This window comes from Lycorma delicatula, chromosome 4 (assembly GCF_047948215.1).
Source record: "Lycorma delicatula isolate Av1 chromosome 4, ASM4794821v1, whole genome shotgun sequence".
In the NCBI taxonomy this organism is placed as follows: Eukaryota; Metazoa; Arthropoda; class Insecta; order Hemiptera; family Fulgoridae; genus Lycorma; species Lycorma delicatula.
Genome location: NC_134458.1, coordinates 154,774,361 through 155,018,153, shown reverse-complemented (window position 1 = coordinate 155,018,153; position 243,793 = coordinate 154,774,361). Strand labels below are relative to the sequence as shown.

Below are 243,793 nucleotides of genomic sequence, written 5' to 3'. Positions count from 1 at the left end.
CAAAACCACTAAATTTACCCCTTAATCTGGATCCCAGGAATTGCAGTCCGGCTTAATTTTACCGAAGGAGTAGAAATTAGGCGTTATTCGACACTCGCTGACGAAGCGTTCCCGAACCTCTGCTTACGTGAACTTTCTTCTCTATTTTCACAGTAGAATATGTCCAGAAAGTCTGTTACATTCTTCATGAATCGCATGTATATGTCCTGGAATTTTCCATGTGTTTTACGTTTTTCGGTTTCAGAGGGTCGTGAAACTTTGAGATTTTCAAAACCCGCTGTACCTAAAATTCCGACCGATCACCGTACTTTCGCTTACAGCTGCTGAAGCATCTATATGAAAACGTTAAGGAAAACAAATAATAAAATTATAAAGATAAGTAAATAAATATAATATATACCTTGTATTGAAGACTTCTAAAACACTAGCGGCTACCAATGAAATCTAGAATCGTCAGGAACAGCGGATTTAATGTAATTGGTTTACACAAAAATCTGTTAACAATAAATTAAAAAAATTTGAAAAAAGCAAGCAATATAACAACAAGCATCAAGTTAATTTTTAACATCTAATTTTATATCTCTGCCGATAAGTTTGATGTTGAGTTACTAATAACCTGTTTCATAATAACGTATAAGAAAAATAAGTTTGGTCTTTTATTCCTTAAAGAGTTTAATGGTAATTAAACTGATAATGGTTAATCATGATAATTTAAAAAATAAATTATTTTAACTACTTTAATCTACTTACGCCAGTGTGCATTTTACCAGGGTGTATCCTGTACATTTTATCCTCCTTTTTCACCCTCATCTTAAAATTATTTATTTTATCTTTGAAAATTTTAAACGAATTATACATCCATCAACTTCTTTTTAAGGTAGACCGTGTAAAATGTTGATCAATACGAGTTAAACTAATTTTAAATACTGATAAAACCTTTTCGTGTAACATTGCTGATAGCGTGGATAAAATTCCCATTCGTGATAACGATCGAATTTTTCTCACGTATAAAACAAAAGTTTTGTTTTATCCATAAAAGTTTTGTATTAGGAGAAGAATTCTCTTGGAACGATCAAATTGATTTGGTCAGTATCAAAATCAAACCGTACTGTTTTTTTCTGTAGCGTCTTAACAAAACGCCAAGCTTCTCATTATAATTAAATATTTCTTATGCTTAAGTATAATTCCCATCGCCAGAGGCGGCACCCGATAGCAGATCCAGTAACAGCCACGGGTTTGAAACAGACCCAAAATAGAAAAACAGCCGATATAGACTATATAAATGTTGAGTTGTTGAAGTACGGTGGACCAATACTTCATTTTAGATTGTTGCATATTTACAATATGTGCTGGAAGTCCTGCAGGTCACCTGAGTCCTGGAAAGTTGTAGAGGATATAAATATTTTTAAGAAAGACGACAGAATAAAATGCGAAAATACAGAGGGGGTGATTGAACTCTATTTATAAAGTGCACGCTATGATCTAAAATGTGCGTCTTCAGCGGATTTCAGAGGCTTTATTGAAAGAGGAACAAAATGGTTTTCGTAGAGGTAGATCTCGCATCGATAATGTACCTATACTTAATCAAGCGATTGAAAAGAGAAGCGAGTTTGGTATGGAATCACACATTGCACTTTTTGACTTTGAAAAAGCTTTTGATCGTGCAAAAAAACTTTTGACCTTCAAAAATCAGAACGATTTTTTAAAATACAATCGGATCCAACTACTTGCCGCTTATAAGTATGGATTATGTAAACCGATATTTAGAAAATAAAAATGTTAACTTTACCTTGCGTTTATAATAATGAATTTGTATAATTTTTACTAAAATAATATCAATATCCTTTATCAAACCAGACTACAGAATTAGATATATAAGTATTGTGTTTTCGTGTACTCAACACAATACTTCGTCTTACGAGAAAGGCCCTGTTATACATTCGTTACATTTTTAATAAATGACGGAACAGTTTAAAAATCTTTCGACTAATTTAAAATACGATTGAAAGATTCTATTTTACAAAACCAATATTACTCTGTCGATTTGTTAAATAATTCTAGTAAAAAAAATTGCAAAAAGTACCTGACTTTCTGCATCTCAATCTCAATCTGTACACAAATAATCTGTAATAATGTGTTCTCAAATAATTTTCATTAATGCCTTCTGAATATTGATTTATTTTTTAGTCATTTTTTATCTTTATAGAATAACCTTAATATAATTCCATGTCTTCATATGAGTAATTTGAATAATTAATGTAGGCTTTAATAAAATATATTATTTACTTGTAATTACGTATTTTCTAATTCCGTTGTAATTATAGTTTTACCACGATTTTTTTACTCTATCCAGGCAAATATAGGCGTAGTTCTTTTTTTTACTCGTGGAATAGCATGTTTTCTCATTCTTCACGTGATCTATATAATGTAAATTTTGATCACGAACTGATCAAAATAAAAGATCTTTTGGTTGTAAAAATCATTAAAATCGTCAAAAATAACAACGATCAAATTAGAGTGTAGACGAAAATTACACAGTACAAATAAGGTATTCAGATACATAGCCTACTGCACATTACACCCTTCCTACACTAGAATACGTAAACAAAAACAGGTTTTTTTTATAAAGACGGATTTTTAACTTTGAGATATGTTTAGAGGACTTAAGAAGGCAGCGCATTCATTACAGGGCGCTATTCGGTGCGATAATACACGTATACAAAAGATAATGAAAAGAAATCAAGAGGGGGGAAAAACATACACGTTTTTTTTTGGCTTACAGAAAGGAAAATAAAAATATTATACAGCCGATCTGTCGCCGTACAAATCAGCGCATATATAATAAAAATGTGTCCTTATAATCGCCGTACTCTTCCCACGCATGAAACCCACGTTTCATCACCATTCACTATGTAATCCAGCATTTCATCGCCATCTCTGTGGTACCGCTCAAGTAATAACAACAGAAGTCAAGAGTTTTTTTTTTGTGATTGTCTGTCAACATATTTGGGACTCAACGGACACAAACTTTACGGGAATTTTGATGAAAGTCACAATTTCATGTAACAGAGACCGTAAACATACAGAAAATGTATCACTCTGAAGTGAAACGTCGGTTCTCGGTCACGAACAGACGTTCTCCCGCCGTAAATAAACGACACTATTTTCTTAAGTTTCCTTCATTTGTTATACTGTCACCATATACGACAGTAATTTGACGAAGAATTTCCACAAGACGAACACCCTGTGCATTCAAAACACGTATGGCCGATGGTACCTCACAGTCGGCGGTATTTTAATTTTTTTTATTCATTATAAACCCTCGCAAAATCACTCTGTATCACAGTACAGCTACTGAATCTCGTACAGCACTAGCAGAACAAAAACTGAGACCAGCTGGTGCACAAATGCGGAAACATTTCTGGACGATCGCAGTATTTAATTTAATTCCGGGATGAGGGATATTTTGCTTTTTTTTCCTTCATTATGTTTTTTTTTTGACAATTTTTATGAAATTTTCTGCGATGATTTCTAATCTGAATACAGATCATTGATGTAATTTTATTTTGGTTAAAACTGATTAATAGGGGGGGGGGGTGTACGGTCACCATGGTTTGAATAAAATTTTACTGAAAGTGTAAAAAGATTTGTTTTACATATTTATTTTTTTGCATACATATATTATTTAATGTTTCACCTAACCTTCCTCCTAAGAAGTAGTTGGTCAAGGTCAAAGCTTTCAGTTGGAATTCTTAGCCGACTTATTTTTTTTTCATTTTTATTATTAATTCGTAAATGAACATTTTGTTTCGTTAATACCTGGTTAAAATCCGCCACATTATATGTTTTATTTTTTATAAACCTTGAAATTCTTATTTTTATTTAATCTCTGTAGACTTTTTTTATACCATTTCACTCAGAATCAAATTATTTATAAATATTTATTAAAATTTTTATGTATTTATTACTCATGTAATAAAGTTATTTTACACCAAACATAAAATAGTGTGTTTTTCGAACCCAATATTTTTTATTTTACCCCATATTTCTCAAAAACTACTAGAAATACGATTTTAGAAACTACTTTTTTCACTTTTTCAGGTCCCGAGAATTACAGTCTTGCTTAATTTTACCGAAGGCGCAGAAATTTTTCACTAGCCGACACTAGGAAGCGTATTCGAAACTATGTTTATGTGAATTTTCTTCTTCACTTTCGCCAGTAGAACATGTCCTGAAAGTTTTTTACATTTTCGGTCAATCATTCTGTATGAAAGTGGTGTTTTTTCAAAAATAACAATTTTTTCCATCCTCTTCTACTATTAATCGATATAAATTTTAAGTACAAAAATTAATAAAGTATTTTGAATAAAAATCATATTTTCCAAAACAGAAACTTTTCATATTTAAATATTAATATCATCTTTAGACTACAAAAGAACATTTTATTATAATTACTACTCTCTGTTATTTAAAATAAATACATACATAAATATAATATACCAAATGAAATGTTTCTGTCGTCAGACTAATGAGAATGGGAAAACTAGAAAAAGGAATACAGACGCATGAAATGGAAACACAAATAAACAAAAGGGCTGACAAGAGATAAATAGATAGATAGATACAAACACAAGGGATATTATAAGCTAAATTCTAGGAAAGTTAATGGAACAAGTTAATTAAGCGAACTTCTCAAACCAAACAGAGTAGCCACAAAGACATGATACACAGATGTTTGTTGTAAAGCTAGCTCTAGATGGGTGACATATGTCGACAGCGTACATCGTACAGAATAATCAAACATACGGGCTATAATGGTAGATATAACTTTTGATGCATATGAAAGTTACATACATTTATACATATATATATATATATATATATATCGGTAGATAACTTTTGATGCATATGAAAGTTATATATATGTATATCGATATAAATCCTCCAAAATCCTTTGTAAATAAATATATTTATTATAATTTTCGCATAAACCACAAAACCCATTTTGTTGAATTCAAACTACATTTTTAGAATCGTATTTAACTATAGTATATTTTTAATTCAGTAAAATATTAATATTTTTAAAAAAAGATTGAACAGACTACAAAAAAATTAATTAAACAGAAATTGCACTGAAAAAGAAAAAATAATTTTCCACTACACCCTCAATACGATCTCTGAAACATATTTTCTGAAGTCGGCGCCAGATCTTAAATGAATTTTGAGTGTACCGATTACGAAATTTATTTGAATAAAGACATTAGGGTAATTCTAAATATGACGTCAACTTCAAAAAAATAGGTTTCAAAGGAAAAGTTTTTTTCTTTTTAGTACAATATTTTCTTAATTTTTTTTTCAAAAAGACATAAGAACAAAGATCGCACCGTTTTTCGTCGATTTAAATCTACTTGCAATGATGAAACGCCAGAAAAACGTTCGCATCGATTGACTGTTATAAGAGAGAATCAAAATGAAAAATTGGGAATCGAAAAAACCAGTGAAAGAAATAATCGTTTGGAGAAAATGAGTCAAATATCGAGTAATCTAAGGCACGTATTAAACGCAGAAGCTTAACAAAAACACAATAAACAGATTCTACTACCTAGATCGGATTTTTTCGCCCTATACGTTTTTTTAAATACGCCAGAACCATTCGGTTATATTAACGGATCACCGTGGGATTATCCTCTATTGTTTAAAAAAAGTTCATCAAATTGATACATTTGGTGAAAAATTATGCCCGGACAAACAAAACAGAAGAAATATACGGGTTGAATTGAGAACCTTCTTTTTAAAATTGTTAAAAAGTTGGTGACGTAGTTATGAAACATTCTCCCACTATTTCTAACCAAAATACTTAATTCATCGTTTTCAAAATGTAATATTACGTTTAACAGTAATGAATATGATAATTTGGGAAGAAGTGAAGGATAAAACAATGCTTATATTTTATAAAACGGTAACTACTGAGAAAAAAATTGAAAAACAATTACCCCCTCTTAACCAGATAAAGGGGATTGAGTTTCTATACAATTCTTTAGATATATTTCATTAGAAAACCAATCTTGACATATGTATACTTAAACACGTAAAAAAAAATGAAAAATCCCGAAGATGTAATGATCGCTTTTAGGTTTTACGGGGAAGGAGAGAAAAGGGATATGAAATATTTTTTCAAATAATTTTTGTACTTCTATTATTAATATTTCACAAAAATATTAAATTTAGTCTTATTTAATTATTTTTATTTTATAATTGGTGCGTAATTTCCAATTTTTTTTAATCTTTTAATAGTAAATTTTGTTTTTAAAAACTTTTTACATCACCAAAAAATAATTTGGTTTTTGTTTACATTAAATAAATAATTTTCTGACAAATGTAGTAACGTACTGTTTCTAAATAAAATTCAAACTTTTTTAACTTTTCTTTGTTTTATTCAACTATCTTAAACCGTTTCATTCATAATTAAAATCTCTATAAAAGTTTTATTTGTTTATCACCCATTTAACAAAGTTATTATACGACAAACATAAAAAACAGGGCTTTTTACCCCAATTTATTGGTTTGCACCCCAGATTTCTTAAAAACTGCTAGAGATACTGTTCTGGGACCTATTTTATTCGTTTTTTAGATTAACGACCATAAGAAATCACTAATTCTAACACTTAATTAACGTCCTAAAAATTTCACTACTTCATTTCACCGCGGCAGCAGAAATCCGAGCGAAATCTTTCACTAGCCGTAACTCACAAACGAAGCATTTTAGGACATATAATTATATGAACTTTTTCCATTATTTACACAAGTAGAATAGGTTAAAAGTCCCGGGAGAACTTCGTGATACACTCTGTATATGTTTTTATTAGAAAATTTCACACAACTTTAAAACCTCGAACATATAGATTTTTTTATTTGTAAAGAAATGAGAGTGGTAAGGGAATTTTTGCAATTTTTTTTTTACACGAATACTAATAGCTTTCTTAAAAATATCCCGGAAAACCTTTCACCAAATTGCATCCTTTTACCATTCAACGGTTCTCGTGTTACAGTTACACCAAAATATATCTATTTTGAGATAAAAAAACATTCAAATATTCATAATAATTTAATAATATAAAAATAAAAGAGTTATTAGAAAAAATCTTCTTGAGTGTTATGCTCCCCAGTTTCAAAAATATAAATTAAAATAAATACCCCAACAAAATATTCATAGGAAGGCTATTTATAAATTAACCTCCGATCGAGAAATAAAAATAAATTAAATTTAAAAGAATTTTCTGTATACACACATATATATATATATATATATACACATTATATATATATATATATATATATATATATAAGTTACAATAATACTTAAATTACTTCTCGACATAGTCCCTCCCAAATACGAACATTTGTAATGTGACACCAGTTTGTCTACTCCTTCTTCAAAGAACGACGCCACCCATCCATTTGTTGACTCTATCCATAAGGTCATTCATTGCTTTTGAAGTTGTCGAGCAGACAATTTTTCAATTGTGTAAACAGATGAAATTCAGACAGTGTCAAATTAAGGCTGTTAGGGGATGGTAAAAAATCTAGCACTTAAAACTGGTTAAGTACATTTTTAATGCTGGCGGTGGTGTGACGACGACCATTGCCGTACAAAAAAGGATCTCTTTGTTAGCATTCCTCGCGGTTTATTTGTAATGGTTTTTAAGCTTTCTCAACGTTTCACTATAAACGTTGTTAATTTATTTTCCTGTTTTGCCTCCGGGAATCACAGTCAGGTATTACTTCAGAGGATGAATAATGAGGATCATATGTATGGGTACAAGTGAAGTGTAGTCTTGTACAGTCTCAGGTTGACCGTTTCTGAGATAATTGAAACAACCACCAAAGAACACCGGTATCCACGATTTAGTGTTCAAATCGGTATAAAAGTAACTGCCTTTACTAGGATTTGAACGTTGGAACTCTCAACTTCGAAATTAGCTGATTTGCGAAGACGCGTTCACCACTAGACCAACTTGGTGGTTTTAAAGTATTTATTACTTCTAAAGTTACAGTATTTTAATACATAGACTGAATAACTGCAGTATACGAAGCCAGTAAAAGAACTATTTGAAAACTACCTTAAGGTTAGAACTCAAATTCTGAGTTTAAATAATATCAGTGATAACAGAAAATCCAAAAACGTCGGACTACTACAAGGTACTGTTCTCTCCAGTAATTTTTCTAATATATATCAACGATCTTTTAAAATTGAACCTTCCCAACGGTACCATATTATCTTTCGCTGATGAAGTAAAATACTGTACGGTGTATTTTTACATTCAAAATCATTTATGTACAGTATTATTTTGTTGACATATATTTCCCTTAAAGTAGGTACTTAAATTCTTCAAATAATCGTGTGACGGAATATAACCTTGGTCTACCGAGGTGTGTTCTAATTAAATATTTCTGGAGAATAAATATTTTATTAAGTTGGCTATCATATATTCCTTTCCGTATCTCGATTACATATTGAAAAATGAATGAGCATATGCAAAATACATAATTCTTATTATTCCAAGATCATTAATTTTTGTTTATTTTGTAAAAAGTACGTATAAGGTATTTAAGTCTTGATGTTACTGTACGTGGACATTCTATTTCATATGAAAGTTCGATATTATTCCAAGGTATTTTATTGACTTGAGTTCGTCTATCGACTAACAACGACAGTTACTGTTTATCGATTCGCTATTATTTACTGAACATGTATGTAGTTTTAGTCGAAATTCACGATGGGATTTGCCGGTTTCAGTAGGCTATAACGATATATATTTTGTCTTATTTAGGTTGCTTTCAAACCAACATTTTACCATAAGTAATCCACAGGTGGCACTCATGTATACTTCATCCCACGTCGAAAACCCAAAAACCCGAGAAACCCAAAGCTGTGTTATCAGCGAAAGATAATATGGTACCGTTGGGAAGGTTCTATTTTAAAAGATCGTTTATATATATTAGAAAAATTACTGGAGAGAACAGTACCTTGTAGTAGTCCGACGTTTTTGGATTTTCTGTTATCACTGAAATTTAAACTCAGAATTTGAGTTCTACCCTTAAGATAGTTTTCAAATAGTTCTTTTACTGGCTTCGTGTACTGCAGTTATTCAGTCTATGTATTAAAATTTTGTGAAAAATTGTGTCAAATGCCTTAGCTAAATCGAGAAATATTACTACTTTTCTTATTATTTTTATTAAAATTGTTGATGATTATTCTAGTTACATGTAAAACCGCATCTTTTGTTGACTTTCCAGATTGAAAGCCGTACTGATTTTTATGTATAAAATTATTTTTATCAAGAACTTTATTATTTTTTTCAATTATTTTGGAAATAAATAATTTTAATTTTCGCATTGTGAATAGTGAAATATCATTAAAACGTACAACCTTATACAAAGAAAATAAACAAAATTGAAAAAAGGAAATTTACTGAGAAAAATACTCAGACCAAAAAAGCAAAAGGTAATTTGAAACTAAAAAAAATTATGAACTTTATCGGAAGTCAGATAAGATTAGGGAAAAAAGATTTGTCTTCTAACAATAATTTATGAGAATGGACTAAAACACATTATACATGGAAATATTTGACCAAGAAACAACAGAAATACAACTACCAGGTGGTATTCAAACAGGTCAAAGTAAATCTAAAAGAAGTAAAAAGACAGAAACACAGGAAGTCACAGTCAGAAGCACGTTCAGATAAAAACTCAAAACACGTGAAGGATTCCAGAAGAATAGAACAAAAAGAAAATGAACTCGGCAAAGGAGAGATTAATATTCACTCAAAATGAATAAGTTCTGCGAACAAAATAAAACAGATAATGTGATAAATTAAATTACTTATCCTGCTTCTAAAGAGATTAGTGTTGATTAATATAAAAATCTGATGTGCACACTTCATGACTTCCTTGTGCGCCTATTTAATTACATATACACATTTTTTTAAAATGAAAAGTACATAGAATTTTATTTTATTAATAACCTCTTATATATTTTCTTTTGTTGTTATTGAATTATTATCTATCGTAAAACTTTTTTTACGAACATAGGTTAATAATTATTAATAAATCAATATATTTTAATTTAAAAAAAGGAGATGAAGTCTGATGTGCCTTCCCCTTGTAAGTCCAAATATTTCATGAATTAAAATTTTATTTGGCTATAACTCTGGAACCAATGAAAATAAGTACCACCTATGATATATCGTTGAAAATCTCTCAATGAGGGCTTATTACTGCAGTTAAGAAAATGTCCAAAATCCAAACCTTTTGGATTTTGGGCTTTTTTGGACACTTTTGGTCCAGTCGATTGCAATCAAAAGGGAGGTGCATAACTAGATGTTACAACAGTCCTTAATCCAAAATTTCAACATACTACGGCTAATCTTTTTGAGTTATGCGAGATACACACGTACGTACAGACGTCACGCCGAAACTAGTCAAACTGGATTCAGGGATGGTCAAAATGGATATTTCTATTGAAATCTGAAAACCGAAATTTTTCGCGATTACAAACAAGGAAGTAAAAATAAACTTTTTAAACCAAATGTTGTTTGATAAATTATAAATTAGTTAACAAATCTATTTAGTATTAATTAAGATCCAATTAATCAATTATCGTACGTTTATTTATTTACTTGTAAATTAAATTTACACTTACTTTTATTATTTATATTTACAATGACATGACGTTACAGTTTATCACACGTTGTTTGGAATCTGTTTTATTGGTTTTTTTATATACGCGATTTTATTTTTAATACGGAAATGTTACAATAAAAACTATTTACTTATAGGTGTATAGAAGTACATTTCCAGTCTATCAAAAAAAAGTTAAACAATAACAGGAAATACTATCAGCAAATCGGAACCACAGATACAGTAAATTATTATGTAATCGATTAACACAACCGTGATTGTGATTTATTACGGTTTGCGAGAAATGTTTGCCCACATACGCACATTACAACATATTATTAAAAAATATTCAAACAGTGTCACTCGATCAATTCTACAGAATTTCCGGAAGACTTCAAATACTTTATGCAAAATTGTAGAATTGGGCCTGCAGGTAAGCACCTTCTTTTCTTCAGGTAAATGTACTTTTACATAATTATATCTTTTAATCACCCAGCCAGAATTAATACCGATAAACAAACTAGAAAAAGAAATAGTTACCGGGAGACAGTACCAATGCGGCATGACTTTGAAATTCAACTTTTTCGGTCAGGAACTGTCCGTTTCCGTATAGGAAGGAATATGCTAACTCTTTGCACTACCTAGAAACAAAGTATACACACAGTTTCCCGGGATATGTAAGTCAAACTTAAGAGAAATATTCAGGATATCAAAATAAGCAGAAAAAAAATTATTTGAAGCCTATGTCACTTCACTTTCCCTCAGTCTGCCATTTTTTTTTTTTTTTTTTTTTTTTTTTTTTTTCAGTAAATAAGTCTACCTTAAGAACGGATTAGCATATTTCAATGAGATTTAGTGCACATTTTCCCGACAACATCAATAAAATAATTAAATTTAAAAAGATTACTTTGAAAATTCTAAAATAGCGGCTATTCAAATAATTTTAATCATTAATAACTATGGAAATATTAATTTTATCGAATTATCTTTTATTAGATAAAATTTATTAGACTTTCATTTGAAAAAAACTACATCTCATTTACCATATCAGTATAAAAACTACAGAAAAATGAATAATCAGTATCATACTAAACATACAGATTTTGCGAAAAAAAATTCATTCTTCTAGTAATTATCATTCAGCGAGTCTAAATGTTTCAATTGTATCGTTCAAAGCTAAAAATTTTAAAATGATAATGAAAATATTTCACCCCTTTAATGTGTTACTTTAAATTAAACGCAAAAATGTGGAAAAAGTGAGTGCAATATATATTTGACCCCAATTTTCGCAACTCGTTGTAGAATAGATCTAGAAATTAGATATTTTTTAGGTATTTGGTTTTATAATATAACTCATCATTTTATTTTAAAACAAAATATAGAAATTTTTTTTAAATAAATTTTTTATTTTAAATAAGATTTTAAATGTAAAGAGTTGTGAGGGAAACCCTTGAAATCATTCGAAAACTAGTTATCGAAATTAGCTTCAGTTTCTCAGTACCAAAAAATTTAGCAACTCCGTAGCCAACTTTGTTATAGTTATGTTGTTGTCTTTGTATTTTTTAAATTTGCTTTTTTGGTATAGATCTTACCTCTCGAAAATTGGACTATGAAATTTGTCTACAAGACAATTGATTTTTGTAGTTAGATTCAGCTAGTTCTCGATTATTTTTTTTTACTTAATACTGTGTAGATTATTAAGTAGTTCCCTGTGACCTATTCATGCAAATCGTGTAGCTCGCAATAAGCCCGTTATTCTTCAGAATAATTGTCTTCTAGGAGCGATTTATAGCATTATTAAAGGTGATAACTGTGTTATAAAAATAATAATAATATAACTGTCACAGAAATAAGGAAATATTCTCAGATTTTGCAATAAAGTCGCGGTGAGGATTTTTTACACCCGTTAAACCTTCAAGAAAAAATTAAATGTAAGAAGCATTTCTAAAGAATGCTGTCAATTTATTTATTTATTGTAAATTGAAAATTACGTATTTAATTTTATTCAACAAATTTATTCTTGATGCAGCTAGCAAAATAAACCTTGAGCGCTAGCCGCGAATTCATATCATTGTAACAGGATGATTAATAAAAGAACTAATTAAAAATACAATATTTATCTAAACAAAAATACGTGAATTGTGTAACATGACAAATATAAAAAAAAAAAAAACATAAAAAAATTATGTTAAATAAAACGGACTTAAAAGAAAAAATAAATACAACCGGAATGTAAAAATTATTTAAATTTACATAGAAATCAAATAAAATAAAATGCAATAAATTCATGATCTAAAATCAAAAAATAAAAATAATTCCGTAATTGAGAAATAAAAGAAAAAAAATTCATTATAAGATAACGTATGATAAGACAACTGAATGCTATTATGAATTTATACTGCCTTAGCATTCACTTGAACATTCAGAGTTTTATATATGTTAAATAGTATATATTTACTTTTAATGTTAAATAGTATATTAATTAATTTTGTTGTATGCTATTCATTATAATATGTTAAATTTATTGTTATTAGTATGGATTATTTTTGTATTTCAATTTGGTAATTTAAAATATATATTGTGTTTCACCCATTCATCTATTTCTTTGATTAGATTACTTTTTGTTATTTGAACGTTAAAATGGTTCGGGACTTTTTTAGAAAATATACTGGAGTAATACGAAAATTGACGTTTGCAAACAGTTAATTTTGAAAAGAACGTGGTATAAGTAGTTGCTGCTGAACGAGTATTGTACGGTGTAAGATTAAAGGAAAAGGTCCCACTCTAGTCAAGCGTATCACCATTTTATGTTTTTTATATTTTATAGTATATAATCGAGGGGAAATAACATAAAAATTCCCTTCACGGATTTTTAAAAAAATTTATCTACAATTGTTTAAATGTAAGTTCAAACGTATTAAAATTTTGAATAAAAAATTGCTATATATGTGCATTTCTCTCTCCCACTCCCTCACTCGCTCTCTCTCTCTCTCTCTCTCTCTCTCTCTCTCTCTCTCTCTCTCTCTCTCTCTCTCTCTCTCTCACTCGCTCGCTCTCTCTCTCACACACACGCGCGCGCGCGCGCGCGTGTTTGTTATCTTCGTTTGGTTTTATATTTCATGAATAGTTAAAAGCATACTTATGTCATTTTTTGAGACAGGTATTGTACGCAGCATATCAATACATATATATATATATATATATATATATATAAAAGGAGGTTTTTTGCTTCTTCTTACTTAATATACTTTGGCGTTTATTAACATTATTATAATCAATGATTTACTGCAACCAAATCCTTCATCAAAATGTTTGATGAAGATAAATCAAATGTTTGGAATAGGAGATGAAATATTTATAGATAAAAGAAAAAAAATTAGCCCGAAAAATTCAGCAACGCCTTTTACAAGTCAAAAATCAGAGAGGTCATATTTCAGCTCGATTTCTGGACTTAATGAAAATTTTACTCAAACGAGTACTGGCTCTAAAAAAAAATATAAAATTTCTTATAAATTTTTTCTCAAATTCATAAATAACTCTTTTAATCGAAATATTCAACTTCCTCCTAATTTATTATTTTTTGTTTGAACTTTACATAATTTTCGGAAAATTTTATTAACCCCGAAGCAATTTTTTTTGTTTTGTAATAACTGAATTTAAAATAGCAGGATGCAAATAATATACACTTTTCAATAACAAATAATAGACTTCGTATAGACACTCTTACACTTCTGTAGAAAACATATCTTTACTCGTCATATACAAAAATGTTAACACTGTTAAAAAAAAAAAAAGTCTACAAATAAAGAAGTATAAAGGACACAGTTGGTATACAAAATTGGGAAACTTTTTATTCAAAGAGTACAGTAATAAAACTGGAATTTACGCGAGTTAGAACGTGTCATATGAATATAATAATGGGTATATTCTTAGAAGACTACGTGGGTCCAGTTTTCCTCTTGCTTATCTTATACTAGTCAGCTGAACAAACTTAACTAAATGTACTTAGTTGCTTTATTCACCTACCGTTTGCATATTTAATACCGCAAATGAATAATATACGATACTATTATTCTATTTCACGACTAGAATTAATAACATAAATGAAAATGATCAAATATTCATTTTTTATCACTGATATGACGCCGGAAATTATAATGAATTATATTAATTTCAAAGTAAAATAGATTTTTTTAAATTAAAAAAAAAAATGCATTGTATCAAAAATATTTGGTCGTCCAATATTTTTACGTAATTTTTTGATAATGCATCCTAACATCAAATTATTTTATTTTTTTTTAATTTTTAAAAACAAGCTTTCTTCAAAAAAATAAATAACAAGAAAAAAAGAAAAGAGAATTCGTGCCAAAAAGTAAAAAGTGATTTTGTTTTCAAGAAAATTACTTTTAAAAAAATGTTATTTTTGTATGACTAAAAAGAAAAGCGGGGGTGTGCTCTAATTATTAAAAAAAAAGTTGTATATGAGAGCGCGCCCGATGCTTTTCTTTATAATTATTTTCATTTTGTTTTTGTTTTTAATTTTTTTTCTACTTTTTAGTCATAATTAAATGAAATTGTTATCAAGTTTTACATTCGCTCTGGCGTCAAAAATGCCAATCGAACTTCACGCTGTTCTGGTGTTTCGGTAGCTCTCAGGTTATGAATAACCAATCTTACCCGCTTGGCTTCTTTATCTTCTTTTGCTTTCCTTTCTTGGTATTTTTGACGCTTTTTCTCTAACCGTCTCTTTCTTTTACGTTGTAGAATTTTGTTTGTTTCCTTTCCTACATGCTTGCCGAGATTCGGAGTTTACAACACCTCTTATTTTAAAATAACTTCAAACGAATTGTATTGTTACATATTTTACAGAACTGAGTTGTTTGAAATAAATTAAATCGATGAGTAAATCAAATTAAATTAATTAGTTGTTTGATAAATTAAATCTTCCTAAGATTTCTTCGTAAAGTTCAAATTTCACTGCTATCTTCTTTTAATTGTATAAGTATTTAAAAAAGCTGCACTTTTTGAAATTTGTGAAAGGTAAAGGGAAAAAATCTATAATGCAATATTGTATACCACTCATTCGATTTAAATCGAGAGCAAGTCGTTATTTTATTCCAGTCTAAAATATAATCTCATCTCTTGAGACTCGCTCAAAAGTGAAAACGAGTTTTCGAGATACGAAAATGGATGTCAAATCGTTGTTTTGAGTCTTCTAGACAGATATTTAAAAAATAAAAAATGATATTTTATCCTTATATTTTTATTTTTCAATGTCCAATCTTTGCTAAAAAGAAAAATTACTTATTTAAAAAAAAATAACATCTATCTCTAATTAACTAGTGAACAGTTCTGTTTTCGTGTAACTAAATACAATACCATCAGCTTACGAGAAAGGATCATTTTTATGCTTCCATTGCCATTTTCAATAAATTACCGGACTAATTAACAAAATATTTTCTTTTAGAAAAACAATATTACTTTATCGATGAAGTTTTAAATGATATTGATAAAAAAAACTGAATGTTCTACATCCCGAATACGTAACTATGTGCTCATTTATATTTAATTAACGCCTTTTGAATTGTAATTTATTTTTTATATTAAATATCTTCTTATACTTACTTTAACATTACTTCATATGTTTATATTTTGAATAAAAAATATAGATTTTAAACTGATCTATTCTTTATTTTATAATCGATTGTGATATTTGAGATATTGGTCTGATCAAGGTTTTACTATTGTTTCTCTTAATCCAACCGGCAGTTGCGAATTGTTAAATAAGTAACTGGATATAAAAGACAGGTGTTGAGGACATATCTGCGGGCTATTCCGAGCAGAGTAAAAAAAAAGTCAGCCCGATCAGTCCAGTAGAAAGTCTGGACAAACTAGAAGTAGGTTTTGAGCACGCATTTTATTTGTGTTAGGAAAGGAAAGAGAAAAACAAGGAGATCGGGGGTAAGACGAATTGTAAATGGAATACGAGTTAAGCCGATTTTTTTGATTTGGTAATTTCATTTTACAAAGTCGTTCATAATATAGACCTGCGTTATTGTTTAAACTACCAAGTTTAACACTTGCTGAAAGTAGCGATACGAAACTTAAAACCAACAATTTTATGACCACCCTGAAATGTAATATTACTCGTATTTAAGATTATTTAAAATAATTATTTATATTATAATAAACTATAAATTATGTTTTTTTTTGGGCTTTACAGCTTAAAAATTTAAAAGTTATTTTTTAAAAACAAGTTCTGCTTTAAAAAAATTTCAAAAAATGGAGATTTTTTGTATAAAATGTAGAAATTTCTTTGACTTACTTTAAATTTTGCTTTTATCAAACAAATTTAAAAATATTAAGCTCTGCTATACTTAATCAATTCAATATTTTAATTAATTGAAAAGAAAATTTAAATAAATTTTAAATCACAAAGTTTTATAATTTTTAAATTTTAAACGTGAAAAAAAGGAAATCATAATTTTGGTTATTGTTTTTCTATAAAAAAGAATTATTTTATCATACACATATAAATAGAGCTTAAAATGATTGAATAGAAAAAATCAAAATGTTAATGTGATTTTTCGCATAATTACAGTTTTGTTACTTTATTGTTATATAGCTGTACTTTATACTCGATAATTATTTAATTTTTTATTTAAAACTTAATAAATTAATAATTTTAAAAAAAGATTAATTATTGTAAAAGAGAAATTTGTTTTATTTTAGATGTATAAGTTAAAGATTTTTATACATTATATAATTTAATGTTACAAAATGTTTTGATACACCCTGTAATTTGGTTAGATAATCGTCTGTTTCAGACGCTTGAATCTTTGTAACAAGATTACTAGCGATGCGAACTATTTATTAACTGAAGATGATTTCAAAAAGGTCGACTAGTTTGAGTGATGTCATTTCGTATAACAGTTGTACAAAGGTAATGAAATGTATAATTAAGAGACGCCGGAAACTATCGATTACTCACGAAACATTCCGATTATGTTAATATAAATCCTATGACTGACAATACATCATATTTATTGACTATTTCAACTAATTGTCTAATGACTAACCTATTCTGATTGTCTTCGTCCAGTTTCAACGTTTTTAGACCGATTGTTTTCTAGTTTAAAATAATAGCTATCTGTTTCAGGAATCGTTATTTTTAAAATTTTAAAAACCAAATTACTTTTTAAATATAGATTTCTTTTAAATTTTAAAAGATATGTTTGATATGAATGAGATAGACAAAGTATAGAATAACCGATCGTTATAACATTTTTTAAATCTCTATTTTTAACAACGGAGGTTTAATAGTCCCTAACCTTCTAATAAAGGCAGAATATATTTTAACCATGAAAATTAAGCTCATAAAGGGGAAAATTATTTTTTTTAAATTCAATCAAGGAATGAAAAATTGGAAGAATTAAAAGTTAGAAAGTTTACAAAAAATAAAGTTGCCAGAACAAATTTCAAAATCGTACATACGTATAAAATTGTATGTTTCTCAGGTAGACAGACATAACAGGGTTGATTGCATGGATAGAATTTTCTTTAATGATAACAATAATATTTCTGTTAGCCCACAAAGCGAAATTTCTGGGGGTTTTATTAGATAAAACGTTTTCTTCGGATAATCAAATTTATTTTTTCCTAACACAATAAAACCGTATTATTTTGCGCCTTAATAAAACGTAAAACTTACACCATTATTAAATATTTATTATGCTAATCCCGTGTAAATTACAATGCCATCTCTTCGGGTTCCCTCAATCGAAGTTTTAAGGCGTAAAAATGGGATCATTGTCTGCCACACACAAGTATGAATCGTGTACACCATTCATTTTCAAAGTGGGCTATAACGCCCCCTTGTGGGCACTAGAGGCCTTCAGGGAGGTGGTAGAAAGCCCACAGAAAATTGGGGGCGTTCAGGCGGTCTAAAAAGGCGATGGCTGATTAAAAAAAATGGCAAAGATTATGAGTGGCTACCTAGGATTTTGGCTGCAAAAGCCAATCCCGCAACTGTACGCTGGATTATGGTCGATTGTTCTACGGTTTTTGATAGCATTCTCATCATCATATTTGTCTGAGCGTGGATTTAGTGCTGTAGCAACGTTTCTAACCAACACGAGAAATATAAAAATAAAAGAGAAAAATAAAAGATAAATATAAAAAGAACATATCAGATTGTTTTAATTATTGTATTGTTATATTAAATATTCTATCGCTATTGTTGTTATGTAACTATATAAATGAAATTATAAATTTTTTGAAAGCAATTTTATTAAAAATACTTCCAAATATGATTAAATATGCGTTTTAATTGCTCTCAGACAAAATAAAAGTTTCAACTCAGAAATAGGATATGCCACGTTTAAAAATAATAATCGCAGTTGCTGTTTCTAAGATGCGCTCTTAATTGCCGGTTTTTAAAGTGCATCTTAAAAACAGCAACTGAAAGATTTTCAACAAATGATAAATTTAAAAATTTTGGAAAGCGATAGAAAATTTTTGATTCTCAATGTGTGGACGGTGGGCGAAACGTTTTTAACAATCAATGGTGTAGACCGATATTTAAAAAATTAAATATGTAACTTATTCTTGAGTTTGTATTTATGAATGTGTAATTTATGTAAAAAAAAAATTCTTAAAAAGTAACATATCCACCTGTATGAAACCGGAGAAAAGAACTGTTTTCGCACAATATTTCGGATTACGAGAAAGGCCGTAATGCTTATTTTGTCATTTTTAATTTCCCGGCATCATAGCTCTCTAGACCTATGCTGTAAGAAGGAAAGTATAATAATATATTGTAATAAGTCAAAAAATGGCAGTATGGTTTTTTGCATTTCTCAACTTTTCATGATCCAGGGATCCCAAAAACAAACTTTTAATATTAATAAAATTCACACTAAATTAATTGTTCTTAATAACATCAAATTCTTACCTAATAACTACTTTTTTTTATTTAACCTTCGGAACCACCGTTAGGTATTGCTTCAGAGGATGAGATGAATGGTTTGTAGCGTGTATGAAAACGCCATGTCTGACCGAGATTCGAACTCGGGACGGACCTAATAACTACTTCAAAAATCATTTCATTCTTTCAGATAATTTATTTATAACAAACGAAAAATAAAATTGACAAACAGTTCACTGGAGTTGTAAAATGCGTCGAGTTAACGCGTCACGACGCAGTAATGTTTCATTCCTGTCATAACAGGTCCGTGAATACAGCTACTGAAGCGCAAGCGCATTATACTTTTATCGCATGCGTTAGATTCACTTCTACCAATAATCTTATTTTACGTTAAAATATTAGCATATCAGTACCCGGTTTTACCTGTATAAATACACATTTGTTAGCAAGGAAAGTTAATCAACTTGTTGCTTTTTAATATTGGCGCATATGTTAGTATTTAAATCTGATGTTAGTATTATAAATCTGTTTATATTTAAATATAAACAGATTTATATAATTTCTATCTATATCATTATAATATAATACAAGCCTGACCTTACTTATGTATGTGTATGTATGTATATATATATATATATATATATATATACATATAAAATACTAAGGAAAATACTAATTTTATTTTATATTATTACTTCTTACTTATACATTACTTGAAGTATTGTGATCACGAAAAATTTCGGTTTTCAGATTTCAACGGAAATATCCATTTTGACCATCCCTGAATCCAATTTTACTAGTTTCGGCGTGATTTCTGTACGTATGTATGTATCTCGCATAACTCAAAAATGATTAGCCGTAGAATCTTGAAATTTTTGATTTAGGACTGTAGTAATATCTAGTTGTTCACCTCCCCTTTTGATTGCAATCGACTGGATAAAAAGGGTCCAAAAAAGCCCAAAATCCAAAAATTTGAATCTTGGACTTTTCCTTTACTGCAGTAATAACCCTTAATAGAGAGCTTTTCAACGATATATCATAAGCGGTAAGAACCATTTATATTTGTTTGTAATATTTTCATTGGTTCCAGACTTACAGCCAAATAAAATTTTAAACCAAATATTTCATATATTTGGATGTTACAAGGGGGAAGGCACATCGATCGGTTCCAATCCGACTACATTTCCTTTTTTTTTTAACTTTTTTTCTAATATAAATATATTGATTTATTAATAATTATAAACCTGCGATTGTAAAAAAACTTTTTACAATAAATAATAATTCAATAATAATAACAACAAAAAATGAAAAAGAGAATAAAATAATTTTTATTAAAGATTGGAGGATCGTATCTCACTTTCAAATGAAATAAGTTTAAATGAAGTTCGGCAAAAAATGTGTATGTAATTTAATAGGCGTACAAAGAATTCATGTTGTGTCCACATCAGATTTTTCTTTTTAAACCACTATTATATTGAATAAAAGCTTTTTTTCGATTTTGGATTAGGGAAGGAATTTTGGGGCAATTATTATTTAGAAATGGTAAGATAAGCACGTACGAATGTACTGCTTAATATAAAGTGAGGTTATGTTTGCAAAATTTTGTGAAAATTGATCCTAGAAAACTATGTAACCCCCAGAAATGACCCCAAAATTTTACCATATGAAGGAGTTTCTACGCAAAATTTAATCAAAATCGGGTTTATCTTATAAAATTTATTAATCTTAAAACACGCCAACACGCTACACATTATGTACGAACATTCTCCCCCTTTTTTATTTTTTTTGGGGTTCCTGGGTCATTAAAGATCGAAAAATGCAGAAAAACCCATACCCCTTTTTCTTTTACTCATTATCATATTTTCCTTCTTGCCATAGCTCTTGAGATATGATGCCAGAAAAGTAAAATTTATTTCCTAAACATGAATTTAATCGAAAATTCAATAAATAGGTAAACAAAAAATCAAACCTTAAGATATTTTTATAGAAATATGACATCCTATCTATGTATCTCACCACCACAAGATGAATTAAAGAAAAAAAATATTAAAGACATAAATTCTCCGTATGTAGAAGATATTCTACTACATTTCAGTCCTTTATATCATACCGTTCCAAAGTTATGAAGTGAAACAGAAGCCAAAACACACACACAAACAATTTTTTGTAAAAAGATTTTCTAATCTTGACGTTTAAATTTTCTGAGTCAGAAATTTATGCTATTATATAAAGAGGAAGAGGGTTTTTGTTTGTTCGTGATAAACAAAAAATTACTCGATTAATCGCAACCAAATGTTTACCCGTGTTTCTTGGCATAACTAGAAGGTTTTCGGATATATTTTATCTCGAGAAATCTCTCAAAATATATATACGAGGTGCGACAATAAAGTAATGAGACTGATTTTTCTTTGCAAGATGTGGCAACCCTGCAGCTTGCGTAGGCACACCATCTTTGACCTTGGTCTATAAGCTACTTCTAGTCCAAGCGGCACATTGATGCAACTGCTCAGTCGTGAGTTGTGCTGTAATAAGTGAACACGTGTTTGTGTCTCTCGTCACAGAAATGAAACCGCAAAATATTGCGCAACGGTATGCCATTTCTTTTTGCGTTAAATCGGGTGAAAATGCGACGACAACTTTCGGTAAGCTTTAGAAGGCTTTTGGAGAGGAGGTTATGTCAAGAGCTCAAGTTTTTCGGTGGCATAAAATTTTTAGTGAAGGCAGAACGAATGTTGAAGATGAAGACCGCAGTGGACGACCATCAACCTCACGGACAGATGTCAACTTGACCAGGGTGCGTGAAATCGTACGATCTGATCGAAGATTATCCGTGAAAATCATTGCAGAAGAACTCAGCATCAATCGAGAAACGGTTCGTCTAATATTAACTGAAGATCTTGGTACTTGTATGAGAAAGATTTGTGAAAAAATGGTCCCCAAAAATTTCACACAACAACAGCGAGAAACACGGAAAAATGTGGCAGTCGATCTGTTAGAGCAAACGGAAATCAATCCAGATTTGTTGAGCCGTGTTATCGCTGGTGATGAAGGTTGGTTTTTCAATACGATCCAGAGACAAAACGCCAAAGTTCGCAACGGTGCTCAAAGGGATCACCCAGACCAAAAAAAAACTCGCATGTCAAAGCCAGAAGTGAAATGCATGCTTGTGTGCTTCTTCGATTCCAAGGAAATTGTTCATAAAGAGTGGGTACCTCCTGGACAAACAGTTAACCGATATTTCTACAAAGAAATTTTAGAAAGACTTCGTAAACGAGTTCTTCGTGCCAACATTGCTGATAATTGAATTCTGCATCACAATAATGCGCCATCCCATACCGCTCAGCCAGTACAGCAATTTTTAACCTCAAAACAAATTTCAGTACTACCACAGCTACCTTATTCACCAGATATCGCTCCGTGCGACTTTTTTCTATTTCCAAGAGTCAAAATGGCGGTCAAGGGACACCATTTTCAAACAACACAAGATGTCCAAAAAGCTGTGACGAGGGTCTTGGAGGAAATTACAAAAGATGAGTTCCACAAATGTTACCATCAATGGCAGAAGCGCTGGAATAAGCGTGTGCAATCAGAGAGGAACTGATTTGAAGGAGACAACACTAAACATGACTAAAACGGTAAGCAACATTTTTTTTCACATCAGTCTCATTACTTTATTGTCGCACCTCGTATATATATAGTAGTGGAAATTTGCTGTTCGAAGCACAAACTTTAATGAACTGTGAGTGTTTATCCCTGTGTTAGCTGGGTTTGAACTGAATGATGTGAATATCTAAAAACCAATTTTTAATTTTTTGAAATTCCAAGTTCGAAGGGTTAAAATAGATTTTTGAATTTTTTTCAATCTCTGCTATTTTTTTTTTTTTTTAATTTCCCGGTAATCAATGAAGAAATCATCCTGATTTTTGGCGAGTGTAATCTTTACGTCAATAAACCAATTTCTAGATTTTTGAAAGTCGACCTTGAAAGGGGATGAAGAAAGATAAAAAAGATTTGAACAATGATTGTAAATTTTCCTAATCCCAGCTATACGATATTCAGCTGGGCTTACAAGTACTCTTCAGAAAAATATTTAAAAACCTTTCGGGTTTTCTTTTAATTCTGATTTTTTAAGAGGTGCGAAGATATACGACGCTGTAATCCAACCAACACAGCCACTGCCACCGTTATTGTATGTGCACCTGCCTCTGGTTACAAAAAATAAAAGAATTGACCGCTACGGGAAACGCAAGTAACCATATAGCTCAGGCGAAGCTGCGACGGGAAGCTAGTATATATATATATATATATATATATATGTGTGTGTGAGTGTGTGCATTATTGATTTGTACATTAAACTGAGCACCCCACCCTTTAAGCTATTCATCACGCATAAGAAAAAATGGGCAAAAACATAAAATTTTTAATTTGAAGCTATGACTTGCACATAATCTTGCACGTCACCATGAAGATTTTTTGTCAAATCCATTCTGAAATACCGTCCTAAATTTATCTTTTACCTTTTAGTGCGTTTAATTTAAGAGCGGTGTTTTAAATTTTTTTTTATATATTTTTATTTTCTACTTTTTAGTCTTCATATGTTTATACTTTACAGCTGCGCTAGCGCACAGGTTTGTACGTATTTAGCAAAAGATCGGATCGGTAGGTTTTCCGAACGGCGCCCCGGGGGCACTTGAAAACATTATCATCCGATGGGTACCGCTGGGAACGGATGGAATATCGCCGAGGGGGTCGAAAAAATATTTCGGAGCGCTAGGACCGACCGTTTTCGAGATATTTTTCGATTTCGTCCGAAAATTGGGGTCCGGTTAGAAAGTACTAAATTTTCCCAAAACTTCGGTCGCTACTGTAAAGAATCTCTAGTAACAACTGTATACCATAATATATATATATATATATATATATATATATATATTATTTAACTTGTTTAAAAAACTAATAGCGTGTTATCATGTGGCTTCAGTCGATTATAGTAAGTAGAGCCCTGCGTTTTGGTAAAATTAAATATTTCAAACGTGTGCAAATTTTAGATCCAAAGTTACCGAAACAGGCTAAGTTATCTTTCACTAAGAAAATATGCATGTAAACGAGGTTGCTTAAGTTCGAAGGGCATTTTTTTCAATTAGTAACGTAGGGGCATCTTAGCGACATAAAAATGTTAAAATGTGTTGTCATCGGGAGCAAACCTGTATGCAATATTTCAAAGCGAATGGATAAGCGGAAGTGCTTAAAAATTCGACTGAAAGATTCCGTACCGTGAATCTCACATACATACGCGCAGTCCATCTCGTATACATAGTCCTAGAACGAGTAAAGATAGGAGTGATTTTAAAATTTTATAAATTTACATTCTGCATACTTTAATTTTAACGATCACAAATTGAAGAATAACTTTTGCTAAGGATGGTCGAATGACCGAAAATGCTAGAAAAGAGAACGCGGATGAATTGTTGGTAAGGTTGAATCTCATTTTATTTATATATAAATAATATAAGAGTGGTAATAAAAATGCAATCTTCAATCGTATGGTTAGTCTTCAATCAGTCGCATGTGCGTGTTTTGCCTCACTCTGACGCTGCAACGGTACAGTTTCCTCACCATTATTTAAAATATTTCTAATAATATGCGTGAAAATTATGCTTATAAAAGGTAAGATTTTCTGTATTTCTATCAGTTGTTTTGCTCTGATACACAATGTAAGATTGATTTTTTGTATAGTGGTATAGAAAAATGAGCCTCAATACGAAGAAAGCACTTATTAAGTCATTTAAAATTCATAAACTTTCATCGATCGGATTTAGAGGTGGGTGGGATAATCAATATTTCTAAACAAATTGTTACCTTATATATCGAAAACCCGTTAACCAAAAAAGCTGAAATTTGGCAAAAAATATATCCCACCAAAGAGCTTTATTGAATATCAAAATGTCATCCAATCGGGCCATCTGATTGAAGTAAATCAAGCAGATTGGAGAATATTCCAATAAATAAACTTTTAACCCCCCAAAAAAGAAGAGTTGAATGGTGTCGGTACTTAAAATATAGATTTCTGCAACGTTAATTTCTCAAGATTGAAAATTTAACTTTTATCTATTACCGTAGACAAACGACACTTTTTAAAAATAAAAAAAATAAAAGCGGCTGTTCACATGGTACCCTACTTATGAATTTTAACTTTTTTTTTTTATAATTTCTGATGCTATAGTTGTTTTTAAAGTTGTGGTTGTTATTGAAAATATTATGAGGTAACTGTCGAGCACGGGGTCAAATGTTTTCACTAAAAGTAATAAACCTTAAAGAAATTATAATTAAAAAATTTACTAAATATAATTCTGATTATATAAAAACGTCATTTGGTGAACGGGATCGACTAGGAACCAAAATTGTTTACTGGGTATACTGGGGAACCAAAATTGTTTATTGGTATTAATTTTGATCTTTTTCGAAAATTAATACCAAATCTGCTTCTTGTATCCGGTCAGTCAAATCAAAAAAAAATATTCACTAATAATAATGATGATTGTAAAAAAAATAACATATAACGTTTACAATACATATGTAAATGTATTAATGTTTGTAATAACGTTTACAATTTTTATTTTCATTAATAAAATTTAATAAACATTTTTAATTGATAAAAAATTCGAATATAATAATAATATTTATACGTATACAACTAATTTAAAATTACATCAATTTTAAATAATCTTCTAAACGAGTATATCGCGAGTGATTCATAAAGAACGCCGAGCAAAAACTATTGACGATAAATAGATAAAAATTTGTATATTTGTTCTTCTTACGATGTAAATGTAAACTAAGGAAGAATGTTTTTTAAATCCCAAGTTTAAAGGATTAAAATGGAGCAATAATGAAATTTACTTTTTTTAATTTCTCGGTAACAGTGGAGGTATCAACTTGATTTTTGGTGTATATAATCTTCATGTGAATATCTAAAAACCAATTTCTAGATTTCTTTACATGTAATTCGAACTTGAAATCGTGAAGAATGTTAAAAAAAGTTTGAACAACGATAGCAAATTTTCCCTATTTCTGACTATACTAAATGAGATATCCACTAGAGGTTTTGAGCTTGAAGATACTCTTCAGATAAATATCTAAATTTTAAACTTCGAATTTTTAGCGGATGCGACGGTGTACGGCGCGGCGGCTCAACCAACACAAACACTATAAGTGTATGTGTGATGCGACTGGCTGCACCTGCCTCCGGTTACTAGAAAAAAAAAACATAAAATAAAAAAAAATTGATCGCGACGGGGATGCTAGTATACATATATTTTATTTACAACACAATTAAGTTTATAGTATTATTTCCATTTTAAAATTTTGTCGAACATAAGGTTTATACCCGGGAAAGATTTACAATCCTCTGCCCACTTTTTAAAAATACACATTAGAGTAATTACAGAAAATAGAGTTACAAATCAGAAATACTTTTATATTTTACGCTTAATTCCTAGGGATTTCTTTAAATAAATTAAAATTGTTTACCATAACATAGAGAAGAACAAAATTAAATTTTTATAAAATATTTTTTACTTCCTTGTACGAAGTAAAGGAAGATCGCGAAAATTTTCGATTTTCAGATTTCAACGGAAATATCCATTTTGACTAGTTTCGGCGTGACGTCTGTACGTAGATATACATAACCCAAAAACGGTTATCCGTAGAATTTTGAAATTTTGGATTGTTGTAACATTTAGTTGTGTACCTCCCCTTTTGAATACAATCGACTGGACCAAAAGTATCCAAAAAAGCTAAAAATTCTAACAAATTTGGATTTTGGGCTTTATTAACTGTAGTAATAGCCCCTCATTGAGAGCTTTTCAACCATATATAATAAGTGGTACTTACTTTCATTGGTACCAGAGTTGTAGAAAAATAAAATTTTAATTAATGAAATATTTGGATCCCATAAGGAGAAGCCACATCGGTTAGAATCTGACTTCATTTCCGATGGTTTTTTTTTATAATATAAATCCATTGATTTATTAATTGTTAACCTCTGATTGTAAAAAATTAATTACAATAAATAATAATTCAACAATTACAATTAAAAAAACCAGAAGTTCTTAGTGAAATAAAATTTTATGTACTTTTCATTTTACTTCAAAAATTTTTACAGAAGTTCATATTTGATTAATATATCAATAATTGATTAATATATCAGAATATATTGATTAATAAATCAATATATTTAACTTTAAAAAAATATATATATATATGAAGTCGGATTCGAACCGATGTTGATGGTTAATAACCATGATGTGCATGGTTACAAATCCGACACGTTCTCACTTAACACCACACAACTACTTGAGCGACCTGAAACAAGATTAATATATAATGCTGATACGGACACCAGAAAAAAGTGATGCAATCTGGTGTCCACCGCAATGCAATTGTGTAACTGTTCACTTTATTAAAGAATTGGAGGATCGTATCTCACTTTCAAATGAAATAAGTTTAAATGAAGTGCAACAAAAAAATGTGTATACGTAATTTAATAGGCGTACAAGGAAGTCATGTGGTGTCCACATCAGCTTTTTTTTAATAAAAATCGTAACATATTAAAAAATGTACCGTATGATACAGTTTCAATTATAAAAAAGAAATAATTCTGAGACAAAATATTTATAATTTATTATTTTATATATATATATAAAATAAGTGAATAACAATAAGAGTTTCTATTGAAAAATATAACCTACTAAATTAAAAGGAAAAACATAGAAATGACTTTTCCCAAATAATTAAAAAAAATAATAACCCAGCATTTTTTTAAATGAATTAACACAGACCACTGACTATCTACGTATACCTTTTATATATACATATATTACTTATTATCAAAACAAAACCATTTTTAATAATTGAATACGCATACCTGCGTATAAACACGTACACAATAAAGGATCTGGTTTGTTTTACGTATGTACATACATTCACGCGGAAAAATTTAATAAAAAAAATATCCTTGATGTTAGTTAACATTTAATTTTATAACATATACATTCTTGTATCAGTGTTGCTATAAGGTAATAAGTGTGTGTGTGTGTGTGTGTGTGTGTGTGTGTGTGTGTGTGTGTGTGTGTGTGTGTGTGTGCGCGCGCGCACTTGTTTTATGTTTGGCTTACATATATATATATAGTTGTACTACGTATATTCTATTTGTTAATTCGATCTAGTATTGTCAAACATCCGGTGAACAGCTAACGGGTAAATATATCACAATTTTGTTTCCGCCAGTATATGCTATGAAAGTCACAACAGGTGCATGTACATGTACGTTTACCAGTTCAAAAGGAAACTCAATTATTTGTAAGTACAACATCAATATTATCAGAAATTTATTCCAAGAGTAATGTAATTTTTTATTAAAATGTATATTTAAAAAAATGCGGTATAGAATTATCAATAAATCTATAGTGTATTATTTTCATATTATTTATTTTATTATTTTCATAATTATATAGTTGTTCGTACTATTATCACAAAATTAAAAAAAAAAAAATATGAAAAAAACGTTGTGACGAAAATATCATTTTTAACAACATTTAGAAGACGGTCTAAGTTTTATTTAAATTTAATATTTTAAAAATAAACGATATTAAAAGGATAACCCGTAAGGGTAGTCCAAAAACTGCTTAAGTATATTTTTGATCCCAACATAATACTTTAAATAACTTAATAGAAAGCGTACAATAAGCAGAATAAGTGAAAATTATTTGACAGGAAAACGACGCTTGTGCGTGGGAATATGAAATGGAAATTTTACAGCCTATGAAAAATTCCATGCCTTGCCGGGATTCGAATCCGGGACCTCCAGATGAAAAGCCGAAACGCTGCCACTCCATCACGGTGATCGGCGGGTGCCACTCGTCACAAGGCGGGGGTATCTTCCCCTACGACGGTCAGGATGTCAGCAAAAACGATACAAATATCTATATCTCATTTAGCATTATGATATAACGGTTTATATAATTCTGTTGGGTACTTCCATATAGGCCGCATTTTTAAGTTTTTCTAAATCTAAAAAATTGACTTTGACGGTTCTGAAAAAGTAGAAGCAAGTAGCTGCGGTATTGTAATATATTAAAACTCAAAAACAGTAAGATATTTTGATTAGTCGTATATCGCTATCATCATTTATCTCTTAAAGGATAGTAAAAAGCTATAGACAGCGAGAAGTACCTTGAGGTACTCCTTTGACTTGGTTATTTGTATAATTTCGTTTCTTCTGCGGATATATTATCCCTTTCTCATTATCAAAATCATTTCTTATTCTTAACTCTTCTCCTCGATGTTGTTCCAACAGGATTTGATTAAATCCTTAGCTAAGGACTAAGGGCCTTTCAAAGTAGTGAGTCGTAGTTATTTTTATTATTTTTTATTTAGGAAACAACTCTACTGATAGACCTAAATGGAGATTCTGTTTCCTTTTAGGTGATTACATAAAAAGACTTCCAGGAACTGAGGTACTTATTGAATATACAGATCCAGATGTTTTTTACGATATCTAATAAAACATAAGTCCTTCAAAAACTCAATAAATAATAATAACATAGCATTAGGGATCGCAATTAATCAAAGCGTTAACAAAACAGTAGAAGGTTAACAAAGTGTAAAAATAATCGAATAAATAAGCATAACAATTTAGTACACGCTCCTCTTTATCTTACAGTATAGTTAATTATTTTTAGGAAAAATACAACAGCTACTTAAAAGAATCTGAAACCTATACAATACACATTTTATTATATATTCGTAAAATCTCAATATGTATTTTTAAAATATCTGAAAAAACAAAAAGTGCAGGTTTTGTAATTTTATTGCAATACATAAAAAGACGAAAAACTAAACTCTTACCTGAAAAAAAAAGACTGTCAAAGGTAAAATGTATTATACAGAGTGTTCGTAATTTATGGTAATACTTAAATAACTTTTCAATTGTCAAACAAACAAAAATTAAATGTATAAAATGCTTCTACCTAACTCGAAATGATCTATTTCTTTATACAAGACTATCCACCGAAAGCCATCAGGGAGGGAGCGACTCAAAAATTTTAAATGTAAAGTTTACGGTTTTCAGACGTTATTTTAAAGGATACTTAAAAAATAAAATTTTGAGTTACGACAACCATAACCGAAATGGCGACCGTTTTTTCACTGTTAGCTTCAAAAATGGTCTTAATCAAGTAACGATCTGAGTGCATAGTCTAATAATTAAACTAACTTCAATCGTTAAAGTTAGAAATAGGAAGAGCTTTGACTGAAACCTTCGGTGTTAGAGGAAGACGCAGGGATTACACTTCCACGAATCGGTTAATTTGATAGTTGACGGTTGTAAGTTATGGTAGGTGGTCGTGGTTGGATAAGGCCATACGTAAGTGATAGTAGGTTGTGTAAATACATGGAGATGTCTGCCGAGACATTTCCATCGACAGAGGCCAAACTGATGACTTTGTTGTGTTATCAAATTTAAAGGGTCTAAAAGACGACCTCCAGTAAAGCCCAATAGGGCTAGGAACGGAAAGGGTGGTGTGGCGATCGGGATTGTCACAAGGCGCGTCTTCCCCTGCGGAAGTCAGGTTATATCAAATTCTGCTACCTCAAAATGATCTATTTTTAGATATGAGGTCATTACTTTAGAATGTACTGCAGGCCACTTTTGAAACTAGCTATGAAATATATATATAAAATGGTTATAGTTGTCAGAGCTCGATCTTTTTAGTTCAATTTTTTTTTTCTAAATGCCCTTTAAAATTATACAGCTAGTCAAAAGTATGAAAACCCCTCAACAATTTTAAAACCGTTCGAGATAGAATACTGTAACTTTCAGGATAAGATGTGGGTAAACTACTTTACCTGTTGAGGAGAAGTAGAATTTCAACCCGTTCTTGGAGGGTGGCCCTGGGGTTGTAACAATAATATTTTAAATGGTATCACCCTTTGTGTGATACATCATTTTAAAGGTCTCTTTAAGACAAGAAAAATGGTGATATAAATAAAAAGTTGGTACAATATCTGTACCCAAAATGACGGCAGGATAAAGTTTGGATTTTGAAAATGACTAAATTTAGTAAGTTCAAATAAAAAGAAATTAAACTGAATTAAATTAAAATGTAATCTAATTTAATTAAAATTTATTTTAAAAGTTAAATTTAAAAAGATTAAAAAATCTTTATTTTTTAAAACCAAACATCGTTTTTGTTTCAATTTAATGAAAAAATAAATAAAAATATTGTCAACTAATCGTGCTGATCATTGATGGTCTCTTACAGTTGTTGCAAAAATGAAGCTTGCTTTATTGTTGTGTAATATTCCATTTGAAATTTTTCATTACTACACTGTTAGTTTCTTATGAAAATTTATTCTGATCGGTTGGCTAATTGATTTTGTCTACCTTTACCGCATTTGTAAACCGCTTTTGTTATTTCTATCTTTTTTAACATTTTTGTAATTGTTTTTTAACTGAATTAATCATTTCTGTGCTACCTGCCAATATTGCTATCAAAATGTTACTTATGAACAGGAGAGGGTCACACTTTCAATGATGAGGGACACTGGTGAGAGTTAGGTCATATAATGTAGTTTGTGAAATTTTCAATGCAACATTTAATAATCGTAACCCTATTTCAAAAGTGTCAAAAACCAACAAACGATTTGAATAAACATTAATAATAGGGGAAAACCAGGGAGATCTAAATCTGCAACAAATAATAACAAATCGTTAGAGATTATGCACGAATTTATTGAGAATCCTCATTCCTCGACTCAAACAGCAGCACGAGAATTTAACATTAGCCAAAGTTCAGCGATTCGAACAATAAAAAGTGAAAATTTTAAACCCTTCAAAATTCGTCTAGTGCAAGAACTTAATGAAAATTACTACGATCGAAAATTTAAATTCTGCGAAATTATGATGAATAATATTTGTGCAAATCCTAATTTATTAAACACCATAACTTTTAGTGATGAGGCCACAACTTTTTAGTAGATTTCATAAGAAAGCTACCTATTGTAATGGGTACCATGATTCGATTTCCGGAAAATTTCGACATATCTTCGCGTTTCACATCCCCCAAACACAAAACCACCGTCTTTGTCGAAAGTTTATATATATATATATATATATATTAGCTCTACCCGCCACGCTTCGGTGTGGCACATTGTGGTTGCATGGATGAGAAAGAGAAACAAAACAAAGCATACGTTTCATAGAAGTTTAATTTTTCAATACTTGTGGATATACAATATTTTTTGTTTTTCCACTGTCTGCGTAGATATAAAGACTATCTGGTTTGCCGACTCGGGAACACGCAACATATAGTTGCCCATGTGAGAAGCAATCCGCGTCTAAATCTAAACCACACAATTCTAAAGATTGACCTTGAGCTTTATTGATTGTGATTGCAAATGCCAATCGAATTGGGAATTGCAATCTTTTAAATTAAAATGGTGTATCGGTCGGGATTATGGGTATTCGAGGAATGAGGACATCTTCACCTTTGAAAGGCCCCGTTAAAATCGTTGCTTTCACTACGTTATTCATCAATTTCTTAACTGCAAGTCGCGTGCCGTTGCAGAGTTTTGGCTGATTATCCGCAACAGGATAATTGTCATTTTTTGATCGAACCGTTGCTAGAATCAATCTAATGAGGAATGTTTTCCCAGTTCCTCCTGGCGCATCCAAGAAGAAGGTCCCCCCAACTCCGTCATTTATCATTTGCATTATGCGATCATAAATGCCTTTCCGTTCACGCGTTAATTTGGGAATGTTTTATTGGACATATGACTGACTGAAGATCACCAATGTTGTAACTCTGTTCACGGCGTTAACCCACATCAAATGAAGAAATCGCAGCTCGGGTGGGTGCTGGCATTCCCAATTGACTAAGAACTTTATTTGCAATAGCTAAACACTTGTCTTCAATATTTATCAATGCTTCGTTGTAAATGCCTTCTGTAAATTCCATGGTCATATTGGTATTTTCTAGGCGTACTCTATGCAAAATATCCTCAGCCATATGCGATCGATATCTCTCCCATAACTCTGTGGGAGATGAAGGGAAGCAAGCGGTCAATATAATTGCAAATAATGCGCGAATTTGGTTTGGATGTGCAGTGTTGCACGCGTCATTAATACATATATCCCACTGTTGGTCGTTTTCTAATAAATTCAGAGCTTGGTGAAAGGCGCAGCTCAATCACGACACGATCACACAAAAGTACCTCGATTAAAGTGAATATTTAATTCAGACTATAATAATCTGAACCAGATGCAAGTGGATACGTTTTTTTTTTTTTTTGTTAATAAACAATGTAATTGGGAACAGGTATTGTTTCACATGTGACTGCGGTTGTCGTTAGCTAGTATGGCGAGTGTTCCCCTCACTTCCGGAAGATGGCGCGGTCACTGGTACACAGCTGACCGTTAAAAAAACTGTTTTCTCGTGGTCACGGGTAGGTGACTGATGCGAAAAATACATAAAAACAATCTTTGATGCGGGTTATATATCGTGCTAAAATTTGAGCTCAATCGGTGCAGAACATTTTGAGTATTTGAAGCGTACACAAACGAACTTAACATTTTTATATATAAAGATTTGTGGGCTACGAAAAAAAGCCCTTAAGTCGTGAGAAAAAACACATAATTTTAAATGCTTACAAAAGCAGAGTAATGCTTACAAATTACAGAATAATCAAATTATTATTTCAGATGTTAATAAACTGCTAACGTAAGTAGAAGTTGTGCTGCTTCAGTGTACAACGTGATTCTCGACTATGAATCTACTAATGAATTACGGTCTCCAAAGAAAACAAAACCCCGCAGGTCAATTGAGAAAAAGGTGAGATTTTGATAAAAACGCGATTCGTAAAAAACTTACACGAATTTGAATTATTTAGAAATAGTTTAGCGGTGTATTATGTCCTTTGGAAGAGAATTCGGTTATTGTCTTCGACAACGCTTCTTATCATTAAACGAAAAGAATTCCAGCCGTGTTATATAAAAACAATGATATCAAAATGTGGCTTAGTTCAAAAGGAATAATTTTTGAAGAGGTTTAAGTTAATGTTCAATCATTGCAAAGGGTTTCGCATATTAAAAGTAATTATAGTCCGTATAAAATTGGTTTGACACACAACGCCATATTGGTAAGTCGTGTTTTTATTCGGCTCCTAACGAATATGTTTGCCGGCCTCCGTGGCGCGAGTGGTAACGTCTCGGACTTAAATCCGGTGGTTCCAAGTTGGAATCCCGGTCAGGCATGGCATTTTCATACGCTATACATCATCTGAAGCAATGTATAACGGTGGTTTAGGAGGTTAGAAAAAACAAAAAAAAAACGAATACTTAGTTGTGTGGTTTCAGTGTTACTATTTGTGAATTTTGTTCTTTGCTTTTACATAGCAAAGAACGCTAAATGACCAAAAACGATTGTTTGGTCATATATATGTACAAAAATAACCTAACAAAGGATTTTTTGGTCATTATGTAGGGATATTTTTTTCTGTGTATTTGGTTATTTCGACTTTTTTTGTTTGCATAGTCTTAAGTCTATCTGGGCTATAAGAAAGTTGGGTGTTTTAATTTATTTACTGTAAGTCATCCTTCTTGGTGGCTTTTCTTTTTGTTTTGGTGTTTTTTTTTTTAATAAAATACAGATTTTTTAGCTATTAAATATAATTCAAAGAAATTTGTTACTTAATCAGTTGTGATTCTGTTTACATTGGCAACGGCCATACGGGCTCTTTGTGATTGGTCGTTGTGTTTGACAGCGACCATCTTGCATTGATCTGATTGGTTTTCCTTTGTTTACATTTCCAAATTAAAAATGTACAAATTAAAAATAGATAGATAGATTTATTAAAAATAGATGAAAACAATCTTTGATGCGGGTTATATATCGTGCTAAAATTTGAGCTTAATCGGTGCAGAACATTTTGAGTTTTTGAAGCCGTACACAAACGAACTTTACATTTTTATATATATAGATAAAATATTAAATATATACATATAAAGTTTATATATATAAATATATGTATAAACTTATACACAATAACACCGTAATACACATTATACACAATAACTGCCGTAATTTTACGCCAATCACTTTCAATTGATTCATAAAATACAACGACCAGAAATCTCGGTCGAGTTCGTTAATGGGAAAAATTGGACCATAGGGGTGGAAATGGCGGGGCTTTTTGAAAAAACAAATAACTATAACTTTCTTATTAGGTAAAATATCGAATTCATTTAACGTTCCTACTATTCTTTGGATAAGGACCTAAAACTAATTTAAGTAAAGTTTTTTGATATCACCAACCATTGGCCTAGGGGATGGAAAAAATGGGGTTTTGAAGACAAAAAATATCATACCTCCCTTATTAAGCACAGTATCGAATCGCTTTAACGTGGTCGTTAGTCTTCTAAACATTAACTAAAACCTTTGTCTGACACAATTTTTGATACGACTAACTCTTACAGCAAGGGATGATCAAAATATTTCTGGAATTGTAAGAAGATGGGACCTGTCGTATGCTAAACATGTGAAACTTTTTTTCACATGCAACCATGTGGTATTGAGTAAATTTGAAGTTTTTCTTAACTTTAAGGTGGAAATCTTTTTTATCCCCTACTTAGCACCGGTGAAATCTACCTCCGCCTTCCGGCGTGCCGAATGGGATTTTTTTAAATGGCAATTTAAATCACCATAATTGTCGATACTGGACTAATATTAATCCACAAAATCCATTCAAAATAAATGTAGCTTTAGTTGGTGGATGATTGATAGGACCTATATTTATTGATAGAAATTTAAACGCAGTGACATATGAGGTTTTGCTTCTCGACATATCATTCCAAACACGCTCCATTTAGGTCTTCAGGTATATAAAATTTTAAATGCATTTTTACCTGGAAGATTGGCGGAAGGGGTTAAATAGAATCGCCAGCGAGATCATCCGACTTGTCACCGTCGGATTACTTTCTATGAGACCACTTAAAAACTGTTTATTATAATAAACCCCATTATAGCGATGATTTACAAAATAGAATTCGGAAATAAGCACAAAATACCATTAGGAACAATCATTGAGTAATGCAGTATCAATTTTTTACAACCGAATGGTACAATGTCAAGCAGAAGGAGAACATTTCGAACGTTTATTAAAATGAAATGTCAGTAAATAAGCAAACATGTTTTTAAATTTTATTCGATAATATCCATTTAATCAATTTATTTATTTTTCGATTATAATTCCTTAAATTAATTAATTATTTTCAAAATCCAAACTTTATCCGCCGCCATTTTGGTTACAAATACCGTACCCACTTTTTATTTGTACCATATTTCTTTTCTTAAAGAGACCTAAAATGATGTATCACACAAAAGGTGTTACCATTTAAAATATTATAGTTACAACCCCTGGGCCACCAGCCACCCCCACCCCCCCAAAGAACGGGTTGAAATTCTATTTCTTGTTAAAAGTTAAAGTAATTGACCGATATTTAGTCCTGAAAAATACTGTATTCTATCTGGATTGGTTTTAATGTTGTTGAAGGGTTTCTATACTTTTAACTCACTCTGTATATCACAAACCTATACTTTTCATTTCAAATTTTTTAGTTATTTCCTGTTCTGAAGTAACTAAATTAAAAGAAGTCTGGTAATTAATACAAAGAGATAGATTGTTTTGAAGTAGGAGGAGCATTTCCTAAAATTTCATTTTTCTATGTTTCGGTTGAAAATTTATTTAAGGATTACCATATTTTATGAAGACCCAGTATATATATCACAAACTATTTTTCAACTGTAAGCTAATATATAAAATATTAGATCAAATATGCATTTGTTATAAAATATTATTAAATCTCATGATTGATTCTATATATATTAGAATGAGTTGATTAATTAAAAATCGAAATATCGATTTTGTAGTTCACTATTAACAAAATTATTATATGTTCACAATATATATATATATTAATTAAAAATATTTTAAAAAAATTTAAAACAAGTATCTGATCCTTGATCCCTTGTATTTAAATGTTTTTTTTTAGCCTTTATTACATAAAAAAAGTGTCATTCTTTCTTATAAAGGAGTACAGGTTATAAACAAACTTGTATTCGGAACAAAGGTGTAAAGATAAAATTGTACTTTGATGTAACTAAGATCAAAGATAAGAAAATAGCTTAAATTTATAAATAAATTCAAAAATATTTGTTGTTGTATGTTATGATATTTGTTTAATAATTAAACAAATATCTAAAATCTTATTTCTTCGTATTCACTTTATAAAATCATATTTTCATGTTTTTCTTTTTTTCAAAGTAAGTTGATTGTAATGTATCTTAAATGCAATACATATAAAAAAATAATTTTTTTACAATGAATATTTATCAATTCATAAAAGTAGAAATAACTAATATATAAACGCTATTTTATTAATCCCAGAAAAAAATTATATACAAAAAAAAAATAAGAAGGAAGAGTTAACCACATCGTATTCATCATTTCTATCAACGGTTATCGAAGAATTTTTTCCTTTTCCTTCCTTAACAAATAATACCTCTACCGGCTCAACAAATAACCACTTATCTACCATGAATATTCTTCCAAATAGAATTTACCACAATACGCTGAGAATATAATGAAAAGAATTGATAAAAAGAAAATAAATAAATATACGTTAAAATTGATTTAAAAATGAATATTATACGTGTTATAAATTTTATGTGCGAGCATTACATTTTTAATTATGTTAAACATAAATTAGATTAGTTTAGCTAAATGAAAGGAATTTTGAAAAAAATTATTCATTCAATATAGACTTGTTTTTTTCTATAAAATTTTATCAAGGACATAATTAAATAGTAAAATATATATATATATATATATACGTTTATAAAAAGGCAGAAAAAATTATTTTATTTCCCTTTTATCACGTATTTTCAAAAATTTAACTTTGATTAAAGAATTCCAGAAAAATTTTAACGTAACTTTAAAATAAAAACTTTAATTTTTTAATTTCATAGAATTTTTTTACTGTCAACTATTTGAGCTACTGTAACCCTATTAAATTAAATTACTTTTTCCATCCTTAAGTATTATGTATTGAAACTACTTATTTTTTTCACAATAATTAGCAAATTTACTAAAAAGAATTTAATACATAATTTATAAAATCTGGTTATTTGAAATACATGAAAGACAGAATTTAATAAAAACAATAATAAATACGAAGGTCAATTGATAATTAAAGACACAAACAGCTGTGGCAAAAGATTTTGGTCAGAGGGTTATATACTTTAAGAATCAGTGGCGGCTCGTGTATAGGCATTGTGGAACTGCAGCACCCCCTATTTCCACTTGATATGGATAACATTTAATATAATGAGTCCTTTTTTCTTTAATTCTTTCTATATACTTGTACAGTACATAATCCTTAAGCTTATTGTCAGTAGCCACCCCCCATTTTATGAAAAAGATACGAAACTCTTTATATGGATTCACAGTTCCAGCGGCGTGGTGTTTGGCTGTTTTGCGCATACGCACAAAGGAAGCTGCACGCGAGGCAGCGAGGGAGAAAGAGCACTATCGCTCCCTCAGTGCCGACCCTGGCCTGCTGCTGGTGGAAGGGTTTTTTTTTTTACTCCGTGTGCGTATGGAACGTTCCTTGTTCGTTCCCTTTTCTAGTTTAGTCGGTGGAAGGAATGTGAAAGCGGTTTAGTCGTTTTTTCAGTAGTGACCAGAAGATGGCGGAACAATGGGTCTTTGATAGGCAAATCTGTCCAAAAACACGCTGGAAGGGCGAAAGAGAATTAAAAACCATGTATTTTTTTTGTGTACATAAAAATTTTAATTAAGCCCTATTGGTCTATCGTGTTTTTAAGCGGGCATTTTATTAAGTTATTATCTATTAATACTAAAAAATATTATCTGTATTGATATTTTATTATTTATTTAGTTAAACCGAATACAGTTTTTAAGCACGATGAGCTTAAAACCCGCGTATAAAAATTCTTGAATGTGATAAAGTGTAGAATTAGATTATTATTATTCTGCTTCCAGCTATTCTATTTGTTTCATTTTTTTGGTTCTTTTATTTTACAGAAAATTTCAACCAGAAAAGGCCCAGAAAAAATGTTCTGGAGCAGCACCCCTACTAATTTTAGCTACAAGCTACGATTACTATGATCTAGTATTCAAATCCGTTACTTTTATACGGATTTGAATACTAGATCGTGGATACCGGTGTTCTTCGGTGGTTGGGTTTCAATTAACCGCACATCTCAGAAATGATCGTCCTGAGACTGTTAAGATTACACTTCACTTCACTCATACATACCATCCTCATTCATCCATTCACCCTCTGAAGTAATACCTAAAAAAATTGAAAAGAAAAACCTACGAGCCGCCACTCTTAAGAATAGTAAGCTGGTAACCATGTGATTACTTTAATCAGCTTATGAATAAAATTGTTCTATTTACAACCTGAATAAATGGCAAGTCCTATTGAAATTTGTGGCACTTCATCGGGAATTTAAATTAGGAGCTAACATCAGAGATATTTTAGGTAACGATATGACTCTGTTATCGCATGTCTTATTTTTTTCTTAAGGCCGTACACCTGGACTCAAAAATTTGATTATTCATACAATATCTTTCGTTTATTTATGCCATCTGGCGTATTCCTGATGGTATTTTCGTTCTTTTAAGTTAAATTTTAACTATCGCATTTAATCGTGGCCTTAATTCGCTCTTAGCATACGACATGGGTATTTTCCATCATCCCTGCGTTTATATATTACCTTCATGTAATTTTTAGATTAATCTTTTAAATTTAATTTTTTTATTATATAAATAACGTGTTCGGGCGCTAATAATGACATTTCGTTTTGGGTCAAGGAAAAAAAATTGAATTTTGTGAATTTGTTGAGTAGCATGTTGTGATCCTATTTTTGCTTTCCTCAGGTAAAATACCGGTTAAAATTTACTCTCGTACGACCAAACAATATGGACAGAGTTGCATTAACCGCAGAAAGTTTTACAAGCTAGTAGAAAAATTTAAAAACAGTCGAACTTCAATGACTGACGAGCACCGTTATGGACATCCAATTGAAGTTAGTTCAAATCCAGCGCTTACAGACTATCTCATCCAAGAGCACTGATGGATTATAGTTGAGAATATAGCTGAAAAATTTCAAGTGAATGTAGATGCAGTTCATCATAAATAAGCTCAAGTACCGTAAAACAAGCGCAAGATGGGTTCCAAGAGAGTTGATAGACCACCATAAGGAAACAAGACTTTGCATATGCATAGAGTTTAAATAACAGTATCAACAGGAAGGTATTCTAACCCGTAATAAGAAATAATGATTCACTATTATGAACCGGAATCAAAAAAACAGAGCATGGCGTGGAAGCACATGAGTTCATTGTCAAGGAAAAATTCCGAACCCGACCATCAGCAAGAAAATCATAATGACAATCTTTGGGTTATGATGACAATTCGGTTTTTGTCGATTTTGTAGATCAGTTAAAAATAAACATCTACAACTGTTACATGCTTATCGACAAAGTGAAGCCAGCAGTACTGAAAAAACGCTTTGTATCTCAACGCAAATGCATCATTTTGCTTTACGATAACGCCCGATCTCACTCAGCTCAGGTAAATCGAAACGATCCTCAAATTTTGCCGGGAACTACCTAACCCCTCCCCGGTACAGTCCTGACTCGGCTTCATCGGATTTCCACTTGTTTCGTCTACTCAAGGAGGCGTTACGCGGTAAGAAGTTTAATAGCAATGACGACATCAAAGAAAATGTGCTAAGTTGGCTCCGATATTAAAACATAAATTTCTTTGCAGCAGGCATAAATAAGCCGATTCAGAAATGGGAAAGGTGTATTAATGTTGCTGGAGATTATGTTGAAAAGTTGTAAAATGTTACATTGATTAAATAAGCTGTTTTAGATCCAGAGCAATTTTTCTTTAATTATTAAATGACTCTTGCATGTAAATAAATTCCTTTAAAATAGTTTAATAAATTTGTTATTGCCCCGTAATAATACCGTACTCTCATATTTCCTACAGTAACTACACAAAAGAAAAATATTAGGAACCGCTTACTTACATGTACTGTCAGTAAAGGTTTATACCTATGGATATTTGTTATCGATGTATATTTTACTCTTATCCAAATATACACAAACCATAGAATCCAAACAAAAAAGTTTAAATAATTAAATTATTAATATCTTTGTAAAATACTATAAAAATCTTGAATTATGTACACATATTTAAATTTACGCTGAATAAAACAATATGAATAAATAAAACCTACTTTAAAAAACCTGCACAAAAAAAAACAGTAAATTTAAACTTTTAGAAACTAACGTTAAATAAAGAACAAACAATTTAAGGAATCTTTACTTAGTGCTGACTTTAAAATTTAATTTTTCTCAAAAAAATAAATATTTACAATCTGTTTCCTTGAAACAATGAATAGATCTGGTGAATAACTGACTTGAAGGAGGGAAAGCCTAACAGTACCGTTTTATTCTGACTGGTGCCTTGTACGAGCGTTGTAGAGCCTCGTAGTAGCAGATAATGAATAATGATAAATGAAGTTTTTAGCGTGCGAAAAAATTCCGTGCCTGAACTGGACTCGAATCCAGAACTTCCGAATGAAAGACAGAGACGCTATTACTTCGCCAAGGAGGTTGGGAAAAAAATATTATTTTCTATTTTTTTTTTCGATTTTTGTTTATTTTACACTTAACACTTTTTTACTTTTCTTTTTATTTTTATTTAAATTATGGATTCAATATTTTTTTAAATAAATTTTCTAATTAAAAATAATAGTAATAGCAGAGAAATGATAAAATATACTATTATATTCCTGTGAGTTAAGACTCTCAGAATTTTGGATTATATAAAATTATTTTTCCCCTTAAGTTTATCAAATATTCTTAAATATTCGTGCTAAAGTAATCTTAATATAAAAAATGAAATTATGTTATACATCATTAAGCCATAAAATTTAATAATAACAGTGATGGCGATAAAATAAAAATAAAAATAATTTCAAATTGTTTATTTAAGCAAAGTAATTTATTCTTTAAAAACTTTTGTACTCATATTTGTTGGAAAAAATTATAACCAAACAATCAGAAGAGAGTTTACGAAAGGCTCTACTGATGTTTTACTGAACTCAAAAATTTTAAAAACTGTAGATTTATAAAAACTAAAACCTAAATAACTTTATTAATAAATAAAATTTTCTAATCATAACAAACATTTTACAATTTTTTTCTCATTCAGAAAAAATTAACTAATTTAAACAAAAATCTTGCGCAGTTCCGCGAAAAAAAACCGATTTTTCGTTTTCGACGCTCTAACTATTTCGCAGTCAGAAAAACACGGATTTTCAGAATAAAATGCTCTATATACGTTTGATTAACGAGTAGACCCTACAAGAGCATCAAGTTTCAACTCAGCCGATGAGGTTATGTCGTCTGTTATTGAATTTAGATTGAGCGTAACTCAGGAACTATTAAACCAATCTTCATAAAATTTTCGTACGCACAACTTCAGATACACTGCTACAGAATATTAAAATTTCAGTAAAATTAATCAAGCGGTTTTGGAGATTTTCAAGCCACAAAATTTTACACATGAATGGTATTTTCATACTCCTCGTACCTAAAACGTAAAGAAAATGTATTTTCACCCTTCCAATCCTACCGTGCGACCGAAAGTAATAGCGTATTTTTCTTAAAAACAGTCTGTAAAAAAGGTGATTTCAAATTAAAAAATCCCTTTCGGCACGCGGGAAGGTAGATTTCAACGGTGTTAAGTAGGGGATAAAAAATATTTCCACATTAAAGTTAAGAAAAACTTCAAATTTACTCAATACGACAGTGGTTGCATGTGAAAAAAGTTTCACATGTTTAGCATACGACAAACCATCTTCTTACAATTCCAGAAATAATTTGGTCATCCCTTGCCGTAAGGGTTGGTCATATCAAAAATTGTTACAGACAAAGATTTTAGGTAATGTTTAGAGGACTGACGACCACTTAAAACCGATTCGATACTGTGCCTAATAACGGAGGTATGATTTTTTTGTCTTCGAAACCCCATTTTTTCCACCCCCTAGGCCGATGGTTGGTGATATCAAAAAACTTTACGAAGATAAGTTTTAGGCCCTTATTCAAAGAATAGCAGGAACTTTAAACAAATTCGATATTTATTTAATGAGAAAGTTATAGCGATATTTTATTTTTTCGAAAAAGCCCCCCCAAGATTTCCAAGATTGTGGCCACCAAGATTTCCTGATCTGACTAACCAAGACTTCTTTCTGTGGTGTTACTTAAAATAAATCGTTTATAGAGCGATCCACACACCCTACAGGAATTGAAGATGAACATTACCGATGTCTTCCAGGAAATAGACAGGGTACAGCTGACGACAATAGCCAGGAACTTGAGAAGTGAATGGATATCATACTCAACCCCTTTTGTAAATTACTATGCAAGTGTTTGCAAATAAACTATTATTTATAGACTTAACTATATGATGGGGCCTCTTTTAAGTTGAACACCTGTAGAATGTATATTCAGACAAATATTTGTGCTGAATTTAAACTTTTATGATTACCAGGTTTTTGAGATGCGAGGCAAAGACTGTATAGAAATATTGTAGAATATTCTCCCACCCCTAATTCTGATGACTTAAAATTGTTGAATTTTAAATAACTAAATAAGTACTTTCATCGTACTGAAGCTCAATTTTTTAAAGCCACTGTACAAAAAAATTCAATATTCAAAATGGCGAAAATTACCCCTCCCTTTTTTTTTAATTTTCCACAAAGTTTAATATAAAAATTTTCTGAGCCATTTTTGAAGAATATGTTGGGTCAGTTCGGAGATATTAATCAAAATACTCGTCAAAACTTTTACGTACATACATTTTCCGGAAATTTCAATGGATTTTTTTGAACTCAGGAGGTCATGAAACGTCTAGGATTGCAAAACAAAAACACCCGACTTCGAAATTTTGTACCGATCTATATACCTTGCAATTACAGCTGAAGTTGTTATATAGCAGCATTAGAGCTATAGACGAGAAAATACTACAGGATATAATATGTGAATCCAATCGTAAAGAATAATGTCTATTTACTTCACGTAAAATTTTATTTTTTTATTTAAAATTTATTTTTTTATTTTACTTAAAGTAAAAATAGATATTTAAATCGATATTGTTTATAAATAATTTGAACTCCTAAGACGGCCAAGGTCATTTTATTTGTCTTTATTCAATAATGATTTTAATAATTAAGTGTCCGCTGTAATTAAATTAAAAAGTTTTTATTTTATTATAATACGTAAATTATTATAATCCCTTAATAAATAGACAGATTTTATTTCACATTAAATATTTTATAAATAGAATAGATTTTACAACGTAAAAGAATTATGTAAAAAAATAATCAAATCCGATCATACAAATCTGGACGTCGTTAAAATTTTACATTTATATCTCTTCATACCGACGTAACAAACAATTTTTGACAAATTTAAAGGTTTATTAGATTAGAAAAATCTAATATTTCTTTATTTTTCGAGTAGGAATTAAAATTAAAGTGGTTAGCGAAAATAAAAACAAAAAAAACTATACGCTAGAACAATATCAAAGAAACTCGATTGTGTTCATTTTTCTCTAAGGTTAGACCGGACTCGAACAAAATTTTTTTATCCGTACTTCTTTAATTACACTAATCGATAGTTTAGATTTAGCTGAATCGACTGATATAACACACTTAGTATATTATTTAAGAATTATATTTTTTATTTATTTTTAAAACATTTCATGCATGGCATTTTTTTTGTCTACCCCAAAAGTGTAAAATTTTAGAATTCCATAACTGTCGAATTTCTTCATGAATTTGAATTTTGGGTAAGGATCTGGCCCAAAATTCACATTAGACTTGTACAGACTCAGACCGACCATTCCTGAGATACTGGTTAATTGAAGCGAACCACTAAAATAACCGGTATCCGTTCTCTAGTATTCAAATTCGTATAAAAGTAACTTACCTCTACTAAGATAAACTAAGAACCTTCCACTTCGAAAATCAGCCGTTAAACAACTGACTTGCGACGACAAGTTTACCAGTAAATTAAAGTTTTCGTATGTTCTTAATATAATAAAAACACGACTGCCAAAAAAAAATTAAACTAAAAAAACAATAAAACAAACAGACAATAAATCGAACTAAAAAAAAGAAGAAAACAAGGTATGGAAATAAAGGACTAAATATCGTTATGCAGTATTTAATTAAATAAAATAATGGGAGACCAATCGACTTTCAGAGAGTTTCAATTTGTTCAAATATATTTTTCATGTTGTAGAAATAGCAGAAATTTAAGGTTGAAAAATGGTTAAGTTCTCACTGTGCTTACATCGATAAGAAAATTTGTCCAACGAAAATATTTAAATGTAGTCGGGGGGGTTCTTTAATACAGGACAATTACTATTCAGACTAAAATTTACTCCAGTTTTACTACAACTGATACACACGACTTTCAATCCGATGCCGACAGCATTACCTCTAATCGCACTGTCATAAAACTCTACAAAGACCGTTTATGGGAGCTCGCCGGGCTCAAGCTGGTCTCGGCGTAGCGTAGGCCACTCGGTTTTACCGAGTGTATCGATTAAGTTTTGTTCCGGTTTGGTTATGTCGTAATTTTCTATTATACTAGCAAATACCCCGTCTGAATTTTGAAAATCGGAAGATTAGTTGCGAAGATATTACACTTCCGAATAACCGTGATCTGTTAGATCGAGAATGTACCTGAAGCATGCAAAAGTTAGCCTTCAGTCTGCTAACAAATACTCCATTTGAATTTTTGAAATCAAACGACTGTTTGCAGAGATATAATAAGAGCACCCATTGCACCTCCCAAATCAGCGCCCCAGGGGCACCCCGCTAGTAAGCAGTTGATGGTGATGATTGGCTAGCCACGCACGAGGTGCTTGCATCACCTCACTACTATAGCCCACATGCCGTTCCCACGGGAAGCCATTTATTATTAAACAGAATTTTATTAAATTTATTTAATAATATTTTACTTTAATTAACGTAAATTTAATTCTATTATTTTTGTAATATTATTCATTTAATCGATTTGAATCATTCAGTTCAAACCCAGCTAACACAGTGATAGACGCTCACAGTTCACAGTACATTAATTCAATTCATAAAAGTTTGTGCTTCAATCGGCAAATCTCCAATGTTATATATATATATATATATATATATATATATATATATATATATATATATATATATATATATATATATGTATATAAATATATAACTTCCCAGAAACGTAAGGATTCCATAAGGAAACGCAGGGTCATATATCTAAATCGGTTCGGCAGTTAAGCTGCTATGGTGGAACAAACATGCATGCATACACCCTAAATGATTTACACTCCTTTCTGGGCAGTCGTATAAAAAAAAGGAATTGCCAAAGCATTTGCCTGCGTAGATCAAGGAAAACCACGATAAAAATTCAATCAAGTGTTAAATGATTAATTAAAAAAGAAAAACAGATTTGAAAAAAGTCTATATTTATTACTAGCAGACCCGGCAATGCTTCCTGTTGCTAGATTTGAGTATATATATAGATTAAATGAACACAATTAAAAGTCTGATAAAACATTAACAAAATGAACATTATGGAACTTCACAGAATTTAACCTTTCCCTTTCTCCCTTTTCCCCATTTTCATTTTTACCATATTTTCCCCCATTTCCCCTTCCCTTTCATTGTCTCCCCTTTCCTTCCCCCATTCTCTTTCCCTTATTTCCATTTCTCCTTTTTCTTTTTTCTTTTTGCCCCCTTTCCATTTTCTTTTCCCCGTTTTCCCCTTCATCTTTTTTCCATTTTCTCCTTCTTCCCTTTTAACTTTTTCGATTTTCCCTTTCTCCCTTTTTACCCACGCATAAATCGGTCCAGTAGTTTTTTAGTCTACAGCGGACACGCATATCGGAAACATTGAAATGGAATCGTAAAATATTTAGTATAGCGTGTGCTGCTTTTACGTCCAACAGATAGCGCTGTTTTTCAAAAAAAGCATGTTTTTGCCTGTCAAAGGTGTGATATCTCAGGTATATAAATAGTAGGTATATAAAAACACGCGCGTATTCGAATGCAACGTTGTGTCAAAATTTCAAAGCAATCGGTGAACTTTCGGAGATTTAAGATTTTTAACAAACGAACATTTACATTTTTATTTATACAGATATAAGACATAAACACATGAAATGACGTTAAAGTAAATACATGAAGATAGTAAATATATAAAATAACTACAAAATAATTCGTATTTAGGACCCATTAATGAAAATTATTTGAACGCATTTTATTTATAAACATTTTAAACGAATTGTAGAAAGCGAAGTGATTTTTGTTCTACTTTTTTAATTACAAAGTATTTTATTATTAAATTTTATACACAATTAAAATGGTATATTTAAAACCCTTAGCATTTTACTACTATTTTATTTATAAAATTGAAGATAAATTTAGAACATATTAATTTAATTTTAAAGATAAAATAACACGATATTAAAATATTATAGGTCAGGAAAATCTGCTACATTTCTATAGAAGATGAGTTCCAGAAGTCCATTAGGAAGGTACGGTCAACCGGATGAAAAACCAGGAAATTTACGATCTTGTGGTTGTGCAAGAAGATATCTTCCATCACCACCGCTTGTTTCTCCACCGGTCAACGGTCCTGGTATGAGAATATTAATTAAAATTTATATTTAGAATATTAAAACCTTTGATTCATTGTTTATTAAAAAGAGAACAACTATAATAAACATGTACAAACATTATATATTTAAGTACACGTACTATATTACACGTTGTTTATTATAGCACAAAGCATGGCATCATATATAATTGTATTTATAGTAACATAAGTAAGATATATTTTAAAAATACTTCATACGCGTTAACTGGAATACCAACAACCTGAAAACATTTATGTTTTCACATAGTAAAAAAAAAATTATTTTAATAAAAATTAAATTTCTTTAAAAATTTTATTATACGCTTTTATTTAACTCACTGTAACTCACGTGTATCTTATAGTAGGCGGCGGAATGGTCAAAACTTTGCTATCGATTTTAACCTATTTCTCGAAAAGCTTCGGAGCTTAAAATTTGTTTACACATTCATTGTGATGACAACGCAAAGTGGTGCTAATATTTCTCACGAATAAATTGTTTTCAGTAAAAAATTAGTTGATTCAAAATTATACCTACTTCAAACGTATATACTCAAAGTTGGCTAAAAGAGGGAGTGGGAGTGAGAGTGTGTGTGTGTATGTGTGTGTGTGTATGTGTGTGTGTGTGTGTGTGTGTGTGTGTTGTTATTTGGTAGTATGCTTCGTGTGTTACTATGCTGATTTGCTTGATTCTTTGATGGTGGGCATTCAAGTCGGCTGTATGTCAGCGGAAAGGTTCGGTAGTAGTTCTTGGTGTCAATGATGTGTGTTTAGTGGTATGCTAGGTAAGCTGCTTTAACCCACCGGGTTAGTCTAGTGGTTAACTCGTCATCGCAAATCAGCTGATTTCGAAGCCAAGAACTCCAAGGTTCAAATCCTAGTAAATGCAGTTACTTTTATGCGGATTTGAGTACTAGATCGTGGATACCGGTGTTCTTCGGTGGTTGGGCTTCAATTAACCACACATCTCAGGAATGGTTGATCTGAGACTCTGCAAGACTACACTTCATTTACGTTCAAACATCCTCATTCATTCTCTGAAGTAATACCTTACGGTGGTTCCGGAGGCTAAACAAAAAAATAAAGAAGGTAAGCTGCTTAAATTCCATATATAGCCTCAAGTAGAGGATGATAAGTTCTCCCTCTTTTTGTTGAAAAGTTCTTCTTTAGACAATCTGAAATAAATTTTACAGAACTTATCGTCTAATTTGCAAATAATGTAAACGATCGCGTTCCAATCTAACTTCGCGTTGTCGTGACGTTTCTGTTAATCTTACTTGTGAGCGATACGGTCGTGTTACAACCTACTTTTTTTTTGTTCTGATGTTTCTGATTTGTTAGTTTGTGAATGGTACAACTGGTCACGTTCCAATCTACTTTCTCGCTGTTCTAACATTTCTGTCAAAACAGAAACGTATATATCTTCATACTGGATTGGTTAATCCACTGTGAAGATAACTGAAGTATAGAGAAAAAAAATAATAAACTACTGCCCCAACCGCTAAATAAAATTACTCACATATGTACATAACCAGAGTAAAAATATAATATAATAAAATCATCTACTTATACATGAATGTGACTTTACAGTCCCGAAAGAACATAAAATTAGTTGCTTCCACTTATAATTAGGGATTAGAATAGTACTAAACACCATCAAAAATTATCGTAACTAATTAAACGTTATTACATTATATGAAAAATGTTCCTACCTTTTGAGATACGAAACCCTAATAACCGTCTTCTCCTGCACCCTTAAACGATTTTACCAAAGTTAATGGCACAGTGCTCCATATTTATAAACTATCGTGCCAAATTTCATCCTAATCGATCCATCCAATGTGGAGATATTAAGAAAAAAAAAAGGCCAACATACTTCCAACCAGATTTTTTCAATAATAAAACTGTGTTTTTACTTCCTTGTACGAAGTAATGAAAGTATTGTGATCGAAAAAAATTTCGGTTATCAGATTTCAAAGAAAATATCTATTTTGACCATCCCTGAATCCATTTTAACTAGTTTTGGCGTGACGTCTGTACATACGTACGTATGTATCTCGCATAAATCAAAAACAATTAGTCGCAGGATGTTAAAATTTTGGATTTAGAACGTTGTAACATCTAGTTATGCACCTCCCCTTTTGATTGCAACTTGACTGAGCCAAAAGAGCCCAAAATCCAAACTATTTGGATTTTGGACTTTTTCTTAACTGCTATAAACCCTCACTGAGGTCTTTTCAACGATATATCATAAGTGGTACTTATTGTCATTGGTTCCAGAGTTATAGAAAAATAAAATTTTAATTTATGAAATATTTGGATCTCAAAAGGAGAAGGCACATCGGTTCGAGTCAGACTTCATCTCCTTTTTTTTAAACTTTTTTTTTAATTTAAATACATTGATTAACTAATCGATGTATTTTATACATTAATTTATTAACCTCCGATTGTAAAAAAATGTTTACCATAAATAATAAATCAATAATAACAATAATAAAAAAAAAATATCAAAAAATATCAGAAGTTATTAATGAAATAAAACTTTATGTACTTTTAATTTATTACTTTTAGTAGTAATTTAGTACTTTTAATAATTAATAAAAATGTGTAAGTAATTTAATAGGCGTACAAGGAAGTCATGCGGTGTCCAAATTAGATTTTCTGATTAAAGGTATTCAATACATATCAAGATTTACAGAAAGTCTGACTTGTAAAATTTGATCCAGTCACCATAATTTTCCTTATTTATCAAAAAGTATAGCTAAATAAATAGAGTTTGATTCACGAAGTATGTAATAAAATTTTAGGAAATTTTCAACTAGTGAAAGTCAGCCAAAATCTGCCACATTTTAATGTGTTTTGTTTTTAATATATTTCGAAATCCTTACGTCTGTATTTAGCTTCTGTGAATTTTATTCGAACATTTTACTCAGAATAAAATTTTCTACAAGTTTTGTTTATAATTTTTATATATTTATTATCCATAAAAAAAAGTTATTTTACTCCTAACATAAAATAATGTTTTCTACCCCTTTTATCTTTTAACGCAAATTTCTCGAAAGCTATTAAAAATTACAGTTCTGAGTCCTACTTTTTTAAATGTTTCATGTCTGATTTCATATAAAACCACTAAATTTACCACTTAATTTGGGTCCCAAGAATAACAGTCTGGCTTAATTTTACTGAAGGCGCAGAAATCAGGCCGAAACGCCATCTGACGCTCGCTAAACAAGCATTTTCAAACCTACGTTTATACGAACTTTCTTCTTCATTTTCACCACTAAAACAGGTCTTGAAATTCATTATTACATTCTTCGTGAATCATCTGTATACAACCAGAAAAGTAAATCACTCACAAATAAAAGTTATATTTTTATAAAATCTAATCTACTTGAAAATATAAGAAGCCGTAATCAGATTTTTCAATTAAAAAAATAATATTATTATTCTTTCAAATATAGGTATACCGTACCATATTTAATGACTGCAGGTTAAATCAGTCTTTGGTAAAACATAAATCTATTAGAAGCTCCAGAAACATTCCTACGAACAGAATTTTATAACCATTTTTTTTTTTACTCGATAGACCTCAAAAAAATCGAAAAAAATTCGGTCAGTGTATGACAGATAATAAAATTTTAGGCAATAATAACTAAGAAATTCATAAACTAAATTTTTAAATTTGAGATACATCAAAATCTGACACGACAAAAAAAAATTAAAAATAATTACGCCTGCCTATCAAAGACGGCATTAAAACTAGTTTTAGATAATATGTAACGCCGCATTTATTAATATAATAAATTAATAACACTCATTACGTAAATGAATTGATAAAAACTTAACAAAACATGATGATAATAATAATTAGGCCTAAATGTTAAGCCATATTAGGAGAGTTCCTATTTGCAATGAAATTTCATTATATATTTTATCACAAATATTCTTTTTGATACGGTCATGAAAAGATAAACATTTTTCGATTATATATTTAAAATAATAACTACATGTATTTATTATATGGTATACATAATGAGTTACATTTCTGACATAACCTTCCTTAATTCCCTGAAAAAAAAATTGATATTTATATCTTTAAAATATATTGTAATAATTCTTATCTTTAAAATGTTTTTACGGTTTTAAAAGAAATGATTTAACTAAATATGTATATTTTTTGTTTATTATCAGAATTTAAGTCGATAACCTGTTAAATGGTCAATAATCCTTTGGACTATAACCAGAGAAAAAATGTAACAACACCCTAACAGCGTGATTTTAAAAGAATCTTATTAAGCATTTCGCGTAGTATATTAAAAATAAAAAATTTTATTTTTCACTTATTTATCACCATTATAATAAATAACAGGGTTTATCTATATCCATAAACAGTACTGTTAACTAAACGCTTAATATCAAGTAATAATACTAACTTAATATTATGTGTATATATGTGTGTAATAATACTACATAATATAATCAGCAATTAATAATTTATTTGCTAGTCGTGTTATATATATAATGATATGTTTAAACAAATCGAGTGTGGTCCCATTTTATTATTATTAAATCGCGTTTCTGTTGACATATACAATTTCATTTTGTTACTGAAATCTATCGTCGATAAAATAAATTTATTTTATCGAAATAAATCAATCAAATAAGGAAATGTATAAATCCCAGAAGATTTGAAAACGGTAATTATATAAAATATATATATATATATTAAAATTTCTCAGATACATAATCCGAATGAATCCAAAAAGAATGACTAATCAAAATTTTGAAAAACGTTTAAAATTAAAAAGACAAATAGGATACATAAAGAAAATGAAAGAGGAATTTTAAAATCTAAGGATAAAAGACAAGAATTGTCTGGATAGAATAAAAACTACAGAACTAGTTTATAATGTTCTTGTGGATGAAGGAAGAAATAATGCCAGAAGGGAATTTACACAAGAAAAATGGCTGCACACCGAGAAAATGAAGGAAATATGGAAAAGAAAAATGATATTGGCGTGGTCAATAGTAGAGCTCTAAAAAATAATATACGTTTATACAAACGCACAAAATTATTTGGTTATTTTGCAACCGATTTTCAAAACTAAGGAATCATTTTAATAACAATTAAAAGCATAATAAAATGTATTTTGATAAAAATGATTACAGAGATATAAAAAAATTAAAAAATTGACGGGGCCACAATTTTGAAATTTGTAAAAGTACTTTAACAATAATTTTTTTATTTATTAGAGATCGTTATAAGCATGTGTACCAAATATAATATAACTATTCCTCAATCCGATCTGTATTTTTATATATTTTAATATATTTTTTGTTCACTTTAATACGTAGAATCCGAAAATGAATAGTTAATTGAACGATTTGAAAAAAAAAATCAATTAAAAATTAAACTGTTATATAATATTAAAAATTCCATTTTGATTGAATTACTTCAAAAACATAAATAAATTAAAAAAAGAATAACTATATATTTCTATTTATATCTTTATATTTTTGCTTTACGAGTAAAAATAATTACCAAAACAAACAGATTAAAAACAATTACCAAAATTTGATCTATCCTTACTTTAGAGCAGATTTCAAAAAGTTGAAATTTAAAGGGGAACAGAAAAGTTTTTTTTTTTTAAACCAAGATTATTATATAAATACAAGAAACATATGCCTTGATAAAAATAAAAAATCTGATGTAGACACCAATGACTTTCTTGTACGCCTATTAAATTACATATACACATTTTTTTTTTAATGAAAAGTACATAAAATTTTACTTCAATATTAACTTCTGATATTTTTTCGTATTTTTTTATTGTTATTGAATTATTATTTATTATATTTTTTTTTGCAATCAGGGTTAATAATTAATAAATCAAAATATTTTAATTTAAAAAAAAGGTTTAAAAAATGGAGATGAAGTCGGATTTGAACCGATATGCCTTCCACTTGTAAGATCCAAATATTTCATTAATTAAAGATTTTATTTGGCTATAACTCTGGAACAAATAAAAATAAGTACCACATGATATATAATTGAAAAGCTCTCAATAAAGGCTTATTACAGCAGTTACGAAAAAGTCAAAAATCCAAATCTTTTTCAATTTTGGGCATTTTTGGACACTTTTGGTTCAATCGATTGCAATGAAAAGGAGAGGTGCACAATTAGATGTTACAACAGTCCTAAACCAAAATTTCAACATCCTACGGCTAATAGTTTTTTATTTATGCGAGATACGTAAGTTCATCACGTCGAAACTAGTCAAAATGGATTCAGGGATGGCCAAAATGGATATTTCCATTGAAATCTGAAAACCGTGATTTTTCGCGATCACAATACTTCCTTTACTTCGTACAAGGAAATAAAAAATAAATGGATACAAATTATTCTGAATTAAATAATCCAGGAATATGTTTTTTTTTAACTATAATTTTAACTAATTTTCTTGACTTTTTACACGACTGTCTAAAAAGAATTGTAATGCATTTAGGGTGTACATATGTATGTATGTTCTATCGTAGCAGTTCAACGGCTGAACCGATTTAGGTGTATAACCGGCGTTGGAATCCTTACGTTTCCGAGAATGCCATAGGCTACATAAATAAATAAATATACATATATATGTGATATGTTTAAATAAATTTTAAAATTTGAAAAAAAAATTATACTGCATTAAAATACTATATACTCGTACAAAATTGTCACCCGCACGCAGTTTAATTACACAATATTAGTAATTATCATATATTAAAGAGCAATGTTTTGTTTTTGGCAATCGTGTTTTTTAATTTTTATCTCTCGTAATATGAAAGTACTTTGAATAACTTCATATTTTGCTTCTATATACTAACCGGTCAGCTATTTGGCTCCGCTGCGTTCTTTATCCTCATGGTTGTAAGAATAATACTGATAAAATTTCCATCAATCACTTTAAAGGCGCTGTTGTAATTTTCAGATTGCGTAATTACAAATCACGCCGATCAAACGCGGCCATCAAGAGCATGCGATCTGTCGCCGTTTGATTACATTCTTTGGGGGAATTTTTTAAGTCAAAGCTTTATGAAAACTCTCCACAAACAATTCCTGAGCTAAAGAGGGAAATTCAACGGGTGACTTCAGAAAATTAAAAAAATAATAATAAATAATAAACTAAATTTTATTTTTATGAATTTAATTTACTGCACAGTATTTTTAATAAAAATCATTATAATTTCTGATAACGAAAATGTGGTCCGATTAAAACGTTATATATATTTTATAAAAATCTGACAATTAGTTTCCCTTAAACTCCAACGGAAATAATATTCAATCAGTTAGCAGTATTATCTACTTAACAATACAGAAAAGATAAGAAAAACGCAATCTTTATTATATTTTAGTATCATGTGATTATGTGAAATCCCTACAAACATTTCTTGGTAAGAGAATGTTATCGTCAAAAATAATGTATGATCTTCCTCTTCATTTATAATAAAAACAATTTTAAATTGATGTGTTGACGTAATTTAGAGAAATATGACTATAAAGTACAGACTTTTCTATATGTTCAGGATTTAAGTTAAATTCTTACATCCTGGAACCTTTATATCGTTTCTTTCTCTTAATAACTGAATAAATAAAATAAAAAGAAAGGGTAATAAAAAAGAATTAATATAAAATAGAAAAAATATGTTCGTATATTTATTACAAATAAAACTAATATACTTCGTATATTTAATACAAATTATCATTGCTAAATGATAATTACCCCTTGTCTTTTGAACGCAGATTCCGAATTCGAATATCGGTTAATAACGGCGTTTTTCATTAAGCTAAAGATTTCCATTTAACATTTATATAATAAATAAACGCTACTAGGAAAGGCATCGGGTCGCAAAAACCAAACCTGCTAGATCCCACTCGCCTAGTACGAAGAAAAAATTAAATAATAAATTTAAATAAAATTCCTTTAAGGCAAAATATTTTTTTTTATTTATCTATTTATTACTAGCCGGTCAGGGCTCCGCCCCCTAGACCCCCTCTGTGTTCGTTATCCTTATTGTTGGGAGAATAATACTGATACAATCTCCAAATGAAGTCATTTCAGAGGCGCTGTTGTAGGCTATTATATTGTTAAAGAAATATTTTCATTTAGGACGGTCTCTATTCAACAGTGCTTCAAAGTACTTTAAGTGGTCTTGAATTGGAGGTAAATGAACCTTTCCTGACGCACAACATATCACTTTTGATTCCCCTTTCCATTTCCGAGCGTGACAATACCAACACACTCTGTCGTGGCACCATTATGTTCATGATCGGCGCATTTAATCAGTACATTAAAGCTAAAACCATTTTTATCCTTATTTGACCACGGTAGCTCTACATGAACTCAGTTTCAGAACTCAGTATCAACTCGTCAGGAATTTAATTATAATTCGCATTGCAAATTTATTGCAGTTCGAGTCTGGGCGTAGCGCTCTCGGTCAACAGCAAACCGACAATCATGCACTGTTTCAGAGGACCTAGATATTTTTATTATTTTAGCAGTGTTTGAATAATTAGAAAGGTTACTTCTCTTTCTTGAAGGCATATTTTTTAACTTTTGACAATCCAATATAAACAGCCAAAATAAACAATAAAAATTTATAAAAGTTCGCTAAATGTGCTAATTTAAGCCAATTACAATAACAATTTTATAATACTCATATAATAATACTCAGAGAACTTTTTCTTCTACTACGGAAAGAGAAATATAATGAACTAAAGGATTCATTTTTTTCTTTAATGAGTATCTTTAATATCTTAACCCCCATTACGAATATTGTGATAATTCTAATAGGAAATAATGACCAAGCCTTGAAGGTATAAATCTGCTAAGTTTTATTAAAATCTGTTCAGTAGTTTTTGCGTAATGCGCGCACAGGGACGACCTTAATTATCATTTTATTATATGTAACAGAGATATTTATATAAAAATATTGTGCGTGAAAACAGAAACAAAACTGTCAGGTTGCATAATTTTTAGGATCCTTTTAACAATTTTAGCCATATTTCAGCTGTTTATCAACTGCACATATCATTTTGTTTAAAAGAAAAGGTTTAATGTGTTATCTAATAAAACATCGTTCCATAAAACAAATATTTATGGAGCAACAAACAAAATTTAAATGGCCGCCATTTTGAAATTTTTCAAAGCTATAATTTTCGTTATTATTTATTTTATTGAAGATGCAATTGGGTACATGATACACCAAATTTCATTAAAATATCTCAATCCGTTCTTAAGATATATCGATATATATAAATATTTTTTTTAAGAATATAGCGAACACTGGGAAAATGAAGTAAGATAGATATTTCCATGAACTATTTTCATTTTGATGTCCTGAATCAGATATACAGTAGATTCCTGATAATCGGACCACTTCGGAACTGGGGCTAAATGGCCCTATTAAGCGATATTAATAAAAAATCAAGAGCTATGCACAAATACGGTATACGGATGTATTCTAATTATTAAACTCGAATTAGCGATTTACTATTCAGAATTTTATTTCTAATATTAAAATTACACAAACAATATTATAAATTACAAAATAATAAAAATTGAAATGCTGTACCGTACAATACGTGTCTAATAAAATACAATTACATTAATTACTATCCTTTTATATTATATAGCTACATATAAAAACAGGCCTATTACATTAAAAAAGAACTACTGTTCTGGTAGATTGCATTACTGAAGAGTTTTTGTAATCTTGCATAACTAAAAAATAAAAAAACAAAACAACTGATAAACAAAAGAGAAGTACAAAATACAATAATGATCAGTAAAATAAAAAAATACTTTAATGTCTCTTGTTTAAACTTTTTGAAAAAATCTTCTATTTTGCTTTGTCGTCTCCTTTTCAATAATTGGCGTTCTACAAATTTCGCACAGAATCGTAGTTCTTTTAGAGGGCTTCCTTCTTGTATAAAATACTGCTGAAGTCTGTCAATGAATTTTTTTTGGATCTTGCGTAGATACGCGTTTGAAATCGGGTTCGTCTTCATTTTCTTCAATCCCGTCCAGTTGTTGTGTACCAGTAATGTTTTTATTTCTTCATCCCCGGTTTCATTCTCATCGTAGAATTGTATCTTTCGTCTATATTTGAAAACTCTTCAAAATGCTGAACCTGGTGCTGCAAAAAACGTAATCGTTATTATCAGCATCGATCGTTTAGTATCATCGTCGGCATTCACCTTTAAACCATTTTTGGCAAAGCGCGTTTCTGATAGTGCTACTTTTCACTTCATCCCAACTATCGGCTACGAACTGAATTGTCTGCAATAAATTTACATATGCACTAACATCTTTAGCCGTAGCCGAGGAAGTCAACGTATTACCTTCGATTTCTTGTAAAATGTAACTTATTAATTTCCTTCGGTAAATAAATTAAACGTTTTTTACATTCCCAATGTCAAACGGTTGAATTAAACTTCTTGTATTTGGTGGCATAATCTCGATTTGAATGTTTCGTAAATCTACATTAAGATGGGCAGCACAGTTATCAATAAACAGGCAAATTTTTCTTGATTTTTTTCTGTAACTCGTTGTCCTAAGCGCTCAGCCAATCACGAAAAATTAGACTCGTCATCCAGGGTTTTTTATTGGAATAATAGTGCACAGGTAAACTCTCCATATTAACCCGCTTAAAACATAGCGGTTTACCTGCTTTACCAATAACAAGAAGTTTTAATTTGTCACTACCAGACGTATTCGTGTTACAAAGCACAGTAATTCGATCCATTACTTTTTTGAGTCAGATAACGCGATATCATTGTAACACAGACCCGTCCGGCGTAGCGCGATAAAACAGGCCCGTTTCGTCTGCGTTATAGACGTCATCGGGTGAATATTTCTTCATTATTTCAGGAAGTTTAGAACTCTTCTATGATTCGGCACTGTCAGTATCGGCGCTTGCCTTTTCACCGTAAGATTTTTAAATTTTATTTCACGTCTCATTTCCAACGTGACAACTGTCGCTTTGAAATCACAATGTCCCAGTTTTTTGCAAGCTCTTCTGCTTTTTGTTTTAGCATAGGACACTTACTCCTCGACTAGTAACGGTAGAAAACCATTCGTTTAAAGCTTTCTCAACGAGCGGGTCCTTTCCTTCACGTTTTCATTTTTAAGAAGCTCCCTCTCCTTCACGTTTATTAAACCATTCACCGCGAAGCGTTCTTCTTGCTGTAAAATCCGAGCTATTGTAGTTTTTGATGCTCCCAATAGTTCTGTAAGTTTACGCTGACCAGTGTGTGGTAGATAAATTTTTATTTTGTTTAGCAAATCAATTCTATCTGCCAACGTCACGTCTTTACGCGGCATGGTGAAGAATCGGATAAATTACTAAACACTTCAAAGTAAAAAAATAAAAACGATTAAAAAAATTAAATGATTAACGAAAGTAAAAAGATAAGCAAAAGCGATTAAAAATAATTACGGAAAAACGATAACAAAAGCACCACACACAATGAACAACGGCTCGCAATGAAGAAAATAAAAACATTTGCTTCGTCATAACTGCATAATGTCATCTGTGTCGCCACGCACTATTACTGTGCAGACCGGTGATGGAAGGACGTTACCTCCCTCAATACAACATTCAACAACAGTCAAACGATTTAAATTACTAATAAAATTGTGACATTTTAGAAGTAAAAGAAAGAAACGAACGAGCTAATGAGCCTTATAAGCGGAATTTTGGGCCGTTAAACCGGCGTAATTTTACACGAATTATACCAATATGTTTCTGTTTTAACAAAAATGCCCCAATTAAATCGCTGCTCCTATTAACCGGAATCAACTATATACTATTTATGTTGAAATACGATCGATGAAAATTGAAAACGCATTTAAATCTTCTTAAATTTACGAACACAATGGTATTGTTACATTTAAAAAACCTCCACTTTTTATACAAAAAAACCATTTACACAGCGAATCACACACAATACAACCTCCTCTCTAGAATAAATTTTAAAAAATCATCGATATCGATCCTATCGGTGAAAAGAATAAGATTTAACTTATTGAAAAAAAAATAAATGCAAATCTATTTAATTCGAAACATCCTCCTCTTAAAAAAAAAGTTTTAAAAAATTATACTTTTTGCTATTTTTAAATAATTTTGACTTTACATCTTATCTTAAACGGTCACAATGAGGGTAGTCAACAGTGTGAATTATGTATTTTTTACTAGCATGAGGGTCATCAGTTAAAGATTCGAGATGTGTGTCAGCGAGTGACGAGTGTCAACACACGAGTTATCTTTAGTAAAATAATTTAAAATCGGGGCCGAATTGTTTTTAAACTACATGGTGACTGAATTAAAAAGTAGTATTAAGTACAGTATCCTTTCCATTACGTGGAAAGTGGATCGAAAATGTAAATTTTGCGAACAGTGAAAATGAGATTGTAAAATATGTAGGATATTTCTAAAAACAGCTTCAAAATTTCAGGAAAGTCCCCCGCATTGAAATAAAGAAAAATCTTCATCTCAATATATGTACAAAAATGCTTAGTTTACCGGCTATCCGCCATTTTGTATTTTTAACATAAAAATTATGTTAAAAAGTATATTTTATACTGCTAGGGTACCTAGAGGTTTACATGTGTAAAAATAAGGAACCTGATCTCTCAATCCATTTCAAAATGGCGGCCACGAAATTTTTTTAATTATTTTTCTTATTTGCAACCACTGGTTTATTTAAATACGTTATTACAAAAATGTTAAGTGTTTTATGGCAAACAAAATGATATCTTACTAAATCAAATCCGTTCGTAAATAACAAGGTTATGACAAACATTCTTGAAGTGAGCCAGTCTAGATTAAAGAACCCGTTTTCATTTCTTCCCGAATAAAATTAAATAATTAATCAAGATCTTAACCGGAATAATTTTATTAATGAAATTAATAATTATAAACCACAAAAATTTAATAACATTGACAATATTACAATAGGAAATGAATCAGAGATTGCCGTGCAATTTGGAATAATCTGTTTACAGTATATACCGAATGATTCAAAAGTATACGGCAATCTCTCGGATCTGACCTTATAGCTAAAAATAGGAACAAAAGTTCATACAAACGCAGGCCCGAAAACGCTTCGTTAGCGAGTTACGACTAGGGAAAGATTTCGCCCGTATTTCGGTTCCCCCGGGGAAATGTAGACTTCCTGAAATTCTGGAAAGGTAAATTAAAGGCCGAATTTAGTTGTTTCTTATGGTTTTCGACCTGAAAATACTTTTAAAATGTCTCCCAGATACCCCCTTTACTCTTTATCCGACGTAAAACACAAAAATTGGGGGTAAAAAATAACACGTTTTTGGGTTTAACGTAAGAAAACTTTACTAAATGGTTGATTAAGTTGTATTTTTTTTTTTCAGTTAGATATGTAGACAAAAATCCCCCCCCCCCACTATTAGAAATATAGACAACTCACCGGGCTGGTCTAGTGGTTGCCTTGTTATCGCAAATCAGCTGTTTCGAAGTCGTAAGTTCTAAACTTCCAATCCTAGTGAAGGCAGTTACTTTTATTCGGATTTGAATACTAGATCGTGGGTACCGGTGTTCTTTGGTGGTTGGATTTCAATTAACCACACTACTCCTAAGAAACCGGCAGCTTTAAACCAAAACAAGAAGATACTGGTTAACAAAGCGCGAGACACCAAATCAACGAACAAATAATAATAAATGCTGTACAATTATCGCGAACTACAAGCACTAGACTAGCATCACGATATTTAAATATTTCACAATCCAGCGTATGGCGGGCACTTCATGAGGCACAGTTGTACCCGTTCCATGTAACACGGGGTACAAGACTTATTACTTATAATGTACGGTTTGGTGTACTAGGTGATAATTTGATCGGTCCATTTTTCTTACCAAGGAGGCTTACAGGAGAAGCGCACTTAAACTTTTTGGAAACAAACCTTCTCACCGTCTTGGAAAATATTTTTTATAAAACAGGTTAGAGATGCGGTTCATACGACGTGACAACTTCTCATTTTTTTAATAATGTAAAGGATCATTTAAGTAATACATACGGTAGACAATGGATTGGACGAAACAGACCGGTGAAATGGCCACCACGATCTCCCGACCTTAACGCCACCAGACGTTTTTCTATGGAGTTGTATGAAGTCAACTGTTTATTTAGAAGGGATTAACACACAAGAGGAACTAAGGAATCGCATAATAGAAGCTGCAGAAACTATTAAGAATACTCCTAACGTTATGAGACGCGCTAGAAAAGAATGGATTCGTCGAGCAAAATCATGTATTGAACAAAACGTGGGCCACTTTGAAGGTAATTAATAACGCTTTCACTAATTTTTAATTTCATTTTTCCATTGTTTTCAAAGTTAAATTACATTTTATATTAAAAGCTGTTTCCAACCTATGGACAAAATTAGTTATTTCTTGTTAATTTTTTTTTTCACAATTCAGTCTGTTTTGTTTTTTAATAAAGTTAAATTTCAATATCCTGCATTCAATTTTTTCGTAAGTAATTTACATGAATCTTTTCAGAATTAGATTTTCTATATTTCCAGTTGCAAAATAAAACAACTTAATAAACCATTTAACAAAGTTTTCGTAGATTAAACCCAAAAACGTGTTATCTTTTACCACCAATTGTTGTCTTTTACGTCAGATATCTTTAAAACTAAAGGAGGTACAGTTCTGCGACACATTTTAAAAATATTTTCAGGTCAAAAACCATAAGAAACAACTAAATTCGCCCCTTAATCTACCTTGCCAGAATTTCAGGAAGTTTTCATTTCCCCGGGGGAACCGAAATCCAGGCGAAATCTTTCGCTAGCCGCAACTCGCTAACGAAGTGTTTTCGAGCCTATGTTTACGTGAACTTTTTTTCCTAGTTTTAACTATAGAATCAGCTCTCAAGAGATTTCCATATAGTTTTGAATCACTCTATCTACCTAAATACTCTGCCAAATTTCAACTGTTTTAGTCCACAGGTTTTCGAAATATGAGGCAAAAACTGTTTAGAAAACATTTCGAATATCTCATTCGGAATTTTAAGTAACTTAATAAGTACTTTCATCGTACTAAAGCTCGATTTTCTAGAACACTATTAATAGTCAAAAATTAGCAAAGGACGAAAACTACCTTTCTACCATTTTTAATTTTAATGCCATATATATATATATATATATATATATGTGTGTGTGTGTGTGTGTGTGTGTGTGTGTGTGTGTGTTTGTGTGTGTGTTAGTATCGCTCCGTCGCGGTACATTTTTTTATCTTACGTTTTTTAGTCAAGTAACCGGAGGCAGGTGCAGCCAATCGCGTCGCACGTACAGTAGCAGCGATTTTGTTGGTTGAGCCGCCGAGCCGTACACCGTTGCACCCCTTAAAAAATCGAAATTCAAAAAACCTCGAAAGTGGTTTTTAGATATTTATCTGAAGAGTATTTCCAAGCAACAATTAGTGAAAATCTCGTTTAGTTTAGTCTGAACCAGGGGAAATTTTCAATAATTTTTCAAATCGTTTTTACCTTTCTTCAACCCCTTCAAGATCAAATTTTGAAAAATCTAGAAATTTCTTACATATTCGCATGAAGATTACACACACCAAAAATCAAGTTGATATCTTCATCTGTTACAGAGAAATTAAAAAAAAAATATCCGGGTTTTAAATAATTCAAAATCCAATTTTTAGATAAGGGAACGCACTGATTTCATTTACTATACACAAGAATTTTATTTGCCATACCTTTTCCAATGAGTTTGAATCTTAATTGCTTCACCAGATGAAATTTATATAAGTCGCGGTTGAAGTTATTTTATTCTGAATAACATTTCATCAGTCAACGTCTACAACTTCATTTCATTACTGATTTTCAAATAGCTAAAGAAAGTTACCTATTTTTACTAATACTCATATTATATTCATGTGAAACGGTCGAAAATAGTTTTAAAAGTATTCCTTATTAATTAACTTTTACTTATTGTCCTCAACAAGTTTAAGAGTTTTTAGACCAACAATTTTCTATTTATTAGTAATTTTTCAAGGTGTTTCAGTCAAAAATGGTTTTAACGAAATTCAAAAAATATAATACGTTCGTTTATATGTCCAGTCCTTTGATGAACAGAGTGTAGGTGTCACGGGTAGAGCAGAATATTACCTGTAAATAATGCTAGGACACATCACTAATTCGGCATTAGTAAACCACTTCATTCCTCACTTCTTTAGTAACCCTGGCATAGTATTCATAGGAATGTCAATTCAGTTTATGAAAGGTGTTTCATTTAGATATCTTGCCTACAACCAGTAAGGTTAATACGCCAGTAAACCTTTTAATCAGAAAAAGCAATAATTAAATGTCGTCATTATTACGAGGGAGTGAAGTGCAATTTCAAAGAAAAAATGATTGTACTATTGCATAACAAAAGAACAACTGTAATACATTATAATAATAGGGTAGATTATATTGTTAACTGAGATAATAGGCCGGCTAATCGATTTTTGTACATTGCCCGCTCTGGCGCAAAATATTTAATTACAAATATCAATTCACCCACGACGAAATAATAGTTATTTTTCATTATTATTATTATTATTATTATTATTCAATCTTTCTTACTCGGCTTATTAAAACGAAAATAACAAAAGTCTTTTATTTTTAAAAATAACTATTTTGATTAGTAAGTAAAATTGTAAATTTTAATTACCCAATGATATAAATGTTAATATAAGTTAGGTTAACACATGCGCCAAAAATGTAATGTTTGTTAGTAACGTCATCATTGATGCCACAGGCAAAGTTCACACAAGAATTTTTTATCAAGATTCAAAACACGTGAAAAATAAATTGAAAATAATTTTGGGATATTAAAACAGCTAAAAAAACCCTTTAAAGAATAACAAATCATTTCCAAAAAAATTCGCTCTAAAATCGATCAATTAACTCAAAAAATTAAAAGGAAACAAATTAAGTAGTTTTTCGTTGACATCGGCCTTCGGAAATAAAAAATAGCAAATTGAAATGTTTTTCAAAAAACGCCAAAAATAGGCGAGGACAATCATAAAGTATTAGCTAAGATGATTAGCGAAGCGTTTTTTTTTTTTTGCAAGTACAGAATGATTCACAAAGAATGTAACAAACTTTCAGGACCTGATATATTGGTGAAAACAAAGAAGAAAGTTCATAAAAACATAGGTTCGGTAACGCTTCGTTAGCGATTGTCGGTTGGCGAAAGATTTCGCCCTGAATTCTGCACTTTCAGTAAAATTAAACCAGACTGTAATTCTTACGATTCACATTAAGGGATAAATTTAGTGGTTTTATATGAATTACGATTTGAAAAATTGAAGTCCCAGAACTGTATTTTCAGTAGTTTTCAAGTAATTTGAGTAACAGACAAAAGATTAGGAATCGATAAACATTATTTTATGTTTAGTGTAAAATAACTTTGTTGGGTGGGTAATAAACAATTAATATTTAGCTTCTGTGGACTTTAGTCATTCCATTTTATTCAAAATCAAATTCTATAAATTTTTTTTTTTAAACTATTGTGTTTATTACTCGTTTAACAAAGTTACTTTTCACGTCTAATTTATTTTTCACCAGTAGAACATGTCCCGAAGTTTGTAACATTCTTCGTGAATCACTCCATATAATGAAAAAACAGGGATCGATGAAAATAATGATTAAAAAATCAGGTGAAAGTACAAAAAAGAGAGGTCAGAAAAAATTTAAAATTATCAAGACGAAATTAAATAAAAGCTATTAAGAAATCAAATATTTAGCTAAAAAACGAAAAAAAACATACAAGAGATCATACTTAGGGCGGATAATCAAGTGATCGTAGTATTTTTTTCGATTTTAAAGCAACATCTAATAATGTTCAAAGATCTTCATTATAAGTAACCTAAAATACGTACCGTCCAAATACCCAAAACATTGGGTATTTGGACGGTTCTATCAAAATATCTGTAGTATAACGGTAAAGATAAACAATTATTAGAACTTTTAAAAACAAAAAATACTGTTAAACACTTTCTACTTAGGTTTCTCCTTTTCATAAAGATTTTGAATCAATATTTAAAAGGAAATTTAATATTTATTACATTAAATATTAATAGGGTATAGCCAGATAATATGTGCACATGTCAAATGGCTCATTCGTTGTAGTTAATAAATAATCACATATGATACCAAAAATAAATTAAATTCTTTCATTATTTTAGACAAATCCACAATATTAGGTTTTAGAGGGATGAAAAAGAGAGGAGAAATTGATGGGTAAAGAGAGAGCTAAACTGCAATAAAAAATAAGAATTTTAAAAAAAATGTAAATAAAAATTGGTTTTAAAAAATGTTAAATACTCCACTTTTGATAAAAATCTAATTTAATTTTACTTGCTAAAGATGAATTTTAAGAAAAGATTTTACACCGATGAAAATAATAGTATTTTAAATAAAGAAGCTTTTTTATTTCAAACGAGGGAGTTCGTTCCTTATTCCATCTTAAGAGAATATCTTTTTGTGATTTATATGCTGTGGATAAATTTTAGTAAAAGATTTAAAGGTTTAGAAAATATGAAGAAAAAATCTTTAAACAATTTTCTAACAAAACATTCTTTGATATTATGACCGAAGGTTCTCTTTCGGTAATAAGAACGGTTTAATACCTACAGAACATTCGATAGTTCATCTTACACTGTATAAAAAAACATTACATAGTTTTTGTAATTGTGTCTGTATGTGTATAGGTGTGTGTGTGTGTGTGCGCGCGCGTGTTAAATAAATTATTTAAAATTTTATTGACAAAAAATGCTATAATTTATTACTAAAATTCTATTAATTATCGGTATTTTATTACTAAAACAAAGATAATAAATACGATTTAAAAGTTAAAAATAAATTTCAATACAGGATTAAAATTTGTTATACTGTACTAAAGAAACTATTCTTACAGGAATTCAATATTTAAGCATATGAAAATAATTAAAGGTTAAAAAATTCATAAAAATTATTATTAAGTTAGTAGGGCAATAAATTTAATGAAAATGATTAAATTATGTACCGTAAATAAATTATAATTTAATAATTTGGAATAGCCGGCTTCCGTGGCGCGCGTGGTAGCGTCTTGGCCTTTCATCCGGAGGTCCCGGGTTCGAATCCCGGTCAGGCATGGCATTTTCACACACGCTACAAATCATTCATCTCATCCTCTAAAGCAATGCCTAACGGTGGATCCGGAGGTTAAACAAAAAAAATAAAAATAAGAAAAAAAATAATTTGGAATAAAAAAAGAAAAACTAAAATTGCATTATTTTCAAAACGAAAGAAAAATTAGAAGTACTATCATTTTTTTTTTAATAGGTTGTAATCGTATACAAGCCCATAATTATGTACAAGTAATAACTATCTGGATTACGATAGTTCATTATTTAAAATTAATTATAAAAAAATATTATTATCACGCACTAAATTTTATCTCATAAAGAAAAAAAAGTCCACATATTAATTTTTTTGTATATCAGAATAAAATTAATAATATAAAAAATATTTTGTACATAATTTTTAAGAATACTTTCATAACGGTAAGTATAATTTAATTGTTTTTACAAATAAGTTAAATAATTTTTATTTAATTTCAAACTTTTTTAATCCACAAAATTGTTTCCCATCTAAATCCATAAAATACCCTGAGTAAAACAATGTAAAAAAAAACCTCTTATTTAATTACTAATTATTTAAACGAATTTTGTTTGATTAATCATTTTTAATTCTTTAAATGAACCTAATTAGGTTTTCTAATTATATTATTTTTATATTAGATTAATTTAATATAATATTAAACAATATAAAAAAGCGAAAATATCACATAAATGATTAAATAGATAAAAGACAAATTAATCATTTCAACATATACAAAATCATCCTTAAACAAATGTACTAAAAAATTAAATCGTTCTTTATTTAATTTTAACCTTAAAATCTAAATCTAAAACTACTTAAATAATACCTCAAAAAAAAAAAAAAATAGAATCAACCACATGTTATAAAACAAGTTAACGTACACTATTTTATTTATTTATTTTTTATATATATAAAAAAATATTTATACACACAGTTTTGTATAAATCAGAACGAAAATTATAAATACGTTTTAATAAAAGACTAAATCTTGTCGGACGACACGCATCAACTTCAAATCATAAAAACAATAAAATAATTTAAAACATCTACTGAAATATACATACGTATATAAATTGAACTTGTATACGTGTTTAATAAAATCTGATGATCCTTGGCAAATCACAGTCCTCGATACAAAATCCAGCGATTGAAAACAAATTCACCAATCATTCTTTATAATACATAATATAATAGAATTTAATCAGAATGGAAAAGTACTAAATGAGAAATTTATTACGCTACTTATTTGAACGAATAATAAAAAAAAAACAACAGTAACAGAATGTAGAAACTAAATTATTTCGTTAAAAATATTTTTTTAATTTTTCTTTTCAAAATAATATATTAAAAAAGTTTAAATCAAAACAGAAATTATGTTTAACCTCAGGTAACTTTTATTTATTGGTTATTTAAGTAATTCTTCTTGTACAATTACACTGTCATTAAGATTTACTTAATATATAAACCTAAATTTATACGTAGGTATTAATTCAGGAAAAAAACATTAATGTAAAAATTTAATTGTTTTACTGTTAGCACCTTTTTTCTTTATATTACTACTATCCGGCCCGTCTAAGCCTATCCCATGACCATAGAGCTCGCCTCGCTTGCCATTCCCAATTTGCCAAGGGGACTGGCGCCCTGGACATCCGCACAGCTTACTTTCTGTTGTCATTTCCATGTACCCAGAGGGCTCCATTCCATGGACCCCCGCACTGTACGGTATCCTCATGGTTGTGATAATAATACTGATAAATAATAATCATAGTATTCAGGCTTTACACAAACCTGGAAAAGAAACTAAATTACGAAATATAAAATAATGGTAACTAAAGTACCCACACCGTAGATGAAGAAAAATTCATAACTTATTTCTTTGTCGTGGTGGTAGAAACATATTAATTAAGTAATGGGATTAGTCTATTTTTTCCTTAATTCAATCATCTTAATAAACATCTCCTTAATTCACAACTTCACCCTCCTTGGGGACGAAGAAATAATAAATATTTTTAATATCTTAACCTTCAATGGAGCTGGTCGGTGGCTTAAAACCTTCCCTGGGATAACAAGAATATATCCTACAAATTTGAAAGTAATCGGTTAGTGGTTCTCGCGAAATGCGATAACAAACAAACTTTATATATACTTGTATACATACATCTCCGAATAACCGTGATCTGTTAGATCGAGGGTTACCTGATGCGTGCAGAAGTTAGCCTTCAGTCTACAAATAAATACCCCGTTTGAATTTTGAAAATCGGACGATTGTTTGCAGATATATTGTAAGAAAAACCCATTGCACCTACTAAAAAAAGCGCCCCAAGGACACCCCGTTTATTACCGGTTGATGGTCTATTGGTCTAGCCTCCCACGAGGCGCCCGCATACCTCAACACTCTAGCCTCACACGCAGTCGCCACTGGAAGCTCATTATTGTTAAACAGCAATTTTTTTAAAATTTATTTAATACTATTTTATTTATCGTAAATTTAATTCTATTATTTTTGTAATATTATTCATTCGCTTGATTCGAATCATTCAGTTCAAACCCAGCTGATACAGTGACAGAAACTCACAGTTCATTATCAATTCATTAATGTTTGTGCCACAACCGGCAAATCCCCAGTACTACATATATTAATTTTTTTTTCGAGATGAAGTATATCTAAAAACCTTCTCAGTTATGCCAAGAAACACGGGTAAAAATTTGGTTGCGATTGATCGAGTAGTTTTTTTTTTGTTTATTCCAAACAAAAATCCTCTTCCTCTTTTGTAATAGAATAGATAGATTAATTATTCTGACAGTTTACGTTTGTCTGATTTAACTGTAAACACCAACATTTATTTTATAAAAAATTTAACGGGTTAAATATTCACGAGTCTACTTTTAATTTTAACCTCAACGGGGACATGTAAATTACGAGAATTCTAAATTTTATAAAATAGAATTTACAAAGTAATCCCCCCATCAAAGTAATTTCTCAGAGAAACAACAAAAGGATACACTTATTCTTCCAATTCTCAAAACATTTGTGGGAGGTTTTTCCGCATAGCTTAAAGTTCACTCTGTGATTTTTTTTCTTTACTTCATATATAATCTCAAATCGTTGGTCAAGTTCTTTTAATCACTGGGAACAAGAAAAAGTGAAGGGTGCCATGTCTGCTGAATACGGAATCTGCGTCATCAATACTATGTTGTATCTGGCTAAATAATTACGAGTAAATGTGAGCTGGAACGGTATCGAGATACAAAACCCAAAAATTATTTACAAGAATTTGTGGTCGATTTCTTCGGATTGCCTCATATGAACAACTGAAAATTGCTAATCGTTGACCGTACAACGTTGTGGTAAGAATTTATAATAGATTACGCCAATTCAATCGAAAAAATCAGTACGGAGAAGTACTGGAGTTCTTTTTTCTGTCTCGATTCTTGAGAAAGCTTTCATCTTAAATATTGAACCTTTGTTTTAATAGTATAACCGTACACCCAGTTTTCGTCAACTGTTATGACGTGTTTAAGTCATAACAGCCAAGAGATAAGAGATTTTCACTTCTTCAGTAACCTCGCTAACAGTGATTCCATGATTATTCATCAAAGCTCCTTTGTTTTGTCGATATTTTCTTCTGTTGTCGATGAAAAGGTTCATCCGAACTTTTATTGTTTTCAACATTCTCATAGCATTTTTAATACCGATTATATTGCTCATAAACTCTTGGTGTGGACATAACATCCTCTCTAAAATCCTTCTCTAACATCCACACCGCTTCATAGCACTTAATTCCATTTTTAATGCGAATCTAACATACGTTAATTCATTAAATGCATCATTTTCAAACGAAATAAACCCCTAAGAATTTAACAAATAATTATTTGTACATCGGTTGCATTGCGTGAACATTTAATTACAATTTTTATTTAAAAATTTCATTACATTTACAAAATAATGATTTATTTTTCAATACTACATTTAATTTCTTAATCAGCTTAATGAAAGGAATAAATCAATTTTTTTTTTAATAATTATTCCTGATTGAAACGGCTAGTGTTTGAGTTGTTCCTTAAAAAAAATATCATTAGTCCTAAACTAACCAAACTGGACAAGGAATATGACAAAAGGTTACTTATAAAGCAGTTTAAGTTCTGCTAATTTCATGCATAAATTTCGGTTTTCAGATTTCAACGGAAATATCCATTTTGACCATCACTGAATCCAATTTGATTAGTTTCGGCATGACGTCTATACGTGCGTACGTATGTATCTCGCATAACTCAAAAACGATTAGCCGTAGGATGTTGAAATTTTGGATTTAGGACTGTTGTAACATTTAGCTGTACACCTCCCCTTTGATTGCAATCGACTGAATCAAAAGGGTCCAAAAAACTCAAAATAAAAAAAAATTGGATTTTGGACTTTTTCTTAAATGAAGTAATAAGCCCTCATTGAGATATTTTCAACGACTGGTTCCAGAGTTATAGCCAAATAAGATTTTAATTAATGAAATATTTGAATCTTACAAGAGGAAGGCACATCGGTTCAAATCCGACTTCATCTCTTTTTTTAACTCTTTTTTAATTTAAATATATTGATTTATTAATAATTATTAATCTCCGATTGTAAAAATCTTTTACAATAAATAATAATTCAATAATAACAATAAAAAATATCAGAAGTTATTAATGAAATAAAATTTTATGTACTTTTAATTTTTTTTTAAATGTGTATATGTAATTTAATTGGCGTACAAGGAAGTTATGTGGTTTCTACATCAGATTTTTTTTTAAGAGAAATTAAGCTTCAAAATATACCGGTATTAAGATAATCGCACCTAGAAAATAAACAAATATTCCTTACATGATAATAAACTGTAAAAAGTATTAAAAATAAAAATGTAGGATAAAAGATCGATTAGCAGCGTATCACGTATTAATTATCACGGTATATAAATACTAATACATGTATTAAAGAAGAATGAGATTTTAATATTCTTAGAGAAAAAAGCTGTTTCTAATTTTATAAACAAATCATATTAATTATCGCTGATCAATTTCATGCCGAGTCCGTAATTAATATGTTTTCAATGCAATACATACAAGCTGCTACCATTAAGTCGACTATCATTTCTCGGAAACCTAACTGATTCATGTTCAGTTCGTTTCTAAAATTAGATGATCATAAGTAAAATTAACAAGCGATATCGATAGGTATTACTTACTCCCTTACTATTAACATTCCAAAACGATTTCACCCACGCCCACTCATTCTCTATCGATAGCCATTATTATAGAGTTAAATACGCTTCCTACAATGTCAACGCATCAACAACATGCAGGGTTGAATATTTTTTAACAGCGGAAAGAGCGAATGCTAATGAGATTCATCGAAGTCTAAAACCCATTTACGGCGATGAAACTATTGATCCAAGTGATGTGAATAGGTGGGAAATATAATTTTATACATCATAAGTGGTAACGCGAATATTGACGGAGAACCACAGTGATTGACCGATTTCTGTAACTGAAGTCTTTTTCTTAAAGAGAGTGGTTTGTGATGAGTACCAAAATGAATGGAATGCTACTATCAACAATAAACGTCGTACAGTTAAGAACACTGTGGAGATCTTCGTACAGGAATACCGTCGAGAGGTGGTTATTTGCCGTTTGCGAATAGGGCGCACTAGACTCGCTCACTGACATTTCACGACCTTGACCGATGCATCCGTTTGTGTTCGCTGTGATTGCTAGCTCACAGTACGCTCGCTACATCCTTATGAACTGCCTGTTACGCGGCATTGCATCGTAAATTTAAATTAGTTGCTAACATCCGAAATATTTAATTATCGAATATCTTACTACTTCTTAAGGCCGTACATCTATATTCTAATATTTGATTATTACTATAATGTGTTTCGTCTATTTATGCAAGATGGTAATTTTTAATATTGTATTTCATTATGTTTTTACTTCGTCTTTAGCATACGACATAGGCACTTTACATCTATGCTGTACTGTATGAGGAATATTTCTCATTATGATACTGCTCGATCTAATTGTTGATTTTATTAATTTTATATAACTGATATTTAATTATTAAGTTTGGTGTTATTAAGTTAAATTGTTTCCTATATAATAGTAGAATTGTGTCCGGACGCTGATAATGACACTTCCTTGTTTGCCCACGAAAAAAAAATTTATACAGACGTTAAAACACCTTAGTAGTCGTGTTCGACAATCCACGGAACCGATAATTCTCCAACAAGAAAACGCTCTTTATCGTGATTTTAAAAACAAAATTCTTTTCCGATATTTTCTTTTTATGTAATATACATCCAGTATATAAATTTAATGCCATCAGGTAATAAAGAAGAAAGATTATTCACATGAATGGATGACAACAATGACGTCTTGCAACATCTAATGTAAAAATACCATTTAAGCATAGGTTACAGACTACGATAGCCGATTGGTCGAACGAGTTACGCAACACAACAGTCACAAAACGAACTGTATGTAAGAGGATCAAACTTGTTTTCAGAGCGCGGTATAGTGAACATTAAAAAAATTAGTTAGATTAAGATAAAGCAATTCTGATTAACCTTAAGAAAGACTCGGATATTTAATTTAGTAATTTTATTTTTTTTAAAAAAAGGTAAAAACTCAAAACGCGAAATCAATCGATTTTTTTCAATATCCTTAAACTTTATAGTAATTTGTAAGTGTAATTAAAACTTAATAGGCTATTTATAATTCATTATTTTTAATTAGATCTTTGGTAATAGCAACAAAGGTCATTCATTTTAGTGCATGATTATTTAATTTAATATTTTAGCTCATGTTTACTTATCGTTAATAATGGTTGTTATTGACGTTTAAATTATCTTACAGATGCACGGAACATATTTTGATACTCTTTATAAAAATGATAAATAAATAATAATCATTGGCCCTAATTATACTGCGTTCAGATAAATGTCAATTTTTTTTATTATTTTTTTACGACAATGTTTTATTAATTAAATAATTTATCTAATATGCATTAAATTTTTATCTAATATGTTTACTACACGAAAGATTAATAAATAAAGAGTAGTTTATTGTTTTTTTTATAAAAAAATGCATGAGTAATACGTAAATTTTTTTATTTTATTTAAATAAATTGTATCGTTCTTTAACCAATCTTTCTTGATTTTATACAATCATTTGATTTTGATTTTTTAATTTGTTCTTTAAATTTAGTTGATTGTAGAGTAATACAACTGGATTTTTTCTTTTGAAAAATCTAGAATGCAGTAAAAAATTAATTTGATATACTTTTCATGGTTCGTTTTTTTACTTTCCCGGCTGTAGCTATAAAGGGAAAGTACGGGTAAGCAACATAAAACTGAACCCGCAACGTAACCGCTGCAGAATCGGTAGGTTATGTTGGAATGAAATTTTATGAATGATACGGATAAATTAAATAACAAAAACATAAAACGTAATTTAAACGTTGCATTTATTTACCTTATTGATACAAAAGCTGTTCAAAATATCCACCCTGGGCATCGATGCACTTTTGTACTCGACTGATCGAGAGACATCTGACGCAAAACGTTGTTGTCAATTGCGGTGATTTCTCGTTGAATGTTCACCTTCCGTTCATCAATATTTTGGGGATTAGATGCATAAGTTCTCTTCTTTAAGTAACTCCAAAGGGCAAAATCGCAAGTAGACAACTCTGGGGAACGTGGAGGCCACTGTCGTCTGCTGACAACTCGTTCATTTGTGAAAGCTGCATGAACGCGATTCAAAAAACGTTTGATGTGTAACACGTTACCACGTCTTGTTGGAAGAAGTTGTATTCTTTTGCATTATCAGTTAATTGTGCATACAATTCTTCGAAAATTGTGAGGTAAACTTGTGTATTGACAATCCGGTCAAAAAATATTGGTCCCGCTATACGAGAACGGGAAACGGCACATCGATCATCAATTTTCTCATCGTGAAGTGAAAGCTCGAATATCTCGTGAGGATTCCTCGCCATCCAGTACCTGGTGTTCTGCTAATTAACGTGGCCGGATAAATGAAACTGCCTCGTCTGACATGAAATGCTACCTCCGGTCTATCTGTCCACCAACAATGTTTTCGAGAAGCCAGTTGCAATAATCAAGTCGTTTCAGTTTGTCTGTCTCCTTCACTTGTTGGACACTTGTAACGCGATATGGTTACAAGTGTCCAACAAGTGAAGGAGACAGACAAACTGAAACGACTTGATTATTGCAACTGGCTTCTCGAAAACATTGTTGGTGGACAGATAGACCCGAGGTAGCATTTCATGTCAGACGAGGCAGTTTCATTTTAATTCGTGAAGAATTTTACAAGATCGTTGGGATAACTTGCGCAATGATTTTTTTTTGGACTGGCAGTAATTCTCCTTTCAATATCGGCAATGACCTGTGGAGTCCTAACGGAAGGTTGCCTATTTCGTTTTACACTTTAAACCGAACCTGTTGCACGTCATTTTTTAACTAAATTGTGTATGCTACTCTTCGCTGAGATATAGGCATTCAAAAACTTTTCTACGAATACTTGACGTGATTCATCAAACGATCCAGAACGAATATAAGCCTCAACTATAGCTAACCTCTCCTGAATTGAATAAGGCATTTTACACTAACAGACAAATAAGGCACTTTACACTGCACTCACAATACTGCCCTGCAACAAAACGAATGCTGCACTGACACGTAACCACCTGACAAACGGCAGCAACAATCAGTAGTAACATATACATCCACTAGTTGCGCTAGTTATGTAAGAGTCTTTCATAAATAGTGTCGGTTAGTGGTTTCATTATGGATTGGTTTTATGTTGCTCACTCTGTATATAGATCGGTAAAAAAGAAAACCTAAAAAAATTGACCTTTTTATAAGTTTTGTGCTTTAAGACATTAAAAAAAAAAATAAATAAATAAAAAATAGATTTAAATAAATTGTAAATAATCGGCAAAAAACGTTTTATTCCGATGCTCCGAAGTCCAGAAAATGTATTTTTGTCAGACAGACGTTTGTGCGTATGTTTTTAAGTATACTGCCCTATATTTGATCTTATAATTCTGGACCCCGTAGACCGATTTTCTTCAAATGCCGTAGTTTGGTACTACCTTCTGGGAAAACAATGTATTAAATTTTTGCAAATATTATAAAAAGAGTTTGGGTGTTTTGGCCGAAATAAAATTTCAAATCATTACTCGGGTATTTTAGCAGAAAATGTTTCTTATAAAAGTCTGAAGTTTTTTATCGAGATCACAGAAATTATCAAAACGTTTTATTTAATATTCACCCCCACCCCAAAAAATGACTATATATTTTCCACTTTTTTAGCTATATCTAACTACAGAAAAAAGTTAATGGGAATTTTTTTGTATCTATATTTTCTTAACAATTGGACTTTAAACCGCTATAAAAACGTTTTCCTATCCTCTCCAATGGTCTATGGTAACAAAAAATAATTTTTTTAACTTACTTTAAGTTTAAATCCATCACCCAAATACCATTGCGTTTAAAATGTAAAACACTTTAATTTTTTGATAGCCCTTACCTCATAGTATTTCTCGAAAAACGTTAGCCAAAATGTTCACCCCATTCCTAGAAAATTACAACTTTGTTTATTTAGAATTATGGTCGAATCTTGGTATTTTTAAAAAGTTCTTTTTTTAAATTTATTATTACTACTTAGGGATTGATTATTTTCTTTAAAATTAATTTTTACTCAAATGCTTCCCCTTGAATTTGGGAGCCCCAAAATGAAAAAACAAGTTTCGAAATTTCAAATTTTTAATACTTAAAACGTAATTTCTTAAACAATAAAGTCACTAAAGTAACTTAATACCATTCTCCCATTATAGAAGCGATCCCAAATTTAAAAAAAAAAATCGGGAAAAAAAATATTTGATTTCAATTTTAATTTATTTAAAGTCAATTTTAATGAATATTTTAATCATTTAACAATTCCCCCCTTATGCATAAGCCCCCAATTTTCAAAAAGTTGAAAACCTATTTTTTGAAATTGTGATTAAAGAAAAAAACTGAAACTGGCTTACTGAACAATTCTGGTTGATATTTTGTAACACATTCGTACGCTACAAAAAGAATTCATAATTTTGGTTAGTTTTTCAATAAGAAGGGATAATTTTATCATAAAAATACAAATAGAGCGTACTTGAATTGCAAAAATTTTACTTTGATTTTTTTTAAAACTTATTATTTTCAGCTGGCTTCAAGTTATATTTTCTGGCATAACCTGACTAGAGTGGCCGAAAAATTTCATTGCCGGCTTTTTGACTGTATTTATACATTTTTTTATAACTTTACATAATAGTGTAATTAGCTGCATTTCCATAGAAATGATGGAACTATTACACTCCCCTGTAATTTTGTACCGTAGTAAAGAGGGGCGTTCTATTGTTAAACAGTTCTTAACAGACATCTGGCCGAGTGAATGAAATTAATAAATTTATTGCCTTGAATAATTTTGATTCTGTATGAAATGTATTAATTATTAAATAGTAAGAATGAAGAAGAGGGCGTGTAAAATAACAAAATACTCCCAAAAACAACCACAATATTCTCTTAAGAGTTGCAGTTAACCGATCAGAATACGGCATTTTCTTAACCAATTACCAGTACGAATAGATTGACAAATCAAAAATATACTATTTTACACCAACCACAGCAGTCAAAGGAACTGAACAATTATAAAGCAGTAAATTCCAACCAATCATATGGTTGGTTAAAAACCAGGGGACTGGTTTTTAACCAACTATAAGGCGTGAATAAATCTTACGAATCGGAATACAACTGAATTTATTCGATCAAAGTACAAAACGCCCCCAAAAACTCGTTAATCATATCATATCGAATCACAAACCAAATATTTTATCAGACACTAAGTTGGAGGTGCATTCAGACAACAATAAGTTATTAGCAAACACAAAAGAGGAAATCATCACCATTTTGATAACCAATAAGAATACCAAAAGTTTGTTCGGCCGTAGTTACAAATCCATTTAAGCAAACCAAATCCATTTACGATTTAATATTCGTATATACTGGCCGTTTGTTTTAAAACGCAACCCAAGAAAAATACTTTTTAGAAAAACGTTAATATAATTATTTCGGACAAAGAGATTGGCAGCACTAGATACTGTTAATGTTTTATAATCAGCTGATAAAATTTTCTATTTCTTTTTCGTGAACAGTTGATTATTTTTGGTTATCTGTATTTTTTTATTAAGAAGAAATGTTTTAAACACAGAAGAAAGGATTTTTATTGTGGAATATTATTTACTTACTAAATCCTTTGTTTAACGACAAGAAGCTTTTCAGTTGCAGTTCCCGGGTACAGAATAAATCTTCAATTCATCGTTTCATAAAGAAATACAGAAGGACTGGTTCTATTTGCAAAAAAAACCATAAACGGTTCTATTTGCAAAAAGACATAGCCGGAAACGATTAGTACTAAATGACGAAACATTGGATGATTGTAGAGTAAGCTTTTTAAACTCACCTAACACATCACTGCGAAAACTTACGCAACAAAAAGGGATATCTCTGTATATTGCCTTTAAAACTACCCGGCTACTTAACTTAAAAGCCATACCGAATTCATGTTATCATAGAATTACACCCAGTTGATTATGCTGCTAGGCTTCACTGCTGTTAATGGTTTAATCAGTTTGTTCGGAAGAGCATTAAAGTGCCGGATAATGTATTATTTTACAGATGAGGCTTGGTTTCGTTTGATCGGTTACGTTAATAATCTGAATGATCGCTAATCCTCACATCATTCGTTCACGATCTCTACAGCCACAGAAAATTGGTGGTGCAACATCCAGGCGAAGAATAACTGGCTCCATATTCTTTGAAAACACTCTTAATGCAGACTTTTACCAATAAATTGTAACGTAATTTATTGCAAATTTAGAATTAAATAACAGAGATTCGTGATTTCAACAATGTCACACGGTAAGAACAATAATGAACCTTTAGATAAATTGGTGAAAGAATAATATCGACTGGCTTATTGCCAGCTAGATCATTTGATCATTCTCCTGCAGATTTTTTTCTCTAAGGATATCTAAATGGTTGTGTATTAAAAAGTAATCCACACACCATTGAAGAACTGAAAGCCAACATAACTCAAGAATTACGAGACACTGGAAGAGGTACAATTAAAAAGGTTGCGCAGAATATGAAAAAGAGGATAAAGGCTTGCACTGATGAAAAGGCTGGACACTTTCAACATTTATGATAAAATGTGGTCTCAATATTGTTTTACATAAATAATTGTAATATTTATAACTAATCGCATTAAATAACGCACATTATTTTTCTTTAAATTGGGTTGCGTTTTAAAACAAACACTCTGTATTATATACATACATACATACACACACACATAAAATATATATATATATATATATAACACACTAAAATACATATATTATAAAATTTAATATAAAAAACTATCTAATTATATGGATTTAGTACTTTTTGATAGTTTCTTGTACACGATACATTAACTTAATAGCAGATTAATTTTTATGTGCTTTTAAAAGTAACAGCATTATACTTAGCAGTCTTGAGAATATGAAATTTAGTCTCTAGGAAATGCGAATTCATATTTACAAATCTACTGTCGTTTTACCTGTCACAAAACCCAAACCCGTATAGTGTTTTTTTTTAATTTTTACCGTTCATCAGAAAGGCAAGTTGGTCGATAACACACGAATTCAATGGCAGAAGAACGTACGTACCAATTGCAGATTTCATACAATGAAAGGACGGAGAATTTTATGTTAACAGGAGCCCATACATTGGGAGTAGGTTGAGGCGGTACATGAATGATTACAATTTGTCGAACATATTACAGTAGACTTCTCCTTTATGGGTACAACTGAAAAAAAAAGAAAGAAGTTATATTAATTTTCTTAGAACACGAATATGTATGACGTGCAAATTACTCTCGCTTCCACTCCCTTGCTATTTAGCTCTTCCACTTAACTCTCTGAAATTTATATACCGCATTCTAGATGCCGTTTCTGCTTGCAAGCACACACTAAAACACATACACGCAAAAAAAACAAGCGTACCAATAGCTTGATAAGACTTAGTTAATTTTTAAAAACCTTAGTCGTTTTTACCAAACTTAAACTGAACTATGTGAACTTTTAAAACGATTTTAAAAGATCACATATATTTTGTTTTAAGAAAATAAAATAAGTGTTTTCTTAAATAAGAGAAAAATTATTAAAACTTTTTTTAATTTTTGGAAATAAATTAAAACAATAACGAATATCGAATTTTATATAATTTTACGTGTAACATGGAAATATATAATAGGATAAAAATAAATTAAACAATATTTAAAACGTATACTCGCATCAATTCCTTTGGAAATCAATAAACAATGAAACGAAAGCGCGAAATTATATCAACACCGTCAGAAATTTATATTTCTATCTTAAAATTCTTTTCAGTTTTTACTAAAGAATCACGAGAGGTTCTAATTGAAACAGAAATTTTACATTCAGGTCGCAAACACAACCCGACTGAGTGGTCATTAGTCTCGATACGTTTATAAAGAGGGACCGACAAGATTAAGATATATATACTTGGTGATCGGACGGTAAAAGTTCGAATATATATCGTAACTAATTATCTTATTGGATAACTTGCTGTATAACATTTTGAAGTATGGTTTCAGACATCCCTTTTCCCAGTAGATTAAATCTCGTTTTAAAATATGAATTTGAGTAGAAATATTTACAGTAGAAATATTTAAATAAATATTTACCACAACCGTCAGTGTTAGAATATTAGTTTACCTTTTTTTCAGTAGCTAATAAAGAAATTGCAATATATCTTTGGTATGGAAATTGTCGACATTATAGCAAATAAGTGTTTAATGTTTATATTTTTAACGTTATAACATTTACGTTAAATATCATTAGTTTCTTTTGCGGTTTTTCTCTTTTTTACTCCGAGAATATCACGCTATAAAATAACATTCAATGCCTGTTTTACTGCATCTTAATTAGACCCGATATTTGAATAATTTAACAGCTAAACGCAACAGAAAGGTTTAGTTCATTAAGTTTAGGTCATACATTTCTTTTTTAAGTAGCTTTTTTAAACCCACCGGGCTGGTCAATTGTTTACTCGTCGGCGCAAATCATTGTTTAACAGCTTATTTTCGAAGTCGAAGGTTCTGAGGTTCAAATCCTAGTAAAGGTTGTTGCTTTTTTACGGGTTTGAATACTTTGGTGGTCGAGATTCAATTCACTACATATTTTATGAATGGTCGATCTGAATTCTGTACAAGACTTCACTTGTCATAAATGTCAATACATCAGGAAAATAAATAGGTTTTAAAATTTACTTTCAAAATAAATAAAAATGTATTTTAATTCTTGCAATCGTCAAATTTTATGATTTGTATTTTCATTTATTTTTTTTAATTTCTATTGGAAAAATAATTTTAACGTGTCATTTTTGTTATCACTTAATTTATAATAATCATACAATTCATAATTATTATGTTTTTATTTTGTACACCCAAGTTACTATTATAAAATAAATATATACTTTTAAAACAATTTTTAACATGTGCAGTTATACTTTTTTGTTTGAACAATTTTCTAATTTTATAAAACAATTTTAAAGTAGAAAAGTAATTTTTGAAAACCACAAATTGACGATGAATTTAACATCCCTTGACCATGATGATGATTTTATCATCATCAAGGTCAAGGACTGACAAGTTCAAGATACGGCAATTTCATGACGTCATTAAATAATTTTAGTGGTCAGTCATTTAAGTGGAAAAATGGTGATTATTCTCAAAATACTTTAAGAGTAATATAAAGAAGATAATGTTTATATAGACTAAAAGATTTTATACTTCAGGAATTATATAATTTAAATAATTTTTATGAAAAACTTTATTTTAGTATCTAGAACGCAAAAGTGTTGCTACTGAAAAATTTTGTCTTATATACATACCACTTAGCTTCTAAGCGACTCGTGTATTAATTTGCTTTTTCTTCTAAACGGAATTGAGTGAGTCCAGCTCCTACGAGCTAATAGGAAAGATTTGTACGACCATTAAATTAACCTAATTATAACTGTATGTAGTTTGGCAACGTAGGACCGATCGGTAATCAGAAAAGGGAAAATTTGATTTGATATGGAACGGTATTCTCGCTTTCAATCGCCTCACTAAAGAAATGAATTCTTGACAAATAAAAATCCTGAAATTTATATTCACCAATTAAGTTTTATCAAATATTAATTTATCGATTTAAAATATCGAACGGACAACGAATCTTCTTTCGTATTTTTACGCCGTGTAGATCTAAATATGACTATACGAATCTAATAAAAACTCAAAAAACAGTTTAAAATAAGGTCTGAAATGTTGTAGGTGATAACGTAATACAATGGGCTCGCTTTTGTAAAACTTTTAACGCGATTGGTAAAATGCTTTATTATTAACAAGCGATTGAAGTCAATGTACTAAACAAAAAGTTCAAAAAAACGATACCTTTTATCTTTCTAACTGTAATAAAATATTTTTTTAAAAACTATTAAAAAATAAAGATTTATATCATCAAACGTACAATAATAATATATGAAAATGACGCAATTTTTTTTTTTTAAATCTGAGGAACGATTTTATTTTTATAAAGCCTCAAGCTCAAGTGTGCATATTTTTTGCACAGATAGTAAAATTTTAATCATTTTCACGAGTGGACATAGGTAAATAAAAACAAAATCTTATGAAATAAATGCAATCGATTAAACTTCCGCAAAGTTTGGTCAAAAAATCATACATTAAATCGATATTTATCAAATATTATTAATAGAATATTTAATCCAGTCAATATATAAGTAAATATTATACATACATAAATATGGATCAGTACATTATTATACATAGATTATTTATAAGGATAAAAAAGCTGTTTGCATGGGTGAACCACGAGAAACCGTAATAAAACCTTGATTAGAGCAACATCGCGAAATACAAAATTGTAATTATTATTAATAATATTAATAAAAAACAACAATAAAATTAAAAAAAAAATAATTACAAGTGGTTAAAGTCCATAAGTCCATATTAATACATAATAAATAAACGAAATAATAGTAAAGCAAGCATGTAAAGATAATATAAGCTATAAATAAAATTAGTACAAATAAATAACAATAGAAAGGCCTTAATAAAAATTATATTAACTCATTATTTCTACATGTTAAAGATGAATATACAAGAAAACTGAGGTTCTTTAAATTTTAAATCACATCTAGAGACTAATATTGGTTCTGTAAAAAATAATTTTAAATAAAAATGTTCAACTTTAAATGGGTTTCAATTTTTTTTTAAACGGATTGATGATCGGTACTTTTCTATTATTACTTTTGACATTCCGAATTTTACGTTTCGATAACGAATGTCACCCTTAAGTATATACAATAATATCCCACCATTTTAGGATGATATTAATCGGTTTTCAATCTCAAGACTAAAAATCTGTAACTTATGATTCTGTAAATGAAAAAATCTGTGTAACTTACTGTGAACCCGTCATAATAGAAATATAGGGGCTCACATTTTACAATTGGAACGATGCCAATTATTTAACATAACATTCATGTTTATTCAGTACGGATGTTTTAAGGAGAATTGAAAGGAAGGATCGACGGACGATATTATCGGATTAAATGTGATAGAGGAACTGAATTTACGCATTTAAAAATCACAATTACTATTTCGTAGATCTTGATACGGGTGCTCATATCTCAAAGGATCGAAATGATGTGAATGGTCTGTTAAAAGATATCGCGAAACCGAGTGACATCACTTGGAAAGTTATGCGAAATTCTTATGGTATTGTCAAATCGGGAACAACGATCCTTTTTACAAAATATTTACAGTTGTAAAAGACACCTGGCGCAGGGAGTGAATATCTAACTGCTTGTATAGTGAATATCTAACGTAATCGATGTAATTCATTTGTTCTATAACGCGTTTTCCTTTTTTTTAAAAACAAAAGTGTGTTGTATGTATGTGCGCGCGCGCACGTGTAAATCTAATTTCTAATTTTTTACAAACTTAACCTTCCTTCAAATTATTATTCACAAACTTAAGAAATTAAGATCAGGTCTTATAGTTGTGAAATATGACGAAAGAAGGACAGAATAAGATCCCACTGAAATGTAAAATTAGCATACTCGTACAAGGGACGCCTGAAATGGAACTAAACAACAACTGGAACGTAACGAGAGAACAAAATATCGCACAAAGCAAAAGAATTGTCTTTAATTTAAATGATTAAATCAATTAATGAGCCGATCAATAATAGTATTTAAAAAAGCACTAGTAAAATCTAATTTTCGCATAATTTTAAACTTTAATGCTTAGGGCACCTGGTACCTTGTATTTTTTAATTATTTTTACTTATTTCAAATGTTATTTTATGTATATAAAACAATAAAATAAGAAAAAATAATTTTTTTAGTGGCAAAATTGATTTTTTTGTTAACCACTAATCACTGAAAAATCTGAAGTTTGAATTTTTTTTAATTATTTGTTTTTTTTTTGCACTGTCTAGTTATTATGAAAGGGGAATTTAGTGTTTATACAGGAAAATGTTGTCAATTTTGGTCATATTCAGAAGCCGATGGGCTCACGATTGCGAACTCTCCGGGTAGACTTGAAGAATGTTTCGTTAGAAAATGGTAAAAAAATTTCAGGAAAGGGTCAATTAACAGATAAACTTATCAATGAAATTCAGGGCTACTATGATGTTGCTATAATAAAAAATACACATAGTAAAAAAATCATGAAGCGTCCAATATGGATTATTTATTTTCATAACATCTCGACAGATGAAAATCCTTCATATGGGCTTTGTCCGCGGAACATCATGGGCTATCATCGAATAAAAATTCTGATAAGGAAACAAAAATAGTTTATTAGCATGGAAATAAGAAAAACAGAAAAAGTACTCGACCAAAATATAAAGATGAGGAAGAAAACTCAGACGATGCAGAATATGGTGCTGGGATGTTGACCTGCTGTAAATGACATTTTAATCTTTTTCCGAAATTTGCATTTTTTTAAATAGAAGAACCGTTATCTCATGAACCGCTTAAAGTGGAAAAATGACATTTTTACAATGTGTTTGTGTATGCTTGAGTGTTTTTTAAGACCTGATGATTTATATTTTCTAAGACACATAACTTTTTGTGCAAAATATTAGCTTCAAAAAATAGGAAAATTGAATAAAAATTGTGTGAAAAACCTTTTGTTGTAAAAATATAAAAAACTCAGTAGTTAAAATAAAGACCTTAAATTTTCCTGCTGAATTTCTATTGTGTCCTGAGATAATGGGTCTTAAAGTTAGAAACAATAACATTACCGAGATACAAGGTACCAGGTGCCCTTAAAAAAGCGATAAGGTAGGCCTACAACGATAAAATATTATCTGAGGGAAAATATAAATATGAATTTATTTTAAAATATGAAATGGTGAAATTAAATAAAATGACTACTATTAAAGATAAATTTCCAATGGGAAAACTAACTGCACGCAGTTAAATTTCATGTCTTTTACAAAAACCATCCGAGCAGAAGAGCGAATTATGTATTTATCACACAAAACGAAAAGAAATAAATGTTGAATTAATTTTCTTAACAAAACTTCCTTCGTATTAATAACAATGCAAATATTTAATCCTACCCATAGACTAACTAATTTAAACATGAATTTAAAGAAGCGTATTCTTTTTAAAGAAAAAATATTACAGCCTTCTCAAAATTAACTGTATTCATTACTCTAAAGTAATAAATTACTTTAAAGTAAGCATCAAAAAAGAAAACAAAATCTTCTTTTTGAATTACATCGTACGACCCGCTTGATTGAAAAAATTTAGTACCGTATTATGGAGTGTGCAGACTTAAATCTGTTCGTCTCATGCTAACATGATTTATTCGTAGAAACCGAAACAAATAAAGAACAAAAAATTTTGATTTTTTTTCTAATGAAATTTTTGTGAAATGAATTCTAAACAAAAATGAAAAAATTGTTTGCTAAATAGCCAAAGTGACACGTTGGAAATTTCATAATTTGTTACACAATTTTTACATAATTAATACAAAATTTATGCGACTTTTTTAAAAATTTATTTTTATCCTTAAAAGTCGAATTTGTTACTTTCCAAGCATCACAGCTCTAGAGCTATACTGCAAGAAGGAAGATAAGTATGGTAATTAGTCAAAAAATAGGGTATGGATTTTTTGCATTTCTCGATGTTTCATATCCCAGGGACCCTAAAAAACTAAAACAAGTTGGGGGGGGGGAGATACGTGTGTTGGCGTGTTTGAAGCTTAATAATTTTTGGGTGGATAAACCGATTTTGATAAAATTTTGTACAAAGGCTCATTTATATGGGAAAATTTGTTGCCAAAAATTTGGAGACAAATTATCACAAGAGGATGGGGAAGATACTATCTATGGGTCAATGTTCTAAAAATTTTGTAAACATAACTCTACTTTATATAAAGCTCAGTACATTCATAAATGTTTATCTTGCCATTTTTTAAAAAACGTTTGCCCCCAAATTCTCTCCCATCCCCAGAAATCGAAATAAACAATCTTTTTACCTACTGCTTATTTTTTAAACGATTTTTTTTTGTCTTCCTAAGCAAAATAATAACACAATGCCCCCTCCCAAAAAAAAAATACTTTTAGGGAAATGTTGGGGATGGATGAGGCGATCATAGTTTACCCCTCTTATAGACGTAGTTTTTCATAATCCTTTCTATCGGCGTCATAAAAACAAAGTGCCCTTCAAATTCACCTACCAAGATTAAGCGGATTGAGCTGTGTACTGATGATTCAGTCGGTGAGGACATTTTTTACACATACAATATATAGATGGATAAATTTTGGTTAAAGGCTTCAGGGAGGGGAAAAATTTAAGGAAATAAATTTTAAATAATTTTCGAATGTAATTTTTTTTAGTAATTATAATGTAGATTCCCTTCCGGAAAAAATCTGGAACCCAGAATACCAGATAATCCAGGTCGTTTTAAATAACTTAAATATTATTAACAAAGAGATTTAAGTTTCTATTTGATTGAATGAGTTTTGTTTCATTTTTCCTAACTAAATCGCTTATTTACAGCGTATTTCTTTCCATAAGCGTATGTTGAAGAAAACTCTTCAACATATTTTTAATTATTTATATTAAATTAACTTCAAATATTATATAATAAAAATAGAATATATAATAATCATGTGTATAATAATAAATACAAATCTCGAGATATCTAATACCTTAGTTACCTATTAATGTGACCTATTAATATCTATTACCTATTAATATTTCCTAAGGGCTTCCTAATATGAACCCTAAATGTTACAACAACATCCCTTATGTCATAGCCAGCTACTAACCTATCGAAAACACACCTGTGCGACGTCTTATAACTAATATTAAGACAATTAACCGATCAAAACCAGTCGCTGATTATGATAATGTATATAGATTAAGAAGAAAATGCTCCAGAATAATCCCGAAATTTCTCAAATTGTATAGCGCGAACGCTAGGAGAGGGGCTAAATTTTTGCAATGAAGAATAAAAAGAAATCATGTTACCTAATAATTTTTATTTATAATATCTCCGATTACAACATACATATATTATTGTTTAAAATCTTCTTCCTAGCGCGACTTCTTTAAAAAGAAATCAATATTTAGATTCCCAGCTGCAATCAATAAAAAAAAAAATTACATTCAGATTTTTTTAATTTCTCATTTTAATGTTCTATCAATTTCATTATTATTAATTTATTTTTATTAATATACTATTATTATCTATTATTAATAATATATATTGCATTTAGTGGAGGAAATAAAAACAGGGAAAAGATTATCACCTTACATTACGGTGCGCAAGTGTAGGGGTTAATTGTCTGCAATAATCTGCAATAACTCCATTGTTTGTCAACGGATTTTTATAAATGAGGTGTCATTTTGTTCAAAATAAAATGCTTAATAAATTTCGTAGGAGTAAAAATTTTATCAAACAAATAATTACAAAGATATTAAAGATTAAAAAATTAAGATGGCTGCCATTTTGAAATTTTTGAAGGTGACGTTTTCAAGATTTATTTTATTTTACAGAACAAGGCACTAGTCTTAGATTTCCCAAATTTAATTATAGTAGGTTTACCCGTTCCTGAGAAATATTTTTTTTTTGTTGAAAATCACAAAATGGCGTCCCGAAGGAAAACAAAGCAAAATAGAACTTATGTCGATATGAAATTTTTTGCTCATTTTGGTGTCCTGAATCAGTTGCTGAAGTTCGGCGAATACCTTCCGGAATACTCTGTGTATACAATCACCTTTCTTTTTCCTGTTTAGCCTCCGGGAATTACCGTTCAGGTATTACTTCAGAATGAATGAGCATGATTAGTGTAAGTGTAAATGAAGTGTAGTCTTGTACAGTCTCAGTTCGACCATTCCTGAGATGTGTGGTTAATTGAAACCCAACCACCAAAAACAACGGTACCCACAATCTAGTATTCAAATCCGTACAAAAGTAACTGCCTTTACTAGGACTTGAACGCTGGAACTATCGTTCTTTTTAGTTACTTTCAGCCTTTTTTTTTAATTTTAATAAATTTTTATTAAAAATAAGTTTCACCATTGCACTAGTATTAAAACTTTTTTTTTTTGTCTTCAGTCATTTGACTGGTTTGATGCAGCTCTCCAAGATTCCCTATCTAGTGCTAGTCGTTTCATTTCAGTATACCCTCTACATTTTTTTTTCAGCCATCCGGTGTGTATGCATACACCAGACGGCTGAAAAGTAACTTACACCCCTCTATTATTTTTTATTATTGAGATAACTGGATGCGTTTTCCGGTATTCTTCCTTGTACCGACAGGCTACATCAATAAACGTATTTCACTCTTTTTGATTTTCGTCGGCGGGGGGAAACTTAAAAATTTTAAATGTGACCGATCTTCATTTAATATATCATTTTAAAGGGCTAGATGAAACGAGAAAAGTTATACAATTAAAAATAAATTCTGATCACCCTATCAAAAATGGCGGCCAACAATGAGTTTATTTCAGATAGCTAGAACTACGGTTGTATGCTCCCCTTTAATTTTTGTTGTTATTTGAGGTATCCCGATTCTCTCTTTGGAGATTTTCTCTGATAAGAGAGGCTAACTCAGTAAGCACCAATTTAGAGCCTTCAGGGTGGTTGGGGGCAGCTCAAAAATTTTAAATGGGATATATGATCTCATGTGATACACGTTTTAAAACTATCAGAAAGTAAATAAATTCTGACTATTTAAACCAAAATATTCAGCCACCCGGTATACATATAAATATATAATATATATATATATATATATATATATATATATATATATATATATATATTAACTTCTTGATCAACATTTTTTTATCATATAGTGTGTAAATATATATTTTTTATTTTTTACTAAAAACTGATACAATTATAATTATAATCTTACCATAATAATAAAAATTATATATATACACACACATGCAATCTGTCAATTTTGTGTCTGTTTTCATGCATATTTTTTGCGATCTACTTAAACAACTTCAGCTATATCTCAGCTGTTTATCAACTATTTGAACAAAACAGGTGATATTTTGTTTGCAATAAAAGGTTTTATTTAAAATAAAACATATTATAATAAAAATATTATTAGAAAAAATCAATATTTATTTATGATTAAAAAACTTCAATCGCCGTCATTTTGGAATTTTCAAACTTATTTATTTTGTAGATGATGTTATTGGGTACAAGTATACCTGATATCATTTAAATATCTCGATCTGTTCTTAATATATTTTTTCTACTCCTAATATGTATGTTGCAATCTGTTCTATTTGTGAACAATAAGCAACCTTGTTGCCCAATAAGATGAATATGATATGTATGACTTACAAATAAGGCCTGGATCTTGTACAGACCTAGGCCAATCATTCCTGAGACATACGGTTAATTGAGCCCCAAGCACCAAAGTACACCTGTATCCATTGCCTAGTACTCAAATCCATATAAAAGTAGCTTACCTTTACTAGGATTTGAACCTCAGAACCTTCGACTTCAAAAATCAGCTGTTAAACAATTGATATGCAACAATGATTTTACCAATACACCAACCAAGTGAGATGTTTACAAATAAAAGGCTTAATATCTTATCTAATAAAACATAACTCGATAAAACTAATATTTACGAGACTATTAATGTTAAACTATTTTAACAGCCAAGATTTTGGAATTAGGTACAAATTTACAAAGGTAAAATTTTAAAATTATATATTATAGATGTTATTCGACACACACTAAAATACCTCAATCCATTCACAAGATATAAATTTTTATTGATAAAGCACAAAATAGGGGACCATGTTCCTCCTGGGACACTGTATATAAGGAAAAACTATATAAAAAAATTAAAACTGCATTCTAAATTTTTATCTGTGATGAAAAAGAAAAAATTTTGAAAATGTTTTTCAAAAAAAAAAGAAACAGCATACAGATGCAGCAACCTTCTTTTTCAATTTGTCGTAGAAAACCAAACATTTACTCGTACTATTATACTAAATGATGTAAATCCTAGTGGGCATATAAATTGAGTTTAAATGATTTAAAATTTAACAAACGTTTTGACAAAATGCTAAGAATATTACTGTTGAATATTGATAAAGTTTTTTTTGGTGGAATCTTATACGTTTCTTAACATATACATAAAAGGTCTTTATCAGAAATCTGAAAACCATTACACCTGTATTATTATATTTCAAAACATTAAAAAAATGAATTTCTGAGATAATAAAATAAAAGCAGTTTCAGAGATCTTTAATCTTATTTAAACTTTAAAGAGATATGAGCAAAGATAGAATAAATTTGTTACATGAAAATTATAAAAAAATCCTATTCAAGATATTTAATTAAAATAATAACACTAAGTACATAAAGACATAAAAACTTAAAGAAATCAAATAATATTAATGTAAAATTCAAAAGTAATTATTTTACTATTTAAATAAAGATACATATGAATAAAGATATATTTAATTTAAATCCTTTGTGCCTTCAAAAAAAAAATATTTAAGCAGCCAAATAAGTAAAATTAGGCATAAAATTATAATACAATTTATTTAAACCTCCATAATTATAAATAACAAGTAGATATTTTTGGAATAAATTTAAAACTAAAATACTCAAAAATGAAATGATTAATAGGATCATTTTAAAGCAAATCTAGGTCTTTATTTGTTTAACTGACAATAATAATACTTATCGAGTTCTAACTATGCTGACGAATTTGAAATTTAATGTCGATTCATAAACAAAAAAGTTAAGGGTAGTCCTATTAAGCCAATGTTTTCTTCCCTTATCACTTTCCCGTGAACCTATAAAATTTATTTCATTGTTGGAATTTCTTTGAAGATGAATACCATTTCTTTTTACGACTTTTTAATCAAATTCAACATTAAGTCAGAGTAAAATGTCTAAAAAAGAATTTAAAAAATATGACCTATCAAATAATAATTAATGTGATCTCATTTTTGTCACCTAATTTTGTATTTTTTTAAATGGTTTTTACTTATGTACCAGTTTTAAAGAAATAGCTATTTTAGACAGAAAATTATATATTTGTAAATATATAAATTCGACAGAAAAAAGTGAGCAAAGAGTAATGTAACTCTACCTTCACCCTTTACAGATTACTGTAAAGACAACAGTTTTATTCCCTTGCCATTTTATTTTAGTGAATTTTAATTTAGTGGTAAGATACAACACAAACCAAAGGAATATAAACCTTCGAAGAGATATTAATCATGTAAAAATTTTTGCAACAACATTAAGGGTTTGACTTTTATTTTTATAATAAAATAATTACATTTTTTTTAAAACAATAACAAAAAATATTGAAAAAAATAAAACATAACTTTTATGAAATTAATGAAAAAAATTGCTCCTCATATTGGGTCCAGAATATAATATAGATACCAAATCTTTTTTTAATTTTAAAAGCCCTTTAAGTAAAGAAAAAACATAACAAAAATTTTTAATAATAAGAATTATAAGAGTTAAGAGCTAAAAAATTTAAAAAAAAACAATGTATATTTTTTAGAGGTGATTGATTATAAATTCAAAAAGACTTTTATAAAAATATTCATAGAGGTTAAGCTTAACATATTTTCTTAAGTAAAGTTTTCTCAAAATCTAACAGTTCCTTCAATAAACAAGTTTCTAAAACTACAAAAAGGAAATTTTCAAAAACTTTTCTGCATTTTAGGCCTGAAGTCTAAAATTTAAAAAAATTGTAGACATTTTTAGATATCTTTATTTATATATGAAGTATAAACTTTCAAAAAATTTTGAAAAATATTTAATCGGAAGAGAGATAGAGCAAAATAACAAAAAACATAAATTTCAATTTTAAGAGGGGGTTGATTTTAAAAAAAAATTAATTATTTATATGTGCATTGTAGGTAACAAATTTGTTTTAATAAAGTTTTCCCTAAAATGCCTCTGAAGAAAATCAAAATTGGTTTTTTCACGACATGGCGCCACCCAATTAATGAATTTTTAAGAAAAAATGATCAATGCCCCCATATGTAGAAATAAAAATATTTGGGCCAAAATTGAGGAAAATCAGTGGGATCAATACTGAGATGTAAGGCCAAAAGCAGTGTGAGACACTTGTCACATACATATGTTTTTTTGGTGTAGATGAACCAGTTGAACCCTAAAATGTGAAAATTTCCAAAAAAACTTGATACCGCATTTTTGACATAATCACAACATACTCTTTAATACAGCTATTCTAGTTACAGTCACTGGCAAAATAAAAATCGCTCTTCTTCTTGATCACTTGTAATGATACTTAAATGGCATCAATGATCCATATTCACACATCTTAGTACAAACCTTCATAAAAATCGGTTAAACCAGTCTGAAGATAACGAACAAAAAGATAAATGACAAAAGAAAGTTTGGCTTTTTATCCCTGAATGAAATTCCCCAAATATACAGACAAAGAAACATATTAATGTAATAGAATCATCTAATTAGGACAAGAATGACCACGTCCAAAAATTACAAAAAAGAAAAAAATTTTGTTCACACACCTTTATTGGAATTTGAATAAAACTAAAAACCATCAGAAAGTACCTTAGCTACCTAAGGGGCATTAAATTATATGAAAAAATTTTCTTATCATTTGAGACAAGGAACTCATAAGATCCATATTTGACTGTGATCGAACTTAAATGGCATCAATACCATATATACAGAAATCATTCTTCCAAATTTCAGCCAAATCAGACTTCCAGTTTAGAGATATCAAGCTAAAAAGAGCCAACCCACAGGTATGCGTACAGACATATATCCAAGTGGAATTTCTAAATCCTAAATTGTGTGTTTTTTTGTTATAAGAAGTCATAAAACATCAAGATCTGTAAAACCCCAACATAAAATTTTATCCCATTATTTTCATTATATAATGTACTTTATAGCTGTACAGTACAACTACGTGGAAGAGAAAGTAAAAAAGGCTTGTGGACTGAAATAACACCGACAATTTCTTAACTTTTATTATAAAAAGAGGTAAATTTGATATTTACAATGGATACATAAATAATCCAAAAAGCTCAATCTCCCTCTTTAAATTATTTAAATTTAATTTTTTGTTGTTTTATTTTATCACCTTTTGGTTTAAATATTTTAAAAAAATTTTGAAAGATTATATAATAAACTATAAGTTCATATATATAATAAACTATATAATAAACTAAACTTTATATAATAAACTATAAGTTCACTATAACTTCATATATAAACTATAAGAAAAGGTCTACAATTTTTGTAAATTATAGGGACCTAAAATACAGAAAAGTTTTTTCTTTTTTTTGAAAATTTCTTTTTCTTGTTTTACCTTCTATAAAAGGGGGTGTTAGATTTTGAGAAAACTTTACTTAAACAAATCTGTTCAGCATAAACTACATATAAATATTTTTAGAAAACGTTTTCTTAAATTTTTTTCCCACCACTAAAAAATATATATTCCATTCTTGTTTTTTTTTGTTTTATGCCTTTAATTTTTATTACTTAAAAAATTTTTTTTTCTTCACTTAATGGGCTATTAAGATTAAAGTGGCTTTGGTACCTACAATATATTCTGGACACAAAATGAGAAGCATTTTTTTTATTTCTTTCATAAAAGTTATACTTAATTTTCTCAATATTATTAAACAACTTTCTTTTAAATGAATCTCTTTTTCTTAGGGAACAGTTCTTTTAAAAACAATTTTTTTCCTAAATTTTCCTCACAGAGCAAGGTAACTCCTTAAATCAAGAATCTTTTAAAAGAAATTTGGGAATTTTGATGCTTAAATCTATTTTGATAATCGTGACTTTCTTGCCATAGCCAGCAAAGTCATGCAACACTTTGCAGCTTTTATATATGTATATAAAGTGTGGGGGTTACTTACAGCAAGGATTAAATATCATAAATCACAATTTATGATAATTAAAGACGGGTTTACAATATAGATGTGTATGTGTAAAATAAGAATAAATCAGTAACTTCTAACTTTTTATGAAAAATAAAATAGCTAAATACTTAAATTTGTAATTAGGTTAAAAAAACAACGGCTAAACTAACCTTTTGTAAGTATATTTATATAGCAATTTAAATTACTCATCAATATATGAGGGCAATTGTATGCACCATAATAGTTTTTTTCTTTGATTTCCAATGTTGTATTACCTCAGAGTTAATGAGGTTAGCAAGGTGTAATGTTACTTTATTACTCAAACAAGGATACAATTAATTATAGTTTAGCATAAAAGGTAAAATTCAAATTAAATTATTATGTAAACCGTAACATTTAAATACAAAATTTGACCAAACAGATAAAACAAGCCTAAGGAGATAAAAATGTTAAATATTAAAACAGGAAACAACTGGCAGGAAATTTTTTTTTCTTTTAATAAAGATTGTTTAATATTAAAGAGATCAATAAATGTTCAAACAAAAACATCCTAGTTGAAAGACGAAATCTTAGAGCCATAAGATTAAATAAAACTGATTTACACTTTGTGACACTACTTTAAAACTAGCCATTATGTTTCTGTTTCTGTAAAAAGAGTTTTCTACAAAATAATGTGGAAATGATAAAAATAACCTGTGAGAATTTGAAAATAAAAAAATAATAAAACAAACTTTGACTGAATAAATATAAATTTACAGCTACTGGATATTAGTGCAAAAAACTTTTAATATCTGTATACACAGTGGATGGATGTTTACAAACTAAAGATATGCTTTCAAACAGATGATATATATTTCCTAATTTATAATTTTTTTTTTATTATCCTCAACATTTAGCGCATCACAAAGAGATTTTTGCTTCATCAGAACATATTCGTTGAAATTTAAATGAAAAAACAACACAGTTAAAAAATGTTAAATACAGTAAGGTATGTTTATCATCTATATTTTTATATAAAAAAGCTGCAAAGGTTTACATAACTTTCCCAGCTTTGCCCATGATAGATTTTTATTACAAATTCGCCACAGGATTTTTAACTATTAATGACTTGATTATGCAATATTTAGAGTACAATTCTGAAAAACATCAAAATGTTCAGTCAAAACATTTGGGTCCAATTTGATGCTCATGATCAAATTACATTTTTACCTTAAAAGTTATGCAGTATTAAAAGTATAATTAAGAAAAATATAAAAATTCTTAGTAAAAAATATTTGACAGAAAAGGATGAAAGATAAATAATCTTATCTAAATCATTTCATAATTTTTCTGCATCATAATGTTATCTATACTAATAAACCTGTAAAATTTTATATCACCTGCAAATAACAAAATATTATAATATTTTATATAATTATCGGTGTTACTATAGTGATGTAATCTTTATAATAAAATTCCACTGATATTACCAAAGTCTATGAAAAATTGTATAAATTTGAGAATATCTGTAAAATGAACTCAGAATGTTACATTACATTAATACTATACATTGTTTGCTATGACATATACCTCCATTATAAATGAAAAGAAATCTGGTTTTTATAATCAAGAGTTGGAGCACTGTTATTAATTTTCAATATATCATCCGTAATTGTATTAAAGGAATGTTTCAAAAACTACAGGAAATTAAATATCAAAATTTTATTATACTTTTCAAGAATTATTTTTAGTATACTTTTCAAGTATCCAAGAGGATTTTTCATCTAATAAACATCTAGAAACTTCACTTTAAGAGCAACAGATATGCTATAGAGTTACCATTAATGGGAATTCTACTCGCGTGATTTACAATGTTACGTCTTATTTAAAGATAGATGGCTACAATCCACCCAGTAAATAATTTTTTGATACAGAATTTTCAAGTTTTTTTTTTTTTAATTTATCTTCACACAAAGATAAAGTTTTGCTACCAACAAAGAAAGTCAATAAATTAAGATTTTGTGGGAAATAATTAATAAACAATACAAAACCAAAGGACCAAGGACACTTCTGTGGCAATCCACATTCAACTTATTGAAGTAAGTGAACTAACGAGTATTCTTATCAAAGAAAGAAATATAAACTGCGTATTTATCCTGCTGGATGTTCACATATCCTGTTAGCATTCATTAGGGCAATTCTCTAAACTTTTACTAGCTGATGCCCTGTTTTAGAATAAATATCTCACCAAAAACGTGACAAAAATAGTAACAAATGAAATAAAAAAATGATTAATTAAACAATTCAACAAACACACAACAGCACAAAAATAATAAATACATAATCCATCCTAACTCTTAATCAGGTAATCATGAATCACATTCACATAAATGCACACTAATATTTTTACACTTTTCTCAAGAACTAAAAATAAATAGTTTTTACTGCAAAAATAAAATTATCTTGTATTTATTTTGGAATGTGCAAAATACATTATTTAAAAGCCTCATTTTATTGTAGAATCTTTTGAGGATGAACTATAAGATTTTTGTTGATTCATCCGAGATTTATTTTTTTATTAAAATTAATATAATATTTTAGTTACACACATTTGAATTCCTAAAAAAAAACTTTAGCACAAATTCAACTATCCCCTTGAGTTTTTTAATGGTCCAAGGGGTAAAACAGCACTCATCCTCATTTTGTTTTCCGTTGCTCAACAAGTATAGAATCTGGATATAAATATACTACCAAATCTTTCTGTTACAAAATTATTTTTTTCTATGATCATTAACCAACAATAAAGGTTAACAGAATGCTAACACACAATTTAGTTTAACTTGGATGATCAACAAGAACCAGTTAAATAAATGGAGAGCTTCAGCTAATTTAACTTTAGTTCATGCTTTCAATTTCAAGGATATCATACCCTGAAATACTGCAGGTGTTGCGCAATCATCAGGCTGTAAGGAAATGTAGTTACAATTTTAAATTTGGTATTTGGTATGTGGATTAATGATAAGCCGCATGAGGAAAATCACCTGTAGCCAGTGTTCTGACATGCATGGAAACTACCCGTACATAAGTTATCTTCAAATTACATGACAATTTCTGAATACTGTAGACCGAAATAGAATCCATTCATTTCATAAGAGGAAAATAAAAAATGCCTTTCTATGCAGTTGATTACAAAAATGGAAGATAAGTTCATTTAATCTGGTTTTGATAAATTTTTCCTAAGTTCCATTTTCCATTAATTCAATTCAGTATTCTCATGAATTAAATTCTGCACTGAAATTGGTAAGAGAAAAACATAACCCTAAAATAAAGGATGTGAAAAATTGAATGATGGTCTTTATACAACTTATATTATATATATAATATAAGTACAGAATCAAGACCACTAAATTTAATGTAAATACATTTTTCCTAAAATGTAAAAATTTGTGTAAGATAAAGTCATCTAGCTACAAGGATATAAAATATATTCAGAAAACAACAATTTAACCACCAAACACAGAAAGAGAAAAACCTAAATTGTTGTTTTTAAAGTTTATATGAATCTTCAACTAACATATTTTACTTTGAATCTTGAGAGTAACTGCAGTTTTCATCTGATCTACCATAGATGTGATCTACCATAAATGTTATCAATAAAATAGTATTACCTACAATATTGAAAGCTTTGACTATTTTGATTGTACATCACCAGGTAAGCAACCTAAGCTTTGCAGGGAAATTTTGGGTGGAAGGTTTGATAATTCTCTCTACAGTCTAGCCCTACTCTGAATGATCTAACTTTTTTTTAAGCTAAAAGAATTGCTGGTATTTTAAAAGTAATAAAAAATTTAATTTTATAGAAAAACTGGTAAAATGAACTGATGATAGATGACTATAGTGGGGATTTTAAAGTTGACTAACAGATATGAAAAATGTCAAAATATATGAGGTAATGTGGAGAAATAAATCAAGATAGTCAGTGTTTTAAAAAATATGAAATTTAATACAAAATGATTTCTTAATTTCTTAAATGTAATTTACTTGCTGAATTACCTTACTTCAAATACAATAGTTAATGAAAGACAATGTTCATTTAAGAAAAAAATTTACAAAAAAACATATGTACATGGCCATGAAACTCATCATAAAACTAGTCACAGTACAGAGTACAAAAATTTATAAGAAGCAATAATATTTTGGGTCAACAGCCGTTTAATAAATTGTCTTCAGCAGTTCAGAGATTAGAAAAAAATGACAAAAATGCTTCAAGGGTGACTAATGTTGACAACATTTTATTTTATACAAGATTTTTTAACTCAGAAGTTAAAATTATTTTATAAATATATTCTGTGGTTTCTAAAGGCTGAATATTAGGGAATATATTATACAAAATAATTTTTTTTTTTTTTCAGAAATGTATTTTGTTAAGTTCATTAATCCTGTGCGAGTAAACATTACTGACAATTATTGAAATAAGATGTGTTACTGAGTAAATAATTTAATTTTAAGTTTACGCTAATTTCAATTATAGTCTTATATTTATAAATTTTACATCAGTTCAATTTTTATGAAACATCTACATAGTTTATTTCTGTATCTTATAAAAGTATTTCATATTTGGGTAAATAAATAACACTATGAATTCTATAATTTTATGAAATGCAAAAGATCAGTTCTCATAAACAAATAATGCAACTGAACTCATTTAACAAGTGCAAGGTCAATGACGATAAATTAAACTTTTTTTTTAACTTTTTAGCATTAAAATTATAATTGATTTGTAAATTAATTATGTAATTACAAAGTTTTCACACCATAACGAGATAAGAAAAATGAACTACATGTAACACGATGATTAAAATACCGACAAATGTATTTGTATCTATGATTTAATATACTTGTGGCTATAAGTTTAAGATCCTGGGCAAGGTGCCAACTACTTGATCAAGGCATTCCCTCTGTGAGTTAATGAGTTAATCATCCACTTCTCTATCTTTCCCTTTCCATAAACTTCATCCTCAGATGAGTAACATCATCCACCATTCATATGCAATACAATGTAGTAAGCAATCAGCAGAGCAGACACACACTTCTTTTAATTGGGAGCGCACTAGGAGGTGATTCTACAGTAAACTAGCTGGGGTTGGAAAAAAAATACAAAATAGAGGCTAAGATACCTGTATACCCAAACCTACTACTCCTAAATTAGGTTTACCCACACGATAGTGACATCACAACATACTGACAGCACTTTTCCCTTGATCCATCCAAACAAATGATAATAATTTATAATTAAATGGTAACAGTGGTAATCATTGTTTTCAGAAGTTCATTTATCCATTCATAACGTGATGTATATAAAATTTATTATTTATTATACAAAATTTATTTATCAGAATAAGAAAATCATCTTTTTTATAAACTAGACAAATATATAATTTATATACTTTTTTTAATGATGTTATAAATCCTTTGTTTAGTATCTGTGATGTTTTAAAATTTATCACGTAAAGTATTACTAAAATTTCTTATATTTTTACTGTGAACAGTAGTGATTTTTGCTTTATTGAGTAATTACACTTTTTTTAATTTATTAATTGAAATGGTTATTTTACTCTTAGTATATTATAAAATAAATCCCAAAAATGATTAATTTGGTTATTTTTGAATTTTTAAGCAATATTGAATGCTGTGGTCACTAACCACTAATAAATGCCAACAACTGTTTGTGAAACTGCATTTGATATTATTTAGATTCAGTTATCTGTAGAAACTGGTTAACTGAACATAATCAAGGCCCTAAGTGTTCTACCTCAGTTAACACCCTTCAATCTTCAGATGATATTCCCTAAGATTGTTTATTCTGAGAAAATCTGTGACATCAGTCACCTACAGGAGAAGACTGTTGTGGCAGCAACATCCATCATGCTGGCAAGTGTGTGGGAAGAGCTGGATTACTGTATGGACATGTGCAGGAAAACACATGGTGAACATATCAAAGTGTATTAAACACTAAAACAAATTTCAGAATATATGCTCATGTACGTAATACTTTAAATATGATGCTGTTTAAATAATATTTGAAACTAACGAGTTCTTTTATAAAGACACAATGTGTAACAAAATGTAAAAGTAAAACCTAAACCACTGTAACCTTCAGTGATTTAAGATAATCCACCACAACTTAAATGTTCATCACTTAAATAGGTTGGATAAATAAAACTTACCTAAAAAAACATGAAGGTAGCACAAATCAATCAAAAAGATATTGCTACCAATGAAAAAGCTTTAAGGGAGAGGCTAACTGTTCAATGTTCTAATGACTGGAAACTTTTACAAAAAGTTTTTTTATAAATTTAAAATTCATTAAGTCTTATCATATATTTGTGACTTAACTGTAAAATTACCACAGAACGAGGGCTAGGTACTTTCATAGCATTAGTTCCTCCAAGCGTAATTCCTAGCGCTCCTTCATTCAGGAGCAAGGGAATCAAGGTGTTTGGGACGTTGTGTATAGACAATGACCCTTGGACATAAGTGCAGGAAAGATGTCCTCTTGTCAGCTTTGTCAACCCACGAGGGTTTGGTAATTGATAAGGACCATGTCCTTAATATTTTGTTGAATGATTTGCTCTCGGATGACACTATAGTGGGTGAGGTTTCATACCACTGGCGTGTCAGGTGGGAAATCGCGATTTTCGAGACCAACTTACAATCTTCTGAGATCACGAGGTGGAAACATGCCAGGTGATCTGAAGTATGGCACGGCACAAGGCCCCTGGATATGATTGTATCACAGTGGAGCTCCTCGTCCGAGCGCTTTCAGTAGTCCTTAGTAGAATATATAATAGGCTGCTATTTGCCGGCCACTTTCCAGCGTGTTGGAAGATGGAGACTTGGTGTTGTTGTTCAAAGGTGGCAAAAAAGATCCTACTGTTAGTTCTTCTTACTGTCCACTAACGTGATTGGCAAGTTTTTTGAGAAGGTTCTATATTTGCATATTAATGTTAGATTGCCACTGATCATTTGCTAATGGACAACCAGTATGGTTTACAACCGGGCAAGAGCACTGAGGATGCCATACTAAAGGTGATGGATATAGCTTCCTCTTGTCCATGTAAATATGTATTAGGAATTTTTCTGGACATATCCGGAGTATTTAACAACTTATGATGGCCCTCTGCCCTGATTCAGATGCAGAAGCGTAAGTGTACACGAAATGAACTCGGAAATGCTTTAAGTTATTTCAGCCATCGGACCGTTTCCCTGCGTGATGGCGGCTCGGATGTTCGTAAGACCTTAAATAAAGGATCCCCTCAGGGCAGTGTTTTGAGTCTCCTTCTTTGGATGATAGAATTGGATTCGATGTTGCGTTTAAGGTTGCCATGTGGTTGTCGTGTCGTCGCTTATGCTGACGACGCGCTGCTACTGATTGAAGGGGATTCGCGTAACGAGGTTGAGTTCCGAGCTGCTCGTGCTTGTGAGACACTCCGACTGTGGAGTCTCCAACATAAGATGATTTTCGGCCCAGAGAAAACCACAATGATGTTACTTAAGGGCCGTATGGCTGCTTCCTGACGAATCCGGGTTCGGATGGCTGGTCTCCCCGTTCGGTACGTTACGACTCAAAAATACGTGGGTGTGTTTTCTTGATGTGAATTTTCGGTTCAGGGAACATCTACAGTAGGTAACAAAAAAGGCCGCTGATGTTTTTTATGGAATCCGTAGTCATTCATCCCGATTGGGGGTTGAATTACCGTACCATGCGTGTCCTTTACAAATTTGTCAGCGAAGCTATTATGCTGTATGCTGCGCCTGTCTCGGCTCACCGCATGGCTTTTAGGTATTGCGCAGACATTTTGCTGCGGGCCCAGAGATTCCTCTTGCTGGCTGTTATAGGCGGTTATAAAACAGTCTCACGGGAGGCAGACTGTGTTATAGCCGGAGTCAAACAAATAGATATCTTGGTTAATGAGCGTAAGGAACGCTACATTTCCAAGGTAAATAACCTATTAACGTCAGAACGAAAACAGAAGATTAAAGACGGGGCCTTGCGTCTTGGCAGGTCAGGTGGGACAAATCCCCCACAGGTTGCTACACGCATGGTATATTTCCTATAGTGTCTGATTTGGGTCTCCCCCAATCGGTATATCACACAGTTTCTCTCCGGACATGGTGCCTTTCGGGTGAGTTCGGCTAGGTTTCGTTTGGTGGATTCGAGTCAATGCCCGGATTGCGGGACTGATGATACAGTGGACCACGTCCTCTACGCCTATCCCCGATAAGAGGCCGAACGTTCGCGAGCTCTTAAGGAACGTGAGAGAATACATTCCTTTCTGGATCTCGTTATAACTGAATAATCCGCGAGGAGTGCTCTATAGTGGCTGGTTTTCTCCGCGCCCAGGTCTGCAGTGGGAGTTTAATCGAAGTAATCGACCGTGGTAGGATCCCGGGTGGCTAGGGTTCCAGCTTAGGCATTGGATTGGTTGGAGGTAGGCGCATTGGCATCGTGCCACGGTTATATTGGTATTGTTTGTGATTCGATTTGGGGCTCCCGCTGGTGGGGATGGCCGCACTGCCGGGGTATGTTAACCCATGATTTGGTCCTGATCGTGACTTGGTAGTGCCACGAGTACACCATGATGGGACCGGATAGAGTGCAGGGTTTGTCCCCGGCTTCTGCGCGGACCGGAATGAGGTTGCGTTTCCCTTGTTAGGTGACCTAATTTGGTCGACTTATTTGGGTGTAGGTCTGAATTTCTAACCCACCGGGTTGGTCTAGTGGTTAACGCGTCTTCCCAAATCAGCTGATTTGGAAGTCGAGAGTTACAGCGTTCAAGTCCTAGTAAAGCCAGTTATTTTTACAAGGATTTGAATACTAGATCGTGGATACCGGTGTTCTTTAGTGGTTGGGTTTCAATTAACCACACATCTCAGGAATGGTCGAACTGAGAATGTACAAGACTATACACTTCATTTACACTCATACATATCATCCTCATTCATCCTCTGAAGAATTATCTAACCGGAGGCTAAACAGGAAAAAGAAAGAAAGGTCTGAATTTCTAAGTTGCGTAAGACATAATTTTGATTGTAGCACTGATTTCAGTGTACTGATTTTAAATCAGTGTAGCAATGATTTAACTTTAAATTTGTTCTGAGGCATTCACAATCACTAACGGTGCTATCAAATCTGTACTACGCGCAGGGTTCGCGCTTCCGCGGTTTCGGTCAGTTAGTTTGAGGGAATCATGTTAGGTTGGTTGTGAAGATGTCCGTTTGAGGCCTACATGAAGGCGAGATTTGATATGTATTTTACTGATGCAAATGTCTGCCGAGGCATTTATATCGGTGGCATCCCGACCGAGGCCTAGCTGATGACTGTGAGATGTAATCAGTTAGAGGGTCTAAAGACGACCTCTGGTAAAGCCTCTCACGGCTTGGAACGGAGAGGATGGTGTGGCGACAAGTAATGTCACCAAATTGGGTTTGGCCACAATTATCTGTGCAAAGATGGCAGAAGTACAGGGGTCAATCCCCTCTGATTTTTGGAGCTGTGTCAAAGTAGGTCCAGCCCCAAGGAGAAGTAATCAGCAAAAAAGAATGTTAGAAGAGGAGAGAAATTGGCTGATGGAAGATCATGAATGGTTCCAAGAGGAAATTGTGATGAAATCTTAATCAAAGCAGTGTTACAGAATTCACAACTCAATAAAAAAAGGGAGAAATACGTTAAAATAGATATTAATACATAAAGATAATAAATATATACAATACTATATCAAATATGTGAAGATATTTGTTAAAAAAAAAAGAAGCAATTTTGAAGTCATTAATGAAATTTATCTGAACGCATACTATTTGTACACATTAAAAAATAATACAGAAAATGTAAGGTTTTTTTATTATCATTAAAAAAATCTCATCAACACAGAAATATTGGTTCTTTAAAAAAAAAAAATTTAATTTTAGTTCAAATAAGTATTTGGGAAGATCTTAAAATGGATTAATAACTTATTAAAAATGACAATGGAAACATAATGAGGTTCTTTTTTATGACAAAGTTTTGTAATAAATAACATAAGCAATTAATCAATTAACAATCAAAAATATAATAAAATAATTATTAAAGCATGCTAATAACTCAAATTAATTTAATAAAACAATTACATTTGTTTTACTAAATTCATTTATTTTATTTTCTTATTTAATAAGAAAAATTAATTAAAATTAAAATTGATTTATTTTATTTCTCATTTATTAACTTTTCTTAATAAATAAAAAATCATATTTAGTTGATCAAAACTAACAAATAGTAATTACCAGGAATCAAAATCTTTTCTTCAAATTATAATCAGTTACCTTTTTAGAGATATGTAAAAAAAGTTACAAACAACTTATTCATTAATCTTATAAATGAGTGTTTGCTGGTTTGTTTGTCCCATATCCATTCCTATACAATTCATCTGACTGCGATGAAATATTGGTGAGTTGTGCCCATGAAGGTTTCTGAATTAGTTTGGTTCCACTAGGTATTGAGATATTTTGAAAAATTATATTTATGGTCCAATTTGGCTCATATTCAGAATATATATTGATTACATGAAAAGAAATATTTTTTTGAAAAAAATGGACCCGCTAGGTGGCGTTGGGGTCAAGATATTTTGAAAAATTTTATTTATGGTCCAATTTGGCTAATATTCAGAATATGTGTTACATGGACTGATCTCTATATAACTGGATAGGGGTTCCTTATGGCATAAAATACAATCAAGTGTTCAATATTGAAGCATACTCGTACCGCAGAATGAGATGCTGGGAACTAAATAAAGTCATTATACGCTTGTGTGACTATAATCATGATGGCAGGAACATTTAGTTTACTCAATTCAGATAACCAAAAGATCCCAAATCAGCTGATTTGGAAGTCGAGAGTTCCAGCATTCAAGTCTTAGTAAAGGCAGCTATAGTTATACAGATTTGAATACTAGATCGTGGATACCAGTGTTCTTTGGTGGTTGGGTTTCAATAACCCACACATCTCAGAAATGTGGTCGACCTGAGACTGTACAAGACTACATTTCATTTACACTCATACATATCATCCTCATTCATCCTCTGAAGTAATACCTGATGGTGATTCCCGAAGGCTAAACATGAAAAAAAATAAATAACCAAAAGAATGGTCATTTTCGCAACACAAGCAGAAATTTATGAACAATTGAAGAAAATTTCAGAATTTTTTTTAAGTAATTAAACAGCTAATATTTATACAGAGCTAATATATGAACAACTTTTTTTAAGCCAACTTGAGCAACCAAAATATAATAAAAGATGTTCAATTTTTCCAACCAATTTCTTACAACATATTTTGAACCAATTTCAAAAAATAACCTTCAAGTTTTCAGCATAGTTTATATACTAGCAATTATTGAAGCTTACATTGAATCTTGCAACAGATTGATTAGTAGCAAGCCTGCTCACCATTTAAGTGACCAAGGTTCAAGCCTTCCTCTAAGTATTTGTTTTTGTCTTAATTATTCCAGTTATCAATTTTAACTGAATTATACAATAGTTTTATAACTGCTGTATATATTTAATTGATATTTCTTATTATTTATGAAAAACAAGTTATTATGAATTCACAATAATTATGCAAGTTTTGCAATTCTTAGGTTGTTATTCAATCTTACGTTGTACTTAAAGAAATAAATATTGTTCAATTTTGTATCTTTTGCTTTACAAAATACACACACTTCCACATGATTTTTACTCACAAATTTATTTTCAATTTACACCTAATCACAATCACAATCAGTTGTTATTTAATGCAATAAAAGTAAGTCACTTTATTCAAAATACAAAATCAGAACACCTCTACTGCATCAGTTTAAATTTAAAACATGATTGTATCCCTACTCTTACACTTACCTCAGCGTATGCGCTGTTTCATTTTATTTAGTTCTACCAGTTCTGCTGCTCATTTAGTGGCGCTAGTTTATACTTCAAAATTTAAAAATTCCAATACACAGGATCCCCTATCCAGTTTATATAGGGATCAGTGCTTACATGGCAAGAAATACCAATGCAAAAAAAGGACCCGCTAGATGGCACTGGGGTTGAGATATTTGGAAAAATTCATTTATGGTCCAATTTGGCTCATATTTAAATATATATTAGTTACGTGAAAAGAAATATTTTTGCAAAAAATGGAAAAGGAAAATAGGGAAGAAGGGGAAAAGGAAAGAAGAGAAGGGGAAAAGGGAAAGGTTAAATTTTGTGAAGTTCCATAATATTCAGTTTTTTAATGTCTTATCAAACTATCATTTATGTTCATTTAATGTACATATCTCTCAAATCTAGAAATGACGAAGCATTGCCGGGTCAGCTAGTATATCATAAAAGTAATTATTAAAAATTGGAATTCCTTAGAAAACAAATCACAGTTTCACATCACTAATCAAAAAAATATATTCTTTTATAGGTCGCAGTAGATCAAGCACTGGAAGTAGTGGAGGAGGGGGAGCAGTGGGAGGAGGTGTTAAATCCAGAAGCAGAACTCCATCAAACGTATCTAGTGGCAGGACAACTCCATCACCAACAAGAGGGTAAGTTAATAAACTGAATTCATACTACATAAAAAGCTATAATTTTTAACATTCCCAATTCCAGTAGATATCTATTTATTTATTTTTTTAATATTAGTTATGATTTATTTATTAATCATTTATTGATTATATTTTACATTTGTTTGTAGAAAAACTTCAGGAGCATTAAAGAAACAATGGCTTATGTAATTAAAGAAGAAAGATTAAAATACACTGCCTTTGCTATACTAAAAAAATATATTAAAAACTCAATATTAAAACACTGCTGTGAATTAAAGAAAAAACTGCCTTTACTAATTTACTAAACTATATCAAAATTAAAGGTTACTATACAGTTCAAATTAAGATAACTTATGCACTCATGTAACAAATTACTTCACCTTATTCAAGCAAAGAAAGATGCAATAAAACTAATTCATCTCAACAGGACAGGAGTGGGGAGAAAACATATGGCATTGAGTAAGTGAGTGAGATCAAAGGAACACATGTTTTGGAAAAAGAAAACATGTAGCGAGAAGTTTTAAATATTTATTTGAGAAAACAAACTATCTTTTAAATACTGCAGTAACTTAGTGCAGTAATGTGATTTCATGAATACTTTTAATACCACATTGATTAATTATCCTAATTTTTAATGGAATTTTAGATGAAAGTTACATTTTCTACAAAATTTATCAGTCATACTGTTCAACTAGATCAAATTCTATAATATTTAAATTTTCTTGCATGTATTCAAATTATTTATTTGTTGGGTGTTATCTTGTTCTTAGCACAATTAACACATCAAATTGCACAATTCTATATTAGTGGATAACTCAGAATAAAATAAAACAATAAAATATTTAACACTAGAAAGTAACAAAAAGTCACATAAATACCCTATAAAATTCGCTTTTTTGTAAGCAAAGAAAAATATCATACAAAATATTCAGAAGACATTCAAATCTTAACATTTCAAGTACCTCTTAAAACTTAAATCAGCATAACCAAATTTTTTTCCATAATCATCATATACAAAAAAAAAACTCTGTAAAAAGTTTTACATATTTTAAAACAAATATTCAATAACATTAAGTTAAAAACTTCAATAATAATAGTCACTAATACATTATGATGGTTAACAGAATACAAATTGTAAAAACAGTTCTATAAGAAAAAACTTATTAAAATATGGTACAATTTTTGTACATATCACAATTACACAGTTTATGGAAACATTCATCAAGAATTAACAATTATTCTATGATATTTAAGCAATGATAACGTGCTGTGAATTCAGGTAACTACACTATTTCAAAACATTATATCTATATATTTAATGTAGTTATTTTAAACTTACATGAAATATATGAAAAAAACCAGCTAACTTCGTATAATGCACGCAGAAAACCTATAAACCACTACGCAAACTTAACACTGGCACCTGTATCATAAGCCAAATATCGACGTTACGAATACTCGCAGTTAACCTACAAATTGTATTTGTTGATAACATTGAATAAAACCCGCCGACAAGCATATTTACATATCGCCAACCCTCAATTACGACTTGGAATCATACTTTCACTAAATTTCAGTCGTTTGAGATCAAAATATTATTGTATAAAATTATTATTTTTAAACTTAAACAAAAACGTTTTATGACAAACAACACGTCAATACGTTATCAATTACCCGCAGATTTATTTTATTACTAAATGCATAATGTAATACTTATTTTACTATAAACACTTACGTGGTTTATGCTTCGTGATTAAAGCCGAATTTTTCCCTGTTTTTTTAACATTTTTTCCTAACGTGCACGTTGCAATCTGTTTAACTAGTTAACTAGTGAACAGTAAGCAACCCCCCTCAACCTTATGAGCTCAAATGAGATAAGGATGATGTAAGTGAGGTGTAGTCTTGCATACACTTTGCCGTCCATTTCTGAGACGTGTTGTTAATTGAACCCCAACCATCGGAGTACACCGATATCCACTGCTAGTATAAAAGCAACTAACGTTTACTAGAATTTGAACCAGAACCTTCGACTTCGAAAATCTTGTTAAAACTGATTTGTGACGAGTTAACCAGTAGACCAGCCCGGTGGGCACTTTTCAGATTAAGCCACGAATTTTACACGTACCCTACTTAAACAGGGTATGATTTTAATAGCCTTTGTTAGTTTAACAAGAATAAATGTGATAACAGTTAAAAATTACGAGAGGTAATTTTAAATGACATGGAATTTGTTCTAGAATACCATTCGATCGAATCTGTGAATTACAAACCATAGAACCGTAACCATGTAATCTGAAAGTGATTCGTTTATAATGTTCCCTTTAGTATTACTTTATATAAAGACAGATTAATTTGTTAGTATATACGAGAGGTTATCTCTAACGTAAAGACCGTTTCATTGTAAAAAAATTTATTCGGGAAACTATAAATATTTTTTTTATTTCTCTTAAACTACATACCTTCTCTATATAATTGCTACATGAATTAAGACATTTATCATATCGATACACCAGCTTCAGTTTACCCCCGTCGTATTCTTCTACCGCCAGTCCATTTATCCACTAATTAACAGCATTTTTAAGTTCATCGTCACCCCCAAATTGCTTACCACTGAAAAATTCTTTCAAATTCCCAAAAAAAAAGTTAATCAGAAGGAGTTAAGTCCGGACTACATGGTGGGTGATCGTAAATTTCCCATCCAAATATTCTTAGTAAATCACGTGTCGGATCCGCAACCTGTGTACACGCATTATTGTGCAGCAGGACGACGTCGTTGGTCAGCCGCCAACGTCGCCGAACTTGAATGGCGCGGCGTAACTTACTAGTCTTGCAGTAGGCTTCTGCATTTTTAGTCGTTCCACGTGGCATAAAATCAATCAGCAGTATGCCAAACCGATCCCAAAAGACTGTGGCCATCAGTTTGCGTCCAAATGGCTGTGGCTTGATCTTTGTTGGTGATTGAGTTTGACCCCATTCACTCACACACGGCCGTTTTCTATCTGGCGTGTAATACGAAATCCACGTTTCATCGCCGGTAACAATTGAATTAAGGAACTCATCACGTTTTTCTGTGTAGTGCATCCTAAATTCCAAAGCAGAACTCATTCGGATTTTTTTGTGAAGTTCTGTTAAGACGTGCGACACCTTTCTGAAGCCTAAATGGTCATGGACAGTTCGACCAATAACAGCTCTTGAAACATCAAGAAAAAGAAGTTTCATCTCTTAAATCGTTGAGTGATGATATTTTTTGATTTCATTATTGACGCATTTCAACAAGTCCTCGATGAAACAAGGCCTACTGGTTTCTACAGCTACAGATGAATGATGTGTATGTGACATTAAGCATTTGTATTCATTCACTGAATATTACTTTCGATCGGACTTGCTCTCTTTATTTTTTTCATTTCTGTTTCATACTGGTTTGGATTGCCCAATACAGATATTTGTGCAATTAAAGCAGTTCAGTTTGTATATTCTCAGTACACTGTGTTTGTCTAGCAAGTGAGTTGGTTTACTTGTTTTTTATTTTGGAAGCTACTTTGTTTCTTACTTATTTAATTTCATGTTTTTTTTTTACTCTGTTTATAGTGACTGTTATATTAGTGTGGCTTCTTTTAGGCTATCTTTGTTTTTGTTTTTATTCTATCAATTTTTATGGGCTTTCTGAGGTTTGAAAAATAAAGCTGTATTTATTGATTTGATACTTAGTCTTTATATGAGAATGTTAACAAGATGTTTATTATGTTTTATTTATCTTTGTTTATCATGTACAGGAGTATGTTGAAAAGAATGTTGTTACTTCCTTTGCGTACTATCATTTTAGTGTTGAGTTTTTTATGAGGTTATAGGTGACGTAGGTGTGTTAAGTATCTGTGGATCATGCTTTTAAAGGAAATAGTTCATAAATGTGGAATGGCTTTAGATTAGATAACTGAGATGAAATGTTAATAATTTCAGCTTTCTCTATACTTTAAACGGAAAATTATTTCTGTTATTTTTTGTGACAATGAGACCAAAGAAATTTATTTGTTTAGTGAATTCATATTCAATAAAGTTTAAGTTGGATTGTATTTTATTTATTTATGCTAATAGTTGTAAACATTGTCTTCTGTTGCCTTGGTACAAGATTTTATCAACATATTTAAACACAAATAAAAAATCCACAAACATTTTGACAACAATATTAATATTCTACAAATAAATACAAAAAAGGACATCTTAACATCTTTAAAATTATGAAATATAAAGGGCTGGGGAAAAGGTTTCTCTATTTTAATAGAAAAGCTAAAACAAACTTCATTTATATTTCAAATGAAGTTTATTAAACCAAATATGTGCCATTTTGATAGACTACCTAATACCATTTTTTGGTTAAAATCATAATCTCGTCAATATAGACGAGATTATGATTTTTTAATGGAAAGCTGTGATAAATGATTGTTACATGTCATTTTTGAAGCCAACTTTAAATCATTAAAAGTTCTATAGAGACCAAAAAAAATTATAGCCTGAAGGTCCAAAGTCAGGATTATACAGTGGCTGTATCAAAACTTTCCGGCCGTGTTCTCTCAATTTTTGAAGCAGATCAACAACACCAAATCTCACACATCATTGTGTGAGATCTGGTGTTGTTGTAATAGAAGACACCTCATACCTTTCTCATCAATCAATTCTGGTTGCTTTAATTCAATTGTTTAGTGCAACAGTAGTTACACCAAACAGTCTAGTCTAGTTGTTGACAGTAGAGATTAGAAAAAGGTCATCTGACCAGGCGGTAGAAGATCATAGTGAATAATTTCTTTCCGATCCCACTACACATAAGCAATCAAATTCTGGACATCAATCCTGGCTTTGTCACCATTTGCAGAGTTCCCCCCTTCCTCATCTTGCTTGGACCATGATATTTTCAAAACATTATTGTAGTAGCTGATCTATTTTTCATTGCCCATAATGAGCATTTCAAAAATAATTAGATCTTGTTCCATTTTAGCAACAATTCGCAGATGGAAATTCGATGCATTAAATTTTTCATTGTTAAATCATGTGGCAGCCAAACATTGACTTTTTGTATTCAGCCTGCTCCAAATGGCTTAAAACTTGTGGTCAATGTTTAGTTCATTACTGGTACCACAACTGCTATTGTGTCAACCTAGCCAATTTTTTTCCATAATTTCATTGACTTTTTCAGTCACTGGCCAACTAGAGTGAGGTTCATGAACAACATAAAAATTTCCAGATTGAAAATACTTGAACCAGCTTTGTGCCACACATAATGATACTGCATCATTTCAATAAACATCACAATTTTTTTTCAACCGGAGGTACATTTTTCCCATTTTTGTATAAAATTTCAAAATTTATCGAATTTCTTCTTTATTTTCAATCATTTTCAAGATATAATATGTTTTAAATGACTAACATAATCATAACTTTTCTAAAAATATTGTGATATGTCACCTCTCAAAACACTCAAGTATTGACATATTTGATTAATATTATTACAGAGTTATGAAATCCTAAAGCCACCTACTAGGAAAATATGAAGAAACGTTTTCCCCAACATAAACATATAAAAACACAATTTACTAAACAAATGATACAATTAAAATTGCCCAGACTTTTTACCACATCATAATACATGACTAATTAAAAATTATAGTCAGCGTAATATTGTCATTAGTGTGAAAATAGCAGTACTATTCACTGAGGATGGCCACAAAGGCAAATGAAAATATTTTGAAGAAAAGATTTTTAAAGAAGTTTTATTAAACAAATTATTGTTACAAGAGTTTAAAAAATTTAATTGATATAATTATTATTAAAATTTGAAATAATTAATGTTAAATAAGTAAATTATTAATGAATATTATAAATATCATTTTATAAGAGTGTAACAAAAATAAAAGAAATATAGTGCTAAATATTACATGCAATATTCCAATATGTAATTAGGGGAATGTTGGAAATTGTCCAGGCAACACGTGGCTGCTATTTGTAACTAATTATTAGGTGATTAAGCATTTCAGGAATGCTTGTGTGAATAGGTTGAATACATGTGGTTTGTTCTCATTCAACCCTAGCTGTATCCTTCCCTTATCCACTCACCTATGTATATATACCAGTCCATATAATGCAGAGTAATAATTAACCCCCCCCCCCCCACATGATCAAGAAAGGAATATCATTATAATAATATATATTGAATAGCTGAATCAGCCCTTAATTAAGAGAAACTATATCTTCTAGGAAAGTAATTTTTTTTATTGCCAAATGCATCACAATTACGTACTATTATACAACAAATACTTATATATATATATATATATATAATCAATAAAATCTATCATAAATTGAAGTGCTGGGTTAAATAAGGACAATATGACAAGACTTCCCTTTTATAGTAAAAGTGTTTAAATCATAGACTGCTCCCAATTGGTAAAAAAAAAAAAAATCGCTTCAAACGCTCTTTCCTTTCCAAACTTTCATGTAATATTGTCCTTCTTTCATAGAGCAGTACAGTGCGACTTACTGAGTATACATAACCACCCATTATCCTTAAATATATCTAAAACATTGATTTTTTAATAACCTAGACCTGGACATAAACACTTTATTTAAATTATTCAAGAATATGCTTTAGAAAACACTCGTCAAATTTTAACAATGAAATATTTAACTTATCACAAACATTATCGCGTACTGTATATTTGTGATTTTTACCAAAAATACTAGTTGCTTTTGCAGAATGATAAAATTAATGAATGTAGTTATGGATCAACAAACATTTTTGGAGTATAAGGACATAAAAGATAATATCTTAAAACAGTTTAAAAATGATTTTACAGTACTCATTTTGGAGTTTGATTTCTCACATAAGAGACCACTGCCAAAAGTTAATGTAAATTGCCAATACTCATTTTGGAGTTTGATTTCTCACAGAAGAGACCACTGCCAAAAGTTAACGTAAATTGCCAGTTTTACAATTATCCCTTTTGACTATATATTTTTAATATGCACTACTATAATGACAATAACAGTTTTATGTACTGGTATCTGGAAAAAGAAGGCGAAAAGAATTCAAATGCTTTATGTTCAATGATTTATGATTGCATCTCCAAAATAATGAATGAAATATATAAAGTGCAGAAGATAGTTTTATTTTCAGGCACTGCTGGCTCTCTTAAAAGTCTTAAATTGTTAATATTATATTTTTTATCTCGGCTGTCAAAACAGTTTAGCTATATCTGCAGCTACACAGGCCTGGCAAGCCGGTAGCGGTAATTTCATTTGCCTACATACACACCCCTCCTCTATGAATCATGAGACCTTGCCGTTGGTGAGGGGGCTTGAGTGCTCAGGGATACAGAGTAGCTGGACTGAAGGTGCAACCATATCGGAGAGGTATCTGTTGAGAGCCAGACTAAGGAATGATTCCTGAAAGAGGGCAGCAGCTCTTTCAGTAGTTGTTAGGGGCGTGAGTCACAATGACTTGAACGGCCGTATCAACATCACTCAGTCCTCTGAGTACTGCGCAGCTGAAAGCAATGGAAAACTACAGCTGCTTTTTTTCCAAGAAAATGTGGCTCTCTGCATTTTCACATAGCAATAATGGAGGCGCCTTCCTTGGTAAAATATTCCGGAGGTAAAATAGTCCCCCGTTCGGATCTCCGGGTGGGGACTACTAAGGAAGGGGTCACCAGAAAATTAAAAAATAACATTCTACGAGTCGGAGCGTGGAATGTTAGAAGCTTAAAAAAGGTTGGTAGGCTAGAAAATTTAAAAAGGGAAATGGATAGGGTGAATGTGGATATAGTAGGAATTAGTGAGGTTAGGTGGGAAGAGGAAGGTGACTTTTGGTCAGGTGATTTTAGAGTAATTAACTCAGCGTCAAATAATGGGCAGGCAGGAGTAGGTTTCGTGATGAACAAGAAGATAGGGAGGAGAGTGGAGTATTTCAAAATGCATAGCGATAGAATCATTGTAATAAGGATAAAATCAAAACCTAAACCGACAACGATTGTTAACGTTTATATGCCTACAAGCGCCCATGATGATGATGAGGTAGAGTGTGTATACGAAGAGATTGATGAAACAATTAAACACGTAAAAGGAGATGAAAATTTAATAATAGTTGGAGATTGGAATGCAAGCATTGGAAAAGGCAAGGAAGGAAATATAGTGGGTGAATACGGGCTGGGCAGAAGGAATGAAAGAGGGGACCGACTTATAGAGTTTTGCACGAAGTATAATTTAGTAATTGCCAACACCCAATTTAAAAATCATAATAGAAGAATATACACTTGGAAAAAGCCAGGCGATACTGCAAGGTATCAGATAGATTATATCATGGTTAAGCAAAGATTTAGAAATCAACTCGTTGACTGCAAAACTTACCCTGGAGCAGACATTGATAGCGACCATAATTTGGTGATAATGAAATGTAGATTGGGGTTTAAAAACCTGAAGAAAAGTTGTCGGATGAATCAGTGGAATTTAGAGAAGCTTGAGGAAGAGGAGGTAAAGAAGATTTTTGAGGAGGACATCGCAATAGGTCTGAGTAAAAAAGATAAGGTAGAAAATGTAGAAGAAGAATGGGAGAATGTTAAAAAGGAAATTCTTAAATCAGCAGAAGCAAACTTAGGCAGAATAAAGAGAACTGGTAGAAAACCTTGGGTTTCAGACGATATATTGCAGCTGATGGATGAACGTAGAAAATATAAGAATGCTAATGATGAAGAAAGTAAAAGGAACTATCGGCAATTAAGAAATGCTATAAATAGGAAGTGCAAACTGGCGAAAGAAGAGTGGATTAAAGAAAAGTGTTCAGAAGTGGAAAGAGAAATGAACATTGGTAAAATAGACGGAGCATACAGGAAAGTTAAGGAAAATTTTGGGGTACATAAATTAAAATCTAATAATGTGTTAAACAAAGATGGTACACCAATATATAATACGAAAGGTAAAGTCGACAGATGGGTGGAATATATTGAAGAGTTATACGGAGGAAATGAATTAGAAAATGGTTTTATAGAGGAAGTTGAGGAGGATGAAATGGGAGAAACAATACTGAGATCTGAATTTAAGAGAGCATTAAAAGATTTAAATGGCAGAAAGGCTCCTGGAATAGACGGAATACCTATAGAATTACTGCGCAGTGCAGGTGAGGAAGCGATTGATAGATTATACAAACTGGTGTGTAATATTTATGAAAAAGGGGAATTTCCGTCAGACTTCAAAAAAAGTGTTATAGTTATGATACCAAAGAAAGCAGGGGCAGATAAATGTGAAGAATATAGAACAATTAGTTTAACTAGTCATGCATCAAAAATCTTAACTAGAATTTTATACAGAAGAATTGAGAGGAGAGTGGAAGAAGTGTTAGGAGAAGACCAATTTGGTTTCAGGAAAAGTATAGGGACAAGGGAAGCAATTTTAGGCCTCAGATTAATAGTAGAAGGAAGATTAAAGAAAAACAAACCAACATACTTGGTGTTTATAGACCTAGAAAAGGCATTCGATAACGTAGACTGGAATAAAATGTTCAGCATTTTAAAAAAGTTAGGGTTCAAATACTGAGATAGAAAAACAATTGCTAACATGTACAGGAACCAAACAGCAACAGTAACAATTGAAGAACATAAGAAAGAAGCCGTAATAAGAAAGGGAGTCCGACAAGGATGTTCCCTATCTCCGTTACTTTTTAATCTTTACATGGAACTAGCAGTTAATGATGTTAAAGAACAATTTAGATTCGGAGTAACAGGTGAAAAGATAAAGATGCTACGATTTGCTGATGATATAGTAATTCTAGCCGAGAGTAAAAAGGATTTAGAAGAAACAATGAACGGCATAGATGAAGTCCTACGCAAGAACTACCGCATGAAAATAAACAAGAACAAAACAAAAGTAATGAAATGTAGTAGAAATAACAAAGATGGACCACTGAATGTGAAAATAGGAGGAGAAAAGATTATGGAGGTAGAAGAATTTTGTTATTTGGGAAGTAAAATTACTAAAGATGGACGAAGCAGGAGCGATATAAAATGCCGAATAGCACAAGCTAAACGAGCCTTCAGTAAGAAATATAATTTGTTTACATCAAAAATTAATTTAAATGTCAGGAAAAGATTTTTGAAAGTGTATGTTTGGAGTGTCGCTTTATATGGAAGTGAAACTTGGACAATCAGAGTATCTGAGAAGAAAAGATTAGAAGCTTTTGAAATGTGGTGCTATAGGAGAATGTTAAAAATCAGATGGGTGGATAAAGTGACAAATGAAGAGGTGTTGCGGTAAATAGATGAAGAAAGAAGCATGTGGAAGAATATAGTTAAAAGAAGAGACAGACTTATAGGCCACATACTAAGGCATCCTGGAATAGTCGCTTTAATATTGGAAGGACAGGTAGAAGGGAAAAATTGTGTAGGCAGGCCACGTTTGGAGTATGTAAAACAAATTGTTGGGGATGTAGGATGTAGAGGGTATACTGAAATGAAACTACTAGCACTAGATAGGGAATCTTGGAGAGCTGCATCAAACCAGTCAAATGACTGAAGACAAAAAAAAAAAAAAAACATACACACCCAGACCTGGTAATAGCTGGAAAACTGGTTGAAGAGAAAACAATAATGATTACAATCATTAATAACTCATATTTAACAATAATATTCACAATTTTTTTTTTAATTTATTTTATTTTAATTTAAAAAGTTATTGATTTCATGGTCACTAATTATTGTTTGGTTTTTGCATTCAAAAAAGCTGAATAACAATGCTATTTACAAGTTTTATTTAAAATTAAATAAATTTTACAAAAACAACATAATCTAAATACATAATCCAGTAATTTAATAAATTACTGGAAACAATTTAATAAAATTGTTTCTTATAATTTTTGTTGAACATAAGAGTCAGGACCAGGAGAGTTTTGAAATCCTTTTTTCTTTTATTTAAATGATAAGCACCATATAGTTAAAAATATTATATTTGAATGAATTATAAGTAATATGGTATCACAAACAACTACTTTGAATTTTACAAGCAACTTGCCTTTTAAATGTTGTAGCTGTGACTTTTACAGATAGAACTATTTTATATAAAAATAAAGTATCCACTTAACCAACAATTGTGAGTACTGACTATCCAAGCGCTTTCGGATTACTCCTCCATCATCAGGGATTACTGATTAATTATGTATTTTATAGTTGTGCATATAAATTGTTATAAGTGGGAATTAAAATGAAAATAAAATTTAAAATTGCTATGTTCATAACAGTTGATTGTCAATAGTTAAAATAAGTCAACATTAAAGAAAAAAAAACCAATTTTAAAAAGATAGAACCATTTTCGCTGCTTTGGTGCACTTTCACCTGCTTCCACCCATTGTTTGGTCTCTCTTGAGTCTGAATACCCTTAAGAAGTGTTCAGTCGTATGTGTAATCAGTCAACTGTTTAAAAATGCAACACATATCATGTGCAAAGCTTTTTCATGCACAGAACATCATGTGAAGTGTAATGGATACAGTCAATCAAGATTTTTGCGATGTCAACAAGCTTGCGTATCTTCAATCGACAGTCATTTAACATGATTTTGTGGATTTTTGTGATAATTTCATCAGTCATGGTGATATTTTGGTGTACTAAGTTTAATGGAATTATTATTGAATGGAAGTGTTAAATTCAGCAGTCCACTTTTTTACCGTCAAAAACGAATGGGAAGAATCCTGGGATTAACTCTTTTTGTATTTCCGTCAGATTAACCTTTTAAATCAGAGTTCTTTATTACAGTTCAAACATCAATTTTATCTATTTCTCAGTAAATTTAAAAATTTGTCTGATTTATTCGATGGCCACAAACAAGAAACTAAACACATGCACACTAAAAACTAAACTTCACAGCACACCATCTAAGGGTTCACACTTGACAAATATCATAGTCATTTGGTCATACTAGTGCCGTCTCTGTGTCTGGCTCAGAAATTTTCAAACGACCCTGGAATATAAAAAATAGATATAATTACTTATATTAATTAAAACATTTTATCCCTTACTGCTTTTCTCTTTTGACCCCGCAAGTACTTTTACAGAAATCTCTGCTTCTTCAATTACATTTTTTAACAGTAAATTTTATTTTATACATTTTTCACATCACCAAAAAGGAATTTAGTTTTTGTTTACATTTAATAAGTACTTTTCTGACAAATGTAGTAGTGTAGTATTTCTATATAAAATTCAAATTTTTCAACTTTTCATTGTTTTATTCAATTTATCTTAAATAATTTTGTTTAAAATTAAATTTGGTACAAGATTTTTTAAAAAATTTTATGTGTTTATTACCCATTTAACAGTTATTGTATAAAAAACAGGGTTTTATACATTAATTTATTGGTTTTCACTCCAGATTTCTCAAAAACTACTGCAGATACAGTTCTGGGACCTATTTTATTCAATTTTCCAGGTGAAAGACCTTAAGAAACCACCAATTCTGTTTCTTAATTAATGTCCTAATAATTTCAGTACAACCTCATTTTACCAGGGCAGCTGAAATCTGAGCAAAATCTTTCACTAGCCGTTAACTTGCAAACTTTGCATTTTAGGACATATGTTTATGTAAACTTTTTCCATTACTTTCACAATTAGAATAGGTTATGAAAGTACTGGGAGTACTTCATGAAATAAGTGTATATAAATACACACAAAATTTCAATTTGATAAACCTCAGACTGTTTTGAGGGAAAACATCTCATAAAAACTGAAACAGATTTACTCATGTAAATTAATATGCAATTTAATTTTTTAGTATTTGTATCTTTAAATTTTTGTTATACAATAACAGAATTATTTCAGTCGTGGGATCCCAAAAAAGTACATTTATGTAAAATATGTATTATTTCAATATTCTGTACAAGGTGGTTTATTTAATAGAATTTAAATATATATATATATATATATATAGTGTATGTGTGATAAAAATATATAAAATGGAGAATGCATTTGCATTTTAAAATAATTTTGCAGTAGAATAAAATTCCATGCATGTAATATCACCTGTGTGAACATTATCATAAATTTTATTGCTCGTAAAGAACATTTATGTCCATTAGTAATTTGTCAGCCGTTTGAATATTATAATAGACCTTATTTACAAAAAGATTTATTTCTACTGAGTACATTAAATAAAATTAAATCTTAACTCAACAATAGAATTTTTCACTTATTTTATATTATGTACATTTGCATGAAAATAATACATAACAAAATTATTCTTTAAGAACTGCTACTAAAAAATGTATCTCATTAGCGAGTCCATTTTTATTCCATTGCTAGGTGGTTCACTTACATGTATGCATGTCAGTATATAACTTGAATCTATACCAATTTTTCAGTCAGCTCTTCTATTTCACATCATATTAAATAATTATTAATAAAAGTAATAAATCTATAGTACATAAATCAAAAGTTGATGATACTAAAGTAGAAAATAAAAAATCTGACAACAAAGTTGTAATACTTTCCTGAAATTTGTTATTTATTCTTATATTGTGAAAAATAATTATACATAAAAAAAATTGACCAAAATTTTTTTTGGGGTGGGGGTAATTAATGATGAAGTTTTATTGTAAAATTATAATTGTATGCCTAAATAAACCAAAAAAAGGGTTTAAAATTCAAAAATTGGTAATTTATTTTTTCTGCTCTCCACCTCCAAAATTTTCTTCTAAGAAAATTCCTCGTTTTTTTACGTTTACTATATTAAAATGAAGGAAGATACTAAAAAAAATTCCATTAAAAGAATGTACAACCAATAAAAAATTAACTAAGATTTCTTTTTTGGATGTGAGGGGGTGAATTTTACATTTTTACTAAAAGTTTATTATTTAAACTTAGTATATAAATAAATCCAAAAGAAATTTGAAAATTTCTAAACATTGATCAGTTCCCCATTCCTAATTTATTATTTGTTTTGAGTCGCTTGCAGTACTACTATCCATAGGATGACATTACAAAAGAATTAAGTTAAAAAATATGCAATAAATAAAAATATTTTATTAACTTTTAACTTTTGGGAAAGGCAAAATTTTGAAGCATAATTTTTGAAAAAAAAATGGTAAGATGCACACATCTACTGAGCTTAATATAAAACTGGGTTTTTTGCAAAATTTTAAGAAAATTGACCCCCAGAAATGTTTGTATATATGTACAAACGAATATTACCCCTCACTTTTTTTATATTTTTTTTTTTGTTTCCTGAATCATAAAATGTCGAGAAATGAAAAGACCAACGCACCATTTTTTGAGTGATCAACATACCTTCCTTCTTGCAGCATAGCTCTAGAGCTATAATGTCAGGAAAGTAAAAATACAAGCATTGTTGTATTCACTATTACATTCAAATAATTACATGGTAATTGTATGTGATACAGAAAAACATACGGTAAACCAGAAAACATCCTAAAATAATTATTCATATTAAAGAAACTTATTTAATCCTATTATCAGTATAATTTTGCTGGTATATAAAATCAAATGCAATACGATAGGTAGTTGAAATTAAATATAAATTGGTAAATCAATTAAACTGTTCAAAAAACATTACAATAACAGCAAAAAAAGACAACAGATTTTCCAGTGTGTCTGAACACAATAAAGTATTGTTAAAAATATAGATGATAATTTTGAAATTAATAATACTTTTTTATGATTAAATTCACCACATAAAAACTCAAAGCATGAGCATGAAAAAATGGAATGGAAATATTGATGTGAATTTAAAATGCTACGCCTGATTGGGATTTGAACCCAAAATCTTTTGGATGAAAGGCTGAAATACTGCCACTCCATCATAACTCCATCATGGAAGTTGACCGATTAAGAAATAAATATCAATCATACAGAAACAAGAACTATTTGAATGAACAAACAGAATTTGAGGTTATTGTTTTGTTAGATTGTCAGAAATGATCATTTAATTTCATAAAGCACAGTAGATATTCCTGAAAAAGCTGTGGATATGAATAAAAGTTTTAATTTTATTGATAAAGTGTATGTGGGTATTTAATAAAATAAAATAATATATAAATAGTGGAATGCCATTATCTGGAATGACCTTTGCAAGGCTGAATTCAGGTAATCAGAAATCAGAAAATTAAATACAGTTCATCATATGTGCTGGAAGTATCATTCTGGTAAAGTACTGCATGACTTTCCCGGCTACATTGGTCAAGTTATGATTACCAATATAACATTTAAACATCACAATTCCCAAATTTTGAATAAAATACATTTTTGATTTTAGGAGCTTTCTTACTCTGTGGGGAAGATTTAGGAAAAATTTATTTTTAAAAAAGTGATTCGAAAAACAAAAATATAAAATTTAAGAGAACTGTTTAAAAATATTGAAAAAATATGTTTTATAAAAGTAGTGAAAAAAATTGTTTCCAATTTTGGGTCCAGAATATATTATAGGTGCCAAAACTACTTTAATTTTAATAGCTTTTTGAAGAATAAAAATTTAATAATAAAAATTAAGAGTTAGAGCCAAGAAATAAAATATATATTTTTTTAGTGGTGAGAAATATAGTTTGACAACCCTCAAATCACTTTTCAAACATTAAACATATAAAAATGAAATTTAGAAAATATTCTTACCTTGAAATGAACTGTTTTTGAATGAGACTATCATATCCCAACAAAGTCCTCTTGGGGAATAACTGAAACAATTTATGACCATAGTTTTAAAAGGCATTAAAAAATACAAATTTTGATGTAAAAAAACATTGGGGTACGACAACACTTAACAAAATTATAGCCATTTATTATATATATTTATTATAGCCATTTCATCACTAGTTTCAAAAGTTATACCTCAAATAATGGCCTCATATCAAAAAATAGATAGCAATTAGATAGGAACATTTGCTAAATTTCACTTTTTTAGTGTTAATAAGTTATTTGAGAGATACTGTATGCCACTTTTGAAACTAGTTGTGAAAACATTAGATGACTGCCTTTTTATTAAAGTTGTCATAACTAAAGATTTTTTTACACCAAAATTTTTGATCCCCTTTAAAAATGTTACATAACAATCCTACCCTTTCGTTTTAAAATGGTGGAATTGCACCTTCACAGGGGGTTCCAGCATGAATTTGCTGAATTTCATTTTTCAGTGCTATACTTTATGAACATACTGTATAATTTTTTTACACAAGAAGGTTATATAAATATTTAAGGTTAAAGTGAGTCAGCTTTACAATTTAATATGAAAATGTTTACCTTTTTTGAAATGGTTTATGTAGAAATAAGTTTTTATACTTTAATAATTGAAATACATGTTTTAATACTGCCACATACTAAGGCATCCTGGAATAGTCGCTTTAATATTGGACGGACAGGTAGAAGGGAAAAATTGTGTAGGCAGGCCACGTTTGGAATATGTAAAACAAATTGTTAGGGATGTAGGATGTAGAGGGTATACTGAAATGAAACGACTAGCACTAGATAGGGAATCTTGGAGAGCTGCATCAAACCAGTCAAATGACTGAAGACAAAAAAAAAAGTTTTAATACTAGTGCAATGGTGAAACTTTCAAGTTATTTCTAAATGTTACAAAAGTAACATCTAAATTAGTTGTGAATCTTATTATTTTTAAATTTAGTTAAATAATGCTTATTATCAAAATTTAGTTAAGCAAGATTTTTTTTTTATTTTTATGTTTTAATATAAGAAAATTTTCCCTACTGTATGTAATTTCCACCTTTAAGTATGCATTTTTTTGCTATTTTTTAACATTATAAACTGTCTTTTTATTGATTGTTTGTTTCACAATGGTGGATAAATGAGTTTTACTATTTATTGTTTTATCCTATCTTTTCTGAAATAGTTGTAATATTATACAGAAAAAATTACAGGTTTAATTTTACATTACGTATAATTTCTTCTTTTTTTGTTAGAAATGGACTTCGAAATGGCATGGGTGATCGGACAGTATCTGAAAGTGCGTTATTGAATTTGCAAGAGCCACCTGCTGCAGGACATCCTAGGTTGTAAACAAACTATTGTAGATCATAACTAAGCAGTATTAAATCGTAATTTAACAATTTATTATTTTGCAAACTCAGTCATAATTTACAGTAAATTGTTTTTCTTAATATCACTCATTTCTAATTAACAACCTTCTTCTATTTTTTTTTTTTTTTTTTTTTTTTTGGGAGTAATTAGTCATTTGACTGGTTTGATGCTACTCTCTGTTCTGTGCTCATCTTTTAACCTCAACCTAATTTCTTCATCTGTAGAGTTACTCATTCTATAAATTCAAATCTTTGTTCTCTACAGTTTTTACTTCCTACACAGCCCTCTCTTACAAAATTAACTAATAAATCTGGATATCTTAGTACAGGACCAACTAACCTAATTTTGTTTCTTTACAAGATTCTACTTAAAATTTATTTTTTCTATTTGTTTTAAGATCAATTCATTGTGTACTTTATTAACCAATTTAAATTTCAATATCCTTCTACATGTTTCAAACCCTTACTAGCAGACTTCAGACACGTCAGCATTGCATACTTCCCTTCTGAATAAGAGTTCTTGTTTATGTTAACTTGCTTTTTATTAGTACCTTACTTGTCTACCTTTCGGAATTAATTTTATAATCTAAATAATAAAATTCTATAACTTCTGTATAATAGTGTTGTGAAAATTTAAGTTAACATTTTTAATTTTTATACATATTAACTATACTTGATTTTATGCTAAAATTTAATTAGTATGAAATATGCTTATTTTATGCTTACATTTTATCATCTCTTAAAAATAAATTTAAAGATAATATATTTTATATAAGCTATACAGCCAATACTTTATTATTATTTAATGAGATTTAAAATCTCCAAAATTATACAAACAGTATCAACATAAACATATAATTTAGTGTTGAAATTGAATACATAAAATAACAAACTTAATTTACTTGATGTAACCACAATAAAATTTGTAAATAAATTCAAATATAAAACATCTAGAAAACCAACAAAAATAGATGTTAATATAGATGTGGACTCATAAAATTATGTTCCTCAAAAATGGTGGAATATCATGTCTTAATTAAAGAATTAAGAAAATACAAAATTAAGAAAACTAAATTCTAAAAAAAAACAACAAATAAGAAAACAGCCAGCATCTTTGGTTTTGCTCTCTGCATATTATTTATAAGGACATAAAAAAAGTGAAAAAAGGTTTTTTGCTCTCATCATTTTTACTTCGGATTTGACAGCACAAAACAAGAACTATTGGACTATTAAAAAAGTTATTTTATTCCCCACACCATTAATCAGTTATAACCAAAACTGAATGGCATCATTGACTCATACACATAAAGCATTGTCCAAATTTCATCCAAATGGCCAAAATAAGCATCCAATTGGATGTTTATCCAGTCTAAATTAATTTCAAGTAAAAAATGACCATCAAGTATTCATAAATCCTAACAAAATTTTTCATAGCTAAAATTTTGTTTTTTGTTTAGAGGGGTCATGAAATATAATGATCTTCAAAAATCATGATGTGCAAAATTTGATCTGATAAGCATATTTTCCCTTACGTAGTAGTAATAAATCTAATCCTCTAATCACCTTAACCTAGAATCTAATTTTTTATTGGAGGAAAGGACAATTTAACAGAATAAACACATTTGGTGAATTGTGACTATTTAGCTATTAAGAAAGGGATCAAGACAATAATAATCACAACAAATTTCTTCTACCATCTAATCTCAGAAAAAAAAATTAAATACAAAAAAAAGAAATAGTACTAATAAGGAAAAATTAAATCAATGAATACAGTATCCATACTTCAAACAAATTGCATGGAATGGTTTTGTCAATCTAATAATTGAATTTTATCTTATTTAGGTTTGTGTCATCATTTCATCTAAAACCAAAAGCTTTATTAGCTCAATATACAACAACTGTATTGATTAGGATAGGTTCATGCAGAAGACATCATATAGAAGAAATAAAATATGAGGTAAGATATAAAATTAATATTAATGGTGTAAAAATTATCAAATAATGATTATTCTTTTTATCTATTGACCATGGGCAGGTTCAAAATTTTCTTAGATGGGTTATTCAGACCACACTGCTGTTCATGTCTATAATTAAAATTATCATGAAAGAAGAGCAATCAGTATGTGCTGTAATGCAGTGTATATTGAAATTATTTTTTTTTTGCTTTTAGTAAATTTATTATACAAGAATACAAGAATTATATTAAATTTATCATGGATTATAAAATTTTAACTACATAATATTTTCTACCTAATTTATTAAATTAAAATACATTTACCTACATTTTTTAAGGTACCTTCAAATGAAAAAAAACTGCATAAAATGCTCTTTAGAAAAATAATTTTAAAATTATAAGTCCACTTTGAAAAAATTAAAATTATAAACCTCTTAATTGACGTTATCTCTTTTCACTGACGAACTGAACAAAATTCAGTAAATAGTATGTTTCAAAACCTTTTTAGTCACATTGCGGCCCTCTTTAATCTCATACTGTCATCAGCTTAACATTAATTTAGAATAAAGTAGAAAACTGTCAATTCATTTAATAATGTGTGTTTATATATTTCATAATGTTAAAGTATATTAAAATATGGTCTTATTTTCTATGTGTGTACTTTTCAGTGATGGTCCTGCCTTTTTCCAGGCAGTCTATGAGCACCACACCACAAGAATCCCAAACAACCATAGCCATAGCTTTTCCTGTACAGAACTGTTTATGCTTTCTTTGGTGTACTTTATCTATTCCAACCCTTAGTTGGACTGTTGTTTGGTCTCTGATGTGTAATGGTAAATCCATGTTCCATTAAATGTTATATAACAATGAAGAAACTCAGTGGAATCATGCTAAGATTAGTTTAAACATCCTTGATAAATGTTCAGTCAAATGTGTTTTTAGTTGACTGTTAACAACAAGGCATCCATCAAGTGGAATTCTTTTTTATACACAAAATATGATGTAAAATATAGTGGACATGGTCTATCAAGATGTTTGCAGTATCAACAAGCTCATGTACCTTGAATCTGCGATCACTTAACATGCCAATGTGAATTTTTATTACAAATTCATCGGTCATAGCGGTTTTTGTGCAAACTGAGTGTTAATCTTGAATGTATCTACAATCACATTTAAATTCAGCAGCTCACTTTTTTCCATGGAAAATGAAGGAAAAGAATCCTTTAAAGAGCAATACAACTCTTTTCATATGTCCATCAGGGATAAACCTTTTAAAACAAAGAACTTTATCACAGCTCAAACATAAATTTTATTCATTTTTCAGAAAATGTCCAAACTTGTTTGCTTTATTTAATCACCATAAACAAGCAACTAAATGCAAACATCTGAACTACTCTGTATGCAATCTGAAGGATACAATGACAAATATTATAGTCATTTGGTCACACTTGCGCCATTTCTTTGTGTGACTAAGAACAACCCTAGTATTTTATAAGTGAGTTTGTTGTCTATTTTGGATTTAGTAATGCCAAAGATAATTGGATGATTTGTTTTGTTAATTTCTTCTTATGAAATGTAGATTAATGATTTCTTGATTTTTGTGGATTTTTCTAATCATTTCAATTTATAAGATCATGAAATAATTAGATCATAAGGGAATATAGATCATTTGGTGATACTGATAATAATTGTTATTTTAATACATTAACATTTTTATAATTTTTGTTTGATACTATTTCAGGTTCTTTACAAAATAGTCATTAAAAGATTTTTCTACAAAGAAAGTTTTTTATTTTGTTAGTTTACTTTTGAATTAAAAAATATGTGATTTTCTTTAGCTTTATTGTCCAAATAAGTGATATTCTAAACAGAGTACTTGAAAGTTATTCTACCTGAGACATTTAAAAAAATTATTCTCTCATTTTGCTATTCTATGCCATTCAAATTAACAAATAAAACTGAAGTATTTTTATTGCTTTTTTTGAAATTAAGATTTATAACACGTTTAGAATAAAAATAACTATAAAGCTGAAGTAAAATTTTAATTCTGTTCAAATATCAAATTATACATAAGAAAGTTCAATATATCAATAATACAACAACAAAAGAGACATAAAATCTGACAGAAAAAATTTTACATTGATGATTGTTACCACATTTAAATGACTGTTACACATATAACAATATTATAAAAATATTACAACATTTTACAATTCACTACTATATTAATTTTTTTTTTTTTTCACAGTTACGTCTTACTCCAAATAAACAACCTACAAATACAACAGATGGTAAAAATATACCATCAACAGATAAACATAAATCTCGCCGTTATAAGACAGAATTTGAAGTTGAATTACAACAACCAGATACAACTTTAATTAAAATACATCAACCAACATTACAAACTGATCATGATAGAAATCGTACACATAAAGAAGACAAAAATAAAGAGGATTGTAAAGATACAGCTGAAGCACATCTTCCGTAAAATTACATATTATTTATAAATAAAATATTTTTAAAAATATTACAATGAATCCTTGAAAGTAACCAGAAGTTTAACCCAGTACCATAATTTGAATTTTGATATCCATGACAAAAAGTTTTTTTTTTTAAATTGACTATAATATACTTAAAATAAAAGCTGTCAAGACTTGTGTTTGAGTTAGCCACTCATAAGTTAAACTTCTTCAGAGACTGCTAACATTGAGTGTTGTGCTGTTGGATATAATGCTGGTGTTTGAAAGATCTTTTTCGGTAACTGATTTAAATTGTGTCTATATATATTTGTTTTAATGCTTGTACTATATATTTTAAACTATTCAATGGCAGGTGTAGATTGTATCTAAGTATAAGATTCTCATGTTCTTAATATTTGTGCATGTGTGGCTCATGAATGTACATCTTTATACTGTTATGAAACATTGTGGCCTGTTTGTCCCATGAAGAACAAATAACAGTTTAAGGAGTCAAGTTTGTATATATACCCATTATTAATCAAACTTGAATGAATTTTTTTTGTTAATGTAAATTTTGATTTGTTTGTAGTGGTATATGTAATATCTATTTTTTGAAGAGATTCTTTCAGTATGATTTTAATGCAACTTGAGGATAATGGATCAGTTGCTTTTTTCTTTTGTGTTTTTAAATGTATGTATTAGTTTGTCTTTCAGTGTCCTAGTACATCCATTTGCTTCAGCTATGTGTCTTATTACGGGTAAATTCATCTCAGAAATCTTTTTGTGAAAAAAATAATTTTGTGTAGCCTATGTAGCACCATTTAAAAAGATGACAGTTTATGCTATGAAGGGTAATTAGAAGAATTTAGAAATAAAGCATAATTAGAAGAAATCCAATAAATAATTGTTTACATTTTTGTCTGTGTTCTTAAAACCAAAAAAACTTTGTTTTATTCATATTTGAAGGTTAAGGTTAATTTTTGTTGAATTATGTTGGTGTATGTGAGGAGTTGTTTACATTTCTGGTGTTTAAATTATAAAAAAGGATTATATCATCTACATATCTATGCAGTATATTATTTTGTTTTTCCTGTACATTTTAAGAATATAAAAAATTTAAATCTCACACACACTAATCAAAAAAATTCAAAGAAAAATAAACCTTTCAAAAACCCATTTAAACAACACTTCAACACAAAATGTTTTCAGTAGCAGTTTCTAAAGCTTAATTTAGAGCAAAAACTAGGTCAGACTGGTCAAATTTTAATCATTTTTCTCTTTAAAAGTCACAAAATAGTTTATTTATAAAAACTTTTCATAGTAATTGACAAACAATTGTTTGAAACACATTAAGTAAATTATCAAAAATTGGTTGAAAACAACACTTTAAGAACATCATAACAATGGAATAGTAATAATAAAAAACCAACGTTTAAATTTATTGAAATACTAGTGAAAATATTTTTTTAAATTTAAAATATAGATTGAACTGTAATAAAATACTGCCCATGTAAAAAGGCCATTAATTTGCAATAAATGAAAAATCCAAGAAATCTGTATCTTGATAAAATGCCAAAAGGAGTGTAGACAATGTTAGGTAAGTATTAAATAGTTTTGCTGTTTATAATTTTCATAGGTAGTCAAAGACATACGATTTTATAAAAGATTAAAATGAAAGAAAATTTAATTTCAATCTACTTTTATAAATCTTTTTTTAAAATTTCAAATTCATCCATCTTGTGGGAAATATTTTTTAATTTTACTCATTGGTAATGTTTTTTAGTAATAAGAGTTCTATAAATAAAAAAAATTAAGAAACAATTTTCTGAAAAAGTAGATATATCTACAAAAGTAAAAATATTCAATTTTGATAAAATAAATACATATACTTCTCTAGCAGAGCAAAATAAAATGTGGTAAATCAAAACTACTGAATCAAAACTTCTGAAAAATTATAAGGATGACAGAAATTTAGAAGGTTACGTAAATTAAGTTAAAACTAAATCGTAGTATCTACTTACTTTCTACTATCCAGATAAATTTATTTAGAATTGGTGGAACTAAAATAAAAATTGCTGTCAATATCATAGCAACATGTAATTTATGGTCATTAATTTATGAAGACTGAACAAAAGATTTCATTATGTCAGCATTATAACTGTGTAAGTTACTTCCTAATCATTGTACTTACTAAAGTATTTTGATTTACTATTTACTTTTGTAATATATTCATCATTTTATAACAAGGAGATCTGAAATATTTTAATACTGTAAAACTGAACAAATGGTTGTAGGTGATATGGTATGAAACACAAATTTCTAGAAAGTTATTTGCCAATTCTCAATACAAGATCATTGCAAACATCCCACTCCATGGTTATCAAAGGTGAATGTAATGGTTTTTCACAGCCTTTTTTCCTGAACCCATCAACTGTTGTGTATGAGGATCACAAGTCTACCAAAAAATGCTGAAGATATTCAGCACTACACTTCACTTTATTCACAACTCAGCACTACACTTCACTTTATTCACAACAGAGAATGATTGAATTTACATGCATTCAAGAAAGATTTCTTGAAATCACAAGAAAGGGTGAGAGAGATTTCTTTGTCATCTGGATACTTTATACAAATAAAAATTGAGGTCTCCCTATCATTGATAATGAAGTGTTAGAGCAGCGCAGATGGTAAAACCATTTTAGCACTAAATGGTAACTTGATATGGCTCCTGATCACCATTCTGTTGTTGTGTTATGTTCAAATTTACAGCACATTCTGGCCTAACGATTCATGGATGCAACAACTTACAAGTATGCTCAATATACAAACAAGTGGCAAGCTGCTTGAGGGCTCCAAGTCAAGAAAGCTGTACTAGGTAATGGAGACTTCCAGAATATTATATGAATCAAATCACTGTTAATAAATAAGTTTTTCTGACCTCTATTTATCATTGATATTTGTTAAAACCTTTTCCATATCAATTGTGAATCATTATTTATTAATTCATTTAAAATTATTTTATTTTTTTCAATATTTTGTAGATAAATGTTGTAACTTCTACAATTTACTGTAATTTCATAGAATAAATTAAAGATAACTTATAAGTAATCATTATTTACCTATCATAAACCATATTATAAGTAGTACATAATCTTATAGCAGTACATAAATACTGTTCATCTTTCATATATATTTATTGAACATTTCGTTCATGAAAATTGAGAAACAAACAAATATTTAAAAAAAACCATATATGTATATATTCACAATCTCCTATAAAAAAATCTTAATTATATAATATTCATATGAAAAACTGAAATTTTTTAACTAACATGGATAACATGTCAGATAATTTAGTCAACAAGCAAGAGATACTAAATTTACACTAATGAACTAACAAGTAACCTACTTCTTTATGAAAAAAAATTATATTTTTTTCTTTTCTTTGAAAAATCTTAAACTAAAAAATCTTTCTTTCAACAAAAAATTCATCATAAAGAAGGTAAAAAACATATCTACAGTTACAATAAATTCCGGTATATGTCAGAAGAACTTGTACTTGAACTATCATTCTGATATCTTCTATGAGCAGAAGAACCTGTTTCACCGGTTTCACATGGTATACTTGGAATTTGTGAACCTTGTGCTGAAAATCCCTGAAATTATATAATAATAAACAAATTAAATATTTTATAATTGCTAGATAAAATAGAATACAATTAAATATTACTCTGGAGAGCCCTTCAAGGGAAAATAAAGTTAGATATTTTTTTATTGATTTACTGGCAATTCTCCTACCACATCCCATTGGATCATTTTGAAAAATTGTAGGTTATGTTTTAGAGAGAAAGATTTATTAGCTACTGAAAAAATTAAAAACTTATGAAGTGCTTAAATTTATGATTATGCAATCTTTACTAAAAGGAATAATCTTATTCTTAAAAAAATAACAATATCCACTGAAATCACACAATACAATAGTACTGTATTCGTATAACTCAACATAATACTTTGGCTTACAAGAAAGGGTCATTTTAAGTTTCCATTACCTAACCACTTAAAAAATCTTCCCACCAATTTATTAAAAATATTATTTAAAAAATCTTCTTTTATAGAATGAGTATTAATTTTTTTATGGATTTTACCCTCCTGCCTACTGCTATAGCAGAGCTATAGCTATACAAGTTAAAGGATGGTAATTGGTCCAATTTGGTCATATGCAGTTTTCACCAGATCTTTACATTTTGACACCTAAGGAACCCAACAAAACCAGATGGTCATTTTCCGAATCGTCGTATGTACATGTGTGTTCAGGGTGTTGGCCTCTAAATCACCTTATATCTCCGGAACTACTTGACCGACTTTGACCAAACTTGGACTTGGTCAGATTACTTCTATATATCAGGCATTGATGCCACTAAATTTTCAACTTAAAAGGTCAAGGAGGTGAGGCTGTACAGCAAAGTCACCCTCAGAATCTTGAGATTTTACCTAATTAAGATCTTATTTTCCCTTAGGCAATTTGTTAAAAATTAAAAAATAATATTTTAAAAAAAAACTTTTGCATAACCCAAAAATGCTCTAAATAAACTAGTGAATAAGTGGGTACAGTGTGTCATTAACACCTCTCTCACCACAATCAGTGCTAGTGTAGCACTGATGCACAGCTGTTTCAGTTGTCTGTCTTTCTTTTTTTGTTTAGCCTTTGGCACCAGCTGAGTTATAATGTCACAGGTGAGCAGTAGAATTAAATAAATTAATAATTTTTAAAGTATAAAAAAATATTTAAAGTGGCTGCTAGTTCCACCACACTTGCACAAATGAAATACGGTATGCACGCACGCACTTTAATTGAACCATTGAATCTAATAAACAAAAAGTAATAAATTCTATAAAATAACAAATATTTTAAATTAAGTTGTGTGTGTAAGCTGTGCATAGGAAAAAAGGTCACGTGGTGAGAAAGTCCTGCAACTGAATTGTCAACTTTTTTAAATAACTGTTAATTTAAGAAAAAACAAAATTTTCTTTCAATGTGTGCATAAATTTGTGCTCAAATAATTCTTATACACACCTTTTGAATTTGAATTAAATTTAATATCTATTTAAGATCTTCATGTATTTACCTTAATATTACGAAGGGTACAAGGAAAGTTATGTAATATGACGGAATGAATCATGACAGGTGGTGTCAAGTTAATGCATGTTTAGACAGGTCCTAACCTGCACTATAGCTGCTCTAGTTCGCTACCTCAGTGTCATTTGCTTATATCTGTATTAGTGAAAAGTGGTAGTGATGTTGTCATGGTTGAAAACTAAATACTGGGCAATTTTGCATGTGGGTTAAGTGTTTGATCAGTGTTTAGAGAAAATTAATCCTCTACTTGGAGAGGATTGTCATCATTGTACGACAATATTTAGGAGGTACAGAGAGTTTGAAAGAGAAAATTTTGGCCTTGAGAATGCTCAACTTCAAGCCAACTGTCTTTAGTCTGTGACTGAGGAAAACATTGCTGCAGTGTGAAAAATGCTTGAGACAGACAGGCGTGTGACATGTTACATACTGTCAGAGGTGTCCTTGGGCATTAATACACCAGCAGTTTGTGCTGATCTATGAGATCACCTTCAAGTTAGAAAACTTTGTACCCTTTGGGTGCCACATAACTTGACCAACAATCAGATCGCACATCATGTCTTATGGTCCCATTAAATGCTGAAAAATTTTAAAATGCTACATCTCCCTATGTGAACAGTATTGTGACAGGTGATGAAACTTGGCTATACTGTTATGACATCCCAACTACGGCTAAGAACAAAGCGTGGGTGTTTGAAGATGAAGAAATATACCTGAATGAAAATTCAGATCAGTGAAGACGAGAATCATAGTCATACTTTTTAATGTGAAAGGAGTTTTAAATCAAACTGTATTAGAAACTCAGAAGACTGTTACAGGGAAGTGGTATAGTATGGAACACCTGTCTTAAAGTTGTCGAAGCTGCACCCAAACTCAAGGATAGACACATGGCTTCTTCATCACAATAACACTTCAGCGCACCACTCCAAAATTTTGGCCAGCATTTTGGAGGGAGCACCCTCCCTTCAGTCCTAACCTCACTCTATATGACTTCATGCTATTCCCCAGGTGAAGAACAGACTGAAAGGGAGGTATTTTACGAGCAATGATGACTTCCTAAAAGCTTGGAGTGATATGTGTGCCCAAATCTCTAAGATACGTGACAGTTTCTTTGAAGAATAGCTTTGAAGGCTGGAGAAGTGTATAATGTATGGCGGAAATTATACATAATAAAGTTATGTTGCAAAACTATCCTAGTGTCCTTCGTATTTCATGTATTTATATTTCAAATAATTAGTATACGCTGTAATTACTTCAATTTTTTATTTTATGATTAATTATACATTTTGAGATGCTGCCTGATAAACACAGTTTCCCTTGATTCATTCAGATAAAGAAGGTTTCTTTTTTTGTTCATGGAGTAGCAAATCAACCCACTTTTGACATGATTTATATAATGTATTTTATGTACTGATATTTTATTTTATGAGTTTACTAGCTATATGTAATGGCAGTTGAATTATTAAAGTGAGTTAAAGTATATTTACTAAATCATTTAAGTTTGATTTTACAACTTGGGATAGTTATGATAGTGCCCATATGATTCTCAGTTAAGATTCATAAAATAATGGATTATACATATATATAATGAACTAGCATGCCCCTTCGCGGCTTTGCACGCACTGACAAATTTTGCAGAAAATCTCCAGCGAAGACAAAAGTTATTCCTCCCATAACTTATCACATGAAGTAAGGCTCTGAGAGTACGGTCAATTGCTTCAACATGAGCTTGATGAATCATGGTGCATTCATCCCAGACACGTCTTTTATGTTAGAAAACTTTTCCAAGAGGACCATTTTTACACATGGAGCAAACTGACTCTTGCCAACCTGATACATTTAATGGTAATTTAGAAGTTGAATGAGTAGTCCTACCACCAGCGAGGAGTGTTGTAGTGATGCATGGCGATGCTACAACAAGAGCCAAGCTACCATATTGTATATATGCAAGTAGATTAATCAAAAAGGTTTTCCAGAGCTTCCAGGAGCATCTAAAAAAAATACTTTTTTCTATCAGTATGGATATTACGAGTAATGTAATCATATGCTTGATTCTGATCTAATTCCAATTTAGAAACTAGATGTACAAACTAATGTACTCTTGAAGTTTGTTGATATTAAAAAAATTTTGGAACATTGTGTCATAGGAGTTTTCATTATCTTGTCATCATGAATTGGCGATGGTAAACCGAAATCACATAAATGCTTTTCACCAAGACTTATAACCTTGTCTTCAATTTGAATAAGAACTCTATTGAAAACATACTATTGAAAAATCATGGGAACAGCTCATCATACAAAAGGAGCACACCAAATAAGAAATACAGCACCGTACGAATTATTTATTATTTAAGCATTTATATAAATGGTTTTTTATCTTAATATTGCCTATGAAACTCTGGATTACATAATGAAGCAACTGTTAAAATTTGGTAGCGATTATTTTATCAGTTCCTAAGATTTTTTCTAACATATAAATAAACATTTCCTCTCTATATAATATCTAGATGCTATTCAATAATTAAAAAAAATATCGCCAAATGAATAATCAAATATTTATCACCTATCGCAGAACCAATATACCATATTACCTAAGAAATCTAATACAACTGTATTAACCTAACTACTATACTTATATCAAAAAAACAAATTAAAATTGTCTGATATTCAATAATTAACAGGTTCAGGCAGTGTACACTCTCGGTGATTTAAATAGGCTGAACTGTGAAAAAATTGTTGTGTGAAGTGCATCACAACGTGATGCACTTCACACAACAATTTTGAATTTCAATCCCAACACTCCTAGCAAATATCCCATTCGAATTCTGAAAATCAGAAAGTTGGTTGCAAAGATATAACAACATTTAAATATTAAGTATCAGTATTTTATGACTTTGCTAAGTATAAATTATCAGTTTTTATTACTAATGCCAAGATAAAATATTTATATTCATGTACATTATTTTCTATTCCTTTTTGTTTTTAAATCATATTTTAAATAAATTAATTTAATTATCATATTCTATTCAATAAAAATAAACTATGCTCAGTAAAAATAACAGATACACAGTAGATCTGTCTGTTTTTTTATGTAAACTAAAGAGACTGATGCATAAGCAAAAATGATGTACACAATTAACATACAGGGCATGGAAGAGGTCTAGTACACCAGAAGATTATAGTTATGAATCTTCCACCTAAATTATACTCTACAGTAACTTCTGCTGACATATTTCACATTCATACATTACGTATGAATGTAAATGAAGTGTAATCTTGTACTTAATTGAGAACCCAACCACCGAAGAACTCCAGTATCCACGATCTAGTATTCAAATCCATATAAAAGTAAATGCCTTTTCTAGGATTTGAAACTTAGAACGCTCAACTTCAAAATCAGCTGATTTTTACAATGTTGAGTTCACCACTAGACCAACCCAGTGGTTATTTTAAATCTCTGTATATGTACGTGTACACTTGAAAATATCTATATAAATAAAAATGTTCGTTTGTTCAAAATTTTAAATCTCTGAAAGTTCTTCACTGACTGCTTTGAAATTTATAAATAAAATTCTAAATTAAAAAAATTATAAATAAAATTCTAAAAGAAATTGCTTGTGTAATTTCAGATAGATTAGCCTTTTTAATTAATCTATCATTTGCAAAGGCTACTTTTCCCAGCGTTTTAAAGCAATCAGTGGCTGAAGATTCCAAAAAAGGGTGATCATGAATTGATTTCTACCTACAGACCAATTAATCTTCTAACACCAATTTCAAAAGTACTTAAGAAAATAGTAAAAGTAAAACTTATGATATTTTCTTGAATCAAATAGAATTTTTAGTCAACATCAGTACAGTTTCTGTAATGTCGTAGCTCAGAATAGGCAATCACCAAACTACTCTCTGATATAAATAAAAGTATTAAGAACAATGAGAAAGTAGTAGGCCTATTCTTAAATATGCAGGACGCTTTTGATATGGTAAGTATTCAAGAAAATGGAAAAAAATGGGTATCTGAGACTGTCTACAATCATAACTTTAGTTTTACCAATGATTAATTTCAGTCCTAGTGATTCACTTTCTTGCTGAACATGGTCAAGGATCTCCTTCATTTCAACTTCAGAGCCTGTTAATAGAGTCGTATTGTCACCTAACCTTAAGTTTGTAACACACCGGCCTTCTATTTGTATACTGCCATGCCAGTTTTTCAGGCTCTTCCGCATGATATATTTGCCGTAAATGTTGAATAAGATTGGAGAAAGAATACATCCCTGTCGTACTTCTTTCGACAGGTAAAAGGGCTTTGCTGTGTCATTTTCCAGTCTAACCATCATGCTGTTCTTTACACATGGTTCCAAATGAGTGTAACAAGATGATCAGGAACGCCCATCTCCTTCAACATTTGCCACAGATCTTTCCACCTTTCTTTTTCCTTGAGTCAAAAGCCTTGGCATAATCTGGGAAGCATATTACAAGAGGAGTAATAAACTCTCTGGCTTTCTCTATAAGCTGCCTGTTACTGTTCTCACATACTTCTTTCTTTGACAAATTTGACTTACTTGCAGGAATTTCTCTATCCAGATAGTATCATAGATGTTCATGGAGTATATATAACAAAATTTTAAGTATTTACAGATCTGGTGCATAGTTGTAACACCCAATTCATCGGTTGCTTTTGTCACTTCTTCTGTGACACTGTTTGGGCCTGGGAATGTGTCCCTCAATTTCTTTATTGCTTTTCGTTCCTCCTCTTCAAAAATTTCTGTTTCTCACTCAGACACTAAATTTACCTCTGTAAGCTCTGCTCATCATTACCTATTTTTATGAAATTAAAAATAATTACCTGTAAGACAATTGCATACCTTTATATTAATGGATAACTTATATTTATAAACAGAACTTATTGAAGGGAATCATAATATTATTTTACACCCTGGTAGAAATAAAGGAAAAATTAAAAGTGGAAATTTCAAAAGTTTGTATGATTATATGGCTCCAAAGATTTATAACTTAATATCTAATGTTGTCAGGGAAGTTATTCTGCAAGAAAAAGTTCCCTTTTGTATATAATATTTGATGGATGATCCATTAATCATGATGGATGATGATCAATCAGAGTATTTCTTCCTGTTGAATGACCAGTAGCCATGCTTATGAGGTATGATAGTTTGTGACTATTACAAGATTACCTGAGTTGTTTGATGAATATATGTTAATCGTTCTGGCTTTTCATACTGTTAAATGTATGTGATATACAACTGATGTGATGATATCAATCAAGATAAGATATGATATTTGTCTTCTATATTTGAATGGTTGATTGTTAAAATTTGATTACAGTAATAAGGATCAATAGGTCAATTGAGTAGAATTCTACCTTTCTTTATGGGAAATATGTTTACAATGAATACTGTGTCTTTTTTAAGCTGTAATAAATAGATATTTTATTTTTGCTCTCTTTATATTAATTACTTATATAGCTGGTAATCTCTGGAACAGGCTTGCACCTAGAGATACCTAATTTACAGGAATTTGGGAGTGTTATCCAAATTGTATTATTAAGAAATATAAATTATCTTGATTGTAAGACAGAATAATAGTAATAATTATAATAATTAATTAATTATAATACTAAGAATAATAATTAGAGTTTGTAATATCTGACTTAACTGGAAATAAAAACATCATCACTTTCATTAACTATTTATTATTATTATACATCTAGTATTTTTAAATGGAAAACTGATTATTAAACTGACAAAAAAATACACTGCATTTGCAACTTTTAAACTGGAGTCCTCTACTGTACATAACTTATAATATACGAGGAAAATAGAATATTTAACAGAGGAAATCAATAATATAAGTAATTTATAGTATAATTATTTATATGCAATATAATAAATATATACTATAAAAGATTTATTTATTTTTACTTATTTTTTGCTATAAACAAGCTTTTATTTTAGTAATTAGACCCTCATCAAATGGTGAAATTTAACTAATTTAAAGTGAAGATTTTAAGTTAGTAGTTGTCAAACTAGTATAGTTTAGTTTACTATGTATAGTAAAAGTTTACTATACAAAGGGGTGGCTGAAAAATAATGCACACTCACTTAACACGCAAATGAAAAGAGATAATCAAATGAAATAAATACCAACATTTCTTTTTCCATACAGTCATTATTTACAATCACATATTTCTCTCAACAGTGAACCAGTTGAACCAGCAATAAAGAATTCTGGTGATTTTTTTTCTCGATCCACAATCTCACTGCATCCTTCAGTCATCATTCATGGTGAAATGAATACTCTTATGTCACTCTTAATTTGCAGAAAGAAGTGAAAATCACAAAACACCGAATCTAGTAAGTATGGAGGATGTGAAATAGGTTCAATTTTAATCTTCACAAGAGCTTTGGCAGTTGCAGGCGATGTGCATGACCAAGCATTATCATGTTGCTATTCTATGACAACAAATGTTACTAGCGATCACTTTTTCCATTGTTAAAAATTCAATCACTGTGCTTTTTTTTATATGTACTGGCATAGTAGTTGTTCTTGACTTCATAAAAATAGCAATTGACAGAAAATGAGAGGAAGTGGCCCAACAAGTTTTGGAATGTTAGTAGTAGAGAAATGAAACTATAAAATGGCAGAACCTGTTGCTTTGTACGCCTGATGTTTTGTTCTCTTTACTTTCCAGTATGAATAAAATTTCAGATGCCTCTTTTGTATTATATTATCTTAATTTAATTAACTGTGCCATTATGCAAGTCATTAAAAGCGATTGACTCTAAGTTATATATATTTCTACTTTTTTTTTGTTTTAGACAATAAAATTTATGAGCGATACTTATATATGAGCCAATAAAGTACCTATAAAATTTACCTGATACTCAGAAGATGGTAATGGTTGAAGTGGTGATGGTAAATTAAATGATGTACCAGTAGGTGATTCTGTTGAATCCAATAAACTACCACCAGATGTCAATGGCGGTAATCCAATCGGTCTATTAACAGGAGACTCTGTTGGATGATAAGTAGTGAGATCTAATGACTGCAGTGAAGCTGTTTCAATTGAATTCATTCCCAAAGACTGAAATTCCTTTAAAAGAAAAAACAAAATTTAAAACATGAAAACACAAAAATAAATATACAACTTATAATATAAAATGTTTGTTTTAGCTCTAAGAATGGAATAGATTGGTATAACAATAGGCATTGACATAACATAACTACTTAAATTCACACTAATGATATAAAAAACTCGTATTAAATTTTTTTTCAATACAAAATTTTAACTGCTAACTCTCAGATAAGATGTGACAACAATATTAACCAATTTTTGGACTAGATGCAGTCTAAATAAACTTGAAAAATGAGAATCTGCAAATGCCATGTAGCGTGGTAAAACCATATTAAGTGTAAAGTGTTAAAATATAAAAATTATAAGAAATTGTTTTCAATTATGTTTTAATAATAAAATTCAAACTGTATTTACATTATTTTATTTTTATTTTTTATTCCTAATGCGTACGTTGCAATCTGTTGAACTTGTAAACAAAAAGTTTTTTTTTTTTTTTTTTTTTCAAATGAGATAAGGATGATATGTAAATGAGGTAGAGTGATTCTACAACATCTTAACTCACGCCAACTATTCCTAAGATATGTGGTTAATTAAACCCCACCACCAAATGTACATGTATCCACTGTCTAATATTCCGCTGTTAAACAGCTGATGTGCGACAATGTTTTTACCAATAGATCAACCTGGCGGTTGTATTTACAAGATAAATTTTTAAGAAAACTGGCTTACAAGACTGGAACAGGGCTACAATGCAGTAACTCACTTTCCCTTAAAGAAAGAAGAATGGGCAAGTTTAATACACTATTATGGTATATTAATAATACATATATATATATATGTATATATATATATATATATACTAAAAAAATTATTTAAAAGATATCTGAAAGTAGGAAATCAGAACAATATTAAAAAATGAAAAATAGGGTTCTTAAATTTTGTAAAAAATTATTCATAATTTGTATTTAAAATATCTGATGTCAATTCTGCCTGCATTATCTGACTGTCCAAATAAACAGAATCTGGTTGAATTCAGTTTTACTTTATTCTGAACTATATACCTAGCATGATAATTCAAGTGCGTGTGCTCATGAACACTTAAATTTTAATAACCCTGTTCCTTTATTCTTTTGAACATTATTATGGTTATTTATTTTTTTAGAATTATTATTTTTATATATTTACCTAATCATATATGTATGATTAAAAAAATTTGCCAATGTAGGATAAATTTGGATAAATTTGTAGGATATGATTTATCCTACATTGGCAAATTTTTTTAATGTAACAGTAGATTTAAAATTGGTATCTGAAAAGTTACGTATTACTTGTTATGCTATTGGTTTTCCATCTACTTAAAATTCTCTTCCCTTAATGTTTTACCTAAAATTTGTCCTTAGAGTTTACTACATATCTTCGCAATATGTTATTAATTACAAAAATATGATAAATATATAATTCAAGAAATTAAAGAGTATGGTTTAAATAGTAATATTTAAAAAGTATTTTAATCTTCATTTATAAGATAACAAGCTCTTTGTCTATAAATTATCAATAAAGTTGGGTACACGGCAATCTGAATAAAATAAAACTTTGGAAAACATTTTTAAAATACTATTTAGTATTTGAGACTTCCTAGACATTTTTAATGTAAAAAACCCTGAAATCATAGGATTCTTTCGTTCATACAAGAAATATTTATTGATAATATGAAGTAATTTAGTAAAGGCCTACTGCAATGCCAGAGTTTTCCATTTTTCATTAATTAACAATAATTTTAATCTATAGCAAACTTAAAAATATCCACATTTTTCAAGAACAATAAATAAATCCAACAATTTCTTTCAAATCAAACTAAAACAATAACTAATGACTTTTTACATGACTAACCAAAAAATAGTATACTGGATTTAGGGCATATGTATGTTTGTTCCACCATAGCAGCTCAACGGTTGAACTGATTTAGATGTATGACCCTGTGTTGGAATACTTATGTTACCAAGAGTGTCATAGGCTACATAAATATATATATATATATATATTTAAATAAATTTAAAAAAATCTATCAGATAAATGAGTTGTTTTTGAATAACTCACATCTCAACGCTTCATTCTGAACGATTCAGAAACCTCATATCTCATACTTGTGAAGTTGTCTTACTAGTGTTTTACACGATTCCCGAAAAAGGAGTGCAATGTATATAGAGTGTATATATATATATATTTGTTCTACCATAGCAACTCAACGGCTGAACCAATTTAGATATATGACCTAACACTGGAATCCTTACACTACCGGGAGTATCATAAGCTACATATATATATATATATGTTTAAAAAAATTTAAAAAAATTGAAAAAAAGATTATACTATATATAAAATTATCACCTGAATGCTTTTTATAATTAACCTACATTAAAGAGCAATGGTTTGTTTTTTTGGCAGTTGCATGTTTTAATATTTAATATTCATCTCTTGCAACTTATGATAGTACAATAAATGGACATTCAATAAAAAAATGTAATTCTAGATATAAAAATAACAAAAAGTAATACTGTAAATCAATTTAATCTTTTTTTGTACATATAAATAATGTATACCATTTAGTTTAATTAGTAAATGATTTTTTTTTGTTCTTTATTTTCATTTTATAGATTTACTTTACAAATTTGGCAGCTTTAACCACTTTAAATTTAGAATTTAATTACGTAGTAGTTTCCTAAGATGCTAACCTCATGCGGCAGAATCATGAACAAGGTGAAGACAGATTGAGAATAGGATTTAGGCACCCAAAATGTATTTTAGGAGGAGTATTTTGGAGAAGAAACAAGGAAAGATAGGATAACAAACAACTGAATAAAAAACAGTCAGGAACAATATGCTGCTAAAGGGAGGAGAAACTACAATCATTGGAATGTATGAACAAGATTGGGAAGAAAAAGTTACGTAAATTAATGTTAAATTCAGAAAAGGACAGTAGAAAAGTGAGCAAGAGACTGAGAGTAATATAGAACAAAATGATAGTGAAAGAATTGGTGAGAAGGTAGGAAGAAGAGAAAGCAATAAAAATATGAATTCAATATGGATTGAGAGAAGCAAAGAAGAAGTAAAGTTTAAAAATGTAAACTCAGGTTGAACTTCTCAGTTGAAGTGGAGAAGATCCAACTGAGGAAATTTAGAAAAGGGATTCAGAAAATGATTACGATGGTATACACTCAAACACTGCACTACTTGATGTGGATATCTATCTTCAAAGTAACAAATGTAGAAATAAATATTATATTCAGATGACTACACAATATTATATGTTCTATATAACATTAGGAATGGATAAGTACATTATACTGCAGGTAATAGAAGAAGGTACTTGAGTTTTTATCCAGAAGAATCAAGGAACTCCGTGGATTTCCTTGATCACAGTCATAAAATGTAATATAAATAAATAAAATAGAAACGTGAAAAATAATAACTAAAAGATATAATAATAAAACAAATCTATAAAGGTAAAAAATATAAAAATCAGCACAGATAATTGTAAAAGATTTTAAGATAATCTTAAAATATACAAGGTTTGTCCAAAAAGAAACCAAATATTTAAAACAGTTTGCCAATCTATCAGTACTCACTATTCCACTTTAAGAAACAATATTCACTTCAATATTTACTTTAAGAATAATATTCTGTTAGCTTGATCATTTTAAATCAAATTAATTTTCAGTATGTAAAACATAAAATGAACTCAAGTATGTACTTCTAGCAGTTTCCTGATTTTTAATATTTTCATATTCTTGAAGAACAAACTGTTGTCATGAAATTCTGATTCGAATGAGCTAAGTCATATACAAAGAAAATGTTGAATATGACAAAGAATCTGCGAACTATACACATTATTAAAACTGATATCAATGTTTTGAATCGAACATACAAAACTCATTTGAATGTTACAGTGATGGTTGTTATTTTTTTACAGTATTATTCATTTTAAGTATATCCCGTGAAGGATATAATTTTATTTGAAAGTAATTTCAAATAAAACATTTGAGGCCTTTGAGCGAGGCAATGAGTAAGATGAAATCATGGGGGAAAAAACATGGATGCTATACCAAGATAATGCTTATGTGCATTCGTAGCTCCTTGTTTGTAAGTTTTTGACTAACACAATTGATGTACTCCAACTCTTTTTATTCTTCTTTCTGTTTCTAAAACCATCCTGAAAGGGTACTGTTTACAGACAACAGAAAAGATTATAGAACATTTTTTATAAGATCTGCAGTTTATTCCATAAAATGCATTTTGGAATGCATCCCAACAGTAGAAAAAGCTGTGAATGGTATATTAACAGTGGAAGTTACTACTTTACAGATGATAAATCTAATTAAGTTATATAACCAGTAAATAAAATAATCTTGAGATAGTCTGGTTTCTTTTTGGACAAACTTTATGAGTAACATTTAAGTACAGGATAAAAAAAAAAATTGGCAGAAGTTCAAGCTTATTTAATTATAAATTTAAAATCCAGGTTTATTAATTAAAAACTAATCAACAGAATAACATATTTTGTTTAATTTTTTGTAAAAGAACTCTCACTTTAATTCTAACTTTAAATAAATCAGTCAGAAGTTCTTTTTTTAAAGATAATTAAAAATTATGGCCACAAAAAAAAATAATTTCTTGTATACACCTTGCAGATAACCCCATTAAATCTTCAATAAAAATATGTGACTAAATAGTATATACAAATATTTAGAATCCTTTAATATTCCACATCATTTTCATTGTAATTAGATTTTGAAAAGTTTTCAGTATAGACAGGAAAATTAAACATTCTATCAGATATAAAAAGCTAGCCATAAATTTTATACAAATCCGAAGCAAAGCACATACAATATTAAAGCTCTATGTTATACCGATTGTTGAAACAGTAATAATAATAAAAATAAAAAAATTTAAAACTTAGTACAACATACAAATTTCATATTAAAAATAAATAATTTTACTTTGGAAGCTAAAGAAAACAAAAGAACTTGCACATAAAGCTGTCAGCCATGCAACTACATAATGATTACAAAATTATAAGATGTTTAGAAATAGGTAGGGTGTCAATGGTATAAACCTTTTGGGATCATTAGATAATATATTATTTGTAGAAAATAGATATCAGTTGAAAATAATTCTAAAAGGACTGACTTGTTAAAAGGACTTATTTTGTTAATCATGAATTTTGTTTTTAAAAAAAAATTTTGAATACTGTAATAACAATAATAAATATATATATATATTAGTTGTCAGTAAATAAAAAGTGTTTCCTATATTTTGTTGATATCTTCGCTTTTTCTAATAGTATTACAATTACGTTAGTTTTATTTAATGTTTATTTGATACCTTATAGTTAAAATTATTTCTTATCTAAGAGAGAGATTTCTTATCAAAAAGTAAACAAACAATCTACTGTACTTTCCACTGTAATTTTTTTATTAAGTTTTCAAACTAAATAAAACTTTTTTATAATCTTAAGTCTTAATAGAGTACTGATTAAAAATAGAAGTCATTCCAATGTAAATATTTTTTAATAAATATAAAAAAAATATTAAAAATCAAATATCTAAAGGTAAATAAGATAAAGGAATCTTAAAACAAAAAGTAATATATTAAATATTATCTAATAGTACAGACTTTTCACCATTACAATTAAAAAAAACAAATTATTAAATTCTTTAGGAACCTTGAAATTTAGATTACTGAAAGCATATGCATTTTTGGGAACCTATAACAGAAAACTGGGTATTTTGTTTTATTCCACAAATAAAAAAGATTTTTTAAAAATTCAGTCTTTAAAGGGTTAATATATTTTTGTTGACATAAGTTGTGCTATGTTTAACTTATATAAGATTATGTATTGCCACAATACATAAACTTATTTATAAATTTAAATAAACTTTTAAACTAGAAAAATAAGAATTGAGATTAACTATAAGTAAAAGCTAATTACTACATACAGTGTTCTAAAAAAAAAACATTACAGTAAACAGTAAAATAAATTGAACAGCATGATGAAGTGTCAACACTTTTATAACAATTAAATATTTAAAAATTTACTTTCAAAATAATAGAACTTCTTCCAAGAGCTTTCTAAAGCTATCAGTTCCTTCTACAGGAAATATGTGGTAGCACTGTTGTTAGCGGTACTGAAGGGAATGCAAAATTAAACTGTAGTAATTGCACTAAATATTGCATCAAACAAACTGGACACACATTCATCCACAGATTCAAGTAACATAATTACACAGACACTGTGTAGAAGAATAAAATTTTTCAATCACTTGTAGAAACAGGATTATGCATAAAAAAAAGTTTGTAATTCTTTACTACAATTAAGGACTAACCTCCGATTTTGATGAAATTTGTAATATACCTTATTTAGAATCTAAGTTATTCGTTACAACTGAAATTTTTCATCAGAAATGCCTTTCACCCAAGTTACTGCCCTCAAGTTGCACAGTATCATCAGCAAAAATGTCATAATTCAATACTGCACAAGTGTAAGATACATTATTTTCAAACTAAATAATTTGCTTAAGTTTGTTAAGTTAATAATGAGATTACATTCACTTAAGACTAAATAAAGTAAGATTAGTTTAAGCACAAGTTAGGTTAAGTTAAGTGCAATACACAGTTATTTATAGAATAAATAACTTGGTTTAAGTGAAATTTAAATGAGTTTGGTTAAGTTTAGGTTAAGGTTGGGTTAGGTAACAAACGATTCCATGTATTGAACTTTGTATGATATCAACATTCATCATATGAGAAACACTATATTCAAATGAATCATAATTTTTTTAAAACACTCAACCATCATCAATTGAATGATTTTCAATTACACCACACCAGAACATTCATACAATGTATACAATTACCTATAATAGCAAAATTTTAAGAGTAGCAGAAGATTGCCATGAACACTCACTAAGCTAACTATAATTAACTTTAACCCAACACTGCTGTCTAGAGGGCCTTGTGCTCATCCTACATGCTTTTTTGGTATAGTTTTTTCTTACAATTCTTAGAAATATGACTGACTATGTACCTTTTGTACAGGGCGTTTTGAGATATTAGTCATCATTATTTCTTATCTTATATGTTTTGTTGATGCATGCAGAATTTGTTTGTTCACTTTCATATCGGTGAGCGCAGAGCTCAGTAGCTAGTAATTGTTATAGAAAAATTCAGATTTTTCAAGTGCATATTTATATGTTTCAATATTTTCTGACATTTTTGCACAAGTTTGTACATAAAATATCATTATGCTATTTGTAGGGAGCATACAGTTACAATCTGCACAAACTGCAATAAAAAGAAGGGACCAGACACCGAAAGCGATGATTAGCTAAAATATTACTTTATTTATAATATTTTAACTATTTTAGCTACACAGCATACATTTTTTCAAAAATCTGTAACGTTGATTTTTTTTAGTTCTAGGAAACAAATTAGTTATTGGTAGTGTAAAAAATTATTTTTATAATTTGTAACAGTTGACTATTATCTTTTAATTTTCAAACTGGAAACTTATATTTTTTTTGTATAATAAATAAAAATAAGTAAACAAATAAATTACGCGTGTTACACAAATACAGTGATAAGTGTATCTAAATTCTCCAGAAGCAACCCGAACAAAATACATCATTTACGTAAGTAAATAATAGTTATTATTACACAGTACATATCAGAAAATTAATTTTGTTATCAATAATTAGTTAGTAATAATGAACAATAAAAAATACTTATTTCCATAAAATTGACAATAAACTACGGAAGAGGAAAAATTGAACGGTGAGTGGAGCGCTCACCAACCAGAACGGCGTAACATACGGCCTAGCCAGCAATGTCGGGTTAAATATTAAACTGACCAATTGTTAGGCTGAGTCTATAATTATAATTACCAATCATATAGTTTGAAAATAAGGTATTCATCACTTGTACAGTGATGAATTATTAAATTTTTGGTGAGGGTACTGTGTTTCTCCCATTAAAGCCCATCAGGGCTAGGGGGTGGTGGTATGGCGAGCCGAAGCGTCACAAGGTGGCTGTCTTCCCCTACTGGGTTGGGATGAGTGTACTGTGTGATAGGACAGTCAAAATTGTCTGAAAGAAGCCTACAGCGAAGGCTGAGTCATTAACTCACTGATGCAAATGTCTACCAAGGTATTTACATCGGCGGCATCCCAACAAGGCCTGGCTTATTACTGTGAGATGTAAAAAGTTAGAGGGCAAAAGACGATTCCCGTTAAAGCCCATAAGGGCTATGAATGGGGGAGGGGTTGTGGCAACCGGAATCGGCACAAACCAGTGTCTTACCCTACGGGGGTTGTGATGAGGATACTGTGTCACTTTCTGTGTACTGAGTAACTTGGGTGAAAGGCATTTTGACCAAAAATTTCAATTGTAATGAACAACTTAGGCGCTAAATAACAAATATTCCAAACCATTAGGGATTTGAGGTGAATCCCTAATGGTAAATAATTATCAAAAAGTTAATTTCAACTTGCAAATCTTTCATACATATCACATGAAAATCCAGATCTCAATATGATATTTACAAACACACAAAATTTGGCAAAAGTAACATTAAAATAAATAAACACAAAATATATGGGACATTTAATCAACTCTTAAATAAGAAGATTCCTTCTTATTTATGAGTTGATTACCCTTAAAAAGGGTAGGGTATTTTTAAGGTAGGTCCCATTACAACAGTCCTTTACTGCGAAAGGAGCTGATAATTAGAAATTAAGAAAAACGTGTCATTTTGAAAATTTTATTAAATGTTTAACATTTAAAAAAATAATAATTACAAAAAATATTAAATACACTAACAGTACTAATGGAACTAGATTTCACAGCTGATTAAAAACTGACCATAGGGTCATCAGCTTGACTGTTTTCAGCACTTAAATCTGATAAATCAATATCATAATTGACAGCTGTAAGAGATGTATCAGGAAGACCAGTATACTGGAAATCAGGTGATAATAACAATGGAGGTTTTATCACATTACTGCTTGCTGTCAAAACTGATGTTGGAGTCACTACTGTCGCTGGTGGTAATGTGTTGGCAGCTGCTTCATCAGTATGTTGTGTCTGGGTCACAATCTATGCACGTATCAATTTCATCAAATCAATAATTGAATAATAATAATAGTGTTCAATGAAAACATATCAATCAATTAATAAGGAATTTTAAAGCTAAAATACATCATAAAAATAATACAAAATATTAAATTATCATCATATTTCAAAAGGAGATAATATATTTATAAAATTACGAAAACTTTTAAATAAATATCATTCACTGTGTGACAGAATCTGAATATAGAACACGGAGAGTATAAAAGGTTATGAAATGTAGTTACTGGTTCTGTTAATTTATTTAGGTAAAATGTTAATTTTATTAAAAATAAAACTTAATACTAATAATACCCACTCATAAATATTTAATTAATTCATTTATTAATATACTTTTATTCGATGATAATTCACTGCAAGAATAATATGGTTATTTATTTCATGTCAGTGACAATTTACAAAATCAGAGTAATGATTTTTTAATCATTGTCATAAGCTCGAACAAGACACTGCACACTGAATTAAGTATCATACTTGCACATTTATTCTATTCATATAATAGAATTTAAATTATTCAGATCTCTATGCTGATGGAAAAGATTCTCTAGCCATGCTACATGCTGCATTAAAGCATTTCTTTGCTAACATGTCAGGAATGTTCTAGATATATGAGGCATATTCATAAAGGGGTGTTTGGTCATTAAAAAAAAATTAACTCATGAGAAAAGGTTTTTACTTACTGTTTTAGTTTACTACATATCTACTTCACTTTTCCACATAATCACCATTCAGTTCTAAGCACTTTCTGTAACACTGCACCAGTTTCTTTAACCCCTAGAAGTTCGCCGCCTGGGGATTGAACCAGTTGACAATGGCAGTATTGAGTTTCTCGTCATTTTCAAACCGTTGTCCACCAAGTCACTTTTTCAAATGCAAGAAGAGGAAGTAGTCGCTAAGTGCAAAGTTGAGACTATATGGAGGGTGGTCAAAAAATTCTCAACAAATATCTCGAATCTTCTTCTTGGTTAAGGCAGCAGTGTGAGGATGCATATTGTTGTGAAGGAGGATTACGCCAGACGACAGTTTCCTGTGTCATCAATTTTTGATCGCATGTCTCAGTTTGGTGAGCATTTCACAGTACATGTCAGCTGTAACTGTTGATCCGCATTCCATGAAATCAACCAAAATGACACCCTTTCCATCCCAAAAAGTGTACAGAGATTGCTTAAACTTTTTTTGGTTTTGGGGAACTTGAATGGCACCACAGCATTGACTGTTGTTTCAATTCTGCACTGGTGTAGGATATCCACGTCTCGTCACCCGTAACAATGTGGGAAAACAAATCATCTCCATCTTGTTAACAGAGATCCAAAAACACTCGCCCACTGCACATTCTTTGCTCTTTGTGTTGGTTGGCGAGCATTTTCGGTACCCACCTTGCACACAATTAGTGATATCCAAGCTTTTCTGTGACAATTGTGTAGATAGAGGTGACTGCAACATGCAGAAATTCATCAGCCAGAGCACTAATTGTCAATTGCCGATCACATCACAGTTTTCAGTTCACTTGTTCAATGATTTCGTCGGGTTGATCTGAGTACTGGGCCTGCCACTCTGCTCTTCATCATGCACATTTGCACGGCCATTTTTAAAGTCTCAACACCATTGTCTAACCTTTCCTTCACTCATTACTAGGTCCATAATACTAGGCACAACTCTCAATGAATTTCAGCAGCTGAAGATCCTTTTGCACACAAAAATTGAATCACAGCACACACTTTACAACTGGCAGGAGAAACGATTGTCGCAGACATTGTGATCTGCATTCACTGGCAGGCAAACAACAACTGCAGTGGCTTCATAAATATATGATAGATAGCTCTGCATGTGTGAAACTGTGTTCAGACCTGCTAATATTTAAATATAAGCTGATGGCTGTTACTTTATGAATATAGGCATGTTTTTAAGGTAAGGTTTATTTTGAATTTCCCACCTATATAAATGATATAAAAGGCACTTGTATAGCTCAGTTATTTCAATCAATAGTTAGCTGTTAGTAACAATAATTGAGTCATTTTGTAGTTAGTTACTTATATTAATTCATTTATAATGAGTGCTAAAATTTGTGATCCTGCTGATTACAAAGTATGAGGAATAATACAATTTTTTATGGCAAAAAAACCTGCAGCTAAACTTCACAAAAAAATTTGTGACATTTACTGGATGAATATTATAAATTATGCTAAAGCAAGTCAGTAGTGCCTATCATTTTGAAAAGTGCAAACAAACATTCATGACAAAGAATACAGTGGCCGAATGTACAGTGATGCAATTGAAAAAGTTGATTTGAGAAATTTGAAAATGATTTGAGAAAACCAGAGCTTTACTGCATCACAATTGTCTTCGATGTTTCTTGATGCTTCACGATCCTTGATTTATTAAATTTTGATTGAAAAACTAGGCTTTAAATATTCTGTGCCAGATGGGTGTCAAAGATGTTAACCGACACAGAAAGGAAAAACAATTTGCTGCTACACATGAATTTTTACGGAGTTATAAAAATACAGGTAATGAATAGTTTCATCACATTGTTACCAGAGATGAAACCTGGATTGCTTATTTGAATGTTGAGACATAGTAGCAGTCAGTATGATGGTGGCACTTATCATCTTCTAGACCAAAGAAGTTTCAAACAAAAATGCTCAATAAAAACATTTATGGCTACTGCTTTTTTGGAGCAAAAGGGGTGTCATACTTGTGAAATTTAGTGATTGCAAAACTAATGTGAATGCCGTTACGTATTGTGAAACTTTATAATATCTTAGAAGAGCTGTAAAAACAAATGATGGAGATGCTATTCTACAGGATTTTGTTTTTGCATTACAATGCCCGGCTACACATCACAAACCAAACACTTGTTGACTGGAAAAATTTTGTTGGAAAATCTTCAATCCACCACCCTATAGACCTGATTTAACTCCCAGTGATTATTCTCTTTTTCTTCGTCTTAAAATGTGGCTTGCATCACAAAAGTATGACAATGACAATGGATTGAAAAATTACCTTTTCTCCGTGGTTTTAAGTCACAGCCAGTGGAATTTCTTGAACGGAGAATGAAGAAACTACTGAAATACTGTGTAACATGTGTTGAAGTTGAAGGCAACTATGTAGAAAAATAATAAATGTTTTATGCCTAAGTAATAAAGTTTGTTCAGATTTTTCAATTTTGTTTTTATTTTTAAATGAAACTTACATTAAAAACATGCCTTGTATAATAACTACGTAAAGAAAAAAAAAACAAGAAAATAACAATAAAGGCCAAAATTCTTCATTGATGTTTTATAACTTTGATCAGAAATGTTTTGATTATCACACATGTTGTTTATCATAGTTGATCATAGATCATTTATTTTTAATTTCTATAAATTTACTATTTACTGCTCAAAATCAATGACCTGTTCTGTAGACCATATTACAGTCAGAGAACTCCCCAAAGAAGATAAAACCCATTTCCTCAGCACAAAAGGTAATGGCCATTGTCTTTTATGATGCTTATGGCTAATCTTTGAGTTTCTGGAGGAGGGAAAACAGTAACTAGGCAACCTATTATGTACCTTTGCTGAGTCATATAAATGAGTAAATAAAGGAATAACAACCACATTTGACAAAAAAGTTTATTTTTGTTTTTAATCAAGACAATGCAAAGTTAGTTCTATTTTGTTTGTTATTCTGACAATAAAACTATTCAAATTTTGCTGTGAAATTCTTCTGCTTTTTCCTACTTGCTATACTTTCAGATCATAATATCCAAATATGAAGAAGTGGCTTATTGATAGATAATTTTCAACAGAAAAGTAATATGTATCCTTGTAGCAAACAATAGTACAAAATTTTACTAGCAGGGACTATTTATTTCAGGCATAATACTGCTGTGATTACATAAACCTTGCAAAAAATGTTTGTAAAACCATTTATGGTTAACTGACAAAGCCCATTTCTATCTAAAGAGCTTGGTGATTAAGCTATCTTTTTGAATTTAAATGTTTTTGAATTTCAATTCTTCCAGGTTAAACTAAGCAGGTAAAGGTTACAAAAACAATCTTTATCCACTAAAGTAATGTGTACTATTATACCCACTATATATCCAATAAAGTAATCTGTGTAATTTCATCCCACTGAATTAATGGGCCTTAATTTTTTACAATAAACAGCACCCTATGTGTGTAAATAGTTAAAAATCTTTTCTTGATAGAATTAATGGAAGAAATTGAGGAGTTGTAGATTTAACAGCAAGGTGATAGTTTTCTTACAGTAACAATCATAATGAGCCTTCTAAAGAGAAAATTTCTCTAATTACTTATAGTTTTAATATAAAAAAATGCTGATTTCAAATGCTGGATCCAAATATCTAGAAACTTCTGTTTCTGGGATTAATTGAAGAGTCTTTTGGCATAAACCACAACTATAAAACACTTTAAAGGAAATATTTATGCTGAAATTCTGGGAAAAATAACCTATAGTCTAAGAGAAAATGTGTAAAATATCTTCTAAGTTCCTAAATTTCTGTTCCTGAACATGCTCAAGGTGACTTAATTTAAAAATGTAATTTTTTAGACTTAGTATAAAAATCTTGAACATTAAACTTTATTTGTTATAATTAAAATATTTTATTTTTTATACAGATTTTTTTTGTTGTGAAAACAGCAAATAAACAAATTTATGGGTCAATTAAACTAGCAAGAAATGATAATTTTCAACAATTATTTTCTTTCAAAATACTCACTCTTAGAATTTTGGTACTGTTCTGAAACTTTGCAGTTTTTATAATCATACATTATAAGTATAAAATTTTTCTGATTATTGATACAAAAGATGGTGGAACAAGGAAAGAAGAAACAATGAACTTGATATCCCACTCACAGTTAAGAAATGCTTTTTTGCCTAATATGCCACACAAAATCTGCTAACTGCCAGGTTTCAAAATCATCCTTCATTAATCTTCAGGATTGTGTAATAAAACATAATTACTTGTAATTGTTAGAAGAAAAAAATAGAGGAGATATAAATCAGTCCACACAGATGTCATTCAATACTTGAATGTAAGGAACAGAATAGTCCATTTGTAGATTCTATGTAGATGTTATAAGCATTTTATTCATGATTTTAGAAAAAAAGAGAAGATCTGAAAGGATAAATAGACATAAGTCTACTAGGAATGATGTAGACTAGGAATTAAACTAGCAAGAAATGATAATTTTCAACAATTATTTTCTTTCAAAATACTCACTCTTAGAATTTTGGTACTGTTCTGAAACTTTGCAGTTTTTATAATCATACATTATAAGTATAAAATTTTTCTGATTATTGATACAAAAGATGGTGGAACAAGGAAAGAAGAAACAATGAACTTGATATCCCACTCACAGTTAAGAAATGCTTTTTTGCCTAATATGCCACACAAAATCTGCTAACTGCCAGGTTTCAAAATCATCCTTCATTAATCTTCAGGATTGTGTAATAAAACATAATTACTTGTAATTGTTAGAAGAAAAAAATAGAGGAGATATAAATCAGTCCACACAGATGTCATTCAATACTTGAATGTAAGGAACAGAATAGTCCATTTGTAGATTCTATGTAGATGTTATAAGCATTTTATTCATGATTTTAGAAAAAAAGAGAAGATCTGAAAGGATAAATAGACATAAGTCTACTAGGAATGATGTGCAGTAAACCATTTGGGTCACCTTTATGTTATTTGAATCCAATCCCAGACAAAATTGCCATTAACTTGTTTGCACTGCCAGCTGAAAATTAAGTAAACGCTGATTCAAACATATAGAGTTTGATAATATATGCAAAACATGAAAGAATACAATATTATCATCTCTTTCCATTTTTAGGAATGAATCTATTCAATTAAACAATCTTTCAGACATAATGTTTTATCTTAATTAAATAAATACAGATTTGTATGTAGTTTTTAAAATCCAGTAAAAATTAGTGCTGACCCATCAGTTGCAAGCTATAAGGTCAGACATTACTAGTACACTCAATTTATATCAATACAAAAAACATATTAATATAAAATATAATAAATACTTTTAATCTAGTTAATATACTTCATAAATAAAATTACATAAAACAATATTTTTTACATTTGAGTAATTAAAAATAAATCATCAAATCAACATTACAAAATATATAAATCTTAAGAGACAGTCATAAAGAAAAGAAAAATAACTGATGAAAACTATGGTACAGTCGTATACTAGTTCCACTCATAACATGATAACTGAAGAATTTTAAAGAAAAAAATATACATAAAAGTTATACAAAACAGTAAAAAGATAGCATTACAGAGAAAGTTTACTTTCAAGATAACTGAGAGTACATTTAAACTAGACAAGAACATTTATTTTAGCTAAAAAAAACTATATTATTAACCCAGAAAGTAAATTTTATAAACTAGCTATCTTATAAAAGGCAAGTTAGAAAAAATTGAATTTTAGTATGACATCAAACACTTGTGTCTTTCTGAATTACAGTTGTGAATTTTAATTTACTTAAAGAAAATCTGTATAAACGACATCAAACTATACGTAAAAAGTACTGTTGTTTTTCATAGTAGGGCAATTTTAACATTCCCTAATTTCATAGATATTATATTAATAAAAAAACCAACTAGTATTTATGGACTGTATGAGAAACTTAAAACCGAATCAAGCCGGGTCAAATTGCAGTTACTGCAAATTTGCAGGGTCAAATTGCAGTACATACCTTTAACGCGGCTACCACTGCTGCTACTACAAGCGCCAATATTAATTGTGTATGTTACTACTCTCATCTATTATTGTCAACTTCTCAAAAACTTTAGATTCAACACTATATTAGATGTCATATGAGGCATGGTATAATTTATCTGGGCATGTTTATTCGCACATCAGTTTTTGGATAATTGAAAATCCTCACACATTTAAGTGCTCACATCATAATGAGAAAATAAGTGAATTTTGATAATCATATAGTGGGATCAATATTTTTTTACCAGACTGTCAGTACCATAAATGTATCACACAATTTTTGAAGAATTCTACCCAGTTAACAGATAGTAGAAAAGAATATGACTTTCTCTAAGAAGACAGAGTAGTATGTCACACAACAAACGACTCACTAGCACACGTTAATGTAGCTTTTACAGAAAAGCCAACTGTCAGCAGAAGGCAGTGGCTCCATGTTTCCCAGATTTGTCCAGTTGAAAGACTTTTTCCTTTGAGGTTATTTGAAGGATAAAGTTTATGAATCAAATCCTCACATTATCGATGAACTGAAAATGAACACTCAACAAGAAATCGACAATACTGACAACAACATTTTGCATCAGTTGACTCTCAATATTTGGACAAGGTGCTAATTTCGAACATCTTTTCTAAAAATATGTAAACTTTTGGTAACGTAAATGAGTAATTTAATTTAAGTTCTCATTTTTCATTTCATTCATAAAATCTCTGACTGTCTTTAATCTGCACCAGTGATTTTTTGTTAGTATTATTTTTATTTAAGCATATTTTTAAGCATTTACTATGGGAAAGCTCAGTATGACAGCCATTTTATTTTATTTTTTTTATTTACCTCTCATTAAAATAAGAATTTTTTTTTGCATGGAATTACATGTTTTAATAACATTATTATATTTCAATTAACAATGAAAAAGCAATTCCATAAAAACTGCTGAGAATCTCATTAGTTTGTTAGAGAAGTATACAATCATAATAAGACTATTATTTTCTAACAGATGGCCAAGATTGCCAGCAGTTTTAAATTAAACTCTGTAATACTAATTTTTTGAAAAAAATACTAGTTTTTAATAACTTCGCTTAAACTAAACAGGAGGAATAGCAATTTAGTAGTAGCATAAAATTAAGCAAACTTTTATTTTTTTTGTCTTCAGTCATTTGACTGGTTTGATGCAGCTCTCCAAGATTCCCTATCTAGTGCTAGTCGTTTCATTTCAGTATACCCTCTACATCCTACATCCCTAACAATTTGTTTTACATATACCAAACGTGGCCTGCCTAGACAATTTTTTCCTTCTACCTGTCCTTCCAATATTAAAGCGACTATTCCAGGATGGCTTAGTATGTGGCCTATAAGTCTGTCTCTTCTTTTAACTATATTCTTCCACATGCTTCTTTCTTCATCTATTTACCGCAATACCTCTTCATTTGTCACTTTATCCACCCATCTGATTTTTAACATTCTCCTATAGCACCACATTTCAAAAGCTTCTAATCTTTTCTTCTCAGATACTCTGATTGTCCAAGTTTCACTTCCATATAAAGCGACACTCCAAACATACACTTTCAAAAATCTTTTCCTGACATTTAAATTAATTTTTGATGTAAACAAATTATATTTCTTACTGAAGGCTCGTTTAGCTTGTGCTATTCAGCATTTTATATCGCTCCTGCTTCGTCCATCTTTAGTAATTCTACTTCCCAAATAACAAAATTCTTCTACCTCCATAATCTTTTCTCCTCCCATTTTCACATTCAGTGATCCATCTTTGTTATTTCTACTACATTTCATTACTTTTCTTTTGTTCTTGTTTATTTTCATGCGATAGTTCTTGCGTAGCACTTCATCTATGCCGTTCATTGATTCTTCTAAATCCTTTTTACTCTCGGCTAGAATTACTATATCATCAGCAAATCGTAGCATCTTTATCTTTTCACCTTGTACTGTTACTCTGAATCTAAATTGTTCTTTAACATCATTAACTGCTAGTTCCATGTAAAGATTAAAAAGTAACCAAGATAGGGAACATCCTTGTCGGACTCCCTTTCTTATTACGGCTTCTTTCTTATGTTCTTCAATTATTACTGTTGCTGTTTGGTTCCTGTACATGTTAGCAATTGTTCTTCTATCTCTGTATTTGAACCCTAATTTTAAGCCTAATTATGCAAACTTATCAATTTTAAATCATTTATTAATAAGTGGATTTTCCTCATCCCCACAGGAAATGAAGCAGGATAGTTACTAAGAGAAAACCATGAAGCAAACGAGATATGGTTGTCGCATGGTTCCACCTTTAGGTAGATCACCCTTCTTACCATCTAACCTTTTTCTTATCCATAATCCCTTATTCTCTAGTATAGATTTCAAGGGTCTGGGAAGACCATCATGAGATATGACCTCATCTGTGCATTAAGCGATGGAACCAGCAGTTATAGATTGCCTTCCATGATGAAGATTGAGAATTCAAGGGTTGACAAGAACTGTCACATTAACAACATTCATAATAACCTATTAATAACCTATTATTAAACAACAAATTCTGGCCTGATGATTCAGGAATATAGCAAAATACATGTATATTCTCTCATCGGCAAGGGATACAGCTACCTAAAGTTATGGGCCACAATTCAACAAATCCGCAGAAGTTATCACAGAATTCTCAGAATATCACAAATCTACCGCTTGACCTGATTTACTACCACAAGTTGTCACTGTTTAAAGTTACCTTATAAACACCACTAGTTCTAGTGGAATATGTAACTATATCATGGTATAAAAGTTTATTTCCTAAAAGTTTGCAAGTTTTCCTACAAATTAAAAGGTTTAATGATTTCTAAACTATAAATTTAGCTACAATATCTTACAAGCAAACATAAAGCAGATTAACTGAAGATCAAAAATGTAATGAATATGTTAAAATAAATCCTTTCCTGACAATTCACAAAAAAGCCATTAATAAGTTTTTAAAACTTAATCCTTTTACTTTCCTGGCAACATAGCTCTAGAGCTATGCTGATAGAAGCAAAGTATGGTAATCAGTTAAAAAATGGGGTTTGGGTTTTTTGGCATTTCTCGATATTTCATTGAAATATCAGAAATAACAGAATTTGTTGGTAAAAGTTTGGGGGTCAATATCTCCAAGGGGTGGGGTAGACAGTTTCTTTGGATCAATTTTTGCAAACATAACCCCACTTTATATTAAGCTCAAAACATGCACACATGCTTAGATTACAATTTTTTAAAAATTGCTCCAAAATTCTCTCTTCCTCAAAAAATTAAAGAAAAACTACCTTTTTATTTATTGCACATTTTTAACCAAATTTTCTTCCCAAGCAAAATAGTGGTGCAGGTAGCCCAAAAAATACTTGGCAACTGGAGGCAAAATTGGAGGTTAGGAAGCCAATTAAAGTTTAAAAATATAGATTTTTATTTTTAAATCTTTTAACTTTTTTCATGTATCTTAATCACAATTTTTCTCCTTCACTTTAAATCTTTGAACACAAAAATACATAAAAAATTTTTAAATTAATTCTCAGGATAAATGAAAAAAAATATAATAATCTGCATAATGTATGAAAGTACAAACATTTTATTGAAGAAACAGATTTCTGTATAAAAAAAATCTGAATCCTGTACCACAATAAAAATTAATATAAAACCCAAAAAATCACAAAGGATGCATATTTAATGTGTTAAAAAATCAGTATATCTATCAAAATAGAAGTAAATAACATGCACAATGAAACTAAAACATTATTATTATTATTATTACACATTACTAAATGCATAAATGTACTGTTATTATTAAACAATAAATCTTAAGTAATATAAATCCATGAGAGACAGGAAGAATTCAAGTGAGTATAATTTAAATAACTAAACAATAATACAAATTATTATCACATCTTTTTAATTAAAAATAAATTTAAAAAAATTTAACCTGTGGTATCATTGGAGGAGGTAAATCAGCACAATGTGGATCCTCTGCATCAATATCTGTAGGTACTTTCTTTGGTTTTATAACTAATGGCATATCTGTTATTAAGCCATCAACTTTTTTAGAAATAGCATCCTGTTTATGCAACAAACAAAAAGTGCACACAGTATAAAAAAAATCTGATGTGGACATCACATGACTTCCTTGTATGTCTATTAAAGTATATACATACACTTTTTTTTTTTAATGAAAAGTACATAAAATGTTATTTCTTTAATAACTTATGATATTTTTTCATTTTTTTTTTTATTGTTATTATTGAATTATTATTTATTGTACATTTTTTTTAACAATCAGAGGTTAATAATTATTAATAAATCAACATATTTAAATAAAAAAAAAAGTTAAAAAAAATTGAGATGAAGTCAGATTCGAACCGATGTGCCTTCCCCTTGTAATATATTTATTTATATAAGGTAATTGATGAAATCATCAATTACATATATTTCATTAATTAAAATTTGATTTGGCTGTAAGTCAGGAACCAATGAAAATAAGTACCACTTATGATACATCATTGAAAAGCTCTCAGTGAGGGCTTATTACTTACTACAGTTAAGAAAAAGTCCAAAATCCAAATCTTTTGATTTTGGGCTTTTTTGGATACTTTTGGTCCAGTCGATTGCAATCAAAAGGCGAGGTGCACAACTAGTTGTTACAAGAGTCCTAAATCCAAAATTTCAACATCCTATGGCTAATTTTTTTTGAGTTATGCAAGATACATATGTACATACATCACACTGAAACTAATCAAAGGTAAACGGATTCAGGGATGGTCAAAATGGATACTTCCATTGTAATCTAAAAACCAAAATTTTTCGCAAACACAATAATTCTTTTACTTCGTACAATGAAGTAAAAAACAAACATAAGAATAATGTACATTAATAAAGACAATTAATTTATTTTCAAGTAATAATAAGAATAGTGTAGTTCACAAATCATGCTAATTACATCAATTAACATACATCATTGTTAGGATGCAGAATATATGATGTTCAAATAGTTTTCAAAGACTAAAAAACCTTTTAAGTAAAAAGTAAAAGCACCAATTTGGTAACATGAGATGAAAATAAAGTTTGATATACAAAGTACTTCACAAAAGTTTCCAAAATATAACACTGAATACCATCACATTACACCTGAATCTTATTTGCCACCATCATATTCAAAGTAGTAGTCCCAGTAGGAGCTCAGACACTGTCCCACAAGGGGAAATGGACAGAATGCATCAAGAGTCTGTTTTGGTAAATATATTCAACATTTGAAAATCCATTTGAATCTACTTTATCATGCCAAATCTTTGCCCCTTTGACTTGAAGAGAAAGAAATAATCCCAAAAAGCCAAATTGAACAAATACGACAGATGACAAATGACCATTACGTTGTTTTTCATCAATAACTGTTGGACAATGAAAACAGTACATGGCCTTGCACTGTCTTAGTGAAGGATCCAGTTACCTCTCCTGTACTACTTCTTTGAGCATTTCCTTCTAATATCCTTCTACACAACTTAGGACAGCATGTTAGATTTTTCATTAATTGTCTGACCAAAAGGAATGAACTTCTAGGGGATTAGAGAACATCCATATTAAAGAAAAATCAATAAGGCTTTGATGTTACTTTCAACTTGATTGTCTTTCTTTGACAGAAGTGAATATGGACTTTCCAACTGAAATGATTGCTGCTTGCTTTCATGGTTACACCCATAAATCCCACTGTCCTCTCCTGTGATGACTTTAGAAACCTGGTTCAGTTCGAAGCAGTTACTACTTAAGTCTACTGCAGAAAATTATGTGATCCTTTTTCTATTTGACAAATAGCACTTGTGACACAAACTCTGTAGCTAATTCCACAATGTTACAGAAGCCACTGATTGTCTGTCTATGATTCCACAATCGCATTCCATACAGCAATGACACTTTCTGGTGTAATGCTGGAAGAAGGTCATCCAGAATGTTAACAATCATCACAACAGATGTTGTCATCTTTAAAACATCTAAACCGGCCATACATTTGTGTCAGACCTTCAGCATCTTTACCATCAATCTTCAGTTGCAAAATTCCTCATCTCACTAACAATTTGCAGGTTTTTGTAACTGTATTATAAAGTTTAAAACAGAACTTGATACAGATGCACTGTTCTCTCAAATCAGTCTGCAAAATCACAATCATAAGCAAATGTGGCAATATAAAACTGTCCGTTGACAACAAAAACATCTGCTTAGATTGAAGCTGCTACACATATTGATTCACAAACAAAGGATGCATTATGCTACTAAAATGGTGTTTAGTTGTACTAATGTGCATTTGCATGTGTAATACAAATTTCTAAAACTTTTGGATAACTTCTCATAATAAACATACTTTTATTTAAATAATGTATACATTTCCTTATATTTTTTTCAAAAATAAACAGATTATATGCAAGAATAATGTAAATCTGTATACTGTTAGTATTAGAAAATGTACAAATGAGTGCATGTATAAGGATATGTATGGGCACCAGGAAATGAGTGGCTACTTTTTATTTCTTTACTTACTATCAATATCTATCATAATAAAGTAAAAGCTATGAATGAGGACCAGTTTGATTTAATTCCATCCTCACTAATAAGTGGTTAAGTTATAATCTTAGTATTCTAATAATATCTTATTTAATTATTTAACTGAATTTGTCTTAACAGTATTTCACTAATTCCTGTGGTAAAAAGAAACATTTTCTAAAGTATAGAATGTTTTTCATTCAAATTTTAACTTATTTGAAGTGAAATATATATCACAATAACTTGCAAAGTTCTGCATACGACAGACTTTTTGTTTCTAACACCCTCACTTTTTCACACTCAGAAAGCACCGATTATCAGAGTACAATGCACTACATATGTCTCAACAACCAACCCTATATACAAGCACAAAGTTTCGACTCATTCACCACTGCAACACCTGCATAAGTATGTATAAAAAATTCACCAGCGCACATTCAGCATAACCTCAAATTTCTTTTTGACCTTAAATTGAGTGTAACTCAAAAACAATTCAAACAATCTTCATCATATTTTCACAAGCACAACTTCAGATACAGCATTTAAATTTCAATGAAACTGATCTACAGTTTTAGAAATTTTTGAGTCACAAAAGTTTATACATAGCCCCACATATATACACATGCGTGTGCGTGTGCACACACATACACACACAAGACAACCCCAATTCAAATTAATGGTATTTTTTCACCCTCCCACTCCCAACATGTGACAAAAGTAATACTGTACTTTTGAAAGTAAAGTACACTATTACTTTTCGAAGTAAAGTCTTTTTAAAGTACTATACTTTTCTAAAAGTGCAGTCAGCAATAAAAATTGCATTAATCATGTAAAGTTGATGTAATGGAATGTAATGTTTGGGAATAGAGAAGAAAAAAGTGTTAACTCATAATTGGTGCTTTTTTCATTGAGAAAAAAGCAATGTTTCAAGAAATAAGAAAAACCACATAGTTGAGTTTATAAAAGAAATAAGGTTTGGGCTTCAATTATTACTACTGAAAAAAATAAAGGTTTAAGGCAGGTGAACTGTTCAATATCCTGCATCAATATTATGCAATTTTATGTCAGTCTTGATTTAAATGAACAGTTTCTTCATAAGACAGTCTTCTGATTTGAAGCTACTCTATTCTGGCACATTTTATTACCAAATTTTACATTTTAGTAGAAAAATATTTTACTTTGTTTCATCAATTTTTAATACAAATGAAGCATAAGAATAATTTTCAAAAAGGAGATGCAGACTAGTGTCATATCTATATTTTGGGATATTTCAATGCAACAAGTTGGACGAAAACAAAAAAGAACACAACATATTAACATAATAAAGCAACACAGTTATACTTCCAATTTCTACTAATGAAGAACAGTTGTTTTGAGTATGTAGAAAGTTTCAAATAACGTAAAGGCTACTTTTATTTACTTATTTTCATTTACAAAAATATTTTTTATACATTCATTTTTTCTTGGTTGACAAGCCTTCAAGGACCATCAAATATAACTTCATGTAGTTTCTTCAATTTCCTTCCACAAGTTCTTCATTCTTTCAGGCTATTTAGCTCTTCTTTCTTACATCTATTCTCCTCTGTTGAGTTTTTCTTTTCACCTACAGGAACCTTTAATTCAAAAGTTTTCTTTCTGTATTCTTTTTGATTTTCTGTAATGTTGAACTTTTTGAGGTCTTCTTTCATCTGTTTAACATAGTCACCTTACATTGACTGCATTGTAGTTCCACAGTTTATTGAAAATTGTTTGTTTAGCCTTGATTGGTTCATTCAGACCATGTGTCCATATAAATTTAGTCATAGTTTATTATTGTTACTTCCAGGTTTTCAATTTTATCGTACAACTCTTTATTTGACCTCAACCTGTGGCCTTTTTGAGTTCTTCTTAGACCGCAAATCCTTTTTAAAATTTTTCTTTCTATCTTGAGTAAATTTTCTATTCCAGTTACATTTATAATTTCTATGCTATACACAATGACTGGTCTTAACAACTGTGCTACAAGGCCTTAATTTTTAATTTATAGAAAGGTTCATTCTATTTATAAACATTTTTTGTATAAAAGTTAAATTGTTCTAATTTGTGTTTTTTGGTCTCAATTACTACTTTATCTGTTCCTAATATAGTGTTACATATTATAATTTTTAAATTATTTTGTTTATTGTAAAAATAAATAACGTTTGTCTGAAACTGGTTCAAACAAGCCATGCACCAGCAGTCAGGCCCTGTGTAACTCATGGCATTAATCAATTGTTACTTTAAGAATTCTAAAATAACTTAACATTGCATAAAATTCAACAATTTTTTTATAATAAACATATATAAATTAATTTTTAAAAGAAAAAAAAATTGATTCTTAAGGATAAAATTAGAAGACTTTATGGACTCATATTCTACCTTGAAATCCAACATTTCTTCTTTTAAACCATCAACTTCTTTTAATATTGAATCATAATTATTTCTAAGATCAGCAAAAATAACCATATTTTCATTCATAAGATGCATACCCTAAAACAAATTAAAAAATATTACTTAATGAAACTACAAAGATAAGGTTTGCTTACAAGAAATATCTGTAATCTTAATCTTACGATGATGATGATAATAATAATAGTAAATAGAAAGTTCAATTTGAATGTTAAAGTTAAAAATACAATTTAGTTATTCAAACTTGTCATGAAAGTTATAATTTTTTTTTTCTTTAGTGGAAAGGAATAAATTCTCTATTTGTAATGAAGTAAAATTTATTAAAAGGTCACCCAACATTCGCAAAATTACTGCACAAACTAAATTTCCCCAATGTTCTTCTTTCAAATTTATATTTGAAAAACTTGAGTAACTTATTAACAACTTGTAACAGCAAAAAATGATTTTTTTTTATAAAGACATTTCTGGATTGTGAGAAACTGTTTTGTCAAGAAATCAATGTAGTTAAGATATTTATCTTAACATGTTAATTTAATGAAGTATAAATATTTTTCTGAAGAATTTGCAACAAGGAACATACAAATTTTGTTCCAATCAGAATTAATACGTCCTCTCAAATTTGTACTTATAATCAAACTTTTTGTAACTGACCACCACGTAGGCACTCCTATATAGAGTACAAGTATATAGATTTATAATAGTATAGAAAGAATAAGTAAGACACAAAAAGAATGCAGCAAAAAAATAAATACACACAAATCAAAGCTATAAAAATTCAAAACAAAAAAAACAACTAAAATTTTGCAGGGAGGGGAAAAATGAAAACTATTAAAAATAGTTTTAATCTCATGTTATGAAGTTAGAAAGGCTTCTGTTGAGCAGAATAGAAGAGAAAGCGGAGGAGAAGATTAGTTCTCTTTTAAAAAGAGTTCAGTTTTTAAGGATGCAAGACACAATTAGATGCTTGAGGAGCGGACAAAAAAAAAACAGTATAGGCAAAGGAATATGTAAGTCTGTTTTACTATCTGGGAAAAATTTGAAAAAGTAGACTGGCAAAAAGTTTTGAAAGACACAGTTTAAACAGAAGCAATAAGCCAGAATAATTAAGTAATAAACTGGAAGGATCTCAAACTGCTATGTCTGTAATATTTATGGTACAAAAACATAGACAGACAGTGAGTAGATAAAAGAAATCAAATACTTAGAAGAATGTTAAAGATCAGTTGGAAGGAAAGAATAACAAATGGAGAGTTAGCACTGAAAACAACAGGCAAAGATTAAAACAAACACATTAACTAAAAACGAAGAATTGTAGAATAAAACTAAATGATTAACTACTTTTTTTCTAAAATATTTTGAGATTAGAGGATAAAACTTGTGATCTGTGTGACAAGTTTGTCTAAAAAGTACTGCTACACAATTGTAACACTCTTGTTTCCTTTACAACAGTCCCTACACTAAGCTATTAATGAAAGATCATAAAGACAAAATAAGAAAATTAGGTTTCACAAATCACAGAAGTAATTATTAAATCTAATTTACCTCACACATAATAAGTGCAGATTCCCAGGTACTACTAGATACAACCTCTCCAGACATATAATGATCAAATTCATCTTCTGGCATATTTAGACTATCAGCAACCAAATTCTCAATAAAAGATACAGCACAACACTAAAACAAAACATAAAGTTTCTGTCTTACATAAATAATTTATAATTACACTTTTACAAATACTTATCAATATAACATGATAGCTATTGTTATAACTTTCAGGTTTTAAATGTTAACAAAGCTAGCTAACTATGCTGCACATACTGTACTGCTTTCTGAAGTGGCTATATTTACACCTTCCTCATACAATTTGTAAATTTTTCTTTCTTAGAAAGCAACAGATGACTTAAGTGTGTAAAGACTACACTGGAAACACCTATCCTTCCTCTAATTCTCCATTTTCATAAAATAGTTTTACACTGTATGATTATTTTTCAGAAAAAAAAACTCCAAATGGTACTGAAAAATAAAAACTGTAAACATTAAACATTTGTATGGTTTTAATTTCTGTTTCTACAAGAAAGTAATGATTTTCATACTACCAGCTTTCTGATCAAAGCCAATCATTCCTTAGAGCTGTTCCAAGTACTACTGATCTCCATGCACTGTAATTAAAGTGAAATTTAAAGCTGAAAATTCTTCAAGAAAGGGGCATATTTTTCTTCCGTTGCCAGTTTTAATAAATTATTAACCGTTTAAAAAATACAAGGAACAGTTTAAAAGTAAGGGCTAATTAGTTATAAATAGTGATTGATGATACTGAATGGTTCGTGCATCCACATTAGTTTTAAGTGACCTGTTGGGCACGTAACTGCCACACTGCTGTCAGTGAACATTGATTTGAAAACAAGTTCAATTTTCTAAACACAAGAGGACATAATGCTGATGAAACTCACCATCAATTGTGTGAAACATATGAGCCTACTGCAATGAGTGAAGGAAAAGTGAAGCAATGGTGTTGTGAGTTTAAGGAAGGCTGTTCAAATGTTCAAGACAAACAGAAAAGCGGCAGGCGTAGTGTCTGTACTGATGATCTCACTGAACATCTGAATACAAAGGTGAGAGAAAATCATTCCTTTACAATTAGCAATCTTTCTCTACAATTTCCAATTTTCAGACATTACTCAGAATCAAGACTGACATTCCAGGCTATTGTAAACTGTATGCAAGATGGGTGCCGAAAATGTTAACAAGTGCTCACAAAGAACAAAGATTGATATCTGCATGTGTTTTTCTTAACATTCCAACAATGACGGTGACAAATTTTTTTCCTGTATCATCACTGGTGACAAAACATGGATGTCATATGTCAGTGCTGAGATGAAACAACAATCCATGCAGTGGCATCATTCCGGTTCACCTAAACCAAAAAAATTCAAACAAGCCCAGTCTTGAAGGAAAATCATGGCAACTGTATTCTGGGACAAAAAGGGTGTAGTGGAACCTGGAACATCCATCCATCACAAGTATATTATGAAAAACTTTCTAAACTGTGTCATGCCAAACTGATGATACAAAATGGTGAGAGATCAGGAATTGTTCTTCCTCATGACAACGCACATCCACCACATGGATACATGCACAACAGAAACAATTCAAAAATTCAGATGGGAGTTTTTTGATCATCCCCTTACAGTCCTGATCTTATACCCAGTAACTACCATCCCATCCAAACACCAAAAACTGGCTTGCATCTCGATGATTTGAGGAAAGTGAAGAGTTGAAAATCTAGGTACAAAAGTGGTAAAAATCCCAGGCGGCAGAATTTTATGCAGTGGGTTTGAAGAAGCTTGTTTCATAATACCAAGTGTTTAGAATAAAATGCTGATTATGTAGAAAAGTAAAGTAAATATATAAGTATTGGAAAACCATTAATAAACTTATCATTTTTTTTACTGTTCTCATTTTGTTACCAATCGGCCCTTACTTTTGAACTGCGCATCATAGTTTATTTATTGATTTTATAGGAAGATTTTCTTTTACAGAAACAATATTACTTTTTTGATTAAATTTTTGCACCTCCATTCAACTTAAGATTAAATAATTTCAATTAATACCTTTTGAATTGCAATTTATCTTATATTTATTTTTTTATATTTAATATAATAATATTATTCACATGTTTATATTTTAAATAGTTAACATATCATAGTTAATCACATCAATTTTTTAATCGATAGTGCATTATATAATGGTGGTCTGATCTAGGTTTTACCGTGGTTTTAATCCATCCAACCAAACCCAGGGACATGGTTTTTTATATGGATGGAGTAACTATCTACCCACTCTGATGTGATCTATATGATGTATTATTATGTACTGATCATAATAAAAGATTTATTTTATTAATTTATTTACTTAAATAGACATAAAATTACAGAATAAGGAAGATTAAATAAAAAATCATACCAGATTAGTAAAACAATATCCACCTTCTCCAGACATTAATCTACTAGCGTTACAGAATCGAGTAATATAATTAATATTACTTTTAAGTCTAGCAGGGTTTGCTTTCAAAACTACAAATATTAGAGCTGGCAAAAACTCATCAGCACTTGCTGGTCCACCAACACAACGTTGTAATAGGGTAAATATATTACGACAACAACGAACAACACAAGTTAATTTATCTTGAGGCGCTTTAGCAGAATCCATACCAAGTAATTCTGAAAAAAAATTAAAGTAATCTTAATTAAAATTATTTTATTTTATTTAAACATTTAAAATGAAATTACTTGTATAAAAAGAATGTTTAATACTTTGAATGGTAATGTTGCTCTCAATATATAGTGAATTGATTATCTTTCAAGGAGATTTTTCCTTGTGTTGCAGTTCTACAACAGTTTTATGTTAATTTCAGTTTTGACTACTCCTGTTTTTAGCCTGATAAGTTTTATGGATATCATTATTCTATTATTTTATTCACTAACATAAACTATTGTTTTAAAGTATATATAGTAATTAATATGATTGGTGAGATGTTCTTGAAAATAGGAATTCTAATGTAAGTATTTGTTTCTAGTAATCACTATTCGACTATTTTTGTTTCCTTATACGAGGTATATTCATAAAGTAGGGCCATTTGATCATTAAAAAAAATTAACTCGTGAGAAGAGGTTTTTAGTTACAGTTTTAGTTTACTACTTATCTACTTCACTTTTCCACATAATCGCCATTCAGTTCTAAGCACTTTTCGTAACGCTGCAAGAGTTTCTTTAACCCATCTGCATACAAGTTCACTGCCTGGGAATTGAACCAGTTGACAACAGCAGTCTTGAGTACCTTGTCGTTTTCAAACCATTGTCCACTAAGCTACTTTTTCAAATGCAAGAAGAGGAAGTAGTCGATTCTGGATTGCATGTCTCAGTTTGGTGAGTGTCTCAGTTTTTGTGAGTACACAAAATGATGCCCTTTTCATCCAAAAAAAAAAAAACAGTCGCCAACAATTTTCGACTCAAGTACAGAGATTGCTTCAACTTTTTCGGTTTTGGGAAACTTGAAGGGTACCACTGCACACACTGTTGTTTCAATTCCGCGTTGGTGTAGGATATCCATGTCTCATTGCCTGTAACAATGTGGAAAAACAAATCATCTCCATCTTGTCAATAGCAGTCAAAAAACACTCGTCCACTGCACATTCTTTGTTCTTTGTGTTAGTTGGCGAGCATTTTCGGTACCCATCTTGCACACAATTTGTGATATCCAAGCTTTTCTGTGACAATCGTGTAGGTAGAGGTAAGTCCAACATGCGGAAATTCATCAGCCAGAGCACTAATTGTAAATTGTCGATCACATCACAGTTTTCAGTTCACTTGTTCAACGATTTCGTCGGGTCGGTCTGAATACTGGGCCTGCCACTCCACTCTTCATCATCATGCACATTTGCGTGGCCATTTTTAAAGTCTCCACACCATTGTCTAACCTTTCCTTCATTCATTACTGAAGGTCCATACACTAGGCACAACTCACAATGAATTTCAGCAGCTGCAGATCCTTTTGCACACAAAAATCAAATCACAGCATGCACTTCACAAGAGAAATGATTATCGCAGACATTGCGATCTGCATTCACTGGCAGGCAAACAACTACAGAATCAAAATAACAACTGCAGTGGCTTCGCAAATAGCCAATAGATGGCCCTGCATGCATGAAACTGTGTTCAGACCTGCTATTATTTAAATATAAGCTAATGGCCCTTACTTTATGCTTCGCAAAAAAGGATCTAGAAAAAACCTCAACTCATTTTATGATACTGGTTTTTAAACATTTCAGGAATTTTTGGAAATTATTGAGAAAGAACCATATACTATACATTTGTTAGTTTTCTTCAATAAAACCATAAAAAAACAAGTAAAAAAGTTTATTGTCTATTCAATTCAGAATAAAACATTTAGAAAATTTGAACTTATTTAATTTCTCCATGCTTCAGGAATTCAAAAATTTATAGATGTACTAACAAAGATTTGCTATTTTTCCCACTTTTGAGTCAACCTGACTCAATAAAAGTGTTGGGTTCCTACACCCAACTTCTCCCAGATCAAAACTAATATTATTCCAAATGTTGTCTGGATCTACCCAAAGGTCTCATTTCATCGAGTCTCCCAAATAAAACCCCAGCAGCTCTTCATACCCCAGTTATGTGGCACCACCGTCAGGTATTACTTCAAAGGATGAATGAGGATGATATGTATGAGTGTAAACAAAGTGCAGTCTTGTACAGTCTCAGGTCGACCATTTCTGAGATGTGTGGTTAATTAAAACCCAACCACCAAAGAACACTGGTAATCCATGATCTAGTATTTAAATAAAAGTAACTGCCTTTACTAGGATTTGGACGTTAGAACTCTTGACCTCAAAATAAGCTGATTTGTGATGATGCGTTCACCACTAGACCAACCTGATGGGTTATGTGACATGTCCTGCCCAGCAAAGTCAACAGCTTTTAATCATTGTATCTAATCCAAACTCAAATATAATCTGTGCAGCTAAAATCTGTAATGCTTCCTTCACCAGCCAGTAGGTTTGTCAATTACAGGACAAAATATTTTTCTCAGAATTTTATTCTCAAAAACTCTTAAACTTCCTTTCATCCAATAACCTCAATGACCACAACTCAAAAACATTCAATATAACCAGTAAAATTATTGTTTTATATATTCTAATTTTAGCCAGTTTTGATAATAACTGGTAGTTCAATAGCTTAATCATGTAATAAAAACACATATTACTAGAATGTAATATTTTCTCACAAATTTATTATGGCTCATTAGAATCATCCCTAGATATTTAAATTCATTAACTCTTTGAAAAGAGATACCATTCACATGCTGCCTGTTTATTTTTCTGATGACATACTCTTAACACAAAATTAAACAAAGCAGAAAATGTGTGTCTGTTTTAACCCACTGAAAATAATAACTAACTCTATCCTTAGATCCAGTCACACAAACTTTTATCATTCTAACTAACTTCCTGGGAATATTGAATTGAATTAATATCTCATACACCTTATCTCTTCTAATGGAATTGTAAGCTTTTTTTAAATCTATAAATAGCTCCTGATTATATTCATACTTACTTCTTTTCCAATAACTGTATAATAGTGAGGATTCCTTCCTTCATGGATCTATTTCTTCAAAATCCACACTGATGATTCTTGATAATTTCATCCACAAAAGGTGCTAATCTTGAAAGTAAAATATTAAATAAGATTTTATAACTCATTGGCAACAAAGATATACCTCTGCAATTGTTATAATCTGCCTTACTTTCTTTTTTATGAATCGGAATAATAATAGATTGTTTCCATTTTGCTAGAATTGATTCTTTGTTTGAAATTATACGTAACTATTTGTGAATTTTTTTTTTCTCAAAACTTTCCCTCTGATATTATTAATACTGTTGATATGGAGTCTATCTTGAGAGCTTTATGACACTTCCCTATTCTCCAACTCCACTCTGAGGATGCAGAATTTCATTTCAATTCATCACCACTGTCATCATTCACTGGGCTTGAAAAATATCTTCTTCACTCTATCTTCTTCAACAGAATTTAAAGAACATGTTCATAAGCCTCAGATCACTTACTTTACCCAGACATTTTTTAGGTACCATATTTAAACAATATTGGCTTCTATCGACAATTAACCATGATTCCAACAGCATCTATATAAAACAATTATATCCAACATTTTTAACTTCAATGATTGTATGGGTACTAGTTTACTGTAAACGGTTTTGGCCATTGGGTTTTTCCTTCGCTTCAAACCTTTAAATTTTTAGGATGTTGCGAGGGTAAATCAAATATAAATCGGAATTTTTGTTTTATAATTTATTGAAGGATAATAAAAAAACATACAATATTATTTTTCTATATAACTTCCTCTTTTGGAAACATATTTTTCCCAATGGATAAGTAACTTTTTGATCTCACTATCGTAAAATGAAGGTGGGTGTGACATCAACCAATTGCACATGAATGCTTCAACAGCAGCGTCTTCAAATTTCTGTCCTACAAGTGCTTCTTTTAGTGGTCCAAACAAATGATAATCGCAGGGCAATAAGTCCAGACTGTATGGAGAATGCTTCAGTGTAGTCCAGAATAAGGATGCAATTTTTTCTTGAACTTGAGCTGTGGTCTGGAGCCAAGCATTGTTGCGATGCAGAATGATGTCTCAGATTGGAAGTTGTCATTTTTTTTTGACAATATGAGAATTTTGCTTTGTCTAAAAGTTAGCAGTAGCATGCAGCATTCACTATATGACATTCATGAAGAAAATCAACATGCAAAACTCCTTTGAAACAAAAAAATACTGTGGCCAGAGCCACAGTAGATCCAGCTGATTGTAGAGTTTTGGCTTTAATGGATGCAGTTTCTCCCATATTTCATTACTCCATACTTGCCTGTTTTGATTCTGGGGTGTAATGGTGCACCCAAGTTTCATCGAAAGTCATGATTCAATAAAACAAAAATTCTCCTTCAGCTTGGTAATGATTCAACAACTGCTGGTACATCTCTATCCAATAGAGCTTCTGACCTTCGGTGAGAAGACAAGGAAGTTATCGTGCTGTCACTTTTTTAAATCCGAGATCACCAGTAATGATTGCCTGAGCACTGCCGTAGCTTATTCCAATCTCAGAAGCAATTTTTGCAATTCTTAATCGACAGTTGTCCTTGATAAGATGACAAACCATGAGAATGTTTTCAGCAGTAGCACTTGTCCTTGGGCAATGTTGGTGACCTTCATTTTCAACTGGTTCTCATTCTTCCAAAAATTGTTTATGCCAATCATATATTTGAGCCTTTTTAAGTGTGTTGTCCCCAAAGTGTGCCTGAAGTCTTCTCAAAATGTTGGATGGTTTCACACCCTCTGCCATGAGAAATTTAATAAGAATATGTTAAGCAATGCACAGTGATACCTTTTTTTTTTATTGATGAGGGGAGAATACCAGTTATGTGCACCCCAGAAGGGGCAGTGTTGGAGACTCGTGACAAGTTCTGCTAAATGTTATTAAAAGAGCATATGTGTTCCTACCCCTACCGACTAAACCTAACCACCTCACAAACTCCCATACCCCAGGGCCTGACCTGCAATAAAGCATTACTTAGCCCTGGGGGTTGCCTTTGAGATCAGGGAATCAAGAGTCCCCATCCTCCACCCACACAAGCGCGGACAAAGGACGGCTCTCCACAGGAGGCTGTCCATCCATCCTCACTCTCCAGTCTCGGTCTTCACCTGTTTCATGTCTTGAGGTCTTTACAAAGGCTGTTCCAGGAAATCCTATCCTGATCTTCCTACTCGTCGAAGATCGCCATCAGCTAGCTATGTTTGGTCTGAACCCCAAATCCTATACTCTCCTCCTTGGTTTTGAGTATGTCCACCACCATCCTCACCACTGTGAACCAATCACGCTTTCCTCACAACATAAACTCCATAATATTTGCAGGGGTCAGCCCTTCAAAATTAGCTCCTCTCCTTGCTCTGTCCCACCCAGGATAATCAAAGTCAGTGTGCTCCGGGGTATCTTCAGAGGCATAATATATACATCCCAGTAACTCTCTCCTATGATATCAATGTAAGTAACTGGTGAATTCGCCTTTGCCTGAAAGGAACTGCGCAAGATAGTAATCCACCTCGCCATGATTCCTCCGAACCCAGGGCCGCACATCCAGAATCAGTTTCCTCATCCAAGGAGATAAATGTGGGAGAGCCCCTTCCCACTCCATCTGCCATTCATCCATAGCAAGAATAAAAGCTATTTTTTCAGCATACCCTCACAGGATCTTTTAACATGGGCCACTTTCAATCTTATTGGCATAAAGCCAGAAATAACTTTAATGGTCCTGGCTGAGACAGTGCGGTATGCCGATACTACATGTATAGCAGCCCGTCACTGAAGAGAGATCAATTTGTTTACATTTCTCTTTACTCTGAGGGCAACCACCCAAGCAGGCACCGCATATAATAACACTGACAGTGCCACCAAAAAAATAAGCCAACTAACCTTTGTTCGGGGACTGTATTTATTCCTCATGACTTATACAAGTTGTTCATGATCCCTTCAGCACTTTTGGTTAATCTCCAGGTGGGCATTAAAATATCCACTTCTCAACCCACATGCCAAGATACTTTATACACCCCAACATGGCTACTCTACTATACTAACTCCATCCACCTGAATTACAATATTCCGGAGCTGCCTCCTATCCACCATCACCAAACAGGCGGATTTGTAGGGGGACCAAGCTCATCTTCCTGTCAGTGATACCTCCTGCTCTGATATGATACTGACTAGAAAAAAGTAGTGAGCTGGCATTCCAAAAGTGGGATCCCCTCCACACATCCCTACATATAGCACTGAGAAGCCATGCCCCTCTTCATTAGCCATGTGTCAACAACAACAAAAATTCCAGTTTATACTTGATTCACCCTCGTACTATGAGACATCACAATTATCATGAAATAATCATATAAGGAATGCTTTTTACAATCTTATATAGAATTGTTTTCCATATTGCCTCTCTATGGCAGAGTGGTAGAGTCTCAGTCTTTCATCCGGAGGTCCCAAGTTCAAATCTTGGTCAGGCATGGCATTTTTCACATACCATAAAATTCCATTTTCATAATCCACATACAAGCTTCTTTGTAATTTTTGAAAAATTCCATCAATCAAAAAAATACATAAATAATAATAATTATAATAGTATTTGTTAAAGGCAATTTAACAATCTCAAATTAAAACTATACTAAAACTTAATTATAAACATCAAAATTACTATATTATAATTAACAAAAATTTAGTTTACATAAAAAAGCAAAAAATACTGAGTATAAAAGTTTATCTATCAACATCCACCTCATTATTATTTTAAATACATATAATTATTAGTCTAATGCTAAATTAAATTAATTTTATTAAGTTAACCTGTAATAGATGTATACACCAGATCTTGGACCTCAGAATTCATTTCATCAATACCACAGTCAACATGTTTTGCACTGACCCAATTCAACTGACGAATTCTGAAAATAATTCACGGAAATGCAAAACTAAGAATCATACAGGTTTTTTTTATAGAAACAGAAGTAGTCTACTTAAGAATATTATAAAGTACAAAACAAACTAATAGTTTTTATAGGAAAATCAATTTTTTTAGATTAGTTACAGTATTTTTTTCAAAATACAAAAAACTAGTATTTAATAATTCATAACATATTAGTACAATTAACTCTTCCTCTAATTAGCACTTCCTGTTAAAATCAAAAAAGGTGTTCCTATGAAGAATGCATCATTCTTATTAATATTTATTTTTCAATAAGACAGCCTTCTATTTTTATGTCACAACCACTGTCACTATCTCAAATTATAAATATCAAATTTTATATTATAACATCCAGTGTTATATTATGTTCAGTTATGTTCAAAGATACATACATGTTCTCTGTAACAAAGCTCTTTAAAATGAAGATTTATCTATAATGAAATAACTGGCTGGTTCCTTTACAATTCCTACATTAATCAATATATTTTAGCAAAACATTACAAAACAAACGAAGCTGAAATTTTCCCTATAACGTCCAATGACTATGTATTGAGAACTACTTTTTAATATACAGGTATGATGTTTTTGAGAATTAATGGCCAAAATATTAGAACTCTTTGAATAGAAACAATTTGCACATTTTATAATTACCATTTTTTATATGCTAAATAACAAAGAAGGCTAATAAGTCAACAGCACAATATATATACATTTTTGCTTTGATAGGCCAAGATGACCTTTAATAATATTTTGTCCACTCTTTGTGATAAAATGATATATGGTATTCACTGGTGTCATCCAAAACATCCTGCAGCCTCCAGTCAGTGCATTGAGAAAAATATTGCATTACAATTAAGATGTTTTTAAATCAAAAAACAAGCAATTTAGCAATATAATGGAATAATGATTCATGAACATTAACAGATTAATATTCAACCTGTTTTTCCAAACAGTTTGAACAGCTGTTTTTTTTCAAACAAACCAATTAGTTTTCATATGGCAGAAACAATAGAAATGCCCACCTCTAGCAAACATTTAGCAGAAGTACTTTATACATACTGAGGCGTGTCAAACCTCATGAATAAAAAATAAGGCTAACATTGTAACTTGTATGTAACTTATGTTCAATTGTATTAGATGTAATATAAGTAACGTTTTTTGACATTGTAACTTGTATGTAATTATTTGACATTGTGTTAGTGTTAAGATGTTGACGTTCTCACGCATGCGAGCTGTAACATAATAAACTTTGTTGGAAGGGGAAGGAAATTATATTTTTTCTCCAGCCAGCTAGTAAGCGTGTAGAAAGGGTACTAGCACTCTCACTCAGGACTTGGAAGGAGACGGACTAGCACTCGCACTCTGGACCTGAAAAGACATTAAGATCGGCAACCGGGTATGTTGTGAGGCGAACGCAGTGGAGAGTCGAATGCATATAAAGATGACTGACTACCTTTCATGATGTAGCGAGCGTCCGGCCGGCATCAAAGGGTGAATCCCAACATAAAAATTATTATTTCTAAGGCAAATTGTGTCAATAAAATTTAACTTATTCAAACATTCAAATGTCTTAGCGTATTTTAGTTCATTTAAGAAGATCCTTCAAAAAACCAAACTAAATCAGAATTTTAGTAATAATTTTGTAAAACATTTAAAAACATTTTCATTTTTTTTGTGTCATTCTTGGCACGTCATCGGAGTAGGGCGAAGCGAGATTGGCCGAGAACGGCGCAATACACACATACAAATGTAATTCATATACTATTAACTATTCATTAAAATATGAAAAATATCTGAAAGGTTATCAGAGAATATTAAGCACTAATAATACTAAAGAATAATAATAATACTTCACTAAAATACTTAAAAATAAGTTAATGAATTAATTACATTAAATAACTAATCATTAAGAGAACTGAATAACTTATTTGTAATCAAACAAATAAACAATCTTTTTAATAAATAACTGTAATAAAATAAAACTAGATAAAAAAAATACAAACACATACCGTTTTTGAATACTTAGATCTTTTTCTTCATCATTGGTAGATGTTGGGCAAAATAAAACTCTATATAAACAAGTCATGGCATATTTTTCCATATAATCAAGCAATTGATCTTTTATTTCCTGACTGACATCTATAAAATGAAAAGAAAAAAACAATATATTGAAATACAGAATAACACACAAACTGAGAAACTTACAACCGAACCCCTAACACAACTGCAATACGTACCATTTTATGAATGAAATAAAAAATGAAAATGTAACTTAAAATCAGCATATACACAACCAAAAGATTACAGATTTATAACATTTTTACAAAGATATTCAAATGAGCACCATGCGCAGTGGTGCACTTTTGTGCTAGTGATAATACTGAGAATCACCTGATGAAAACGTTGTTGTAAATATTGTAAATTTGTTGCTGAATGTTTGAGTTCAATTCATCAGTAGTGTGGGAATTTGATTCATACCCTCTATTCTTCAAATAGCCTCGAAGGAAAAATTGCAACTAGACAAATCTGCAGAACACAGAAACCACCAGTCTCTGCTGACAGCTCATTCTTCTGTAAAAGATGCATGAATGTTTGATAGTAAACTGTTTGACATGTGACCACATTGCTCTGTCTTGGAAGAAACCACACTCTTTATCACAATCTGTTAACAGAGCATAAAATTCTTCAAAAAATTGTATGGTATACTTCTATATTTTACAGTTTGTTAAAAAATAATTGTTCCAGAAAAAAAATACCAGATTACCCTAAACATCACACCACACATTGATTTTTGTGAAGTGGATGCTCAAACATCTGTTGTGGATTTTCAGTCATTCATTAACTGGTCTTGGGCAAATTAACATTCCTAGATAAATGAAATTGACCTTGTCTAACATGAAATACACCTCAGATCTGTCTGTCGATTGTCAATGTTTTTGAGAAGCTGGTCGCAAAAATTAAGATGTTTCGGTTTGTCTGATTTCTTAAGTTGTAGCACAGCTATTATACAATAAAGTTTTAAATTTAAAACATGAAAACTTTGTAAAAAATGTATATTTTACACTACTTTCTTGTGATAACTTATACATAAATAGATATTATATATAATATATTTTTTCATCCTCTGCAAAGTACAGAATTAGAGAATACTCTTATCTTTTATTTTCCATGTTCAAACAGTTTTCGGGTCCAAGCCCATCTTCAGTGATGTTTTTTTGATAATTCTAATTATTAAAATATTATATATAGTTATTTAACATACAGAGGAAAAAGAAAGAAAAAATGGACTATAAAAAATTTTATCTAAATAAATTAATAATAAAGATATATATTTTTTTTTTGTGCACTGGTAGAAATTCTGCTTTGAATATCAGCTATGGCCTCTGGAGTCTTGACAAAAAGTTGCATATTTTGTTTTTTATTTAAAACAAACCACTAACATCAGCAGACAAGAATAGCAATACATAACCAGCAGTGGTGCTAGCAGTAGCAATGTTAAAGGTCTCTCAAATAACTGCAGTTTGAGCCGGCTCAGTTCAGTTTTAAGTTGCTCACCTGGTACAAATGCTTAATATAATAAAAACTTATTTAACAGTGTCATTTTACAGTGTAACAACTGTATTATAAAAGTATTGTTTTTAACCAGCAAAGTGTAACTTTTCAGTTAAATAAAAGAAAAAGTAAGTATGTTTTGCAATTTACAGTTTGTTAACTAAATTTCTTATCTACGCATTTACTTATTTATCTCTACATTAAATAAAACACAAAAACTGGACTAATCCCAGAACACATGACTAGACAAAATTGTAAAGTAAAATAAAAAATCACAAGATATGATACTAATTATCAGGCTGAAACAGTGAAGTTTCAGAAAATTACACGTTCATTTTTAAGCAATAGATACACTTGACCTCAACAACTAAACAGAATGAATAATGTGAAAATTTAGAACAAGGTACAGAGTGTTCAACTTAAAGAGGCCCCATCCTCAGTAGTTTCACTAGGTTCAACCCACACTGTAGTGAGGAGAATATTGAAATTTTATCCGTATTGAAAGCAGGTTTTCCATGAGGTGATTATGTCAAAAAGGTTCACTACTGTCAATGGTTCAAGAACTTCATCATAAGCAACACTAGCATTTTAGATCAAGTGTTTTTCACAAATCAAGTGTCGTTTCACCTTGGTGAGTACATTAATAGTCAAAACTATCAGATCTGGGATAATGAAAATCCACACCTTTCATTGAATCTCCCCTAGATCCATGAAAAATAGGTGTATGGTGTGCAGTTTCAAGGTGACAAATAATAAGACAATTGTTTTTTTGAAAAAACTATGGATGCTGTCATCTACCAATCTACCAAGAAATTATCCAACAGCTCATAACTTTATTGCAAGAAGATGAGTGTGACTGCTGATTGCAACAGGACAGTGGCATTTGCCATACATTTCGCTCTAATATGGAGATGCTACAGGATTTTTATGATGGAAAAATCTTCTTTTTTATTTTTAGAGGTGAAAGAACCCCCATTTACAGGCACCTAGGCAGTGTCAGGTTTGCTAACAAGTTCTGCAAGATATTATTATATGCGTATATGTTCCTGCACTACCAACTAAACCTCCACTACTCCTGGAAACTGCTTATGCAGCATTACTTCAGGAAGGAGGAAATACAGCTCACACAATCGGACATCGTAATCAAAGGAACACCAATATATAAATAAACACTAATACAATCACAAACTCAACACAAAGATACAACAAAGCACAAATACACCCACACACACAGTCGGCCCTAACAGGCAAACATCAAACGCACATAACAGTCAAACAAATTACAATACACATACATGTCACTCACATACATGCACACACACCCAACATCATCCATACAGTTGGGTACTTACCACATACTTACACAGAACTTACCAGGATATCCACAGTCTAAACTTCAGAAGAGGGAAATTACCTACGAGCCCGAGCCAGCAGAGTAACCATGGCTTCATTACATCATCGACCCCCACAAGGTCAGGGGGCCCCCTAGAAACTCGATTGTAGCTCTCTCCGCCACACAACAACCCTTTGGCAACACGCTTTTTCTATAACTACTTTGGTAAATCTCGCCATTGTGTTCCAGTTCTCTTCTTTCACTAACATAATCTGCTTGAAGTCTTCAGGTAAGAACACATCCCTCCTGCCCAACGTGTCCAAGACTTCACCACGCTCTAGTTCAAAACGGGGACACTGGAAAGACATGTCTCTCTTGAGACATGACGTTTCTTCAGTTCCACAAAGAGGGCAACTATCCATATAATTGAGCCCAAATCTAAATAAATAGGCTCTAAAGCGCCCATGGTCCTACAGAAGCTGCATTAAATTGAAATCCATTGAGCCATAGGTTCTCCAGACCCATCCACCAATGTCCCTAATCAATGTATATATCCACCTGCCTTTCGCACTGTGGTCCACCTCTTCTGCCACACCACACCCCTATCAACTCCATAAAATCCAAATCGATATGCTTCTTTTCGGCAGCAATCAGTAGTCCGTGTTGGTGTAACCTTCTCCATTTAGTTATCTCTAGGTCAACTGGGAGCAACCAGCTATCATTTTGACCGCCTCTCGGAATGCAGTCCTGTAAGCAGCCTCCACCCGTAGACAGCATTTCCTATGAAAGGACTCCAGTACTCCCCTATATCTTCCATATACAACAATATCTGCCCAGACTTCAGCACCATACAAGAGCATAGCATGGACCACTCCTGTCAGTAGTTAACTCCATTGTTGACCTGGTCCTCTACAATTTGGCAGAATCCCGGCTATGTATCGCATTACCCTCTCCACCTTTTCAGTGGGTTCAAGAGCATGCCTACCAAACCTCAGACGAACATCAAACCAGATTCCCAGATATTTAATGACAGATTTTGACAGTATTATTCCCTAAATCTCAACTGCAAATGTTAGTCTTCTTTTTACCATCGAAATCACCACAATTTCAGTTTTTTCTGGTGCCATGGACAGACCAACACCCTCCATCCAGGAGCTCACTGTGGAAAAGGAAGTCTTTATCTTCTCGGATGCCTCCCTCCAAGACCAATGCAATGTCATCAGCATAACCAATGACTGTCACACCAGTGGGAAGGGGAACACAGAACACCCCATCATACCAGAGAGTCAGCCCAAGAACCGACCCCTGGGTAACTCCCCTATTTACTTCCTGTTCCAGCACTCCATCATGAAGCTCATATATCATCCTCCTTTCTTTTAAATAAGCACAGATGATCCTCACAAGATATTGAGGAACATCAAGAGTCCTCAGTGCACTAATGATAGCAGTGTGTTTAATGCAGTAAAATGGGTTTCTTTCATCTAAAGTTACAAGCATGCACATCTTGCCTTTGGATGGTCTCCGGTGAGCCGCCATAATCCTTTCTACCATTCCACACACCGTAGACACTGTGTCCAACACAGATCTGTACACACACCATATTGTTGGTCATGAATTCCCCCTGCTTCTTTGACCACGCAGGACAACCGCTGAAGTATCAATCTTTCCAGTGATATCAATCATTGACAGTGGACAATAAGATGCAGGGAGCACCAAATCTCTGCTTGGCTTCAGGATCAGTACCAAGTGTTGTCACCTTTACCTTCCTGGAAATACACCTTTCTCCAGGTAGGCATTCGAAAATGCTGAGGATCAACTCGAATTGTCAACATAATAATTGCATTAGGCAAAAGGTCAGGTCCTGGTGCTCTATCAGCTGGGAATCGACTCACTGCCACATCAAGCTCCCTAGCAGTAAATAGTGGTATCATCACAACCTCATTCGAAAGCACCTTGCCTCCGGCTGGAAAGAACCCCTACACTACATTCGCAACTCTCCAGGCTCACAAGTCATCAGAATTCTGGGTCTAAGGGCTCTTCTAACCAATAATTGATATGTTTACTCCAACGATTATTTTCCAATTTAGCGAAAAAATGCTTCCAGCTTTCCTTCTTTGATTCCGCTATCAGTCAAGCAATCTCCTTCTTCTTTACTTTATAAAATTCCAAATTTATAAAATGTCAAATTTGAGTAAAGATAGGATCTTGTTGCCGCCCGCCTAGCTCTGAGGCATTCCCTTCTTTTTACTGTAATCCACCAATAAACAAGTGGACGGCCCCTCCAATTGTACCTACAAGGGAGCATTTGGTTGCACACACATGTCAATGAGTCAACCAAGCATGTAGACTTCTCCTCCAAAGTGGGAGCCTCGCTCACTGCCCAAAGATCCAGCCTCTCGGTAAAGGTACACAGGTTCAGTCCCCTAGCACTCCAGCCCTTCATTGCAGGTTTTCTGCCTCCATTTGGCCTGCAGATAGTTACAGTAAATGTTATTGCTTGGTGATCGTTTCCCATGAATGCTTCATAAACTTTCCAAACTTGAATCTTTGTGACCAAAGTTGTGGCGGCAATGGTAATGTCCACAATCGAACCTGAGGTCCCTCTTTTGAATGTATAAACATGTCCGCAGTTTAAGCATACCAAGTCTAGCTCTGCAACGGTCTCTGCCAACAACCTCCTGTGTAGATCCATTCTAGTCGATCCCTACGTTGTTGACCATGCATTGCAGACCCCTGCCAACAATGCCACCCGATGGGCTGCTAGATCCCTCGACAGTGAGACCATTGTACTGCTCGGTAGAGATGTTGGATGAGAGGTAACTGCTGCCACCCATCCTCTGAGGTCATCCACTCCTGCCGTGGACCAGGAGTGTATGGTTCAGAGATGAGTACCAAATTGGCACCCATCTCTGTCACATAGTTGTCCATCATGTCACTGGTAAGCATTGAATGGTTAAGGTTAATTTGAGCAATCTTCATTGTCTGGGAGTTATTTGGTCGCTCCCCCTCCCCAAACGATCATTAACATTTTCTTTATGCACCCCTCTAAGGCACTCAGTACTTCCAGTATGGTGCCCTTCAACATCACAGGTAAGACAATTGGAAACCTTTGTACATTCAGCCGCACGATGGCCCTCTCTTCCACAATTAAAACATACACTCGCCCTGACAATTACTCACTGTCTACCCAGCCTCCAGGCACCTAAAGCACTTCAAGGGTTGGTCCACAATATCAGTCCTACATGACACTAGGCCGATTCACACCCTTCCCTTCTGCACGATGGCAGTGGCCAGTGTTGCCGACAGACAACAAATGGCAATTCTTGTTTTACCATAGCCAGTCCTCAAAGAAATCTGAAGGTCCCCTGACAGTTCCGGCCCAGCTACCACAGCAAGTCCTCTGACAATATCCTGTGTCTCAATATCACCCTCCAGATCATGAATTTGGAGCGTCACCATCCTCGATCTGATCCAGATGGTATCCTCTTTTAATGCAGTTGCAAGCACCTGCTTAAATTCACCAGCCTTGCTTCTGTTCTCCTTCACCTTGATTTCCATTATGTCTCCTGTCTTCCAAATAGACAGAATCTCCATTGCCTCAGGCACCTTTACTTCGGTCCTGGCCATTTTCAATAAGTCGACATATGTTGTCAGAGTTTATCAGTCTGTCTTGTGCTTTGTTTCCTCCAAAACCTTGCACTGCCAAGAGGCAGGGAAATCATACGGAACAGTTGTCACGTCTACCTTCCTTCACATTTCAATATTTTGCGTACATATGTCACAGAGTCTTGCCCATAAATTTCCAACTGCATATTGTCAATCATATCGCTATTATTTCTTCTAACCTTCATGAAGATATCAATTAATACCTGGGCCAGTTCTTTTTAATAAAATCAATCATTTCCTCAAGTGGCACACCTTTATTTAGCCTGTCCATTGCAGGACAATCCGTTTCTTCATATGTTTGGGTGGCAGTCTCTTTAACCTGTCTCTTCATGTAACTAAGGGTGGCACCATGAACCATCGTCCGGAGATCCCTCATGGCAAGATCAATGAGGGGTCACATGCCCTTTTTTCAGGGGGGTTCACAGCTCCACCATCAGGTAAAATATTTAATAAACAATTATTATACTAATAAGTTTGATATCAATAAAAACGAACAATAGCTTAACGAATCATGCTATTACAGTCCTATCTTATCAACACTGATAAGTTATGAAACTAAAATTAAAATAATTTTAATATCTAGTCTGTTATCAGACTACAAAACAATAGTCCCCTATCAGTACACTAATACAATTGCTAATAATAATTATCAATAACTATCTAGTAAACAGCATTAGAAGATAACAAATCCAGTATAATAAGCAACTAACTAAACCTGTATCACCAACAAGCACTAACGTGAGTCTCTACTAAACAGTCAATAATAGGCCTTAATGCCTAAGGCAATAATGTTGATGTCTAAAAAACTTTAATAAAAATTTAGTCCAGCGTCCAAAACTTGAAAAAACATAAAAACACTTCCAGAATATTCCAACTGACAATAAACAGTTCCATGATCCATAATAAAAAACCACAAAAACCTACAAAACATATAGAAAACCAGAGAGCAGAATAACACCCACTCACTTCAAAGACCCAAAACCCTACAGAATCGAGTTGGGAGCAACTCGATTCTGTAGGGTTACTTAAAAAAAAATTATTTTTTAGAAGCAATCCAAACACCCTGCAGGAACCAAATACAAACATTACCAATACCATCCAAGAAACAGACAGGGTACACCTTACAAGAGTAGCCACGAATATCAAACATGTTGACAAGCGCATAAAAGTGGATGGACATCATTTTCAACACCTTCTGTAAATTATTATGCAATTGTATGCCAATAAACTATTATTTATAGACAAAACTAAATGATGGAGCCTCTTTTAAGTTAGCACCCTGTATAAAAAGGGAGTACTGAACATAATTTTTTGCATGTGGAAAATCTTGCTGAAATAAAAAAGAATCTCACTGTATTAACAGGATTATGAACACTATATCCAGGCATACAGAAGATAACATTACTGACTGATGTTGACAGACAAGTAGTTCCATTTTTTCCCTTTTTTAATGTTTTAATTTCTTCAATTTTAATATTTTTTTTTATATTTGAAAATTTGTTAAAAATTAGGTGTCCTAAAGAAAAATAATAAAAAATAAGTTTCAAAATGTCAGTGAAGATTAAGTTTTTAAAGTAATGAGAAGCGCACATGCTTAAGAGTAACAGAATGGTCTTAGACAAACATTAAGCTAAAAGGTGATTTTAATGCTTCGCCTGAAAAACAAAAGCAACTTGCTTTTATGTTTTAGAAAGTACATTTCTTAAATGTTTGTGTTCATCCATAAAAACTAAAATTAAATAAATTAAAGTTTACATTTTTTGAACAAAAAAAAAAAAGATTTTTTTCTTATGTAAAAACCTTGACATAAACATGAGGATACATTGTCACCTCCACCTCACAGTATATATGAATAATATGTAGATTGGTGGGGTTCTCTTCATATTTTTAGTTGACCGTATCAACTTGTTAAACACAGATTCTACTCTGAACAGAAATAAACCTCCTCTGGTAATTACTTCTATATGGCAAACTTCTATACATAAAAGTACAAGTATCACAACTATACTATTACGCTCACTCTTTTAATTATCCTACTACATTCATAGGAGGAGTAGTATTGTATTTAACTGCAATGTATGTTTGTCTGCTCCCTTCTGTAGCTTCACAATTTCAACCAATTACAAACAACTTTTGGGTAATAACAGGTCTTCGATTTCGAAGTAACATAGGCTATCTTAAAATGTCTTATCCAGAAGGGGGAATGCTACACTAAGGGTTTTTCCTGAGCACACAAGGAGGTGTCATTATCAGCGCCTGGACACAAAATTACTATAGTAAATTATTAAAAATTAACAATTAAAATTTACCTAAAAAATTAAAACAATGTAAAATGCTGCGGTATGCTAAGTGTGAAATAAAATCAATATTAAAAATCTAGTACCAAACAATGAAGTATTAGAAATCTAAAGTAAATATAAAATTTCTGAACGACACATGGCCTTACGAAATCCTAAGACATTAAACAATATCAATACATTGTTGGCTAAGATATTTTGTATGCTAGCCCCTAGTTTCAACTTCCAATGCAATGCTGCACAACAGTCACAATCAACAAGGATGTGGTGCACTGTTACTTGGCAGTTGCAACTATCACAGATTGGTGCATCAGTGTGGTTCATGGGGTGTCCTTGAGTAAGTCTAGTATGTCCTATTTGCAAACAAAAAATTACCTCTTCTCGATGGTTATCCCTGCATAAGGATGTAAATTGAATAGTGTCCACATTAATTTCCCACTATTCTAATACTGTAATCCACAGGATCATTTTATATAAAATAAAATACACTGGTTACACTTGTAATGTTTTAATGTTTCTTGTTAACGTTTACATATTTAAGTATATTACATTTAAGATGAATTACATTGTGTTATGAGACTGTCTGAAGTTAAAAAACAAGAGTGAACAATATAGTGAAATATAAAAAAAATATATTAAACATCAGCTGTAATTAAGCCAACTGAATATACAGCTTTCTATAAGGAAGAAGACTATAAAGAGATAAAAAGGAAATAGAATATGATACTGAACAAGGAGGTCCAGTGACACAGAGTTCTTAAATGGACGAAGTTTATTGTTGATGATAGCATTCTATTCACTCTACCACTCATCATGAACCATCCTCTTCAGAAAACATATAAGATCGTTTAAAACAACACGATTAGTGAAATAAGGGTGCAAACAGACCTCCTTTGCCGTACAATCAGCGCGCGCATTGCCTGAAATTCCAGTATGACTAGGAATCCAGCAAACATTCACAGTTGTGTTTTGCAGTCATTTCAGAGATAACAGACAGAATATCACAGACACTAGGATGTCTGGAGTACATGTCACTAATCGCCTGCAAGGCACTTATCGAATCTGAACAGACAAGTACGGGTCGGAATGTTGAGCTAAGTATGCATATGTATCCTATTAATAAGTATGTTGGGCCTTAATAGCACACAGCTCAGAGATGAAAACACTGGCGATGCTGGGCAGGCCAAACGTGCATATACTATTGGCAACCACAAAAGCACAACCAACAGAATTATCATGTCTAGAGCTGTCTATATAAACTATAGTATCAGGATTCACATTATTTACAATATTAAAAAATTTTTCTTATAAGATAATCAATTTGTGTCATTTTTTTGATACTGACAGAGAGACTAAAGCAATAATTCACAGGGAAAGGCCACCAAATGGTGTAATAACATTGAATAACAGGAGGTACTGGAGGTAATTGTATATTTAGAGATAAGAAAAGGCAATGGCTAGAGAAGTAGTAAATCTTGGCCATTCCTCATACTGATTAACATCCTGGTTAGAGAATACCACATCAAAGGTAGGATGATTTGGTTATGCTTTAATGCATCAGGGGTAGGATCAGAGAGGATGGCAACCAGAATTGTCACAAGGCAGGTGTCTTCCCCTACGGGAGTTGGGATGTGCTTTAATGCGAGCCACATAGGAGCATATCATTAGGTTTTGTCTATTCCAAAGAGATAGTTCATCACAGTCTACTAGTAGACTTATCATGGGGCTTGAGTGAAATGCACCTGTATCATGACAGATAAATGAATGAATAAATAAAATATCTTTAGAGTGGTAGCCCATGCAGACGAATAAGCCATGTACCTATAGTCTAAGTGAGAATGGATCAGAGCTTGGTAAATGCATTCTCGATCAGTTCCACGATGAGGATTAATTAGATCATGTTTAGCATTTTTAAACATTTTACCTTCAGTTCCTTTAAATGTGTTACCCACATTAGTTGTTGGTTAAACCACAATCCTAAAAATCTAACCCACATGCTTGTTTTAACCGATTCACCACGAAGAAACAGTTGAGGGTCAACAAGTTCCCTAAAGCATGAAGAGCAAATGCATTTCATTTTCCGCGGAGAAAACATCAATCCAGTAACTTTTCACTATTCTAAATTCACTACACTGAGGGATAGAATTAAAAAATTACACTATTTTCAAATTTTAATAACGATATACATAAAACAATAAAAAATAAACACTTTTTGCCTCCTCTTGATTTTTTCCAAAAAATTTGTCGTTCTCAAAATATAAGCAAAATATGTGCTCAGAAAAACAATGCAGGAATGCATCTTAGCTGACAGATACATTCATTACACATATGTACATTATCATTCATTAACACTCAAACCTCTATCTACATAGCATGTTAAAAAAAAAACAAAGTTATACCAGCATTGTATCTAGATGGCGATAGATTGGTAAAGTTATGGAAATGAACAAAAACGTGTTACATAAAGCAATTATTAAAAAACAAAAACCCAACTACTAATTGTACATATCTACACGAATAGTTATGAAAAACAAACAAAAAACAGTTAAACAACTTTTTTGTCTCTTTTTTTACAGGCATTTTTTCAGGAACACTAAGTTAATAAGCGATGTGAAATTTAATATTACTTCTACATTTTATATTATAATCAGATGCTTATACAGGCTATGAGATGGTAGCTTTATTAGCCTCCACTTTTTTTATGACTAAAAGGCATCAGAATACAACAAAATATAGAAGTAATATTAAATTTCACATCACTGACAAATTAGTGTCCTGAAAAAAAGCCTATAAGAAAAGAAATAAAAAAAGTAGTTTTTGTTTGTTTTTCATAATTATTCTAGGTAGATGTGTACCATTAGTAGACAGGGGTTTTTGCTTTTTAATAATTATTTTATTTAATAGCTATAAATCTCCCGGTTTGCCATTATTACTGGTGTACAGTCTACAAGAAAAACCAGTGTTTTATGTCCACCTGAAAATTTGTCCTTTTTTCATTAAATCTCCATAAAATTAAACAAATATTATCCTTTAGAATAATTTTAAATAAGAATTAAAATTATAACAAAAACATTTTTGGAATAATGATAAAAAATTAATATTCTAAACATAAAATTAATCAAGGAATCCTTAATTGATACTATGAAAAAGAAGCGAATTTCTTTCTGTGCACACTTGTTAAGATTACTGCAGGATAGGATTACTAAGAGAATTATCAATCAATTTTGGTCTTTAAAAAATCTGCCATTATGGATCAAAGAAATTAAAGAAGACATGCAAGAATTAAATTTGACTTACGAAGATTTACTTAATAAATCAAAACAAAATTAAGAAAAATAAAAATTTGTTATTAAAGATCCGAATACCAACTTTAAAGTAAGAACTTTTAATTATACAAAAAGGGTTTATTCAGAAGAGGATTGTAAAGAAAGATCATTAAGAATAACTAAATATTGGGAGAAAGTAAAAGCAAAGAACTTAAAGGCCAAAAGATCGGCAAAAAAGACTTGAATTATTCTGACTAAAGTGGTCCTTTGCGACCTTAAAAGTAAAAAAAAAAAAAAATTAAACTGTTTTTTACTCACTTTCATACGTGGAGTTAATATCAATTCGTTTATTAAACATCTGATAAAAATTTTGTGCATGTTCTGATAAATCCTCAACAGGTATCATTTGAACTTCTGCTTCATGGCACAATTTAACATAAAACGAATGAATACATTTGTGAACATCTGTTTCAACCGATTTTCCAACTTGTGAGAAAAGATCATAGTGTTCTTGACGTAAGCGATCTACTTCAGCAGTCGCCGGACCAAATGTCAATTGTTCACTTCTTCCTCCATCTGTGAAAAATACAAAAGAATTAAAATTTCAAACAAAGAAACAATGTATAAGGTGTTTTTGCAAAGAATACTATACAAATATATTCAGAATGTTTACAGAATTGGCCAAGGTGTGATTTCCAAGAAAAACTAATCATGCATTCCAGATCCTACATATGATCCATAGGTGATATGACAGATATATTACCAAAGATCAATTTCCAATCAAATCTGGCTAGCCACATCTGCAATTTAGTATTTGAGCAAAAGGTAAGGATAAAGAGGTAAGGACAGTCAATCTTTAATAAAAAATCACAAAAAAATTACATGATGAAGAATTTTAAGAATTAGGTGATAGTAAAAATGGCCATGGTTAATCAAACCATTGTCCTGGTTAACACTTATTCAGGAAGCTTCAAACTTCTGCCTGATAGTGCTCATCTTAACCTCAATTAACATCTTAACCTTAATTTCAATTTTGCAAATAATTATATCTTCAGCACCAAAAATATAACACAGCAATTTTTAATCAGACAATATTGTACTTTATTTTATAGTTTAGATTCTTGATTATTATACAATTTTTAACTAATTCCTTCTTTCCTTAAAACAGAGAGGACCATATTTAGCACCAGTATGCTCAAATAACAAACTCTTCAGTTCAGAGTATCTCAGTTTGGAGTGTTTCAAAGAACACAATACTCCATGAAGTCTTGCAATTAATTTAAAAATGTTTAATTTAGCATTAATCATTAAAAGTAACAATGGAAAGAGTTTACTAAATATTATTCATTTACGCAAAAATTATTTCTTTTGTTTAATAATTTGATAATCTGACATCTTGGATCTCTACTTTTACAGATTAATAGACAGCATAAATTTGCATATATTTTCAAAGAAAGTATTATTTTTTGGGGACAAAATTTTGCCTAATATATGATAATGCAGTTAAATTTATATATATAGCAATAAAATCAAAGAAACTGAAATGGATAAAAAATGTTAAACATGAAAATAACTTTTTTTTCTATAAAAAACAAGGTAAACAGTTTTACAAATTAAAGTAAAAGCAAATACTGCATAAATATATATATATATATATTATTATTATTATTATTATTATTATGCTTTTACGGCCAACATGGGACCACTTAAGTCAATTTTTAGTTGGATCTTTTCTGAGAAAAGCGTGTTATTTTACTCTTCCGAGCTGCCCAGTATTTCTTCATCCGTTCAGATCTTGCTTTCTTTTCTTCATCCGTAAACACCCTCTTCGTTGTATTTTGTCGTTTGTCTGTCTTTTGTTTAAATCTAATGCTTTTATCTTTTAGCTTTGTAATTTTTCCAGTTTTATTCTGTAGGTCAGTCAGGGAAATTCCCAATTCTTTCATATCTTCTCTAATTTCTTTGATCCATCCTACTTCTAGCTTTTGGAACCAGAGCTTTTCAATGATATTTCTTGACAGTCTTGTTTCCGGTGTCCTTATGAGATGACCAAAGAAAGAGATTCTTTTTTTCCGCATAGTATCAGTAACAGGCTCTATTTCTCGATACACCACCTCATTTGGCACAATCCACCATTGGCCTTCTTTTTGGTGTTTTTTATTGATACACGTTCTGACAATTCTCCTCTCTATTTTCAGAATTTTTTCAATTCGGTTTTTCTGAGTGATTTTGAAAAGGGTCTCGCTTCCGTAAGTGACTTCTGGCTGTACTACAGTTTTATAATGTTTAATTTTTGTTTTAGCAGAAAGGCATTTTTTGTTATATGTTGACCAAGTTAATTTTTGGGATTTAATCATTTTATTTGTCCTGTTTTGCCATGTCACTTTTTCATTTAAATTATAAGTTATTATTTCCCCTAGATATTTAAATTGTTTTACTATTTTAATTTTCTGATTGTTTACCGTAATGTGCTCTATTACCAGAGGATCTATGGCCATTAGTTCAGTTTTTTCGAAAGAGATATGAAGCCCTATCTTTTGTGCTAGGTTTTGAAGGCTCATGATTTGTGTTTTGGCTTCTTGAATATTATTTTCTAAAAGAGCGAGGTCATCTGCAAATCCTAGGCAATTTAGTGTGATGGAGTTTTTCTTAGTACCCATTTTTATATTTTTGGGATTTATTTCATACTATTTTCTCATGACAAATTCGAGGGCGCAGTTAAAAAGGAGTGGTGAGAGGCCGTCTCCTTGCCTCAACCCAGTTTTTATGTAGAAGGGTTGAGAGAGTTCAGCTCTGAATTTCACTCTGGACTGGGTATTGGTTAAAGTTAATATATATATATATATATAATTTTAATGTTAAAAGTAAATAAAAAGTGATACTACTGGATTAATGCAGGGAAGGCATTTCATTTTTCCCTTCAAGATAATATACATAATTAAATTGTTTTTGACATTTACTAAAGTAATGACAAAATGCAAATCGAAATGGTGCCTCATTGTTTTTTCTGTCACCGAACTGCAGATCCCACAATCTTTTAATATTTTACAAATGAGCACTGCTTTCTGGACCCAAAAATTACACCTGTGTTAGACCATGAAATTTTGGAATCCTGTTTCTTTTTTTTTTTTAATGTGGTGGCTATACACTGCCATGAATCACAACATATGAGAAATTTCCTAACTCTGACCATATAAGCACCCAAAGAAAGAAGTCCAAGTTTCTGTAGAAGCACAACAGCTGATAATTCAAAGAACATTAAATTTTACATCTTCATTTTATAAAAAGGTAATTTTTATCTCTTTATGTTTTAGTAAATTACTGCACACACATTGTTTTAATTACAACAATGAACAAATGTTAAATTCCTAATCAAATTTGGCAAAAGTGAAAGTGAAATTATGGAGATGTTAATATAAGTTTATGAGAATAATGCTTGAAGAACACATCTGTTTAAATACGAGTAGAAACCCTATAGGGAGAAAATAAGTTATTAATAAGAGATCGGTGGCCATTAATGGACAGAACTGATAAAAACATAGTCAACTAAATCAAATTGTAAGTGATAACCACTGATTATCCATCAGAAGCATAATAGAGAATATTTAGGGAATTCTTAAACATGAAAAGATGTACACAAAAATGTTATTGAAACAGTTTGCTGAAGACCAGAAGCAGAGTTAAAAAGATTATACTTTGATCAATGTCATTACAATTACTGTCTATAGGGTTACCAATATGGCACTTAAATGAATTAACAAAATACACATGGAAGGCTGCTAGTTCTCCATGTCTAAAAAGGATTTTCAGTCTAAATCCAGACTCAAAACAATGCTGATATATTATTGATATTAAAACAATTTTTAGCTTTGAAATCATATCAAATTGGCACACAGTCTGATTATGTGGAAATGCTGAAGACCTTATAACAAAAATGACACAAACCTTTCCCCAGAAACTAAAAGATTTTGTATCATGACAATCTAGCTACTCACGTGACAGTAAGGTTTTTGTGGGAAAATGTATTGCTATGTTTGAGTACCCACCCAACCCAGTTGGATTTGGCTCTATCTGACTTTTTTCTTTTCAAAAAGATAACAGGAACATTGAAAAGATGCATTTTAATAACATTAAGAGAAACACAATGGCAGTTCTTGAGGAATTCCACAAAACCAGTTCAAAAATTATTTTGAAAATTAAATAAGATGAATGTGTCAGAATCTAGCTCTGCAAGATTAATTTTGAACGGCAAGTATTTTATAATGATATAAAATATTAAGATATATATAGAAATTTATCATAGTGTTTCCTAAGGTTCACAGGAGTTTAAAAATTTCAGTGCAATTTCCAAATTTCACAGCGAGTCTGATTACTTTATTAGAACTCATATACAGGTAAATTTAAGGAAACAAACTCTTAACTAGTACAGTAATATAACAATGAAAAATAAAATAGACGACTCACATATTTTAATTTTATATAAATAATAATCTTAATCGTTACCTTTAACAGCTGATGATTTTCTAAATCCACTGAATTTTAATAATTTAGTTTTTTTATCAGTCTGTTGACGTTTCTTTTCTTCAAATTTATTAAATGCTAAAGGTGATTTTTGTAAAGCAGATTTTTCACTACCAATTTCCCTGAAAATAAATTTATATTTATCAGTAAAATATTTAAAAAGGCTAAATTTAATAAATGAATCGTCTTAAAAAATGTTTCATCAAGTTAAAATAGGTAGACCTTTTAACTTCTTGTTTTTTTAATGATCTGTTGCAAAATCTTAAACCATTCATTGCTTTACCATTTTATGCATTCATTGCTGATTATGTTTACAGATTACAAAACTATATCTACATCTAAAAATAATTATCTAGAAAGACTTGAAAATTCTATGTTTGCAATTTAAAAAATTATTCACTACTGGATTGTAACCATCTAACTCTAAATATAGATAAAACCTTTGCACTGTGCTTCTCAGGGCAATGTAACACTGCTCATTGTATGAATTGGGAAATAGATTTCCATTAATAATAAAAATAGTATTTTTGTTGCACACAAAGAAACATTTCTGGGTATTTTATCAAATGACAAATTCTCTTGGGATGGACAAATTTATTTCCTTTGCAACAAAATCAAGCCATATTGTTTTTCTTTGAAATTCCTTAATAAATGCTAGGCTAATGACGACGACATCATTAATAAATGTTTATTATTATTATATATACTCCTGTTTGGATTAATATTTCATATTGATGAAAATATGAAAAATAACCTAATTTCATTTTCATTATATATATTCTTTACAATGAATCTTTAAACAATAATAATAGTTTGCTGTTCTATTCCATAACTTCATTTCATCAATGTCTTACAATGGCTTCACCACAAGATTGATTCCATATAAAATTAGGTCTGTTTTCAAGCACCAAGCAAATAATTTGATGATTAAATATATCTTACCAAATTTTAAACCACTTTTTTAAAGTTTTTTCTCAAATTACTGATTCTAAAATAGCCAACCCCTTTGCTCATACACTTATGAACCACTCCTATCTGGATTGATTATTTTCATCATTATTGGATATCATGGTTTCTGTTGTCTCATTTTTCTGTTCAACCATCTCCGGATTATCTGCATCTTTTTGCCATAATATTTAAAGTTACCTGTTTAACAGGAAATTTATATTCATTGTTCTTTTAATAATACTTTGTTTTACATGGATATGTTTTCAGGGATCTTATCAAAAATTTAAAACCAGTAAAATAAAAATAAAAATAATATAATGGTTTAAATTTTTTAATCTTGTGAATCATTAGAAAATTCATTAACTTACACTTGCTATAAATAGTTTAATTTTTTTTTAACGTAAGTTATTCAACTACTTTGATGCTATTTTCCATTTGTCCTAATCTTTTAACTTCAAATTAATAGAACTTACAACCTCAACTAACTTTCTTATTTGTTTCTGAAATGCCTTCACAGTATTTCCTTTCAAGCTAGTACTACAGCATCAGATTAGAATCCAATAGTAGTAGCATATTTCAATACCGAGTAATGATTCATTACAGAATTCTGCATTATTAGACAAACACAATTCACTTGCTTTCAATTAAACTGAGAAACAATCATCTTATATATTTTTTTCATTTAAATTATGTATTCTATGGTTGTTCCAGCATTTCTAGTATTCCATGTTACAAAGGTTTTTTTTCACATAACTATGCCAAGTGATCACGGTTTGCATTTTTACTATCAGCAGTTTTCTAATGTTTTAAGAGGCTACTACAGAAAAAATTGACTATATCAGAAAAGATGAAACAAGTAAAGCTAATGATTACAACCTATTAACAACTATAAAAAAAATTTGTCTATACTAAAACACTTAAAATGCTAAAACTGGCAAAGCAATGAAATTGTGGATTAAGAAACCTAAAGGCATTAAGTAATACAATAAAACAGATCTACCCATGAAATTCCATTCAGAGAATATGGATACAAGCAATACGGGTGCCCAAAACAGATAGGAAACAAAATCTCTTTGTTAGTCCTAGGTAGCACTTCCACCAGATTATTCCAATGATGAATTAGAGCTACACGTTTCATCATCACCCATATGGAACTTGGCTGTGAACATGCTGTGAATAGGCTAGCAGGCCTACATCTGTAGAATGAGCAATGGATGATGAAGAGAGATGGTGAGCTAAAACACTCTTTCATAATGAATAACATTTTTTAAAAACTTAACTCTATACAAATTCTACAGAGAATTAATATGGTAATAACATAATAAAAGGGTAAAAACGCACTAACATCAATAACGGACTATGACTATAGTACATCAGTAAGAAAAAAATAATAAATATACATGATAAACCAACTCACTTATCACCATAAGAAAATGACAACGAAGCATTTTTTTGACGTTTCATTTGCATATAATCTCTGTGACATTTTGAACAATAGCCTCCCCATTCAACATTGCCATAATAATCACAACCATTTTTACATTTAAGATCGGCCTCGTTCAAACGATGCGTCACTTTCCTTGAAGTAGAATACATTTTTCCTGTACAAAATAACAGCTATCAGCTGTAAATAAGTGCACAAATACTTATGTGCACTAATAATATGAATTTTTACAAAAATTTACATTTCACATCACAAAAACCTATATAAGTGTACTCCTACATATTTATCAAATATTGCATATAATGTAAACAGCATACAAAACAAGCGTTAATATAAGATCACAGTGCCTAGCGAGACTACAGTAAATTAAACATTAGCCCTCAGTTAAATACAAATGCAACTATAGTACACAAACATCCATGATTCGTAATCATAAAAGGCAATTCTAAATAAAAACGATTGATTACAAACACAACCAGCTAAATACAATTTACATAGAAGACATTACAACACTGAACCTATCTAATTAATGACAATGGTACGCAATTTAAGGTTAAGTGAACAGTAACGACAGTATCGATACTAATTCAATCGATATACGAAATTTTTTATTTACTCAAACGATAGTAAAGTTGTAGGAGAAGAATAACATTTTTTAATACAAAGTAAACAACAATTATTGTTATCTAATAATTTTCTATTGTAGTATCGTAGTTCTACTGATTACACCTTATAATTTAAAAATTTACTTATTTGTTGAAAGTTCTAAACTTTACTTATTCTATGTGTATTCCATATTTCATTGTATACAGGAAACTGCCACTGACAAATTTCCTATTTTAATCAGCCCATGTTGTTCGGTCAGCGACAGGCCTAATAATTTATGTTACATCACGTCTTTTGATAAGATATTCAGTCACATAACACAGTCATCAGCCTGAAAAGATTGATTCGAGATGTCATATCCATATTTATACTATTTTTAAATAAATTACTTTTATAAATAAAAGTTTTTATTTTATAAAAATATATTACTATTTTACAAAAGTATATTTTATAAGTTAGAAGGACATTCCATGCTCTCCGATAGCGTATTTATAATGTTCGGAAAGTTCAACACGTCCAGCTCGGTGACCTTGCCAGACGGCTGTAGTTTTGTCAGTGCGTTAATAATAATTATCACTGAACTATTAATAATGTTGGCCTCCGTGGCGCGAGAGGTAGCGTCTCGGCCTTCATCCGGAGGTCCCGGGTTCGAATCCTGGTCAGGTATGGCATTTTCACACACGCTATAAATCATTCATCTCATCCTCTGAAGCAATACCTAACGGTATTAAACCCGGAGGTTAAACAAAAGAAAAAAGTAACTTATTAACTAATAATAATTACCACAAAACTATTTTTACCCGTAATGATATAAACACAGGGAATTTACGTCGCTGGTCTAAAGAAAAACCATATGGTTTTGGGTCCAACCCAAGACATATTTTTGAAATTATTTTAAAAGTCTTAACAGTTTACAGAACATTAAACTTTATTTATTCAGTTTTATTTTTCACTAGACAATACTTTCTTCAGAAACTATTTGTTTGTTTTAATTACATCATAAAATTCACAACAAGAAAGTTCTGAATTAATTTTAACATTTAGCAGATGCTTAACAGTAGATACAAAAAGTCTACTCCTTTCTGCAGACCAAATGTTCCCTATAATTAAAAAAAACTCTCACAACTGGAGCAGATGTCCCAAGCAAAGACATCGCAAACTCAACCATTTTAGAAATATTGCAACATGAAATATTAGCTTTCCACTTCCTAAAGAAAAAAAAATTGCTTTCCACTTCTCTTCAATAGTATCTGGTACTTTTTCAGAATTTAACCTCGACCTACCGTTTAGTTTTGAATTACCTGGTTCAACAATGTACGTTCATCAAACAGGTCATCAATATTTATGGAATCTTTTATAATTTCATTAACAACTTGTGCACTCTCCTCTAAATCAGTGGTGGTCTGATCTAGGAGCTTTTAGCCTATGACGTTTCGAGCGGGGCTAAGTGAGAACAGGTGGCCTTGCTCGGGATAGTTCACTGCTGGACGCTCACCTTGCCTTGTGTTAGGTGATAGGTACGTTCAGATTGTTACTATAGTGCCTGGCCGTAGACTCGGTATATTTGTTCATCAGACGCTATGGAGATATCCGGGGGAGATTGTTTACAGGACATTGTTGGAATAGCCAAGGACCTGGTTGCCGGCAACCCCTTCCTGCCGAGAAAGTAACCCAGTAGGTCTAAGATCACGGTCCTTCGATAAGGAGGTCTCCACGAAGTCAGTATCGCGCCTAAGCGCACCGGCGGATTGCACTAAAAATCCTGCCAAAACTTTCACTACGAGTTGTGCGAGGAAGGCTGCGGCTGGAACCGTACAGGGAGTGAGTGGTAGAGGAGGGAGAGCCAAGGCCAAAGGGCGGCTCCACACGAAGTCGGGAAAAGCGGAGTCCGGCGATATGAAGATCGGCTCGGTGCGGGAGGTCTCCGGGGTGAAGGCTGCTGTGAGGCAGGTAGCTCCTGATCCGACTGTAACAGTCGAATCTAAAAGATGCATGTGGTACTGGAGTTTTGGCGGTGATCGACTCCTTTTTAGGCAAGTGCAGCTTGATGGTCGCGGGTCTGATATTAAAATGCAAGGGACTACAAGGCGCTAACCTGGCCCTGGAATCAGTCGTTTGGCGACTGTCAGGGAAGGCCGACAAGGTTATGGAGGGAGTTCGGGGTTTCAAATCGGTGACGGGTGAGGCTCTGAGCGAAATCCAGAAATCCATTCAATGGGTGGAAGAGAAGGTTAGAAATCTTGTCTCTTTCACCTCAATTGCTGCCGCGCCTGCGCATAAGCGAGTTGATCCACCGCCGCCAGTTCAGGCGTCGGCACCCAAAATTAAGCGGGCTACTGTTAAGGTAGTCCCACTTAAACCTGGTCCGGGGGCATCGTCGGTAGCGATGAAGTTAACCCTTAAAAAGGTTTTGGGCCCGCGGAAAGAAAGGATCGAAGTCTTCCGGGTCACGATAACAAGGGACCATGGGGTAATCTTGGAAGGTGTTAGTGAGCGGCAGGCGAAGCAGCTGCTGAGACCGACGTTCTGCAAAAGTTCGGTTTGAAGGCTCAGTTGTTGGCCGAGCGGAGTCCGCAGATATTGGTATATGATATGCTAAGGGCGACAAGGGTAGAGAAGCCCGAAATCCTCAGGGCCGTGAACGGGCAAAATCTTCTCTTGGCCGTCGAGGACTTCATTAGGGAAACCAGGGTGGTTCACCAGCTGGGGAAGAAGGAGCCCCAAAAAGTCACTGAGTTTTAGAGACCTCGCCTAAGATCCAGCAGTTCTTGGTGGCCGGTGGATGTCTGTTTTTGGGTGTACCTCATATAGGGTTGTCGACCATATAGAAGACGCCCGATGCTTCAAGTGTCAGGGTTTGGTCACACCTCTCTCCGTTGCACAGCGCAGTCGGAGTTGTGTGTTCACTGTGCTCTTCCGGGGCACAGGGCCGCCAATTGCCCTGCCAAGTCTGCGCCTGCCAAGTGCGCCGCCTGTATCTTGGTGAATGTCAGCTATGCTGAACACCGGGTCGAGGGTAAGAGGTGTAGAGCGTATGAGATTGCTCTGGCGAAAGCTGTAAAGAATACAGCTTATGGCGACGCATGAATGGGGGAAGTCTTCGAAGACGGACTCCACCATGGCCATGAGGCTCTTTGACGGGTAAGACCGAGCTCCTCTTCGTCCAGGAGCTGTACGCGGTCGGGGATAGGATTATCGGTTTCCAGGAGTGGATGTTATTCATTCTCGTGGGGGGCAGCCGCTGTTCGTGATTGTAGTTTTCTCAGATTCGTTGGGTGTCTTTTGGATGCCTCATTGGCCTGATAAGCAATTCACCGTCGTGGGAATCACGAGGGCTGCACTCGATGTCGTACTAGGGTTGGGATACTTCCAGCTTGGATGGAGTATTGATGACTTGTTGGCGAAGTTGGACAGGATTGTGGACGGTCTCCCGGGCACCAGAGTGCTGGTTGCTCTAGACGCTAACGCCAAGTCTCTTGTTTGGGGTTCACCACTCACTGACCCCAGAGGGGTTGGTCTCGAACAGTTTGTTGAAGCCAGGAACCTCTACTTGGTTAACGATGCAGAACAACCGCCAACTTTATCTTGCTAATTGGGGAAAAGTTACATCGACGTCGCTTTGGTGACGGAGCCCTGCTACGATATACAAGTAGTTGGACTGTCTGGCGCCAGCCACTAACACTCTTGCCTGCGATTGGCAAGGTTTGTGAGAAGGTCCCATGTTTGCGCATTAGTTTTAGATTGGTAACTGATCATTTACTGATGGATAACCAGTATGGCAACCGACCGCGTAAGAACACTGAGGATGCCATACTACAGCTATATCCATCACTATAGCTATCACTGTAGATGATACAGTGGACCACGTCGTCTATGGCTGTCCCCGATATGAGGTCCAACATTCACGAGCTTTGAGAGAATACATTCCTTTCTTGATCTCCGTATTAACTGGATGATCCGCGAAGAGTGGTCTATAGTGGCTAGTTTTCTTCGCGCCCTTGCGGCGTGTACGTGTGTACGTGTCCCACACGTCCGACAATGCGGTTCTCGCCACATTGACTCGCCGCTTGTGAGTGTTCAATTTTCCCCTTGATCTCTAATTTCCAGGGAGCCTGGTCTCTGGACCCCCAAGAGTAGGGTAGTCAAAATCAGGTGTTCATTTGACTGGACCTCCCCGCAGATGCGCAGCTTATGAGCTGCCAGGTGGAAGCGAAACAGATATTGATTCAACTATACGTGGTTGGCGAGCACCTGGGCATCCGTTGCCTTAAAAATCTGATTCGAAGCATAACATCCCCCCAAATCCCGTATAAACTTATACAGAGTCTTCTCTTAATCGTGTTGTCCCATTCTTGCTGCTATGCTTCCATAGCGAGGCTCTGCAGACTCTTCCGCAAGCGGGAAATGGGCAACTGAACGAAATTTAGATCTGGTTCATTGGGATCGCCGTTCCGTTCCGGTAATGGCCTGGCCCGAAACCGCACCCCAAATACCTCGGCCTCCCGGCCTCTTCGGAATCTCCACATGGCTGTCCGAACTTTCACCACAAAATCGATGGGAGAGAGCCTTTTCCAATACGGTGGTAGCCTCGTAGGAGGTTGTATTAAAAACACCATGCATACACTTAAGGCTCTGCGCTGAACACTCCTTTTTGAAGAAGTGCTCTCTATTCATATCCAACTCATGCGCCCAAACGGGCGCCGCGTAAGAGGTCATGCTTTCGATGACACTTCGGTACACCATGTACATTTAGGGCTAGACAACCCATAGTCCATCCAATCAATTCTCCTAAGTTTGTGCATCACTGAGACAACGTCCGCCGCTACTTGTACAATGTGGTTGCTAAACATCAACTTCTCATCAAATAAAATACCTAGGTACTTATGAACTCTAACTCGGCCGATTACACAGCCGTTATACTTAATGTAGGGGTTCGATTGTACGATAATTTGTCTGCACCCTTTAGAAGTATAAACTTCGTCTTGGACACAAAAATCTTTAAATTGTGAACATCCATCCAGCCCTCTGCGGTTGACAAGTCCACTTGCGCTCGATTTTCCAGTTGCGGTCTTGAATTACCACGAATTAAAAGGAGACAGACATCGGCGAAAGCCTGGGCCGTGACACCTTCTGGAGATGTCAATCCCAGAAACCCATCAAATACAATAATTCGGCCGGGCCATCAAGACTGGTTGTAATAAAGTCCTACGGCAGCCTCGGCCAATAGACAGACTCTTAGTTAATGGCCAGTCCGCTGATCTGAGAGTGCCTGGAGCCGTCATGATCACTGCTTCCGGGGAGCCGTCTGTTAAACGCAGGCGGAAACCCGGGAAGAAGTGGTGGTCCATAGCGTGCTGCACGCAAGAGTTAGGTCTGCTGGAGAAGATACCAGCGTCGCCTCCTAAAGGGAATTATCGTTGATGACGTGCGCGCTGAGGGTCTGCGGATATACCGACGGGCCCGTAATGAGTATGTTCATGACATCAAGGAAGCCGAACTCAAGTTTTGGCAATACTCCATGCGCGAGATGCAACGCAACCCCTGGCAGCTCGCAAAATCACGTTACCGGCCCAAAGCCATTGCACGTTTTGTCCAGTGTTCAATGGGTTTGATGGTCGTGACCACAATTTCACATCTATGGCGACTTACAAAGTGTTCCTTGATACTCTGTTTCCAGATGCTCCGAAGGGTGAAGCAGAGGTCGGCGTTAGGGAGGGGGCTATGCCCTTCTCTGGCCTTTGGGCTGTGGATCCCGTAGATATAGACCGAGTGGTTTCGCGAATGGAACTGAAAAAGGCATCCAACCCCGTAGGGGGAAGACACCCACCTTGTGACGTTACAGGTCGCCACACCACCCCCCTCCGTTCCAAGCCCTGTGGGGCTTTACCGGAGGTCGTCTTTAGACCCTCTGACTGATTACATCTCACGGTCATCAGCCAGGCCCCGGTCGGGATGCCACCGATGTAAATGTCTTGGCAGACATTTGCATCAGTAAAATACAAAACAAATTTCGCCTTCACATAGGCCTCAAACGGACATATTCACATCCAACCTAATATGATTCCCTCAAACTAACTGATCGAAACAGTGGAAGCGCGAACCCCGCTCCTAGTAAGGATTTGACAACACCGTTCGTCACTGTGAATGCCTCAGAAAACGAACGAGTTTAAAGTTAAATCAGTGCTACACTCAGATCAATCAAAATTATGTTTTACGCTACATAGAAATTCAGACCTACACTCAATTAAGTCGACCAATTTAGGTCGCCTAACAAGGGGAACGCAACCTCATTCCGGTCCGTGCAGGAGCAGGGCACAAACCCCACACAACACCCTGTCACATCATGGTGTCTCGCATGGCATTTCCAAGTCACGATAACGACTGCCACGGCGGAGGGTATCCACACTCCCGGTTGCACAAGTTAACATACCCCGGCGGCGCGGCCATCCCCACCAGCGGAAGCTCCAAAGCGAATCACAAACAATGCCAATATAACCGTGGCACGATGCCAATGCGCCTACCTCCAACCAATCCAATGCCTAAGCCGGAACCCTAGCTCCCGGTTTCCTACCACGATCGAGTATCTCAATGAAAAAGGCACCGGGGATTGACCAATTTGACCCGAATATATTATTCCATCTGCTGCCTGTCATAAGAGAGCCGTTTGAGAGTCTATTTTCGGAGTGCCTATGCTGGGGCTGCTCCCCAACTTGTTTGAAAGTGGCTTTGGTGAAGGTGCTTATCAAAGCCACTTTCAACACTTTGGGCAGTTATGCCCATCAGCCTCTTGTCGGTAATCGGCAAGTTGCTTGAAAGGCTGGATGTGGAACGGCTCTGGGAAAGCATTGAGGTGATCTGTTTTCTAAATCGAGGCCAGTATGGCTTCACGAAAGGGGTTTGCACCGAGGATTGCATCTTAAATGCTCTTACCAAGGTGGAAAGCGCCGACTCTAAATACGTTTTGGCAATTTTTATAAACATAGAGGCAGCATTTCCTTTCGTGTGTTGGAGTTCTATCCTCTATGAGTTGGAACAGCGCAATGTTCCCATACCCCTGCAGGGAGTAGTACGTGATTATTTGTCTAATCACACCGCTCTGTTTAAAGATGCGCACGTAGCTGTGGAAAAATCCGTCACCAGGGGAACCCGTAGGGTTCCGTTCCCGGTCCCTTGCTGTATAACCTTGTGTTTGACGAGTTGGCATTTCTCCCGCCATCAACCCATTCGGTCGCCGTAAAGCATAAGACCGAATATCTATGCAACAAACTGCATCTGAGCCTGAAACAGTTTAGCGACCAGTATCCTAACATAGCTTTTAGAGCTTACCTAACAGCGTGAGCAGATTAAGCGTGGTGTCATACAGTATCGGCTTCCGTGTCTCAACCGCTCACTTGTCATATGTTTGCTAAAATGGGTAGGCATACCCCGTCAACTTCTAAAAATATATATGACATCCATAATAAAATTTATTTCGTCTAGCCAGCAATTCGTTACCACACCTAGGTCGCTGAATGCCAGCAAGTACCTTTCCACCATTTTATAGCGCTTGGAGCCATAGTAGTTGATTAGTGGTCAACCATACTCAAGGTTAGCTTCTCATGGTTTTGCGGTAAGAGTCTTTCCCGGCCAACCGGCAAACTATGGATGCCGGTTGAACAAAGCAACCGCATCTAGGAACTTCCAGATGAGAATTTGTTTCATTGGGAACTCCCAATGAGTGGTGATCCCCAAGCGGAAGATTGGCGTTAACGTCCTGAGCAACCAGCACTCTGGTGCCCGGGAGACCGTCCAGAATCCTGCCCAAATTTGCCAGCAAGTCTTCGATACTCCATCCAAGCTGGAAGTATCCCGACACTATTACGACATCGAGCGGCGGAGGAATCAGACCCGGCTATGCCATTCCCGGGCCCCGCTCCAGCAACTGGGACTCGGTTTCGCATCCTTGGATCTGTCCACCTATAGCACACGAAGATAAATGTGCTCGACATCGTCGAGGGCACCGTAGTAAGGTCACAAATTGTCTTCGCTACACCCACGCTGAAACAGTTACGGCCTGAAAGAGCCATACCCCGAGAGGAACTGAGTTGAGAAATAATCTACTTCTCCATAACCTAACGACCCGCGGCGCGACATGATTAATTAATTTAAACGTCCATCTAGCCTTCGAAATTGTCTCCCACCAGGTCTGCCGCAGGTTCAGAAAAAACATAGGACAAGGTCTTACCTTTCCGCGGTAGCAATCGTCCCTAAATCTGGCTAACAGGTACATTGGCGGCGTATCATCAATAACGAACACCGTCTCCAACTTTACAGTCCTGTACCCAGAGCAGATTCTCAGAGACATCCTTCTCTGAACCCGCTCCAGAACCAGCCTAGCATGTTCAGTGTTCAGAGCCCTTACGAAGCAGGAGCCCCAGTCAGAAATATCGAGTTGATGACGCTCGAATAAATACGCCGTTTAGACGGACGGACATTGCTGAGAAGCCTGCTTAACGCAGTCACAGTCTTCTCTATCCTCATCGCGGTTTCGACAATATGTCTTCGAAAGGAACGCCTTCCCTCTAAAACCCAAACCTAGAGGTAATTAAATCTCGAGAAGCACAGACATACCCTGAACGCGAAAGGCGATAGTAGTAAAATAATGAATATAGTGCGCAACTAGCCAATCCCGTTGAAGGATTTTGGTCACGTGACGTCCGCCATCTTGGACCGGGAAGATTGAAATGCAACCACCATATTGAAAATTCCCTTTTTTCCCTTCGGTAAAAGCACTTTTTCCTCAGGGCGCTTGGACCTGGAAGTTTGAAATTCAGCCTCCATCTTGAAATTCCCATTTCCCTCATGGCATTGCCAACCTAATTATTTGTTACACTTTAAACCTTAATTATTTATTTTAAGTAATTATTCGAATATTTCAAAGGTTGGTAGTACATCAGCTGTTGTTGCCGCCGGAAAGGATATGACGTCAGAGGTGAGCAAAATAAACAAAACAATATTTATTTAAAGTGTAAAAAAGTAACTGTAGGTTTCGTACTGGGTCACCCGGCGAGGCGGGATAATGGTTGTTTAGCTCACGCGGCCATACCGGTTCCCGGATCAACTATACAAAATTTGTTCTGTATAAGTTGTGAAATTACGTTAGTTCGCTAGGATACTGCCATAATGGCGCATATTTAAATTAATTTAAATTTAAGTGTGTGTGTGTGTGTGCGTGTGTGTGTGTTGGGGGGGAGGAATAAAATATATATACTTTAATAGGTTTTAAATTATAACATTGTAATGTAGTAACATATAAATAATATTAGTGCGTAAAAAAGATAAAGACAGTAGGCGGGACGAAGTTATCAAGTTCAGTATTGAGTTACACGTACGTGCACGTGTATAGTGCACCCCCACCGGCAATGCGGGCCCAGCTGCGGCCGTCAACCGGCGCGGGCTTTTTAATTCCCTTGACGCGGTTGACTTGCTCCTTATAGTAGGGGCAGCCCTTGTAATTAGCCGGGTGTGGCCCCTTACAATTCACTCATCAGGCTGGTTCCTCACGCGGCTTAGCACAAGTGGCAGTGTCGTGGTCCCCACCACACTTGACACATTGCTGGTCTCTCCGGCAATAATTTGACGAGTGCCCAAATTTTTGACATCTGTGACACTGGGGCGGCCCCCCTCGTGACACAAAAGCTGTCACTGCGACCTTGCAGTAAAAAATACTGCTAAGGTCGTAAATTTGTCTAAAGTTGGGGGTTCTTTTAAGGGCCACTAGGCAGGTCGGGGTTTCCCGACCGTCCCTGGTGAGGAGCTTCTTCACAGAAGTCACCTCAAATCCAAGGGAGGTCTGTTCCTCCCGTACTTCCTCCGGGGTAGCCCCATAGGGGATTCCCCCGTATGACAACTTTCAGCTGCCTGTCCTTCGGGAGCTGAAAGGAGTGAGGTCTCCTTTCCCGGTAGTCTGCCTAGCTGCAGCCTTATTGATAACCTGGTGCTTTTGGCAACCAGGCGCCCCCCAATCCTCGACTTAATGTCTCTTGATAATGCTGGCCACTCCTTTGGACAATCCAGCATTATCGGCGGGATTTTCTCCCGCCTGACGGTAGCAGGCTGTGATGGACCACCATCATCAGCCTGCGGGGTGGTGGCTGCAGCCCGCTACGGACTCTGTCTCCATAGGAGGCGCGGAGTCCCGGCGTTTCTGGCGCCAGCCCCGCTTTCCTCTCCACAATCGGACAGATCCGTGGCATGAGAACGGGGTGGAGGTGGCCTTACGTTTCCTTCCATTTTTAGGAAAAATAAGGGAGAATTAAAATTAAAGATTTAAAATTTTTACTTAAATTATCATTTCTTAAATCGACACTTCCTGTAATAAAAACACTACACAAAGAAAAATTAAGTTAGAAAGTTAATCTTTCCTGTTGAAAAAGAATAATTAAAAATTATTTTATATGAAATCACAATAGACCTATATAAAATTTGTATAGGCTATTAAAAATGTATTATGAAAGACTTTACAAAGTTCAATTTACATAATACAAAGAATCAGTAAAATAAAATTCTATTATAATCCTAACTGATTGTAGACAATGGCCTGGTATGCAGGCAGGTGTGGCCAGGCGGGTGTCCTAACGGCACTCCTCTATATGGTCAGTCAGGTAGCCAGGTGATGCAGGTATGAAATACTGCAGAAACCGGTCCTAGTAATACTGTACAGAGACACACAATAAAACACAATCTTCCACTACAATAGCCAAGGATGGAATTGCGGGGTATAGTGGTCGTCCAGAAGGGCGGGCTACTGCATCTCGATGAAACTGAGAGGACCCCGATGGGTCGCCATGAAGAAGGCACGACAGGGGGGGCAGTCGAGTTCCACGACACTCTGACATTCCTGCGCATAGCCTAACGGCGGTGGCCGGGGATGTTGCGGGGGGGTTTAACAAACTTGAAAAAAAAGATATGAACCACTGGTAAAAGTGTGCACCAGATTTGATAAATGTAGGAATTAAAGTGTTAATAAAACAATTTCAAATAAGTTCCAAATTTAAAATTTTTTGAATATTAAGTTTAAATTATTTCACAAAACAGAACTTTAAGATTACATAGATTATTTAAGATAAATTGTTTACCTAATTAAAACAGCTTTTATAAAGAAGAGAATTATGAAGGGAGAGGTAAAATAATACAAAGGTTGTATAACTTTACTACGAATACTATTTAATAATAATTAGCCACGGAATTGGTTAATTAGGTAAGAACCATCTTCTTACACATTATTTATCCATTTAATTATTATTTAGTTTTATTTTTAAATTTATAGTATTTACCAAGAATAACAAGAAAAATTAAAAAAATTAATCGTAAATTTACTGTTTATTTTTGCCAAATTACTTCATGTCTTTTGAAAAAATAAATAAAATATTGTCATTATTAAAGAACTGGATAAAGAAAACCAAATGATTTTCGTAAAATAAATTTTGCTATCTGAGTCTAATAATAATATTAAATATTTTGAAAGTTAAAACTTAGTTTTACTTACTTTTACTAATAAATATTTAAATTGTCTTATTTATTAAACTCATAGCATTTTTTTGTACAAATCTTTTGTACATGTGAAATTTAATTTATTAGGTTTCAAATAATGTCTGAAATATTAAACAACAAAAACGTATATTGAATGTCTGCTAAAATTAAGAAAATTTGATTGATATATATGTATATGTAAAATATATTTGATTAAAATCAGTTAGGACGTTGTGAATTTAAAAAGATATAAACAGACATACCATCCAAACCTTACTCTTTTGGAATACTTCAGCAGAAAAAAATTTCATTTCACAGACTATTTATAAATAAAGATATTCAATATTCGATGTATTTATTGAGCAATGAATATATTTTTAATCGAAAATTCTGTTAGAGAGTGTGAAAGAGAGAGAGAGAGCGAGAGTGTGTGTGTGTTGTTTAGATGTTAATATAATTAAAAAGTAGTAGACAGCACAAATACAACTTAAAATTCAAAGTACGATGTTACAGCCTTATACGATTTTTTTTTTTTTTTATCCTAAATGCATATATTTTTAATTATTTAATACTTGGGTAATTAATTAAGGAAATTTTTGAGCATCAGATTCTATACGGTACATTTCTTCTGATATTTTATAATGAAAAACGAAGATTATTAATTTCTTAAATATGTGGAAAGGAAATCATTATATATTACTCCTTAAAGAGTTTTTTTTAATTCTTTTAGAACATTTTGATCGACAAGAAATTAAAAAAAAAAAATTATTTCTATATTTTGCATTCAAGGTAAAAAATGATGTACAATATTTGAGTAATAAAAGCTGTAAATTTTGCATGAGAAAAATTGTTTCAAAAAATTATTTACCGTTTTAAGTAACTTTTTAAATAGTAAATAAAGAAGATATTTGTAATTGCCGGCCCCTGAATGTGGTGGGTCTCGACCTTTCATCTGGAGGACCCGGGTTCACATCCCGTTCAGGCTTTTCATTTTTCATACGCTAAAAAAAATACATTTCATATTCCTATGCACAAGTACCCTGAGGGAAAAGGGAATTTCCCACAAGGAAAAAGGGAATTCCCAAGATGGTGGTTGCATTTCAAACTTGGCGGTTCAAGATGGCGGACGTCACGTGAACAAAATCCTGCAACGGGATCGGCTTGTGGCCTGTTATACTCACTATTCTATAACTGGCGATAGGGCCGAGACACAGGAGAAACATTCCGGCACTCATCTTCTTTGACGTTAGGAATCCTTTTAATAGTCTATTATGTTCGTCGATTTTTGAGTCGTAGCAAAGCTTATGATAGTCGAGGGAACTGAAATCTGGGCGAAATTTTTCGCTACCCGTAACTTGATAACAAAGCGTACATATACTCGTATTTGTATGTTTGTATGAACCTTTTTCCTTGTTTCAAGCACCAGAATCAGTTCCAAAATTATTTCCCTTTCTTCCTGAATCATTATGTATATAAAAGTAAAATGATTATAACGATGATCTATGATCCTATATAACGGTTGAAAATTTGCATTCGAATTTTAATAAAGACTACTTGTTGAGAAAGTACACAACTATTCAGTGGACGTTTTTTTAATAGAAAAGGCTTTTCATCAAGATCCAATCCTTTTAAAAACTCTCCACTAGTAAATTAAATGAATAATGAAGGATAGAAGTTACCCCTAACTTCTATCCTCCACCCTGCGGGTAACCACCCGCAGATTATCTTACAGGAATTACTAGATTCCGAAAATAATTTCTAGGTCATTAAAATGATTGAAAAACTGGATACCAAGATGCAAAACAAACCTTCATAAGTGGGGGACTATTGATTGCAGAGATCGATGTGATGTGCGAATGTGGAGACTTGCAAGATCTGCCGTCGAATGAAGGAACTTTGCATGTAAGAGTTATATTTAGCAAAAATAAAGCTATTACTGTTTGATATTTTTTGGAAGTCATGTATGATTAGAACATGGAAAGAAAGAAAGTGAAAGAGCATCTAATGCATGACCACATCCGTTTTTTTCACAGCAGAAGAGGAGAATAAAGGCATAAGCACAAGTTCAAGGTCATCCGACGCCACTGGATGAGGTGCGGCATATGTGAACCCCCCTGTGCGAGGTTAGATGAGACAAGTGAGCACCCCGTGCGAGGCTAGACAACAAGTGGCTGACAGATATGACCTTCCCGCACTAAAGATAAAGCACTAAACGATAAATAATATTATTTATCGGTTCCAATTAACTCTACACTGTTATCACCACATCCTGTTTTCTTCGAATTATCGGCCACGCGCATTTTTTAAACGCTCATACTACATGCACACACACACACACACACACACACACACACACACACACACACACACTCACTCACACACACACACACACACACACACACACACACACACACACACACACACACACACACACACACACACACACACACACACACACATATATATATATATATATATTTTTTTTTTTTTTTAATAAGTAAGACGAACTTTAATCAAATCTATTTTTTCTCTTATAATTACTTCGTTGTACGAATTAAAGGAAGTATTGTGATCGCAAAAAATTTCGGTTTTCAGATTTCAGCGGAAACATCCATTTTGACCATCCCTGAATCCATTTTTACTAGTTTTGGGGTGACGTCTGTACGTACGTACGATCTCGCATAACTCAAAAACGATTAGCCGTAGGATGTTGAAAGTTTGGATTTAAAACTGTAGTAACATCTAGTTGTGCACCTCCCTTTTTGACTGCAATCGACTGAACCAAAAGTGTCCAAAAAAGCCCAAAATTTAACGACAGACACTGTTTACCGCTGTGAAAGCTAGATCACAAATGATGTAATGATGAGCAGGCTTTCAATAATGCAACGGAAAGGAAGTGCTGGTTTTAAGCTGTTTTACCAGGTTTGAACAAACTTGTAAAATGTAACAAGATTGTGGGGAAGGGGTTTTTTTATTACAAAAGAATGAAAGCGTTTGAGGGATTGGTGATGGTGTGATGGAGGCGATTGGGTCACCCAACCATTCTCAGTAAACCTTTTATGACTCTGGTATTTGGACGTTTATAGCTGTAACCGATGGTTGCTGTGCGTGCGTAAGCTTTGAAACGATCTACTGTAATATTGAATAGACTTTCAATAATATTGTAACGAAAAGGAAGTGTTGGTTAGAAATATAAAAATAACCTTCAACAAGCAATTAAATTTTATTTCCTTCAGAAATATGAAAATAATTTTTTATTTCTTTTAGGAATATAAAAATGATCTTCGACAAACATTTACTTTTTATTTCAAATTTGTTTCCATAATATACATATATATATATTCCGTACGTTTAAAAATATAAAAATAACCTTCATCAAGCTATTCATTTTTTATGAGTAATTACTTTTTATTTCTCTCGCACAGAGGGGTTCACGCATGCCACACCTCACACACAGGTAATTCTCTCTTTGATTCTCGCACGCAGGTTCTAAACGATCACACACACACACACACACAGAGAGAGAGAGAGTTATATATATATATAAGTACCCAAAAAGCCCAAAATCCCCCAAAAATTGGATTTTGAACTTTTTCTTAACTGCAGTAATAAGCTGTCATTGATAACTTTTCAACGATATATCATAAGTGGCACTTATTATCATTGGTTCCAGAGTTATAGCCAAAATAAATTCTAATTAATGAAATATTTGGATCTTACAAAGGAAGGCACGTCGGTTCGATTAGACTTCTATTTTTTTTAAGGTTTTTTTCTTAATTTTTTTTAATATATTGATTTATTTATCCTCCTCTATGAATCATGAGACCTTGCCGTTGGTGAGGGGGCTTGAGTGCTCAGGGATACAGAGTAGCTGGACCGAAGGTGCAACCATATCGGAGAGGTATCTGTTGAGAGCCAGACTAAGGAATGATTCCTGAAAGAGGGCAGCAGCTCTTTCAGTAGTTGTTAGGGGCGTGAGTCACAATGACTTAAACGGCCGTATCAACATCACTCAGTCCTCTGAGTACTGCGCAGCTGAAAGCAATGTAAAACTACAGCTGCTTTTTTTCCAAGAAAATGTGGCTCTCTGCATTTTCACATAGCAATAATGGAGGCGCCTTCCTTGGTAAAATATTCCGGAGGTAAAATAGTCCCCCGTTCGGATCTCCGGGTGGGGACTACTAAGGAAGGGGTCACCAGAAAATTAAAAAATAACATTCTACGAGTCGGAGCATGGAATGTTAGAAGCTTAAAAAAGGTTGGTAGGCTAGAAAATTTAAAAAGGGAAATGGATAGGGTGAATGTGGATATAGTAGGAATTAGTGAGGTTCGGTGGGAAGAGGAAGGCGACTTTTGGTCAGGTGATTTTAGAGTAATTAACTCAGCGTCAAATAATGGGCAAGCAGGAGTAGGTTTCGTGATGAACAAGAAGATAGGGAGGAGAGTGGAGTATTTCAAAACGCATAGCGATAGAATCATTGTAATAAGGATAAAATCAAAACCTAAACCGACAACGATTGTTAACGTTTATATGCCTACAAGCGCCCATGATGATGATGAGGTAGAGTGTGTATACGAAGAGATTGATGAAGCAATTAAACACGTAAAAGGAGATGAAAATTTAATAATAGTTGGAGATTGGAATGCAAGCATTGGAAAAGGCAAGGAAGGAAATATAGTGGGTGAATACGGGCTGGGCAAAAGGAATGAAAGAGGGGACCGACTTATAGAGTTTTGCACGAAGTATAATTTAGTAATTGCCAACACCCAATTTAAAAATCATAATAGAAGAATATACACTTGGAAAAAGCCAGGCGATACTGCAAGGTATCAGATAGATTATATCATGGTTAAGCAAAGATTTAGAAATCAACTCGTTGACTGCAAAACTTACCCTGGAGCAGACATTGATAGCGACCATAATTTGGTGATAATGAAATGTAGATTGGGGTTTAAAAACCTGAAGAAAAGTTGTCAGATGAATCGGTGGAATTTAGAGAAGCTTGAGGAAGAGGAGGTAAAGAAGATTTTTGAGGAGGACATCGCAAGAGGTCTGAGTAAAAAAGATAAGGTAGAAAATGTAGAAGAAGAATGGGAGAATGTTAAAAAGGAAATTCTTAAATCAGCAGAAGCAAACTTAGGCGGAATAAAGAGAACTGGTAGAAAACCTTGGGTTTCAGATGATATATTGCAGCTGATGGATGAACGTAGAAAATATAAGAATGCTAATGATGAAGAAAGTAAAAGGAACTATCGACAATTAAGAAATGCTATAAATAGGAAGTGCAAACTGGCGAAAGAAGAGTGGATTAAAGAAAAGTGTTCAGAAGTGGAAAGAGAAATGAACATTGGTAAAATAGACGGAGCATACAGGAAAGTTAAGGAAAATTTTGGGGTACATAAATTAAAATCTAATAATGTGTTAAACAAAGATGGTACACCAATATACAATACGAAAGGTAAAGTCGATAGATGGGTGGAATATATTGAAGAGTTATACGGAGGAAATGAATTAGAAAATGGTGTTATAGAGGAAGAAGAGGAAGTTGAGGAGGATGAAATGGGAGAAACAATACTGAGATCTGAATTTAAGAGGGCATTAAAAGATTTAAATGGCAGAAAGGCTCCTGGAATAGACGGAATACCTGTAGAATTACTGCGCAGTGCAGGTGAGGAAGCGATTGATAGATTATACAAACTGGTGTGTAATATTTATGAAAAAGGGGAATTTCCGTCAGACTTCAAAAAAAGTGTTATAGTTATGATACCAAAGAAAGCAGGGGCAGATAAATGTGAAGAATATAGAACAATTAGTTTAACTAGTCATGCATCAAAAATCTTAACTAGAATTTTATACAGAAGAATTGAGAGGAGAGTGGAAGAAGTGTTAGGAGAAGACCAATTTGGTTTTAGGAAAAGTATAGGGACAAGGGAAGCAATTTTAGGCCTCAGATTAATAGTAGAAGGAAGATTAAAGAAAAACAAACCAACATACTTGGCGTTTATAGATCTAGAAAAGGCTTTCGATAACGTAGATTGGAATAAAATGTTCAGCATTTTAAAAAAATTAGGGTTCAAATACAGAGATAGAAGAACAATTGCTAACATGTACAAGAACCAAACAGCAACAATAACAATTGAAGAACATAAGAAAGAAGCCCTAATAAGAAAGGGAGTCCGACAAGGATGTTCCCTATCTCCGTTGCTTTTTAATCTTTACATGGAACTAGCAGTTAATGATGTTAAAGAACAATTTAGATTCGGAGTAACAGTACAAGGTGAAAAGATAAAGATGCTACGATTTGCTGATGATATAGTAATTCTAGCCGAGAGTAAAAAGGATTTAGAAGAAACAATGAACGGCATAGATGAAGTCCTACGCAAGAACTATCGCATGAAAATAAACAAGAACAAAACAAAAGTAATGAAATGTAGTAGAAATAACAAAGATGGACCACTGAATGTGAAAATAGGAGGAGAAAAGATTATGGAGGTAGAAGAATTTTGTTATTTGGGAAGTAAAATTACTAAAGATGGACGAAGCAGGAGCGATATAAAATGCCGAATAGCACAAGCTAAACGAGCCTTCAGTAAGAAATATAATTTATTTACATCAAAAATTAATTTAAATCTCAGGAAAAGATTTTTGAAAGTGTATGTTTGGAGTGTCGCTTTATATGGAAGTGAAACTTGGACAATCGGAGTATCTGAGAAGAAAAGATTAGAAGCTTTTGAAATGTGGTGCTATAGGAGAATGTTAAAAATCAGATGGGTGGATAAAGTGACAAATGAAGAGGTATTGCGGCAAATAGATGAAGAAAGAAGCATTTGGAAAAATATAGTTAAAAGAAGAGACAGACTTATAGGCCACATACTAAGGCATCCTGGAATAGTCGCTTTAATATTGGAAGGACAGGTAGAAGGGAAAAATTGTGTAGGCAGGCCACGTTTGGAGTATGTAAAACAAATTGTTGGGGATGTAGGATGTAGAGGGTATACTGAAATGAAACGACTAGCACTAGATAGGGAATCTTGGAGAGCTGCATCAAACCAGTCAAATGACTGAAGACAAAAAAAAAAAAAAAGATTTATTTATTAATAATTATTAACCCGTGTTTGTAAAAAAGGTTTTACAAAACAATAAAAAATGTAAAAAAGTCATAAGTTATTAGCGAAATAAAGTTTTATGTACTTTTAAAAATATGTATACCATATGAAATTTAATAGGCATTATTACATGCGTATATGTAACAGTGAAACATCTGATTATTTAATATTATTTGAAAATTATAATTTAGAATCTTATTATTTTTGGATTTTCTAGTTTAATTTCTGTTCAATTTTATTTAATTATCCTAGAATTTCTGTTTAATTTTATCTACATTAAAGTTAACTACAGAGTAACTGAAAAATAGACCCTTACAAGAACAACATATACACTGAGGCATACATCCCCGATCTTTAATAAATTGCAAATAATTCTTATTTTTTAGTTCATTAATCATCTTATATTGTCGGACAATATTCTCCCTAGGTCGGAGTTGATCATCATTTCGTTTATTTGATTTTTGTTGTCAATCATTCATTCGCTCTTTGGTTTGATATAATTCTTCTGATCTTAATCTGTGTACACGTTCTCTAGTTTCAGCCATCGTGTAACTGTCCACTTTATTAAAGGATTGAAGTATCGTATCTTACTTTCAATTGAAATAAGTTTAAATGAAGTGCAGCAGTATATGTGTATATTTAATTTAGGCGTACAAGGAAGTTGTGTGGTGTCCACATCAGATTTTTTTTTATAATGTATCTTTTAATGACGCAATCTATTTTATATATTATTATCTACCGATTAAAATAAAAAAAATATTTATTTGTTATTTATAGACTTTTGATAAGAAAGAAATATCTCATGAAGAGTTAAAAGCTATATCCCATGAATACATTTACTAGTAAATCTCCATAACATCCTGCAATCATTAAAAATAAGGTTATCTAGCCGTAGCACCTAAATTGGTTATTGCTGAATAGTCATACCATTACCCCTGATTTGATTTATTTGGAACTCGAACCAATAATCCTTCTATTAAAAAGCGAAGTATTCTACTTTGAAACATAAAATATGGAGAATATTTTTATGAGTAAGACATTTATTATTTTACATTGCTTCTAGCAATTCTCGTTTTTATTTATTTATTGTTTTAATATATACAATCTAGAAAATACTGATGAAATGATGAAATATAAATTAACGAAGTAACTGCAATATGTTTTTTTCCTTAATTAATTGCTTGTCATAAACCTTATAATTAGCCGCTAAATTATTGAACAGTTAATTTAATAAATGCTGATATCCATAAGAAGCGTGATTAATAATAGTATATATGTTATAAATATCTATAAATAAATTTTAAACTTTATTAATAAAATAAATATGTAATTAAATACAATAATTAATAATAATAATAATAATGAGTAAATGACGCAAATCGTGACGTTACACAAATAAATTAATATATAAACATAATTTAACGATATTTAAATAAAATCAATAAATAAATTATTGTATTTGTTAAAGTATAGATTATTCTTACTTAGGAAAAACATATAAAATATATTAAGATAACATTAAACAATTACCATACTTTAATTGCATTTCTTGTACGTCAATCCCCGTTTTTTTTTTTTGTTTTTTTTTTACAAAAATTATATCCAAGTAATGATTAACAATTAAAACATTAACCGTTTTTAATCTATGTCAAGAAAAATTAAGATCATCCCAAAACTCTATTGATTTAAAAAGAAAACAATGAATTTATTCAAAATGATATTTTGAATATTTACACTTTCTATTGCAATTTCTTTACAATCAACAAAATATTAAATACTAGAAAAAAATTGAGATGTTAAAAAAAAATTTAGCTGTTTTTAAAATTGAAAATACAACTGAAGATAAATAGAACTGGGAAACGTTTTGTAATGATCCAACTGTCTTTAATTAGAAAATTTGAAATATATTTCAGTTAAAGAATTCTAAATTTTAAAATATTAGAAAAACGGAAAATTATTAAAAAATGGAAGATTATTAATCGAATAACTTGATACAAAAACTACCCATGCAAAAGGCGAATACAGGTAGTAGAGCGTATGTAGGTAGTATATATATTATTTATACAATATCACTTATTAATAAATTGCAACATATAGATTTGATTAAAAATAATTAATTACAACTTCATCAATTTTTATATTTTACTTCTGTCCTATGACCTCGGACTAAATTAATCTGTTGAATAGCTTAGAAATGTTTTTCTTTTTAAATAAATTTTGATTTTCAATAAGAGAAAAAAATATATTTTCCCTACTGAAAATGCTTTTTCAAGTCGAAATGACTTGAGATATATTCTATATTTTATGAATAAGAATTTTATTTTTATATATTTTTTTTTTTGGGGGGGGGGGGGGTTTCGGGGCATCGACTAATTTGGTCATTAGCCTCTTCCACTTCAAAAAGAAAAAGAAAAAGGAAATAACACATAAGTTGTTTCATACTTCCAATGAAACTGAAGACTGTTAATTCATTCTTGATTATAAGTTCAGTTACTGAAATACAAATACTAATAATCTTAAATATATTACATTTGTTTACCGGCTTTCCTTTCGGCCATCCTTCCTTCATCTCTTATCCATTCTCCTTACAGCCTCTACTTTTGATGACAAGGTGTGTGAGGCCTCTGACATGGCATCTTCTTCCTTTTCAGATGCTAGTGATGCTCTGCGACAGAAATCAGGTGATGACAACTTAGACGGAGCGGTTAACATGGTAGTTAATCGAATCTAAACTGGATGCGATCTCCGATGATATATTTTCGGTGGCTGAAGAACTCGATTCAGTTTCCAAAGGTATACTTGGTTCGGCTGAAGTACTCGCCCTCTCCTTTGGTGTCTTCTGAGATTTTGGAAGTTCAATACATGCCCTCTCTGCTAAAGATCTCCGAAATTTCGGGGGCACCATTTTGGTTTTTTCCAACTCTTCCTTTTCCAAAATATTCACCTCCATCCTGTCGCTTCCCTGCACGAGGAATTTGGTAATATCAACTCTTTGTTCAGGCTTCTTTTCTTGGCTGCATTGTTTGTCCTTCGTTTTGGAGCTAGTCAAAGGTTCATTTCTCGAAGGAGAAACTCTTTTGCTTAGCAGCTGGTGTTTTCTTCCCTCGTTTTAAGCTATCCTCTCTGGTTGGACGAGTCCTAAATTTTTTGTCGACGGTACGTTCAACCAAACTTTCTATCGCTGGAGCCAATTCTTTAATCACATTCTTTGCATTGAAAGAAGCTGCAGATGACACAGCTTGTGCATATGACATTGTCTTCGGCGTTCTACGTTTTACAACTTTCTTCGTTTCTACGTTGCTCACCTTTTGAGTGATCTTAATCTCCTGGATTGCTACCTCTTCTTTATATATTGGACAATTTCTAGATCTCGCTGAATGATTTCCCTGACAATTGACGATAACAGGTGGATCCCTGAGTGGATCGTCAGGGTAGAGCGGTTCACCACAAACACAGGTTTGTTTCCTAGCGCAACGTGCTGCTGTGTGTCCATATCATCCAAAGCATCGCAATGGTGTTGGGACACACGGACGGACGTCTAGTCTGTGAAAGCCAGCCTTTATCTTTTCTCAGCATTTTGGCTTGTTGAATGTCAATACGTGTGAGGCGGAGGGTTGCACACCTCTTCACTGCATCAGGTGTTCAATCGACGACAATCGATAACTTCCCTGTTCACCGATTTCATCGACGATCTCTTCTTCGGTGCTGTTCAACAAGTCCCTGTACCCAACTACACCCTTCGACGTATTTAAGGTTCAGCGTGGTGATACTTCAATGTCTAACAGTCCAATCCTCTTGGCCTTTAACAACTGTGAGGATTGTAAATCGTTGACCGTTTCAACGAAGAGTCCTACTGTAGTCTTCCTTACAGCGTTTACCGATTCACCAGCAGGTTCCGTGATGCCTCGAGCTAACACGAAGGGGCGTATCTTAGAAAAATCACCTTCTTTTTTCTTGATAACTAGAAATTTTGGAATAGGTCCTCCACTCTTAGGTAGAAATTTGGTTCGATCACCTTCTTCTAAAACTATAAACTTTATCGCTAAACTCGACACTATTCCTCCTCTTTGCCTGCGAAGAAAGAGGCTCTCCAGAACGAGGGTTTTTACGTGGATCCTCTGCCACATATGTTGTGAATGATGAAAGATTCATAGCCTATATTTTCGCCAGTCGATATGTCACAACGTGCGGGCGGAGAGACGGTTGGGCGTGCCCCGGATCATAGATCCTGCCTGGGTTCCCCCAGTCCGCCGCCTCCTACAAATTTAACCCAGGCCGGGGAGTCAGGTACTGCCTGACCAACGATACCGACATGTAGGGCCGTACGTGGTGGTAAGGGCTCCAATACCCTTATCCATGGGACAATCCCTGCCAAGGACCGAAGCGACTGACTCACGCTGGAGGACAAAAGATTTCGGCAGAGGAAGCTCAGAGCAGCCTACCCTCAACCCGGCTCCACAACCGAGAAGAAGGATGGGCACTCCCCGTTCGCACTCCGCCCAGCGTCGACAAACAGATCATGATCATGCATCTCACTCTCGCTACAAACAGCGAAACCGAGAAGCACAATCGCGGAATCAGCTCGGGACCGCCAATCCCGAGCTCCATAGGACTCACCTGAGCGAGACCATTTGCCCGTTGGCCGACAAGTGCAGGTACCGAAGTACCACGTCGTTGCCCGCCACGGATGTGTGCGTAGATATTGTTGCACGGACATGGGGTAAAATTTATCCGAGACATTAGTTTGCTTGGCATTTCTCCCGCTTCCACACCATTCAGTCGCCCTAAACCATAAGACTGAACGTCTATGCCACAAACGGCAACTGAGCCTAGAACAGTTTAGCGACCAGTATCCTAACCTCGGCCTCCCGACCTCTTTGCAATCTCCACATGGCTGCCCGAACTTTCATCACGAATTGGAGAGGGAGAGCCTCTGCCAGTACGGTGGTAGCCCCGAAGGAGGTTGTTTTAAAAACACAAATGCATACAATTAAGGCTCTGCGCTGTTCATTACTTAAATTTTGAAGAAGTGCTCTATTCATATCCAACCCCGGTGCCTTTATCAGTGCCATTCGAGAAATAAATCGATCTATATCAATGGGATTCACAGTCTGTAGGCCAGAGAAGGACATACCCCCCGCCCTAACGCCGAAATCTATTTCACCCTCCGGAGCATCTGGTAACAGAGTATCCACGAACGCCTGGCAAGTCGCCACAGATATCAAAGTGTGGTCGCGACCAAACCCGCATCGAACATTAGATAGGGGGTTCGCGGCAACTCACGCATAAATCCTGCTATAAATTGAGTCTGACTTCCTTGATGGCATGAACATACTCATTACGGGCGCGCCAGCAGATTCGCAGACCCTCAGTGTGCACGTCATCTACGATAATTTCTGTTAGAGGGCGACGCTGGTATCTTCTTCTAGCAAATCTAACTCTTATCTCTAGTGCGCAGAACGCTAAGGTCAGACGACCGCCACTTTTTTCCGGGTTTCCGCCTGCGTTTAACAGACGACTCCATGCACTCTCCAACCATCTGACTGGACACTACCTAAGAGTCCGTCCATTGCCCGAGGCAGCAATAGGACTCTATCGCAGCCAGTATTGATGGTTCAGCCGAAATGTTCAGCAAAACCTTCAACTCCTCCCTGTGTTCCACGCATCATTCCAACCCCTGCAAGGCAGCTGCGCACTTGCCCCGCAGCCTGTCCTGATCCAGGCCCCTTAGGTTATAGCGACCCGAATCTGGAGCTCTTAGACCGCCTCCGTAAACTATCTCATAGATGATAAGCTTATGTTCGTTCACACTGACATGGAGACAAACAGTCCAATTACTTATACATCATAGCAGGTCGACCGTCACCAAAGCGACGTCGATGTAACTTTCCCCCAATTAGCAAGATAAAGTTGGCAGTTGTTCTGCATCGTTAACCAAGTAGAGGTTCCTGGCTTCAATGAACTGTTCGAGACCAGCGCCTCTGGGGTCAGTGAGTGGTGAACCCCAAACAAGAGACTTGGCGTTAGCGTCTAGAGCAACCCGCACTCTGGTGCTCGGGAGACCGTCCACAATCCTGTCCAACTTCGCCAACAAGTCATCAATACTCCATCCAAGCTGAAAGTATCCCGACCCTAGTACGACATCGAGCTCAGCCCTCGTGATTCGCACGACGGAGAATTGCTTATCAGGCCAATGAGGCATCCAAAAGACACCCAACGAATCTGAGAAAACTACAATCACGAACAGCGGCTGTCCCCCACGAAAATGAATAACATCCACCCCTGGAAACCGATAATCCTATCCCCGACCGCGTACAGCTCCTGGACGAAGAGGACCTCGGTCTTACCCGACAAAGAGCCTCACGGCCACTGGTGGCCGCCCGGGTATGATGCAGGTTTTACTGCCCAGGCGCAAGCGTTCGACATGGTGGAGTCTGTCTTCGAAGACTTCCCCCATTCATGCGTCGCCATAAGCTGTATTCTTTATAGCTTTCGCCCGAGCATTCTCATCGCTGCCTTTCACCAAGATACAGGCGGTGCAATTGGCAGGTGCAGTCTTGGCAGGACAATTAGCTGCCCTGTGCCCCGGAAGAGAACAGTGAACACACATCTACGACTGCGCTCTGCAGCGGAGAGAGGTATGATCAAAGCCCTGACACTTGAAACATCGAGCGACTTCAATATGGTCGACAACCCTATATGAGGTACACCCAAAAACAGACGTCCACCGGCCACCAAGACCTGCCGGATCTTAGGCGAGGTTTCTAAAACCCAATGACTCTTTGGGGCTTCTTTCTTCCCCAGCCGGTGAACCACCTTGGTTTCCCTAATGAAGTCCTCGACGGCCATATCCAATATAAGATTTTGCCCGTGCACGGCCCTGAAGATTTCGGGCTTGTATACCCTTGTTGCCCTTGGCATATTATATACCAATATCTGTGGACTCTGCTCGGCCAGCAACTAAGCCTTCAAACCGTTCTTTTGCAGAACGTCGGTTTCGCAGCTGCTTTGCCTGCCGTTCACTAACACCTTCCAAGATTACCCCATGTAGCTTCGTCGCTACCGACGATGCCCCCGGATCAGCTTTAAGTGGGACTACCTTAACAGTAGCCCGCTTAATTTTGAGTGCCGGCGCCTGAACTGGCCGCGGTGGACCAACTCGCTTATGCGCAGGCGCGGCAGCAATTGAGGTGAAAGAGACAAGATTCCTAACCTTCTCTTCCACCCATTGAATGGATCTCTGGAGTTCGCTCAGAGCCTCACCCGTTAACGGTTTGAAACCTCGAACTCACTCCACAACCTTGTCGGCCTTCTCTGACAGTCGCAAAACGACTGATTCCAGGGCCAGATTGGCGCCTTGTAGCCCTTGCATTTTAATATCAGACCCGCGACCATCAAGCTGCACTTGCTTAAGAATTGGTCGACCATCTGCCAAAACTCCAGTACCACATGCGACTCTTTCTTAGAGGAGACTTTAGACAATTCGGATCATCTTAATCCACCCCAGGGAGAAGAAATCCGGCCTCGTAGCGTGTCTGGTCGCTACACCACCCCCCTCCTTTCCAGCCATTAATGCCTTTATCGGAGGACATCTTCTTGCCCACAAACTGATCACATTCCCCAGTCATCAGTCCGGTCTCGTGAGATGCTACCGATGCAGATGCTCCGAGAGACATCCACAACGGTAAATTCCGCCCTAGTCAAGTTTGCCTTCAAAGAAGACATCAGACACCTAACTTTACCCCGTAGCTCTCAGAAACTAAGCTAATAGCCTACACAAGGAAGAACAAAGACCCCACGCCTAACTCTACAAAATCTATCACCACCTACAACCTACAGTGGGTTTGTAAGTACCCACTTTACAAACGATTGCAGTAAACGTTATGCCACGACAACATATCAAATTCAGCCAAAATTCATTGCCTCGATGACATACCGTTATGTTAGTGATTGGAGTGTTACCATCGTAAGAATAAATGTTCCAGAGGACCTCAGGTCTAGTCCGTTCGGGAGCTGAGTATAACCTCTAGTCTTCCATTTCAGCTCCAACTTTGAGACCTCTTGGATTTGCAGCTAGGTTGATTGCATACTTTGACCGAGGCACGGTGCCAAGCACGCATACCTCTGGCCAATCCAACTCCCCAGGTGGAACTCTAGCCACCCGGGATACTAACCATGACACAGTACCTTCAGACGCCAGTGCAGGTTAAAGGGAAAGTAAGCCATTCAAAATCTGTAGTGCAATCACAGCGGTAGAAACCTCAGGGAATTAAGAAACTCTGCCATGTCTCATATCCCAACTCCGTAGGGTGAAGACACTCACCTTGTGACGTTACCGGTCGCCACACCACCCCCTCCGTTCCGAGCACTGAGGGGCTTTACCGGAGGTCATCTTTAAACCCTCTAACTAATTGCAGCTTACAGTCATCAGCCAGGCTGGGTCGGGATACCACCGATATAAATGCCTCGGCAGACATTTGTATCAGTAAAATATAAATCAAATTTTACCTTCACGTAGGCCTCAAACGGACATCTTCACATCCAACCTAACATGATTCCCTCAAACTAACTAACCGAAACCGCGGAAGCGCTAACCCCGCGCCTAGTTCAGATTTGGTAGTACTGTTCGTGACTGTAAATGTTTCAAAAACGAAAGAGTTGAAAATTAAATCAATGCTACACACATACCAATCAAAATTATGTTTTACGCAACATAGAAAATCAGACCTACACCCAAATAAGTCGACCAAATTAGGTCACCTAACAAGGCGAACGTAACCTCTTTCCGGACCGCGCTGGATCCAAGGACAAACCCTGCACCTCCACCTGGTCCAATCATGGATTTTCGCTCGGCATTATCAAGTCACGATCAGGACGAAGTCAGCGGAACGAAGTCACATCCCCGGTCGCACGAGCTACCATGCCACGGCATCCAACATAACTGTGACACGATGCCAATGCGCCTACCTCCAACCAGTCCAATGCCTAGGCGAAAATCTATCCACCCGGGATCCTACCACGATCAAATACCTCGATTAAACTCCTTCTGCAGATCTACACACTGCAAGGACGCGAAGAAAACCAGCCACTACAGACCACTCCTTGCGGATCATCCAGTTAATACGGAGATCCAGAAATGAATGTATTCTCTCAAGTTACCTAACAGCTCGTGAACGTTCAACCTCATATCGTAGATGACATGGTCCACTCTATCATCAGTTCCCCAATCCGGGCATTGGCTCGAATCCACCAAACGAAACCTAACCAAACTCGCCCGAAAGGCACCATGCCCGGAGAGAAACTGTGTGATATACCGATTAGGGAAGACCCATCCAATCGCATCTTAATCACACTATATGAAATATACCATGAATGTAGCGACCTGTGGGGGATTCGTCCCATCTGACCGGCCAAGACGCAAAGCCCCGGTCTTCAATCTTCTGTTTTCGTTCTAACATCAATAGATTATTTACCTTGGAAATAGCGTTCTTTACGCTCATTAGCCAAGATATCTATTGGTTTGACTCTGGCTACAACACAGACTGCCTCCCGCGAGACTGTTCTACAATCGTCTATAACAGCCAACAAGAGGAGTCGCTGGACTCGCAGCAAAATGTCCGCGTAATACCTAAAAGCCAAGCGGTGAGCCGAGACAGGTGCAGCATATAGCATAATAGCCTCACTGACACCTTTGTAAAGGATACACATAGTACGATAATTCCCAATTGGGGGTAAATCCCAATCGGGATAAATGACTCTACGGATTCCATAAAAAGCATCAACAGCCTTTTTTCCACATACTGTAGATGTTCTTTGAACCGAAAATTCTCATCAAGGATAACACCTACGTATTTTTGAGCCGTAACGTACTGAATGGGGAGACCAGCCATCTGAACCCGTATTCGTCGGGAAGCGCCCTTACGCAACATCATTGTGGTTTTCTCTGGGCTCAAAATCTTCTTATGTTGGAGACTCCATAGTCGAAGTGTCTCACAAGCATGAGCATCCCAACCCCGTAGGGGGAAGACACCCACCTTGTGACGTTACCTGTCGCCACACCGCCCCCTCCGTTCCGAGCTCTGAGGGGCTTTACCGGAGATCGACTTTAGACCCTCTAACTAATTACATCTCACAGTCATCAGCCAGGCCTCGGTCGTGATGCCACCGATTTAAATGCCTCGGCAGACACTTAAAAATAACCTGATGGTTTATGAATTTTTGTTTTAGCTGTACAACTAGTACCAGGTTTAGGATTCCGAAAATGAATTGGAGTAATAAATGACCCCAAATCTGCGTGGTCATAACAAAAGGCACGCATAGTGTTGAAGAATAATTTCTATTACCACTTTTCTCTTTCTCTGTTTTGCGTTAGTAATCCATTCTTTTGGCATTCTAATTCTCTGAACCTTAACCTGTTTACAATATTCAATATTTATTTCGAATCTGTTTGCTCCCGTCTCATTAATCCAAGATTTAAAACAATACAAGCAACAAGAACAATATTCACATTTTCGATGACATTATTATTACCCAACAGTCTTGATAAGCCATTATATTTATTTTTCATATTTATCAGAGTATTATGAAATCGATTTAGTATAAGATCGGTTAATCATAACAACCATACCCTGTTGTTCGATTATTATTTAAACCTGCACGTATTAAATATACCGTATATTATTAGAATTAAATGTTTCATCATCATCTTTGGTATCATAGCACAGCACATTTCCAGCAATATCTGTGTTTTGAGCTTCAAATTTATCGATGTTTTTAACACAAGTAGGATATTTGATTCCTTCCATTTTTAAACGATTTTCAAATTTTTTCCTTCGAGTTTGATCGAATAGGTCGGCTAAAATTGACCATAAGAAACATTTTTAATCATAGTTTTTTACATTGACTACAGCTTTTTATCACTAAAAGCTTTTGGTAACGGCGAATATGAACCGATTTCACACAAAGCGGATCAAATTCGGATATGGTAACATCTAGTCTCAATATTCTGTTCATCACCCAACCGCTACCATTTAAATAAACCTTTCAAAAGATTCGTTACTTTTATCATACGCTTCTAGAAATTGTTGGTCCAAATCAGTTCGATTTCCACAAACATTAACCGCATACCTAGTACTGCTATGAGAACACGAAACAGAGGAATCACATTTATCACCTACGCATTTCTTCATTTCGACAACGCAAACATAATATTTAATATGTCCTTTATATTTTTTCGCTTGAAATATTATAGCATCGAATACCTTATTTTTTTATACCCATTAAAAATTCGTAAATATTTATAAGATTTTTATCGGCAACAATCCACTTTCGTTGAAATAAAGAATCATCTAAAGCTTGATTTTTATCTTCATTTGTGACAATATGCAACAACAAAACAGAGACAGATATATATTTTTTTAGTTTTTTTTCAGTTCAAAATACTGTTCGAGTTAAATTTTCAAAAGCGCTATTAATAGAGAATTTATTTTTAACATTTAAAAGTTTTATTTTTTCCACTTTGACTTTTATAAAATGGTTTTTTACTTGTAGAAACAAAGATAGGTTTTTCATATTCACAGTTTAATTCAATAGTAAATGTAATAGGAATGTAATAGGAATTTAAATCAACGTATTACATCATATTCTATCTTATCTAAGAATATAATTAAATCATATTTCTTAAGAGATAAATTTTTATAACAAAATAATATACTGTGGGAGACAGATAGGTTAGAATCGTTTGATAATTTTTCTCGTTCAAAATGTGTCATTTTTTTTTTTTTTTGTTCTGTGTTAAAAAAAGATTTTTATTAACATTAACATATTATTTATACTACAAACTTCACGCTTGCACTGTATGCGAATATTCAACTGACCATACACAGATCGATGTGTTTTTTCAATTTTTGAAGCGTTCCGGTAGCCTATGACTACCGGAACATTATGGATAGCCCAAAAAATTCGATACTCGCACAATATGTACTCACAATCTATATTATAAAGAATATATTTTAATAAACATAAATCATTGATATTAAAAAAATATTCTTTATTATATTTAATTAAAGAATGAATGATTGACTATTGTATTCTGTGCAGGGAATTCCTAACTAATGATTGACGTCATCATCAGATACATTGTTAAATAATTTTATTGACTAATTTTTATATATTTTAATAAATTTAATCTTTTTACATTATAATGAATCATTAATCCTAAAAATATCATCAACTAAGCGAAAAAATACATTAAAGAATGTTTTGACACGAAGAACCTCACGTTATACTTTTCATGATGAATATGCGTTTATTGATAAATGAATATAGTGAAAGACTGCATTTCATTGAAAAAATGTAGTAAAAGATCGTTTGAGATGTAATGAAAAACATACATTAAATGTTTTGATGCAGAAACTCACGTTGATTTTGCATGATGAATGTGAATTTATTGACAAATTTACATAGTAAAAGAGCGAATTTACTGAAGAAATACTTGGTTAAAGAGCGGTTTAAAAAAAATAATCGGCTTTCTCTGAAAGTAAGGATGAATGTTTTGATGCAAAACCTCATGTTTTCATACTACTGAAAGTATATATATCGGTCAAAAAATCTAAAATAATAGTCTTTATTAAGTTTTGTGCCTTAAGGAGACATATAAAAAAATCATCTAACCAAAGAAAAAATTTAAGTAAATTGTAAATAATCTAAGGAAAAAATATTTTATTCCAAACCTCCCAACTCAAAAGAATCTATCTGTCACACAGACGTTTGTGAATATGTACATACGTACACGTATATATGTTGGACTGTATTTGGTCTTACAACTCTAGACCCCGTTAACCGATTTTCTTCAATTCTGGTAGACGGTACTACCTTCGGGGAATAGAATATATTAAATTTTTGGAAAAATTGGAAAAAGAGGTAGGGGTATTTTGGCCGAAATAAAATTTCAAATCTTTATTGGGAATCTTTAGCAAAATATTTTTTACAATAATTGAAATCTTTGTTACCAAGATTACAAATAAACAACAATGTTTAGTTAGTATTCACCCCCTCCTCAAACAGTGACTACATATATATTTTAGCTGTATGTTTCTTCAGAAAGGGAATTAATGGGGGTTTTTACATCTATATTTTCTACATCAACAGTTTTCAAATCAGTATAAAAAACCTTTTTGCCCATCTCACTCCAATGATGTGTAGTAACAAAAATATTTAAATAATATTTTGCAATGTTAAAATCTCATTGTTATTTTAAAATATTATTTTTTAAAAAATCTAAATCCATCTTACAAGTTACCCGCTGCATTTAAAATATAAAAATCTTAATTTTTTGACAGTCCTTACTTACTCTCTTTAGTATTTCTTTAAAAAAACATTAGCCAAAACTTTCCACATCCTCCCTAGAAAATTACAACTTGTTTATTTAGAATTATGGTTGTACGAGTATCTTTGTATTTTTTAAACAATTTTTAAAAAAATCATTTATTATGACCCTGAGAAATTATTTTCTCAAAAATTAATTTTAGAATGCTTCCGCCTGAGTATGGAAGCCCCAAAAATTAAAAAAAGGAATTCACGAATTCAAATCATTAATGCTCAAAAATGCAATCAAAATGCTCTATAGTTTAACTAACTATCGTTAGTTAAACGATAGACTCTAAAATAAATTAATACCCCTTCCCTGGTGGGAAAGCACCCAAAATTAAAAAAAAAATTCGATTTAAATTTATTTAAAATCATGTGATTGGCATAAAGATCGAAAGTTGGTATTTATATATAAAAAAAGCAATACAAGACATTAGCAATTGATGACATGCGACAAATTTATACATCATATGATGCAAAAAAATTAGATGCACGCATTAGAATAGAAAAAAGTCTTGGATTTGTGATGAAAAATTTTCGTCTAAAAAATGCATAATATAAACTTATTTTTTCAATGACAATACAGACCCAATATGTTTAAAAAAATTATAAAAACAAATAATCTTATAGAAGAAATAAATAACAGCAAATGGCTTTTTTAAACTTCTGGGTTAGCTCAAAAGATTTTAGAAATTATATGTACAAATAGCGTTACAGACATATTCAAATTATTTGGATCTGGAATTATTTCACTTCCGGTACAATGCCAATGTTCAAATAACATCAAGCGGGTAACTATTACGAACTTAAAAAGTGGATACAGTACTATTGTAAAAATTGAATTGCATCTGGACGAAGAGAAAATAAATAATTTTGAAAAAATTACAAATCTGGGAAAATCCTTAGATGAGTTACAGGAAGAGTTGATAAAAGTAGGTGTCAAGCAAAGAACACAACTGACTGATGTATCAACAAAAGTCATTCTGTATTTACTTGCTGTACTTTTAGTTATTCTATTTTTTGGAAAAGAACAAGAACACAAAACTATAATCCACCGTTCAACTTTCATTAAGTCCTTCAAAAGTATAGAAATAATCAGATTTTTATTTGTTTATTTAACTGTGTATCTTAAAATTAGAAACAATTATTTAAAAAAAAAAAAAGGTAAAAAAAGATAATTCATAATTTTTGTTATTGTTTTTCAATAAAAATAAATTATTTTATCAAAAAGATACAAATACAGTTTAAAATGATTGGAAAAACTTTTCTGAAAAACGAATTGCATAACTTGGTAAATCAAAGGTATGCATAACTTGGTTAAAATTATGCATAACAATTCAAGTTATGTAATTCATTGCCGATTCTTTTTAATATGAAGTTCATCATCTGGTGTTCTGCCTGGCGGCAGGTTCTTTACTCCAACCCTGTTTTCGTCCACTTCTGTCCTAAGCCTTCTCTTTCGTTCCCTTATAGTTTACAATGTTCACCTCACCCATTAACTTCAGTCTTCTTCCTTCCTTCGTCTTTTTACTGACCCTTCCGGTGCAATTGTACTCCACTTCTTCTAACCGCATGTTCTAACCGGTTTCCTTTTCTCTTGAGTGGTCTTTCTTCTTTAATCCTGTTTTTTACTTATTCATTCCTCATTTATTGGTCTATCTTACGTTCTCCATATTCACATCTCAAAAGCCTCAATCAGTCCTCTCTATTTTCTTCATAGTCCGTGATTCACTTCCATGCAACAAGACACTCCGTATGGAGCATTTGGCTAACCGCTTCCTTAACAAATCCATACTTTTACTATATTATAATATTCTCTTTAATTAAGTTGCCTAATAAGTTGGAAAATAATATTTGGCTGATGTAAAATCCAAGATATTGAGTTATTAGAAAAAATGATAGAAGCAGTAATCATGTCAGTGACGATGGTTCTAATTGATAATAGTAATATTAAAGAAAACGTCAAGGCACTGTATTTTAATACTGCTATAATTGTTAAACTATCTATGTTCCGGATATTTTTCCTTAAAATGTTGCTTTCCAATTTAGTTTATTGTAATTGAATTCTGTGTTGGATCATTTAAATTTACAAACTCGTGGTTATGTTTAGGTATGAGGTTATCTTTTAAAAATTTGATATTATTTAGCTTACATTTTTTTTTTGTTCGTGTAATCTATATATTTTATTTTTTTGTTTGTTGGTGTAGTTTATATCCATCTTTTTTTTCATTAATTTTTTTTTCGTTTTTCATTTTGTTCAGTTTTTGGTCAAGGTCGCAGACACAACGTTGTTCGAGAAACCACAGTTTTGCCGACTTCCCATTAGCGGTTTAGGGTTTGTCAACAAATCAGTGAGTGGTGTTATAAACAACATAACCCAAGGTTAAACTTTAATGTTGATGTGCTGTTTTATTTTTATTTTTTTTATCTCTTTCGTAATCACTACCCAATCCAGACCATCAGATCCTCTCGGAACACATTTATTTTTATATACGTTCATTATTTTCTTTATTTTTGTTGATGTAATCTATATACTGAACAGCAGAGTATTAATTTCGATTCATTATTATTTGAGTTGATAAAATTATAGTTGAAATTTCTTATCAATTTATGTTGTTGCTACAATACATTTAAAGAATTTTAGAGTGTATGTAATGCAGATGTGCGTATAAGCAGTGTAGAAAAGCTACATTCAGTCGCCATTTTGATTGTTGGTTATTTGTTTTTTTGGTGATTGATTGCGTGGTCATGTTTCCAAGATGAACGTGTGTTTCTAGTTAGATTTACATGGTGAAAGAGTTGATTTACTGGAAAATACATAGTAAAACACGGGTTTGAGGTGCTCCCCCAAAAAATACATTATATTAATGTTACATGACCACACATTCAATCAGCTTGAATGTGTGGTCATGCTACCTGGATGAATGTGTGTTTCTAGTTAATTGTACACGGTGAAAGAGTCGATTATAATATATAATATATTTTTTAGATGAATTAAATAAGATTTGACCACGATTTTCATTTTTTTTCTTTGATTTCTATTCAGCTTGTAGTTTGTACAGCTACTAGACTGTTGATGACGTCAAAGGGATTCCCCACAGCACAGCAGCCAATCAGCGAGCAGCATTTTGACTATGCAATAGCCGATCAGAGAGCAGCACGTGATTTAGGGGTGATTCTAGAGTAATCGTATATTATGCAGCCTTTAACAGACAAATTCACATATTTCACACTCTTTTGCAAGCATCATTTTTCAATTTAATGACTCTTTATTGTATATATTCCTGCAGATTTGCGAGACTAAAATAATTTCATATAAAGCAGCAAAATATAGTAAAACTTATTGACCAATCATCTTCTACATCACAAATCATAGTTTGTTATTAAATGTATTTTATTATAACATAATATAGACTGTCTATGACGTCAGGGGATTCCCCACAGCAGCTGTCAATTATTCATTAAATGAAATAATAATTAGTTCTTTTTTATATATATTGGTTTAGATAGATATACAATAGCATTGATCTTTGATCTCTACTTAATGTAAATTAGTTTTTCTATGAATGCGCAGTAGCATATTACTCGATGTATATGGTAGGAACAAATGAAAGATAACTATTCCTATGGTATTTTTGCCGATTTTAAGCGAATTATCAACACAAATGCGAGTTTTTTATACCACCAAATTATGTCAAAATGGTGGGAAACAATTTACAGAATGGAATCGTAATAAAGAATCAAAAGAATTAATTATATTTTACAATAATAAAGCCGACCCTCAGATTCAAGGATCGGTTCTTTATGAGGTTAAAGGTGATAATAAAGACGAAACAACTAAACTTATTACCGGTGCGTATGTTTATAAGAAATTATTACTTGATATCACTTTGTGGTTACCAAAAGAGTTTTACGATAAATATTATGATATAATAAAAGAATACTATTATATCAGTATTCTGATATAATACTGATATTTTAAGGTACTGAATACCTTCAAATCTTTGATTTTAAGGTATGTCAGTAGTACAATATATTTTCATTCAACAACCATTTTTAATGCTGGTTATTTGTTTTTTTGTGTGTTGAACCTCACCATATGTTTTTATCGGGTTTTTCAATGCATTAAATAAAACTTCAATCTACATTTCTCATACATTAAATAACGAAAACAAAAAAACTGTCTCGGTTTCGAACCGGTTACGGGTGGGAATGCTGTTTGTCGCCTTAATCCGTTCGGTTGCACCATATGACATGACATATCCAGTAAAACTTATTTTACATAAGTTGCGCGCAATCTTTTATATGCAGTGAATGTACAACAGTACCACATGATAATTACAATTCTTCATCTTATAATATTTAATGTGTTTTCACATGTCGTTTCTAAGTACTCGGACCAAGTAATAAAAAAAAAGAGTGCCTATTTTTGTTTCTACCGATAAAAAACTTTTTAAAAAAGTCATTGTGGATAAAACAAAACTTTGTTATTTCAACTACATCTTTTTTTATTTGTTCAATCCCAATGTGATTATGTTATAAATCTACATTTACATTATCTGTAACCTGTACAACATAAATCGAAAAAAAAATTTCAATTGCAATTTTATTAACTCAAGTAATAATGAATTGAAATTAGTACTCTGCTATTCAATATTCAACCACCAAATTCTTTAATGTATTTTTTGGGGGGCACCTCCATTTTACTATGTATTTTTCAGTAAATAAACTCTTTCACGATCACAGCGGTGGCAGATAATTTTAAAAAAAATTTTTTTCATTCTTTAATGTATACGAAATACAGATTTATGTTTTATTTAATGTACTGAAAAAACTCGTGAAAACAAACCCTTTCGTTCAATCGCCATTTTCTTTGTTTGTTGTGTAATGTAGTGATTTTGGTGTTACCTCAAACCCGTGTTTTACTATGTATTTTTCAGTAAATCAACTCTTTTACCGTGTAAATCTAACTAGAAACACACGTTCATCGTGGAAACATGATCACACATTCAGTCGCCAAGAAAACAAATAACCAACTATCAAAAGGCGACTGAAACTTTTCTATACTACTTAAGAAAAATAGTAATTTTTCTTATAATTTGAAGTTAAAATCATGGTAGTTCACATAAATTCTAACTGATAGACGAACAAATGGTTATGTGAATGTGTGTATATAATTTAATTCAACATAAAGAACAATTTCTGTTTAATTAAAGTAACAGTGTTTGTTCAGGTTTATGTGTTTTCTTCATACTCTTGATAAATGTAAACATATCCTATCATTTTCTTATTTCTTATTTTTTAATGAACCAGCTGAGCGTAAGTATTATTAAGCAATTTTTTTTTTTTTTTTTAACCTCCGAGTCCACAGTTAAGCATTACTTCAGAGGATGAGATGAATGATTTGTAGCTTGTGTGAAAATGCCATGCCTGACCGGGATTCGAACCCGGGACCTCTGGGTGAAAGGCCGGATAATAATTATTAATTATTATTAATTGCTTAATTATTAAGCAATTAGTAACTTATAACTTCACTTTTCTTTAAAAGGTCAGCTAAATAACATTACTGATTTTATACCTGTTCTAGCTAGACAGTACGTTTAACATATATATAAAAATCTGTATTTAACTAAAGTATGAAATTATTCTGATTTAATATAATATTTAATTAATTCAATGCAAATATGAAGGTAAATTATCCACCGTTTATTTATGCGGCAATTACTTGGTGTATGCTATTACCACAACCAGCGTATTTTACCGCGGCTGGAATGGCTGCACAATATTATTATACGCATTTAGTTAACGAATTTTGGAAATATGTAACGCAATTCAGAAAATAAAAATACGCATTATTATTATTATTATACACGTGTATGTGCGCGCTCGCTAATCTAAAATAACTTAGTTTGGTTATTCAGATTGGAGGAATTTTTGTATATTCGGATTGTTCCTTAATAATCATTCGTGTGATCGGTTGAAAATATTCGGTGTCTTGATTAGAGCACCCACACCCGAGCTCAATATGAATACGCCTAACTTGAAGTTTTATCGTAGAAAATCATATTATATGCCAAATTAAAACGCTTTACTTTCTAAATTATTATATTTTTAAAGACACATCTAAACAACAACAAAAAAAATAATATGACGTTGATATTTTATATAAACGCAAAAAAAATTTTTCCTTTTTATGGATTATGATGTTTCCAAGCCCCGAAGTCATTTTTTGTACTTATACAGGTGACGGGTGGTAAGGGAATTTAGACAAAAATTTTATTTTTTATTGGTAATAAAAACTTGTTTTTTTGCTTGATGATCTCACCACATAAGCTAGAAGCTTGTGCGCGGGAAAATGAAAATGGATTTTTTTATGTAGCGTTTGAAAAATGCTATGTCTGACCGCGATTTGAACCCGAGATCTCCGGAAGAAAGGCCGAAACACCAGCACTCCGCCACGGAGGTTGGTTTATCAAAGTACATTGTTAGTATAATCAAAATAATGTAATAAAAAAAAATGGGAAAGATAATTTTAAATTGTGTGCGCAAATTCTGAGATCTGTTTGCGAGTTTGGGAATGAAGTTAAACTATAAACATAGTGATGATTTCTCTTGTGACAAGGTCTACTGCTAGTTTTTAAAGATTCCTAATATGTTTATTATTGGACAGCAATTGGACGTCGTAAGAAAGTACGATATGCTGTTAACGGTGTTGTAGGCAGTTGATTAAATATTTTTTCATTAAATTATCTCTGTGGATCTCCGTAACGGAGTAGTTTCATAAGTATTTTTCATCCAGAGGTACTGGGTTCGAATCTCGGATAGGCATGATAGCATTTTATCAAAATTCATACGAAAAAAATTCATTTCATTTTATCATTCATCTGCAGCTGTTATAGAGTGCCAACCAGAATAAAATGGAATGTATAGTGTTAATTGCTGTTGGACTTTCTCTTCTTCACATCAATTATATACATCCAACACATGTATTCATTGATCCGAGGGAATAGATTGTAAATTTTTACTTGTCAAAAAAACCTTTTCAGCAGTTATTCCCAAAGGTAATGTCTTTTAATTACAGTAGTAAACTGTCAGTTACAGTTCATCCCGATTCGATACGATATAATCTCTCGAAAAAGTGATACCAGTTAATTTTTACGGCGTCTGTCATTGAATTTATATACGAAAGACGTTAAATTGGATGCAAATAAAGACAAAATCCTAAATTTCAATTTTTTTTTTTTAACTGGTTTATCCAAGTTATGGATTTTGGGAAAAGTACTTGTAAAGTAAAAATATCATAAATATTGGTTTTTCTGGATTATAAAAATATAAGATACACATTCATCATTATTTAAAAGCATTATTTACAGTAGAAAAGAAAATGTTTTTAGATTTGTGTAAATTTTTCTTATTTTAAAATCGTAACAACTCAAATTTAGATATTTTATTCATTAGGTAAAAACATAAACACATTTCAGAATTTGCCCACATAATTAAAAATTATCTTTTCCATTTTCTTTAACATTTTGATTGACGGATCACACACTTTGGTAGCCTCTAATGAAACATTTTTTCACTAGTAAAAAATAATATCGATATATAAATTCGCTTACCATCCCTTATATGACGTACAAAGCACGACTTCAAATTTGGTTACAGAAAGTATAAAAGGTAATATGAGGCTTAAACCATAAACAGGACGTAACTTTTTTGTTTGCTTTTATATAAAAATATCAACCTTATATTTTTTATTTAGATGAGTCCTTGAAAAAATAATCTAGAAAATAAGGCGTTTTAATCTGGTATGCGATATAATTTTGTACAATAAAGCGTCAACTTAGTCGTATTCTTTCATTAGAATGTCTTTAACTCCTAAAAGAAGTGAGAAAAGTTTTTAAACCGTAACTTACATTAATCAGGTCGATTAGTATTTTATTTATAGATTTTTCTCTACAATTCCTACGCAGAATACAAGTTTGTTTGCACGCGCACGCGCTTTATGTGGGTGTGGTCTAGTCATGATACCGAATATTTTCAACCAATTACACGAATGAATACAAAAGACCAATCAGAAAATACCAAAATTCAATCTATCTGAAAATATAATTATATTCGTGAACCCATACGTATACGTGCGCGCGCGCACCATAAACAGAAGTTCATAAAATAAACTAATTTTCATTAGCTCCTAATGAATGATACAAAATTCCACCATAAAAATCAATTCCGAAGATTTTCTGCTAATCGCCTCAAAACAAATATCTTTATGAGAGCAGAAATATCTAAATTTTCATCAAGAAAACCCAAGATATTTTCAAACAACGTTTTCTTTGTAATGCAGCCACGTTGGAATTCGAAATATTAACACCATTTAATTTGATGAAATATTAACTTTCAATATTTTAATAATTTTAGTACAATGCGACTTGTCCAGCTCTGCAAAAAAAAAGCGGTTGTCTCAGCTTGACATCATCATTTGAAGTGAATATTCTTCCAGCGAGCCGTTTCTTCAAATTTGGAAAGTAAAACAATCGCGACAGCCAAATCCGGCGAATACGGCACATGTGGAAGTACTTCGAAGCACATGGTTATGGAGTTTTGCCGCAACAACCCGAGACGTGTATGCAGTCTTAATATCGTGGTGAAATAGCACTTTTTTTTTGATTAGGTGTTTAAGCCTCCTTCGATCGGTTTAAACCCTTCAATCGGTTCAGTAGTGAAGCGTAACACTCCTCGGTGATGGCCCTGCCTTTTTCTATGGAGTTTATGAATACCGCACCATGAGAATCCCAAAAAACCGTAACCTATAATTGTTTTGCGGGTAAAACCGTTTACGCTTTCTTTGATGCATTTTACTGGGTTCATCACTGTGTAATCATACGGTGTGTAATGGTGAATTCGTATTTCATTAACTTTATAAAACGTCGAAAAAAATCAGCAGAATCGCGTTTAATAAACTGAACACCCTAAAATTTTCAGTTGTATGGATTTTTAGTCGACTTAACAAACGCGGTAAACATCGAACGAAAAGCTCCCCCCCCCCGCCAAAAAAAAAACAACGGATAAAATTTAATAGACACGATCTATCGAGATGTGGATAAATATGATAATCGTTTGGTCACACTTTTACAATCTCCGTGTTAGGCCGAGAGTTTTTCGAACGACCCTGGTATGTTAAAAAGTTACTTAAAATCAATTTAAATAACGGTTACATTTCGTAACTGTTTAGTTTCCACTTCAAAATATTTCGTTTTGGAATTTTACGGTACTGATAACACATATGACGAGGATATCAAACGGGATAATGCTCCTTATATATTGCAAGTGTCTGATTGGTTCTGAAATAATATTTTAACTTAAACATTAATAAAACCAAATGCGTGGATTTTTCTGCCGATAGTAGAGGACAACTTTTCGTCGGCTTTCACAAATAAATAGCACAAAAAAAATAAAGATTTGTAAGCAATACTCTAATATGATATCTTTCTGAACTTTATTATGTAAAGAATGGACATATTTTAATTATTCGGTGTTCATTGAAGACTGAGTTTTAAAATGGAATTGTTAAAACTATTTATTATTCTTTTGGGCAATCATTATTATGGAACTGGTTATTAGTCTGGGTAGGGGCGCTTGTCTCGACTATCCAGAAAATATTTAAAATTCAGAAATATGTAATAAGTGTAGTACTCGATAAACGGGGTGGTTATCCCAGCAGTTATCTTTTTAACGAACTAAAAATACTAATTTTTAAATTACGAAACAGTAATCAATTAATATGTTTCAATATTGTAGAAATAGATAAATACTAGATAAAAAATTGCAAATATTTCAAATAAATTTTTTAAGTTAAAACTAAACAATAGTCATTTCGTTTAAAATTATGTTGTTTTTTTATCTCAAGTTATATTGGTCATATATTTTCGATTTATTTGAATAATTTAGTAAGACCTCAGAATAGAACTGTTGTCTGGTTTGATAGACATAACTGATGACATATAATATCACTCTGAACGAACTGATGATATAACTATATCAATTTCCTAATATAAGTTATATGTATAAAAGGATATAAAAATTCTACGTTAAAATTCAAAAAAATATTCACTGGATAATTTGTAACATCTAAACATCTAACTTTAAATGCGAATAAAATCGTAAAATTCTATTTCTCAGATTAGTAGCATTCCTACTCGAGTGGATAGTATTTCCATTAATTTTAACGAAAGTATTTCTGTTGCCCACAGTGAGAAATGTTGGAATGTTTTATATCATTATAAATTTTCTTAAGATGATAACATTTATTTCGTTTCCAACAAAATTAAACTCTACTGTTTCGTATTGAGGTGCCTAAATAAAACGCTTTTCGTATCATAATTAAATATTTATTATCATTATGTATATTCCCGTCTGAAATATAATATAATCTCTTGGATATCTCTCTTGTAAAACTCTCTTGGAGTTTTCAAGATACAAGAACGGGTTGTCTTATCACTGTTTGACGCCGTTAAGTATCGTGTAGACTGATATTTAGAAAATTAAAAATGTTAACTTACGCTTGCATTTATATATAAGAATGTGCAATCTGTACTGAAAAGAATAGTCAGTTATTTAAAAAAAGATACAATATTCACTTTTACCAAACCGGGCAACAGAACTCTTTTTATGTAACTCAAAATAACGCTTAGATTTATGAGGAAGGGCTTTCTTATGCTTCCGTTACCATTTTTAATAAATTACTAAACCGTTTTAACATATTTTCCCGCCGATTTATTTAAAATACAGTAACAATTTTCGTTTTAAAGTAAAAAATGTTACTACGAAGATGAATTTTTAAATAATACTAATTCAAATTTTCTCCTAAAAATGCTTCCGAATTTTCGTCATCTCCATCTAATATGTACATAAATATGTGATAAAATAATTTTTATTAACGCCTTCTGAATAGCGGTTTAATTTCTAATTTAGTATCTTCACGCGTATGCCTTGATGTTATTTCATGTATTTATATTTTACACAATTAATATATTAATATAATTGACACTTTTTCATTGTTTATCTATGGTCTGATGGATTACATTGAAGAGGGCGCTTAGACTGACGAGCTTTATGTTAAAAGATTATTTTTTGCCGATGACTTATGGTGATGGCATCCTCAACAAGAGCACTGCAGGGAATGATTAATAAATAAATAAAATTTTCTGAGCAGTGGGGATTAATTAATATGGAAAAAACAAAAAATATGGTTTTCACGAGAGCGGGGAGAGGCATGAAAGTTGGTTTTGGAGAAATGTGTGCAAGCCGAGGTGTTCAATAAATACAAATACTTGGACGTTACTTTCATTTTTTCCTGTCTTTTGGAAAACACATAAGGGAACGGCAATCAGTAGCTAACTATGATTTGAATAGTCTTTTTTCTAATAACGAAATTCCGGTGAAAAGCAAGTGGAATGTTTTTGAAGCGGTAACGAGAACGATGATAACATATGGAGGACTGGTTTAAGATAATTATATGTCCGATGAATTAGAGGTTTTGTTTTTGCTTTTTTACTTTCTTGTACGAAGTAAAATAAGTATTGTTATAGCGAAAATTTCGATTTCCAGATTTCAACGGAAATATTCATTATGACCATCCTTGAATCCATTTTGACTAGTTTCGGCATGACATTTGCACGTACGTATATATTTCGCATAACTCAAAAACGATTAGCCGTAGGATGTTGAAATTTTGGATTTAGGACTTTTGTAACATCTAGTTGTGCACCTCTCCTTTTGATTGCAATCGACTGAACCAAGAGTGTCCAAAAAAAGCCCAAAATCCAAAAGGATTTGGATTTGGGAATTTTTCTTAACTGCAGTAATAAGCCCTCATTGAGAGCTTTTTAACGATATATCATAAGTGGTACTTATTTTCATCGGTTCCAGAGTTATAGCCAAATGAAATTGTAATTAATGAAATATTTTGTCTTACAAGGGGAAGGAACATCGATATGAATCAGACTTCATCTCCTTTTTTTATTTTATTTTTTTAATTTAAATATATTGATTTATTAATAATTACACTGATAAACAAAAAAAATTAATGTTTCTCTAAGTGCGATACCATTTCTTGAATTTCTTTAAGGGTACATTACAGATCTGTAAATACAATTTCTCTATCACCCTTAGTTTTAAATAAATTACGTTTCGAAAAAATTGAGGGAAAATATAGTTTAAATCTGTAAAATTTATAATTTTGCATGGCCATACCTGTATTAGAATGATTTCGCTGAGGCTTTTTTTTTAAAAATAGCCTCAGGCACATCCCGAATTAATGTCCAACAGTAATCGACTAGCATGTTAGTATTCCATTTCCCTTTATAGCGGCTTTCCCTCACCGAAATGTGTTGGTGGAAACGTTCACCGTGTTGGTCTTCGAGGTTTTCCAGGAAAAACTCCAGATGTGAGTGGAGGAAATGAATTTTCAAAGCCATATTACATCCCATAGCACTGTATGAAGTAAGTAGGTGATTAAAAACATCGTGATAATTGTCGGATTTTTGTTTGCCGAGAATTCTTTGCAAACGTCTTTAAATGAAGCCCAAGCTGCACT

At 31.8% G+C, this 243,793-nt stretch overlaps 2 protein-coding genes and 1 long non-coding RNA gene across 6 annotated transcripts; 1 reads left to right on the top strand and 2 right to left on the bottom strand.

The window, feature by feature from the left end:
• Positions 1-400: 400 nt before the first annotated feature.
• Positions 401-109,951, bottom strand: LOC142323992 (uncharacterized). Of its 2 annotated transcripts, none has more exons than XR_012756193.1 (3): positions 109,226-109,951; positions 80,488-80,627; positions 401-494 (listed from the first exon to the last, which is right to left on the bottom strand). It is a non-coding gene; the product is annotated as an uncharacterized LOC142323992 (long non-coding RNA). The 2 variants fall into 2 exon arrangements; XR_012756192.1 differs by lacking the exon at positions 401-494 and adding an exon at positions 48,309-48,475.
• On the top strand, positions 10,982-130,142 carry LOC142323991 (uncharacterized). Of its 2 annotated transcripts, none has more exons than XM_075364466.1 (6): positions 10,982-11,113; positions 48,318-48,478; positions 107,763-107,886; positions 124,833-124,922; positions 126,792-126,906; positions 129,152-130,142. In XM_075364466.1, exons 2-6 carry the CDS (start codon positions 48,349-48,351, stop codon positions 129,392-129,394), a joined length of 702 nt encoding a protein of 233 aa, XP_075220581.1. In that variant the 5' UTR covers positions 10,982-11,113; positions 48,318-48,348; the 3' UTR covers positions 129,395-130,142. The 2 variants fall into 2 exon arrangements, with proteins under 2 accessions (XP_075220581.1, XP_075220582.1); XM_075364467.1 differs by lacking the exon at positions 10,982-11,113 and adding an exon at positions 28,835-28,966.
• On the bottom strand, positions 118,665-199,152 carry LOC142323990 (rab5 GDP/GTP exchange factor-like). Of its 2 annotated transcripts, none has more exons than XR_012756191.1 (14): positions 198,580-199,152; positions 196,197-196,336; positions 192,012-192,269; positions 179,589-179,718; positions 177,462-177,559; positions 170,444-170,700; positions 168,023-168,154; positions 166,451-166,561; positions 161,451-161,582; positions 150,506-150,739; positions 141,392-141,607; positions 132,885-133,021; positions 123,532-123,593; positions 118,665-119,875 (listed from the first exon to the last, which is right to left on the bottom strand). XR_012756191.1 is itself a non-coding variant. In XM_075364465.1 (14 exons), the coding sequence occupies exons 1-14, from the start codon at positions 198,756-198,758 to the stop codon at positions 119,856-119,858; spliced, it is 2,100 nt and encodes a 699-aa protein (XP_075220580.1). In that variant the 5' UTR covers positions 198,759-199,152; the 3' UTR covers positions 118,665-119,855. The 2 variants fall into 2 exon arrangements, 1 of the variants encoding a protein (XP_075220580.1); XM_075364465.1 differs by having other exon boundaries at positions 132,891-133,021.
• Positions 199,153-243,793: the final 44,641 nt, after the last annotated feature.

Bases quoted from the DNA above. Each gene is read 5' to 3' on its own strand.
- LOC142323991 (XM_075364466.1), top strand. From the start codon at position 48,349: ATGAGTTCCAGAAGTCCATTAGGAAGGTACGGTCAACCGGATGAAAAA. The intron at 48,479-107,762 runs GTATGAGAATAT...ATTCTTTTATAG, and splicing joins TCCACCGGTCAACGGTCCTG to GTCGCAGTAGATCAAGCACT. The intron at 126,907-129,151 runs GTAAGATATAAA...TTTTTTTCACAG, and splicing joins TAGAAGAAATAAAATATGAG to TTACGTCTTACTCCAAATAA.
- LOC142323990 (XM_075364465.1), bottom strand. From the start codon at position 198,758: ATGTATTCTACTTCAAGGAAAGTGACGCATCGTTTGAACGAGGCCGAT. The intron at 179,719-192,011 runs GTGAGTAAAAAA...TTCATTTTATAG, and splicing joins TATTAACTCCACGTATGAAA to ATGTCAGTCAGGAAATAAAA. The intron at 133,022-141,391 runs GTAAATTTTATA...ATATAATTTCAG, and splicing joins TACCATCTTCTGAGTATCAG to GGATTTTCAGCACAAGGTTC.